The sequence below is a fragment of the Phyllostomus discolor genome, chromosome 3, assembly GCF_004126475.2.
Source record: "Phyllostomus discolor isolate MPI-MPIP mPhyDis1 chromosome 3, mPhyDis1.pri.v3, whole genome shotgun sequence".
NCBI lineage: Eukaryota > Metazoa > Chordata > Mammalia > Chiroptera > Phyllostomidae > Phyllostomus > Phyllostomus discolor.
In genome coordinates, this window is record NC_040905.2 from 213701589 (window position 1) to 213946775 (window position 245187).

General features: G+C 69.3%; 8 protein-coding genes across 20 annotated transcripts; 4 read left to right on the forward strand and 4 right to left on the reverse strand.

Annotated features, from left to right (window-relative positions):
- Window positions 1-5107: 5107 nt before the first annotated feature.
- On the reverse strand, window positions 5108-7705 carry BRD3OS (BRD3 opposite strand). 3 transcript variants are annotated; one of them, XM_036022451.1, is made up of 3 exons: window positions 6671-7705; window positions 6369-6412; window positions 5108-6033 (listed from the first exon to the last, which is right to left on the reverse strand). In XM_036022451.1, exons 1-3 carry the CDS (start codon window positions 6812-6814, stop codon window positions 5949-5951), a joined length of 273 nt encoding a protein of 90 aa, XP_035878344.1. In that variant the 5' UTR covers window positions 6815-7705; the 3' UTR covers window positions 5108-5948. The 3 variants fall into 3 exon arrangements, with proteins under 3 accessions (XP_035878344.1, XP_035878346.1, XP_035878345.1); XM_036022453.1 differs by lacking the exon at window positions 6369-6412 and having other exon boundaries at window positions 6671-6918; XM_036022452.1 differs by having other exon boundaries at window positions 5108-6412; window positions 6671-6918.
- A 6254-nt stretch (window positions 7706-13959) lies between these two features.
- Window positions 13960-16442, reverse strand: LOC118499836 (wiskott-Aldrich syndrome protein homolog 1-like). Its single transcript, XM_036022463.1, has 2 exons — window positions 15304-16442; window positions 13960-14315 (listed from the first exon to the last, which is right to left on the reverse strand). Exon 1 carries the CDS (start codon window positions 16440-16442, stop codon window positions 15654-15656), a length of 789 nt encoding a protein of 262 aa, XP_035878356.1. The 3' UTR covers window positions 13960-14315; window positions 15304-15653.
- VAV2 (vav guanine nucleotide exchange factor 2) lies at window positions 16374-106304 on the forward strand. Of its 11 annotated transcripts, none has more exons than XR_004902386.1 (30): window positions 16374-16611; window positions 42684-42800; window positions 64923-64981; window positions 70997-71065; window positions 77253-77355; window positions 78968-78982; window positions 79825-79923; window positions 80905-80973; window positions 81730-81830; window positions 82854-82953; window positions 83669-83764; window positions 84378-84446; window positions 85541-85627; window positions 87547-87632; window positions 88217-88349; window positions 89397-89411; window positions 90442-90551; window positions 91614-91715; window positions 92065-92153; window positions 94890-94906; window positions 95683-95704; window positions 96480-96607; window positions 97262-97336; window positions 98014-98066; window positions 99580-99696; window positions 100125-100212; window positions 101139-101262; window positions 102087-102139; window positions 102764-102921; window positions 104328-104446. XR_004902386.1 is itself a non-coding variant. In XM_036022454.1 (30 exons), exons 1-30 carry the CDS (start codon window positions 16408-16410, stop codon window positions 104373-104375), a joined length of 2640 nt encoding a protein of 879 aa, XP_035878347.1. In that variant the 5' UTR covers window positions 16374-16407; the 3' UTR covers window positions 104376-104504. The 11 variants fall into 11 exon arrangements, 9 of the variants coding, with proteins under 9 accessions (XP_035878347.1, XP_035878354.1, XP_035878349.1 ...); XR_004902387.1 differs by having other exon boundaries at window positions 102767-102921; XM_036022454.1 differs by having other exon boundaries at window positions 102053-102139; window positions 104328-104504.
- An 8016-nt stretch (window positions 106305-114320) lies between these two features.
- SARDH (sarcosine dehydrogenase) lies at window positions 114321-146913 on the forward strand. Its single transcript, XM_028519647.2, is given in 25 exon segments — window positions 114321-114336; window positions 114925-114981; window positions 117791-118151; window positions 119241-119419; window positions 119887-120030; window positions 120033-120071; window positions 120592-120715; window positions 120870-120970; window positions 124828-124932; window positions 125920-126049; window positions 129169-129252; window positions 129523-129613; window positions 130308-130446; window positions 131319-131402; window positions 132544-132657; window positions 135199-135337; window positions 135709-135822; window positions 136761-136778; window positions 136781-136907; window positions 138214-138240; window positions 138242-138305; window positions 145176-145338; window positions 145654-145822; window positions 146222-146357; window positions 146518-146913. Coding segments are annotated over 23 exon segments (2766 nt in total). The 5' UTR covers window positions 114321-114336; window positions 114925-114981; window positions 117791-117802; the 3' UTR covers window positions 146644-146913.
- A 5593-nt stretch (window positions 146914-152506) lies between these two features.
- DBH (dopamine beta-hydroxylase) lies at window positions 152507-166183 on the reverse strand. Its single transcript, XM_028526658.2, has 12 exons — window positions 164837-166183; window positions 162492-162638; window positions 161499-161756; window positions 160453-160626; window positions 159812-159914; window positions 156942-157108; window positions 155671-155814; window positions 155241-155279; window positions 154608-154667; window positions 154187-154314; window positions 153585-153762; window positions 152507-152702 (listed from the first exon to the last, which is right to left on the reverse strand). Exons 1-12 carry the CDS (start codon window positions 165242-165244, stop codon window positions 152571-152573), a joined length of 1938 nt encoding a protein of 645 aa, XP_028382459.2. The 5' UTR covers window positions 165245-166183; the 3' UTR covers window positions 152507-152570.
- A 9861-nt stretch (window positions 166184-176044) lies between these two features.
- FAM163B (family with sequence similarity 163 member B) lies at window positions 176045-200302 on the forward strand. The gene is made up of 3 exons (XM_028505906.2): window positions 176045-176304; window positions 198900-199015; window positions 199551-200302. The coding sequence occupies exons 2-3, from the start codon at window positions 198923-198925 to the stop codon at window positions 199947-199949; spliced, it is 492 nt and encodes a 163-aa protein (XP_028361707.1). The 5' UTR covers window positions 176045-176304; window positions 198900-198922; the 3' UTR covers window positions 199950-200302.
- A 2911-nt stretch (window positions 200303-203213) lies between these two features.
- On the reverse strand, window positions 203214-224081 carry ADAMTSL2 (ADAMTS like 2). Its single transcript, XM_028522025.2, has 19 exons — window positions 223872-224081; window positions 222237-222327; window positions 221680-221822; window positions 220859-220934; window positions 220271-220373; window positions 219683-219828; window positions 219453-219576; window positions 218644-218724; window positions 216287-216462; window positions 214885-215224; window positions 213395-213767; window positions 210057-210154; window positions 209322-209448; window positions 208053-208266; window positions 207792-207947; window positions 207172-207342; window positions 206301-206477; window positions 204228-204372; window positions 203214-203568 (listed from the first exon to the last, which is right to left on the reverse strand). Exons 2-19 carry the CDS (start codon window positions 222324-222326, stop codon window positions 203450-203452), a joined length of 2859 nt encoding a protein of 952 aa, XP_028377826.1. The 5' UTR covers window position 222327; window positions 223872-224081; the 3' UTR covers window positions 203214-203449.
- A 7194-nt stretch (window positions 224082-231275) lies between these two features.
- Window positions 231276-239295, forward strand: MYMK (myomaker, myoblast fusion factor). Its single transcript, XM_028532143.2, has 5 exons — window positions 231276-231694; window positions 235172-235286; window positions 236045-236193; window positions 238598-238714; window positions 239123-239295. The coding sequence occupies exons 1-5, from the start codon at window positions 231560-231562 to the stop codon at window positions 239270-239272; spliced, it is 666 nt and encodes a 221-aa protein (XP_028387944.1). The 5' UTR covers window positions 231276-231559; the 3' UTR covers window positions 239273-239295.
- Window positions 239296-245187: the final 5892 nt, after the last annotated feature.

Sequence of the window (245187 nt, forward strand, 5' to 3'; positions counted from 1 at the left end):
GCCGCCGCCGCACGCGCCGGAACCATTTTCCAAGTCCGTGTATATATAAACACTTTATTTATTAACACCATTGGTCGTTTTTAAAAAAAAGAGAAAAAAGAAAAACAGAACAAAAGAAATGCATTACAGACGGCGGAGATGCAGGCCTTCCTTGCGGTTGGCGGGAGCGCCCCGGCCCCCCCAGGTGCTACCCGACCCGGCCGGTGCTCAGTCCCGTCCGCGCTGCCGGCGTCGGGGCCTCCTCGTCGCTCGTCTCTGTGTGCGGGGGGTGCGGGGACTCGCGGGGGCGGCGCGCCCCGTGTGTCTGTGGGTCTGCCTAGTTGTTTTGTACTTTTCCGGTCTCCGTAGGGCTGCTCAGAGAAGCTGACGTAGTAGGGAGCCCCAGCTATATAATGTAAGCTTTGTAACCTGAGAGGAAACAAATGTATAGTAAATCTAAGTCTTGATTTTTAACTTTCTATTGTAAGAGAAAATATTAATAATATACAGAGTTTAACAGAAGGTTATGTTTTGGTTTTGTTTTTCCCAGAGGCCACCACGTGGCCTTGGAGTGCAGGGATGCCCCCACGGCCTGTCCAGGGTCTGAGCATCGGCCCAGAGCGCGCGGTGGCCTTCCGGGCCCCAGGCCCCCGGGCGGGGCGCCCGTCACCTCCCAGCCCCCCGACAGGCGCCGCGGCCCTGTGCAGTCTTCCTCCCGCCGGCAGGGGCCGGGCCGGGCGCGCTCTGGCTTGTCTGCGTCCGGGGCAAGCGCCTCCGGCTCCAGGAAGGCCCCTCCCCGAGGAGCGCACAGGGCTCCCTGCCCCGGCATTTTCCGTGCAGCAGAAACGGCCGAAACAGCGCATTCTCCCAGACACGCCCGGCCTCTCGCCGCACTCCTGGTCGCATGGGGTGGGGGGCCAGTCAGCAGCATCCCCGTGGGTGGCGAGTCTCTAAGTCCCGACGTCGGTTCGGGTTGCCTCGGCCCGCGGGGACCCTGATGGAGAGAGGACTCCGGTGAGGGCGTGGATGGTGGGGGGCCATCGTTCTTACCACCGGTGGTCCTACACCGGGCGAGTTTTGAGCCAGTTTGTTAACCTTTTAAGTTTCATTTATAATAAAAATGTAAGTGGATTTTAAACTTGCCATTTTTTAAACTTACCCTTGGTTTTCAAAGGTTTTCTAAACAGGTCTTGAATGGCATATTTTAAACCAGGACTGAGGAATCGGTGCACGACAGGTCTCACCGGGGACCGCGTGGGCGTGTGCAGCCGGTGCACAGCCGGCAACGGGGGACCCCGGCGTGGTGCCTGGGGTGGGGGTCTCGTGGAGTGCCTGTCCAGCGTGGGGCGTGCACCCATGGGAGCCAGCAGCGGGAGAAGCATCTGGCCCTGGAGGCGAGCGCAGTGGGGACCTGGGGGAGCGTGTCTGTCCGCTGGTTTCACCAGCCGTGGTGGATTCTCGGACCTCCAATCACCTGGCAGAGGCCGCTGGCTTCGCTGGCTCCCTGGGGGCTGCTGTCCACGCTGAGGGGCCGCAGGTTGTGGGCTTCCTGTCCAGGCGTCCCCGCTGACCTCACTCCAGGCTGGGGCCCCTCCCCCACCTCGAGCTCACCTGCGGCAGCGGGGCGTTTCGGTGTGTCCTGGAAGACCATGGACGGACAGCGGACGGGCTCCGGCGCCGGACCTGCAAGGCGGCGCGCCCGGCCGCTCCGCGGGGAAAGGCTCAGTGGGTTGGCCGCGTGGACCGAGGGGACAGGCTGCGCCGTGCTCATCCTGGGCAGCGGGCGCCATCCTGCTCACACGCCCGGAGTCACGTTTTCTTCTTTGTTTTCGTTCTCATTCTTTTGCGAAGCCACACCCTTCACGGTCGTCTGGGGAGGAGCAGCCCCCGCCGTTTGGCTCCGGCGCATCCGGAGTGGGGCTGCTCCTTAGTACATGTAACACTTCCAGGAAGTTCTCCTTTTTTTATATTTAAAATGTTACTTTTCTGTATGGTGTGCATGCCGGTTTACCGTAACTTTTCTTAACCTTTTTAGTGCCGTTTCTAGTATATTCCTGTAAATGTCAGTTACTGCAAATGAGTCCGATGTAAGTAGTGTTAGCTTGTTTATTGCAATGCTGGCCGCAACACAACCGAATAAAAATGGTAGAAAGTACGCTTGATGTTTCTGGTAATCATGGACCCTTCTCCTGGGGCATTTGTTTTGTTTTCATAATAAAAGCAAAAAAAAAAAGTGCCCGTCTGTGCCTTTTCCTGTTTTCTGGGTGCTCCTGCCGCCCCCCCCCCCATGGGTGCAGACTGCACCCAGGGAACACCCACAGCCTCTGGAAGCGGTGTCACAAGGCCGCACCCACAGCCCTGCCCCTGAGCCCAGGCAGGGAGGCACCAGGAACTGGGGATATTGTTTTTTTGGCTGAAGAGAGTTCAGGTCCCGGTCTTCCCAGTCCTGTGGTTCTCTGGAGGGCCCCAGAGAACCCCGCCCCCATCTGCAGGTGTGCGGGTTGTCCCCCTGCTCCCGACCGACCCATCCGTCCCTCCCGCGCCTCAGTCTGCACTTGGGTGGCTCGCGTGCTCTCGAGACTCCGGGCACCGGACAGCTGTCCGGCGGCCCAGCAAATGTCACCTCGTCCCCATATCCCACAGGTCTCGGTGCTGAGGTCCCCGCTGCGCAGCTTCAATGGGGAGGGAACGCAGGCAGCCTCGAGACAAACGAGGGTTCTGACGGCGTTTTCAAACCACTGGCGTCCCGGGGAAGGGTTCTCGTTGCCTAAGCTGCAGCCCGGTGAAGTCACGCTCCCAGGCGTGCTGGGCACCCTGGTTGGGAGCCGCCCTGCCTGGTATCAGAAGCTGTAGCCCCCACCAAGGCTGAGGCTGAGGGAGCGACCTTGGACCCTAAGCCAGCAAGGAGATAGGAGCTTACCTCCCTGGCAGGAGCGCGGCTTCTGCTCCTTTTACTTCACCCTGCCTGGCCCCCAATGCTTGGTCGGTTAGCCGATGACAGGTAAGCTTCCCTTAGGACGGGGGAACGACCTAAGACAGGCACAATTGTGTGGGAGGCCCCCAAGGGAGGACTTTGGGGGGCTACAGCAAAATGGGGTGATGGACTCTCGCTCCTTGGCTTTGATATAGCCTGAGTCCTCATTGTCTGGGAGAAAATCTCCTTATCTCTTGGCTGCCTTACTTGCCTTGCTCCACCTAAGCCTGAAACAATGACAGGGTGGTGCAGCCCCTTGCTGGAAAGGGCGGGTTCCCCGGGTGATCAGGCCCAAAAAAGAACATGTAAATTCCTGTGAAACCTGCTTTGTTTAGAATGCTCTCAGTGGAATGAGAAGGGTCCGGGGAAGAAGTAAGTTTGTTCCTTAAAGTTTTTTACAGCTCTTTAGTTATCTGACGCTGACTCAAAATAGGCCTTCAAGACTTCCTTGTTACCTATTGTTTGATCCTTACTTCCTAGCAATGAATAATGAGCTCTACCTGAATTCTTATGCAAACGAAATCAATAAACAGCCTCTGGTTGGTGAGTGGGGCGCTCTCCCCACCAGAGAGAGTGGCCATTCCGTGTTTACTTCCCACGGAAACTGCTTGTCTCTGTGTATGTTTTTCTCGCGTTTCGACGAGCCGTCCGCAGCGTTCTGTGCTCACTGCCGGCCAGTGAGCACGCGTCACACCCTGCTTGTGTCTCCTCGGCCCCCCCCCCCCCCCCCCCCCCCGTCACTGTTGTGATATCCAGGCTCAGCCCCTCCCTCATCCGGCCACCTCCCCAGGGCGGGGCTGGCTGGGTGGCGGACTGACCTCAGGCAGGTGTCCGCCCACCTCCCAAGCAGTGTAGTAGCAGCCGTCCTCTGAGGGTCCCAGGGCCTGGTCGCCTGCATACTCTGACATGTGGACACTGGCTGTGGCCAGGGCCCAGCCCGAGGCCCCGCTTGGGGCAGAAGGGCAGGGCTGCCCTGCGACTCCAGCAAGGCACCAGAGCAGTTGGACTCCAGGCCCCGGGCCTGCCGCAGACATGGGGGACGTCCTGTGGCCCCACGGGGCCACTCCCAGGGTGCTGATTGCTAACAAGCTCGCCCAGCCCAGCACGGGGCCTGCTGCGTGTACAGTGGCAGCGAGGACGCGGAGCGCGGCAGAAACGCCGTCTGAGCACGGGGGCGAGAGAAAAACTCCAAAATGCACAGCGTGGGCCACTGCCTGGGGACGCAGCTTTGTGGCTGTGGCCGCCCGTCTCTGGGGAGGGCGCTGCTCCTCTGCCCTTCACGTGTCTGTATGGGGGGGGCCAGCGTCACCAGAGGCCACTGAGAGCGGCCAAGCCCACACGGGAGCCAGTGTGGAGCGAGCGGGAGGAGAGTCCTGCCGCGTTTACTGTGCGGTGGTGGTGGTGGAGGAAAGTCAGCTCTGACACGGGACTTGCCCGTGTCCAAGCCACGCCGACTCCAGCCACAGCAGACGCGTGTCCTCTCTCGGGGACCCGAGGGCTGCTCGTGGGGCCTCGGCCGCCTGCACTCGCGGTGACCGGCACCCAGGCCCTGCCGGCGGCGGGGGCTGCGGCTGCCCCCCGCCCCGCTGGGGCTGAGACACTGTCGGGGGCACTGACGTGGAAATGACAAGTAGTGTTTGGTCCCTGACGTGCTCTGGACGTACCTGCCCGCAAGCCCTCGGGCATGTGGGAGCTGCCTGGCGGTCACTTCGGGGACCGGGCCGAAATGCAGAGGTTTCCTGCTGCGACGCTCCGCCGACCGTTCGGGTCGAGCTCCTTCTGGTCCCGGGGGTTGGTTCGCACCTGTTTTCTAGGCCTGACCCTTTCTTCGGGCGGAAGTGAACACGGAAAACAACTCAAAGCCTGACGCTAACAAAATACCAAATGTCAGCTGCCACTGATGGAAACAATGAATTAAATTAAAAAGCCCACCAAACTCGAAAAGCTGTTTGTACACGGGGTCCCTGTCGGTGGATGTTTCGGAACCCTGACAGGAAAGCACTGTGGCCGGGCGGGCCCGCAGCTCCCGGGCAGTGGGGAGACCAGGCCGCCAGCCGCACCGGCCCTGTGCCCAGGGGCCTGGAGCCACGCCTGGGGTCGCGGGTTCTCACATCCCACCTCGTCTCCGAGGGAGGCCTGGAAACCCAGGATGCCGCTAACGGGAGCGGGGCCGGGCTCACCGTGTGGGCCCTGGGCTCGGTGTTCCCTCTGTGGTCACATGACTGTGCAGAACTTGGACTGGCCCGTGTCCCTGGAGACCTCCAGCTTGTCCCGGTCCCGGACCAGGATGGCCTCGTTTCCGTACCGGGAGTACCACATGCTGCGGCTCCTGCCCAGGTAGGTCCTGGGCGGCGCGGACTCCAGCTGCTGCTGCTGCTGCTGCCAGATGAGCAGGGAGGTGTCCCTGTAGCGCCGCCGGGCGTAGCCTTCCGACAGGGCTTTCTCTGCCAGCGGGGCGCGGCCGCTCATCCCGGGCCCGGGACCCCTGCTGGGCTGCGGAGCCTGCGGCCGCCCTGGGCCAACCCTCTCAACCGCTTTGCACCAGACGCTCTGATGAACACGCTTTGCAGCCGCTGGGTCCAGGGGTTGTTTAGTTAAGTTAGTGGTCCAGGCTGTGGGTGGGCAGCACCCTTAGGTGGGTGGTGGTGGAGGGAGACGTGAGAGGAGCCTCTGAGCATTCTGAAGACATCTAAGGACTACCCCTGACACGGCCAGCAGGTCCGGGTGGCTCCCTGGCTACAGCCTTCAATGGTGACAGCTGTGGGCACTTCATTAGCTGTGGAGGTGGCTGGGACGAAGCACCTACCTCGAGGGGAGGCACTGGCAGGTGTCTGCTGTGATTCTGACAACACGGTGTGGACCACTCAGCTTGAAAAGATGGATGCACCACCCTGGCTGGAAGGTCATGGTCCATACAGCTAGACAGATGACCGCTGCGCCCAGGCCGGTCTCCCCTGAGCAGAGCTTGGAGCAGCTCACTGTGCAGCAGGGCGACCTAGGACTTGTCCGGGGTGCAGAGGCGGCGCTGGCTCCCAGCCTTATATTGTGGGGCTAGTGGACAGCTCTTCCCCAGGGCGATACTGCAAGAAACGGACACGCTGTCAAGGGCGGCGGTGGCAGGTTTCATGGCTCAGAACCTGAACTCCAGAGCAGAGAGTTAAACGGGCTACTGACGACACAAAGTGTCCGTCGCCATCAGATGAGCCAGACGGAGCCTAATCCTACTTCATTACTAACGAAGGGGCGGGGGCACCCTGGCCCACGGCTTAGCGGAGGGTTTGCGTCTGTACCAGCGGAACAAGTCCTGAGAACCTAAAATGGCCCAGGTCACCAGGGGCTGCTTCCAGACCAGCCTCTGACCTGCCAGGGCGTTCGCCTAGCTAGGCTGCCGGGCTGGGGCCGGCCTGGTACTCACCCGGCCACCAGCGCCGCCTTTGTGCTCCAGGCATCTGGAGGCCCCTGGACCAGAAAAAAACAGGATGCCCGGTGAAAACCACTCGAGGCGGCATCCGCAGCCGCCCCTTCCCCATCGTCCAGGCGCGCCTCACCTCGGCGGCTGCCGAGTGCCCTTAGCCCTGCCTGCGATCTGGACCCCCCCCACGGCACGTCCCCATCGCCTCCCCAGTATCCTGGGTCCCCCCTCGCCCGACCCGCGCCCCGGGACCCCCAGGGCACGTCCCCATTGTCTCCCCAGCATTCTGGGTCTCCTCCCCCCACCTTACGCCCTCCCGCCCGCGCCGCAGTCGCCCTCGCGGCGCGGTTCTCGGCGACGCCCGGGCCGCGGGGCGGGGCGCGGCGCTTCAGACCCAGGCAGAGCCTGTTGGCCGCCCCGCCGCGTCTCCATGGCAGCGCCGCAGGCATCCGTAGCCGAGCGCCCAGGACGCGCAAGCCTGCGCGACGAGCCGGAGCGATCGATCGCCCCGAGGGGCGGGGCCGGAGCGCGACCTCGTGGGCGGGGCCTGCCGCCCGAGGAAGCGGTTGGGAGCGGGGCGCGGGGGGCCGGGCCCGCCCACCGCGCTGTGGGTCCCAGTGTTTGCCCCAGGGGGCATCTGTGCCGCCGCTCGTGTCCTTTCGCTGTTGCCGCTGCCGTGCCCGTTAGCGTTCCTACTCCCAGCGACCGATGCAATGGCTTTTAAATAATTTAAGGCCGTCTGGGCGCGCAGTGAGAGACAGGTCTCGAGTTCGCCCGCGTGTGCACGTCACCGCGCGAGCTCCGCCAGCCCTCTCTGTAGTTCCGCCCTTTTTCTGACTGCAGTTGTATTCAAACGGGCTCCCCGGGGCCGCTTAGCAAAGTGACGCCCCGGGCGCCCCGGAGCACCGAGCCCACGAGTGTGGGATCCCTTCTTCACCGGGACGCGGGACGTCTCCAGGCTTGGGCCCCCGGCCCGACCGCGCACCAGGTCCGGCGCGTCTCCCAGCGCGTACAGGATGCCTGGGCGGGAAACGAGGTCCCCGGGCCGGCGGTAACCCGGTACCTGGAAGGAATCCCGCGCACTCGGTCATTAAGCAATACACTTCTGACAGTCTCGTGGGCCAGAGACGAACCCACGACGCAAATTTTAAAATATTTTAAATGCATGACGATAGAATTACAACATATCAAAAGCGTAGGCTGCAGCTAAAATGATGCCTGCGGGCGGGTGCGGAATTGATAGCTTTACATGCTTTACAAAAGTAGGAAGGTTACGAATTAAAGAGCTAAATATTCATCTCAAGATGTCAGGGGTAAAAAAAAAAAACCAGCAAAAATTAACCTAAGTACATGCACTAAAGACGAGGGAAAGAAATACCCCCCAAAATGATCAAGAGACTAATAAAAATAGTAAGCCCCTGGTGGGGAAAAAACAAAACAAAAACAGAAAGACACGGAACTAACACTAAGGATCACAAAGGCTTCGTTTCGGCCAGAGCCGCCAGCTGCCAGCAGACCGACACAAAGGGAAAGGGGGAGGCCGCCGCCCCACGTCCTCCAGGCCTTTTAGCAACAGGGAGGCGTGCCTTTGGCCACCTCCTTGTGCATCTGCAGGGAAGGTGACCTTGTAGACAGCCCGGGAACCGGGCACCACTCGAAAAGGATGTTCCCCCGGCAAGCCTAGAAGAGCCTGCAGTGTCACCCCCCGCCTGTGGGGGGCACTGTTGTGCACGAACAAGTGAGGGACAAGGTTCTCGCCGAGAGCATCCGTGTGCGAACTGAGCACAGTCGGCGCTCGAAGAGCCGAGACGGCTTCCTGAGACGCGCGAAGGAACGTGGTCGGAGAAGGAAGGGAGCCAAAGAGAGGAAGGACCTGGTGCACCCGAAGCGCCCGCCTCTGCTGCGGCCAGAGACGCGCGACAGAAAGGATGCTGGGCCCCGCTCGCTGTGAATTCACGGCGTGATGAGTCTGAACAAATAGAGTGTTCTGATATTTAAAAAACAAGAATTAAAAAGGACTTACAACAGAAGCTGTACATGTTAAAGAGATAATAAAATAATACCGTGAACAGCCTGATGTCAATACGCTTGTAAATTTGGCTAAGTGGACCAGGGCCTAGAAAAATGCAGTTCATCCATACGGGCACGAGAAGAGACAGCTTGAGTCGTGCTGTTAAAGAAGTGGACCTGCCCTGGCTGGCATAGCTCAGTGGATTGAGCGCGGACTGGGAACCAAAGTGTCCCAGGTTTGATTCCCAGCCAGGGTACACGCCTGGGTTGCAGGCCATAACCCCCAGCAACCGCACATTGATTTTTCTCTCTCCCTCCCCCCCCCCCCCCTCTCCCTCTCCCTCCCTCCCTTCCCTCTCTAAAAATAAATAAAATCTTAAAAAAAAAAAAAAAAAAAAGAAGTGGACCTGCCACGTAAAACCTTCCCCAAGGCCCACACTGGGCCCGGATGGCGCGCGCGCGAAGCCCGTGAGCACGGAAGGAAGGGAGGCGCGCATGCGCTGTTCCACGGAGATCTCTGGAAACAGGGGCGGAGCCATCTCCCGCTCGCCGTCAGCACTGGCCTGACCTCGACCCCAAGCTGCAAGGACGCGCCAGGGCAGGGCCGTTGGTGGCTGCCAAAGGAGACGGCGGGGCTGCGCGGTGGCCGCGGGACGCACGCACGAAGGCCCGGCCAGGCTGGGTCATTCCGGATTGCGCGGTGCGCTCCTCCGCAGCAGCCAGATACAGAAGGAAAAGAACGCAGGGACGTTCCAGTCTCTGCGTTGGATTCCACGTGACTCTCGCGGTGGAAAAACAATTCCTAGAAAGCTAGGAATGACACTTGGGTTAGTTTGCCCTGGCTAGGCAGCCTCAGTCGGTTAGAGAGTCATCTGGACACACCACGTTGTGGGTTCAATGCCCGTCAGGTCACATACAAGAACCAACCAATGAATACCGTATTTCCCGGTGGATAATAAGCACTGTTTTGCCCAAATTTTTCTTTTTTTAAAATATTTTTTGATTTTTATTTATTTTTAGAGAGGGAAGGGAGGGAGATAGAGAGAAAAATCAATGTGTGGTTGCTGGGGGTCATGGCCTGCAACCCAGGCATGTACCCTGATTGGGAATCGAACCTGCGACACTTTGGTTCGCAGCCCGTGCTCAATCCACTGAGCTACGCCAGCCAGGGGATCTATATAACTTTTTAATTCTTTTATTTATGCTTATGTGTGAAAAGTGTAACTCTAGAAAGCAATAACAATATCCACATGGATAATAATACCCTGGGATACAATGGTCAGTTTTGTTTCTAAATACAAATAAATAAAAAACTGAATTAATCCCTAGCTGGTGTGGCTCAGTGGGTTGAGCACTGGCCTGTGAACCACAGGGTCACGAGTTCGATTCCCAGTCAGGGCACATGCCTGGGTCGTGGGCCAGGTCCCCAGCAGGGGTCACGCAAGAGGCAACCACACATGTATATTTCTCTTCCTCTCTTTTCTCCTCCTTTCCCCTCTCTAAAAAAAAATAAATAAATAAAATCTTTTTTAAAACTTAAAACAAGTATTAAAAAGTGAAGGAGGGAACATGGCCCAGGTCTCCTGGAGGAGAAAGTTGGCGTGCGGGTCCGCTCCTCTGGCCATACTTGTTGCAGTCACAGTAACTCCTACACATGTACCAGTGCCGGCACCGACACAGGGTCCAGGGACACAGACGGCCCCCCGCTGGACCCCCCCCCCCCGCCACCGGGGCTGCAGCGGTTTCCCAAAACCCGCTCCAATGGCACGCCGCTCGTGGGGGGGCGCCCCACGCAACCCAGCCGGGCAGCTACCGTGAGTCACGTGTGGCTTCCGGGCTCTTCCGTGTGGCTTCCCCGGCTGGGGAGCCGAATCTTTAATTGTATTTAATTCTAATTAACTCAAAGTTTGACACTCGATTCCGAGTTTGGCAAACTTTCAAGCACACGAGAAACCACTTGGGTGGGCCGATGGGCTTGTTCGGCCACACGTTCTGTGACATCCACACGCAGATCGGGGGTTGCTGGCGAGCGCCGGTGCCCTGGCCGGCGTGCACGGTGAGCGGCACGCGCACAGGGGGTTTGGGGAGCCCCCCCGGAGAGCGGGATGTGAGACATCTCATCGGTAAGGTTCCCAGCGGGAGGCACGGTGAGGCGATGGCATGTCCGGTGCACGGGGTCACATAAAACGTGCTGTCAGAGCGGACTGGCTCACAGTGGGGTTTATTCAGCCACAGACGGGGATGAAGGACTCACCGGCTCTCTGCCACAGGGGTGCGCCTGTGCTGGGGGAAAGGGGCGGGCACAAGGCCACCTGGTGTAAAAGCCCGTTTGTGGGTATGTCCAGACCCGGCAGACCCACGAGACAGGAGGAAGCCCGGGGTGGGCAGGGTGCTGAGCGGGCAGCGGCTGGGTGTTGGTGGCTCTGGGGGTGACAGGCATGTTCCTGGGTTTGGGTCACTCGTGCTGGGGCCTGGGGGCCCAGCCACAGGGCCAGCAGCCGCCTCCCCTCAGCTGAGCTGACCCTCTGCCCCCTGAGGGCAGGGGTGGGCCACTCCCTGCGAGGTCAGAGGGCAGAGTGAACAGCAGTGGGCGTGGGGCCGGCGGTGTGCCCACTCCCCCTGGCTCTGTGATCAGACTGCGTGGTGAGCTGCCCTCTCAGAGGAAGCCCACGCTGCCGCTGCCCGCATCCCAGTGGACGGAGCCTGCCAGGGACGAGTTCAGTGGCAGCTGGTGCCCCTGGTCACCCCTCGGGCCCCTTGACTCACAGCCAGCCATGGGGGTGGGGCCTTCCCCTCAGCCGGCTGGACTCCCACCTCTGTCCTTCGTTGTCATGGCTGTTGGCCCCTTGATGAGAGAGCTTCCTGCAGACCCCCGGGGGCGCCCCAAGCCCTGCCTGCCTGCAGACCAGTGGGCGGAGTTCCTGGAGCCCCCCCCCCTTCCGCCCCCCACCCCCACCCCCCGGCCTCAGAGCCTGGACTGGGTGCCCTGACCTCAGGGGCGCCCCTCAGGACAGACGGGACTGTCCCCGCACAGCCCTGAGGAGGGGCCCCCTCCAGGCGCGTGTGGCAGTCCAGCCCGAGGCCCCAGTCTGGGGCCGAAACCAAGGCCTGCAGCCCGTGCGTCGTGTGAACGTGGAAGCGTCTCTCTGGGAAAAGGGCGTATTTTTGCCTTTTCAAAAATAATGTGAAAAGCCTGCACCCCACCCCCCAGCGGGGGCCGAGGGTCATTCTCCCCAGGAAATAGTGGCAGCTAACATGCCGTCGCAGGTGGGGGGCGGGCACCTGGGGAGCTCGGGTTCCCCGCCCGGCCTGGAGAATGGGTCCTTGGCCCAGGCTTGTCCAGGGGAGTCAAGATATTTGCCTCCCCTTGCCCCAGAGCGGAGCTGTGCTCGGTCAGTACGTTCTGGAGGGAGGATGAGGGGACAGGGGTGGAGGGGGAGAGGGGAGGGTGGGGTGGGGGGAGGGGTGGAGGCTGGGTGGCCTCTACCTTCCCCTTCCGAGGAGGCCCGTGCGGGGAGCCTGGCTGCCGAATGAGGCCCTGGGCCCTGCCCCATGGATGAGAGGCCCTGAGCCCGCTGCAGCCCTTGGGCCGGCTGGGGAAGCCCTGGCCCCGCGGCCTGGGAGGCCTGTGTGGGCAGAATGGGTCTCTGTGTTTGGAGAGGCCTAGAGGCCCCAGCGCGCCAACCGCGCTGAGCGTGGGAGGGCGCACGCTCTCTAGTCCAGAGCACCTTCAGTGCTCCGGGGTCCGGCTCCCGCCGCTGAGCGTGAGCCCCGGGGAGCCCAGGAGGCCTGGGCCGTGGGCTCCGATCGCCCGGGGCTGCCTCTGCCCGACCTGGGGCCATCGCTGCAGCTCTGCGCACCTCCACCTGCCAGACCATGCTCGCCTCCCTCCGGGGGGCGGTGCGCTAGTGCCGAGTCTGGAGCGGAGAAGGCGCGCGGAGTGGGAGTTACTGCGCGGGCAGGCGGGGAAGCGGGGCAGGGGGACCTCCCTCCGAAGGCCGGGACCCCCACGGACCCCGCAGCCTCCAGGCTTCCCGGAGCTCCAGGCCGCGCGGCAGCACTTCCACCCCCTTCCCGCCTTCAGCTCGAACCCTGGCCGGGGCCTCGGCAGCCGGTTTCCGCCGCTCCTGCCGGGGGGCGGGGGGGGGGGGGGGGGGGGGAGGCGCATGGGTGTGCGGTGTCTTCGCGTTCTTTTGCCGAGTCAGCATGTAAACGCTGAGTCAGCTGTCGAGGCGCTTTCCCTCCTCTCTGGTCACCTCTCCCCTCGAGTCAGTGTCAAGGGACCCCGAAAGTTCCAGGCGTGGAAACCCCTGGCGGCGGAAGCATTCGGGGGCCCGTGCGAGGGCCGGGGACTGGCCCCTTCGGGACGAACAGGGCTGTGCAACCCCGGGCCGGGCTCGGGACAGGCGCAGAGAGGCGGCGCCTCCCGCTCCAGGAGCCGCAGCGGCCGCGCCGTCTCCATCCGCTCCGCTGCTGTTGGAATAAACCGCCCCGAAGTGACGACAGGCCGCCCTGACCGCGGATCTCCCGCACGGCGGCGTGACACGTGCGCACCTGCTGTTCAGGTCCGTGCCAGGAACCTTGTTAGATGGCAGGGCAAACCGACCCACAGGCCGCACAGCCGGCCTCTGACGCCTCAGAGCCGGGGTGCCGCGCTCCTGTGGCGTCTGTGGAGGAGGCCCTCGGGTGCCCGGCTGTGCCAGGATGCCGGCTCCACACCTGGCGTCTCATTCAACAGCTGCTTTCCGACCACCCACCGCCGTCCCAGCCCAGTGCGCCCGGGGGGAGGACAGAGATGGTCCCTGGTGCCACCCAGCTGATGGTCGGTCTGGGGGGAGGAGACAGAGCAAGCCCACCAACTGCATGGGGCGGCAGGTGAGGAGGGCCGGCCCAGGGGGTGAGGGGTGAGGGCATGCGGCCTGGGGCGGGGGTAGGGGGGGCGTGCACTGCAGGGAACCTGGGCGTCCGGGGAGGACTCGCTGGGCGGGCTTAGGTTCTACCTCCGGCGGGGGCTCCCCTGGGGCAGGAGAGGCAGCGCCTCACCCCGGGTGGACTAGGCCCCGGCTGGCTGCGGAGGACCCGCGAGGGGCCGAGGGTGGGGCTGGGGAGGCTGTGGTGGGGTGGGGTGGGGGAGGGGACTGCAGCCCTCCTGCCACCCTTGGGCTGTGCGGCTGGTATTGGCTCTTCCTGCCCCCTGGGTTTAAAAACATTTTTTTTTAAATCCTTACCTGAGGGTACGACTTTTTAAAAATTGACTCTAGAAACAGAAAGGAGGGAGAGAGAAAAGAAAAACATGGACGTGAGAGAGAAACATCAATTGCCTCTCATATACACCCTGACCAGGGATTGAACCTGCAGCATTTGGGTGTCTGGGACGATGCTCCAACCAACTGAGCCACCTGGCCATGGCCTGTCTCCTGCGTTTCATCTGTCACAGCTTCTCCTGTGGACTGTCCGGCACTTAGCATGGGACTTCCTCCATTGAAAGGTTGCCAGTTCGATTCCCAGTCAGGGCACATGCCTGGGTTGTGGGCCAGGTGCCCAGCAGGGGGCGCACGAGAGGCAGCCACACATTGATGTTTCTCTCCCTTTTTCTCCCTCCCTTCCCCCTCTCTAAAAATAAATATAATCATGAAAAACAAAATGAAACACTGGGACTGCGGCGAGTGTTGTGACTCGCTCAGGACCACGCAGGCAGCGGGGGGCCCGGGCCTCTGGCTCCACTGTTCCCGGAGAAGCTGGGCAGCGGCCCCCGGAAAGGGGCAGCCAGGTGGCGACAGTGTCCTCCATGCCCACCAGGGGGCAGCAGACGACCGTCTGCGCCGTGGCTGCCTCGCCGGCGTCCCAGCCTCGGGGCTCATCATCTCGGTTTGTTCTCCACCCAGGCAGGAAGGCCCAGACCGGTGCGGACAGAGGCCCCTTTCTTGCTGGCGGAGCCACCTGTGGGATAGAGACCCAGGCATTTACGGGGCCCGCGAATAGAGCACCCCAAGCGCGGGGCTGGGTTCGCGCCTCACCAGGGGTTCTGACGGGGTGGCCGCGCGCCGTTCCTCGGGGGGGGGGGGGGGGGGGCGCCGCCAGGGAAGGTACCTTTGCCTGCTGTCGGAGCGGAGGCCCGAGGTGCTGGGGGTTCGGGCCCTGTCCCCTCTTTGCGACCTCCCGGGGCGGCAAGGCAGGCAGGCTCCCAGCACCCCCGCGCCCCCCCCCCGCGGGGGGTTCCTTCCCCAGCACCGTCCCGCGGCGCCACACCCGTTCCCTCCTCGGAAGGCGCTGGACGGGAGCGGGGAGCTCGCCCCTGCTGCCCGCAGGCCCGGTGCGCCCTCCCCGCCTCTCTCCACGGCCCCAGGCTTCCTGCTCCGTTCGGGAAGGGCCGAGCCTGGCTCCCTGCAGAGGCGGGGTCCCAGAACACAGGGCCCAGGGGACCCCTGAGGTGAGGTGGGGTGGGGGTGTGCCCCTGCTCCCGCTGCTGCGCCAGGAATGCCAGAGGAGGAGGGGACGGGGCCGTCCTGGCTGCTGCCCAGGGCTGCCCCAGCTAGCACAGGTACAGGGGCCCACCACGCGTGCCCAGGGTGGGTGGCCCCTCTGAGGCGGGTGACCCCACACCTGCACCCGGCGGCTGGGCGCGGCTCAGAGAGGGGCCCAGACTCGTCGGGCGCGGCCCAGTCCATCAGCGGGGAGGACCTGGAGCTCCTGGCAGCTGAGCCAGAATCCACATCATTTCTTTGCCAGATGGGCTCTTTATGTCCTTGAAGTCCCCCCCGCTGTCACAGGCCGGCTGCCGGGAACACTGCCCGCCCCCCGGGGCGTGGCCCAGTAAAGAGTTCAGGGCAGGGTCAGGGGACCCTGCAGCCAGCGTGGGGGCGGGGGGACACAGGGCCCAGTCTGGCCTCGGTTCCTTCCCTCTCCCCCGATTACTTATCTCACACACCCCAGCCCGGACGCCAGGATTTGCCCTCTGGGCAGCTGCGAGTGGCCAGAGTGGCCTCTGGGTCGTAACGCAGGGGAATCCCTGCCCCCGTGCAGGGTCGGGAGGGGGGCTTCCTGCCGGTCCCAGGCCAGGAAGGAGGATGGGAACTGGCTCTGGGCGCGTCCCCGGTCCGTGCACATCCGACGTCGATTAATCCCGCGGGGGTGGCCTCATGAGCCGAAGGGGCGGGAGAGGCCTCGGTCCAGTCGGTGGCCCCTTCTGGCCGTGTGGAAGCGTCTGGCGTGACAGGGGCCAACTATTGATCTTCAGGAACTGTACGCAGGAAGAGACGCACAGACGGCGACTGGCCGTCACTCCGTAGGCGAGGTCTCTTGCCCCGGGCGCAGAGCTCCCCAAAGTCCGGGTTCCGCTAGCAGCGCGCCTGCGGGCCCCGAGCCCCAGCCCTCCGCAACTTTTGCGGGTGGCAGAGGGGCAGGAAGTGGAGCGGGGGCGGGGGCGGTGCCTGGGTCTCGGGGAGGTGCCCAGCCAGCGCCCCGCCTCCGCCCCGCCCCGCCCGTGGCCGCGCCCCCCGCGCCCCCGCGCCCCCAGTGCCCGGGAGCCGCGGAGCCTCTGAGTCGGAGCTTGGAGCGCGGAGCCCGCAGGCGGGGCGAACAAAGCGGCGGCGGCGGCGGCGGCGGCGAGGACGGCCCAGGCCCGGGACGCGCGGAGCAAGCGACCCGCCGGGCCTTTGTCTCGGGCGGGGCAGGAACCGCGGCGGCCACGGGGCGCCCCGCGCGCAGAATGCGGCGCCCGGCGGCGCTGATCGCGGAGCGCTGCGGCGGTGGACGGCGCGGAGCCCGGCCCGGGGCCCAGGCGGACTCGTGTGTGTGAGCCGAGGACGCGGCGCGCTGCCCGGCGCCTACAGCGCGGCCGCACGTGGGCGGGAGCGGCGGCCCGCGAGGAGCCCGAGGAGGAAGAGGAGGGACGCTCGGCGGCGCGGGGGCGCCCGGCCGCCCGCGGGAAGCCCCGCCCCGGCCGCGGAGCCCGGCGCGGCCGGGCGGGATGACCCGCGGCCGCCGCACTTTGGCCCGAGCGCGGCGCTGAGCGGGCGGCCCGGCGGGCGCCATGGAGCAGTGGCGGCAGTGCGGCCGCTGGCTCATCGACTGCAAGGTCCTGCCGCCCAACCACCGCGTCGTGTGGCCCTCGGCCGTGGTCTTCGACCTGGCGCAGGCGCTGCGGGACGGCGTGCTGCTGTGCCAGCTGCTGCACAACCTCTCCCCCGGCTCCATCGACCTGAAGGACATCAACTTCCGGCCGCAGATGTCCCAGGTGACGGTCGGGGCGCGGGCGCGCGCGCGGGCGCGGGGGTCGCCGCCGCGGCGGCCCCAGGGCAGTGGCAGGAGCGGCGGGGCTCCGGGGCGGACAGAGGGGCGCGCCCCGGGCCTCGGAGCCGGCTCCTCCGAGGGGCGGCCCCGGGAGGCGCGAAGTTGACCGAAGTCCCTCAAGCCGAGGGAGCGCCTCCGCCGCCCGCGGGCTCTGCCCGGGTGAGGGGAGACTCCAGCCCGGGCGGGGCACCCACCGCCGCGGACCGCGCTCCCGGGCCACGGGGCCTGCGAGAGTCCCGTCCGATCCCGGGGAGCCCGCCGCGCCCGGGGCCTCGGCAGGCGTGGCGAGGTCCGGCTTCGTGCCGGTGCCGGACGCTGGGGGAGGCCGAGCAGGCGCGGCGGGGGGCGGGGCGGGGCCCGAGGGGCAGGCCGGGTGGGGAGCGAGCGGCCGCCGGGCGCAGGGGGTGGGTGGGCCTGGGGCGCCGCCCCCTCGCCGGCCTCGCCTCCTCCCGGGACCAGGGAGGGCCGAGCCGCATCGGCCCCCAGGGACGCGCAACTTGGTGTGAAGGGAGCCCCCCCATCGCTCCCCCAGCTGCCGCCGACAGGGCCCCCTCCGGTGTGGTCTTTGTCGAGGCCGAGGGAGCGCGTGCGGCCGCCGGCAGCAGGAAAATGTCTGCGCCTCAGGCGCTGCCTTTCCCGGCCCTTCGGAGGGAACTTGGCCCAGACTTGAGCAGGATCCAGGCTGCCGTCCTGCCTTCTCTGGGGCCGTGATCCCCCGCCCCAGCCAGCCCGGCGGGGCCCCAGGGGGCCGGGCTGCCGGCCCGGGTCTGGCCAGCACTGCCCCAGAGCCACTTCCCTGTGGGTCCTGCAGCCCCGTCCCCCTCGGCCGAGGACAAATCCGTGGGGACCAGGGCCAGTCACAGTGGGACATCGGGAAGGGGGCCGGAGTGAGTCACTGCTCTTCCAGGCTGGGCTTCATGGCCTCTGCCCTTTGGCTGTGACCCTGTTTCCAAGGAGATGGGGTGCCCGCCCCGGAGGAGGGGAGCGTGGCCTCTGACAAAGAAGGGCTTGGGGGGCCGGGGCCGCCCTGTCACTCAGGGGTCATACCCCCAGACCAAAGAGGTGGGCTGCCCAGGGAGGGGGCCCCTGGCACCCTGCCTGGGGTCGGTGCCCAGGGCGCCCCCGAGGCCAGCACCCTCCTCTGGCCTTCTCAGGGCCGAGTGGCCCCGGGGCCGGGAGCCGGGGCCTTGCCGCAGGGTGCTATCACCGACCCAGCCCCCTCCGCCGCCCTCTGCCGTCCCCGGGCCCTGGAGGGACAGGAGGAGGGCTGCCGAGGGCAGAGCTGGGGCTGCCCAGGCTTGCTGGCTCCTGGCAGGGCTTTCCCCCAGTTGGCAGGGCTCCCGGGGCGTGGGGTGCAGGGTGCAGCCTGGCCTGGGTGGGTGACGTAGCCGGGGCTGGGGCTGGCGGGACCTCGGGTCCTGGAGCAGCCCCTGCCCAGCTGTGGGTCCGGCGGGATGGGGCAGGAGGCGGCGCTGGCTGTGGCAGGTGGCCGGCTTGGCCCCCTGTGCCGGAAGTGCAGAGGCGTCCCAGGGTCTCCGGAGCCGCTGGCGGGCAGCGTCAGTCTCAGCGGCAGCCCCTTGGGGCCCCCACCCCAGCAACCCTCGCCCCCCCCTCCCCGTGAGGGTTGTGAAGGGGCCTGGGCGGTAGGATACTCAGGTGGGAGGGTGTCTGCGTGTCTTTGTGGCCACACGTGTGGTTGAAACTTGGCACGACGCTTCCTGGGTCGGTGACCCCCTTTGGGGCCTCAGTTTCCCCGTCTGTGCAATGGGCGGTAGTGGAAGCCGCCTCACAGCCAGTGAGGGAGGCGGGGGAGTCCCTGGCCCGGCGCTGAGTCAGCCGTAGCAGTTTCACGGGACGGTCTCGTGGGCACGGGTTGGTGAGGTCCCCAGAGAGGACGGGGCCCGTCTCCCAGACCCGGCGTCTCACGGAGGGCGGGGCCGGTTGCCCGGTCGGGCTGAGGGTGCTCCGGGGGCCCCCCGTCGTGGGGCTGGGAGTTCTGTGTGGCCCTACTGGGGTGTTCTCCATGACAGACACCATTGTCTTTCCCATGAAGGGCCTTGTGGCTCGGGGGCCGGGGCTGTGCGGCCGCCCTGTGCCCCCCAGGGGTGGTGACGACGTTCTCTGGGCCCATGGTGGTGGGGTCACCCGAGAAGCCTCTTCTGCCCTTTGTTACCCCCCTGCCCGGGGCTGGGCGGGACCCTGGGGAGGGTGCCACCCCGTGTCCCGCATGAGGACCCTGCAGCTCGGAGAGGCCCGGTGACTCGCTCCAGGCCCCGCGCAGAGACGAGGGGCAGGACCGGGACATGCACGTAGGTCTCCCCCCTCCCGGGCCGCCTCGCCGCCCTGCAGTTTCTCGACTCCCCTCCGCTGTCCGGCTGCCTTTCCGATGGGCGGGCCTGGCCCCTGGCTCAGGTGGTCACGGTGTGTGTCTGCCTCCGCCGGACGGACGGGCGGGCGGGCAGTGCGGCCTGCTTCCGTGGGGACCCGGGTGCTGTGCCGGTGGCAGGGCCGTCTCAGGGCCCTCCCGTCTCCCCGCTGCCCCCCACCCCGGGGTGGGTCCTGCTCCAGGGCCTCCACGGTGCCCCCTCTTTTCTGGGTGGCTGGCTGGCTTCTCGCTGTGACGCCGCCTTTTCCAGAAGGTAGCATTGGGGGTGTCCTTCCTCTTCGGGTTGATCTCGGCTGGGGTCTTGGCCCTAAGGAGCTGAACAGCCACGTGCGCTTATGGAGCGCCTGCTGTGTACAGAGCCGGGGCTGGGAGGTGTGACAGACGGGTGCCAGTTGCCTCTTCGCCACGCACGCCTGGAGCGGGCAGGGCGAGCTTTGTTGTCTTGGCTCAGAATGCCCGGAGGCCACCTCCGGTTTTAATTACACTCACGGGGGCAGCCACGGTCTGCTGGTCGTGGGGGCAGCAGACCACGTGCGGCTGGAGCAGCCTCGGTGGTGGGGTCCTGTGGCCGCCGACTCAGCAGACAGCCCCGGCGCCCCGCTGCAGTCCGGGCCTTCCGGGCGCCTCTGCCCGCCTTGTGCCCGCGCTGCCTGGACAGGTGTCCTCCGGGGGTTGGGCTCGGGACCTGGGCACCCCCACCCCCTGGCCCCCACCAAGGGGGAGCCGTGCTCTGGCTGGAGAGCCTGCGGCGAGTGAGGGGTACCAGTGGCGTCCATGGGGGCCGTTGGGTGCCTCCAGACGGACTCTGTGCCCCTGGGTCCCGCAGGGCCTGCCACCCCTGGGTCCCTGCGCTCCTCTGTTGCTATGCTCCTTCGAGCCCTGCCCGGCCCGGCGAGGGGGCTGGGGCCGGCCGGGCGCTCGGGCTCCCAGGTGAGCGGCGGCCACGTCAGGCGCTGAGAGACACTGCCGACCGGAAGAGGAGGTGTCGGGAGCGCTCCCGAGGGTGGGCCGGTGCTCTGTGACCCCCAGGCCAGGGTTCGTGACCCCTGGGCAGCCGGAAGCAGGGTCAGGGAGCGGGTTCTGGTGGGGACCAGGAAGCCTCGTCTTCCCTTTCAGGCAGATTTTGTCTCTTTAAACGTTGGAAACGTCTCAGACTCAGGCTGTACGTGCAGCGCACGGGACGTTTTCTGGGCCCGCGTGGGGGTGAGCTGGGCGCTTGGCTGGTGCCCTAGGCCCTCGTGGCTCCTGGGACGGGCATCCGATCCCCCAGCGCGGCCGAGCCCCGACATGGCACAGCAGCCGTGGTCGCGCCCCGTGGGCCCCTCGGGTCCCAGGCCGTGCCCTCCGCAGCAGAGGGTCCCCCCGAGGCCCGCGCGCCCCCTGCCGTCCCTCCCCGTCCGGGGGGGTTCCTCAGCCATTCCCGGGTGCTCGTGGCCGTGAGCGTGGCCCATGGCAGGGTGTCCCTGCGCTTGGGCCTTTGCGCCCGTGGGGGTTGCAGCCGCCCGGTGCTGTGTTCCCCCGGTGCCCGCGCTGTCTCCCAGGTGACACGAGGGTCGGGTCCGTCCCACCTCCGGGGAGGCCGACATCACGCACTCGGTGGGGGTGGCCTTTGCCGGACGCGGCCCCTGCCACGCCACCCTGGCCCCCGGCAGACCACTCTCGTCCTCGAGACGGTTCTTTGTGCAGGCGGAACCTCCTAGCTCCGCCCCCACCCGGCGTGGGTCTCATGGCCTGTTCTGTCCCACGATGGGCAGCGGTGACCGTCCCTGTGCGTCGTCAGGGTGCGAGGCCGTCTCAGGGCCGACCGGTGGCCCCCGAGTCAGGCCAGCCCCTCGTTTCTGGGCCCCGCCTTCCCTCCTGGCCCAGAACGCTCCGTTGCGTGTCTCTGCCCCGCCTGGCCGCTGGGATGCCGGCCTTTCTCCCGGCGTCTCCGGCTCCACCGGGACGGGGGTCCTCGGATGCCGAGACCTGGGCACCGCGTGAGTGCCGCCGACCGCCCCTGCTGCCCAGCACACGTGTGTGCATGTCTGGGAGCACACGCAGGTGTCTGCGTGCTGTGCGTGTGTGCCGGCGCGGGCGTGCCTGCCTGCGCACCGGGACGTTGGTGCCGGCTCCTCCCGAGACCCCGAGAGCGGGGCTGCCGGGGGAGCGTGCGAGCCGCGTCCGTGGGGGGAGATCGCTGGTTGTCGTGTTAAAAAGCGGGAACAGATACGCAATATTAGTTCTAATCGTGCTCTCTATCTTCCCCAGGCGCCTTCCACGGGGGGCAGGAGTCAGATCGCGGGGGGCGGGGTGGAGACACGGTTCTTTCAAGGTGGACAGCTCGGAGACCCACACACGGGGCCCGTCTGGGTGTCCCGTTCCACGGCGGGGGCGGGGGGCTGCTGAGGAGGGGGCTGCCTGGAGGAGCTCCTGGGGGGCGGTCACGAGGAGAGGCAGGCGCTGGTTTCCCGGGCACAAGTGCTCCCCCGTTTCCGCGTGGTGGCAAGGGTGCGCCGGCAGCCGGGTCCCGCGGAGCGCGGCCGGGGTGGGGGCGGGGCAGGAGAGCAGAGGCTGATGGGCCAGGGGTCTCGGCCTCAGTGCGGACCCGACCGGCTTCGTGGGGCAGGGTCCCCAGGCCTAGGACTGGGCTGAGTGTCCCGGGTCTCGGGGGGCAGCTCCTGGCACCTGTGTGGAGTGAGTGGGTGGGGCGGTGAGTACGTGGTGACCGTCAGAACCTGGCTGAGGCCCGGGCCAGCCCGGTGAACCCGAGAAGGACACCGTGGACATGGCAGGGAGACCATGGTGAGCACACTGTGGTGAGGACAGTGGCCTGGGCCCGGGAGAGGGACCCTCAGTGCTGGGGCTCGAGGTAGGGGGACGGGGCTCAGCTGGGCTAGGGCCTGGGGTGGGGCAGAGCCCAGCTGGGCATCTGACAAGGGCAGTGGCCCTGGGGAGCCTCCACCCTGGGTCCTCGTTTGAGCCCTTTCTTGCCCTGCAGCCCAGGCGGCCGGGGCTGTGCCCACCCTGGAGGGCACTTCCTGCTCCTTCCAAACAGGCCCGGGTGGGGTCCTGGGGTCCAGCTGCGGCTGCCTGAGTCCAAGGGGTGAGACGCCCAGCACGAGGTGGTGCAGGTGGGGCAGCAGGTGTCTGGCCCTGCGCCCTGTAGCTGAGGCCCCACCAGTGGACCCCCCCTCCGCCGCCCCTTGACCCCAGCCCTGCCTCCTTCCCTGAGGTGACCCAGGACGCCTGCGGGAGGGGGACTCTCTCCGCTGCTTCCTCCCCGGGAGCCCCTGGGCCCCACGGCCAGGAGACAGACGAGAGCAGTCTCGGGGTTCACTGTCCCCGCCCGTGGGGCTGTGCTAGTCCTCGGACACCCTTGTTCAGATCCCTGGGGGTAGGGTGACTGCCGAGGGCTTCAAGGAGGAGGTGACACTTGAGCTGGCCTTGAAAACTGGGTGCCCCTATCAGGGCTCTGGGGGAGGGGCTCTCACACTGCCCCCCGCCCCCGTTCTAGCTCCCTGCTGCCTGCACACGCCTCGTCCCGGGAGGGCTGACCCCGCACGGCCCCGAGCTGGCACCGCCCCGGGGCCTCCCTCCCCGTGAGGCATCCATCGTGCTGGGGTGCAGCCCAGGGCCCTCACAGACCTGGGCTCCAGACCTGCCTTGCCTGGCTGCGTGGCCCCTCTGCTGGGCCTGATTCCGCTCCCGTGAAGAGGGGCTCTGACCCAGCATGGGGGGAGGTGCAAAGGGACCCAGAACTCTCAGCCCCGCATCGGGGTGTGATGGGTCCCCAGCGGACAACGGACCGCCCGTCCCCCTCCCCCACCGTGGGGTGTCCCCCTCTCCCAGACACCCCGGATCTGGGCACTTGGGCTCTTGGGCCCCTGGGGCTGTGGGCCCCCCCACCCCGTGGATGCCCTGCCCCTCACCCGTGCCCGGAACCCCGACAGGAGCGAAGCTGGTGCTCAGAGTGTGTTCGGGCGCCAGCACCCCGCATGCAGTCGGGGGGAGCCCTGAGGCCGGAGAGGCTTCGAGCCCACCAGGGCGGCCCCTGCGGGGGCCTCTGGAGCTCCATGCCCTCGGCCTCTTCATTGCCCTGTATCTGCAGCGGCCGGCTTCTGACAAGAGCAGGAGCAGCGGCCACAGAGGGAGGGAGGCAGGCGGTGCCTCGGGTGCCTGGCCCGCCCGCTGGGGGCTGGGGGTCTGCTGCTGGAGGCACGGTGCCTGTGCTTGGGGGGGGGGCGGGTGCTGGTCTTTGTCGCCCACGTAAGGACTCAAGCGATCGTCCCGACACGCCTGCCCCCGCCCCGGCCCCGAGGAGGAGGAGGAGGAGGAGGAGGAGGAGGAGGAAGAGGAGGAGGAGGAGGAGTGCTAAACACAACTGTTACCCTCAGACCACAGAGGCTCCTGTGGGTTCGTGCTGTGTGTTCAGTTTTTTTTTTTTAAAGATTTTATTTATTTATTTTTAGAGAGGGAAGGGAGGGAGAGAGAAAGAGAGAAACATCCATGTGCGGTTGCTGGGGGTTCTGGCCTGCAACCCAGGCATGTGCCCTGACTGGGAATCGAACCTGCGACACTTTGGTTCGCAGCCAGCGCTCCATCCACTGAGCTGCGCCAGCCAGGTGTGTGTTCAGTTTTGAAGGCGGCTGCACCCGTGGGGTCCGGTGAGAGTGGCCAGGCTGTTGGGCGCACAGCGGCCGCCTGTCCTCCGCGTCCTCCCTGGGGCTCGGGGGCCTCTGGGCCTGTCCAGGGTCGGGCCCACCCCCAAGTCCCCCGAGGCGCGTCCCTGCTGTCGTCTGTGCGGGGAGAGGGGACACGTGTCCGTCTCGTGCTGCCAGGGGACTTGAAGTGCCGCTGCCCCCCCCCCCCCCCCCCCCCGGCGCCTCCGACCAGTCCACTGCGCTGCTCACGGCTTCGAGGTCCGGACAGGCGTCTCCTGGGCTTCTGGTGCTGCTTAAGGAGGGGTGCCTCCCCACGCCACTGCCGGGGAGCTGCCGCTGTCCCCGGCACCTGCGGGCTTTCGGCCCCGTCTTCGGGGGAATCTGATTCCCAACGTTGGCTGGGGACAGGTTGCCGCCGCTGAGCCTCCCCACCCCAAAGCTGCCCGCGGGCCGGGTGCCTCACTGAAGGGCTGTGTGCTGGGGATGGGGGGGCGGGGCTTCCCGGGGGCAGGGCCTAAGGGGATAGCGCCTTGTCTGGGGTGCGTGAACTTGGACCACGCACAGCAGCGTGCTCGCACGCGCACGTGTCCGAGGTCTGGCGTGTCGCCGCCCCGGGCTCTGAGGCCTGCTTCTCCACCGCGCAGGGTGGGGTCCCCGTTCTGGGACGAGGCGTGCGCGTGTGGCAAACCCGGACGGGCCCCGGGGTCAGCAGGCCAGGCCTGGCCTGCCGTCCGCACCGGCTGGTGGTGGCCGCCTCCTTCGGGGTGGGAACCGGGTGGGAGGCCAGGGGGTCTCCCCTGGCCCAGTGGAGTGGCCCCGGCCCTCAGCCTTGCTTCTGCCTGGCCGCCTGCTGGCCCCGGTGACCTGCAGGCGGTGTGCCTGGGCTGCCTGTCGGGGCAGCGGGCAGTGGACTCGGCCAGGACAGCGGCTCGCTGGCGAGCGCTGGGGCCCCTCTGCCGTGCCCGGGACACACGCAGTGGCCCACCTCGCTGACCCTGCTCCGTCCGGGCTGCTTCCAGGCGGCCGGGAGCTGCCGAGACGGGCACAGTTAGTCCACACGCGCCGGAGGGTCTGGGCCGCGGGCCTGGTCCCTGCAGGGCAAAGCCCGGGGGGAGGAGTCCTTGCCGCCCACTTAACAGCTTTGGAAACTGAGGCTGGGGAGCACAGGGCCTGTGGGAGCCCCGGGCGGGGATGCGGGCCAGGGGGCGGGGGCGTGTCCCTGGGCCACACTTCCGTCGCCGGGTTCTGGGCCGGCAGCCACTCTTTTTTCTCAATTTGTGTGCGACACAGTTTTTTCCCTCAGAAAAGGGAAGACAGAATTTGTGCACACCACTCCCTTCTCATGCAAATAAACCCGGGGAGAAGCGGGCCTGTGTGCTCCCTGGGCGTGTTTGGTGGTGATTTCGCCGCTCGGGAGAAACATCTGTCAGCCAGCCCGGCTCCGGGGGGTGGGGGGGGGCGGGGGGCTGCAGGTGCAGCGAGAGAGACGCCCGGGCGGCAGCCAGGGTCATCGCCGGAGCCATCGCCGGAGCCCTGATTCGCCGGGCAGACCCAGCCCTCGGGGAGGGCCCTGGGCACCCAGGGGCCACCCTGCCACCCCTAGGGGCGGGGGGCAGGGCGCTGGAGTGTTTGCTCCTGGTCCCCTCAGGCCCTTGAGGACAGCAAGAACTTCCTTGGTTGAGGCTGGGCCAGATGCCAGCCGTGGGCCCCCCAAATGGGGGGGGCACCGGCCTCTTCCTGCCTGCCGGGGGTCCCCCACCCCGAGGGCTGGGTCTGCAGGTTGGGGCTCAGCCAGGGCCAGGGGAGAAGCCCCCTCTGTCCCCACAGCCCCACGCACCCAGGGTCCCTGAAACCAGGACTGCCCTGCCGTGGTGGTCAGAACCCAGATGGGGCCCCGTGGACCCCTGAACAGGCCTCCCCCTGCACTTCCCGAATCTCAGCTGGCCCCTCTGCTCCGTGGGGGCCACTCGGCAGGCACCGTGTGTCCCAGCCCCTGGCGGCCACGGGCGCTGGCGCGGGGTGGCTGGCGTCCCAGCCTTCAATTTGGAGGTCGCTGCTTTGTGTGGAGCGGACACTTCTGGGGACCTGGCGGGCACCAGCTCCTTTCTTTCTTTTTTAGACTTTGTTCACTTCTTTATAGACAGAGGGGAAGGCAGGGAGAGAGGGAGAGAAACACTGATGTGCGGTCGCCTCTCCCGCGCCCCCAACTGGGGACCTGGCCCGCAACCCAGGCACGCCCCCTGACTGGGAATGAACCGGCGACCCTTTAGTCTGCAGGCCGGCGCTCAGTCCACTGAGCCACACCGGCCAGGGCTGAGCGCTGGTGTCTGGGCCGCTGCCTGGCCGGTGTGAAGGTGTAAAGGGATCACACCTGGGCCCAGGTGGGCTCCTGGGGTGGGGGATGCCTGGCCTCAGGGCCACTGCAGCCGGAGTCAGATCTGGGGTGAGGGGGCTGCCCCGTTTCTCAAGGGCCTGCCCCCGCCCCCGCTGCCGCCCCCTTCAAGGTTTTTCAAGGTCACTGGCCTCTCTCACCGGCCCCCCCTGCAGCGCCCACAGCTCCCCCCGGGTCCAGGGGCTCTTGGGGAGCACTCCTCCAGCAGCTGCTCAGGCGAGGGAAAGGTGGGTGAGGCCTGGTCACTCCTCTGGGGGGGCCGAAGAGGGGGCCGTCACTTCCAGTGGAGGTGACAGGAGCTCTGACTGAACGTGGCTACAGGGGAGCAGGGTGGTGGGCGGCAGGGGGTGGCTTCACCCTGGGGCGCCGAGGAGCCTGGGAGAGGGGTGGAGAGAAAAAGAAGGTGAAGTGGCTGATGTGGCCACAGGAAACTCCGAGAGGCCTCCCTGCTGGGGTGGGTGGGGGGCCGGCCTGGAGCCCCGGAGTCCCAGGGGGCTGGGGAGGATGCGGGAGGCGGGGCGGACGCCGTCACCTGGCAGGAAGACGGATCAGGCCGGCGCTGGCGGGGGAGGGGACCGTGGGGACATGAGAGCAATGCCAGGCTCCAGGGGCGTGGAGGGGCCCGGCCCGGCCGGCATCCCGTCGGACCCGGGGTGACAAGGAGCACACCCCTGGGGTCGGCCTGGGCAGTGGGGTGGGTGGGGGCGGCCCGTCCAGATCCAGCTCCCTGGACGCCCGTCCGCCGTTGGCCCAGGGCCCAGGGCAGGCCTGCGGCCCCAGCCGTCCTTCCGAAACCCGCCCCGGCCGCGCTGGGGGACGAGTGGCCGGCCCCACGGTGTCCTCTCCCGGGCTCTGGGCTCCCCGCTTCCTTTCTGGTCTGTGCGGCTGACCACATCGCTGTCCGGGCTGGACGGGGGCTGGGGCAGGCTGGTCCCCAGCGGGGAACCCGTGCGTTAGCACAGACGTCACCCCGACCTCCTCCTCCCTCGGTGATTGTTTCTCTCCGGAGCCTTCCGAGGCTCACACGTGGTCGAAGGGCGGTCACCGGGGTGCACCTTTCCCCCTCGGCCCCCCACCCCACCGAGCGGTGCCCCTCCGCCTCTGCGGGGGCCCAGCGACCTGCCGAGAGCCCGGGAGGACCCGCGTGTCGTCGCCAGCGGTGCTGCCTGCGGGAAGAGCACTGTTTCTCGCCAAGGGCACTGCGTTCGATGGCTCGCTCGGGTCCGCCCTATCGCCATCGATCCCGGGAGGCTTTAACCTGGAACAGCTGTGCCGGGGCAGTGGGGGCGGCTGGCTGCCGCCTGGGCTGCCTGGTGATTTCTCGACGGGGAGCACCGTGTGACACTGGGTGGGTGGCCACCTGGGGGCCTCTCCCCGCCACCTGCTCCCTGTCTCCGAGGGTCCCCGGGCTCTGCCCTGTATCCCCCCCGGTCCGAGGTGGGCCATTTTTCACGTCCTGACTTCCTGACGTCAGGTGTTGCAATCAGGGCATGTCCGGTTTCTCGGGCCTGTGTTCTCCCCGGCGACGCGGCCCGAAGCTTCTGACTGTGTCTGCAGTGTCGTGCAATGTCACGTTTCACAATCTTCTCCGTGACGGCCGCCTGAGCCCAGAGGCGCCCCGCTTGTGCCGGTCTGTGACGCGACACCCCCAGCCTGCCCTTCGATAGAGCCCGCCCCGGTTCCCTCCACGGGCCGGGCCACTCTGCAGGCCCCCGTGGAAAGGCCCTCGGTGAGGCCGGGCTCGAGAGGCCGGGGCTGTGCCATCCGGGTCTGCCAGGTGCCCCTCGACCCTCTGAGCACACGGGTCCTTGCCCCTGCCCTCCGACCCTTGGCCACCGACCCTGCCGAGGGCCGGGTCCTGGATTGCCCGGTGGCTTGGGGGTGCCGGCGGCGGAGTGCTGTCCGCACCGAGCTGCCGATGCCGGTTCGGGAGGGAGTGTGTCTCCGGGGAAGCCCCCCCACTGTGTCCCCTGGGTTAGTGCTGTGTGTGCCTGCGTGTGCCTGCCGTGACCTTGGGGACGGACCAGCGCTCTGTGCATGGTCCGGCCCGCGCCACACACGCCACCGCTGGAAGGGCCTTTACGCCAAGAAGTAAATCTCTCGCCGTTAAATAATTCACCGGATTCTTCTCGGTGGGCAGGGGCGGTACAGACATGGAAGTGGCCGTCGGCGAAGCTGTGCTCCACACGCCTCGTGGCTGAGGCGACGAGTCTCCCGGCGACACCTAAAGGTGCTCTGGAGAGGGGGACCTGGCGGCACAGACAGGTGGGTGGGCATGGGGGGACCTCGGGGAGACCGCCCGTCAGGCCTCCGCCGTGAGACACCCACAGGAGAAGGTCCCCTCCGGAAGGGAAGACGGGTGGGATGCCGGATGGGAAGATCAGCCTCGCACTCCGGTCTCTGCCAGGCTGTTCCAGGTGGCGACGCGCCGGGCTGGGCCGCCCCGGTGGCATTTCCGGGTTTCCCTGTGTGGATAAGGTGGTCCCTGAAATGGGGTGCCCAGAGGCCCAGGTCCCCACAGCCTTGCAGGGTGGCACAGGAGTGGGGTGGGGGGCGCTTCGGCCTCTCAGGGGAGAGGTGGAGCTGGAGGGGGGGCCTGGACACCCCGACCATGGGCCCCCCTGGCCGCCCAGGTGCCCGGGGGTGGCGAATAGCTAGAGGGACCTCCGAGGGGCCAAGGCCCCTGTGCCCCCGGGAGGGGGGGCGGTGGGTTCTCCTCACCCCTCCCTGGCACGGCTGTGTGCCACGGAGGCCAGGACGCCGGCGAGGGGCTGGTGGGCCAAGTGGGGCTGGGGCTGCCTGGGGTCTCCTGCCGGCCGCTTCCCCCGCCTCTGGCTCTGGGCCGGCTGGTGGTGCCACATCCCCGTCCAGCCCCCGCTTCCCCGTGGCCGCCCCTCCAGGTGGGGACGACGATCACCTGAGGCCGGTGGCAGGGGGCCATTCAGGGCGGAGGATCCCAGGACCGAGTGGTCAGGAGAGGGGGACAATGTTGGGGCTCTGTGTGGACCCCTGGGGGCGAGGGGGCTGGGTGGGGGGGCTCCTGGGGGCACCCCTTCCCCACTCCAGGCCTGGGGGGTGCAGGGCAGGGGCGGTTGAGCTCCGAGCGCAGGCAGCCCCTGAGCCCGAAGGCTGCCCGCCCACCCACCCACCCTGCTTCAGACGTGGGGGGGGTCCGCGCCACGTGGGTTCCTGAGGGAGTCCAGCGGCTCCTTCCCCGGCAGCTCAGCTGCGACTGGTCCTTGTTTCCTGAAAAGCGAAGTGCCGAGGGCCTTGAACTTCCCCAAATGTGCGGGCATGGGGACTGGAAACAGGAAATGAGGTCCTGTGGTCTGCGGGGACCCGCGGTCAGCTGCAGGCCCTGCCGTGCCCTCCTCCCGGGCCGCTATGCTCCTGGGCCGGCATGGGATCTGGGAATCTCCACCCCAGGCCTCCTGAGGCCTCGCCAGAGTGGACGGGGGATTCCAGACTTTTTGTGGGGTCCGCAGCCCCCGACACCAGCGCTCTGGGGCCCTGCTTGCGTCAGAGGGTCGTGGGCCACCTCTGGACGCAAAGCCATTTAATGGAGAGCCTTCCTCTCTGGTCAAGCACCGTGTTTCCCTTCGAGGCCCTGGGCGCCTCCCCATGTGACCCTCAGCCCTTGGGGTCTCAGCCACAGTCCTGGCCCAGCCCACCTGGGAGGTCCCCTTAGGAAGGGAGGGGAGGGGCAAGCGGGGTGGCTGCTGGGGTGGCCAGATGTGTTGGGGCTGTGTGCCAGGCGTGGGCGACAGAGGGGGCACCCTGCTTGCCTGACCCCCTTGTGGGCACCTGTGTTCAGCCTTGGAGGCCGCTGGGGTGCCCCCTCTCGTTGTCTGAGCACCTGCCTCCCACTTCCCCTCCTCTGCCCTCCAAGGCGGTCGCTCAGCTGACCTCTGCTGCCCTGTGTCCACTCTGGGTCCCCAGCTCTGCCCTGTCCCCCACTGGTGCCAGCCCTGGGCTGGCTGTGGGGGCTCCGCTCAGGGTCACCAAAGAGGTGCCCGTCTTCACCAGGGATCTGCAGCTACCCTCCAGCCTCCTTGGGTCCGGGACCCCCTTCTTCAGGGTCTGGGACCCCCCTTCCTGAATCCAGGACCCCCTCTCCCTGGATCCAGGACCCCCACTCCCTGGGTCAGGGACCCCCTCTCCCTGGATCCAGGACCCCCACTCCCTGGATCCAGGACCCCCACTCCCTGGGTCAGGGACCCCCCTCCCTGGGTCTGGGACCCCTTGCTGAGCAGAGGTTGCTGTGCGGTCCGTGGGCCCAGCGTGGCGGGCCTGGCTGGCGGGTCTCCCTGTGCTGGGAGGAAGCCTGGGCCTCGCCCGTGGGCAGGGAATAGCCGACGCCTCTGAAGAGGAAACGTGCCCCCCACTTCCCCTCCCCTCCGTCGGACTGGGGCTCGGGGCCCTGGCTCGAGGAAATGATTGGCGTGGCTGTGACGGGGAGGCAGGATGTGGGGCGCAGCCGCTCTCCAGGCCGGGGTCGGGGGGCTCCCGCACACCCCGGGGTGCCCCGGCCTTCGTCCAGTGGGGGAGGCCGCTCCGGGGCCAGGGAGGGGCGGGGAGGGAAGACTTGAGTCTCTTGGGAGTTAGAACCTGAACTACGAGATGATGAAACTCCCCAGAGGCCAGAACACTCTCAGCCCCGAGCTCCCCACGCACCGGTGACGTGGGCTCCGCGCTCCCAGGATCTGCCCGAGAGGCCTCGGAGCCTGCGGCCTCTCCCCCCCGCCGCCGCACCCCTGTCCGTGGGATCCGTGCAGTGGGGCACCTGCCCGCGAGGGCCCCGAGGCTGGGGCGTCAGGTCCCCGACTCCCGTGCCCTGGAGGGCCCCTGACCGAGCACCACAGCACAGATGGGCTCTCCGGCCCCTCCGGAGGCCAGGGGTCCGAGATCCGGCCGCTGGTCCTCCAGAGGCTCTGGGGGGGGGGGTGAGGGGCCTCCTTGCGCCCTCAGCTCCCGATGGCCCCGGAGCTCCTTGGCTCGTGGCCCCATCCCTCCAGCCTCTGCTCTGTCTGCGGGTGGCCTCTCCTTCCTTGGGGTGTCTCCCTCCTCGTCGTGTCTTCCCGCATGACACTGCCCTTGCGTCCCCAGGATGATTCCGCCTGGGACCTTTATCTCAGTTACACCCGCCACCCAGATGAGGTCAGACCGGGAGGCTGCGGGCGTGACGTGTGGATGCAGCTCTGGGTTTCCGCTGCGGGGGGCACACGCTCACCCTCCACACGGTGCTTCCTCTGTCCTCTGTCCCAGCATTCTCGGGGTGCTGGGTGCCTACTTGGCCTGGGCTTCTGGTGGCCAGGGGCTTGGGGCTTCAGGCCCTGCTGAATGGCTGAGCCCGACAGGGAGGTGGAGAAGTGGGGGGCTGAGGGTGGGCACCGGGTGGTGGAGAGGTCTCGGGGAGTGGGCTGCGTCACGTTTAGGCAGAGGAGGGTGGGCAGGAGGTGGAGAAGGGGGACGTGGGGAAGCGTGGAGAAAAGCTCGGGGCTGCCCAGGCTGCCGGGGCCCAGACCCGGGGCGAGCCTCTTGGGTTCCCCACGTTGCAGCTGCCTGGGGCCTGGGCGGTCTGCTGGGGGCTGGGGTGAGGCCCACGGGCAGCGGGGTGTCTGTGGCACCTTTGGGCCCGCCACTTCGATCTCCCCTTGGTGCTGAGGAGGCTCCGCCCTGGGTTTCTGGTTTCTGTCCCCTGGGCCCTGCCGCCCCCCCCCCCCGCCGCCGCCCCGTGGTTTGCAGCTGCCCAGCCCTGCTGGGCTTCTCAGCACCCCGGAGCCGCTCCGCTGGGCTCTCACTTCCCTCGGCTAGCCCGTCCCCCCACCCGAAAATGACACGCGGGCGGCGGGCGGCTTGCAGGCCCAGCCTGGGAGCTCTGAGTAACGGCCTCTTCCATGGGGGGTGGGCTGTGGCCTGTGTCTTCCTTCCTGGTGCCCCGGGGCCGGCCCAGAGCGGGGCCCGACGGCCCTTTGGGTGAGAGGTGGCTGAGGAGTAGATGGTGGGTGGACGGTGAGGGGGGGTGGGGGCTGGGGCTGTCTGGGGCCCTCGTGGGCTGTCCCAGTGACTTGGTGGAGCCTGTCTGGGCCGCAGGCTGTCCGGCTGGGGCAGCTGCGTCTGACAGCCCCCTCCCCCACCACAGGCCTCCAGCGGAGCAAAGCTGTTCCCTGCAGTGCAGCGTGATAGCGAAACCGTGGAAACAACCCGAATGCCCGTCGGGAGGGGCCTGGGGGAGGGCCGTGTGACCCAGGCCAGGGTGGGGGGCGGGGGGGGGGATTCCCAAACACCCAGCCCCCGCACGGCTGGCAGAGAGGGGGACAACGTTCCTGCCGCCAGTGACAAAAGGCCAGGACCTGGGATGGAGTGTTCTTCCCAGCAGTCAGTTCTGTGAAAAAATAAAATAATAAAGGAGCAAGCAGCGTCTAGGAGCGGACAGAAAACAGCCCCCCGCACAGGGAGCGGTGCCTCAGGGCGAGCCGTCCTGCGGGCCGCGCCACTCCGCCCGCCGTGGCTGAGGCCGAGACGGGAGGAGAGACAAAGCAAAGTGTCACTCCCTGCAGCGACGGCTGGGCACGCCGCTGTTAAAATCCGACCGGCCGCCCTGGCAGCTGGCACGGGGTGGGGGGAGGCCTCTCCCTGCGGGTGGGGCCTCAGTTTCCCCACCTGGTCAGTCGGAGCTGGTTTTTGCAGCCCGGGGAGCACCGAGGGGCAAGGCCTCTGGAAAGGGGAGGGCCGAGGGACCGCTGTAGCAGGGGGAGCCCTGGCCGACTGACTGCAGGGCCCTGGGTGCTGCAGGTGCCTCTGGGTGCCCTGGGCAGCTGGCCCCTTGTCCCCGTGGGGCCTGTGCTCCCTGTACTCCCTGAGCAGGCGGGGCCCCGGCTGCAGCAGCGAGCTCCTGGCTCTGAAACACCAGCCCCGGCTCCCCTTCCCTGTGCAAAAACAACTGGGGGCGTTTCCTGCCCCCTCCTGCCCCTGGACGGGCTTTGTCCCCAGGCCCCGGCAGGCCTCCCTCCCCCGCTTGGCCCCCCCCCCCCCATGGGTGGGGGTGGAGGGTGCGTCTGCAGCTGTGAACATTCCTGACCTGTAGTTCAGGGGAGAGAACCCAGCTGCTTGCTGGGCAAACAATGGAGCCCCGCTCCCCACCCCCACCCCCACCCCCTCCTGCTCTGCCCTGGGGCCTGGCGCTGGTTCTGCTGGAATTTCCAGAAAGCGCAGCTTCTCCATTTGATCTTTACGCTTCTGATGGTCGTCGCTGAGACGATTTCCTGCGCGTTGGAAAAAATGAAAACATGCAGCAGCCCGAGGGAGGCGAAGGGCCCAAGGGCCCTGGGTCCTGCACCCCGCAGGCAGGTGCCACCCTCGTGTCGGGGTCCCCCACGCCCGCTGTGTCCATCGCTGAGGTTGTACCTGCTCCTCCTCCACAGAGGCCAGGGACCTTCTCGAGGCCCCTCCCCCCGGGGGGGCGTAGTGCGGGTGTACCGGGTGGGAGGCCCGTCCCCCGGGGGCGTGGTGCGGGCGGACTCGGGGAGGGGGTGGGGGCGGGAGCGTCGCGTCCGAGATGAATCAGAGAACACACAGTTTGTCCCGCGGACCGTTTTTCAGTGCCCCGCGCGCGGCGGTTATTAAGTGCAGTCACTTGGCTGCCTTCGCCAGTGCCGTCTCCAGAAATTCCTCCTCTTCCCGAACCGAAACTCTGCACCCATTAACTCCCCCTCCCCCCCCCCCCCCCCCCCCCAGCCGCTGGCAGCCACCCTTCTACTTCCTGCCTCTGCGACCGTGACCCGGGACCTCGTGTGAGTGAGACGATGCAGGGTTTGTCCTTCGGTGACCGTGGCCGGCGGCTTGTACTCAGCATCCTGTCCTGGGGGCTCGTCCCTGGAGTCGCGGTTGTCCGCGTGGCCGTCCCTTATCACTGTTGCTACTATTACCGGGAGTCCTTCCTCTTTAAGCCTGAGTAGTGTTCCAGTGTATGGGCGTGCCACATTCCGTCTACCCGTCCCCGCGGACGGAGGGGTTGCTTCGGCTCTAGGGGCTGTGAATGAGCTCGGGGGAACGTGGGGGTGCACAGCCCTCCCCCTGAGACCCCGCCTGCACGTCTGGTGACCCCGAGGCGTGTGTCTGCCAACCAGCGCTCCCGGCGGGGCCGCATTCAAAACCAGAGCCCGGCCGCCCCGGCTCGCAGAGGCCGCTTCCTTCTGCGGTTCAGGGAGCGGCTGCCGCCGGAACCGCCGGCCACGGGCGCCGGGCTCCTGCGCTCCGACTAAGCCCTTAGAACGGAACGCCCAGCGTGGAGTTTCCACCAATGGGCTGAGACCCGCCCTCCAATGGGAGCTCTGCGGCCGTAGCCTCATTTGCCTGTTTACGGGCCAATCAGAGCGGCTCCGTATCAAACCATGCAAATTTGGATTCCTCATTTGCATGAAAGCGGACCAATCAGGGGCTAGGGTGGGCACCCCTTTGTCTGGAGGGGGTGTGTCCTCGGTTTGCAGACTGTTTATTGGAAGAAAGTTTCTTCTTTCACCGCAGCCCAGATCGGGGGCTCCCGTGGGCGTTGGGCTGGGGGCAGTGACCGTTGGTGGACGGTCCTCAGACGTGGGGTGCTGGGCCATAAGGCAGTTTTATTTCTGATGTTGGGAGGGACCTGCACCCTGCAGCAGCGACACCGTTTTCCGTCCCGGCCCACGGGGCACAAGGGGGCTGGGGTGCCACCCTCCAAGGCCCGGCCACTCCCGTCTTTTCCATGGTCACTGACTCGGGGAAACCGAGGCACTGAGAGCCACAGAGAGCTGTCCAGGGTGGCTGAGCTGTGCTGTGAGCGAGGGCGTGTTTCCAGTGTCCCTCTGTCCTCAATGGCCAGTGGTGGTGACCAAGAGGAGCCCCCACTCCCGAGTGGTCCAGTGGTGGGCTTCAACCAGACGGGCATGGGGGGCCACAATGGCCGCCGGAGGCCCCGCTGGCCTCTCTGAGCCTGCGCCCGGGCAGCGGTCAGATCCACGTGGGGACAAGTCCGTCCCGGCGTGTGCGGGAGGGTCGTGACTTCAGAAGCCAAGCCCGGGATTTGACATTTAAAGAGCGACCCTGGTGCAGGGGAGGCCCGGGGAGTGGATGTTTGGGGCTCGAACGGGTGGGTGTTTGACTGAAGGAAGGACTGTGGCCCCGAAGGGTGGCAGACCCCGCGGACGGGTGCTCGGAGGAGGCCTCGGGGTCGCCGCTCCAGACCTTGCGCCCCCGCTGCAGACGGAGTGGGGCGGCCTGGCCTTGGCCCCCAGCTCAGCCGGGCGTCCTGGTGCGTGGCGGGTGTCGCCGGGGCAGCAGCAGGAGGAAGTGCCTCCCCGCCCCCCCCCCGCCCCGGCCCCATGGACTTCAGCCCGCGTTCACCGGGCACGCACGGTGCAGTGAAAACGGAGGACAGTTAAAACCAGGAAAATAAATGTGTTTGCGTCCTACCCGCCTCCTGCTTGGACTCCACAGCCCTTCTCTCGGTCCCTGTCCACCTGCAGATGCCGGATTCTGCTCTTCAGCCCTGCGCATCCTAATAAGCACGCTCGCCCACGTCGCCCACCCCTGCGCACCCCCTGCCCCGCCTGAATGGTGGACAGCTGGTTCACCTGTTCACTCCCCAAGCCTTTGCCGAGGGTTGGGAGGGCGGGACTGTGTGTGCTGAGGGCCTGGGGCCCAGGGTGCAGGGGCCCAGGACGCAGGGGCCGGGCTCGCCGTTGCTTCCCAGCACTGGGAGGAGTGCTTGCGGTTGTCCCCCCGTTTGGGGGCTCACCGGGGCCACGGTGCCGTCTCTCCTCCGACATTCTCGGGCCAGTGGGTGGACAATGAGAGTCGCTCGCTGAGGCCGACGGCCAGGGGTCCGGTGGGTGCTGGCCAGGAGGGAGGCACTGGGCCTCAGTCTCTGCAGGCCACAGCGAGATGAAGTTCGAGGGGCGTGTCCCGGTGGGTCTCTGGGAGGCGTCCTGTGCAAACTGCCCGGAGAAGAGGAGCCGGGGGGAGCGAGGGGACGCTCTGATCTTGACCTTGCGGCCATTTTCCAGAAGGGAGAGGGATGGAAAGTGACGTGGCCGGGCAAGGGGCGACTTCCCAGACGGCCTGTGGCCGGTGTGGTGGCCCGGCTCCGGGCCGCAGAAGGGAGACAAGGGCCGTCGAGTCCCTGGGGGTAGGTGGCGGGGGTGCTGCACCAGGCAAGTTCGCTGAGCCGATGGCGTGGGGCCACGCTTGCCGGAGCCGCCGCGGAGCTGCGGGGTGGGAGCGGAACCCTCCGGCGTTCCCGGCCGGCTTAGCGAAGATGGCTGCCCAGAGAGACGCTTGAGAAGCAATTTCCTGCTGGCTCTGTAGAAGCTGTTTGGTTTGACCCTGACCTTGGAGTCTTGATAACAGAAGCTGCTCTTCATCCCCCGGGCTCCAACAGCCATTAGCCAGGGCGGCGAGTTGGGGGGGCCGCTGGGCCCAGCTCCCACCGGGCGGTGGCCGCCTCACCCTGTCTGTGTTCCCAGAGCCGGGAGCCCTGGCTGGGAGCCCGGGCCGGTCCTGGCGTGCCCTGGGCACCCCTTCAGTGTCTGCTGACCGTGGACGGAACGGGGGCGCAGGGGGAGGTCGGAGCTCGCCCACCCCCACGCACTCAGGCGCCCGCACCACACCTTTCCAGAATTGTTTTCCTGGTGTGGGGACCTCACCAGGGGTCCACGAGGAAGTCCTCTGAGGTCAGGACAGGGGTGGTCCTTCTCCAGGGGCCCCAGCCTGGGGACGTGCCACCCCGAGGCCAGGCAGCTCGACCTCCGAACCTTTTGGAGCCTGCTTTCGGGCTCCGGGGAGCCCCTCCCCGTTGCTCCTGGGAAGCCCCTTCCCGGTTCCACCAGGGCCAGTGTGTGGAGTGTGTGGGCAGAGGGTCCTCCGAAGCTGTGACCCGTGGGGAGGGCTGTGGTGAGGGCCGGGAGGGAGCCCCCTGGGTGGGCACAGGGGCGCGGTGGAGCCTCGGGGGCAGTGGGGTCAGAGGCTGGGGGCCCGGAGGGCGCCTGGCGTCCCCGCAGTGCCTGCAGCATCCGGGAACCCTGGCCACCTCCTTGGGAGCCAAAGACGGAGGGAGGAGAGGGGTGGGGGGGGAGAGGGAGGCTCGCGCTGAGATTTCCTGGAACTGGCCGGAGGGCACGAGGCTCGGGTCAGGGCCTCCTGTGGGAGGAGCACCCGGGGCAGGGCTGAGGGGCCAGGAAGCGGGCTGAGGCCGGGTGAATCTGCCTCGGGGGGACCCCGTCTTCAGCCCGGGGGAGGCCGAGCGCCTCCTGAGTCATGCGGGGCCATCGCGGGCTGGTCCTCTCGGTCGGCCAGAGGAGAGCACCTTGGGGATCCCGGAGCGCTGGGGTCACAGGGACGGAGCCTCCAGCCGGGGAGCCCCCTCGCCCTCTGCCTCCTCCCTGCGTCTCGGCCCAGAGGGCCTCCGCGGTCCCTGGCCTCGGGCGGGGGGTCTCTTAGCAGCCAGGACCACGAGGACCGGGCCAGGCCTGGGTCAGGGCAGGCCCTTCCCCTCCCTGTGCATCCGTGCGGTGGGCCCCCCGCCCTCCATCCTCCCGGGAGACGGCCGCGTGGCTGGGTCAGGGGTGAACCCGACGGGGACCCTGAGGCGTTCAGCCCGTCCGGGCGGCAGCGGCCTCCCCCGCACACCTCACCGGCAGGCGAGACGAGGCCGGCTGGCCTTTCTGGGGGGCAGCATCCAGCAGCCTTGGGTGAGGCCGTCCAGAATCCAGCAGTGGGCCCCCTGCCGCCGTGAGGGTCCCCAGAAGACGGGGCCGCACGGAGAAACCCTGCCCTCCCCTCCCCTGCCGGCAGTCGGCCCGGGGAGACCAGAGGGCCCTGCACGGAGGAGGAGGAGGAGGAGGCTCCTCCGCCAGCCGCCGGCGCCCAGCGCCCCTCGTGCCCCGAGGGCAAGTGCTCCAGTCCAATTGTCCAGACATAATCCGATCCCCTGTGCCGCCCGGTGGATAAGTCCCCGGCTGGGCTGCGCTTCCCCTGCCTGGGGCGGCGGTGGGTGAGCTGCAGCCTGGGCGGGGTCCTTCCCCGGGGCCCGCGGCAGCCGCGGCGGCTCTGGCCCTGGTGTGGCCGGGAGTCCCACTTCCAGACCCCCCTCCCGAGCGGTGTGCCCCCTCTGCGGGGTGGAGGAGAGGGGCTCAGACCTGCGGGGCTGCCGGGCGGGGAGCGGGGCCTGCGGGCAGGAAGAGTGTTGGTGGTGGGCGGACTCCAAACTCCACCTGCCTGCGTGCTCCTGGGGGAGAAGCTTCTGGAAGCGAGGGTGGCCACTCAAGCAGGCACGGCTGTTCGTGGGGACCCCGGCACCCCTGAGGCCATCCCCACTGCGGGGCGGGGGGACAGGGTCACTGCAGACGTGACCCCTAGGACGCCTGGAAGACGGTCCCTCCTCCTGGGTTTGTTCCCTCAGTCACTGGATGTCCAGCCCCTGCGGTGGGCGGGGGGTCACTGTCCACGGTGTTGGGGCCCCGGGGGGAGGAGACGGTCTCGGCTGCTGTCCCCGTGGGTCAGCGTGTCACCTCCGGGCCAGCTGTTCATCGACCCAAGTTTGAAAGACGTGTTCTGGCAGGCGGCACCTGTTAAACCGCAGTGAAGGTGTTTTCAGTGTTTTTCGGAACCAGCGTGGCATCAATAAAATGAGAAATTAATTCACTGTTCCATTTTGTTATTGATCACGGACGTGGTCAGCTGCCAGTCAGAGGCTGTGAGTGGCGGGCTCAGCAGCATGGCACGGGGGTGGGGGGCAGCTCACAGCACCCCGACGACACGTGATTCGTCGCAGTGAAGCGGGTCCGGGGGCCCCCCGCCTGTCTCAGAAAGACACGGAGGTTCTTGGAATTCCTGTTCTGTCAAAGGCCGGACGCTGCCGTGCCCCGTCTGTCTCCGGGTCTGTGGGGTCAGCGGGCGGACAGTCACCTGCCCGTTGTCTCCCGGTTTGGCTGTGAGTGGGGAGCCTCAGGCAGACCCTCTCCGGGGGTCTGCGGGTGGCCTGCGTCTCCTGCCCCACCCAGCCCTTGGGTGGCGCAAGTGAGGTGTCAGGAGGGCAATGAGGGGCCCGGGGGAGTGTGGATGGAGGGCCGGGGTCTGGGAAGGGTGGCCCGGAGTGTAGGTCACAGGGCAGCTCCGGGCACGGGGACTTCAGAACCTCCTGAGGGAGACAGCCCCGGGGTCAGCTGTCACCTCTTAAAGCAGCGCCTCCCCGCCCCTTCTCCCCATTTCACAGATGGGCAAACCGAGGCACACAGGGCCCAGGTGGCTGTTGCGCCAGGTCGGACACAGCCCGGGGGGCCACCAGCCCAGGGCTCTCACCAGCGGGGTGAGCCCACAGCGGGGTCCTCACCTTCCTGCCCCACCCCACAGGACCTCGTGCAAGCGGCTTCGCCTCTCTGTGCCTCAGTTTCCCGTTCTGCACCTGTCTCGGGGCGGAGGTGCCTGAGGTCTCGTGAGGACGGAGCGTGGCCCTGGCGCCCAGTGTATGTTGGATGGGGGGTGTGAGCTGGGGGGGCGGTGGTCGGCCGTCCCGGGTCCCTTTTCAGCACTGTCTGCAGAGGGGCGGAGCCAAGTGTGGAAGACGGGGGTAGGGGGTGGGAGGGATACCCCCCCAGGGCCTGCAGGCTGCCCGCTCAGTGGGGCGGGACCTCCGTGTCTCCTCCTCGGGGTGGGGTGGGCCCTGGCCATGTCCCCAGTCAGTAGGTTGCCCACGAAGTGGCCATAGTGGGCCCTGGAGCTGGGCCGGGGACCCCCACCCCCCGGGGGCCTCTGGGACCCGACGGCTGAGGCTCAGGTGCTGGTTCTCAGGGCCCCGTCCTGTCCTGCCTTTGACGACCAGGGTGCTGGCCCGGGGCCCGAGCAAGCGGAGTGACCGTGACAGTGAGCAGCAGGCCTGCAGCGCCCGGGGGTGGGCGGCTGGGCCGGGAGCCTGGGCCCTCATGCCGGTCGGATTGCGGCCCCTCGTCGGGGCTGAGGGGGCAGACGCCGCACCTGGTGCCGGGCCCCTGGTGGGAGCCCTCCCCATGGGCCCCCGTGTCCCTGTCCCCAACGGCCGACGGGGCCTGTGTGCCTCAGTTTCCTGGAGGATGGCCTGGGCCGACCTGCCGCTGAGGGCAGCGGTTCTGGGAGGTCAGGGGCCCAAGTGGCCGCGGGGTGGGGCCGGGCCGGGCCGACGCTGTGCCCCGCTCCCCCTCGCCCGCTCTGAGCCCCAAAAGGAAGCCTCGCCTCGCTGGCTACTGCCGTTGTGGTCGGGAGCTGTGTAATTAACTCTAAAAATGGGAGGCTGAGGAGGAATTAAAATAAATGCTGAGTGGGAATGAGGGACGGGTGTTGAGCGAAAAATAGCGGAGCCAACTGGCGGCTGCCGCGTCCTGGGGGTAGCCGGGGGCCCCAGCGGGCAGGGATGAGGGTTCTGCCGGGGGTGCGCCCACCTCCGCGGGGTCCAGGCTCGTATTCGTCTCCCGGTGCCTGGGGGCCTGAGGTTCGAGGTCACCGTGTCCATAGGACTGGCCCTTTCTTGGGGGCTCTGCGGCCAAGGGCGTCCCGGCCTCTCCCAGCTTCTGGGGGTCCCCTGGCCCCCTGCTGCCTTGTGGGCTCCGGGGACGGCTCCCCGAACTCTGCCCCATTGCCACGGTGCCTCCTCCCTGTGGGTCTGTGTCTCCCTGCCCCACATGTTTGGGATTGTTTTTTTACTGTGATAAAATATATACAGTGTAGCCACGACCGCTTCAACCACTGCGGGTGCGCGTCCGGGACCCCGAGCGTATCCACGACGTCACGGGGCAACCACACTGCTGTTTCCGGGGCCTCTGCACCTTCCCACCACGGGACACTAGCCGTCCCCTCCCCCGCCCCAGCACTCGGCCGTCCTCTGTCCCTGTGAGGTCCCCTGTCCTCGCTGCTGCTCATGGGTGGGGTCGGCGGCCTCCGTCGTCCCTGGTGGACACCACGCTCGTCAGTGGTGCCCGGTCCTGGGCGACGGGGACTGGGCGTGTGTGGGACCCACGGGTGGGTGTTCAGTTTACACGAACTCGAAGGAGGCTAAGGGGATGATGCAGCTTCTCGCTTGGAGCGGCCGAGTTCCGGGCGCTTGGGGGGCGTGCAGGGAGCATTCCGTCGTCCTTCCAGGGAGCCCCCTCGTCACGGCTGCCCTGGGTTCCCGGGGCGACGGGACAGCTAACTCGGTGTGTGCCCCGGGTCGGCCGGGGCCGGGACCCGCTCTGTGCTCTTGGGGCCCGGGGCGTGCGCTGGGCAGGCGGGGCCCCGTGCGGGGTCCGCGCTGGCGCTGAGATTGGGGACGGGGTGGCTCCGCCCTTCGGACATTCAGGCGTTGCGGGTGAAGGGGGTCGTGTCTGCAGTTGACTCTCAAGTGGTGCTCGCAGCACCCTCCCCCCCCGGACAGAGACAGAGACAGAGGGACAGAGGGAGAGACAGGGAGAGGGAGAGAACGGTGGGTGTAGGACAGAGGACGTGAGTCAGGGCGTGTGTCCTCGCTGACCGGTGACCCGCCGGGGACAGGGCAGGAGGAGTGGCCTGAGGCAGCGGGAGCTCCAGGGCTGGGGCCCTGCACGAGGGGGTGGGGGGCAGCGATTCGAGCTCGGCTGGGGTGCAGCTGGCTTCCCGCCAGAGCTCCTGGCTCTGTCCGTCCGTCCATCCGTCTGAGCTCCCGGCGGGCGGGCACGGGCTGTCCGTGGCTCTCAGGATCCAGCCGTCCGGCACCGAGGGAATGGCTGTTGACCAGGGTGGCTGGGCTCCAGTTGCTCTTCAGCTGCCCCCGCCTGGTGGACACCCAGGCCGAGCCGGGCTGCAGGGCTGAAGGCTCCCACCCACCAAACGCCCACCCTGGGCCCTTGGGGGCAAAATTAACCCGGGAGGTGCTTCTGCGAGGAAGCCAGGCCTCAGGAGCCGGGCCGCTCCCCCAGGGTCCCGCCAGGGGACGGGTCCAAACCCGGGGCCGAGTGACCCAGGGGTCTGTGCTCTCTCGGGGGCCAGAGCTGGTGACCCTGTTCACCCCCTGCCCCCCCGCCTCCTTCCCCGTTGCATCACCAAGCCCAGCATGGGGGGGGACCCTGGTATTGGGTGCCGGGTGGAGCAGGTGCCTGGGTGCCCACCTGGGAGCCCTGGCCTCTGTGTAGCTCCCCACTCTGGCGGCCAGGGGCTGCGCCTGGCCCCCCACGACTTTTGTGGGCTGCCCCCGGCTGCTGGCTTCGTCACTTGTAAAGCACCCGGGGTCGGTCTGCGCCCAGGAAGGCGGTGTGCGTGTGTGCCTGTGTGCACGTGTGTCTGCGTGCACGTGTGTGCCCGTGTGTGCCGGCGTGCACGTGTCCGCACACACGCGTGCACCCACTCCTTGCTTACTCAAGGCCAGCGCCGTTTTTTCCGGCCAGGACCGTCCAGGTTGGAATGTGCCGGGTCCCCTGGGACAGGGCGGGGTCACGGGGCCGTGAGTGGCCGCCCAGGACCAGACATCGGGCCGGCGGGGCGGGGAGGGCGCGCCCTGCTGGGGTGGGGGCGTCCGGTCGGCGCTGCTGCCGCCGCAGGCCCCACGGCGTTCGCTGTAACGGCTCCCCCTCTCCCCGCAGTTCCTGTGCCTGAAGAACATCCGCACCTTCCTCAAGGTCTGCCACGACAAGTTCGGGCTGCGCAACAGCGAGCTCTTCGACCCCTTCGACCTCTTCGACGTCCGCGACTTCGGGAAGGTGAGCGAGCGGCCTGGTCCTGCAGCCTCGGTCAGGCTGTGTCCCCCGGGCGGGGGTGCTGACCGCTGTGGGCTCGGGGAGGGGCCTTCGGGGCACAGAATGTGCGTGCACACACACACACACACACACACTGTGTACACACCCAGAGGCACCCTTACACACATGCTCACACACGTAGGCTTACACGCTGTCCCTCTAACAAACGCACACGGTCACACGGAGACACACCGTTGCAGACACACGCACTCACACGTGCCGCCCCACACTGTAGCACACAGAGACACCCGTTGCACGCCGTGGCACACGCCCTCGGGCCGTGTCTGGGCCCCGCTCTGCTGTCACGCTGGTGACCAGTGTCTCTGAGTCGCTCCTGTGAAGTGCGGGGAAGGAGGCCCCTCCAAAGCCCGCGGAGCAGGAAGGCAGGCCAGGCGCGCCGTGGCCAGCTGAGCGCCTGGTGCGCACCCCGCCAGGCCCACCCCGGTCCTCCCGGCCGTCTCCTGGGCCCTCAGCCTCCCCTGCGGGCCTGGGAGAGGCCTGGGTGGGGTGTGTGTGCCGGACGCCCGCCTGGGGGCTGGACCGCCGGGGGCCGTGCCAGTGCCGTGGGTGTGCAGTCTGCACCACCCTGCCCTCCTGCCCGTCCCCCTCCACCTGGCTGCCCACCTGCATCCTGACCCCCCCCCCCCGGGGGCATCCGCCTGGCCATGGCACCTGTGGCTAGAGCCGCTCCGCTGAGTGTGACCTGGGCGGGGGGAGGTTCGGGGCCCTGGGACCCGCGCTCCCTACAGGGAGCCGCTTTCTGGAGCCTGGGCTGCTCAGCGAGTCCCCCCTGGTGTCCAGGGACGGGACACCCTGGACAACCGGTCTCGAACCAGGCCCCGCTGTCTTGGGCGCTTCGGCCGGCGCTTGGGGAGTGGGGCTGGGGGCACGGGCCAGCTGCCACAGGGCTGGGCTCCGGCCTCTGGGCCCTCCCAGCTCGCTGACCAGGAGGTGGGGGTCCGGCGTCCAGTTCCCTCTGGGCTCAGCGAGCGGAGGTCCTGCCGGTCTCTTCAGGGACACAGGCCAAGGTTGCCCACGGGCCCAGCTCCGTCTTCACCCCCTGGGAGCCCAGCCCTGGGGTGGCCGTGAGGATGGGACGGCTCGCCCTGCCCACCCCCGCGCCACCACTGGCCCTTACAGGTGGCCTGAGTCCCTGCTGAAGGGCAGGCAGCGTCCGTGGGGTCGATCCCTCGTCTCCTGGGCGGGTGAGGCCAGAGGGGGAGACGCCCGGCTTTTTCTAGGGGCTGAGCTGGAACCTGCGAGGGGCCGGGGCGAGAGCCATGCCCCTCGCTGCCCTGGGGGCCTGTTTCCTGTGGGGTCCTCTGCTCGGCCCCCGTTCACCCCGTTTCCCGCAGAAGGGACAGCCCGGGGGGGAGGCCCACGGGGCTCTGTCTGCTGTTTGAGCTGAGGGCGGAGCGCTCCCTCTGACCGTCGGGCTTAACGCTCCTGCTCATTGTTCACTAAAGCGTTTTTCGAGGCTCTGATCTTCCGAGGAGGCGAAGCCGGGTCGCCCGCCAGGCGGGGGGCGGCAGCTGGGCAGCCAGTTCACCGGAGGGCGGGGACCCAGTCCGTCCTCCTGCCCGCTGCCTCTGCCCCACAGCAGCGCTCACGTGGGCAGGCTCCACGCCGTGCGCCGGGCTCTTGCCGTCCACAAGCCTCACTGTCCTGCCGGGGCCTCAGGAAGGAAAGAAGGAAGGAAGGAAGGAAGGAAGGAAGGAAGGAAGGAAGGAAACCCCGGCCCTCAGAGGAGGCGCGTCCCCTCGTGTCCCTGGTGACGGTGGGAGTGGGGCGTCCAGTCGGGTCCGGCCGGCGGCCGAAGTCGACTCGTGCCCAGCCTCCGCCCAGTGGGGCCGCCATCCGCAGGCGCAGGGCAGGTCACCATGTGAAGGGCCAGGAGGCGGGCCTGCGGCCTGGCCTGCCTCCCAGGAGCCGTGTGCATGGCCTGGGCCGGGGTCAGGTGCACCTAGGGTGCCCGCCCGCCCACCCCAGCCACCCTGTCCCCCCGAGACGTGTGTGGCACTGTCACCCGCCACGCCCCTGACTGCCCGAGCCCCCGCAGGGACGGACGTGCCCCCCGGGCTCAGTCGGGTCGGGGAGGATGGGAGCCGGAAGTCCTGGGGTGTGGATCCAGCACCCCGTGTCTCTGTGCCCGGCCTGCACCGCCACGCGCTTGCTGCCCCTCGGGCTGCATACAGACGGCCTCGGCGCACCAGAGGCTGCTCTGCTCTCGGGTCGGGGGCTCTCCAAGGCCCCGGTGGCGGCACGTGCATTTGCTCTCCCCCCTGCCCCCCGTGTCACTGTCCTCGGGGAGACGCTCTGCACTGATCGCCGGTCACGGCGCCGTCGCTGCCGCGCAGGAGCCTCCGGGGCTCCGTCTGGTGGCTCAGTCCCCCAGGCGTGGCCCCCGGGAGGTGGCAGGTCCCGGAGCCGGGGCAGGTCTCTGCGAGAGGCCGCTGGCCGAGCAGGCGGGGCCTTGTCCCCAGAAGCGATCACCCCTGTCCTCTCCTCTCTCCCCGAGAGCTCGTTTCTGGGCAGGGGGCTCGGGGTGCCGGTGGTGGCAGCCGCCACATCCGGTGGGGAGGCCCGGGGTGCGGGGGTGGCAGAACCGGAGCCTGTGCCCAGCCTGGCTCCGGCCACTGAGCCTCGTGGCTCTCCTCGGAGGGCCTCGGTTTCCCTGTCCGTGAGCTAGAGGGGGGACCGGCTGAACGGCCCCTCGAGGGCGGCCGTCAGGGCTGGGTCTCCGGCATCTTTCTCTCCCGTCTTCTTTACTCCGCGAGGGGCTGGTGAGGAGCTCACGGCTCCCCAACTACCTCTCTGCCTGCATCAGCAGTTAAGTAAGTCTTAATTGGCAAATTGTTTCTTCCCAAGACCGGAGGCACTAATTGTTTCCATCGAAGCCTGACAATTTTCTGTCTGTGCTTGCAAAAAAGAGCTGAATGAGACTAGGGAGGTGAGAAGACGCAGTATCAAAGGGTAAGGAGTTCATTGTAACAAAGTGTCCTTCCCTGGCGGCCTGGAGGTGAATCGTAACAAAGTGTCCCTTCCTGGAGACCTGGAGCCCCTCCTCAAGAACTCTGGGTCTTCCAGAGCCCCCCCCCCCCACCCCGGGCTCTGCGGCCAGCCAGCCCTTGGTGGGGGGGCAGCCCCTCTGAAGCACAGGCTGGTGGCCGTGACCTTGCCTGGAAGGGCCCTGCCGTGGCTCCGAAAGCCTTTCCCAGGCCCTCAGCCACGAGCAAGCGGGGTACCTAGGCTGGGCCCCGCCCTCCCTGAGACTCAGGTTAGGGGGTGTTTATCCCGGGCGACCCTTTTTGACTCTCATTAAACAAAAACTTATGATACAATGGACATCACCCAATATTTACCATCTTTTAAACCCTCACCTGAGGGCTTGCTCGTTGACTTCAGAGAGGGAGGGGAGGGGAAGCAGAGGGAGGGAGGGGAGGGAAGCGGAGGGAAGGAGGGAAGCAAGCGAGGGCCTGAGAGAGAAGCATCGCTCCGTCGCCTCCTGCAGGTGCCCCGACCCGGGACTGAGCCTGTGACCCTCCGGCTCCCCGGACGACGCGCTGACCCCTGAGCCACCCGGCCAGGGCTGACACTCACCCCTCCAACCCTTGGTCCCCGTGTGTAGAGTTCATCGTCATTCACCAAGTTCATCCCTGTGCAGCCCGACTGCCTGCCCCCCCCCCCCCCCCCGCCCCGGCGAGGGCGGCCAGCGGTCTGTTTTCCGCGTCTGTGCCCCCGCCTGCCCCGGGCGGTCAGTCCGTGTGAGTGGGGTCACGGGACAGACGGGCGGCCTTCGGTGCCTGGCGTCTGGCCCCGAGCGTGACCTGCTCCAGGTCCCTGCTGGTGTGTGTGCCCCTCCCTCTCCGAGGCTGGGGGACGCCCCGGTGAGGACGGGTGTGGACGGGCCGCTCCGTCTCCCCGTGGCGGTGGACGCGCCCGGGCAGCCTCTGCCTTTGGGCCGCTGCGCAGAGTGTGGCTGCGGGCGTGGGCGTGTGCAAACACGTGCTTGTGGACGTTTGTGCCGGCGCCGCTGAGCCCGCAGCTCCCCCCGCGCCCCACCGCCTCCCCAGGCCCCGGAAGCCCGGGGACCCCCACCACAGAGAGGAGTTCTGGGGGGAGCACGGCCCGGGTCACGGCTGCAGGGGCCGGTTCTGTGGCGTTCGCTGACTCGGGGCCGTCGGGCCTGCGTGCGACACCTGGCAGGGCCGGGCCGTGCGGAGGTGACTGCCGCCATGGGTGTCATCGGAACCCCCCCCCCCCGGCCCCGTGCAGCCCTCGCGGCTGCCCTTCCCTGGAGGCTGGAGGTCTGGGCAGGCCGGCTGGGCGGACCTTACACCGCGTGGTGGTGGCCGCCTGTCCTGTCTCAGACCCCGGCTCCCTGGCGGCACCACCTCGGAGCTGGTGACGTGGGCAGAGCCCGTGGGAGCTCGGGCGGGTGCAGCTGGACGTGGGGCCGCCGTTCCCCGGGCTGGCCTCCGGGTGAGAAGACCCGGCTTAGTGGGGGGGCCCAGCGAGGGCTGGAGCCGCTCCTGCCGCCCTGGAGGGCCGGGCGCTGGGCCTGGGTTGCTCTCCTGTCGGGTTCAGAGCGTCCCTGTAACCGTGGCAGCCGGCAAGAGGCCTCCCGAGAAGGAGGTGGCCCTGGCCATGCCCCAGGCCCCCACCATCACGGCCCCTCACACCGGGGTGCACAGGGCGGGTGGGGCGCCAACACCTTGGCCTCCTGGGGTCCCAGTCCCACTCGGTCGGTGCCGTGCGGGGGGGGGGGGGGGCCAGGGAAGGTGAGCGCTCTGGGACCGCGTTAGACCTGGAGGAGGGGGCTCGGGACACTTCCGTGCTGGCTTCGTGCCAGGTGGGGTGAGGGGCGCTCAGAGCGGAGCCCCCGCTGCAGCCCGAGGGTGGTCCGTGTGGGTCCTCACAGGGCCCGGCTCCTTGGGGGGGGACACAGCGTGCCTCCTGCAGGTGCAGGCGTCTGAAGATGCAGCCACCCACCCACCCACCTATTCACTCACTCACTCATTCATTCAACAAACGCAGTGGTGTTTTCTCTCTGCGGGCGGGGGACCGAGTGGTGAGCAGACAGACCCCCCCCCAGCGCCTGCTGTGGAGTGGGTGAGGGGCGGGCGCTCTCTCCCACGTGGCTGGGCCTGGGGGCCCAGGGCCCCGGCCGCGGCCTCCGCGGTCCCCCCTGAGTCCCTTCCCTCCCTCCGTGGTGAGGGTTGCCCTTCTCAAAGATGGTGCATGTGACACCGACGATATTTATTAGGTAATTAGTTTTCCCATTCTTAATTAATCAAAGACTAATTAGGAGTTATACCGCTGATTAGCCTTTCTAGTCCACACCTGGTGACGGCTTGCCCACCCAAAGCGGCCGGGGGGGGTGAGTTCTGCGTGGGGTGTGTTCTGTGTGGGTGTGCCCAGGGCGCTGGGGTTCCTCTGGGCCGGCGACCTTCAAGGGCCCCCGTTCGCTGTCCCAGGGCACGGCTGAGCGTCTCCAGGCAGCGTGGGGGGCAGGCTGCTGGTGGGGGGGCAGCAGAGGGGGCTCTGGGGGGGGCAAGGCTTCTCCTAGGTCGGTCGTCAGCTGGGGCGCTCACAGGGTGGCATCTGGGGGGGGTGGCCCTCCCCCCCATTCGTGGTGTGGGTATGGTTTCGGTGGAGCCTGGGATCTCGGCGCCCAGGCCTCCCGGCTGGGTGAGCGGACAGCGGGGCTCCGGGCACCTCTGCCCAGCTGCCCGGGCTCCCCCCTCACGGACTGGCCCCGCCGCAGGGTTTGGGCAGCCCAGTGCCGCCTCCTCAGTGAAGCTGCCCTGGGTTGCCCTGGCCTACAGCGGGGGGCCCAGGTCCGGGGATGGCGGCCTTGGCCACCTTCTCACCAGAGCCCTAGTTGTGCCCGGGACGGGGCACTGAGGCCGACGAGGACGGGCCTGCTTGGTGGCGTCTGCCCCCGGGCCCCCTAAGCCTGGTCAGCAGGCGGTGGGAGGGCTGGGGACCCCTTTCTGGGCTGACCGGGTGGGGCTGTGGCCTCAGTCCCTGACCGCAGGTCCCTTCACCTGCTGGAGCTGCTGCTTTTGCCACCGGGGCTCGCAGGTGGGGAGGGGGTGAGGCCCGGCTCCCGGCAGATCGTGGGGTGCACGAGGTGGGTCCGCGGTAATACCTGCCCCTGGAGACGGAGCGCGGGTGGTGTGTCTTGGTCCCCGGGGGGCAGGGGCTGCGCTGGAGCACAGAGGACAGAGGGCAGAGGGCAGACCCTCGGGGCCCCGGGACACCAGCAGCTGGCTGTCCATTTGCTTTCCCGAGACCAATGGCATCCATCTGGCTACGCTTCCCCACTGTTTCTGGCTCGTGTCCTTTTTGATCTGGGGCTGAAATACTTTAGCTGGTGGCGAAAATGGCTCGGTGCCCTTTCCCCCTCCCCGCGCCGGAAGAGTGTTCAGGAGGGACGTGGTGCCGGCCGGGGGCCGCCTTGGACCCGGAGGCTGTCCGGCTGTGCGGGCTGCTGGGGACAGAGCCACAAACTCGGGGACGTGGCATCGAGGGAGGCCGGCGAGGGGGAGCTGGGCTGTCCAGCCGCACACCCCAGGGGGCATGAGGCCCGGCCAGGGCGACAGGCCAGACTGGGACACCAGGGGCTGGAGAGGACTGTGGCTCCCCGGGGCCGAGACTGGACGGGCCGGGAGGCAGGGTTGGTTCTGCGTCTCTGTTTACCGAGGGGGGGGGGGGCGGCCTTGCAGAGGCCCCACCCCCTCCCCAGGACCTCAGTGGGCTCCCCTACGGAGGGGCGTCGAAATGGCACCGGCCCCTCGGAGCCACATTGTCCGGTCGGCAGGTGCCGGGGAGGGGTGCCCCCCGGAGGCCTGGGAGGTCTGTGGCCTGGGTTCCGGATGCTTCCTGGTGAAGGAGGTCGGGGTGGCCGGGGGGCGTGGCTTAGACCGGCCCCTAGGAGCACCTGGAACGCAGGCAGACGTAAGGCACCAAAACGGGAGACCCTGCGGCTCTGTTGCTCTGCCCCAGCCGCCCCCAACCCCTCTGTTCCAAGGGGTTTCCGGCCCGTGCCGCGTCTGGCGGGCTGACTCCCTGTTCACCTCGCCGGGGGACGCCGCCCGCGGTGGCTTTCCAGTGGAAAAGCAGAAACGTCCTCGTGCGGCGGGCATGTCATTAGGAAAAGCAAATTAAATCATCTTTAATGGCGTTCGCGTCTCAGTCGCGCGGAGAATGGAGTCGGTGAAGCAGGGAAATGAGGAACCGCTGACGCCCCTGGGCGGGCGGCGGAGTCGGGGAGCAGCGGCTGTGGGCCCGGGAGGGGGTCTCGGTGGCCAGTGCGGGGTGCGGGGGGGCAGTGGGGTGGCTCGCGGCGTCCTGCCAGCTCTCTCGCGCGGCCCCGGTGTCTGCTGGCCAGCGGGCCGCCGCAGACCGGCCGTGTGCTCCCAGACGCGCACGCCGGCTGCTCACCCCGGTGTGGTGGTGGTCTTCCAGGTGAGGCTCGGGTCCCATTCGGTCACGAGGCTGGAGCTTCACGGCGGGGGTCCGAGACTTCATGAGGACACCGCAGGGAGTCCCCCGCCCCTTCAACAGGGCGGACGCGGGCGGAGACGCCGTTCCGGGAGGCAGGGCGCTCGCTGGACACGGGTCTGCCGGCGCCCCTGGTCTCGGGCGGCCGGCGTCCCGAGCGTGAGGAGGAACAACCGTCTGCCGACGCGTGGCCCCGTCTACGGTGCTTCGTCGCTGCGGCGCGGAGGGACCAAGACAGGGTGCCCCAGCTTGTGGGCTCCGTTCTGGGGTGAGGGGAGGCAGAAGGAACTCAGCCCTGCAACAAAGGCCTGACCTGGGCAGATGTGTCTCCTCGCTGCGCCTCGGTTTCCTCACCCGTCTCAGGGCGGGGGGCGGGGGTGCCTCCTGCTCCGGGCGGCTCAGGGAGGTGGGGACACCGTGGAGGCGCAGCCCGGGCCTGAGCTGGTCCCATGGGAGGAGGCATGTCCCTCTGTGTGGAGCCTGTGATGGGTTCCGTGGGACCGGCACTGGCTCTGCGTTGCTGAAGGCGCTTTGGAGACTGTGTGTCGTCGGTTTCCCGAAAAGGGTGGCTCTGTCTTCCGGGAACATAAAAAGGCCCGGCTAGCAGGAAAGGACAAATGAGTTTTCCGTTTCTCTCCCCGTAGGTTCCCAGCTTTCGGGTGGGCCATAAAAAACAGGCAGCGTGACGTTCCACCGTTAGAGAGTCCTTCCTTTGACTGAAGTGTTTTCCTGTTGACGTAGGTCGCCCGTGAGGCCTCCTCACTCGCTTCTCAGGGCCGAGGGCGCTGTGTGACCCCTCCCAAGAGTGGGCTCTGATCAGGAGTGGAGAGGGGACTTGGGCCCCTCGCAGGGGAGACGGGCCAAGTCCAGATCTCCGGCCGGCCCGTTGCTGGCCCCTGGCGGGAGGGACGGTCTGGGGCCGGCTGGACTTTGGGGAGCGCAGGCGGGCAGGGGGCCAGGCGGGGGCCGTGAGCACAGGCCGAGGGGGAGCAGCGGCCGCCACCTCCTCCTCCTCCTCCTCATGAATTCTGCATGAGCCCCAGTTTCACGGCGGCCCCGAGTGCAGGGCTGCTTTGTGAGGGTCTCAGGGAAGCCTCGAGGGTGACGGATGGCGGCCGAGCCCCCGGAGGTGGAGTGACCGGCTCCGGGCACCATATGCTGTGGGGGACCCCGGCGTCAGCACCCAGGCCTCGCCCCCACCCCACCCGACCTGCCCGGGGGCTGCACGCAGCTGGCACGTCCTGGCCACTGGGAGCACGCCCGAGTGCGTGGGGTGGCCGTGGACGCGGCTGTGGCCCCCCCACCCCCGGCAGCCCAGCTGTGGTCTCGAGAGGGGCCCTCGCTGCCCCCGGGGGGGGGGTTTCGTCTGGCTCGGACCCCGCCCCTGCTCCCTCCCTGTCCCTCTCCCTCGGGGCCCCGGGTCTCCCCTCACCCACTGCGCCTTCTCAGGCTGCCCGGCTCCCTGTGAAACGCCGCCCTGTTCCAGCAGGGCCGCCCCGGGGCGGCGAGCGGGCGCGTGTCCCGGCGGGTCCCGCCTGGCCTGGGTCGGCGCCGCCACCCTGCCCCGCCGCGAGCCAGGCCCCCCCCACTCCCCCCACCCCCCCCAGGGAGCTTCCCCGCGAGTCACTGTCGGTTAGCATTCAGCTCGGGTCCCGGCTGCGTGGCGGGGCGTCTCGCTCCTTTCTTTTGCCTTATCTGCGCCGACCACGCTCGGCCGCGCCGCCTCTCAGCCTCCTCCAGGAGCGGGCGCCGGCCCGGGGGGGAGCAGAGGGGCGTCTGGGGAGGACCCCGCTCTCCTCCCGTCCCCCCGGGGCTGGCCGCGGCCTGTGCCCGCCTCCTGCCGGGCCTGGGGGCGGGGGGAGGGGGAGATGAGGGAGTGCACTCAGCCGTGCACGCGGGTGGGCTGCACGCCTGTGCTGTGTGTTCACACACGTGTGCACACATGCCCCTGCGCACACACATACACACATATGCATGTATGCACACACTTGTGTGCACACACGGGTTTGTGTGTGGTTGTGTGCACACATGTTTGTGCTTGCTCGTATGTGTGCACACGTGTACACACGTTTATGTGCTGTGTGCATGTGTTTATATACATGTGTTTGTGTTGTGCATGCATGTACTTGTGCACACATGTATTTCTGTGTTGTGTTGCATGTGCACATGTTCGTGTGCACGGGTGTTTGTATGCACACACCCGTGTCCGTCCAGATGTCCAGAATCTGGGCATCTCGGTGGGGTCAGCTGTCTGCTGCGTCCTGTGGACCCGTGGAGCCCTGCACAGCTGCCACCCTCCCTGGGGTCTCCCCCGAGACCTTCTTCTGGACCCCTCTCTGCCCTCCCTCTCGGGACCCTCCTGGGCATCACCTGCGGAGGGAGAGGGGCCTTGGGTCCCGGTCCTCCTCCAGTTGTGGAGGACAGAACTCTGCCTCACATCCTGGGGGCCCCAGAGCCCCAGCCCAGCTGGGATGTGCTCGCTGGGTGGCCCTGTCCCCAGCCTGTGTCCTCTGTCCCCAAGACGGCCCCCAAGTATCCCCACTCTGTGCACGGAGACCTGGGCGGGGAGTCGATGCAGGAGGCCTGCTCAGCTGCCCTGTGGCCGGGCTGATTTCAGCCCCGGGGGGCCCTCCACGCCTGGCTTTCGTGACACCAGGGCCCCCTCACTGAGTGACCTGGAACCCGTGACTCAGTTGCATCCTGATGAGTGTGTTCACAGCCTGCGGTGTGAGCCTTCTCCAGAGGGCGTCCGCCTCCGCTCCCCGCCCCCCACCCCGGCCTCCTGGGAGCCCAGGTCTGCAGAACGAACAGAGGCCTGTTTGTGTGCGAGCGCGGCTCAGCCTGTGCCTCTGCCCGTGGGCCGGGATGGCCTCGCCTGTGCACCGGGCGGCCCCGAGGCCTCCCCTGAGGCTACCCCAGCCCGGCCCTCACTCGCCCGCCGGCCCAACCGCCCACCCTGGGTCTCATAGCCCCCCCCACACCCCGTTTTACTGTGCCCCTCCCCCTCCTCCCCACTCTCCTGCATCCCTTACCTGCTCCCCTGCTCCCCCACCGTCTCCTGAGCACCCCTCCACCCCCTGCTGCACCCCCATGGTCAGCTCTCTCTGTTGTTGCCCATTGTGCTCCCATCACGGACAAAGACACTGAGGATTGGACAGCAGGGGTCACGTGTCCAGCTCCGGGTCTCAGGCCACAGTGTCCCCTCCTGCACCTTTCCTTTGCTCCTGCTGTGGCTCCTGGCCCGAGAGGACCCATTCTGGTGGGAGACATCTGCCCTGAGTCCAGAACATTCTCCCCGGGCGGCGGGAGGACGAGCAGGCCTCCTTTGGCCTCAGGGCCACCTGGACGGAGCCTGGGGGGGGGGTGCTGACCCCCTAGGGGGCCAGGCCGCCAAGTCACCGTTCTAGGCTCTCGGAGGGTGGCCGGCGGGCTCAGGCTGCCCCCGGAAGGACCACCTCCTGTCCTGCCGAGGCCCCTGCATCCCTCCGTTGAACTCCCCTGTTCTGAAAACGCCTGCGTGGACATGAGGGGCTCTGAGCGTTTCTGCATGTTGCATATGGAGATGCCCAGTCCTTGCTGGCTGGGGAAGCCGATGGCCGGCGCTGGGTGGCAGTGGTGGCTGCTGGGACGGGAGACCCTGGGAAAGCCATTAAACAGGCCAAAGGCTTCGCCCTCCAGGGTGGAAGTGCAGGCAGCGCCGCAGTCCCCGCAGCTCGGCCTCCAAACACATCCTCACCCTGCAGTCCCAAGTGTAGTCTCCTCACAGCACAGGATGGCTGCTCAGCTTCTGCCATTGCACCCACACTCCATATATCAGGGAAGAAAAAGGAGGGGCAGCAGTATCCCATCCAGATCAGGGCCTCCCTCCCAGCCCTGTCCTCCTTACCTGCTTTTGGGCCAGACATGGGCCTGAGGCCCTGCCCTGCTGCAGGTGAGGATGGGGGTGGGGCCTTCAGCTGGGCAGCCCCTGCCCATCTGAGACTCATCTCCCATGGGAGACGGAGAGGGACCTGGGGATGTGGGGGGGCTAGATGTGTTTGCCACACGTGGGGACAGTTAACCTATTCCTCCCCCACTCGGGTTTTTTCTCTGCTTTTCTCTCCTTTTTCTTTTTTTTAAAGATTTTATTTATTTATTTTTAGAGAAAGGAGAAAGGAGAGAAACACCCATGTGTGGTTGCCTCTCATGCGCCCCCCTACTGGGGACCTAGCCCACAACCCAGGCGTGTGCCCTGACTGGGAATCGAACCTGTGACCCTTTAGTTCTCAGGCCGGGGCTCCGTCCACTGAACCATGCCAGCCAGGGTTCTCTCTGCATTTTTTGTTTTTGAACAGAAGAAACCTGGGCAGGAGCTGGGAAACCTTGGTGTGTCCACCCTGCTGGGCTTGTTGTCCAGTCCCAGTCCCAGCGGCCAGGCCGAGTGGGCGCCGTGTCTGTTATGGGCGGGGACACTGGGAGCCCGGTGCTGCCGCGTGAAGTGCACTCGGCTGTGCGGCCGCCGCCGCCGCCGCCTGTCACGGGGAAGCCAGATTTCGCTCCGGGCTGCGGCAATGGGTGGGGGGTGGCCTCCTGGGAGCGAGGGAGAGGAGACAGCGGGTGGGGGTCCTGGTGAAACGGCCAGAATGGGATATTCTCGAGGAAGTCGGGTCCGCTGTGGGGGTGTCAGGCATCCCCTGGGGGTGCCAGGGGGTGAGGAAGCCGTGAACGTTCAGGGTGTCCCCCCAGAGCCCCATGACGGGGCCCCACAGCACACTCCTCCTGTTTCAGTTGAGACCCCGAGGCACCCAGGGGTGAGCAGCCTGGGGGGCGGAGCTTGCAGCCCCTTCCTCGTTCAGGCCGGCGGAGGGGTGGCCCCCCCGAGGGGGGTGGCGGGGAGGAGAAGCTGCTCTCTCTCCACGTGCTTGTCCATCCCTCCGCTTCCAGGGTCCCTGCCCCAGGGGCCGGCGGGTGGAGGCTGACCAGCCGCCCACCTCCCCTCCCGCCTGCATCCCAGGCCTGTCCTAGAGCGGGGGCTGGGGACCCCCTTTGCTCAGAGGCCTGGAGAGGCAGAGGCAGTGGGGATGCCCTGTCACCTCGACACCCAGAGCACTCTCCACCGCCCAGCCTCATGCCCCCACCTTTCAGGGCGCCTCCCCCAGCTCACGGGGGCACAGCCGGAGGGTGGAGCCGGGCTGGCAGGAGGTTGTAGGCCTGTCCCGGTGCCCTGGTCGCTCTGCCCACTGCCCGAGTCCCGTTGCTCTGCTCCTGCCATCAGGGTCCTCTCGGGGTCTTCAGAAAGGGCAGGTGGACTCTCGGGGTCCCTTCTCGGGAGGGGGGGTACGAGGCTGGGGGGGTCCGGTGGGGCAGGAGGCTGCTGGCTGGAAGTCGTCGTCTGTAGAGAGGTGGGTCCTGGGACCCAGCTGGCTCCCCGAGCCCAGCTGCCCACCTCTCTGGAAACCTGGCTTCCTGGGGGCGCCCCTCCCTGGGACAGGTGGGTGGGCGGGCTGCACGCGGCTGAGCCGCCGGCTTTTTTCCCGTCAGAGCCGTCCCTCGCCCTGCCCCGTCCGTCCCCGGGGCGTGTCATTTGTGCTTCCAGGCAATTAGTTTCTGCGGGGCGTCCCCGAGGGCTCATCTGGGCCAAGGGTCACTTCCCACAGAACGGGCCTGGCAGATGGCCCTGCCCTGCCCCCACCCCAAGGAGGGCATCGCGTGTGCGGGGTCGGGGCAGGGGGACCTCGCAGTCCTGGGGCCATGCAGGCAGCTGGCTCTGTCTTCTGAGTGGGCCTGAGCCCCTGAGGACCCCCGAGGATACCCTCCCACCCGGAGGAACCAGCACCTGCCGTGGCCCCCAGCGCCCTTGAGTCCCTGGGGCTGCAGCCGACCCCTGCGTCACCTGGGAGGGGACGTCCTGCCCTCTGGGTCTGAAGGGCAGGGTCGGCCTCTGCGTTTCGGAGAACCTGACCTCAGGTTTGGGGGAGGACATGACTTTTGGGGGACCCCAGAACGCAGTACCCATGTCAGTCAGCTGTGACGGCAGCAGACCCTGGCGGGGCCCCCTTGGGGGACTGTGAAGACAGGCTCGTGGCCCTCGGGGAGCCTGCTCTCGGGGGCTGAGTGGGGGGCGCATGCAGGGTGGGCCGGCCGTCCTCGTGGGGGGGCACCCCGCCCGGGCCTCGCCCTGCGCTCCACTCCCAGCCTGAGCCCCGCCCCTCCCTCCCCGTCTCCCTCGGTTTCCGCGGCCTCGGAGGTGGGAGGTGGGCGGGGTTCGCAGGGCCTGAGGGGGGCGGACTGTTTTCTCCGGCGGCTCCGTCTGCGGCGTCTCCACCCGCTTCCACCGGCGCAGGCGCAGTGGGGAACGCCACCCGACGTCCCGCCGGGGGCCAGCACCGCGCAGCGGGCGTGGGGCGCTGGGGTCTCCCCTGCGCGGAGGCTGCTGGGGGAGCCGAGGCCGCACCCCCGCCCAGCGCCCCCCACAGGTCCTGCGAGCAGGCGCTCACTTGGGGGTCCCGCGCTCCTGTGCGCAACGCCTGTTCCTCCCCAGGCCTCGGGTGCCCTGGTGCCCCCTCCAGGGGGCCTTCCCGGAGGCCCCGCCCCCCAGGGGGAGGCCCCTGTGCCACCACCAGCTGGCCTGTCCCTTGCCCACAGCACTGAGCCCGAGATGGGTCCCGTGAGCCCCCGAGGCCCCAGTGGCCTCCCCTCCCCCGCTCAGTGCTTGCTGCGCCGTGGCCGCCCGCCGATCGCTGCTGAGCACGCGGATGGACGAACGGCGAGAACCCCCCTGTAGGGCGCTGCCATCCCCCAGTCACGGGCCAGGGCCTGGGGACCCCTAGGGGTTGGGGGTCGGGGGGCAGGGGGCAGCTGGCGGGACCCAGCACTGCCACATCAAGCCCGGTGTCCAGCCCCTCCCGGGGGCTGTGGCTCAGGCACCCTCAGTGGGGACGCGCGTGTGTCTGGCCAGGGTGGTGGCGGGACCTTGGACGGGGGCCCCCCACCCCTGGGCCCTCTGTCGCTGCTGCCACCACAGAGACACGCATGTGTGTTGAGGACCTGGTGCCGTGAGCTGGGAGGTGTGGTCGTGGTTCCCCTGGCCGCTCAGGTGGCCGCTCATGGTGGCAGGGGGGTGGGCAGCAAAGTGGCTCGGAAAGCCACCCTCCTCGGCAGGTCGTGGCTGCGGCCACCTCCTTGGCCCGTGAGCCAGCGGGGCTGTGACGGGCGGCGAGGGGGTGCGGGCTGGAGCTGAGGTGCCAGAAGCGCTGGGGCGGGGGGTGGGCGGCTCTGGGGAGAGGCTTAGACAGGGAGGGGGCTGAGGCCGGAGTCCTGGCCCCCCTCCTTGAAGGGTGTGGGTGCCCCTCACACCACGCAGGCTCCCCCAGCCTTCCCTGCTGCCCTGGGCCGGCGACCACTCCGGCCTGCGTGTCTCTGCCCCACGGGTGACCCCGACGATCTTGGCTGGTTGAAGGTTCAGGGAGGCGGGGCGGGGGACAGCTTCTGTGTCCAGGGCCAGGCTCTGGGTCAGGGCTCAGGCGTAGGGTCAGGGCCCAGGTGTGGGGTCAAGGCTCAGGTGGGGGGTCAGGGCTCAAGCCTGGGATCAGGGCTCAGGCGTGGGGTCAGGGCCCAGGCTTGGGGATCAGGGCTGAGGCTGGGGGTCAGAGCTCAGGCCCTGGGTCAGGGCTCAGACTTGGGGTCAGGGCTCAGGCGGGGGGTCAGGGCTCAGGCTCCCTTCAGTGTAGTTAACGCCAGAGCTTTGCGTGGGCTGTGACCCGACCCCACGGCCGGTCGGCGGCTGGGAGTACCCAGGGTGGCGCGTCTCCAGCCCTCGGGGGCCTCGGCGTGGTCGTTCTCTGGCGGCCCCTGCCGTCCCAGCACCGACCCGGCGTCCTGAGGACGGGGCGGGCACAGGGCACCGCCCCCCCCCCCCCCCCCCCGGCAGCTCTGGCAGCTGTTCCCATCTCAGGGAGGACACAGAGATGCGGGGGGAAGGGCTGGGCTCAAAGAATTGTGTCCCCCGCAACGGGGGGGGGTCACCCGTCAGGCCTCACGTTCCCCACCTGGAAAGTGGGGGTGAGGGTCCCGACCCCACAGGGGTGGGGTGGCGCCACACCACGCGTGTGGGGTCGGCAGCCAGGGTGCCAGGCCGAGGCGGGCCCCCCCACTCCGGCAGCCGCCTGCACTCTGGCCCCCCGGGGCAGGTTTCTCGTGCCAGGAAGAGGGAAGGGACGGGTGTCCTCCCACCTCCCAGAGCGGGCTCTGCCCCACTGGGTCACGTCGAGTCAGCACCCCGGCCCTGGTGCCCAGGGCTGCCCTGGGGACCCTCGTCCCTGCCGGGGGGTGACTCACGCCGCCGGGCGGCGGACGTGTCTGAGCTGAGGCTCCGACCCCGTCGGGGGAGACGAGTCGCTGCGTGTCTGCAGCGTCTGCAGCCCGGGGTTGACAGGTCTCCCGTATTTAGTGCACCTGGGGCTCACCTTTGTCCCTGCCCTGGGGGCGGGGCAGCCCCAGCCGGCTGCTCCGCCTGTGGCAGCTGTGGCTGGGTGGCTTCCGGGGAGGAGGCCGGAGCGGCAGGCCGGGGGTGGGGGGAGGTGGGGGGGCCTGCATTCACAGACACTGAGTGGCCCAGGGCCTCTCGGCCTCGGAGGGGATGGGGGGGCCCGCTCAGCCGCCTCTCCTGCCGCCCGGGACGAGGTCTGCGGTCCTGTCTGCTGCCGTCTGCGTCAGCTCCCTGGCGGGCGAGCTGGCTCTCCTGGGCCCGGGCCAGGGCCGCAGGCCAGGCCCACGGCCAGATGGGCGTGCTGGGTCTGCCCGGGCTCATCCCCAGTCAGATGCAGCTGTGGGCCCCGGGGACCCCTCCCCAAACTGCGAGGGGCAGCCGAAGGGCTCCGGGGGGCTTGAGGGGACGTGCCCAGGCGGGCGGGAAGCCGCGTGAGGTGTGGGCTGCAGGAGAAGCTGCGTGTGGGCCTGACAGCCCCCAGTGCAGCGTGGCCCCCCGGACAGGGCCCTGGCTGGGGGCCACAGGGGGGGCCTTGGCTCATCCCTCCCCACCCCCCAGCTGGTTTTCGGGTTTCCCACCGGCCCCTCGAAGGCCCCGGGCCAGGCGGTCCGCAGGCTCCTTCCGACACGGACTTGGAGTCTCCCGGGCTGGTTCCTGCAGACCCGCCCGGTCGGGGGCGGCGGGGGGTCAGGTGCTCGGCTGGTCCAGGCCCCGTCCTGCAACCCCGGAGCTCCTGTCCCCCTGCCGTTCCCGGGCAGGGACGGGGGCCGGTCCTCTGAGCTGGGAGGGCCCCAGACGGTCCAGTTTGAGCTTCTCCGGCCAGACGCAGGCTTCTTGTTCCTGTTCCGTGCGGGTCTTTTCGGGAGGAGAGGCTGCCCGGGGCCCTGGGTGGAGGCGGCCGGGGACCGGCGCTGGGGAGCGCGCCCACTGGGAGGCAGCGGGGGCGGGGTGGGGGGACGAGAGCCTGCCGAGTGCGTGCGGGGCCTTCGTCACCTTGGATGGGATGTTGTGTGTTTGCTCCGTGGGCCGGGGGTGGCGGAGACTGAGGCCCACAGAGGCGGCGAGGCCTGGAGGGTCAGCGGCGGGTCTGGGCCTTGAACCCGGGCCTCTGGCCTCACGTCCCGGTTTGTGCCCTTCTGCTGCTGCCCCATGGTCACAAGTTCATGAAAGCGGCTCCCGTGACTCGTGACCCCAGGTCACCCCTCCGAGCTTCAGTTTTCTTGGTGGCAAAAGGGGCCCATTTGTCCCCCAGGAGAGAGTCTGGGGCGGGGTGGGCCCGGGCTCTGTCCCAGGAGACGCACTTTGTCTGGGTGGGGGGGGACCAGGGCCCCAGGCTCCCTCTGCACGGGGTTCACGTGCTGGTGGGCTCACTCTCTCCCGCGCTGGCTGTGCGAGGAGGAGGCTCGAAGCCTTGGGCTGCCGGTCCTGGGGCTCCGTGTGGTCTCTCCCCCCGGCGTTTGCGGGTCTTGGTCCGGGCCTGCGGGGACTGAGGCCGTGCAGCCTGACTCGGGGGGGTCTGTTCAGACCGCACTGCGCGTGCAGGCCAGGCGCCGGGAGGGGTGGGCCAAGGCAGAGGGGGCTGCGGGCCTCTCCGTGGGGCCTCCTTCTTTGGTCCTCGGTGGCTCCTGAGCTCCGACCCTGTTGTAAAGGGAGGGCGGCCGGGTCCTTCTTCCCTGCACTCGGCCCCAAAGCTGCTGCCGGTCCCTGTCTTCAGGCAGTGGCGCTGGGGCCCGGGGTCCAGCTCTCTCCTGTCTCCCCGCATCTGGCCCACGTGGCCGTGGTGGCTGAGACTTGACTGAGGTCCCTATGGCCGCTTGTCACCCGGAAGGCAGCGGCACCGAGTTCGCCCTGACTTCGCTCTCGGCGTGAGAAGCAGCCGCGGGCGGGCGCTGCAGGTGGAGCCGGGAGGTCGGTTGGCAACGGTTCCTTCTAGGTAGGCGGCGGTGCTGCCTGCAGGCTCAGCAGGCGGGGAGCTGTGTCTCCAGGGCCACGTGTTCAAGGGAGTTTGCTGCCCTGGCTGTGGGCTGCGTGGCGCTGTGTGGCAGTGGCTGGCAGGGGAGGCCCGTGGGCTCCGGCCCCGCCGTGCGGTTCCTCTCGATTCCTAACGGCAGCGGCAGACGGGGACTGGGAGGGTGTCCCGGTCGGGCCCTGTGGTCACTCACCACGTCGCCAGCACACAGGAGCCCGGGCCCCTGTCAGTGGCTGGCTCGTGTCCCCCTGGTTCAAGAACTGGGGTCCAGGCTGCGCCATGGGGAGGGGGGCGGATGCCGGCGGAACAGCCCCCGGCACACAAGCGTGGGCACGGGGAACGGGGCGCCCACACTCGAGTTTTGTGTGCCGCCCGCCGGTGTGTGTGAGGGTCAGACCCTTCTCCTTCCCCTGCACGGTTGGCAGCCTGTGCCTCTCACTGGGGCGTCTGGAACCCCTGGCCTCAGTAAGTCCCCGCCCACGCCGGCAGCTTCCTCGGGGCTCAGAATTCCACCGTGTGGGTGTGTCCACCTGTCTTTTATTTTCCTGTTTTCTCTCAGGCAGGCCGCTCCAGGTTGTCTCTCGCGTGTGTGTCTGGAGCCGAATCGCTCCACATGCCCGGCGTGGAGACTGGGGTCTTCTGTAGTGACACCCCCCTGCGGGCCCTGGTCCCCCTGTGGGCGAGGGCCCCCTGTGAGCATGGTCCCCCTGCGGGTGAGGTCCCCCTGTGGGCCGGGGCTGGGAGCACCTCACCGAGCACCCTCCCACGGGGAGAGCCCTGGCAAACTGCTCTGTGGCTGTCCGAGAGGCATTGGGCCCTGGGAGAGGGGGCTGGGCGTGAGGTCTCCAGGCTGCGGTCTGGGCACCCCCACACATAGGTCTGCGGCCGGTGCTCAGCCCCGCCCAGCCCCCCGGCCCCGGAGCCTGGTCCCCCAGCCTTGATGGCAGACACTCGGGGACCGTAAGGCCGGGACTTCTGGGCTGGACCCTGGAGCGTGGGCAGCCTGCTCCCTCGGGTCCCGGGCCCTGCTGTCGCTGGCCAAGCCCAGCCCGGTGTGTGAGTGTGAGTGTGAGTGTGAGCACACCTGAGGGGTGTGAGAATGGGCACATTGGGGCCTCCAGAGGGGCTGGCTCCCCAAACCCTGCGCAGGAGGGTTTGCTGGCGGTCACTGCGGGTCACCCTGGCCTCTCCAGGGCGCGTTCCTCAGGCCGCCTGCCTGCCTGCCTCCTCACACCTGGGCAGCATTGGGAGCTGGAGCGTGGAGCCCAGCACGAGGGCGCTGTCCTGTCTTGGGGACCCACGGGGGCCAGCGGCACCAGCGGCACAGCCCGGTGCTGGCGAGAGGAGGCAGTGGGGCCCCAGGGCAGGGGTCCCGGGAGCCCCGTTCTGGAACGCCAGGCGTGGGGTGGGCTGCCCCGGGCCCCACCCCTTACCTTCCCGCAGAAGTCCTTCCTGCCCTCTCTGCTCGAGTCCCGTCCTGCCCCCTGCAGGCCAGCCGGAGAGGGACAGCGCAGGGACCGAGCATGTGCTGTCGCCCGTCTGACCCCAGGCCGTGCCCAGCTGAGCCACGCGGGGCCTTAAACATAAATGCTGATTCCCGGGCCCCACTCAGAGCCTGCTGAGCTGCCCGGGGAGGTCTGCCCTGTAAAGCACCGTCTGTGGACGCGAGGGAGCTGATTGGCTGCTGGCGTCGGGCACTGGTGGGTGGGGAGCCAGGGTCAGAGCGGCCGCAGCCCGGGGTGGAGGGACCTGGAGCCACGGCTGTGATCCAGGGTCCGGGCCTCGGACCTCGATGCCCCACCCTGGAGGCTGTCCCTCCTGCTCCCTGTCCCTGCACGGAGCAGCTGTGTTAAAGGTCACGGTGGGTGTGGCCCCCCAGAGTAGCACCATGGCACCATGGGAGCCGGCTCTCGGAGCGCTCTTTGTCCCTGCCCCCCCTCCTCCCCGGAGGGAGGCTCTGTGGGCTCAGGTGGCCCCAGCTGGGGTGGGGGCGGGAAGGAAGGGCAGGTGTGTGTGTGTGTGTGTGTGTGTGTGTCTTCATTCCGTGTATTAACTGGGACGTCGCCGGGAGGCGGAGGGAGGAGCTGGGGAAAGGTCACCCTTTGACATTTACGCTTTCCGGAGAGGCAGGCGGTGGGGCAGGGTCTCCTGTGGTCTCTGGAGCGATGCCCCCGGGAAGCCAGCCCCCTGCGGGTGGTGCCCCTGCTCCTGCCCTTTCTCAGGGGGCCACTCCCCACCCTGTCCTCACCACTGTCTCAGGGGTCCCACGTCTGCCCCCAGCAGCTCGGCCGACCGGGTCCCCGGGTCCCCGGAGCGGGTTGTCCTGTGGTCTCGCACAGACTCTCCGGCCGGGAAGCACGTGGCCCAGGCAGGGCCCGGGCGGGCGCCTGCGGCAGACCCGGCACGTCCAGCCCTGCAGAGGGCGCCACACCGTCTGGACGGGACCCGGGAGCCCGGCCCTTCGCAGCCGCCAGTGACAGGCTCCAGCTCGGAGCCGAGTGGCCATGATATCCGGGCCGAGGCCGCCGTGGCCGCACCGGCTGGAGGAGCCGCGCTGGGCCCGGGGCCGCGGGCCTGTGGACGTGTCCGGGGCCATCTCCTGCGGCCGGCTCGCTCTCTGCGGCTGCACCCCCCTGCACGTGGCTCGGCCTTCGCACTCACGCCAGGTGGGCGAACGGGCTCTGTCCCCTGTGTCTGCCGGCCGCCGCTCGGAGGGGCTCGTGGGGAGGAGGGGGGGTGGCAGCGGTTCGTGGCGTCGGCATGGCTAGGCACGAGGGTGACGGCTGGTGCACCCACGAGGCACCGCCCCGCCCCCCCCCCGCTAACACCTCCAGCTTCTGTCGGAGGACTGACCGCAAGGGCGGACAGCGCGGCGGCTCTGACTCGTGTCCTCTGTAAATATTCAGAGCTCTCAACGCCAGGAATAACGCCCAAAGCCCAGCTGCTCATGAGAGAGCCGCCCCCCCCCCAACCGGGGCTGCTGAGCCTGGGGGCCCGGCTGGGCCGGCTGCACCCTGAGCCAGCCCCTCAGGGTCTCGGCCCCCGTGGGTCCCGGCCCCCGAATGGCAGCGCCCTCCCGGCGGGCAGCACACAGCGTGCAGCCTGCTGGCCAAGCCGGCACCGTCTTGCAGGCTGGGAAGCAGCCCTTCCGGACGGCTTGGGGTTTGCCCTGGAACCTTGGAGGAATTGCTGCTAGGGGGAGAACGACCTAGAAGGAATGCGTCCCAGCCAGGGGGCCGTGGGCAGGTGACCCAGCCTGCTCCGTCTCCAGACGTGCGTGTCAGGACGGGCCGTGGCGGGGTGCGAGGGCTCCCCGGGGCGAGGCCCGAGGAGGGGCCCTGGGGCTCAGCTCCCAGGGGGGCCCCGATCCCAGCAGGGAGTGTGTGGCATCAGCAAGTGGCCACCCCGGGGCACGCTCAAGGTCTCTGTCCCCATTACACGCGCTGGTGAACGCTCCCAGGCACACATGTAGGGCACACACAAGCTTGCACACTCACAGAAGCACGCACACGCCCGTGGACACGCACAGACCAGCCCACTCACACGTGCTCACACCACAAAGGCTCCCGGTGGAGCCTCCGCTTCCTGGGGGCCCCGTTGTGGGTCCTGGCTCTGACCGGGAGCGGCCTCCCGCTGTGCTCCAGTACCACACTCGGCACCCTCTCCCCGCCTCCGTCTCCCCGGGGTCACCGGCCCAGCCTGGTGCTGCCGGTCGTTTGGAGGGTCTGTTTGATATCGTCTCTCTCCCCCGCCCCCCTGGGGGGCTTTTGGAGCTGGGAGTGGGGTGGGTGCCACTGTCCCCCGGGCAGGGCCAGGGTGGGGCCTCAGCCCAGGGAGGAGGGAAGAGTGGCTGGTCCCCGAGCAGGTCACCCCTCACCTTGTGATGAGTTCTCCCGTCCGGGGACGTCCCGCCGGGGCCCCTCCGCCCCCAGCCCCCCCCTGGCCCCCAGGTGTCAGTGCCCCAGAGGGACAGACCCGGTGCCGTCGGCACGAGGCGGGGGTCCGGCCGCCTCGCTGCTTCCCCCCCAAGACGACGTGGGCTCGGCGATCGGTGCTCCCCTCCCACAAACCCTCCCCCGTGACGGCCCTGCCGTGACTCCCTGTCTCCTCGTGACGTGACCAGTGTCTCCGTCCCCCGCAGGTCATCTCGGCGGTGTCCCGGCTGTCCCTGCACAATGTGGCCCAGAACAAAGGCATCAGGTGAGCCCCCCAGAGCGCGCACCCCTCTTCCCGCACCTCCCCAACCTGGGGGTGCCTGGCATCCCCTCCGCCCGCGTCCTCGCTGTGACCTGCCCACGTGCTGTCGGGGTGCCGGTCGGCGGCTGCCCGCAGGGCCGGGAGCTGGGCCGAGGCTGCCGCTCACACACACGCACACACACACACGCGCCGGGCACTCGCGAGCAGGGTGCTGGTGGCTGCGGAGGAGGCCCTTTCGGTGTGGGCGGTGAGATCGGCAGGCTGACGCCGCCACAGACCGTGGCCGGGGGTGGGGACGAAGTAGCTGGCGCTGGTTTGCAAAGACGGGAGAGAAGGGGGCCTGCCCACTTGGGGTCCCTCGGTGGGAAGGTCTCCCTGTGGTTTTCGTCCTGCTTGGAGCCCCGAGACCCCTGTGGCCTGGTCTCTTGTCTCGGGCAGGTGGACGGGTCGCACTGCCCTGGGGGGTGGGGAAGGGCAGCCCCACGCACCCACGGGCCCTGGCCGGTCCCGGCCTGCCGGGCAGGGTCAGAGAGACGGCTGCATGGGGACCAGGTTCCCGGCTGGCCAGGGGTGAGCACAGGAACTGCCCTTCCTGGACCTTCTGGGGGCACGTGGGCTGGCAGGGGCTCGAGAGGGGCTTGGGAGGGCAGAAACGACCCCCCCCCCCGGGTGGGAGACGGGTTGAACTCTGGGCGGGGGGGGCTTCATTGCACTGTTGCCTGTGGGCTGGGGGTCCCTGGCCCGTGGCTCCTGGCGGGGCTGGGCCGGCTCGGCCACCCCTCGGGGGGGCTGTGGCTTCAGGCCTCGCGCCCCAGGGACAGACGCCGCTGCTGGGGACCCACTTCGCCGTTGGGTCGTCGGAGGACTCAGAAGTCCCGTCGAATTCAGGGTTTGAAGACAAGGTCACACGACGGTCTGTGTAAAGCATTTCAAAACCACCCAATAACCACGTACGAAGGAGCATTTACAGTGTGGGGTGTAAGGAACGGACCACCAAACGGACCCCCTGTCCCCGAGAGGCGTGCATTCCAGGACGCCACCGAGCCCCCCGTGGGGCGGGCGGGAATCGGGCCGGTCGGACCCCCGCCCCCCCAGAGCGAGAGGGTCATTTCCTGATGCAAAGCCAGAGCCCTCTGGTCTTCCTGCTCTGTGCCCCCAGAAACGCCGGTGTGTCCCGTGTCCCCAGCCCTCGGAGTCGTGTGGCGCTGTGGTTTCTCTGCCCGGCCGGCCAACCAGCTTCCGGCACCTTCTGGTTCTGCGGGCGCAGCGCACACCCGGGGAGGCGGGGACGGAGTCTGTGCCCCAGATTGGCTGTTTTCTCTGCTCTCCCTGATCCCTCCTCCCTGCCCCGCAGCCCCGGGGCCCCAGGGCCGGGAGCCCAGTCAGGTTCCCCAGGGCGCACGGGCGGCCTGGCTCTGTGCAGATGGGGTCCTGCCGCGGCCTCTGGCTGTGGCCCCCTTGCCCCCGCCCCCCCGCTCCGCTGCAGGCTCAGAGGGCCTCCGTCTCCCTGGGGCTTCCCAGCGGGAGACCACCCCCAGCGGGGCTCCGGGTGGGGTGGAGCTCTGGGGAGCTGGCCTGTGTCTGTCCAGGGCGTGCGTCTGCCCTCTGATGGGCGTAAAGCCCCTGGAGTCGGGGTTGCCGCTGCTCCTGGCCTTCTTGCTGCAGCTCACCCGTCTCCCGTGGGCCCTGCACCCCGACGCCCCCCCCCCCCCCCCCCGCTGCAGCATGAGCTTCACTCCGACGGTGGCTTCACAGGAGGGGGGGGGGGCGGGGGCAGAAGCCCAGAGCGGCCTTTGGTTCAAAGGTCGGTGTTCAGTCAATCCACGGAGCCACGCCAGCCAGGGCAGCATGGTTTGTTTTAATAACAGAAATGGGGGGGCCCAAGACCCCCGCTTGGCTCTGTGCCTGCAGGAAGGACGCACGGCCAGGGGGCTGCTGTTCTCACGGTCAGGGTCACAGTTCATGTCAGGAGAGGGCGGAGGGAGGCCCGCAGAGGGGGTGGGCACGTTTCGGTGTCCAGTTCTCACCGGGAGTCTGTCCCAGAGACACCGCTGGACCCCCCACACCGTTGGCCTTGGGCTCCGGCCCCTCCAGGGCGGGGGCTGCTCCGTGTGGCCCGGGGCCCCCACATGCTTCACTAGCAGAGACCCTCCGGCTTGGCCCAAGGCCCCGGGGGACACAGGGACTCTGCCAGGCAGGACGTCCCCAGGACCCCGAGGCTCCCTCCCGGCGGAGCTGGGCCAGGCCCCGACCTTTCTGGACGCGCCTGTGGGGTGTGGACGTCCCCATCTCGAGAGGAGACCGTCCTGATCGCCTGATGGGCCTTCCGTTCATCGGCGGACGAGTGTCCTTCTGAGAGACACACGCTGGACCCCGGGGAGACCCCGGGGGCGGAGGCCTCGCCTGCCCGCCCTGCCCCCACACCTGCTGGACCCGCCTCTGCCCACCTCAGGGCCCGGCCAGGGCTGTGGCTGTGGCTTCACCTCGGGGTCGCTGCCCCGGGGAGGCAGGGAGATCCACCTCCCTGAGGACTGACCGTGGTTTAAGGTCCCGGTGGTGGCCCCTGGGCCGGCCTGTTGCCGCCCTGTCCCCTGGCTCCCAGGGGGCTCCTGCCCCACCTGGCCCTGAGCGAGCGTCCCCCCCCCCCCCCCCGGCTCCGCTCCCACCTCGCTGAGCCTGCACGTCCCCGAGGGTGAGTGCTCACTTGGGGGAGGGTGGGGACTGCCTCTTCTCACTGAAACCCATGACCGTGAGCAGAGCCCACCCGCCCGTCCCCCCACGTGCCTGGCGAGGTGGGAAGTGCCTCCATGCTGCGTCTCAGACGCCTCACAGCACACCTGTGGGGCAGGTGGCCTCTGTCACTGCACAGGCGAGGTCACAGGTGGGAAGCTCACGGCCGAGGAAGCCGTGCGGCCGGCTCGTAGTGCCCCCCCGTCTGGCACGAGGCTGGAATTCTGAGCACGAAATTGGACTTTGCTCTTCAAACCAGTGCCCCGCCCCCCGCCCCCTCCTGGGAGAAGCCCCCAATTTCCCCAGGCCAGGACCATGTCCCCCCAAAGCCTTCCCGCTCCCCCTCTGTGCCCGTGTGGCCTCCCTGTGCCCTTCAGCCCTGTGTGGCCTTCTCAGCGGGTGTGGGTCCCCCTCATCTGGGACACGGGCGCAGCCTGGGCTGGGTGTGGGGGGCAGGGGCATGGCCTGGCGCTGCCCCCCACCCTGCCCCGTTTCGAGGGCCTGTCTGCACGGGACGGGGCCGAGGACGCCTGTGGTGACAGCCGGGCGGAGGAGCAGGAGAGCCGGTCTGCACAGCGCCGCAGCCCTGGGCTCCGGGGCCTCCCCGCCAATTAGCGGCGGCACCCCGGTGGCTCTCCAGTAATTAACGGGCCTGCCCACCCGGCCCTGCAGGCCACGCGTTCCAAGTGCCGCTTCGGTTGGCCTGGCACGCCGTCCCGGCCCGGAGGGGCTGTTGGCCCGGCTGCCAGTCCCCGCCCACCCACGCTGGCCTCTTCCCTCTCGGCTCGGCTCCCGCCCCGTGGCCCCGGTCACGCCTGGTGCCAGGCCCTCCCACCACCCCCCACACAGGGAATTCTGAGGCCGGTGTTGGAACAGGAAACTGAGGCCCAGCCAGGGGCAGGGACCCACCTGGGGACCCTCAGGTGGTGGCAGGGTGTAAACGGAACCCCCGTTGCCTGTGATGGGCAGGACCCGGTGGCCAGCTCATCCGGGTCAGCGCTGGGCGCAGACGGGATGGGTGGTCGCCCTGCAGGGCTGGGGGGCCTCTGGGTCCGCGTCCACTCTTGGGGGCTGGTCTTGCCCTCCAGGGTGGGAAGGGTGGGCACGGTGGCCCCCGTGACCCTCCGCGGAGTCTCCGAGGAGCCCTGAGGACAAGGAGCAGTGCCTGCTGCGGGGGCCCGGAGCTGGGGACCACCTCGGCCTGGCCCCTGAGCCCGAGACACGGGGCAGCCTGAGGTCCGGCTCGGAGCCGGGTCGGGAACCGGCGGTGAAGCGGGAGGAGGCGCCGGAGGGGTACAGAGGCCGGGACCCCGCCTCCGCTGGCGCTGGCCTCCGGCGGCCCCGGTGCTGTTTGCCGGTCCTCTCCCTCTGGCCGGCACCCCTTCTTGCTGTGTGGGGTCTGCGGCTGCCCACCCAGACTCAGGGGCTCTGACCGGAGCCTCTGGGCTTGCAGTGGGCTGCCTGCCTCCTGCAGGGGCACCCCTCGGTCCCCTCGGTCCCCTCGGCGGGGGGGGCGGGCAGGAGCGCAGCTGCCCAGGACCTGGGCACAAGGAAGTACGTCCTCAGGACCCGCCTGCCCGGCTGAGGAGAACCCGGGGCTGGGGCCTGGGTGGCCGTGCGGGGGGGCGGGGGGTCCCCAGGACCATTCACGGGGCAGACGGCTCCATGGGTCTCGCTTCTCCCCTCTCCCCTTACAGAGCTTGTCAGCCGCCATTGGTGTCAGGGAGCTGGGGGTGGGGGCGGCCCAGTGGGGTCTGGCGGGTCGGCCGGTGTGGAGGTGGAAGGGGGGACCTAGGTCGAGTTGCAGAGTGGTCACCGGGTCCCACCTGCCCCGGCCCCTCCTGGGCTGTGCGTCACGGGGGAACGCGGCCTTGGAACCCGCCCCGGCGTGGACGTCGGGGTCAGCGTGGTGAAGGCACGGGCCAGCGGTGACCGGCCGCCTCCGTGTGACTTCTCACAAGCTCTTCCTGCAGATGCTGGTGTCTGGGGAAGGGGGAGTTTGAGAGTGTTTGACTTCCGCCCGTCTGCTCCCCTGTCCCCTCCAGGCTAGTCCCCGCCCCCCCCCCCCCCCCCCCCCGTCTTCCCGGCCATACCTTCATCCTTACACTCTCCGCACCCACCCAATCAGCTCACTCAGCTGCCCGTGGACCCCAGACCCAACCACTCTCCCACCCACCTGTCCTCTCAGACACCCTCCGTCCATCCACCTGTCCATCCATCCGCCGTCTGTCCACCCACCCACCCGTCCATCCCAGTGCTGGCCACCGTGTGAAGGGGAAGTGGACCCAGCGGGGACTGAACGCAGCCCGGGGCGGGGGGGGGGGGGGGGGCTGGCCCTGGAGGCCGTGCTCGCACCAAGGCTGGAGGTGGAGCGGGCCCCCCACCTGGGGCTTCCTGGCCTCTCGGGGCAGCCCCAGCAGCCGGGGTGCGGGGCCCCCTGTCCTGCCCCCCCGGTGGGTGGTCCCCCTCTCCTGCTCCGCCCCGCCCTGGCTGCAGCCTCCCCCTCAGCTGTGTCAGCAAGGAGCTGGCCTTGCAGCTGTGTCCCCCGGGGGGGTTGGGGGCCCCGGGTCAGGGGCGCACTGTGTGGGTTCTGCCTTCCGAGTTCTCCGTGGGCGAGGACTGGTGGCCCATGGGGACCCCGCAGAGACACGGGGAGGGGAGCAGGATGGCGTGCAATCACACAGAAGATTGACTTTTTAAAAAAAGAGACAGAGTTTTAAAACTCCTCCCGTGTCCTCGTTGAGGGAGCAGCCGCCGGCGGCCTGGCTGGCCGGAAGTGAGGCCCTGAAGTGCCCGGATAAGGGGGCTCTTGGGGGCGAGTTGTTGGTTTTGGTTTTTGATTCCTCCCCCGGGGATGTGAGCACTGATTTGAGGGGGTGGTGGTGGGGGACAGTGACGGGAGAAACACCGATCGGTGGCCTCCTGTCCTGGGGGTCGGACTGGCGACCTTCTGGGGTGCAGGACACAGCTCCAGTCAGCAGGGCTGGCCAGGCAGGCAGGCGTTCGAGCTCTCACTGGTAGAAAACAGCCCGGGGGAGGGGGGGGAGGGTGACCGCGGAAGGGAGAATCCGCAGCGAAGGACCGGGGTGGGGCGGGGCGCGGGTCTCCCACGCAGGGCGCGTCTGCCCGGCTGCGTCACGACACACGAGGCCCCGTTTCTTCCAACAGACGCCCGTGGCTCCCCTGCTGGAGCTGAGCGAGCCGTGATGGAGGACAGGTGGGGGTGGGGGCCCCAGCCGGCCGCGGGACCCGCTCACCTCGCTCTCCCCGCTCTCCCCTCCTCCGCAGGCCCTTCCCCTCCGAGGAGACGGCGGAGAACGATGAGGACGTCTACCGCAGCCTGGAGGAGCTGGCCGAGTGAGCCGCCGGGCGGGGCGGGGCGGGGCGTGTGGGCGGGGTGGGGCGTGTGGGCGGGGCGGGGCCAGTGGGGCGGGCGCGTGTGGGCGGGGCCCGCGGGCGGGGAGGGAGGGCGGGGACGCCGGCCCCCCCAGCAGAGCGGGGACCTGGCTTCTGCCCGCTCTCAGACAGGCGTGCGTTTCTGTCCCCCGCGCCTCCCTCCATGTCCGGAAGGGTCCCCGGCGTGTCTGGAGGTGACACGGGCGTGGTCCTCCTCCCCGGTCACCGCCAGGAGTCCAGGGAGCCTCCTTTGCAAGGCTGCAGGCAGAGCGCGTGGGCGGGGCTGGCCTGGGACTGGGGGGGGGGGGCTGTTGGGGGGGGGCTGTGGGTGTTTCCGGAGCGGGGCCCTGGGAACACAGGTAGCGAGTGGGCTCTGGCGGCCTGACGGGGCGGGCGTGGGGCCGAGACCAGGCCCCTGCAGCCACTGGGGCGTCTGTGGTCTTCCAGTCCCTTTGTGTCTGCTTCCCCTGCTCTGTGAGGACTGCCTGGATGCACCCGCCCGGGGCCAGGCCCGGCCGGCCATCCTGGGCTACCCACCTCGCTCTGGGAGCCGGAGCTTCGCTCACAGAGGAGCAGGGTCCAGTGCCGTGTCTGTGCCACTTGGGGCCGTGAGGCTCCCGGCACAGTGTCCGGCCTGGTGGCCTCCGTGTCCCCGGGCCAAAGTGACCAGCAGCACGGAGCTGACGGGAGAGGCAGCGGTGCCTTGAACCCATCAGACCTGATGGAGTCTTCATCGCAATCGCTGAGTTCCGTGAATGTCTAATCACTTTCATACTTTTAATTTTTAAAAATTCCCTTCTGGGCTGCTTAAACATTCCTTCTCCTTGCACAACGCGGACAGAGCTCAGGAAGGGAAATTCCGGCTGCCCTTCCGGCATTCCAGACGGTGCGCACGGCCCTGCTGACCGTGGCTGCGCAGCCGAGGGGGAGCCTTGCGCCGGGGGAGAGTGCCGGGAGTGCAGGAAGCAGGACTTTAAAAAAAGATTTACTTACTGATGTTTGGGGTGGGGGGAGGGAGAAAGAGACGGAGAGAAACATCCATCCGTTGGCCCTGACCAGGCACCGGGCCCGTGACCCAGGCATGTGCCCAGACCAGGAATCGAACCTGTGACATTCCGTTTTGCGGGACGATGCCCCCAGTGACCGAGCCACACCGGTCAGGGCGGGAAGCAGGGCTCTGGGTGCCCCTGTGGCTGGGCTGGGCGGCGAGGCCCCCATGGCGGGCAGCTCGGGCCGGGACCCATCAGAGGCTGCGGTTTTCTTCCCGGTCTCCCGAGGCTTTGGACCGCAGGTGTTGTTCCGCAGATCGGGGAGGGGGAGGGGGTGGTGCCCGAGTTTTTGAGGGGTTTCCCTCCGGAGTTGAGATGCCGGAGCACAGCGCTGCGTCTGGCGCAGCCCGGGCGCCGCGGGAGGCAGGAGGCGCGAGAGCCGTGTGTGTGAAGGGAGCCGCGTGCGCCCCTGAGCCTCGTCTTTCTCTGGGGGACGGAGAGCGCGCTGAGGACCTGCCAGTGGACGTGGGCTGGGGCGGCCACCCCCTGACTGTGTTCCCCCGTTTCGTCTTGCGGCCTCGTCCCTTCTCCGAGTCCACGGGGAAGGGGCCGTGTGGCTTGCTGGGAGGGTCTTCAGCTTCTCCTGGAGGTGCTCCCTGTGGGTGGGCGGGAGGGTTTGCGGCCTCTTCCCAGCGGGCGCGCCCCACACCCGCAGACAGTGGGCTCTCACCAGCTGGGGGGTCAGAGGAAAGAAGTGAGGCGGACAGGGCAGCCGGAGAGCTAGGGGGGAGATGCTGAGAGTGAGGGTCTCCCCCTCACCCCCTGGCTGACCCTGAAACCTCACGGTCGCGGGACGGTCCGAGCTGGACTAGGCCACCTGTGCTCTAGGGCGCGTGTGACACGAGGGACCAGCCCGCACGGTGCCCCGTCCGCCGTGCTCAGCGTCCACTAGAAATCCTCGGGCTCGCCAAGCACAGGGACGAGTGTGGCCGGTTCGGGGTGCACGCGGAGGCGGTTGGGACCGAGGTTGACGACCTCGATGCTGCCCCCTCGCAGCTTCTGTCAGCACGTCAGGAACGGGGAGGGAAACCGTGGCCGGGGAGTGGACAGAGGGGGCGGCGGAGGAAGGGGCAGCTGTGACCAGGGGTCACACGGGGAAAGCCGGGACAAGACACGCACCGTCCCGGGCCAGCCTCCGACCAGCAGGAACACACCACACGTGGTCTAACCCGGCTGGAACGGGGATCCTGGGGACAGCAGGGGGTGCGGCGGAGGAAGAAACGGAAAACCGAGGGGCCCCAAACTTCCTAGATTCCAAGCCCCCCCAGGAGGAGACTGCCGGACGTTGCCGGGGGGAAACGAGAGGGGGACCTGCCCATGGAGGCCTGTGCTGCGCCCCTGTGCCTGAAGGGGGTGGTGCCGGGGTTGGCGCGCCCCAGGCTACCCCGGGGACTCGGTTCCGTTTCCGTGAGGGCCCCAGCAAGACCCTGGAGGTCCTGTGGCAACAAAAGGGCTTGGATTACTTCGCACAATCCTACAAAAACAAAGCCCAAGGAGGTGAACTGCCCGACTTCAGGACTTCCTATGGAAGGAATAAAAAAAAAAAAAACAGAGGCACCTGCTGGGCCAGGAGGGCCGACGAGGTGGCCGGACCAGACAAGAGAATTCCAGAACAGAGCCACACCGCCGAGTCCATGGTGTTTGTGGAAGGGACCTCGGCGGTCCAGCGGGGAGAGGGAGGTTCGGATGGATCCCGCGCGGGAACCCCGCCCCGCCCCTCCCTCGCACCCACTGCGGCACGTCCGTCCGTCGGAGACCAGCGTGAACACACCACCGGCGCGGCCCCCGCAGACGCTGCCGGAGAAAACCCCGTGCCAACTGGGAGAAAGCAGAGATTTCTTCCCCAAGACACGGGGGTTTCTTAGGACGCAGGGCGGAGTCAGGGCCACGGGAGACACAGCTGAGAAATCGGACGTCGTTAACGTGACGAGTGGATTCTCATCCGGCGGTACCGTGGAGAAAACCAGTAGCCGGAGCCGGAGCCTGGGGAAAAGTTCGCAGAACCTGCCTGACCAAGAACGTGCGCCCAGAACCTGCAAAAAACCCCCAGAACCCTGTACGTGCGGCGGCGGCAGCGCACTTGTGGGCGGGGCCGTTTGCAGAGACGCGGAGTCCGCCGGAGAACCCTCCGCCCCGCCGGTCTTCGGGGAGACGCGGAGGGGAGCCGCCGTGGCGCCGCGCCGGACGGCCGGTGCAGGGGGCGGAAACAGGGACGACGCGCCCCGGCCGGAGCCGGGAGCCGCTGGGCTGCCGGGGCTGCAGCTGCGCTGGAGGAGCCCTCGGCCGCGGCCGGAGTTACCCTCCCCGCGCCTCCCCACGTCCACTCCTGGGTGGGTTTCATTTCCAAAGGCCGCGTGTCCTCAGGCAGCTTTCATTTACAACAACCCACGCGTGGAGGCCACCCAGTGCGCGCCCAGAGGAGGCTGACGACAAGGGGCGGCCCGCCCATGCGGTGGTGACGAAGCCGAGCAGACCACGGACAGCAGCGCCCCAGCCGGACCCCCCGAGTCTCGGGGTGGGGGGGATGAGGTCGGGCACAGAGGGACCGCCCCACACACGGTGCCGTTGGCGGGGCGCTCTAGAACAGACCAACCCGGCCTCTGGTGGAGAACGGCCGGGCGGGGTGGGGAGGGGGTGCGGATTGCTCCGGAGCGTTTAGGGGGTGAGAATGTTCGCTGAGCGGTGGCTGTGAGTGGCGAGGGGGTGTCCGTCGGTCACGTCAGTGCAGCTAAGCCTGTGTGCCAGCCTGCGGAAACCTTAGCGGAAAAAGAGGCGGTGGAAGGCCTGGCTCGGGCATTCCGCCCGCGCTCCAAAGGCAGCAGGTGCCCGGTTGACGTGGGTGGGCCCCGGGAAGAGAGAGGAGGACGGGGCTCGGCCCCTCGGACACCGCGTCTGCGTCCCAGGGGCCCGCGTCTTTCAAGTCCCGCCCGAGCGGGCGGCCTCCCGACGCCTCCAGCCGCCTCTGTCTGCCCCGCCTCCATGTACCGCGGCTCCTCTCTGGGGTCGTAGCGGGGGAGCCGGTGCCTGCCCCGTCCCGCGGTCAGCTGGTGGCCTCCGGTCTCTCTGACCCCTCGGTGCCCCCTTCAGACTCAGCCCCCTCAGGTGCTCGGGAGTGAACTCGGGGTGGCCGGTGCCCCCGAGGGAGACGCAGGGGGTGGGAACACGCTCCCCGGAAGATCCCTGAGATCTGGGCGAGCCCCCGCATCGGGCGCCGGCCCCCCAACTGTGCGGCATTGGCGAGAGCGCGGGCTTGGGGAGGAGGCGAGGCTGCGTCTCCCACTCGGATGCCGGCGGAGGGGGAGGTGCGCTGTGCAGAGGCCTGTGCTGACCGGGTTCTGAGCGGGGTGGGGGGCAGAGCAGCGGGATCAGCCAGAATGCCCCCCAAACCCCAGGGTGGGGGGGGAGGGAGCCCTCGTGTGGGCAGTCTGGTGTCCCCAGTGACCCCGAGGTCCTGTTCTGGGCCGACTTCCCGTCCTTTTCATTAATGCCATCGTTTCTTAAATGTTTAACCGTCAGGCTGTGGCTGGTGTGGCTCGGTGGGCCGGAGCGTCGCCCCGTGCCTGAAAGACTGGGGGTTTGATTCCCGGTCGGGGCTCATTCCTGGGTTGCGGGTGTGACCTCTGGTCCAGGCCCGTACGACTCCCGGTCCAGTACAGGAGGCAGCCAGTCCGAGTTTCCCTCTCTCCCTGCCTCTCTCTCTCTCTCTCTCTAGAAGCAATGGAAAAGTGTCCTCCAGTGAGGATTAAACAAATATACTTAACTATGGGGGGCCCCGCCCCCACATCCTTCCACGGCCCCCCAGCAAGAAGCCGCCGTCCCTAGACGGGGTGTTGGCGCACCTGTGTCTGAGGGAGCAGCGGGCTGGCCTGCCTCCACTCTGCTCCACTGGGTCACGGCGTTCGACGCCGGCTGTGCCGCCGGGCTCGCTCGCTGCACCCCAGAACCTGGGCATCCGGCCCCGCAGGGCAGCTCCTAGGCATCCGGACTCCCAGGACCCGGGGGCGGAGCTCCAGGAGTGGTTCCCTGTGGCCCGCGCCCTCACCCCTGGGTGGCGTGAGGTGTCCTATGGCAGCTTCCTGCCCGCCCTCTGGCCCCCCCACCACAGCCCCTCCCCCGCCACAGAGGGAGGTCGGGGTGCAGCGGCCTGCAGTCTCCCCGAGGCTGCGCCCCAGCCTTTGAAATGACAGCTGATGTTCAAAAGCTGGGTTTCAGGGGGGGGGGCAGGAGCCCATTCCTAAGAGCTGCTGGGTGTCATTTCCACGCTTCCCCACCTCCATGCCCGGTGGCTGCCCCACGGGGTGTGGCGGGGGGGGGGCCGGGGGCTCCCATGTTTCCGCTCCTTCTGGATGCGGACTGGCGGCCCTGCTCGGAGCCCAGGCTGTGCTCCCACCCCGGGCCGGCCCGGCCTCCAGGGTGCGCCCGCCTGAGCACAGCTGCGCTGGGCCTGGGCGGGTCCTGCCCCGGGAGCCCCAGGGTGACCCCGGGGGGGTTTGTCCTGGCCACGGAGGCTGCGGGGTGGTCGGATTGGCTCATTTGCGGGGTTGGTGCACGTTTGCGGAGCACCTGCTTTGTGTCAGGCATGGCGAACTGAAGGGGCGGGGACTTGGGTTTGCCGGGGAAGAGAGAGCTGCTTGCGCAGTCACGCACGGAGAGTCGGGGGTGCGGCGAGGGGTGCGCTTCGTGGGGAGCGGCAGGGAGAGTCTGGAGCGCAGAGTGGGCGGGGATCCCGGAAGGCCCCTCGGAGGAGAGTCAGGGCCCGGCCGCCAGCCGCAACCACCGTCTGCAAATTACAGGTTGAGCCGCGATTTCCTTGGTCCTCCTCTCTTGGGGAGGTGCGTCCCGGCCTCTGGGCGCCGGGTCGCAGGTGCGGGCGGGGCCGAGGGCGTTCAGCGGAGGGTCACTGCGGGCTGGGGGAGCGCAGGGCGCCCCGCACCCGCCGGATCTAAACGCGCCGTCACGGGGACGCAGGCGCCGGCCGCCGTTTTACGGACCCGGGGAGACGGAGGCCGGGAGGGGGCGCTCGCGGCCCCCCTGCCGCCTCGCCGCCCCCCCCCCCCCCGGCGCCGCCCCCTCCCTCTGACGGCTCCCCTCCCGCGCAGCGAGCATGACCTGGGCGAGGACATCTACGACTGCGTCCCCTGCGAGGACGAGGGCGACGACATCTACGAGGACATCATCAAGGTGGAGGTGCAGCAGCCCATGGTAAGCCGCCGCGGCCACGCCCCCTGCGCCGCCGCCCCCGCCACCGCCGCCACCGCGCTTGCGCTCACCCGCACGGGCAGAGCCCGCCCAGCGCGGGGGCGCCACAGGGGCCGGGGAGTCTCCTAAGGAGCCCGAGGGGCAACGTGATGGCCACTGTAACCTTCCACGCTGCGTCGCCGTGGATTCTCCCTGCAGGACGCGCGGGGCTGCGAGCCTTTCCCGCCAGACGCAGTAGCGGGGCGCCGTCTGGCACCGCGCGCGGGGTCCCCCTTTCGTGCAGGGCCCGAGAGCCAGCTGCGCGCTTCTCTGGGGCGCGGCGTTCACTCCGGAGCCGGTGGCCCTCGGGCTCTCGCCACCAGCGTGGGCGGGTTGCCCACAGCTGCTGTGCGGGAGGTGGGGGTCCTGCGGGCCCCGGTGACCCACAGCCCCTCGGGGCCCCAAACTCGGGGGTGGTCAAGGTGCCGCTTGCCAGCTCCGGAGGCTTTCGATGCCCTTGGTTTTACGGGAGAAACGGGCCCCTGTCTCCAAAAGCGCATCGCGGCGTCGCCTTCCCGTGGCCCCAGCGGCGGTGGCGCAGGCGGGTGGGGAGAAGCGGGAAGCTGGGAGCGCCCTGGCTCCAGCCAGGCCTTTGCGGCGCTCGCCGCAGGGGGGCGTGGCCTCCGCAGCGGCAGCGCTCACGGCCCCCAAGCTCAGCCCCTAAGAACGTCTCTCATCTGCCGGGAGTCTTGGGGGGGGGGGTTCCTGCCCCACCAGCACCGGGGGTCTCGCTGTGGAGAGTCAGGTGGGGGTGTTCCCCGGGCGGGTCTGCCCTTCCCGGGCAGCCCGGCAGTGGGCAGGGCGGCTCTGTCCCCGACCCTTCTGGGGGCGTCTGGGAGAGGCTGAGAGGCCGGCTCCTCACCCCGCGGTGGGTGGCCCCTGCTCCGCTGCCCCAGGCACCTGGCTCGGCCCCCTGCCCTGGGCACCTCGTTCCCCAAGCCCCTCCCAGGCGGGTGTGTGCCCCGTGGCCCGGGGTGGTCTGGGCGGTCCCTGGGCCCCGGGTCGTCCAGGCTCCTGAGGGACCCCCGAATGTGTCTGGCCTGCAGGGACCCTGCAGTGGGCACCCCCAGAGCTCTCTGCTGTCCCTGGTCCTGAAGCGCACAGGGCAGGACCTGGGGCACGGGGGGCCGGTGCCCGCCCGCATCCTGGGGACACAGTGGCGCCCCACCGGCCCCGCTCTGCTCACGAGCTGTCGCATCCACTCAGGCAGGGCGGGCCTCCTGCCTCGTCCTCCGAGATACAGAGCCGCCGGCCCCATTTCGTCACCTGTCACGTCTGGGGCTGTCGCTCTCGGCGGCACCCTGAGCCGGAGGTGATGGGGAGGGTGGCTCTGACAAAGGCAGAGGGAGCCCCAGAGGGTGGCAGGTGTCCCTCTCGGAGGCCGGACGTGGGCAGCCCAGCGTCCGCTCAGTCCCGGGGCTGCCCCCTCACCCAGCGGGGCCCGAGGCCATCCCTGAGGCCGCAGGCTAAACGCCCGTGAGTGGGCCTCCCTGAGCCCCCCCACCCTGCCCACCTTGGGGGTGATGCGCCAGCGCTGCTAACCGGGTCTCTCTGCCGTTTGCCTCCATGCTCTCAGATTAGGTACATGCAGGTAAGCCCAGCCTGTGGCGTCTGCCTCCTCCTCCGCCGGCGGCCTCGGGCCCGCGCCCCGTCCTGCCCACAGTGTGAGGGAGACCGTGGGCCCCCAGCCTCCCCACGAAGCCTTGAGGGGGGCAGCAGCCCCCGGGATGAGCAGGGCTGCCGCCTGGGAGGGAGCCTCGGGCGCTCCGGCCGACCCCGGCCGCTGGGGCGAGTGCCTGGGCGGCTTTGCAGAGAGAGCTGCAGCCCCGAGACCCTGGGCCTGTCTCAGAGGAGCATGGGGTCGGGGTGCGTGTGAGCCTCCGTGTCCCGTCACGGGGCCCAGCTGCGTGTCCCCGGAGGCGACCACCTCCATCCGAACAGTCCCACCACCCTCCCCCCACGGCCTCTTCCCCGGCACCTGTAGCCATGGTCTCCGGGTCAGTCCTGCCCCCAGCCACCTGGCTCCCTCAGAGGTGGGGGAGAGGCTCTGCCTCGTGCCCGCGTGACCCCCGGTTGGAGGCCAGTGGGCACTCGGAAGCCCAGCCCTGGAGAAATTGGTGTCTTTCTCTGAGGTGCCAACGGGCTGACTCTGGGACGGCCACTCAGTTGGCCGGCCTGGGTCCTCAGGGGGCTCCGGAGCTCCCCCTGCACACACACAGTGGGTGCTTTAAGCAAGTCACCCTTGCTGTGCGCCCTCCCTTCTCTGGCACTGCCGCCCGCCCCCGGGTTCACCCCGCACACCGCCCTCTCGCACTCTGGCTGCCTCACCTGGACAGGGAGGGGAAGGCCTCGGGCCCCACCGCCCCCCTCCGGCCCCGCCCTGTCGCCTGCGGGCCCCCCCCCCGGCTCACAGGGTGCGCCCCCCCCCCCCAGAAAATGGGCATGACGGAGGATGACAAGCGGAACTGCTGCCTGCTGGAGATCCAGGAGACCGAGGCCAAGTACTGCCGGACGCTGGAGGACATCGAGAAGGTGGGCGGGGCCTCGGCCTGCTCTGGGGCCGCTGGGTGCCCTGGGGGTGGGGGCAGGTGCAGGCCCTCGGCGGGCCTCTCGGCTGGCCCTGCCATCAGGCAGTCCCTCGACCCACCGGGCCGACGCTGAGGGGGCTGAGGAAACCAACATCGCTTCCGAGATGGAACCTTCCTGGCTGTTCTTTGGTTGCGGGTCGGCCCAGTGGGGCCCTGAGGGGGACACCTCGGTGGGTCCCTCACCGTTGAGGGCGCCGTGCGGCCTCCGGCCAGCAGTCCTGGGACGTCCTGCAGACCCAGGTCTGGCTCGGGCCTCCACCCTCTCCCCCGGCAGCCCCCCCCCTTCCGTGAGGCCCAAGGTCACGGAGGAAACAGGTGGGCTGTGTGCTCCGTCCCTTCACGGCCCCCCCCAGTCCAGAACACGGCCTTCGCCGGCTGGTGCCGCCGTGTGTGGCATGGCCGAGGGACAGTGCTGGGGGCCTGAGCACGCTGGGGGCCTCTGCCGGGGCATGCGGTGTGCACGGGGGCCAGGGCCCCTCGGGACAGAGCCGGCAGGGAGAGGGGCGGGGGCCTGGTGCAGGAGGTGGCATCTGAGGCCGGACACAGCACTGCCTGCCTGCTGGTGCTCCTGGGCGGGGACAGCGCCCCCTGAGGGCCGGTCTAGGGGCACAGCCAGGAGCATTGGGTGGGGGCCTGTCACCCCCACAGGTGCAGTGGTGTGGTGGCCCTCACCTCCCTCTGGGCCTTTGTTTCTGCCACTGTCTCAAAGGACACAGACATGCTCCCCTCGGTCATTGTGGGTTCAAGGCAGTGCCACGTGGAGGGACCCCCGGGGGCCCTGCCCCTGTAGCCAGAGCCGGTGCTCTGTCGGCGCTCAGGCCCGCCCAGGGCGGAGCCCCGGTCCCTGGAAGGCTCTCCGGGGAGCGGAGCCCTGGCGGGGGGCAGCCCCCCTGGGCTGGGCTGAGACGTGGGCTCTCTCTCGCAGAACTACATGGTGCCCCTGAGGCTGGTGCTGACCCCGGCGGACATGGTAGCCATCTTCATCAACCTGGAGGTGAGCGTCCGCGCCCGGGCGCGGGGGTCCCGGCTGCGCCGTGTGCCGATGGCTGGCGGTGGCAGGAGCACAGCCGCCCCTCCCTCCGGGACTTGGGTTCGAGGGGCTGGGAGCTCGCCTCGGCCGCGGTCCGTGCCGGCCCGGGGGGCTCAGACAGACGCGCCCCGGGAGAGGAGTGAGGTCTGACCAGCAGCTGCAGAGAAGCCTGTCCCCGGCCCTCGGAGCGCAGCCGGACTCGGTCCCCGGGGGCCGTCCCTGTGGGAGGCGGGGTCAGCACGCAGGGCCGGGCGGGCTCGAGGCTGCACCTGGGGGCTCCCTCCACGCTGCTGGCAGCCACCGGGCGGCCCTGCCCACCCCCTGGGCCGCCCCCCCCCCCCCGTCAGTCCGAGGGGTGGGCTGTGGTCCCCTGCTGCTCTCGGCCGACCCAGACCCTGGGGCTCCCCTGAAGTGGAGTGAGATCACCTCCACGGGCCGTGGCTGTGAGAGTGTCAGGGACAGAACAGGAGCCCGGGGGCCCCTGGGGAGCCCGCCCTGGGCCGGCCACGCGCACCTGGACAGGCGGATGTGCCCGTGGATGCCCCCTGCAGACCGCGGAGGGGACTGCAGTGTGCCCGCCGCCCAGCGCCTCCCAGCCACACTGCCCCCCTGCGTTTGCCCGGGAACGCACCGGCCGGCGGCGAGGGCCACGAGGGCCACTCAGGCCCTGCCAGCCTGGCCGGCCCGTCCACGTGCTGACGCACCACCGTCCCCCCCCAGGACCTCATCAAGGTGCACCGCAGCTTCCTGCGGGCCATCGACCTGTCCATGATGGCGGGGGGCGGCACTCTGGCCAAGGTCTTCCTGGAGTACAAGGAGAGGTGAGTGGCAGGCCCCGCCCCTCCGGGGGGCTCTCCGTTCCACCCGGGACCGTGCAGGGCCCCCCCGGGGACGGTGCCCAGGGGGCGTCCCTTGCTGTGTGTCGCCTGAGGCAGGTGGCTGTGCTCCCCCCGGACCGTCCTCCCCTGTGAAACTGAGGAAGCTGCCTGCCCTCCGCTGTCACAGAGGAGCAGGCTCCTCCGTGCACGGCCTGGGTGGGCCCAGGCCTCCCAGGGGGCCCCAGCAGCCACCTCTGCCTCTGGACCGGGGGTCTGAAGGACGTCAGAGCCACGACAGCGTCCCCTGCTGTGCACCAGGCCTCGGGGAGTCGGGAACCGGGCCCCTGGGAGAATCCGTGCCTTGCCTGGGGTGGGGGGAGGTGGCAGCTGTGGCCAGTGCACAGCCGAGGCCGCCTGGGTGGGTCCCGGTGAAGGGCCCGGGGACCCCTGGGCAGGGGACCTGGCTGAGCGCCCAGCCTCCGGCATCCTCAGAGCCGAGCGCCTTCCCCGCTGCTGCCAGGGTGAGCTGAGGCCGGGCCTGGCCTCTGGCGCCCACACCCAGGGGAGCACCGCTGCGGCCAGGTGGGCGGGGAGGCCTGGACTTCTGGGGGTGCAGGGTGGGCATGACCAGCGCCAGCCTTGCTGGGGTCCCCTGTGGGGGCTTCTCCCCTCTGGCCGCCGCCCTTCTCGGCCCCGACCTGGAACAGAGCCATAGAGGGGGGCCTTCTCGGGTTTGGGGAGGGCAGGGTCCCCTCCTTCCCAACGCTTTGGCCACCCCCTCCGAGCCGGGCGGTATTTCGGGAGGGGGAGGAAGCGGCCACCAGGAAGAACGAACCCTTTCAACACGCAGCGATGAAACGCCACACGCGTGTGGTGTTTGCGTGTGAGGCGGTGTCGCAGGGAGAGGCCTGTTTGCTGTGCACTCAGAGCCGCTGTGGCTCGAGGCTTCCTCAGCAGCACACGTGTACATGTGTGTACATGTGTGTGTACACGTGTGTGCATGTGTGTGCCCGTCTGCACGCCCAGGCTCCTGATCTACGGCGAGTACTGCAGCCGCATGGAGTGCGCCCAGAACGCGCTGAACCAGCTCCTCGCCAGCCGGGAGGACTTCAGGCTGAAAGTCGAGGTGACCGTTGCCCCCCGGTCCGCCCCCCAGCCCGTGCCTCCCGGGGGCAGCCCCTCGCCGGCCTCTGGCCCGTTCTGCGGGAAGCGGGGAGGAGGGGAGCAGTGACGGGAGTCTCCTGTAGGTGGCGGTAGCAGGTGGTTCTCTGCCCTCCGTCGGGGTGGGGAGTGGCGGCTGGAGGTCGCCGTCCTGGGCCAGGACGCAGCCTGCGCCCTCGGGTGCCGTGAGCAGGGCCCCAAGGACCGGATGTGGCCCAGCGAGGCTGCGCTCCAGGCTGGGGGGCGCCCGCGGCAAACCCCATTTCCAGGGTGGGTGCTGGAGCGGGTCCATCTGCTCCGGTGTCAGTGCTGGGGGTGCTTCTTGGAGGCACAGGATGCCCCTGGGTGTCCGGGCCGCTGGTGGGAGCCTGTGGCTCGGCGGGTGGGCCCCCTTTCCCCAGGGTGTGAGCCGGCTTTCCCCAGGGTCCTGCAGCAGGCCCAGGAGGGTGCCAGCCCCAGAATCCCAGAGCCCTCGTGTGGCCACGGCGGCCCCCTCGGCCGTGAGAGGCGGGGACCCCACACCTGGTTGGGGGGGCTGTCTGGGAGCCAGGCCAGAGAAGGACCGGTCACCCGGGCCCCAGTTGCGGCCTTGGGTCTGTTTGGGCTGCGAGCGCCCTAGGGCCCAGGGTCCCCAGCCAAGGGTGCTGACCCCGACGCGCTGCCCCTGCCCCTGCCCCCAGGAGTGCACGCTGAAGGTGCAGGACGGCAAGTTCAAGCTGCAGGACCTGCTGGTGGTGCCCATGCAGAGGGTGCTCAAGTACCACCTCCTCCTGAAGGTGAGCGCCTCGCTCAGCCCGCGGTCGGGGGCGGGGCCGGCAGGCTAAGTCAGGGGCTGCTCAGCGTGTAAAGACTGGGCGGTCTGTATTAGGAACGGCTTGTGTGTACAGGGGATGTTTGTCGCAGAACACACACAGGAGAAAATTATGGTTAAACTTGGTAAGAGAAGAGAAAATAAAAGACACAGAAAGGAGCCCTCTGACCAGGAATGAGCGAGTTCCTTCCTCCTCAGCCATGTCTGAGCTCCCTGGTAGCCATGGTAAAAATGGAAACAGGAAGTCTTTCTGGACAGACAGACCTGGGGCGAGGCAGGGGTTTCTGGGAGTTGCTGAGGGAGGCTCTTGAGTGACTCCACCAGGCCCCTGTTAGCTCCACACCTTGCTCTGTGCTGTCCCACGTCCCATTGTCCCTGAGACCTGGGGACACCCCTCCCTGGAGCAGCGTGTGGTCTAGGTGAGGGCCCACGGTCCGTCTGCTGGAGTTAGGCCGCCATCCCGGAGCCTGGGCCGGCGGGAGGGTCCCTGGGGGCCTCCTCACACCTGCACGGGTGGGTGTGAAGAGAGGCCAGGACCCCTGAGTGGTGACCAGGACCCCCTCTCACCCCACCCCCAGGAACTTCTGAGCCATTCCGCCGACCGGCCGGAGAGGCAGCAGCTGAAGGAAGCACTGGAAGCCATGCAGGTGGGCGGGTAAACCGAGGCAGGGAGAGGCCGGGCCGGGCTGGGCTTGGAGTACCGAGCCTGTGTTTTCGGACTGGAATTGGGCTCGATGACGAGCCTTGCTCTGTGACCACAAGTGTAGATTTTCCTGGGAACAGAGCCGGGGACGGGGTGGCGGGGAGACCCACCCAGGGGCAGCGGGGCAGGTGGGCGGGGCCGGAGGCCTCCTGTCTTCCTGCTGCCTGCGCGTCTGCCAGGGCCGGCCCTGGTTCCCAGGCACTGGACATGGTTCCGGGCTGCCCCCTGCCCAGCCCGTGACCTCTGCTTGCTTCTGAGATCCCTGCCCCGCCCAGCCAGCCCACCGGTGTCCCTCTCCCTCTGCCCAGGGAAGCCCACCGTCTGGACATGCCTCCTCGGGGGGCGAGGCTCCACACCCCTCTGGGGCTCCCCTCTGCCCCCCTCCCCGAGTCAGGCCGGGCTTGCGTGGCTCTGCGGCTGTGGCCCCTGAGGCTGAGCGGCTGCACAGGGTGCCCGGCCGTCTCCTAATGTCACTGCCCTGCCAGGGGGCTCCTTGTGGGAACCGGCAGGGGGGCGCTGGAGGGGGGGCTGGAGCTGGCCCCCACCTCGGCCTGGCCCGAGGGTTCCACCCGAGGCAGCCCGCCCTCCCGCTGGGCAGGGTCCGTGCCCTGTGCGTGGGGTCTGGGGTGGGGCCGGGTCCCCTGGCTCGCTCTATAGCGCTGGGTGCTGGGCCCAAGGACACTCGGTCCTCTGAATCTCGGTGCACACTGCCCCCTGGTGGCCGGCAGGGGCTGCAGCACGTGGACACAGCTGGCTGTGGGGTTCACCCCTGGCAGGCTGGGGCCTGCGGGGTGTCCGCTCCCCGGAGCTAAGAAGCCGGCCGATCCCAGTCTCCTCTGCTCCCTGTTTCTCCATCTAACCTAGACTCCGGCCGGGGGCAGAGGTTTGGGGCTCCTGGTCCAGCCACCGGGGTGTGCCCTGGGGTTGCTGTGACCTTTCCTGCCTCAGCGTCTTCACCTGCCTCAGTGGCCGAGCCCCGCTGGCCCCACCCGCTCAGGCTTGCTGACTGCCCCCCCCCCCCGGCCCTGTCGCCCCCAGGACTTGGCCATGTACATAAACGAGGTGAAGCGGGACAAGGAGACCCTCAAGAAAATCAGCGAGTTTCAGAGCTCCATAGAGAACCTGGTAGGTGCGGCGGGGGCTCCCGGGCCGGGGGGTGGCGAGGGGCTTTGAAGACGACCTCACGGTCCCGTCACGGGACACGCCGCAGCGAGACGCACTGGCCCGGCCGGGTCCTGGGAGCCGGGATGCCCTGCATGTGCCGGGAGCCCAGTGCCCGGCGCTCAGGGGGCCGGCTGCCGCAGGCGGGGCAGCCCTCCGGAGGGTGGTGCCGGCCCCCATACCCGCCCTCCCCTCCCCGGCCTGCACCGAGGACTCTCTTAGGTCTGAGAGGCCTCGGCCCCCAGGGGGACGGCAGAGCATGTTGGCCCACGCTGCCCCAGAGCTGCCCCCGGGGCCTCCAACGGGCAGGGCTGTCGTGGGACCCTCAGAGGCTCACCCCTGGGCACTGGGTGAGCTCCCTGTCCCGCCGGGGAGAGGAGCTGGGCCACCCAGGAGGCAGACATGTCCGAGGGCGCCCACCACCGACTCGGACACCTGCCGGGTGTCCACCCAGCCTTCCCCACTGCTGCTCGGCCGCCGTACGGGGCCAGATGCTGCTTCCCTGTGGGGTCCGTCCTGTGTGCTGTGGGGCCGCAAGCGGTGCCCTGGGCCCACCAGACGCCAGTGGCACCTCCCCTTGTGGGCCCAGTGATGACGACCAGATGTATCTCTGGAGGTGGCCGGGTGCCCCCGGGGACAGAGGTGCCCCTGGCGGAGAGCCGCTCCGCTGTCTCGTACCAGACGTTCGCTCCCTCTGGTCCCCGGACTTGGCAGGGTCCCGGTGAGTCCCCGTCAGGGTCACACCAACACGGAGGCTTTTGCCAAGGAGGTTCTGGGAGCCCAGGCTGACGCCAGCCGCCCGTGCGCCCACCCCTCGCCCTCTGGGACCGGGGAGCCCAGAGAGGGTGGGCCCCGCACGCTGTCACCTGAAGAGCGCCCCTCAGGGGTCCCCAGGGAAGGAAGAACATTCCCAGAGAGAGGAGCTTGGGGCCCGACACCCTGAGGCCTGGTTCGAGGTGCCGGCGGTGCCCGGCGGGCCACGGCAGTCTGATTCCCCTGCGCCGACGATTCCTAGATGCTCCATCGTGGGCGGACACCACTGTGGTCACGTGAAGAGAGAGAAGGGTTCTGTTTGTCGTTTAGAAAGTTTTTATATACGTGTGCATGAAAACGTAACAAGACCACGGCCACAGTGGCGAACCGGCGTGGAGTGCTCCCGTGGGTCCGGCGTGCCCCAGCCTGTGCGAGCGTTCTCCGGAGCCGGCCCCCCGGGGTGGGGGTGGGGGGGTGCGGCGCCCTGCACCCACCCCTCAGAGGGCAGACGTGGGGGAGGCCCAGGGGGAGTCGCTGCGAAGCAGGGCGCTCACCCCAAAGCTGCTGGGCTCAGAGTCGCGTTCTGGCAGCTTCTGGAATGTTCAGAGAACGGAGAAGAGGATGCCGAGAACCGCCCGGTGCAGTGCCACGTGGGCCACGAAAATGGAATCTGAGCACCCGGGCGAGGGTTTGCCAGGAAGCCGCTTCCTGCGGCAGGGCAGCGGCTGGCAGGACCCCGCGCCCGCCCGCCCGCCCGCCCCCTCTCTCTGATAAGGCCCTTTGTTCCCCTGAACTTGGCCGGGCGTCTGGCTTTTCCTGCCAGGCCCCCACTCGGCGCACCGCACCTCCGTCACCTGTTGAGGGCGCCCTCCCTGCGTCTCTGTGCGTTCCTGCAGGGCTGAAGGGGGTCCTTGCCGGGGCTGCGGGGTCTGGGGGGCAGACAGGAGCCCCCAGGCCAGCTCCCTCCGTCGTCTGCTGTCCTCCCTTGTTCTGAGCACCAGCCAGGACCCCCCCGCCCAAGTTCATTCCTCTGGACCCCGTGGGAGCCGCCCCCCTTGGGCTGGTGCTCACCCGCCCCTCCCCCCTTGGGGGGGCCCTGGGGCTGCTGACGCCTCCCCTGTCTTCCCCAGCAAGTGAAGCTGGAGGAGTTCGGGAGGCCCAAGATCGACGGGGAGCTGAAGGTCCGCTCCATAGTCAACCACACCAAGCAGGACAGGTGAGCGAGCCGCCGCCCCGCGAGGGCCGCCCCCGGCACAGCCGGGCACCCGCCGCGGGACCCGGCTTCCCCGGGGCCGAGGGCTGCCTGCCCACCCGGCTTCCTGCTGCCCCGTTTTAATTGCTTCCTTCCTTCCCGGCGGCCGTGCCGGGGAGCCGTGTGCGCCAGCGGCTGCCGCGCCCAGGGCACTGCCCTGCCTGTGGCCGGCGCTGGGCTGGGCTGTGGGCTGGGCTGTGGGCTGGCGAGCGCTCAGGCTCCCGGGAGCCGGTCAGACGGCCGCCGCGTGAGCCCTTTGCTGAGTGACCGAGGGAGTGACCGAGGGAACCGTGTGCAAGGCCTGGGGCCGTGGCAGGGGGCACCGCCCACACAGTTTGGCCTGTGGGGCTCCGGGTCTGGTTAGCTGGACATGGAGCCAGAGGGTGGGGGCGCGGCCCCATGGACGCCTTGGGCCCGGGGGCTGGGGCAGGCGGGGCATCCTGGAGAGGCCGTGGCTGAGCAGCCGAGACCCGGGTGGGGGTCGGCGCCCGCGGGAGAGCCGTGCGGGGGGCCCCGCTCACGGCCCCCTGGCCGTGCCGTCGGGCCAGGTACCTGTTCCTGTTCGACAAGGTGGTCATCGTCTGCAAGAGGAGGGGCTACAGCTACGAGCTGAAGGAGGTCATCGAGCTGCTGCTCCACAAGGTGACCGACGACCCCATGAACAACAAGGACCTCAAGAAGGTGGGTCCCCCGTCCCCTGGGCCGCGCCCGGCGGGGGCAGGCCGTGGGAGCCCCCCACCGAGGGAGGTGTGGGGGGTGGCCTTGGGAAGGGAGTGAGGCCCAGTGGGGTTGGGGGTCACCCTGACCCTGGGGGCTGCGGTGTGGGCGGGGCCTCCCCATCTTCCATTCTCTTGTCACTGTGACTTCCGCCGGAGGCAGGCCCGCTCTGTGCCCGCCCGCCCGGCCAGCCCCTGCCTCTCTTTGACTCTCTCCCGGGAGCAGGAGTGGCCAGGGGCCCAGCTCCCCAGGGAGGAGGCAGAGCGGAGGGTCCTGGCCCAAGTTCTGGGTGAGAGCCCACCCCGGCCTCGGCCGCCCGGCTCCAGCCCATGTGGCCCTGAAGCAAGCAGGCCTTCCGGCCCCTCCCCAGCCCCTTGGGGGAGGGCTCTGGGTGGTCCCTGCCGCCGTGGCTGTCAGACCGTGTCCAGGCAGTGGGCCATGGCGGCTAGGGGTGGGGCTGTGGTCACTGAGGGTGGGATCTTGCTGTCCAGGGGTGGAGCCGAGGCTCTTGGGGGCGGGGCTATGGCTCTTGGGGTGGGGCTGTGGGTGGGGCCGTGGCTATGGGGGAGGGGTTGTGCTGCTGGGGTGGGGCTGCCGGGCCCTCCTGTTCAGTGTGGGTTCTGCAGACGCTTCTGGCCCCGGAGCTTGAGCCTGGCCTGTGGGCAGCCCTGAGCCCCGTGTGGGGGCCAGGAGCCCACATGCTACAAACCCCAGGCCCCGGACTTCGAAGTTTACAGTGCAGGCGCTGCCTGGAGGAGCTCTTAGGGGTGACCCACCCAACCCGGCGTCTGCACAAGCTTCGGGGGCCCAGAGGGGTGACCTGAGGCTGCTCCCCAGTCTCAGGGCCGAAGACGCAGCCCCCAGGTCCCAGCCCCTGGCACCTCGCCCCCTGGGAGGGGTCCTCGCTGGTTGCCCCAGCCTAGGGTCCCGGGCTGCAGCGCCCACCGCAGGGCTGGGCCGGGCCTCGTAACAACCTGCGTCCCCTTTCCTTCCTCTCCTCATGCTTCCTAGTCCCACGGGAAAATGGTAAGGACCCCGCTGGGCCCGCAGAGGGTAGGGGGTGCAGGGCCTTCTTCCCCCCTAGTTTCTGAGTCGTGACGATGACACGTGTGCAGGAGAAAAGGTCGGCCTTCACCGACCGAGGGTGCTGAGTGGGGGCCCCGCGCCTGCCTGAGCGCACCCACGCCACGCCCTGGAGGGCGGGGACCACGGCGCCCGGGCCTTCCCAGGCCCCCTCTGCCGCCCTCAGCCCTTTCTCGGGCCCCTCCCCTTTTTCCGCTGATTTGCCTCATAGGGTTTCTTTAGCATCACGTTTGGGAAGTGAAAGTGGGCGGGCAGGTGTCGTGGGCGGGCTCCCGGGGGCCAGTTCCTGAACGCGGGCTCCCCGGGGACCGGGCTCCAGCACTAGGGCGGCCGGCTGCACCCAGGGTGCTCAGCGAGGGCGCACTTGTCCGGGAGGGAGGTGGGTGCCAGGGAACCCTGCAAGAGGGGCGTGCGAGTGCATCCCCACGCACATGTGCAGGCGTGGGCATGAGCACACACATGCACATGTATGCATGCGGGTACACACACGAGTGCACTGTGCACACATGTGCACATGCAGGCAGGCGCACACACGAGTGCACATGCACATGTATATCCACACACACAGATGCACACACAGACGACACATAAGCGAACTGTACCCGCGTGGACATGCAGGCAGGCACGTGGCCACATGCCAGAGTTGCACGCACACATGCATGCACATGCACACATGAGTGCACCGTAGACACGTGCTCGCAAAGGCATAGCTGTGTGCACAGAAATGCACAGCACGTGCACACGTGCTGGTGCACACAAAGGCACACACATGTGCATGGTGCACTTGCACGCATGCAGCCACAGTACACACACAGACTGTGTGTGTGCATATGCAGGCACATGAGTGCAAATGCACATACACATCCAGACACATGCATACACACGCACACACACACACACACTCACTCACACGTGCTCAGTGAGCCGGAAGCCCCGCCCACAGCAACGTGGCCCCCCCCCCCGCCCCCCGCAGTGGTCCTACGGCTTCTACCTGATCCACCTGCAAGGCAAGCAGGGCTTCCAGTTCTTCTGCAAGACGGAGGACATGAAGCGGAAGTGGATGGAGCAGTTCGAGATGGCCATGTGAGTCCGCGTGGCCGCGCCGCGGGGCGGGAGCCCCGGGAGGGGTTTTTCTGCCGCCCTCTCGGCGAGGGCTCCGGGAGACGCGGAGACAGAGCCGACCTCGGTGCCCCGGTCCCGCTCTGGTGGCGTCCTGGCTACTTGACGACCCCCCGGCAAGGGGGCCCCCCTCTGGCACAGCCTGTCCCGGGTGGGCTCGGTGACCGCTGCCTCGAGGCTGGGCCTTGCCCGCCTGGCCGGCCGAGCAGTGGGTGGCAGGGATGGCCGAGATGCCAGGGGGACCCCCAGTGGCCCGGGCCCTGGGGTCCGGCGGGCTGGTGGACGGCCGCCTCCGTGTGGAGGCCACAGCGCTGCGCGTCCTCGGAGTCTGGGAGGAGCCCCAGCACGCCTGACGGAGAAAGGCGGTCAGTGGGGCACGGGGGGGGTCACCACGTGTGTCAGACCTGGCACCAGAGGGGCAGGGGCCTGGCGCCCTCGGACTCCGCCGGCAGGAGGGCGGGTGCACTCGCCCCCAGGCTGCGTCCTCCTGGTGGGGTGGACACAGGCAGGGCCCAGGCTCCGGGAGTCCTGGGAGCGTCATAGGGCCCCGTCCGGGACACGGCCAACCAGGGGCAGTCGGCCACGGGCGGTCCCCGCGTCTGCCCCCGGCTCCCGGGGCGGGCCTGGCCCCCGTGCCCTGTCAGGAGCACCTCCGGGGGCTCGTCCCCGTTGAAAGGCCGTGTGGCGAACACCGTCCTGCTCCACTGCTGGCCTTGTCCCCACCCCCAGCCCCCCAGCTGTCCCGCCGTCCGGCAGGACACGCGTCTCCAGGGGGGTGACGGGCGCAGTGCCCGGCCCCCAGGTGCTCCAGGGCGCCTGCCCCGAGCCCGAGCCACTGCCCGTTCAGAGTCGTCATCTGACTCTCTGCAGCAGAGCCCCGCAGGCTCCTCTGCTGCGTCGGCCCACGGCCGGACCCCCGTCAACGTGTGGCCGTGACCTCCACCCACCCAGAAGGTCTCTCGTGCCCAGGCTGCCCAGCCGGTGTGGGCTCAGGGCACCCAGGGGCGCCTCTTCCCCTCCCGCCAGGTCCAACATCAAGCCAGACAAAGCCAACGCCAACCACCACAGCTTCCAGATGTACACGTTCGACAAGACCACCAACTGCAGGGCCTGCAGGATGTTTCTCAGGTGAGGGCCTCCCGCCCGCCCTGCCTCCGGCCCCACCCCTGGGGGCGGCCCCGCCTACCGCCCACCACCCACCGCCTCCCTCCTCCGGCCCTGGGCCGGCCGGTCAGCATCACATCCAGCCGGGGTGGGAGGCGCTGTCTGGGTGGGTGTTCGGGGCCGGCAGAGCCGGGGGGTGGGGACCATCCTTGTGAGGGGGAGCACCGGGCTGCACATGAGGATGGGGGGTCCCGGAGGCCCCGGGCTGTGAGGGGTGGGCGCTCTGTACGGACAGCGAGGCCTGGAGCTCGATGGGCCCCGCCTGTGGCCGCAGGGCCCGCCTCACCCCCGCCTTCTCCCGCTTCCGGCCCAGGGGCACCTTCTACCAGGGGTACCTGTGCACCAAGTGCGGCGCCGGGGCACACAAGGAGTGTCTGGAAGTGACGCCTCCCTGCAAGATCAGTGAGTCCCGCCCCCCGCCCCCCACAGCCGCTCCCCCACCCTCGGGGCACGAGCCTGCGGGGCTGGTCCTCCGGGCCACCCGTGGCGTCCCCGGCAGTGGGTCCCATTGCTCACAGCAGCCCTCTGCCCCCTCCTGGCTCTGGCCAAGGGAGACGTGCCCCTCTCCTGCTGGGGTGACCCCCTGGGACGGAGACGAGGGGACTGAGGTTCAGAGAAGGGAGGACACCCGCCCTGGGCCACACAGTGTCGGGTGGGGCGCTCCCGTGCCCCCCCACCCCCGACCGCTAACTGTGGGATGGAGGGCTTCTCCCTGGAGCCCACCCCCGGGGATGCAGGAGAGTCTCGGCCGTGCATGGAGGTTTCCGACCACAGAGAACCTCCACCCTGGGCCCTCTTGCCCCGGCGTGCTGGGCTCTCTGTAGCTGCAGCGTGTTGTCGAGGGCTCACACACACACACACACATGCATGTGGGCCGTGTTCCCCTCCCCCCCACTGCCGGTGTGTCAGGAGCCTGAGGGGCAGGGAGGGGAAGGGGGCACCCCTTCCGGTTCGTATTGGTTTATGAGGGGTGGCGGGGGTGCCTGACCCGGAGCCACTGGACGGGCCGCTGGAACCCCGAGGTGGCTGGGGAAGGCCGGAGCGCCCCCCCTGGGGGGGGCTGTCCTAGCCCCGGGTCCCGTGTGCGTCCCCGTGAGAGGGGGCTGCTGTGCCCAGGGGGTCCTGCTGCGTCTGCCTGTCACCCAGGACACCTCCGCGAGAAGAGAAGGTGTCTCAGTTTCCCACGTCTTGTCCGGCGCTGGCCCGGGGCCCTGAGAGGCCGGCCCAGGCCCCTTGTCCTCGCCTCGGGCCCCGCAGCCCACCTCGGCCCCGCAGGCCCCCCTGGCTCTGCTCGGCCTTGCAGCTCTGGCCGGCAACACTGCCCCCTTGTGGCCGCGCGGCCCTCACTCTGTGACTCGGACGCTGGGTGGTTGCCATTGTCCTGACCCTACAAGGGACAAACTTGTTGGAAATTTGGAGGAAAGAGAAACGGAAGAAATGAAACGAAAGTGGCAAGTGACTGTCACCCACGAACTCACCCAGAAACAGCCAGAGGCGGTGTCCCGGGTTGGACTCTCGGCCGGCCAGCCGGCAGGGCCCCGGGCCAGCGCACACAGGACGTGGGGAGCCAACGACGGAGGGTTCCCGTCCCGGCCGGGGTGTCTCGGGTGACAGGCGGGCCTGGCGTGTCCCTCCGCCTGCCTGGAGCTCGGGGTGGGGGGTGCCCCTCGCAGCCGCCCGCACGGCGCACGGGAGGCAGGCTGGCCCTCGGTGGCGTCCCCCACAATTCTCTGGATGGCCCCGTGGCCGGGCGTCGTCCTGCAAAGCGAAAGGTCGCCGGTTCAGTCCCTGGTCAGGGCACAGGCCTGGGGTGCGGGTTCGACCCCCGTCTCGGCCTTCAGCCACCCAGCCGGCAGCCGCTCCAGGTCGGGCGCCCTCCCTGCCCCCCACAAACCGATACGTTTCAGGGGGGCGGTCTTCCTGTGCTTCCCGGTCTGAGTGTCAAACACCACTTCCTGTCGAGTGTTCGGGAAACACAGAGACAGCCAAGGAGACGGAAACACCCCCACTGGCCAGCCCCCACCCGCCCCCTCTGCCCGCGTGTCTGTGGGTCTCGTCGTGTCTGTCACTGGGGTCCCCCCCCCCCGGGGGCGTGTCCAGTCTGTCCGGAGGGTGGTCTTCTGCACCGTTACAGCTCGCGGAAGCCCTGGGTTTCACTGAGTAGCCCGGGTCCCGTTCTCGTCCCCCTGCTGGGGGCGCCGTCCCACCCGGGTCTCCTCCAGCCGTGTGCTCCGGGGAGTCCCCAGCTGCTCCCTGCCCCACCGGATGCACTTGCTCTGTGTGTGTGCTGGGCACAGGCCCCAGGCCGCGGCTTCAGCCTCTGTCCCCGGCACCCGGGGCCCTGCCAGGGACCCAGGCACAGGCAGGCTCGCTGTTGGCTGCCCCCCCGCCCCGCCCCGGCCAGGCTGCCCCTGAGAGCCTCCCCCAGGGGGAGCCTGGGCACCACCCCATCCGACGCCCACCGAGCCCATCCCCCCCCCCCCCGTTCTGTGGCGTCTGCCCAGAGCCGTCTGCACCGAGAGGGTCCGACGGTGTTGAGGCCGAGTCGGCCACCCACCTCAGGCAGCCCCCGAGGTCCTCGCCTTGTTGGTTGCTGAGGTGGCAGGCCCCTGAGGCAGGTGGCCAGGGCCCGGCCTGGCGCCGTGCCCTCTCCTCAGGGCCCCGGGCAGGGGCAGGGGTCTCGGGTGTGTGGGCCTTCGTCTGGTACGCCAAGGTGCCAGGCCCGGCAGTGGGCAGGCTCCTGCATGTGTGAGACAAGGCCGTCCAGTAGGCGGCCTGAGCACTGTGGCCGCCTTGCCAGGTGTCACCAATCGGTTGGGGGAACCTCCCCTGGGAGGGGGGGCCCGGGCTCCCCCAGTGCCTAGGCAGCTGCTGCCCCGGAGCAGAGGGGGCTGGGCAGGAAGACCCGCCTGCCCCCGGGTCTGAGGCCCGGTCTGCGTTCCCCCGCAGGCGGCCAAGAGCAGACAGGGCTCGGGCTCTGCCGTCCGAAGTGAGTGAGTGAGAGAGAGAGAGAGAGAGAGAGACTTCCGCGGCGGCCCGCGGGGCGTGTCTGTGCCGGGGTGACCCGAAGCCCCTTGCTCTCGTGGGGAGGGGCCCCGGCCCCCGTGCCCCCTGAGTCCCGCCCTGCTTCCCTTTCAGGTTCGCCTGCAGACCTGGTGAGTCCCCGCGCTCGTCTCCTCCTGCTGCCCTGCACCCCGAGCGCCCTGCGTGCCCAGCAAGGCCCACGGGCCCGCTCTCGGTGCTCCTGGGGCCTCACGATGAGCCAGCCACCGCGGTCACAGGGCCCAGACGACCGTGCCCTGCCTGGCTGCCCCCCCCCCCCGCCCCCATGCTGCTGCCCGGTGGCTGGCTTACCGCTGTGGGTGCCCAGCGTGGTGACATGCGTCTGCCCACCTGCCCCCCGCCTCTGTGTAGCAGACCTGCGGGTCAAGTCCCCGGAGCCACGCCGTGTGGGGTGTGGACACGGTGTCCCGCCCCAGCTGTGGGGACAGTCCAGTTACCCGGCACGTAAAGGCTGCTCTCCAGGCCCTGCTTGGGGTGCAGCGACGCCCCAGTCGTACGGAACGGGACGTGCCCCAGACAGCGGACAGAGCCCAGGCTCAGGGCAGGGAGGCCCCAGGGCTGGGGCGGTCCGGGCAGGCTTCCTGGAGGAGGGGCACTGCCGGCGCGGCATGGGAAAGGGGAGAGGGGGGAGGGGAGGGGGGAGAGGGGAGGCGGGAGGCGGGAGCACCAGGGCTGGGCGGGGCACCGGGGGGGGGGGCAGAGTGAGGAAAGGGGGCTGCCACAGAGCAGTCCTGTCACCAACGCCCACGGGAGTCTAGGGCGCGTCCCCGCCCCCTTCCTGCCTTGACCCTTCTCTCCGGGGGCGGGGGGCAGTGTCTGAGGTTGGGCAGCCTTCTCGCGTCACTGGTGTCTGTCCTTGCCCTCACAGGACGCCCCTGGAGCCGGACCAGGTGAGTGTGTGGCCGTGGGCCCCCTCGGCGCGGCCACCCTGGGCGCAGGGCTCGGGCCGGCCCTGGCAGCTGCCCAGCTTTCCCCAGCCTTCTGGCTCCGCCCCCACCCCGTGTGTGTCCACCAGCCCCTGTCCCTCCTGCTGCTCGTCAGGGCCACCACCTTTCCCGGGATGAGGAAGCGCTGGGTGCGGGGCAGGGCCCCACCAGCGGAGGAGCGGCGTCCTCAGACACAGAAACGCCGTGGCTGTGTCTGTGCCGTTTTTGGTCCCCTCCTGCCCCTCCCCCACTCTGCGTGGTGTGGCGGGAGCCTGGCTTCTTGGGCTCAGGGCTGACGGCGTCCCGTGCCAGGACGTCTCAGCGCCAGCACACCCGGGCAGGCTTCTGCCGCGGTGGCGCCTCCAGGCCCACGCCGGCAGCCGAGTCAGAACGGGGCCCGGCTTAGGAGCGGCCCACCCGGTCTGGGGGACTCAGCCGGGACCCCTGTTCCAGCCCCAGAGCTGCCCGGACCAGCTGTGTGGCCGTGGCAAGCCCCTGGCCCTGTGGAGCCCAGCCCACCTGCGACGCAGGGGCCGGGGCCCGGCTGCATGTGCCGGCTCTGCGCCACCACCGTGGACGGCATTGGGAAGGGCGTGGAAACCGAAAGTGCCGTCTGAAACCGAGCTGCCACCCCGCCCCCGCCCCTGAGTCTTCGTGGAGTGACACAGAGGACAGGGACTCCGGGGTCTTCCGGGCAGGACCGAGCCCGAGCCGCCCCCCGCCGCTCTGTCCCCCACAGGGCCCAAGATGGTGGCCTTGCAGAACTACCACGGCAACCCCGCGCCCCCCGGCAAGCCGGTGCTGACCTTCCAGACGGGCGAAGTGATCGAGCTGCTTAGAGGGGACCCCGAGTCTCAGTGGTGGGAGGTGGGTCCCGGGCCCGGGTGGTGGGGCTCTGGCTCCCCCAGCCCCGCCCCAGGGCAGAGGGCAGAGGGCAGAGGGCGGTGCTCCCAGCAGGGCTGTTGGTGGAGCGCAGTGGTTGCAGCCTGGGGTCCTCTGGGCGTCCGCTCTTACCTGGGGGTGGGGGGCAGCGTCCCCCCACTTCTGGCCTCAGTCATGTCCTGCACACCCTCCCCACGTGGGACCAGGGCCCCCCTGGTGTCGGGTGGCCTTGCAGGGACGTGCTGCTGATGGGGAAGTGGGGGGCCGAGGGGGCGCTGCCTGGAGGACCTGGGGAGGCTCCTCCTCCAGGCGGAGGGAGGGGGGAGCGAAGGCTGAGCCCCCCACCCCGGGCCCTCCAGCTGTGTCTGCGGGGATGAGAGGCAGCGGCAGCCGGGAGAGGGGCTCCGGTTGCAGCTCCAAGCGAGCTGTAACGCCCATGGGCCCCGGCGTGCTCCTCCGAGAAGCAGGGACGCCCGCCCCCTCCTGCCCGCAGCGGGTGTGAGGTCTGCAGAGGTCGCAGCTGGGGTGGCGCCGTCACGCAGGCCTCAGGAGCTGCCCTCACCTGGTCCTGGCCCTCGGGGAGCAGGGAGCCCCCGCTGGGGGCCGGGCCCAGCGTGCTGACCTCCCGCCTTCCTCCAGGGGCGGCTGGTGCAGACCAGGAAGTCCGGCTACTTCCCCAGCAGCTGCGTGAAGCCCTGCCCCGTGGATGGAAGGGTGAGCACACCCACAGAACCCTCCGGAGCGCGGCGGCCGGGCGCCGGGGCTGCCAGCAGCTGCACCCTCGCTGGGGACGTCTTTGCTGAGTGGCCGCTGGGAGCTGGCCCCGGGGTGCAGTCTGAGAAGATGGGTGGGGGCCGAGGGGCAGGGCGCCCCCCACCGTTTGAGGGTCTCGGCCAGTGGGGCGGTCTGCATTTCGTCGTGGTGCTGCAAACACTGACAGCCCCCCACCGCCAGCCTGGTCCCAGGGAGCCCTGGACCCCCGTCCGAGCACTCAGGGTTCGGGCCGGGCTGGCCCCCCCGAGACCTCGCTGCCCTGGCCAGCCGCCTGCCCTGGGCCCCTGTCCACCCCGAGAAGCTCTGCCGCCTTTGGGGGTCGCACCCCTGCGGGGGCACGGGCACACTGGTCATTTGCTCATTCACTCACTCGTTCATTCATTCATTCACTCATTCACTCATTCATTCATTCCATCACCCATCATTCACCCACCCACTCAGCGAGAACTCCAGGGTGTCCACTCAGGGCCGTGAGTCCCAGACACTGCCCTCAGGGACCTCGCAGTCCAGTGGCTCCGACCCGACGGTGGTCCGGTCGTTGCTGACCAGCCCCCTCTGGCCCCCACACTCTGGGTGGCCCCTGAGGGGACATTAACCTGAACTTGCTCTTTTGCCAGCCACCCATCGGCCGGCTGCTGTCCCGGGAGATGGACTACAGTGCTTACCCCTGGTGAGTGGATGGGCGGGGCCCCGACTGGGGGAGGGGCCTCTGGGTTGGGGCGGGGCCCCGGCTGGGGGCGGGGCCCCAGAAGCCCATCAGCGGCCGCGGTCCAGGCTCTGGGCCGTCTGCAGGCCGGCGGAGCCCAGCAGCCCCAGCCCCTCTCCTTCCTCGGCCCCTGAGCCACCTGGAGTTGGGGGGTCGTCTCCGTCCCTTGGCAGCTGGTTTCCCTTGTCAGGGCACATCATTGGGTGGAATGTTCGGGAGAAGGGAGTTCTTTTTTTGCGCAACCTCCCCTGAGGTTCGCCGTGTAAGATACAGGAACGCGGCTCGCTCAAGGCCAGACTCAGTCGTGCACGCACTCAGCGGTGGCTGCACGGGGACAGTGAGGACAGTGGGGTTGATAACCGCCTGAGCGGTGGGGGGTGGACGTTGTAGGGACGAGTCACAGGTGCAGGCGGGCCGCGGGGTCCGGCTTTGGGCACTCCGCCTGCGGCGTCACCGGGCCACCCCCGAGAGCGGTCGCCCCGCAGGGGCCACAGTGCGGGCGGCTTGAGTGTGGACGCCGTCCGCCCCGGAGTGTCCGCCCTCACGGTTTCCGTCTGGGGCTCGTCCCGCCCCCACGCCGGGGTCTCCTGAGCACAGGGTGGGGCCCAAAGCGCGGCTTTCACCTGGCGGCTCAGCCCGCAGCCTCTGTGAGTCCTCACGGCGGGCCTGGTGTCTGCACACCGGGGCGCAAGTCCCGCCTCCGCCTGTCGGGGGCGCAAAGGGGGGCGGGTTTTGATTAGGAAGCGGGGCTGGGGGCTCGCCCTGGGTCTCGGTGGGCGTGGCCCCGGCAGAGGCGGCAGCGGAAGCTTCCCGTGTGAGTCTGTCCGAACTCCTGCCCGGGCGAGTCGGTAGTCTCCGGGGTGTTGCAACAAAACCCCCGCGGGAGCAGCTTTTATTTATAGACGCGCTTTCTTCAAAGACTTTATTTACTTTTAGACAGAAGGGAAGGGAGGGAGGGAAACATCGATGTGTGGCTGCCTCTTGTGCGCCCCCTACTGGGGACCTGGCCTGCAACCCAGGCCTGTGCGCTGACTGGGAATCGAACCAACGACCCTTTGGTTTGCAGGCCGGCACTCAGTCCACTGAGCCACACCAGCCAGGGCTCACCACCAATTTCTAAACTCTGAAAACTGAACCTGGTGCCTGTGTCACCCTGGACCCCTCTCGCAGGCCCTGGGCTCGGTAGAGCAGAACCCTCCGGGGAACTGGCCGAGTCTGAGGTCCTCACTCCCTGGACCCCGATCTCTCCTGTGCCCGCCCACTCTGTGCCTGCAGGCTGATGCCCCGCCCACAGGCTGATGCCCCGCCCCCAGCTCCGTCTCTGGGCCCCGCCCACGGTCGGCCCTTCCCACGGGGGCGTGGCCTCACTTCCTAACAGCTCACTAGGCAGATTAGAGATGCGGTGGCTCGGCTGGAGGCTGCCAGAGGCTCTGCCAGTGTGACCTCCCTCCCTCCTTCCCCCCCTCCTGCGCCCCAGGTTTGCGGGCAACCTGGAGAGGCAGCACACGGACAACCTGCTCAAGCCCCACGCCAGCGGGACCTACCTGGTCCGGGAGCGGCCGGCTGAGGCGGAGCGCTTCGCCATCAGCATCAAGTATGTGGCGGCTGCTCGGGCCATGGGGGCCGACCCCGGGGCCATCCCAGACCTCAGACCCCCGTCCCCTCCAGGCCTGGGGCTCGCTGGGGAAGGGGACTCAGGGGCCGGAGGCACTCTGGGGCAGAGAAGAGGCCCACCCGAGTCCCGGCTCAGGGAGTGGGCGGGGGGGGCGGGGGGCTTCGGGGCCCGAGGCCTCGCAGGCTGATCGGCAGTTTGGACTGGAAACGGGCAAGGGGGCCGGACAGACGGACAGACAAGCAGCAGGACACAGGCCCAGACCCGGGGGCGGGGGGGGGGGGGAGAGGCTGGGAGGAAGCCGCGGTGGAGCCGGAGGCGTGAGCGAGGGCGGAGGGGACGCCGTGTTTGCCTCTGTGGCGCGTGCCGAGTCTGCCCCGAGGGGCTGACCGTCTGCACCCGTTGCCCAGGTTCAACGACGAGGTGAAGCACATCAAGGTGGTGGAGAAGGACAGCTGGATCCACATCACGGAAGCGAAGAAATTCGAAAGCCTCCTGGTGGGTGACTCTGCGGCTCCTGCCGGCCTGGCCTGGGGTGGGGGTGGGAGGGGCCCGGCCGCCCACGGCAGCCACGTCTCACAGGCCTGGCCCCTGCACCCCATGCCCCACGGCCTCCTTGCAGCCCCTGAGTCAGGGCTGATCCCCAAGCTCCCAGAGGGCCAGGTGGGCTGACCGTGGTACATAGTGAGGGCAGGGCCCAGCCCATTCCCACCGGTCCGGCGGCCAGAGCCGGAAACTGTGGTTCACCAAGGCTCTGTCAGGGCCTGGCGTGTTGCCACCGCACACACGGGGGGCTTCCTGCGGCACCCCCTGCCTGCCCCTCCCCACCCCCACATGCTCACAGCCCACCCGGAATGCAGGTCACAGCACGGGTCTTCTCCCAGTGGCATTTTAAAGTTAGACCCGTTGATCCTCTTACAGCCAGAGGTCCGTGCTCTCTGACCCGCCCACCAGAGAATCTGGGCTCTTAGGCCCTCCCACCCCGTGCCGTCATCATTGCAGCTCCTCGGGGCGGTGGGGGTCCCACTTTGGACACCCCCTTTCCTGGTCTGGTGCCCGGTGGCATTCGGCCCTTTGGAGTAGCTGTTATTTCTAGAAGCCTTTCCCTCTGTCGGGCCTGTGGGGGCTTCCCGCCTTTCCCCATCGTGAACGGTGTGGGGGGCCAGCCCTGTCCCTCGACCTCAGCATTCCAGGGGTGTTCCCCTTGGAGACGTTTGGGAGAGAAACGGCCCTATCAGAAGTCTGTGACTCACCGACCAGCCACCCCCGGCCGAGTGCTGGGGGAGGAGGAGGAGGGGAGGTCTCGGGGGTCCAGGGGAGGAGCTCCCTGCAGGAACCTGAGGAGGTGGGAGAGGGAGGCACAGGCACCCAGGAGGCCTGCCTGGAGGCGGCGGCCGCAGTCAGTGAGCACGTGTGTCCTGCAGGAGTTGGTGGAGTACTACCAGTGCCACTCTCTCAAGGAGAGCTTCAAGCAGCTGGACACCACGCTCAAGTACCCCTACAAGTCACGGGAACGTGCCGCTTCCAGGGCCTCCAGCCGGTCCCCAGGTACTGCCCCCGCCCACCCGGCCCGCCAGGGCTCCCCTGTCCCAGTTCCCACGGCCCAGGCCCTCACTGCCCGCCGCCTGCCCCAGAGGAGGGCTTTCCACGGGCCACGCTGCGCCGGGAGCGGTGGCCCTGGCACCTCCCAGCCCATCACATGCACCCTCCCAAGCCAGGTGGGGTGCCTTGGTGGTCTCAGGGGGCAGGTGGGGATGCCAGCTCTGACTCTGGGTGCCTGTGCCCAGCGGTCAGCGTGGGAGGGAACCCGGCAGGCCCACCCACCCTCAGATCCCTGCCTGTGCCCCGCCCCCCAGGGCCTCCACTGTGGGGGAGCCGGCCTAGCACCTGTAGGGGGGGCGCGGCCCTGCAGCCCGGGCCAGGGGCCAGCTGGCGTCCAGGGCAGGGTGGGCCTGGAGAGTTCAGCACCCAGCCCAGGGTCACTCCTGCGCCATCCTGCTTCCTCTGGCCTGCAGGGACCTGCAGAGCCCTGGGTCCTGCCCTGGCAGCGCAGACCAGGGGAGGTGTCACGGGCCTTTTGTGAGCACCTGCTGTATGCAGGGCCCAGGGGTGGGGCCCCAAGCGCGGAGCCCCCGGGAGGAGCTGCCCCCGGTTTGCTGGCCGGGATGCAGGTGCTGGGAGGTGGAGTGAGGGCAGCCGGGAGGTGCCAGCTGTGCCCCTGGGGTGGCCCCGAGGCCGTCCCCTGTCCCTCGGGCCCCGTCCCTGCTGCTGCGGCTGTGCACTGTGGGTCAGGCGGGCGCTCCTCTCCCCTGTCACCTGCTCTCTCGCCTCTTTGCAGCCTCCTGCGCCTCCTACAACTTCTCTTTCCTCAGCCCTCAGGGCCTCAGCTTCGCTGCCCAGGGCCCCTCCGCCCCCTTCTGGTCAGGTACCCTGCCCTCCCCGCAGCGGCGGCCGCCTCCCCGCCATGCACACCCCCACGGTCCCTCGCAGCTGCCCGCCCTTGTCCCTCGCTGCCCCCCTGAGTGCTCTGACTCTGGCCGCGGTCAGCACCCAGGCGGCCACCCTCGGGGGGAGGGGGCGGGAGGACGGGGTCTCCGTGGCCCGACCCCACGGCTGTCCGCTGCCAGAGTCAGGGCCCTCCCGCAGCTCCGCATGCTCTCCCTCTGTCACGGCCGCTGCCAGCTGTCCCTCGGGACTCGGGGGCCGGGCTGGGCCAGTTGGGTGTCCAGCTGGGTGGGGGGTCTGGAACTGGGCCGCATGGGGGGCTGGGTCCCGTGCAGGGGCTCTGTCAGAGTGGGGCTGTGCCCTGGCCACGGGCAGGCGGCTCAGGGACTGTCGTGGTCAGAGGGCGGGTGCCTGCTCCGGTCTGCCTGAGCAGGGCCGCTGCCTGTGATGGCCCCCGGTGCGGGTGGTGACCCCCCGGGTTTCCTCCGGGGGCGGGGGACCTCAGACCTCATGCGGCTGTGTGGGCTCCACTGAAAAGCCAGGGGCCCCGGGGAGAGACGCGGCTGGCCCGGCCGCTGTGTGACGCCGCCATCCGCGTCCCCGACAGTGTGCACGCCCCGAGTCATCGGCACGGCCGTGGCCAGGTACAACTTCGCCGCCCGGGACATGCGGGAGCTCTCGCTGCGGGAAGGCGACCTGGTGAAGATCTACAGCCGGGTCGGCGGGGACCAGGGCTGGTGGCGCGGCGAGGCCGGCGGCCGGGTGAGTGGCCCCGCGGGCCTGGGCACCGTGGCTGTCCCCGGGCTCGGCCGAGCGGGCGTCCCTCCCAGGGTTCACGGAGGAGCCGCCGTCCGCCCCGAGTCTCCCCGGGTCCAGCCCCGTGAGGCGTGGTTTTGTGTCCGGTGGCCGGTGCCACTCGGGTCCCCCTTCCCTCCCACACAGGGTGGGGGTCTCCTCTGCCCACCGGCGCGCTCCTGCTGCCTGGACCCCCCAGCCTGCACCGGTGAACCCCGGCATCTGCTGGGTCTGAGCGCCCCTCTGTTTCACGCTCTTTTTTCTTTTTTCTTTTTTAAATAAATCTCTGGGGGGGGGGGTTGAAGATTTTATTTATTTATTTTTAGAGAGGGAAGGGAGGGAGAAAGAGAGAGAGAAACATCAATGTGCAGTTGCTGGGGGTCATGGCCTGCAACCCAGGCATGTGCCCTGACTGGGAATCGAACCTGCGACACTCTGGTTCACGGCCCGCGTTCAATCTGCTGAGCTACACCAGCCAGGGCTCACGTTCTTAACGTGCTCGCTGGAGGGTTTTCGTCATTTATTTTGACACACCGTCAAACCTAAAGAAAGGTGCGGCCGGCAGAGGGCCCCCGTGCGCCCAGCTGTACCACGGGGGGCCGATGTGCCTGCCGGCTCTGTCCGTTGCCCCCAGCTCCGATGTGTGTGTGTTCATGTACACACACTTATTTCTTTCTAAACCACTTTTTGAAAGACTTTATTTGTTTTCTTAGAGAGAGGGGAAGGGAGGGAGAAAGAGAGGGAGAGAAACATCAATGTGTGGTTGCCTCTTCAGCGCCCCCTACTGGGGACCTGGCCCACAACCCAGGCAGGTGCCCTGACTGGGAATCGAACCCGCGACCCACCAGTTTGCAGGCCGGCACTCAGTCCACTGAGCCGCACCAGCTGGGGTGTGTTCTGGGACTTCTACGTGCTGGCTGAGTTCTGTTCTCGGCTAAAATGCTCTGCTTTTCCATCCCTTTTCCGGAACATTCACGTGACAGTCACTTACCTTCCTGGCGGTCCCGTCCCATATCTGGGCGAGTTGGAGACAGGCCCTGGCACCTTGCCTTCCCCTCCCCGCCTGTCCCGGGACCCCGACCCAGCACCCAGCGTGCGGGACCGTCGGGCGCTGGGTGCTGCTGCCGCTGTCCCCGGACGGGATCTGTTGCTCCTGGCTGGCAGCCGGAAAGAGCAGTTTCACCTGGAACCTCTCGGGGCTGGCACATTCCCGGGTCCTGTGTCCACCTGGGCCATGGCCCCAGCAGGCACGCCCCCTCCCCCAGGGCCGGCGCTGCCCTGCCAAGGACCCCTCCTGTCGCGGAACCCCAGCTCGCCCGCACCCCCAGTGTGCAGACCCCGCCCCCCTTACTCGACCCTGCCGTCTCTTTCAGGTCGGCTGGTTCCCCTCGACCTACGTGGAGGAGGAGGGTGTCCAGTGACGGCTGGGACGCTGGCAGGACTCAGGAGCCGCCCGGAAGGGCGGCGCCAGCGCGAGGCGTGTCTCCAGCTCGGGACCCGGAGGGGAAACTCCTGCCGGGCCCCCCCACGCCGTCCGCGGCAGCCCGCGGGGCTGGGGAGGGCGTCCGAAGCCCTCCATGCGAACCGTCCTGCCGGCCACCTGCCCTCGGGGGCCCGTCCCGGGCGGGCCACTTGTACATAGAGGAGACCTGGCCGCCCGCCGGAGCGCGGAGGCGCGGGCGCCGGGCGGCAGCTGAGACCGGGGCCGGCCTGGCCCCTGCCCGGTCGGGATGGCACGCGGAAGCCTGGCTTTGGACACGGACGCAGCCCTGGGGAGGGCTGCGCACGGCGGAGGGTCCTTGCCCTCACTCCCCCTGCTTGGCCCGGACTCCTGGCCCTCTGGCTTCCTGCTGCTCCCGGGGGCCACCTCGGGCCTTGAGGGGCAGTGGGGCCCCTGCGCAGCCCCAGAGGGGGCGTGGGGGACGGCGCTGCAGGGCGCCTCTCTCGGGAGGGGCCCCTGGGAATGAGCAAGTCTCCGGCCCGCTCCCCGGCCCACGGTACTGCCTGTGCCCCGGACCAGGGGTGCACCTGTCCACCCTGCTGCCTGCAGACATGCATCTCCTGTGAACCCCGGTGCTGGCGGGGAGGACCCGGGGCCCTCGCTCTGTCCCTGCTGCTCACATTCCAGGCAGGGCGCCCTCTGGGCGTCCTGTGTCCTGCAGAGGGTCCCCGAGGGTCCCCACGGCCGGGACCCTTTGCACAGGACGGCGGCTCTCGCCCTCGGTCGGCGTTCCTTCCGTGAGCTGTGTGGCTCGTGAACCGGGCCGGTGACCAGCCCGTTCTAAGTGCTCTTGGGGGTGTCTGTACCCCTGTAATGCCTGCTCCCAGCTTCTGCTGGCCTTGACCTCTGGCTGGCTTGGCCAGACCCTGTTTTCTCTGCCTGGACGCTGCATGAGACCCAGGGAGAGCCTCCCTCCCGGCCCCGTGCCCAAGCTCCTGGTGCAGCTTGGCTTTGCGGGCCCCCCCTCCCTTTGGTCCGCCGCACAGCCCTGTGCAGAAGTGGGGGCTGGGCCGGCCTGCTGGCCGCGCTGCACCCTGGGGTCCCTCTGAGGCCAGCCAAGTGCCCCCACAGTGCTCGGCCTGGGGACGAGGCAGGGAGGGCCCGAGGTGGCGGGTGGTGCGGGGAAGAGGAGCAGGCAGCCGGCGGGGGCTTGAGAAGTAAGGGTGGGCGGGGCGGCGAGCCGGGGGGCCGCAGACCCACTTCCCTGCCTTCAGGGCGCACCCAGCACTTTGCTTGTGACCCTGGGCTCAGCCGCCCCAGCCCCCGGACGGGAGGGGACCCGCCCACCGGCCGCGTTTTGTTTACCGTTTGTCGGGGAGGTTACACTTCGTGTTTTTGTTGTTTTGTGTTTGGTTCGGCTCGTTCGCCTTCTGCGGGAAGCAGAGGTGTGTCATTGTTTCACCCAAAGCTGCCAGGGTCGGGCTGTCTGTGGATAACGAGGAAGAGGGTTTGTAAGACTCTGGGAAACGGTGTAAATGCCAGCCCGTCCTGAGGCAGGTCGCCAGGGTGCCGCCCGCGGGACGCCGAGGCCACCGCGTCCGGATCCCTGGGTTTTGTGAATGTTTGGTTTCTCTGGTCCTGACACGAGGGGTGGCTTTGGGTGGGGTTTGCACTGTTCCAGGCGGCAGGGGAGGGGCCCGGGGCTGGGGCTGGGGCCGGGCGGAGGGCCTTCGGGCCTGGGGCCCACAGTCGGTCGGCGGTGGGCGCCCAGGCCCCGTGCATGTGGGTCAGGGACCTGGGGCCCCGCGGCCGAGGCCGCCCCAGATGGAACGCAGACTGTACATTTGCCAATAGGTTTTTTCAGACCACGGTTTTTACTGCAAATAAAACTAAGTTCTTTTCTCCGGGAGTGGCTGACCTTTTGTGCCGGTGGGGCGGGGGAGGGTGTGGCGGATTCCTGTGTCTCCCTCAGGGTCTGCCCTGCCCGGGTGGGGCGGGGTCAGCCCCGGGGACGTGGGGGCTGTGGGTCTGGAGGAGCTAGACACCAGCCGGCACCCCCTCCCGGCTGGACTTCCCAGGGAGGGACCCCCCAGCAGCCCTGGAGGCGGCCGCTGTCTTCCTGTCTGGAGGGAGTGGAGCCCGGCCCGTCCCCTGTTGCTCTGTGTGTTGGGAGATACACTTAGTGCTCCGTCCTGAGGGCGGGACCTCGGCCTGTGACAGCGGCGTGGCGGCCAAGGGGAGGGTCCCTTCTTCCCCTGAGAGGCAGTCAGAGGTGCATCCTGGGGTGGATCAGAGCACCACCCCCTCCACCTCCTCCCATTCTCAACGGGCTCTTCCCTCCGAGGAGGCTGCTGGCACTGTTGCCACGGCAGTGGAGGCGGGAGTGGGGCTGGGCACAGCCGGGGACGCCAGGCCCTGTTTCTGAGGAGGCAGGAGCTTGGCCTTTGACCCGCCCCACGGGGGTCACGCGACCTGCCCCACGGGGTCCTGGGGGTCCGTGGAGCCTCGGTAGCAGGTGCCCAGCTGGCATGCAGAAGTGTTACACAGGAGGGAGGCGGGCTCAGGTGTTGGGGGTGACCCAGGTGCCCCCGAGGGCTGGTTGGGGGCCTGTTCTGGGCCAGCCCCTCTGAGAGAAGCTCTCAGGCCTGAGTGCACGGGAGGCCGGTGGTTCCAACACCAGCTCCCGGAGACTAGCCCCCACTTCGGAGTCTCGAGTCCACACTCCGGGGGCAGGCTGGCACACCTCGGCCGCCCTGGGCGGGGCTGAGCGAGACCCGGCCACCTGGGGGAAGCCCGGACCTGGGGCAGAGAGCATGGTGGCCCTGGGGGAGGCTGCTGCGTCCACAGGCAGCTGCAGGGGGACTGGGGGTGCCAGGGACGGGGGTCACCGGAGCATCTGCTGTGGGTCCAGACCCCCAAGTGTGGGCGTCCCACCTGCCCGAGGGCCCACATGTGGACGGGTGGAAGCTGAGCCTGGACAGCATGGGGACGGGAGGGAGGGAGGCGGCCGAGGGCCGAGGGCCGAGCTGACGGGTGTGGAGCAGAGCGAAGAGGCTGGCCTTCCGAGTCCCTCAGGGCGGGGCTCAGTTTTCTGTGGCTGCCACGACGGATCGTCACCAACGCCCCGGTGCAGAGCGGCCCCCGCCTGTGGGCCTGCGGGTCTCGGTGTCACAGAGGCCCGGGCGCCGGGTCTCCCTGGGCCACAGTCCAGGTGCCGGCACAGCTGTGCACCCTTCCGGGGCTCCAGGCAGAATCCATGTCCCTGCCGTCGCCGGCTTCTAGAAGCTTCCTGGAAGGAACACGGTCCCTCTCCTCCACTTTCAAAGCCCCTTCAAACCCGGGACCCCAGTGGACCTCGCCCCACAGGTCAGGCCGTGTGGGGACAGTCCCCTCCGCCCGGCCGGCTCTCACCGGCCCCGTGGGGCGGCCAGGAAGACGCTTGTCTGTGCCTCCAGGATGGGTGCAAGGGGACAAGCCTTCCCCAAAAACGCGCGTTGTGGACGGAACCGTGTCCTGCCCAGGAAGCCAGGTGGCCGCTGCAGCCGCTGCACCCGGTCACGTGACCGTGCTGGGGAGTCAGGCCCTGCAGGTGAGGTCGGGGCAGGGAGAGCGAGGCCCCTGGGTGTCCCTGGACGAAGGCGGGATTTGAACCTGGACCTGCACACGGGGACAAGTCTGTGGGGACGGAGGCGGAGATGGGGTGGCCCATCTGCCAGCCGAGGGACCCCGAAGGTGCCAGCAAACTGCCGGGAGCCTGAGAGGGTGGGACAGCGGCTCCCCCAGAGCCCTCAGAAGGAACCTTGACCTTGGACTTGTGGCCCCCGGAGCCGGAGGGAACAATATGGTTCTGCTGTCGAGGCCCCTCCACTGTGGCGCTCTGCTGTGCCGGCCCGGGGACACTCACGCCCTGGGCGGCCGTCACCTGCCCGGGGTCCGCACGCCCGGAGCCGAGAGCGCGGGGCAGGGTCCCGGCTGTGGACGCGCCTGCGGCCTCGGGCCCCGGCGCCGACAGCGGGGGTCGCCCGTCCCGGGGGAAGCTGAATGCCGGGGCGCCCGCTGTCCTGCAGAAGCCAGCAGCCCCTGGTGGCCCGCCGTCCGGGCAGCCTGCAGGGGCCGGTGACGTTTGTCTTAGGCTGCAGCCGTGGCAGCGGGGTCGGTTGGGCCCCGTCGGAGAAGGCAGTGAGCCGGACGCAGCTCCGGGGGTGTGAGAAGGCCCAGCACCCGTCCTCTCCCGGCAGACCCCGGAGGGAGAGGGGGTGGAGGGTGGGAGACCGGCAGCATCTGAAGGAGTGCTGGCCGGCCATCTTTCCGAGCAGACCCAGGGCCAGGGCGGGGGGGTCAGGGACCCGCAGACTCCCTGGGGGGGCGGGGGGGTGCATCAGAGCGGACCAGCCCGGTGCCGTCCTAGTGAGGCTGCGGAACAGGGAAGAGATCTTAGCGTCAGCTGGGGGCCCTGGGGGTGGCGAGGCTCAGCCGCTTGGAGCCACAGCCTGTATCCAGAAGGCTGCGGGTTCGATCCCCAGTCCAGGTGCACACGATCCCCCGTCCGGGCCGTGTGCACGGGAAGCAACCAGTTGATTCTCCTCTCTCGCATCGATGTTTCTCTCTGTTCCTCTCTCTAAAAGCGATGGAAAAGTGTCCTTGGGCCCTGGCTGGCGTGGCTCAGTGGATTGAGTGCGGGCTGCGAACCAAAGTGTCGCAGGTTTGATTCCCAGCCAGGGCACATGCCTGGGTTGCAGGCCACGGCCCCCAGTAGGGGGCGTGTGAGAGGCAGCCACACACTGATGTTTCTCCCCCTCTCCTTCTCCCTCCCTTACTCCATCTAAAAAAATAAATCAATAAAATCTTTTTTTAAAAGATGAATTTTGGTGTAGAAAAAAAAAAAATGTCCTTGGGTGAGGATTAAAATGTCGGAAAAAACCGAGAGGTCACTTCCAGCGAAACGACTGTGCCGTCGCCCGTCAGCTGGGTCTCCTGGGTGTCGGGGTGGAACGCTGCAGCCCCCGAAATGTTTCAAAAACAAACAAAAAACAGTACAAAGGCGTTCTCAGGCAAAAGGGGGAGGAGCGGGAGCAGCTGAACGTGCCCTCCCTGGAGGACTTCCTGCAGAAAGCTCTAGAAGGGCTTCAGCCTGGAGGGCAGTGGTCAACAGGCCGACGTGCCGAACCCCGAGAGGAACAGGTCGTGGGGTGAGATGTGGCCGGGGCCCCAGTGGGGTTCACCTGGGCGAGCACAAACCCTGAAGGTGGGGAGTGGGGTGACCGGTGTGTGGGACCCCCTGCAGTTGGACGGAGGGGAAGGCAGCGGCTTTGGTGACTGTCTTCCTTCCGTCGCTGAGTGACAGGCTCCCGTGGGCCCGGCCGGGCACAGCTCCCCGACCACCCCCCTGCACCCCGGGTCTCCCAGGCCACGTCCAGGTGACGGTCAGGCTGCGTTCTCCTCTGGAAGGTGGCCGGGCGAGGTCCCGTCCACACCCGCCGAGGCTGCTGGCAGAAGTCACCCCCCTGCGGGCGTCGGCTGCCTCAGGCTCCTGCCCGCCCGTGGGTGTGCCATCTTCTGGAGCGAGCCAGGGGCGAGGGGGGCCACCCGCCTACCCTGGGGGGTGGGGACCCTGCGGGCCGGGCTGCTCCACACGAGCAGCTGAGTTAGAAACCAGTGACGGGACACGCACCGGAAACTTCCAGAAGCTCGCAAACTGAGGCACCTACTTCTAAGAAACAGCCCAGGCTAGGACGGCCTCAAATTTCAAACTCGTTTTCAATGAGGAGTGAGGACAGGGCTTCGTCCCAGGCTCGCCGCATGCTGCAGACGCTGACCCCGGACCTCGGTGGGTGGCTGGGTGGGCCTGCTGGCCAGGTCGCAGAAGCAGGGGGCTGGGCGGGCTGTCCCGGCGGAGGCCCCGCACCGGTTCCTCGAACAAAAGTTCAAGTCGCCTGTAAGACGCGGTGGTTCCAAGTGGAAAATCACACGTGGAGCAGATGTGCACACAGCATTGGAGCGGCAGCCCCCGGCCGAGGCTCCGGCTGGAGGGGGGTGGGGGGGCAGCCTGACCGGTTCCCTCCCAGGGCCGGTGTCCCGGCGGCTGCGGGGGGGACTGGGACCGCCGTCCTTTGGCCACGGCTCCACGGGTTCGTTCTGCTGAAGGGCAGAGCCTTCGTCCCTCCCTCCTCCCCACGTGTTCACTTGGCCTTCCCTCCCCCGGCTTCTCTGTGGGATGGGTCCGCGTCTTCTCCTGTAAGGTGCTCCTCACCCTCATCTGAGGGGGGGAGGGGAGACAGAGGGAAACACCCACCCGTCGCCTCTCCCACACACCCCAGCAGGGGATCGAACCCACAGCCCAGGCACGAGCCCTGGCCGGGAATCGAACCGGCGACCTCTCGGTGAAGGGACGGGGCTCCGGCCGGGTCCTGCCAGTCGGGGCTGATCCCGCATCTGGACTCTCCCGGGCTGTTGGGGCCGTGAGGCAGGAGGACGCTCCGGACCCCTGGCCTTTGCCCTGGGCAGCCCCGTGAGGACGCAGGCCCGGCCGGGCTGGACTGCGGTCTGGCGCAGCGATGGACAGTTGTCGACCGGAGGCGGCTATTTCTCGCTCATCTAGCAGGCCGGGTGGGGACCCAGGGCCAGGACGGGGCGCTCAGTGCCAGGGACCCTGGTCCTCCTCCTGAGGCTGTTGGGTCCCTGAGGTGGGGCCTCCCGAGCTCACCCCCCGCCCCACCCCGGTCCCTGATGGGACTTCAGCTCCAGCCCCCGCTCCCACACCCCCGCCCTGGAGGGAGGAGGCACAAGGAGGGGTGTGCCCCCCCCCCCCAGCCAACCACCCGCCATAGGCTGGAAGCTGGCTGCGGAGGGGGGCGGGGAATGTGGTCCTGATCCTGGCCGGCGACTGTGGGGAGGGAAGGGAGGACGGCGGGGCGGGGAGGTGGCCACCCTCTGCCACGGTCTCAAGGCCTGGAAACCAGGGGCAGGCAGAGCTGCGGGGATGGGGCGGGGTGCACCCCGGTGGCAGAGGCGGCCCACACTCCCGAAAGGCCCAGAGACGAGACGGAGCCCCTGCTGGCTGGTGTGGAGACCCCCGCCAGGGCGCTTGGCCTGTGCAGGACAGTGCGAAGGCCAGGCTGAGCCCGAGCTGCCTGCCCGGTGGCGACCCACCTCCCTTTTGGCCTCAGGGTCCCCTCCTGGGGACAGTCTGCGGGGTCCAGCTCTCTCAGGGTGTCATACTTACATTGGCCACCAGGGGGAGGTGCTTCCTGCAAAGGCTCAGGCTCCTGGACTTGGGGGCTGATTGTGTGCTGACCACCCCCCATGCCCCTGCCTGTGTCACTGCCAGGCCCACCCTTTCACTGGCCGCCCAGCCACCACGGGGGCCTCCTCTGGGGGTGCTCCTGCCCCTGGTGCTGGAGGGAGGCGGCTGTGCCCACTACCAGCCCCCACCACCCAGTGCCTGGGTGGGGGTCCCCTTAAGTGTGTTTGGTGAGGGCACGGGCCCAGGGCCAGTGTTGCAGCTTTACAAGAGACGGTCGGAAGCCCAGCGTGTGGCCGCCCCAGCCGGCGCTGGCTGGGGCCGGTGGGGGCCTGCGCCCCGGCCGCTGGGGCTCCTGCACATCCCCTCAAGCGCCCTCAGGGAGGGGGTCCTCCGAGGCAGGAAGGCTCCCCGAGCTCCGTCCCTCTCCCCGCGGTGAAGACCTTGGGGTGGACGTCGTCATGTTTCCTTTTTAAAGATTCTCGTTGGAGAGATAGAACTTGGGCAATGTCAATCCAGCCCTCAAACGTGGTTCCGGAAACTTCCGTGGGCCGTGAATCGCCCGGGGCTGGCGCGCCCGGCTGAGTCCTGGCCCGGTTTCCTGGTCTCTTCCACGGACGACCGTGCGCTGCCTTGCTGCTGGCTCAGAGGCCGCTGGGCCCAGCACCCGGTGTGTCCGGGCGCCGCCTCCCCCGGGTCCAAAGGCAGCTGCTCTCGCTGTCTCGTGGTGGAGTGTCCCGCTTGCTCAGGGCCACACGCTGAACCTTCCCCCGCCCCTCCCTTGCCCCGCCCCTCCCCCGGCTCCACCCCACGTCCCTGCCCAGTCAGAGAGCGGCAACCTGGAGGCCTGGCCAGCAGGCCAGGTGGGGCGGGGGCCGGCGGGGGCCTGCAGGCAGGGCCAGCCTGGGCACGAAGGGGGCGTCTCAGGGCGGGCCACGCAGGCGGGACTGTGCCACGCCCCCGCCCGTGGGGGAGGGCCAGGGCTGCGGGCCGGCCTACGCTGTGGCCCTGACGGATCTGCACGCGCTTTTCTCCCCAGTGTGCTGACAGGGCAAGGTGGTCATCCACAGGTAGACCCACAGAGCTTCCCTGCATGGGGTCCCGTGGGCGGGGGCAGTCTCTGCTTGCCAGGTGGGGAAACTGAGGCCGGGCGAGAGGACCAGCCCCAGGTGGTGCAGCCGGCTGGCCGCAGGACTCGGTCTCCGAGTCCCTCGCTGGAGCCGGGCCACCTCCTGAGCTGCGCCCTCCAGCGCCCGGGGACACCGCCTGGCCCCTCCGCCTCTCCCAGACTTGAGCAGAGCTCGGTCGATGACCCAGCTGACCACGCCGGGCCTGGCCCTGCAGCCGCCACCCCTTGTTCAAAGTCCAGGGCCGCTGCTGCCTGCTGGGCTGGTGGGAATTTTGCAACAGCTGCTCGTTCGAGCGCAAGGCCAGGAGCGGCCAGGGCCGTCCCAGCTGCCGCCCTGGGGCTGCCGTGCCCGGCCTGTCACTCGTCCGTGGGTCCTGTGCCCGGAGTTCTCAGGGGACGTGGCCACGCCCCTCCCTCGCCCGTTCTGACCCCATCGAGTGCAGCCCTGCCGCAGGCCGTGGGGCCAGGCCCAGCCCTCCCAGAGAGACCAGGCTGGCACCCTTCCCAAGTGGACCCCCGAGACCCCCCGAGGCACCTGGAGGAAGCCTCATAGTGGGGAGGCCACCCTTCCTCTGGGGGAGCCAGGGGAGTGTGTGACGGGCTCTGTCCCCGTGGTGAGGGCGGAGAATGGCGGCAGCACACGGTCAGGCCGGAGCCCAGGCCACCTCCTCCAAGATGCCCCCCCTGGGTTTCCTGTGGGGAGGAAGGACCATGTATTCAGCAGCAGCCCGGCACATCAGCCGCATCTCCCTCGGAGACCTGCAGCCCCACGGCAGCGGGGGCCGGTCTCCGCTGCCTCTGGGCCACCGGGCGGCGCTCAGTCTGCGGTCCGGGCTCCGCAAGCGTAGAGCACAGACGAGCAAGGGGACTGTCTTGGCTGCAGCCGCCGGCGTCACCCTGCCCGGGTGGGAGCACCGTTTCCTCTGGCCCCGCGGGGGGAGGGCCCCTATCTGACACCAGCGCCTGCTCCGGCTCTGCCCCCAGAGGTTGTGTGCTGGTGTCCTGGAGCCCTGCCCGGGTCCCCTCCACTCCCCAGGGACGGAGTGCCCCAGGCCCACAGGCAGGCTGCAGTCCCCCCACCCACCCGCCCTCTCCAGCCCCGGGGCCCCAGCCATCGGGTGAAGGCAGGCGTCTCTGAACACCCCGGCTGGACGGGCGGGTCCGAGAGGAGGCCCTGGGGGCTCGCCGGCACTTCCCGCCCACCTGCGGGCCGAGTACTTGGTTCACACCGCCCTTCCCCCCTCCCCCCCAGGGCAGCAGGCCTGTGACCCCGCCTTGGGGGTGAGGAGGGGAGGCCACCAGCCTCGTCCCTGAGGGCAGTGGATGGAGCCTCGGGGTTCGAAGCCCGCTCCGCTGCCCGCCCGGGAGCCGCCCGCTTGGCTGCTGCCCCAGGGGGCGGTCAGGGCGGCATGTCCCGGCGTGTCCCGGGCGGTGGGCGGGGCGGGGGCGGCCCAGTTCCGGCCGGAGCCCCGCAGGAAGGAAGGAGGGAGGGGACAGCACCACAGAAGCCGCCAGGCCGGGCCCGGGCAGGCAGGCAGGCTTTCGGGGCCGAGGGGTGCTGCAGCCGCCCAGGTAAAGCACTCAGGGTGGGGGCAGGGCCGGGCCCTCCCCTAGGGGGCGGGGTGGGGACAGGCCCCGAGCTCCAGGCACCGCTCTGGCTGCTGGGACCTCTGGCTTGGGTGGGCAGGGCCCCAGGTCACTGTGGGGGCGGCCCTGGACAGGGGCCATGCCCGGTCCTCTCCCTGATCACCCACCCCCTCGTGCTGCAGCCTGCAACGGGCTCCCCCGGGCCCCGCTTCACAGCTAAGTCCAGTGGCGGCTCCAGCCCCCAACCACCCATGTGACCCCCAGCCCTGGGCTGTTCTGCACACCCCTCTCTGCAAACAGGACACGTGGCCGACCTGGGGGTGGGTGAGGGTCGGAGGGGGCGGGAGAGCAGGTTAATGCTGAAGCAGCTGCTTCCGGAAGGCGGGGGAACTTGGGCTTCCCAGCCTGCCCAGCCTGCCCAGCCCAGTGGAGATGCCCAGCTGGCCGGTGGACAGGCGGGGCACGTGGTGGCACTGGGGGCTGGGGGCGGGGCAGGAGGCGGGCAGGGCTGCCGGGCGGTGCCGTGGGCGGGGACAGCATTCTCCGCACCCACGGGAGGCCAACTCTGCACAGGTAGGACACGTCTCCCCGGGGTCCTGGGAGGAGGCTGAGGGACGTCAAGGACGGAAGGTAAGTTCGGGCACTAGCTGGGGGGTGGGGGGGGTCGCCTCCCTGTGCCCGGTCCGCCTGCAGGAGCGGGGTCGGAGGTGGTCGGACGGAGGGGCAAAGGGCGGCTGAGGGGACAGAGGGACCCTGCCCCGACCTCCAACCCCGCTGCTCCCCAAAGCCTCGCGAACCCTGACTCCCTGCACCCCCTCCGCCCCCCACCCGGAGAGGGTCGCAGTGCCGAGGGCAGGCAGACCTGCCCTCCCGGGAGCTGGGCCCCTTACCCGACCCCCCACTGGGGAGGGTGGGACAGGGCATGGCAGCGGCTCAGGCGTCTCCCCCAAACCAGGCCCAGAGGTCAGGACAGGGCGGAGAGCCCACCGCCCACAGGCCTGGCCCTGTACCCCGGCTCGGCTGCAGAGTGGCCCTGTGACCTCGGTCACCTCCCCGTGACCAGAGGGCGGCAGTCCCCGTGAGCTTGCTGCTGGCCGGGGACTTGGCTGGGCCCGAGCAGGGCTGCCCAGGGCCGGCCTGCCGTGTGTGGGCTCCGGACTTCCTGCAGGAAAGACCCCTGGACACGAGTGCAGAGGACTGTGACAACAGATCTGCTGGGTGGGGGACGGTGGGACAGGAAGGGCGTGGCACAGGAGAGCCTGGGCCGGGTGGCCATCGCTGACAGCGGAGTCAGGGAAGGGGGGCCCCTGGGTGCTGACCCCCAGGGGTCAGCCTGGGCGGGGTGGCCTCACCCGTGGCTTCCCTGGGGTGTAAGTCTCCTGGGGTGCGTTAGGGTTGAGTCGAGACGTGCCTGTGGGAGGGGGAGAAGGGGGGACGCAGGCTGCTCCCCAGCGGGAGAGCAGGAGCTGGGGTCCTCGGTCTCGGGGCCGCCTTATCTCTGTCCTGCAGGCGGGGTCTTAGGGGGGGCCTGGGGCGGGGTTCAGCGGAACATGCGTCAGTCCTCCAGGTGTGCCCTTTCTTGCTGTTTCAAAATATCTTTTTCCGTTTGGGTTTTCTTTAAGATCTTATTTATTTAGTTTTAGACAGAGGGAAGGGAGGGAGAAAGAGGGAGAAAAATATCGATTGGTTGCCTCTCCCACGCCCCTAGCTGGGGGGTTGGCTGGAAAACCAGGCACGTGCCCTGACTGGGAATCGAACCAGTGGTCTTTCAGTTTGTGGGATGACGCCCAACCCACGGAGCCACCCCAGCCAGGGCTGGGTGTGACCTTTCAGGGTCACAGTCTCTGCCATGGGTCAGCATCAGGGCAGGGGGTGGTTGGCCACCGTGGCTGGTCCTGGCGTCGCCCACCTGGCTTTGCTGCTGCTTTTGGGGGCCCGGAGCTGAGACACCACTGAGGCTGGGTGTCCCCTCCAGGGAGGAAAGGTGGGGGGCAGGGTGGGGAGCGTACCCCCGGAGCCCAGATCCTTGTTTTCCGAGGTTCGCCCCCCGCCAGGCGCTCGGGCCTCCGAGCTGGTGATGCTCTGTGCCCAGCTGTGACTTGCTCAGCCGCAGGGTTAGCTCTCTGCCTCAGTTTCCCCATTCCACCCGCCAGGGAACTGGCCTAGCTTCCCACCATCCTGCCTCTACTTCAGAGCCCTGTGCTGGACCAGGCGCACACCTGAGCAGGCATCAGTTCACTGATGTCGGTCCTGACCGTGCACCCAGGTGGCTCGGCCACCTCTGCACCCCAGCTCACAGCCAAACCCTCGGGTTTTCCCTACTCATCCCTGGGGGGCCCAGGAAACCCCTCAGAGGCATCCTTTGTCCCCATGGTGGGCAGGACCCACCCCCAGGGCAAATCTCTCCAGCACCCGCTGTCTGGAGAAGATGGGTCCCGGTCACCTTCTTCTAATTGTGAGATTTTTCTGGCTGGGGAAGTCTGGGAGGGCTTCCTGCAGGAGGAGGGACTCAGGTGAGCCCTGAAGTCCACAGGGAGGACAGTGAGGAGGGGGCAGGGATCGGGGCCCCAGCTTCTGAGCCCCTGCTCAATGCACAGACCGCTGGACCTCATGGCCCGCCTCACCTTCCGCCTCGGGGCCCACTGGGCGGGAATGACTTCTGTCTGGGTTCAGGGGGAGTCCCCAAGGGGTCGTGTGGGGTCCGGGCTGGAGGGCTGAGTGTGTCCCTGTGTCAGAGCGGCCGCCACATGCCACATGATCCCCACTCCCACGTGTACCACCCCCCTCCTCCCGCCCTCCTGTCTGTGTGTCCAGGTGACAGCGTCAGCCCCTCACCACAGCCCCAACCCCTGACTTCAGCACCCCCCCAGGTTATTGCCAAAGTCTCCTCTGGGGGCCCCCACCCGTCTCCATGTCCCCTGTTCCACCACCACCCACAGCACCAGACCTGGGGGTCACTGGGTCCCTACCCTCAGGACGCATCTCCTGGCCATGGGGACAGGCCCCTCCACTCTCTGGTCCCCCCGTCTGGGTCCTCTCCTCTCTGCGACCCTCGGACTCAGGTCCCCTCCAGCCCTCCCTGCCTTCTCCCAGGGAGCACCCCACTTTCCTGGGTCTTATTTTGGCCCCTCCTCCCCACTGCCCCCCCCGGGTCCCGACACCCCACAGAGCTCCCCAGCTCCGTCACAGCCCTGCCCTCTGTCCACTCCCTGGGCTGGCCGGGACCTTCTGTCCCCGACCACGCTGCCCCTGGCCCACTGTACAAGTGCGTGTACGAGGCCCTCAGGGGGCACGCACTGACCCAGGGCATTAGCCCACACAGGCCTTGGGCCGGCAGGAGGAAGGCTGGTGGGCACAGTCCCCTGGGCTCTCACTCGGCCCCGCCCCCACAGCATCCTGTGCCCTGTCCCTCCCCCCGTCAGCCTGACTCTCTCCCCAGCTCCCCGTCCGGATGCCACCTGGGGTCCCCATGGCCTCGCTGAGCCGAGCTCTGCGTGCGGCCGCCTCCCGCCCCCGGCGGAGCCCCGCGCAGGGCCTGGGGCCGCGGGCCCTGACCAGTGGGGCCGGCCCCACCTCTGAGAAGAGCGTGCCCTACCAGCGGACCCTGAAGGACGCCCCGGGGCCCTCGGCGGAGGCCCGAGGCCCAAGCCGGCCCCTGCCCAGCACGGCCAGCGTGGTGGTCATCGGCGGAGGCAGCTTGGGCTGCCAGACCCTGTACCACCTGGCCAAGCTGGGCGTGAGCGGGGCCGTGCTGCTGGAGCGGGAGCGCCTGACCTCCGGGACCACCTGGCACACGGCAGGTAGGGCGGGGCCGCGGCCGCGGGCGGGGGCGGGGCCGACTCCGCGGGGCGGGGCCGCGGGCGGGGGCGGGGCCGGCTCCGCGAGGGGGGCGGGGCTGCGGGCGGGGGCGGGGCCAGGGCCTGCTCTGGGCCGGCAGCCACAGCCGCTCAGGGGCAGCTGAGCGGAGAAAACCGGGGGCTAGTCTGCCGGTGGGCAGACCGGGATGCCTGTCCTTAGGTCTCCGCAGCTGTGGTGGGAGGGGCCCCCCGGAGGTCGAAGCTGAGACAGAGCTGGGAGCCAGCTGTCTATTCAAAGAGTGAAGGGCCCCCCCCTCCACAGGATCCCTGGGGTGAGGGGGTGCACAGGCGTGAGGATGGACAGGGAGGCGTGGTCTCGGGTGCGGGCAGGTGCACACCGGGCTCCTCCGGGACCACCGGGTGTGTCTACAAGTCTCTTCCCCCTGGCTCACTGGTGGGCGTGAATTAAGCACCTACCTCACGCCCAGCTTGGCCAGCACCTACTGTGTAAGCACATCCCTAGGGCACCCAACCTTCTGCCCTAACCCTGGGTCAAGTCCATCGGTGTCTGTGGGATAAACAGGCCCCAGGCACGAGGTCACTGGACGTGCGGTTGGGAAGCGCTCAGGCGGCCCAGGTCCCGGGAGGTGACCCGTGGGTGGCCCAAACGCACCGCCTCTGCCTCCCGCTGCCCCCCATCGGTCAGCTGGCGCACAGCCCCTCCCAGCCACCTGCTCCCCAGACTCTGGTCTGAAGGCAGCGGCTCTGTGGGAGAAGGCCGGTTCTGGGTGAAGCCACCCTCCCGCCTTGCTGGGGGGCAGCGGTGTCCCCGTGGCCATGTCCCTGTGGCAGTGCGGCCCGGGAGAGGCCTGCAGCCAGTGCTGGGGGGACCGAGCCTCTGACACTGCTGTCCTCCAAGCTGCCCAGCCTGGACCCCTCGCTTCCTGCTCACTGATGTCTCGGGGCTGTGGAGGCTGTAGGGACAGGCCTGGGCGCCGGGCACTGCCTGGTCCCCGGGGGCCCTGGCCTGGGCGGGGGAGGGGGCGCAGCACCCCGAGGCTGGGGCAGACGGTGCCCGCCCCTCCCCACCAGGCCTGCTGTGGCAGCTGCGGCCCAGCGACGTGGAGGTGGAGCTGCTGGCCCACACGCGGCGCGTGGTGAGCCAGGACCTGCCGGCGGAGACCGGGCTGCACACCGGCTGGATCCAGAACGGGGGCCTGTTCATCGCGTCCAACCGGCAGCGTCTGGATGAGTACAAGAGGCTCATGTCGGTGGGTGCGCCCCACCCCCCTGCAGGGAGGGTGGGGGCTGGGGTCGGTGGGTGCGCCCCCCGCAGGGAGGGTGGGGGCTGGGGTCAGCGGGTACACCCCCTGCAGGGAGGGTGGGGCGGTGTGGGGCGGGACGGAGCCCCGACGGGTGTGGGTTCTCACCGCGGCACTGCCCTCGCCGGCGCGGCCGCCTGGGAGGGGGCTCTGCTCTCCGAGCCTCGGTCTTCTCCCCGCGAGAAGGGGCCATGTTGCAGAGCGCAGGCCCTGAGCCCGGGAGCCCGGGGAGGCCGGACACGCGGGTTTGCTGTCCTCACGCCTGGTGCTCACGGGGGCCGCTGGGGCGTGGGCGCCAGCGGGGGCCTCCCGGAGGGGGGAGGGTCTGGGCTGGACCTGGTGGCCCGGGCGGGGAAGACGGGGGCCGGCAGAGGCCTGCTCCCCGAGGCTCCGTCCCCGTCCCCGGCGTCCCCCAGCTGGGCAGGGCCTACGGTGTGGAGTCCCACGTGCTGGGCCCGGCGGAGACCAGGGCGCTGTACCCGCTGATGAACGTGGTACGACCCTGTTCGGGAACCTGTATGTGCCGCACGGACGGCACCATGGACCCCGCCGGCACCTGCCAGCGCCCTGGGCCCGGGCCGCCAGCGCCCGCGGGGCACAGGTACCCACGGCCCGGCCCTGGGCCCCCCACTGCGGAGCCACCTCGCCTGCCCGAGGACCCGGGAGCGGACGGCAGGGGAGCCGGTGCCCTCCTCACTGCCGCGTGGCCTCGGGGCCGCTCTGAGCTCGGCTGCCCCGCCCCTGCGAGGGCAGGGGGGTCGGGGTCTGTCCCCCCCGTCCTTCCCGAGGCCCCAGCCCGCAGAGAACAAACGTTAGGAGAGGGACATGAGCGGGAAAGGACAGACAGAACCCCCCCCCCCCCCCGAGAGGGGACGATGTGTCTGCCCGCCCCCAGGACACTTCCTGGGCAGGGGACACACTGTGTGCCCACGGACGCTCCCCTGCGGTCTCACCAGGCGGCCAGTGGCCTGCGGGCAGCGCTTAGTCAGACCAGACCAGCCTCTTTGCTCACGTCACGTGACCCGAGCCGCCCGACGAGTCGGAAGCAGGGGTCCGGGGCCCGTGGGGACGGGGGTGGGCAGAGCCCCGGGCGGCTCTGGAAGCAGCCGGTCCCGCCCCAGGTCATCGAGAACTGCCCGGTGACGGGCATCCGCGTGCGGACGGACGACTTCGGGGTGCGGCGGGTGGCGGCCGTGGAGACCGAGCACGGCTCCGTGCAGACGCCCTGCGTGGTCAACTGCGCAGGTGGGGCGTGCTGCTGGCCGCTCCCGGCCCTGCCCCTCTCTGCGGTGGCCCCGGCTCGGGCCTCCTGCGGGGGCCGCATGCCCCCCCCACCCCCGCCCCGGCCGGCTGCCCCGGCAGGTGCCCGCAGGGCTGAGCTGTGCCGCTGTGCCCGCAGGAGTGTGGGCGGACGCCGTGGGCCGGATGGCCGGGGTCAAGGTCCCGCTGGTGGCCATGCACCACGCCTACGTCGTCACGGAGCGCATCGAGGGCATCCAGGCAAGCAGCGGCCCCGGGCTGTGGGTCGGCGGTGGGGGGCGCGGGGGCCTCGGCACTTACACGTGGTGTGACCCACGTGGGCTCCCTCAGCACCCGGGGCCTCAGTCTCCTGGGCCGTGAAATGGGCACAGGGCACTGGGCGTCTGGGTGGTGTGGGGCCCCAGCGAGGAGGCACAGCTGTGGCCGGTGGTGCTGACCGCTGGGCCCTTGGGCACAGCTTCTCCAGGGTGCCCGGGGGACCCTGCCCCTGCAGGCGGTCCAGGGCAACCGAGTGCCCGAGTGTCCCCCAGTACACCCCGATTCTGGCCCCAGAGCCCCCCAGCCTCCCAGCCCTCTCCTCTCCCTCCCCTGCAGTGGCAGCTGATGGCTTCCTGCCCCCCTGTCACGGGCCACTCCTCTTTCCCTCCCTCCCTCGCCCCCTCCCATCCTTCCATTCATTTCCCTCTGGCCGTCTGCCCATCCTTCCCACTGTACCTGCCTCTGTCCACCCCCCTCCGTGGAAGGCTCCCTGTCTCTCCGCCCAGTTATTCGTCTGCTCATCTGTCCAGTTATCTGTCCGTCCCTTCATCCACGCACCCAGGTGCTCCTCCTGCACCCTGTCACCCACCCATCTGTCACTCCCATTCTGTCTCACAGCCCCCCTTGTCCCCCTTGTCCCCCCGACATTGGCGGGAGGAGCCCAGCGTCCCAGGCTCAAGTGGAGAAGCCTCGGCCATGGACGAAGGGCCTGGCGGGGGCGGGAGGCCCGGACTGGTGAGCAGGCAGGTCCGACACAGGCTGACCGGGGCTCCGTGGGTGCTCAGGGCCGCTGGGCCCCCGTCTGTGGGCAGGGGACGCCCCTGTGGAGGCCACGGCCGGAGGTGGCCGAGAGGGACAGGGTGGGAGGGGAGAGCCTGGAGTGTGGCAGCCAGCTCCTGCAGGCCGTTCGGAGGGGCCAGAGGGTCTGGGGCTGGGGACGGTGTGGCCCTGGGTTAGGGTCAGCCCTGGCAGCGCGGGGCCTGGGGGCCTCGACCCCGCCCTGGAGGAGCCGGGCCTCCTTTGGTCACCAGGAGACAGGGACACAGGGACTAGGCTCCTGCTGGGAGAAAAGTCGGGGGCTGCCCTGGCCACCAGGTGGCGCCACTGCCCTGCTCGCCGGAGCCCGGCTGGCTGTGCGCCGCGTCTGCCAGGCCGCAGAGAGCCCCTGCGGGGGCCGTGCTGAGCCGCCCCCGCCCCCGCCCCGTTCCCGGGTCCCGGGCGCCCCTGTGCCCCCCCACAGCCCCCCGCCCCCACCGCCTGTGCACTGGTTCTCCTTCCAGTGCTGTGGGGGAGGGGTGCACCCCGTCCACGTGCCCCCCCCCACCCCCGCTCGCTCTCTGTGACGATCTTGCCTCCATGTGCTCACCGGGTGAACCGGCGGTCGGTGCGGCGGCCCGGCGGCCCCCGGGGGGCGGTGTCCGACTCCCCGGCCCCCGGGTGTGCGAGCGGTGTTTCGCTCCAGCGGCTCAGGTCTCCGTGTCACGGTCACGGGTCATATCCGCCTCCCCACCCCGTCATCTGTCCGTGCATCCGCCGTCCCTCTTGTCCCCACCACCGATGACCCCCGTAGCGACTGTCCGTCTGCCCGCCACGGCCTGCCCGTGCTCTGCCGTCTGTCGCCCACACCTGTCTGTCTGTCCTCTCTCTCTGTCTGTCCACCCGCCTGCCCGTCCCCCACCCTCTCGGCCCCCACACCGGCACCCACTGCCGGTCCCTCCCCGTGGCCACCCCCCTCCGCCCCCCGGCCCTCACTGGTCGGAACTCTGTGTCCATGGGCTCCGGTTCCCGGGCGTCTGCGGACACGGACTCCCCCCGTCTGGGACCTCTCGTGGCTGCTCCTCCCACTCACGTGGCGTCTCCAGGGGTCCTCCCCCGCCCCCCGTGGTGTGCGCACTGGGGCTCCCTTCCTTCCCGGGTCTGCACACGACCTGTCCTGGGCAGCTCTGTGTGTGTGTCCCTCCGCCGGCTGGCGGCGTCGAGTGCTGCCCAGCCCGTGGCCGCCGCCAGCAGAGCCGCCGTGAGCGTCCCCGGCCGAGGGTCCGTGTGGGTGTGCTGGGTGTGCGCGCTTTCCTTGCCCCCGGGGGACTCCTCGGGGTGCAGCCGATGGGTCACGGGGTCTGACGTCCCGAGGGACCGTCAGGCGGGCCTTGGAACCGCTGTGCCGTCTCGCACGCTCACTGGCCGTGGATGGGGCGCCGGTCTCCCCGGGTCTCCCCAGCCCCGCCGCGGTCTGGTTGTGGCCACCCTGGCGGGCAGGGCCGCGCCCGTGCTGGACAGTCTCCGATGGCCCAGAGGTGCTGTCTCGCGTCTTCTCATGAGCGTGTCGGCCATTCGTGCTTCTTCTTTGGAGAAATGTCTGTTCGGGTCCTTGTCAATCTTTAAATTGAGTTTTTTGTCTTTTTTAAAGGTACGAGTTTTTAAATAAAGATTTATTTATTATTTTTCAGAGAGGGGGAAGGGAGGAGGAAAGAGAGGGAGAGAAACAGCAATGGGTGGTTGCCTCTCACACGCCCCCTACTGGGGACCTGGCCTGCAACCCAGGCCTGTGCCCTGACTGGGAATCGAACCTGCCACACTTTGGTTCGCAGCCCGTGCTCAATCCACTGAGCTACGCCAGCCGGGGCTTAGGATTCTGCATTTAATCCCGTCTCTCCGAGTTCTGAGCGGTGCCGGGTCGCTGGCCCTCGGAATCACTGTGTCTTTGTTGAGGACGCGCCTGCTCACCCGGCGCTCACCGGGGTTCAGCCCGGTGCGGCCTCCGCACAGGCCCGGCCCGGTCGCAGGGCGGGTCGGGCCCTCGTGGGCCCTCGGATGCTTGGACCCGCGCGTCTCAGCCCGAGAAGCCGTCTCGGACGGGTGTGCTGACGTCTCCTTCGGCCCCACGCTCTCCTTCCGGGGCCCCTGGAGGGCGGTGTTGCCCCTTCAGGACCGACTTCCTGATTCCCAGGTTGTTGTTTCTTTTGGCCAAATATCTGGAAGAGGGTCTCGGCCGCCCCTGCCCCTTCTGTTGGATTTTCGGTTTGACGATCCTGCGTCATGGGGGGACGCCTTTCTCGGTGTGGGAGTGCGCCTCCGTTTCTCGGGCCCGCCTTCTCCCGCCTCTGAAGGGTCCCTCCCCGCGGGCTGACTGGGCGCTGGACGGGGGAACGGGGGGCCCCTCGCAGGGGTGGCGGGGAAAGCCCTCTTCTCGGCCGAGGGTCCCCAGTCTCCGCCGCTGGAGCCTTCTCCTGGCCACCCGGGGTCTCCGAGAATTAGTCCCCACTCTGCTGTGTGGCGTGGGGTGGGGGGGCTCACCCCTCACCGTGCCCAGCCTGCAGCCTCTGGGGACCCCGTGTCCACAGCCAGACCTTGGGGGGGCCTCCCGCAGGGCCGGGCTGGGCCCTGGCCTGCCCCGGGGGAGATGCAGGGGGCCCGGGCCCAGCTGCTTGGAAAGGACCCTCACCCCCTTCCTGCTCACATCCGTGCACACGCACACACAGTCTCTCTCACACGCACACACTCTGCCGCCCCCTGTTTTGCTGGGCTCTCCTGTCTGTGCTGGGCTCCCTGCTCTCCCCTCTCGGTGGGTTATACGCCCCTCCCTCCCTCCCCCCTCCCCCACATTCCTCCTCCTCCTGTTGGGGTCTGTGCTGCTGTTTTTATCAGGTTTGGGGGAGAGAGAGACTTGCCTGGTGCTGCTCCGTCCACTGTGCACCCCGAGACCCCGGGTCCCCTGTGTCCTCAGGGTCCTACGACAAGGAGGATGCCGGTGGGCCCTCTGTGGGCTGGGACCCCCGGGGCAGGCGCCGGGCCCCTCCCCAGCCCGGCTCACCCCAAGGCCTCCCCGCTCCGCCCTCCAGAACATGCCCAACGTCCGGGACCATGACGCCTCCGTCTACCTGCGCCTCCAGGGCGACGCCCTGTCCGTGGGCGGCTACGAGGCGAACCCCATCTTCTGGGAGGAGGTGAGGCGCGCGGGGAGTGGGGGAGGGTCGGGGCTGCGGCTCACTGTGGGGAGCCCCCTCCTGAAGCTCCTCGCCGCCCCCGAGAAACGGCAGGTCGCCCGGCCCCCACAAGGGTCAAACCGGTTCCGCTGTGACCCCTGGAGGACCTGTGGTACAGGCCGCCCCCAGATCGGGGGGCTCGCCCTCCAGCGCCCACGCTGGAGGCTGTGAGACTGTGCGAGGGCAGCCTCTGGAGAACGGGAAGACATTGCAGCCCCGGTCCATCAGCCCCCAGCTCCGGGCCCTGCCCAGCTCAGCCCGCGGGCAGTGGGGTCTCCCTGGGCCTGGGCTGCGCCCCTGGTGGCCTCGGGACTTGGTGCAGACCCGGCCGCCCCGCAGCTACCTCAAGCGTGTGGGGGCCGCCCTGGCTCTTCCATTCATGCGTTTAGTCCACACACTGACCAACGTTGGGCCAGGGCCCTGTTTTACTTCTGGGGAAAACGGGACACTAAGATAAAAGTCCCTGTCCCGGGAGGCCTATATTTTGGGTGGGGAGATACACAATAAGTAAAGAAGTAACGAGGGCTCCTCGAGGAGGTCACACTGCGCAGGGCCCTGCAGAGCACAAGGCGGGCAGGGCGCTGCCCAGGTGGAGGAGAAGGCCGGGGCCGTGCTTGCCCGTCTCCGAGACTGAAGGCAGGCCAGCGTGGCTGAGTTGGTGTGAGACATGGGCCGGCTCCTGTAGGGCTTTGCAGACCACAGAGGAGCTCGGGGATCCACAGGAAGCTCAAGGGCAAGAGGGGGCGTGACCTGACTGAGGAGAATGGGTTGAGGGAGGGCGGGGGGAAGCAGGGCCCCGGATAGAGCTGGGCCGGGGGAGCAGACGGGCCCCGCTGTGGGGTCGGCGAGGGGGGGACGGACCTCGGATACCTGTAGGGGACCAGGGCGTCCCCGCCACTCCCACGGGTGGCGTCACAGGGCACGTCCCCTCCCCCTGCTCCCGCCAAGGTGTCGGACCAGTTCGCCTTCGGCCTCTTCGACCTGGACTGGGACGTGTTCACCCAGCACATCGAGGGCGCCATCCACCGGGTGCCGGTGCTGGAGAAGACGGGGGTCAAGTCCACGGTCTGTGGCCCCGGTGAGTGGGGCGGCCTGGGGGCGGGGTGTCACCCGGAGGCTGGCGGGTGCCCCTGTGCTTTCTCGCCACCTCCTTCCCGCGGCCCCGGGGGTGGGCGTTGCTTCCCTCCCCCCTGCGGGCGGAGGCCTCAGCGTGGCCGGGGCAGAGATTGGCCCCCGATGGGCACACGCCCAGGCTTCCGCCCACCCCGGCACGAGCACCTCCCGGCGCCCCAGGCTGGGCTCCTAACCTCCGCTCGGCTGGTGCCCGGGCCTCAGTGTGTCCATCTGTGAAACGGGGCTGAGTGAGGGCCCCGCTCACAGGACCGGAGACCGCAGTCCAGTCCCGTCCCGTTCTGCCTGCTTTCCAGAACGTTCTGCCTGGCTGGCTGGGCCCCGGGGCGGTCGGCCCCACCCCTCTGAGTGTGGGCAGGCCCCGGCCCGGCCCTGCTGTCTGCCTCGGGGAGAGCGGAGCCCAGGGGGCTGGAGCAGACACGGAACTGGGGACAGAGTGCCAGGTCCCCGCCCGGGGCCCCAGAGGGCACATCCGGGGCTGCAGGTCAGGGCCCCGGCCCCCGGGGCTGGAGAGCCGGGCCAAGGCCACCGGCCCGGCCCCCACAGGACGCCTGCCAGGCCAGACTCCGGGAATGCGAGATAGAGCTCGGGCAGCCCGCAGGGGGAGTGACCGCTCCCTGGCTCCCTGGCTCCGTGGCCGGGACAGGGCCGTCTGGGGTGCCCCGGGGAGCGAGGGGACCCCTGGCCGGGGCAGCCAGGGCAGCCGGGAGGGTTGTCCGGGGGGCCCGAGGGCCGTGGTGGAGGGGCCGTGCGGAGGGGCTCGGACACAGACGGCGCTGCCGAAACGGGACGGCGTGAGAGAGGCTGCAAGTGAGCCCCCGGCGCCGCCACCTGTGAAGTGGGTGGCAGAGAGCCACCCCGAAGGGACGGGGCGAGGAGGAGGAGCCACCCGCTGGAGCAGGGCCTGGCCCGGGCCCGCAGTCGGCCGTGGGTCCCGTGAGCGCACGTGGACAGCAGGACGCCTGGGGGCAAGGCGGAGTCCGCAGGCCACGCAGGGGGCGAGGGGAGACAGGACAGGGGAGGGGAAGGGATGCCATGGACTGTGGCCGCCGGGCACCCAGCCCTCTCCGTCCGGCAAGGGGTGTCTGCCTGGCACTGGCCGGAGCTGCTTCAATCTGTTCAGGGGCCTCGGGTGAGAGGCGCCGTGTCCCCGGGAGGGAGAGGCAGAGGGGCGCCCAGGCCCGCCTGCAGGGGGCAGCGTGGCTGCGTACTGAGCGCTGGGCTTGCTGTGGGAGCAGGCGGTGACTCACCCCCCCCCCCCCCCCCGCAGTCTCCCCCGGAGCTGGCAGTGAGAGACAGGGCTCCCCCCGCCCCCCAGCCCCGGGCACTGATAACCCGGGGAGCCGGCTCAGTGTGATTAGCCTGGGGGCCCAGGCTCCCACGGGCCCTCGCCTGGGGAGGGTGAGCGAGGAGGAGATGGCCCGGCTGGTTTCCCGGCGTGGGGAGCATCCGGGGGTCAGCGGTGCTCCTCGCCAGGAGCCCCAGAGCAGCCGGGGCCTCCGGCCGGGGCAGAGCAGGGAAGCCCCAGGCCCCACTTCAGGGAAGTGGAGGGGGCGGGGGGGGGGCAGAGCTCCAGGGCCTGGAGGCTGGAGCCGGGGGGGGGTCCTGGTCCCGGGCACCCTGCACCTCCCTCTGTGTGGCTCAGTCCCGAGTCCTGTGCTGAGCGCTGGGGAGACCCTCGTCCCCGGCAACGGGATGCTGCTCGCCGGCCCCTCACAGTGCCCCCAGGTGCTTCCTGCCTGCCCCCCCCCCGCCCCCCGGGGCCTGGGGTTGTCGCGGATCCCAGAGAGCTCCCTGGTCCCCTGGGCCGGGGGTGCGGCCTTACCTTGCTTTCCGAAGCTCGGCCCTCCTCCTCGGAGCTGCCCCCCCCTCCCCCCCACCCGGAAGCTCACCCTCCCCCGCAGCCACCCTGCGCCTTTCTGCCCCCAAGGGGCCTCCTCTCCTGCTCTCTGGGAGCTCCCCGAGACCCCTCCCCCAGGCTGGGCCTCCTTCAGCTCGAATGCTGGCCTCCCCTCCCCGGGTCCGACCCTGGCCACCGGGCAGCAGAGGCTGGAGCCGGGAGGCCCTGACCTGGGAATGGTCCCAGGTCCATTGTCCTCTCACGGGGGACCCGGGCTGAGCCTGCATCCACCCCCCAGGGGCGGGGCTGCCTGCTGCCCCCTCCCCCAGGACCGCCAGCCCCGCAGTCCTTCAAGGCCCCTCGCCCCACGGGGTCTCTTCACCCCAGGCTCCCCCTTTCGCTTGCCTGCACACCTGCTCCGTCTCCCTCGCCCTGTCAGCTCCCCGGGGGGGGCTGCCACCGGCCAGCACGGACTCCTGGGCTGAGCCCTGGGCACCCCCGGGTGGGCTGCGCCTCCCTGCAGACGGAGGGCCTCCCAGCCCCGGGAGGCACCTACCCCGATGCCGGTTTTCCAGACGGGGGAGCTAAGTAAGGTTCCGAGGCGTGGTGACTTGTCCGAGGCCCCACGGCCGGGAAGCGGGGGAGCGGGGCTGGGGCCCAGGACTGTGGCTGCCCGGTCCGGCCCCTCGTACTTCTCTGCCCCCGTTCCCTGGCCCCTGCCCGAGGAGCCCCGCCGAGGGGGGCTTCGTCCCCTCTCCCAAAGAACTGGGTCACCCATTTACTGAGCGCACGTTTGCCAGGACCCTACTGCATGCTGGGCCCTGGGCCGGGCCTCGAACAGCGTGCCGAGCAAAGCCCGGTCCCTGCCCACTTGGTGCTCAGGGTCCGGCGGGCGAGAGTGGCCGGCAGCGACCCAGCAGGGCTATGGTGCAGTGAGGGGGGCCGAGTGCTGCTCGGGGTGGGGGCTCAGGGAAAGGCGCCTTGTCGGCAGAGCCCTGACAGCCATGAGGCTCACCAGGGCCCGGGCAGGCAGGACCGGCTCGGGGAGGGTGGTTCCGGCGGTAAATGTGGAGGCACCCAGGGGACCGTGGCAGGAACTCCCCGGGAGGCTCCCTGGAAGAGGGGGCATGGAGCTGGGTCTAGAGTCGGAGGGGTCTGGTGGACGGAGGCGCCTGCCTCCCGGGAGACCCCACCTGGGTGCACGCGGCCCCTCCCCTCCCTTTTAGAGTCCTTCACCCCCGACCACAAGCCACTGATGGGGGAGGCCCGAGCTCCGAGGGTTCTTCCTGGCTGCGGCTTCAACAGTGCGGGTGAGTGTGGGCGGCAGCGCGCCCCTCCCCCGCCCCGCCCCTTGGTGCCCTGTGGCCCCTCCTCCATTCATTCTCCAAGTCCCCCCAGGTGGCAGGAGGGGCCGGCCCGGGAGGCCTGCAGGGATGGGTGGGGTCTGGTTAGAAGGCAGGCAGCCCCCATGGGGTGAGGTCGGGGCTCGGGGAGCAGTGCTGCCCTGGGGATGGGGGCACGGGACCCCCTGGGTGGGGGCCCTGGGGGTGGACCGCAGGCTGTGGCCGTGCTCCCGGCAGGGATGATGCTGGGCGGCGGCTGCGGGCAGGAGCTGGCCCACTGGATCGTGCACGGGCGCCCGGAGAAGGACATGTACGGCTACGACATCAGGCAGGTGCACATGGACGTTGGCAGGTTGCGGGGGGTGTGGGGTGGCTCCTCACCAGCTTCCCTGGGACGCAGTGCGGTGGGGGCAAGAGTCAGGCTATTTAGAAAGGAGCTTCCTCTGAAATCTGGAGGGCTTCTTGGAAGAGGCGGCAGCGAGGGAAGAAAGGGAGGGAGGCTGTTGTGAGTTTGCATGGTCTCCAGTCCCCTTGTCTCGCCCGGTGGGTCTGGCGGCTCCAGGACCTCCAGCCGGACCCAGCCCTCCCGCTGTGCAGATGGAGCGGGCCCGAGGGGTTGGGGAGGGAGGGGAGCGGCCAAGGGGGGTGGGGAGGGAGGCAGGCACAGGCGCTGGCCTGGGTGCTGAGCTGGGAGGAGGGTTATTTGCAAGTGTGCGGGCCGGAGCCAGGCTCCTTGAGCCACAGTGCACATGGACAGCCAGACGCTGCTGCCACCGCAGCTGTGCCCCCCGGAGGCTGTGTGGGGGGAGGGTCGAAGTGAGGAGGCGGAGCTCACCAAGGTCCGGGTGCCCGAGGCCCTGCAGCGGCGAGTGGAGAGCTGGGGGTGCCTCCTGGTACCCGAGCCCCGGCAGGGTCCCCCTGGCGGAGGGCCCGAGGATCCGGTTTTGCCCCGGGTTCCCGGTGCCCCCCCATCCTTCCTTGTCAGGCCCCACGGCGGTGACCGACCGCTGCCTCCGCGACAGGCGCTTCCACCACTCGCTCACGGACCACCGCCGCTGGGTCCGCGAGCGCAGCCACGAGTCCTACGCCAAGAACTACTCCGTGGTCTTCCCGCACGACGACCTGGCCGGGCGCAACATGCGGAGGGACCCCCTGCACGAGGTGCCTGCTCCGCGCCCGCCACTCGCGGGGGCGGGGGGTACTGGGGTGACTGAGTGCACGTGGGACCCCACGTTGGGGCAGCTGGAGACGCCGTGGTTCGTGCGTGCCGGGTGCTTCTAACGGAAGGTGCTCAGAGCGCGCTCCTGGGGGTCTGTCCTGGGCGTTGACGGCGGGGCGGGGCGGGGAAGGGGCGTGGTGTGGCAGGGGCAGGGGGCGGGGCATGGAGGGCGGTGGGCGGGGCGTAGGCGCCCGGCCTCAGGTGTGCCCAGCTGTGCTCCAGCTCCGTGCCTGCCGCCTCTTACAGTGGCTGGGGTCATTCCTGCCGGGTGACACCTGGGAGTGGGGTTGCTGGGCCACCAACTAACCGCCACAGAGGGGCCTCAGCGGCAGACACCCGCTGCCCGCGGTCCTGCAGGCGGGAGGCCCAGAACAGGGCACCGGCCTCTGGCCCTCCTCCTCCTCCTGGCCTTTGGGTGGCCACCTCCTCACTGGCCTGCGCGGGGTGGACGGATGGAGAGCTGTGTGTGTCCCCGCAAGGGCCAGGCTCTCACCCTTACGACCTCGTTTCACCCCAGTTCCCCCCTCAGAGGCCCCGTCTCCAAACACACCCACCCTGGGCTCGAGGCTTCCACGGGGGTTTGTGGGTCAGCCGTTCAGTCGGTAGCGGAGGTGGTTCCACAGGCTGGGGTTTGGGGGGCGGGGTGGGATAGCTGGGGGGGCCTGCAGCGGCAGCCTGGGCCTGCGTCCTGGCTCTGGGAGCGAGGACCTCCTGCTGTCTGCTCGGCCGGGTATGAAGTGGGGGACTCGGTCGCTGCCCCCCGCCCTCACGGGGGCGCCTGCCCCGGTGCGAAGGTGTCTGTCCTCCCCCGCAGGAGCTCCTGGCGCGGGGCTGCGTGTTCCAGGAGCGGCACGGCTGGGAGCGGCCGGGGTGGTTCCACCCGGGAGGCGCGGCTCCGGTGAGCGCCCCCAGCCCCGCCCCCTGCCCGCGCCACGCCCACCCCTCGCCCGCCCGCCCCGCCCCCGCCCCCTGCCCGAGGGGCTGCTGGTCTGCTGTTCCCGCCACCAGTGCAGCCTGACCCGCCGCCCACCTGCAGAGCTCCCCGTGGGTGTCAGCGCCCACGGGGGCCGGGCCTTCCGGGCCCACGTGGGCGCCGGGCAGCTCTGCCCCTCCCAGGCCGCGGGAGAAATTAGGGCAGCTTCGGGTACTTCCGCGCCTGTGTGTTGGCAGCTGCCGGTGTATGTGAGTGGGAGGACCGTGCAGACGGGGGGCCCGCTGTGCGCTCCTGTGAAGGCTGGGACTCCACAGCGTCCGGGCCTTTGGGGGGTCCCAGGCCCCGGGAGAGGAGCCAGAGTCCCCTGCTCTGAGCCCCTGGGGCGGCCCTCGGGGGCAGGCGATGGGACGTTTTCAGCCCGAGCAGGGGACCATTTTTGATCCTCATTTTTCATTCTGATCTGAACGAATCAAAATCCTTCCCTGTGGCCGTGTTCTGCCAGACCTCTGCAGCCCAGCCCGTTCCGACCCCCAGCAGCCCACGTCCCCAGGCCTGTGCCGGGCCCCCGCCAGGGGGCCGGGAGCCAGAGCTCCCAGGTGGCCTCGGCCCGGTCCCGGAGCCTCACCGGGCACCGTCCACCTCCTGCTAGCCTGTGGAGACCCGGGGCCCCCCTAGGTGCGAACCACTGGGCGAGGGTGCCCTGGGAGAGTGGAGGGGACAGGGCGTTCCGAGACCAGCAGGTGCAGCAGCTGCCCCTCGGGGCGGAGGCCGGGCCGCTGGGACAGGCCGGGTGGGAGGATGCAGGGCAGGCCCTGCAGGGCCGCCTGCCTCCCAGCCGGTCTGTCCCAGGACTAGATGACCCCCAACCTCTAACCCGCGGCCAGGCTGCAGTGGCTGGGGTGCCCCTCTGAGACCCTACCACCCAGCAGCACGGTGACCAAGGCGCCCGAACCCACCGCCACCACACCTGTGTCCACACCACACTCATGGGCTGGCAGCCTCTGCCCTCCTGTGGGCCGCCTGCGGTGCCTCCCGGGCCTTGTCGTGCCGGGCGGGAAGGAGGGTGAGGGGCGGGGCCCTCACTGACCATGATCCCCCCCCCCAGGTCCTGCCGTACGACTACTACGGGGCCTACGGGCACCAGGCGCATGCGGAGTACACCTACAGCCGGCTGCTGCAGGACGACTACACCTTCGACTTCCCGCCCCACCACGACGTGGTAGGTAGTGGAGACCCCCTACCAGGCTGGCCCCGCTGGCCGGCCCATCTGGCCAGGCTCCCTGCTCCGTCCTGGCCCCGTTTCCAGGACAGATGGGGTGACAGTTTCCTGTCCATGTGGCTCCCTCCGTCGGCACCGAGACTCAGCTGGCCCCTGGGCTCGGGGGCCCCTCGCTGCTTGGGCTGGGGTCTGGCTGTGCGGCTCCGGCCGGGGCCTTCACCTCCCTGAGCCTCCGTCGTCGTCCGTCCGTCCGTCCGTCCGTGCTGGGAGCTGTCCTGGGGGCTGGGCGAGCTTTCGTGAGGGTGGCCCCCCTCAGTCCACGGCCTCACGCGGGTGGGCTGCCCCACAACCCCTGCAGTGCAGGCCTAACGTCGCGGGTCTGGGGTCGGGTCCGGTCCACTGCCCCTGAGCTCCACCAGTGGGCAGGTGAGGCTGGTCCGACTGGGCGCCTGGCTCCCCGCTCCTGTTGGGGCAGAGGTGATGAGGGACTGGGGGCTGGGCCCTCCCCCCAGGTCTGCACCACACGGCCGTGCCCACGGGCAGCGTTGTAGAAAGTGCAATGCCGGCGTCCTTCCCACTTCAGCATCAGTTAGGAAGCAGAGCTGTCCCTGTGTGGCAGACTGACTGGAGAGGTGGCTGACGCCCCATCGTGCCTCCGTGCGCGCGTGGGGCCCGGGCCCCAGCCCAGGGTCCCCAGAGCCCGGGGGGAGGGGGAAGCACACTCACCGGGTCCAGCTTAGTGCCTGAGGGCCGGGCGGCGAGGCCAGCGTCCGGGCCCTGACCTGTGTGGACACGCGGGGCCCCGGCCCGGGAGCACCCTGGGCTGGCTTTAGCCCCGTGGTCGCCCCTGGAGACAGACCCTCAGGCTTCTGAACAAGGACCACGCTGTGTTTTGCGGTGAGCCTCACAGCTCTGCAGCTGCCCCTCGGGGAGGCACCCAAAGCCGGCGTCGGTGGGGAAGTCCTGTCAAAGGCCTGGGGTGGGGGGGCACCGTCTGAGGCGGAGAGGGAGGCCTGTGGCCCCCGCTGCACCTCCTGGGGACAGAATGAGACACCGTCTAGGGCCTCTACACCCACGGCCTCCGAGGCTTGCGGCTGTCTGCCCGGAGGGTTCCGGAGCTCGGAGGGGGTGCCGGCCCGGCTCCCCGGCTGCCTGCGGCCCAGACACCACTGCACCGGCCCACCCTCGCTCAGTGCCGAGACTTCCTGGGGTGCAGGCGTGTGCAGACCCTGTGGGGGCTGTTGGACCACCAGCTCTCCAAATAAACATATGAGATCTTTAAAAAAATGTTTCCTAGTTTTTAGATGAACTTTTGCATTTCTTTTGTTAAATTTACTCATAAGCATTTTAAATTCTTGATATAAATGAAATTAGTTGCTTAAGTTCATTTTTGTAAGATTTCATTTATTTTTACAGAGTGAGGAGGGAGGGAGGAAGAGCAAGAGAGAAACAGCAACGTGTGGTTGCCTGTCCTGCGCCCCCTACTGGGGACCTGGCCCACAGCCCAGACATGTGCCCTACTGGGAATCGAACCGACGACCCTTTGGTTCGCAGGCCAGCGCTCAGACCACTGAGCCACAGCAGCCGGGGCTAAGTTCCTTGTTGCCTGTCCATTGCTAGTGTGTGAAACTACAGTCGTTTTTGAGTGTCGTTCCATGTCGGCCTCGTACCCTGTGGGCTTAGCGGAGCGTTCTGTGATTCCGCTCGCTTTTCAGTGAGTTTTTGGGGTTCCCTAGAGGCGAGACCATGCCGTCTGCACACAGGGGCCGTCTCACTTCCTCTGCAGTCCGGGTGCCTCTGGTTCCTCCCTCCCGCCTGAACGGCCTGCCCAGGACCCCCACCCCCACCCCAAGGGCGGTGGCAGAGGTGGGCCCCGTCTCGCTGCTCGGCTCTCATGGGGGCCCCGTCAGGCAGGGGCGGCTGTGGGTTCTTGCACACGCACGTCACACGCTGAGCGACTCCCTCCCCGGGTCGTGGTCACGGCCGGGGGCTGGGCATTGTTGCACACGCCACGTCTCTTACTTCCCTCATGCTGCTCGCTCGGGGTTTACCTGCCCCTCCTCCTCCCCGGCCTCTCGGAGTGGGGGGGCCGGGTCCTGATCCCCGTGGGCTCCTTCCCCAGGACCTGGCATCGGCAGGCACGAGGCCGCCACACACGCCGCCACACGCCCGGGCTCACTGTCACTCACCTCACACCCCCGGTGACGGCCCTTGATCTCCTGGTGCCGGAGGGACGTGTCACCCCGTGTCACCCGTTGGAGAATTCTCCAGGGCCCGGCTGCTGGGCTTCTGTGGGATCCCCTGTCTTCACCGGAGAGACTCGGTCTGACTTTAGTCCCTTTGAAAGTACTGCGTCCGGTCGACGGCCGAAGAACGACCCTGGGCGTGTCTCTGTGCTTGAAGGGAATGTCGTGGGTCTGGGGGGGGGGTGGGGGACGCGGGGGGGCTCAGGGCAGGTGGCAGCGAAGAGCCCAGCGCCCGCACTTCGGGGGGCTGGGGTGGCCCCCCCCGAGCTCCCAGCACCGGCCCGCGCCCCTGCAGATCAAGCGGGAGTGCCTGGCCTGCAGAGGCGCCGCGGCCGCGTTCGACATGTCCTACTTCGGGAAGTTCTACCTGCTGGGCCCGGACGCCGGGAAGGCCGCCGACTGGCTGTTCTCCGCCGACGTCAGCCGCCCCCCAGGTACCAGGGCTGGGCCGGGTCACGCTCCCGTCCGCCAGTGCCGCACAAGCTGTGGGCCCGGCCCTGGGCACTGGAGCCAGGTGGCAGCTGACCCTGTCACCTTTGGGCCCCCCCCCAGCCCGTGGCCCGCCCCCGGGCTTGGCCCCGGGCCCCACCACCAATGCCCAGGCCGGGACTACCCTCCCTTCATGCTGACCCTCCCAGGGGTGACAGCGCTGGGGGCCTGCCCACCCCCTTGTAGGCCCCTCGGGCGTGGTGGCATCACCGAGCCGCGGGGTCTTCCAGGGCTCTGTGCCACGCGGTTCTCCAGACACGTGTGGGGCCCGCGTGAGCACGGCACAGACCGGGCCCTCCTCCTCCCGCCCGCCCAGGCTCCACCGTGTACACCTGCATGCTGAACGCCAGGGGCGGCACGGAGAGCGACCTGACCGTCAGCCGCCTGGCCCCTGGCCGGGAGGCCACGCCCCTCGACCCCGCCTTTGAAGGTGAGTGGTGTCCCCGAGGGCAGCTTCGTGCGGGGAGGTCAGCGGGGAGGTTTGGAGAAGGGGGTGGGAGCTTTGTGTGGCCTGCACCACCCTGGAGCGTGGAGGCCCGGGTGCCGTCTCAGGGATCACGTGCAGCCGTGGGGACAGCTCAGAGGGTCCCCGGGGAGAACTCGGGGCACAGACACTCTGGGCCCGGCTCTGCTGCCTCCACGGCCGGCCTCTGTCGCCGCACTCAGGAGCCCAGTGGGAACCCGGTGGTGCCAGGAGGGCTGCAAGCGGCCTCCCGGGCCTGGGCCCCCCTGGCGTGGGCAAGGCGGGGTGCCGGGAGGTCGGGTGTGTGGTCACGGGCAGTGACATGGAAGCCGGCGAGGATCTGAGGCTCTGAGAGGGGGGGGACACGCAGGGGCTGCCCGGCACCGGAGAGGGGCCTCTCAGACGCTCCTGGGGTGATGTGGAGTCCGGGGGGCTCTCACACTGTCCTGCATCGGGGACCCTTGTGCAAAGCAACCAAAGCCCTGGCTGGTGTGGCTCAGTGGATCGAGCACTGGCCTGAGAACCAAGGGTGCAGGTTCGATTCCCAGTCAGGGCACGTGCCTGGGTTGCCGGCCAGGCGCTTGGAGGCAACCACACATCATCGATGATTCTCTCCCTTTCTCCCTCCTTTCCTTTCTCTCTAAAGTAAATAAATAAAATCTGAACAGAAGAAGGAAAGAAAAGTGGCCAAAGCCTAAGACTCCCAGAAAAGCCCCGGGGGGGCCGCCCCCAGCCCCCCACCCCCCCCTACCCCAGTGAGGGCCCCGTGCCGTGTCCCGTGTGCAGTGGAAATCTCGGTCTGGTCCCTGTGCCCAGGTGGGCGTTCGAGGTCAAGGGAACGGCAGGCCGCCCTTGCTGCCCGCCCCCGCCCCCTGTCCAGCTCCAAGCCTGGCGCCTCTTTCCAGGGGACGGCTTCTACCTGGCCGTGGGGGGGCCGTGGCACAGCACAGCTGGTCCCACATCACCACGGTGCTGCAGGACCGCAGGCTCCGGTGCCAGCTCGTCGACCGCTCGGAGGACCTGGGCATGATCAGCATCCAGGGCCCAGCCAGGTGAGGGGGGGAGGGCGGGGAGCCGCACACCTGGGCGCACGCACCTGGGGCCCTCTGTGAGCAGAGCCCCCCCACGCCAGCCCGGAGTGGGGTGTGTGGTTTGCTAAGTGACATAGCGAACCAGGGACTCCATTCCGGACAAATCCTTCCCCAAACTCCCGACCGACTCGTGTGAGAGTCCGACGGAACCTCACGGTGAGTCAGCGTCCGAGGACTCGGGGTCCCGCAAGGGCCGTGAGGGTCTTTGGGTCACTGACACAGTCTGGGAAAGAGGTTCCCTCCGGCAGTGGGCGGAGCTCCTGCCCCCAGGGCTGAGGGCGGTGTCTGCTGAGAAGGGAGGGCAGCCGCCTGCTCCCCAGGCGGAGCGCCGTGGACCTGGGTGCCTGCTGCCCCTCCTCGCCCCCTTGGCCCAGAGCTGGGGCGCCCCTTGTGTGGCTGAGCCCCCCAAACCCTGGGCCTGGTGGGGAAGACATGGGGGTGGGCCTGGCCCCAGCTGCCCTGGGGACTGCAGACGGGACGGGCTCTGGGCTGGCTGGTGGGCGGAAGGGGGAGGGGTTGTTCGGGAGGCCCTTGGCCAAATGCGGTGAGCTGTTGCCGGGGCTGGCGCGGGCCGGCAGCTCCCAGTGTCCTGGGGGTGGAAATGAGGGTGGCAGTGGCCACCCTGCAGCCCCAGCACCCTGGGGGTCCCCTGGCAGGACAGCAGGGGGGCACCTCCTGCCGGTGGGGAGCTCACTTGCCATCCAGTGTGAGGCCAGGCTGTTCTCAGTGGGTCTGTTTGCCCAGCACCCGTCTGTGCTGGGCACAGAGCCCCTGGTTTCCTGGGGGTACAGCCATTGTGGACCCAGACTCAGGGAGTCAGGGAGGACTTCCCGGAGGAGGTGACAGCCAAACAGAGACCTGAAAAATGACAAAGGGCAAGGTCAGGGCAGTGGGTGGGAGTGGGAAGGGTGCAGAGGAGGGACGGAGGGAGGCCAGGAGGGAGGAGAGGGGCCCCCGTGGGATGGGGGTGGACGAGGCGGTTAGATCACGGTCCAGGGCCTGGGCTCGTCCTCGGGGACGGCACCTTGAGGGCGCGTCTGCGGTCTGGCCTCCAGCGGGCTCTGCCGCTCCCCCGCCGTTCTCGCCGTCTTGCCACGCTTCGTGACTGCCGCGCCCGCTGCCCGTCCGCCCCACGAGGACAGGACTCGTCCGGCCCGCCGCTCTGTCCCCCTCGCCCCGCCCCCCGCCCCGCAGCAGGGCGCACGCCCAGGAGCGCCCGGCCAGCGTCCGTGGGCTGACCGCCTGCCCGCCTGTGCGTTGCTCGCAGCCGGGCCATCCTGCAGGAGGTGCTGGACGGACCTGAGTGACGAGGCCTTCCCGTTCTCCACCCACCAGCTGGTGGCAGCCGCCGGGCACCCGGTAGGTTCCAGCCGCCCTCCGGGGTGCGGGTGGCAGCCGTGCGCTAGGAGGGAGCGAGGCTGGGGCTGGACTTGGGGGCCCAGTGCCGGGGAGTCCCTTTGCCTCCCAGGACCTCGGCGCCCATGGTGAGGGAGAGACCTCAGTCCCACCCAGCGGCCCTCCGGACCTCCGAGGGGGCGGGTGCACACCGGCACCAGCGCAGCACCCCATGCCCAGGCCCCTGCGGCTCAGCCCCAGGCCTCTGCCAGGAAGCAGCCTCCATCTTGCCCCCTGCCCCGCACAGCCGCCTCAGAGGCCCTGGGGTCCAGCTCTGGGTCAACACGTCCCTTTTCTGGGGTCCTTGCTGGACACGAGGGACCGTGCGCTGTGTTCTGACCTCCCGAGGCCCCGGGGACGGGCAGGCAGGAAGAGGTCCGCCGGCCACCATTGCACAGGCCACTCAGCCTGTGGCCTTTCTGGAACATTCTGTGCGGGGGGGGGCTGCTGGGCGCTGCGGGGGGTCAGCAGCACCCTGGTCCTCGGGTGCCCAGCACCAACAGCTCCCCATGTGGCAGCCGCAGAGGGGTGCAGGGTGAGGGGTGTCCCCAGGGGACAAAATCGCCAGTGGACGGCCGCTGCTGTCCAATCACCTATGAGCTGGGGTCACCCGCACGCTGCCGGGGGTCACGGCTGGTGCACGATGCCCCCGAGGGTGGGTCTTCTCGGGGTGAGCTCGGGGAGGGCGGGTGGGAGGTCCGAGGAGGCCCCGCCACGAAACCACGGAGGGCACACAGATGCGGGTGCACGAGGCAGACGTGGCCGTAAGGACGGGCGGGGCAGAGGGATGGACGGACGGATGGCCCTCTCCCATCTCATCTGGGAAGGGAGAGTCAGGATGCCGGGGGGTGGGGGGGAGCCCTGCCGGCCTGCAGGGGTCATCTGGGGTTCGGGGCGAGTCTGGGTCCTGCTGGCAGAGACGAGGCGTCGGGTGACGTGGCGGGGAGGCGGCCAGAGAGGGACCCAGACGCAGGCAGGGCTGCCGGCCGGGCCGGGCGGGGGGGGTGGTGGGGGCTGGCCGGCTCCGGTCTCCGCTCTCCTGAGGCCGCGCTGGGGGAGCAGGAAGCGGGGGAGGGGGTTCTGTCTAGTTCGCTTCCTGCCTCCTTGGTGTGACGCCGCCTGCGGGGACCAGAGAGGGTGGACGCTCGGGGGAGCCGCACAGCCGGCTGCCCCGGCCCTCGTGCCCCGAGGGGTGGCCGCAGCAGCGCCGGCCGCGTCTGCGAGGGGCCCTGAGTGCGCGGCGGGGTGGGGAGGTGGTGTGGCGAGGCTTGGGGTCTGCTCAGCCTGTGTGTGGCGCTGGGGGGGGGGGGGCGGGGGGTGGTGGGGGGGGGCGGCGGGGGAGCGAGCGGACCAGGGATGGGTCGCTTCTCTCTCCGCAGCCGCCCTGGCTGCCTCCCCGGGCCAGGCCGCCGCTGTCTGGCCGCGCTCGGCCCGCTGGGGCCCGGGACCCGGCTGGCGGACACGGAAAGCCAGACAGACATCAGGATGACTCCCCTCCCCCGGGTGACGGGCGGGGGCGCCGTGTCGAAGGCAGACGAGGCGGGGAGCCCTGACTCTGCGGCGGAGAAGAGACAGACGGACACAGACGGACAGATGGACGCGGCTCCGGCCGGGCCCTCCTCCCACCTCCTGTCCCCGACCACGGACGTGCCCCGTGGCCTCAGAGGCAGGGCCGCCCCGTGTGCTCGCCCCGCACCCCCTCAGGACACCGCGGCTGCTTTCCCCGCCCTGTCAACTGTCCCCGAGAGCCACGCCCGCGTGCCTCGTCATCCTCGCCCCGCCCACAGCCCGCCTGTGGGTGCACGCTGACGCGGGGGGCCGTCCCCCTCCTCGGAAGGGCCCCGGACGGGTCTTCCCCGAGGACGCTCCTTGCACAGCCCGATTGCTGACCTAGGACAGAGCCCTCCGCACCGGGACCCCAGACCGGTCCTTCTGGGCCATCAGCCGGGGGCGGGGGGGGGGGGGTGGCGTTCTCTCTCTCCCCTCCCTCGGGCTGTCCGGGCCTTGGGGACGGAGGGGACCAGGCAGAGGGCGTCGTGGCATTCTCTGCTGCGCTGGCCACCCACGCTGGGCCGGTCCTGGGTCCTCCCTGAGTTTCTGGGCTTTTATTCCCGAACGGAAGGGTCCTGTGGCCGATGCCCAGCTTCCTCCTCCCCCCACCACGCACCGCCTCCCACCAGCCTGGCTCCGGGATCAGCGCGCCGGGCACGTGGGCCGGACGCTGGCCAGGTGCCGGGCTCTGGGCGGGATCGGGGCCCCAGAGGGCACTGCCAGCTGGGCCGTGGGAGCTGGGTCGGCGTGGAGTCTGGGGGGCCGCTCGGGGGCAAAGGCACCCCAGTGGGAGACAGAGCAGGGAGCCGGCCGGCCTGGCTTCACCCCTGCCCCCCGCCGTCCCGGGGGGCCAAGTGCCTCCTCCGGCCTCGGTTTCCCCGCCCACCGCTCGAACCCTTCCCGTGCCGCCCCCACAGCCTAGTGCAAAAACGTTCCCGCCAGCCCCCGTGGCCCGCCCGGGGGGGGGGGGTGTCGTGTTTCCCCTCCATGAGGGGTCCGTCTTGGCTTCCGCCGGCGATGGTCTGGGCGCCCCTCAGGGCCCTCCACTCGGAGCGCGGCTGGGGCCGGGGAGCGGGCGGCCAAGAAGTGTTATGGGAGATGGGCTGGGCCCAGGCCGCAGACGCGGGAAGATGGTGTGCGCCACACCGGGCCCCTCTGGCCCACCCCGCCCCCCCCCCCCCCGTGTACTCCGGCTAGGCCCCCCCTCGTCCCGGCGACGGCCCGCACCAGGAGCCTCGGCGGCCCGCGGCCCGAGGCGGGTGGGCAGGGCAGGCGCCCGCCGGGACCCAGCTCCCAGCCGTCAGGCGGGCGGGCGGGCGACCCGGCCGAGCCGTGTCCCCAGCGGAGCGGTGTCACCGTCCTGCAATGCTTCTCCGAGCTGCTGGGGGCCGGGCCCGGGCTTCCGACGGTCCGCATTCCTCGAGGAAGGACCGAGGGCGGGGGGGACGCCGTCCCCTCGGCAGCCAACTGACCAGATGTCCTTGCTCCCCCCACCCCGTGTGGGCCTCGAGGCCACGGGGGTTCCCGGGGGTGGGGCGGGGAGTGTAGGCCGGTGAGGCCGCTGAGGCTGAGGCACTGTTCCCGGCTCCTCGGCCAGGACGGGGTCCCCGCGGCACAGCCTCAGGTGCCGGGCGGGAAGCTCAGGCTCAGACGTGGTGGCAATCAGCTGATTTTCTCCTGAAAACTAACTTCAGGTCACAAAGGAATTGAGTCTCTCTTCCTGACGTTGGAAGCCCTCTCCGAGGGTTTGGTCGGTCACTCCGTCGGAGGGTGCTCGCACTCACGTGCACCCTGCAGACGGGCTGGGGCTGCGGGCTGGGGCCCACCCCACGGAGACTGCCTCTGCCAGCCCGTGGGGTTTTAGCCACTGCCCCCCCCCGGGGAACATCCCTGTGCCCATCCTGAGCACGTTCTCCGGGGCCCTGGGCCGCGGGGCGCAGGGGCCACCATCCAGGGAGTCACGTGGTGGGCGGTGGCGGCGTCTTCTTGCTGCGAGCACAGGGACAGAGCAGTTGGGGGGAGGTCAATGGCACTGAGGGACCCTGGGCATGTGTCCCCGAGATCCCAGGGCCCCCCAGGCGGAGCCCCACCCTCTCTCTGAGGGGGGGCTCAGTGTCTGACTCCGAGGGTGTGGTCAGCGTCTGTCTGGGGCCGGCCCGGAGCTTCCTGAGCAGCGTGAGGCCCCGGACCCGCAGGGAAGGTGGGCTCTCCTCGGGGGAGCACCTGGGGCAGGGCCTGTGACCCCCCCAGCAACCCCCCCAGCCCGGGGGAGGCACCCTGGGGCTGGGCCGTCCCCACGGAGCTCTGCAGCTCCTCAGAGTGGGCGCGTCTGCGACGTGAGTCTGGGGCATCATGTCTTCTGTTCTCGTTCCTGGGAAACTCCCGGCATCCCGCTCCAGCCGCCGTGGGGACGCGCCCCCTGTGGCCGGCTGAGGAGCGTTCCCCTGAGTGTCTGCGTCTCTCCGTCACCCGTCGGGGGACTCTTGGGTGGCTCCGGTGGCTGTCGGGCCTCACTCCGCAGTGACACGGGTGGGCCAGAGCCAACCTGAGGTCTTGCCGTCAGCCCTCCCGGGCGCGCGCCCAGGAAAGGGGGGCCGGGCAGCTGGGGGCGTCCCTTTACTTTCCCGGCACGCCGCCCCCCACTTCCCCTGGGCGCCGCACCTGTGCGCCCCCCGATGGCCGTGCCCGGGGCCCCAATGTCCCCGCGTCCTCGCCACCCACCGGCCGTGTCCTGGGTGGGTGCTTTCTTTAAACAGTAGCCATCCCAGCGGGGACACGGTCGTATCTCCTCGTGGTTTCTATGTGCATTTCCTCTGGTCACCAGTGGTGCGGGCCCTCTTCTCGTGAGCTTCAGAGTGCTCCTTGAAGAGACGTCTGTTCGAGCCCCCGACCTGTTCCTCCGTCAGGTTATCAGGGCCGCCGTGGAACCGTGGACGTCCTGGTGTCCAGCACTGGACTTGGGGGGCTAGCTCAGGGCTCTCTCTCCAGTTCTGTCGGCGTGTCTGTCTGGCCCAACACCGGTCCCACCATAGTCGCGATGGCAGTGGCCTCGCAGTGGGCTTGAAACCAGGGTGTGGGGTCCCCCAGCGTTGCCCGGCTGTTCCCAGATGGCGTCGGCTGCCTGAGGCCCCTGGGGGTTTTGTGTGAACCCCAAGACGGATTTTTCCTGAAAACCCACCGGGATGTGGACGGTGGGGGGGGGCATGGGTCTGCAGACGGCCCTGAGTTTGGCCTCCCAGGGTCTGTGCTGTGAGGACAGGGAGCTCCCCAGCCCACGAACGTGGGGTGTCGTTCCCGTGTTCCCCTACTTCCACCGAAGTTCCGGGTGCTCAGTGCCCCAGTCCCCCGCCCCCGTGGCCGACCTGGTGCCTCCCCGTTCCGTCCTCTGTAACCCACCCTCTGTAAGCGGGTGTGCTCACCCCTTTCCTCGTCGGGGTGCTCGTGGGTGGCGTCCGGAGGCACCCCCGATTCTCCTGCGTGGGTGTCGTGCCCACAGCCTGGCCGGGTCTGCCTGTCGGTTCCAGCGTGTCTGGGGGGCTCTTCAGGGCAAGCCAAGGATGTTAGCCAAACCTGGTCTCAGTCCGTCCCCATGGCCTTGCATGGCTCCCCGGCCCCGTCTGCTGCCCGCGGCCCCCATCCCCCCACCCCCGTCCAACGCTCCGCTCCACAGGGGTCCCCTCAGGACTTGCTGACGAAGGCCCCCCCAGCCCCGGGTGTGGCTGACACTGGGGAGCAGCCCCTGGCCTCGCCCGGCGACCAGACGCGGCCCTGAGGCTGGGAGAGGCCGCCCCACACGGCCCACGCCCCAAGTGCCCACACGCGCTTGGCGCTTGGCGCTCGGCTGCTTCCCTTTCAGGGTGGGGGGGGGGTTCTCTCAGAGGAGAACACGGGTGCCCTGAGCGGCAGCGACTCTGGGATCTCAGAGAGGCACCCGGGGCGCCCCGACTTGCCCCCTGGTTGTGCAGGGAAGCAGGGGTCCCCCGCTCCTGCCTCTTTCCTTCGCTCGGGGTGGGGGGCAGCGTCCCTCAGCCTGTCGGTGTGACAGGCCTGCGTGCGGGGTACCTCGAGGGGTCAGACGCAGCAGCCCCACCCCTGCCGGGCTTCTGGGAGCTGGGGGGGGGTTCGTCCCACCCCTGAATTTCCCCGAATTCCCCCGCATTCCGAGGGAGCCCCCTTCGCTGGGGCGTGTGGGTCCGACCGAGCCCTCGATCCTGGGCCGTTAGCCGCGGGGGGGGGGGGGGGGGGGGCGCTGCTGAGGGGGCCTCTCCTGCCACAGAGCCGGGTTGGCCCGGAGCCCTTGGCTGCCTGGCCGGCCCGTCGCTGCCGGGCCATCTGTGTCCCTTGTCGGGTGAGGCCGGCGGCACGGAAACCGTGGGAGGTCAGCGGTGCGTCTCCTGAGCCAGTTTTGAGTCTCCTGAGAGGCGGGGCCGGCGGCACTCGGAGCAGATCTGTGCCGTTTCCAGAGCTTCCGGAACTCGGCCGTGGGACGGGGGTCCGAGCCGGGGGTGCTGGCCCCACGCTGGGGAGCGTGGACCCTGATCTCCAGGGCCTCGCAGTCCTTGCAGGGGCCGCTCTGGGCGGGCCTTTCCGTCCGGAGCAGCGGCCGAGCTGGGGGTCCCCGGGCTGAGTGCTCGGGCCTCCCCCCCCCACCCCGGGGCCTGCGTGGGTTCGGGCTTTGCCGGGAGGTCTGGAAGCAGACACCCAATTGAACCCAGTGGGTGGGCTAAGCCCCAGGCCGCTGGGCCAGAGCCCCCCAGCCGGTGGCAGCCGGGACACAGGGGGGAGGGGCGCACACCCAGGGACCGGCTGCCCCGCCCTGCCCAGCTGCCCGGGCGGGACCGGGGTCTGAAGCCCAGTGAAGGGACCCGGATGAGAGACAAAGACGAGGCAGACACAGAGGAGAGGCCACGAGACCCGGGAGGCCGCGGCTGGGGCGCTCGGGAGCCCGGAGAGGCAGGGGGTTCCTTCCCGGAGCCCCCGGGGGGGCGCGCCTGGCCGACACCTGGATTTCGGACATGAGGCCCCCGGAACTGGAGGGGCACACATTTCTGCTGTTTTAAGCCACAGAGTCTGGATCGTTTGTGACGGGGGCCCCGGGGCCCTCACACAGTTGCTTACAAGAGCAGAGGCCTGGGCGCGGCCTGTCCACCTTCTCCCACTCGCCTCCCAGACCCCCCCTCCCCGCAGAGGTCCCTGGGGTGCTCCTGGGAACTCCCCTCGGGGAGTGGCAGGGCCCCACCCCGGGGTCCGGGTGTGACCGTGCGAGCGGTGGCGTCCCCACAGGTCCGGGCCATGAGACTGTCCTTCGTCGGGGAGCTGGGCTGGGAGCTGCACGTCCCGGCGCCGTCCTGCCTGCCCGTGTACCGCGCCGTGATGGCGGCGGGCGCCCGGCACGGCCTGGTCGACGCGGGCTACCGGGCCATCGACTCCCTGAGTATCGAGAAGGGTGAGCGCCGGTCTGGGTGGTGCCCGTGGGCGGCCCGGCCCCTTGGGGGGGCAGAGAAGTCCCCGGGGCACCCCCCCACCACGGTCCATGTCCTCGAGTCCCCCCCCTCGCTGGCCGGGGACGGTGCTGGGACACCTGACACCCGCCCTCGGATGGGGACTGGAGACAGGCCAGGCTGGGTTTGGGGTCGGTGCCCCGAGCCCCCCGGGCCCCTCGGCAGCCCTCTGCTGGCATCCCGGCCGCGGGGGAGCACTGGGTGGCCGGGGCGGGGAAGGGGTCCGGCTGGGGCCCTGAGCCGGGCGTCCCTCCGCACAGGCTACCGGCACTGGCACGCAGACCTGCGGCCGGACGACAGCCCCCTGGAGGCGGGGCTGGCCTTCACCTGCAAGCTCAGGTCCCCCGTGCCCTTCCTGGGCCGCCAGGCCCTGGAGCGGCAGCGGGCCGCCGGGCTCCGCCGCCGCCTGGTCTGCTTCACCGTGGACGAGTGAGTGCCCTGTGGCCCCGGGTCCGCGCAGGAGGGGGGTCCGCGGGGCCGTGGGGACGCTTTCCCGGGGTGCGGGTTTTAGAAGAGAAAGATTCTGTGGAGCCACCGCTTGTTGGGCGGACCCAGGCAGCGGGCCCCGGGGGGACGCCGACCCTGTCACTGAGCGACCTCCGTGTCCTCCTGGACTGGGGGAGGTGCGGGAACATCCAGGCGTGGGGCCGCCATCCCCCTTGTATGGAGACCGCCGGGGTCCCGGGGGCAGACAGGGCGGTTCCGGCCGGCCTCGTGGCAGCGGTGTGGCGAGCCCCATCGCGGGGCACGGACCCCTGGCCGGGCGCCCCCAGCCTGCCCCCCCGGGGCCGGGCGGCGGGGCCCCAGCTGTCCCTGTGGCACCCCCAGGAAGGTGCCCATGTTCGGCCTGGAGGCCATCTGGAGGGACGGCCAGGTGGTGGGCCACGTGCGCAGGGCCGACTTCGGCTTCGCCCTGGACAAGACGGTTGCCTACGGCTACATCCGGGACCCCAGCGGCGGGCCGGTGAGTCCCGCCTTGGGCCCTGCGAGGGGCGGGGTGCACACGAGCGAGGACCCCGTGCCCAGGCCGGGCTGTCCACTGCCGGCCCCCAGGGGAGGAGGCAGGCGGGGGCCCCGCACCCGTCAAAGGGAACGTGTGCCAGCCCCCCTCCCCGCGCCCCCAGGTCTCCCCGGACTTCGTGAAGCAAGGGGACTACAGCCTGGAGCGGATGGGGGTGGCCTACCCTGCCCGGGCTCACCTGAAGTCCCCCTTCGACCCCGACAACCGGAGGGTGAAGGGGCTGTACTGAGGGGCCCGAGACCCGCCCACCCCTGCCCCCACCCCCGACTCCCTCGGGGCCTGCGGCACCCTGGGCCCTGGCCAGAACGTTGGTGCTCCCGCTCACCCCCCACCTATGAGGACAGAAAGGTGGAGGGACCCCAAAGGCCCATCCTGTGGTCACTGACGAAAGGGGGTCTCTAGTCCACCCAAACCCCCAAACAGACCTGCAGTGTCCTGGCCTCAAGGGCCATACAGGCTTCTCGGAAGGTGCTGGGTGACATCGGTGATAAGCCCAGTGTGAACTTGGGGTGGGGGGTGGGGAGTGGGCAGAGAGGCTCTGCCTGCGGTTCGGAGCCTCGGAATCAGGGCAGGGCTGGGTCGGGGCGTGGTGTCCGCCTGGGCCCACCCCCCACCAGGGCCGCCTGGCGGGACGGTCGGTCTCCCAGACCCCAGAGCGGGGTAGGGGCGGGGGGCGTGGAAGTCTGGAGAGAAGGCCCCTCCTGCCCCCTGAGAGTTTCTAGCCGGGAGACCGGGAGTGGGGAGAGGGGTGCCCCCCCACACTGCAGGCAGAAATGCCGTCTCCTGCCCCCGTTTCCCTGGGAGCCCCTGGAGGACTCGGTCTGAGGAAGAGCCTGACCAAGTCCTCCTGCCCGGGTGGCCTTTGTCCACGCTGTGTGGCAGGCCCCGGCCCCTGTCCTTGTCGCCCCAGGGGGAGGACTCCCTGCTTCCCCTTGGCTGGGCATCCGCCCTGTGACCCTGGGCCCCTGCCAGGGATGGGTGTCCAGCCGCCCCCTGGCCCCACTCCCACCCCCACCCCAGGGGGGTTTCCTCCACCACTGTTGGGGACCGCCCCCCCGTGACTTAGGCTGAGTGGGAGACCTCCGGACCAGGAGCCACTAAGGAGACAAAACTTATTCCCCTTGGCTTGAACGCTGCCTGTTCTGTGCCTGAACCTCCTAGGCTTGATCAGTTAGCCAATGATGGGTAAGGTTTCCCACGGGGGGAATCGCCCAAGACAGGCATGATCACCACGTTGGAGGCCTCTGGGAAGAGACTCGGGGCTGTGGAAATGAAGGGGGGTGATCGACATCGACCCCTGCCCCCTCGGTTTTGTCAAAGCCTGAGTCCTTGTTCTTAGATGTGAGAAATCCAAGTCTCCTGGCTGCCTGTGTCTCCTCTGCCCGACTCAGGCCCGCGGAAGTAGCAGGGGCGGTCCAGTCCAGACCAGAGTCGGTGGACCCCCGGGGTGACCAGGCCTGGGACACAGAATGTGCAAGACCCTGTGAGGTCTGCTTGCTGGAGGATGCTCTAGAATTAGGATTTGAAGGCACGGGCGGGAAATGGGACTAGCCCTTTAGGTCCTGTGGTGATCAAACCCCAAACTCTGCCCAGAATCCCAGCGGGGGTTCTGCCAGCACCTTTGGAAGTCACCTACTCCGTTTGATCTCCGCTGCCAGACCGTGAATCCACAAACTGAGTCCGTATTCTCAATAAAAGTCTGCTTGGGAATGGAGATGGGGCGCTCCCCACTAGTGAGAGTGGCCGTCCCGTCCCTGTCTCCCCACAGGACCCGGTTGTCCCTGTGCATGTTTTTCTCGAGTTTGGACAAGCACCCGCAGCAGGGATGGACACTGCTGGCCGGTGTCCACCACACAGCACTGGGCAGCCCAGGGGCCGGGCAGCCTCGGCAAAGCTGCAGCCTCCGTCACGCCCGGGGGTCCCTGGGCCTCTGGGAGGCAGGGTGACAGGTGCTCGGGGGACAGAGAGGACACGGTTCCCTCAAACTCAAGGGGTGGGTCAGTGGCGGGGACAGGCCCTGGCCGCCCTCCGCTGGTCCCACCCTTGCAGCCCTGCCCTGGGCCGTGCCGAGCTCGACTGGGCTAATAATATTAGTTGCAACCTGGGAACACGTGTGTGTGGCGGAGGGTCGTCGGAGAGCCAGTGCGGGCCCCCCCGGACCGCAGCTGGCCCCTGGTGGACCTCTCGAAGGAGCACCTGCAGCCCCAACCCCGCTGGACAGGGCCTGGCTCCCGTGAGGGAGGCCATCCAGGGCTGCCCCCCACACTCCCCTGCAGCAGGAAGGCCCCCGCCACGCCCTGCCCCTGCCCGCCTGCACGACACGCCCCCCCAGAGGTCCCCCACCAGTGACCCTGGGCCGTGCTTCCTCACCGGTCCCCGAGTCCAGGTCTGCAGGTGTCCTGCACAAAACAGGCACCATGCCAGGAACCCCCGGCAAAGTGGGCGGAGCTCGTCTGGAAGCCGAGAGGGGGGAAAGGGGGCTGGAGCGCCCCCAGCAGTGCCTGGAGCTCAGGGAGGGGCGGTGCCCGCCGAGGGCTGGGGGCCGGGCCCCGCCTCCCCATCACTCCCGTTAGCTCCTGTCCACTGGCCCAAGCCGGCATCCCCCACCAGCCACATGGGGCAGGTGGAGGCCGCAGGGCCCATGTCCGGGTGCCCAGCACAGGCACCTGCGTGAGAGTGAGGCCAGCGCTTGGCCTCTGGAGCCCTGTGGTGAGTGGGAGGGGCCCCCACTTCCCCGGGGCCTCACAGGCCGTGGGCGGGGGTGGGGGGTGGGGCACCTCCCTCCAGCACAGTGGACGAAGTGGCAGTGAGCGCCTGGGCACTAGGGGCCGGCCCAGCACTGAGGTCCAGGCAGGCCCGGCTGGCCCTGTGACCCGGGGGTGTGGGCTCGGCTCTCATCTGAGGCCTCAGCCAGGGGGTCTCTGCCTGGTGAGGACCCCCTGCCCCGAGCGGGGGAGCCAGGGGTGGCACCCGCGGGGGCCGGTCCTCTCACCCTTCCTCGTCCTCGTGGGCTGACGCGCAGAGACGCCAGGGGCCTCGCCGCTCAGGACGGCCAGGCCTCCCGCCCCTGCCGCTCAGGAGGGAGCCCTTGTGGAGGGAGCCCTTCTGTCTCGGCCACCTGCCACCCGGTGTGACGAGGTCTCCCCCCACCCCCACCCCCCAGGGTGAGCCCCACGGCGGCCACACGTTCTCGTCGTAGCTCGCTCCCCGGTGCCCACCGCTCAGGGGTCTCAGACTGGACGGGGGCGAGGGGCAGGCTGGCGTGTGTGTGAGACCCGGGACCGGTGGGGCCGGGGGACGTGGGGCCGGCGAGGGGCAGTCCCAGGTCCAGACCCGTGTCTACGAGCAACCGTGCCTGAGGGCGGCTGCTGGGCCCGCCTTGTTGGCTTCTCCAGGGGCCAGGGCGCAGCCCCGCTGACGGTTAGAAGCACGCAGCACGGCCTCCTGGGTTCTAGTCTAGAACCTTCCACGGAAGGCCCCCAGTGCCCTGCTAGGACTCCTGGTCTGGGGGTTAGGGGGCACGGCGGGCTGCCTTCCACCCAAAGAGCTCCTGAACATGCCGGGGGTCGTGCAGTCGGTGGAGGCCCGGGGAGAGGGGCCAAGCGAGACCCAGGCCACCGTCCACGGTCTCCGGCACCTTTTGGAGGGCCCCGCCCCTCCCCCAGGCTCCGGGTGCGTGCGTGGGGGGCCCTGCAGGGCACTTGGCCGCAGTGGCTGCCCCCAGGACCCCCGGCTCAGTCTCCCCGTCTGCAGGACAGGAGGGTGGGGGCCGAGCTGGGGGAGCCGGGGAGTGTCTGTCGCCACCAGGGCATTTGGGGGCGTTGCTGGTGGTTGCACAGGGTGCTGCTGACCTTCTGCACCAGGGGGCCAAGAGGGCCAACCTTCCTCTGAGGGAGGGGCCATCCTTGGCCACAGGGGCTGGTCCCGCCCAAAATGCCCCGGGGTGGGTGTTCTGGGCTCTGCCCAGAGCCCGCCAGGTCAGTCAGTGCTGGTGCTCGTTGGGACAGCGGGCGGCCTGGGCCCCGCCCCCGCCCCCGCCCCCGGGCGGGCTGGAACCTCAGGGCCCGCGCTGCCCAGGGCCGCGCAGGACGATGGAAGCACTGTGCATCCTCGCGGTCCGGAACGGCAGCCACGTGCCACACGCAGCTACGGAGCACGGGAGGGAGGCGGAGGCCAGGGTCCCGCGGCGGAGGGAGGAAGGGGACCCCAGACCCTCACCCTGCTCTTCCCACCACCCAGCCCTGCAGGAGGTGGGTGGGCCAGGAGCACGGCGAGAGTGGCTAGGCCCAGGTGGCCCCCGGCCCTGACAGCCGGTCTCCGGGCAGCCGAGTGCCCCCCCGCAGGTGTGGGTGCTCCACCCTCACCGGGCTGGGAAGGCGCCTGCTGTCTAATTTGAACCTGGGGCCACTCCTGGGACCCGTGGCTCCCTCCACTGGCCTCAGCACTGGGCGTTGGCTCTCCAAGCCTCAGTTTCCCCATCGTGTGGGGGAGCAGAGACAGTGTGTGGGGGGGTGTAATGGGTGTTACCCCAGAGCCAGCATGTGGGGGGGCGGCTTTATCACAGACGCCGGGTGAGACAGTCCGGGCGGGTGGGGCTGTCTGAGCCGCGGGCTGGGTGGCCCGGGGCGCACTCGGTGGCCTCACGGGAGGGGCCCCGCAGGCCTCCCTCAGGAGGGAGCCAATGACCAACTGGAGAGAGCATAGGGCAGGGGCCACTGGGGGCGGCGGAAGGTTCTGGGCCTGGGTGAGATTTCCAGTCACTGCTCATCCTCGGGGGGGCCTGGGGGAGCCGTTTCCGCTCCGAGACCCTCGATTCCCTTTGGTGGGACCACAGGTGCCTCTCGGGTGTTTGGGGACAGAGTGACAGTGGCCAGCGAGGGCCCGGTGGTATGAGGCCTGCAGAGCTCCAGGCTGACCGGGGTGATCCTGGGAGGGGTCTTCTCCTGGGCTGCAGACCGAGGCCCAGCCCCCCTCCCAGGCCTGCCCCTCGCAGGGAGGGGCCTCCCCTCCCCTCCCTTGCCGTCCGAGGCTGTCAAGGTGACCGAGGGCCGGCGCTGCAGCCTCCAGGCCCAGCGCCCCACAGCCACCCCGCCCTGCGGCTTGCCGCGTGGGAAGCCGTGATTTACTCCTCGCAGTGCGGGGCCCGCTCGTCCCCGTGGTAATGCGGCGGCCCAGGGGGCGGGCGGCCAATCCATCCCCGTGGGCACCCGCCGGGGTGTCGGCGGGCCCTCACCGGCCCATCCATCACCCCCTCTCTCCCCAGGGCTGAGCCGCGTTTTGCTGAGCTGGCTGGACGGAGCCTATCCGTCACTCCCCGGGGACGCTGAGAGCCCAGCTGCGCCTCACGGGGGGGGGGGGGGGGGACACACGTCTCCGAGGGGCGGGAGGAGGGACCGGCAGGGGCCCGGGGCCCACGGGGACAGACTCAGCCGAGGCCTTCTCTGGAGAGAGCAAGGCCACCCCGGGTGTGAGCTTTATTGTCTCGTGAACTGGCACAGCCTCCGCCCATTTTACAGATGAGAACACCGAGGGGTGGGGGGCGCCAGGGGCCGTCGGAGTCACGCCCGCACCAAGAGGCCCCCACGCTTCAGAGGCAGGTGTGCTGGGGCCAGGGAGGGCAGAGAGGAGCTTGGGGAGACCCCCCCATCTCCCCGGGGAGCTGGCGCCCAGGCCCGAGCCCGGATCTCCGCTGTCGCGAGCGGCTGGGACGGTTCCGCTCCGAGTGGGCGAAAGTATCTATTTACCCTGCAACGGAGCCATTTGCGAGGCGAGTCGCTAACTAGCTAAGTGGCGGTCCTGCCTCCGTGGGCGGGGGGCCGCCCACCGGGACGAGAAAGCCGCTCTGTGGGGGCCAGTTTCCGCAGCGCTGGCACCCGGCGCTCGGCCCGAGCGCTGTCGGCACGGCGGGAACCTGGGGTGCAGCAGGGTGGGCGGAGTGCGCCCCGAGGTCCACCCCGAGGCTCGCACCCCGGAGGGAGCACTGGTGCCTGCAGAGACACGGGCAGGGACTGGGGAGCGGGGGCTCTCGGGGAACGCTAGGGCCGGGCAGGGGAGGATGCTGGGGTCTGCACTGCGGTCTCGGGCAGGGGGGGTGCACAGAGCCGGTGCGAGCCCACGGGGGTGGCGTGGAGGGGCGGCGAGGGGGCAGCCTGCCGCTCAGCCTTTGCCCCCATCCATGACGACCACGGTGGGGCGGGCGGGGCACGTGCTGGGGCGGGCCGGGCACCGAGGGGCGGGCTTCTCCAGCCGGGAGGTGATTTTCGGCAGGGGCTGCAGCTCCCACTCCCCCTGCAAGGAAGGCACCGCAAGGTAAACTGAGGCCAGGGGAGCAAAACAGGGCACCACCTCCCCTGCCACCGTTCCCGACGACCTCCTGGGGCCCTGTCCTCAAACTCACCTGGTCCCCAACCAAACTTACCCTCCCCCACCCCCAGTGGCTGCTTAGGGGTCCTCCCTGGGAGGCCATCCCGGCCCCTCCTACTCCCTGCCCGCCTCCCACCCAGAAGAAGCTGGCAGAGCCCCCCAGGGGCCGGCTGGTATTAGCCATCCATCCCCACCCCAGGTGGCACCACACGCCGTGGTGGCCGCCACGGCCGCCCCTTGCCACCCTCCCGGGCCTGCATCCGCCTCTCCCTGCGGCCGGAACCCTTCGGTGAGCCATCAACCCGGCTCCCAGAGGCCCCCAGGGACCCTGCAGAGCCGTCCTCCCCCTCCCCCCCGCCCCCCTCAGCTCTGGGCGTCCCTGGTCCGAGACGGGGAGGGAAGCGGCTCCGGGTGTCAGACGGTTGGGTGTCTCACGGGCCCCTCCCGCCCGAGTTATTTTTAGGCTCCGGGGGAGGGCGCTGGCACCCCGCTCACAGCACCCTGGTGCGCCCCGAGACGCGATATCGCCAGAGACGGGAGCCTGCCTGCCCGCCTGCCCGCCCGCCCATGTGGGCGCTATCTGCCTCTCCCTCTTCCGGGCTGTCTGTCTGTCTGGGCCAGGCTCTCTCCACCGGCTTCTCTCCCAGTTTCATGTGAGTGCTCTTGCCGGCTCCCTGGAGGGGAGCCCTGTCACCCCGCCCAGGGGTCCTCCGGGGCCCGGGGCCAGTGTGCACGCCCAGGGCCGGGGCCAGGGCCGCAGCTGTGGGGGCCCGAGGGTGCCCCCCGCGCCCCTGCAGGGCGGCGCACCTGGAAGCGGACGGCGGAGGACTTGTTGCAGTGCATGGAGATGGGCGCGCCGCCGTACAGGGCCCGGAGCGTGTCCCGGCTGAAGGAGTCCCAGGGCACCGCGCCGAACCGCTCGGGGGCCCAGAGCTGCTCGGGGCCCGAGGCCTGGGGGCAGGCGCAGGCGTCCTCGCTGTTGAAGCTGGCGGGGAGGGGGGAAGCAACAGCCGTCTGGGCTGTGCCCCGGGGAGGGGGAGCCCTGCAGGGCACGGGGGCACCCGCCGCAGACGGGCCGGGGTCCCCAGAGTGCCCCCCCGCCGGGGCACCGGCTCCGCAGGCGGACTCAGCCCTGTCTCCGCGCCCCGACGGCTACCAGCCTCCCTCTGCCACCTCAGGGGGGCCGGGACGGCCGCCCGGGGCTGGGTAGAGGGTGCTTCTCCGGCCAAACCCACGGGTGACGCCGGCCACGGGCGCCTCGGGGGGGCAGCAGAGGGGTGCTCGCCCTGCTCCGGGAGCCCGGCCTGGATGCCTCGCCTCCCGCCCTGGGGGCCTGGGGTCCCGAGGCCGGCCCCGCCCCCCCCCCCCCCCCTGGAGCCCAGGCCCGGAGGGCTCCCCAGGGCCACCACCTGTCCACCATGCAGAAGTACTTCCGCAGGAAGCCGGGGTCCACCGCGCTCTTGCACAGCTCCAGCTCCGTCCGCGGGTAGTAGTGCACGTAGTTGACACACATCTCCTCCTGGATGCCCAGGCCGCCCTGCGGGGCGGGGAGGGTGTCAGCGCCGGCCTGGGCGCTCCGTTCCGTCCATGCGCTCAATCAATCAATCATTCATTCATTCATTCATTCGCCGACCGGAGCCCGGTGGGCCCTGCACTCTCTCTGTGGCCACACTGCGTGTCGAACGCCCGAGGGAGGCACCCAGCCCTCCACAGCCCACACTCTGGGCGAGGACGCCGCGTCCTCCTGGACGTGGGGACAGCCCCCAGGTGGAAGCCCCAGGCCGCAGGAGCCCCAGGGTCGGGCGGCGGGGAGAGGTCAGGGCCACGTACCACGGTGGCCAGCGTCCTGTCCTCCGTGTTGTAGGTGCAGGAAGTGATGAGCACGTCCCCCTGCGGAGCCAGCAGACGCCCATCAGCGCCCGCCCACCTGGGGCAGCGGGTGCCCTGGGCCTGTCCCCGTGGGCCACCGTGCGGGCGTCCATCCATCGCTGTGTGCGGAGCCCAGCCGCGGCCCCTGAGCCCTATACCTGAGAGGCGCACGCTGAGTGTCCCCAGGGAGGGGGGACTCCTCAGCTTCTGGGGTCCCTCAGGGCACGGCCGGGCCCGGGCAGGCCGGCCGGTGACCCTGCAGACTAGTTGACCCATCACAGCCCTCAGGGCCCTTGGGCGAGTCCTGGGTGGCCGGGGGCTCCCCTTCTGCCTGATCTGAAGTGGCACCGGCAACCGCCACACCCTCATCTCTCGCTACAGCTCTCGGGCTCTGTGGCCGGCTGGCCGGGCGGACAGACGCACCTCACCCCGGGCGATGTCTGGTCCCGACCCCCCCCCAGTGACCCTCACTACGCGACAGCCTGGCCCTGCCCCGCACGGACGTGGGGAGACCCTTGCACAGCACCCCCCACACCCCAGAGCTGTCTGCCTCCCCCGACCCGGGACCGCCCCTCCGCTCAAGCGGGCACTCACCGGGTACACAGACACCCTCTTCTTCAGCATGCGGATCTCCTGGGAGGGCAGGGCGAGGGTGAGGGTGAGGGGAGGGTGAGGGGAGGGGGGCTCCAGGTGGCCGCAGACCCGGCTCCGGAATCTCCCCAGCCCTCTGGGCCGGAAGTCTGTCCCAGCCCCCTGGGGGAGCCAGGTCTGGCCCCAGCTGACTTTTGCCAGGAGGGGTTGGAATGAGAAGGTGGGTCCCCAGACAGATGCGACCACCGGGCTGCCTGGGTCCCCCAGGTCCCACCGTCGGCCAGACCACGGGTCACGCCCTGGGAGTAGACGCCGAGGGGAAGGGCTGGCCACCGCGCACCCCACCAGGTGTGTGGGCCTCGCCCAGGACAGGGCCCCGGGACGGGGGCGTTCCCGTGGCCGTGGGGAGAGAGCAGGGCAGGCGGGCCCCCACCTGGAAGTGAGGGCTGTAGTGGTTGTCCCTGTTCACGATGGCCCTCTCCCGGCCGTCCCGGGCCAGCACCGTGACCACCTTTCTCCCCGTCAGGTGCGTGTGGAGCTGCGAGGCGAAGATGTGTATCCCGGAGGGGGGCAGGGCCTGCGGGGCGGGGCGGGGTCAGCGCTGCCCTCCCCAGGCTGGCAGTACTGACCGTGGGCCCCCCAGACTGACGCCTGCACCCCTGGGCCTCGCCTGTCTCCTGCCAGCTGAATCCTGGTCAGAAAGACTGGAGCGGCAAGCAGGCGAGCTGCCCGGAGAGACACGCCGGTGTTGAAAGAGCCTGCCCTCCCCGGCAGCGGCCCGCCCTGGAGCCCAGAGGCCGGCTCGGGGGCAGACGGCGTCCCCTGGGCCCCCTCTTGAGCCCCAAGGGCCAGCAGCCCACTCTGCATTTCAGTGACCGGACCAGCTGTGTGTAGCAGCTGCGTGGCCGGCCACCTCCCCGCTGAGACGTCCCCCCAAGTGCACAAGGACCGCCCCGCAGCCCTCTCCCCGGCAGGGACCATGGGCAGCAACCGGACACCGATCCCCAGGGACAGCTCGGCCAGGCCGGGACTGGGGGAGGCACGCAGGCACCCAGGGCACGGGACTTGGGGGTCACGCCCACTCCTCCCGGAACTGGGTCGCCCACTCTGCTCTGGGTGCGGCCGCGCCTTTGCACGGGCCCTTGCACGGCTCTGAGAACCCGGCTCCCCAGCGTTCTGTGCCCCGGGGAGAGTGCTGGCCTCGGCCGGTCCGCCCCAGGGGACGTCCATGGTGAGAACCAGGCTGGGCCACGCTAGGCAGCGGTTGAAAGGCAAGTCCCAGGTCACACGTCCACCTCTCGGTTGGATTGTTTTTAAACACGCCGCGTGTGGGGGCGTGGCGTACGTGCCACGGCGTGGCGTCTGGGAGCACCGTGAAGTGCCGCTAACCGGCCCCCTGGGGAGGAGGGGGAGAGCGCTGGGCGGGGCCGTGGTGGCCAGCCGCACCGCCCGAGTTTGCCGTGGGCACTGCGGGTCCCGCCTGCTCCTAGGCTGGACGCCTGTTTCCGATCGCAACGCCGGGGGTCAGGGCCACGGGAGCAGAACGCAGAGCGAGCAGGCGCCTGCCGTCGCTGGAGCGCAGTGCGCATGTGTGCATCCGCCGGTAGGCGGTGCCTGGAGGCACGTGGTGCCGGGGTGGAGGGGGAGCCGCAGCCCCCTGCAGGGCCGCAGGGGGGAACCAACCCGGGCCCGGGCCGCACTCACCGTCTGGGTGCAGTTGTCGGTGCAGTAGCCGGTGAGGACGAACGCCGTCTCCTTGGGGGGGATGGCCATCACGGGCGTGTACACCAGGCCCAGCTCCATGATGCCCGCGTGGAAGCGCCGCAGAGTGGCCGTGTAGTGCAGGCGGATGCCCGAGGAGTCCCTCCGGCCTGAGAGGAGGGGGCGGAGGTGGGCCACGGCCTCTCCTGCCCCCGGGCGCACTGGCCCCAGCTGCCCTCGGGCTGGAGGCGGCGCGTCACCCCTGCTCCTGCCCGCCTACCTGCGTGCGTGCCTCTGGGTCCCCACACCTGTCTACACCGGGCAGTGGCCCTCTAGCGGGTACCCACACCCCGCCACACCCACTGGGGTGTTTGTGCGGATACTGAGTGGGAGGCAGGGGGCAAAGAGCGCTGTGGGGTCAGGGCAGGGCGATGCCTGCAGTGTCGGGGGCTCCAAAGCCACCCGCTGGCTTCAGTGCTGCCCCCCTCGGTCCAGGGGTCTGAGCTGGAACCGGCCTGGGGGCCTGTGAGGGGTGGTTTGGGCCAGGAGGAGGCCTGGAACTCCGCCCGCCCACAGACCCCCTCTGGGGGGCCTCGACCCCTCGCAGCCTGGGGAGGGACGGAGGGGGCGTCTGTCTGTGGAAGTAGACAAGGAACTTCAGGTGCCGGCTTTGGAGGTCACCCACCGGATTCCCGTGGCCGCTGTCCTGCAGGACGGGGGCACACCCAGGGCGCCCACGGAGCGCCCCTCTCAGGACAGACCGGAGCAGGCATGGGGACCCCGGAGGAGGGCAGCCCTGAGGGGCTCCCACTAGGCCCGGGGCCCCCGCGGTCAACAGCATGCTGGGGGCCTCGGCTCCGCGCCAAGGACCCTTCCTAAGGAGACCTCGGGGCTTCTCGCACCGCGGCCCAGTCTCGCCGGCTGGCTTCTGCCAAAGGTGCTGATTGGAGAGGCCACGGAGCTCCCTGGGCCGCCTGGGGACGCTGCCACCCGCAGGCACGGCTACAGGGCCAGGTGGCTTCCGGCGGCCTTCCCCCCGCCCCACCCCTGCGTGGGATGGGTCAGTGGCGGGGTCCTGAGGACCCCGGGGCAGAGCAGTGGGAGAGTCCCGGGGAGAAGAAAGGGAACAGGGGATGGGTGGAGAGTCCGGGTAACCAAGGAATCATCGTCCCCCATTTACAGATGGGGAAACTGAGGCTCAGAGCCTGATCAGACGAGCCCGCACGTCCCAAGGTCGCAGGCCCGGAAATTGACGAGCCGGGATCGCAGCCCAGGGTGTGGCTGGGGGGCGTGGCTCCCGGCTCCCTTGCTTGGGGGTGGAGCCAAGAATGTCTCCTCCCACCCCCCTGCCCCCACCCCCTGCCAGGTCCCAAGGCGGCCTCCGTATCTCCGGGCTGATTGCATCAGAGGATAATAATAAAGAGGAGATGCAACTGGCTCCTGTGGGGACGGGGATTAAATAACAAAACAACCGAGGAATTCTGATATTTATGGAGACGCCGCCCACCTCCCATCTGCGGGCCGGCAGGCGCGCCCTCGCGTCTGGTCCGCCCGCCCAGCCACGCGGTCGGGGAGAGACGGGCTGGCCCGGCGCTCAGGGGACCTGTGGCTCCCGGGTTTTAAGGGGGCGATAAGTCCCGTCTCCAGCTAAGGCCGGGGCTGACTTCCGTCCCCCTCTGTGGGTACCCCAGGCAATTCCCGCGTTGGGAGAGAGGGGTGCACGGCCAGCGGGAGCCGCCTGGGTCACGCGGGGCGAGCGCCGACCTCCACGTGTGAGCCCTAGGAGCGTGAGCTTTCGCAGCCTCCAAAGCGCTGAGGGGGGCGGTGAGCAAGCACAGCAGGGCGGTCACCCATGCAGGGTCACGCAGCGAGGGACCCAGCCTGCCGCTGGTAATCTCCCTGGCACCATCTCTGCCCCTCGCTTGCACGAGCTGAGTGCCCCCGAGGGGAGAGAGCAGGTGGGGGCCGCAGGCTGTGGGGCTCCCTGGCGGGGAGATGCCGGCGAAACAGGACGATGGCCCCCATCTCTGATGTGGTGTCCACTGACTGTGCACCCTCAGGCGCCGGGGACCCAGCTCGCTTCCCGCCCCACGCTGCACCCAGGACGCGCACCCCAGAGCCAACGCGTGGCCTGGCGCTCTCAGTTCCTGGCTGGCGGCCGCAGCGGGGCTTGTCACCTTGCTGGACCTAAGGTCCGGCACCCTACACGGGAGGATGCCGCCGCCGCCATGCCGCCTCACGCCCAGGGGCCCGAGGCCTGTGTCTGGGCAGCAGACTCAACAGCACGGACACCACCCCACCCACACCCACGCAGGACCCACCACCGAGCAATCCTGCACGGCCGCCTCGGACGCCCTTCCCCCAGCAGGAGCATGGGGGGGGGGGGGAGGGCGGGCGGGCAGCGGTTCCTCAGACCGACCCAGCCCCTCATGGCTCCTCACAGCCCTGGGGTCAGACCAGCCCCGCTAGGCTCACGGGCGGGCTCGGTCAAGGCCAGACTCCCCGGCTCCAGGAGTCCCTGCTCGCTCTGTGGGGTTCCTTCCCTCTGGGCCTTCCCTTCCCCACCTGCACAATGGGCACGCAGAAACCTCCACGGCCTTTCCTAGGGGCTGGCAGCTGGCACAGCGCCGCGGCCACGGTGCTGAGCCGGCCTGGCAGGGCCCTGCCCGGGAAGCCTGCTGCAGTCGGGGGACGGACAGAGGGCAAGAGACAGGAGAGGGACCGGGATGCGACGGGCCACACGGGACTTGGGGCTTCGGGAGGACCCCGGAGCGGACCGGAAGCCCCAACTGTCTTCCTGACCCAGCCTGGCAAGTGGGAGGGGCGGCGGGGGGACGGGGCGGGCCTGCGGGGAGGCCCTGGGGGAGCCTTACCTCGGATCTTCAGCGGGTTGTGGTAGTGGACCTCCAGGCGGAGGAACCGGGAGGACCCGGGGCCCCCAAAGGCAAGGCCGGCTTCCTCCGGGTAGTAAAAGGGCTGCAGGAGGGGGGCTGGGCATCAGGCGACACGCAGGCCCAACTGGCAGGTGGGGGGGTGTCTGAGGGCGTCCCGGGTGGCACCCCCCAGGACAGTGGGGGCAGAGCCACGGGGCCGGTGTCGGTGAGGCAGCTCCCCCGCTGGCGGACAGCGCGTCGCTGGCCCACCACCCGAGCCCCTGCCGGCGCCCCCCCAGAGGGAGGTGCGCCTGGGGGAAACCGAGGGAAGCCCCAGGGACGCAGCCCAGGGAACTGACCCGCCACCTGCCAGCCCGGGGACCCCTGTGTGCACCCCCCCCCCACCAAGTCCAGCCGGGGCCTGAGGGCCGTCCTGGGAAGAAGGACGCAGGCCCGGGGCTTTTGCATTTTTATAGGAAAGTAGCAAAGGCTAGAAAGTATCTCCACGGCCTCCAGGGCTCAAAAAGTGGGGGTCTGTGGGCAGCTGGGGGGAACTGGGCCCCTCGAGCAGAGCAGTGGGGGACACAGACGGGTGTGGGACCGAGGCCCCCCAAGAGTCCGGGGGAGGCGGGGACACACACCTCGGCGCCCAGGGCCCAGGCGGCCAGCACGTGGCGGCAGTGGTTGAGCCGCTCGGGCTTCATCTTGGAGTCGCAGGGCCCGCTGTAGTGGGACTCCTCCACCCCCACGGAGCACTGGAAGACCTCCATGTGGTGCACCAGGGCCTCGTTGCCCGCGGTGATGACCGGCTCGTACTGTGGGGGGCGGGGGGGGGGGGCGAGTGCTGACTCCGGGGCTCCCTGCCCCGTGGAGGGCCTGGCCCCACACCCCCCACCCCCGCCCCGAGGGCCTCGGCCTGCCCATCTGCACAATGGGGGCGTCAGGGCGGGTGAGTTCCAGGCGTGCTTCTGGGGCTCCGGAGTTTGAGGGTGGAGCCTCCCGCCTGGAACCAGGTAGAATCTTCCAGAAGCCCAGGGAGAGCCACCGAGGGAAGGGAACGAGGGCCATTTCCTGAAGGGGGTGGGGTGCAGGACAGGACTGTCCCCGAGTGAACGTGGCAGGCAGGGTCTGTCTGCACGAGGGCACAGAGGCCGCCCCGGGGCTGGGCCTGAGCCCGGGGACCAGACGCAGCCGTGAGCCCGGCCGGCCGGTCCCTGCTGGAGGACGCCGGGCGCTCGCCCGCACGGCCCGCTGAGCTTCGAGCCCTCTGCTGGGCTCCGGGGTGCTGACGCCCAGGGCCGTGCGGGTGAGGCAGCAGTGCCGGAGCGGGGACCCGGACCACCGCCCCCGGCTGGAGCGGGGGCAGGGGACGTGGATGGGACAGTCCCACCGCCAGGGCGGGGTTTAGGGTGAGCGAGTTCTGAGGTGAGCTGCCTGTTAATGAAGGGGGAGGCGGCCAGACAGACAGACAGACAGACAGCCGTTCCAGCCCCAGGGGCAGGTGCGGAGCTCAGACAGCAGCTGCCTGCCTGGGGTGCAGAGGCCGGGGGAGGGGACAGTGAGCGGGGCCAAGAGGTCAGCTCGCCCTGGCGGCTGCAGGTCGGCCAGGGCGCCTGGGGGCAGGGTGCCGGGCTGAACCGGGACCACGGACGGCGCCCCGGGGCGGCAGGGCCCCCCCCCCACGTACCATGACGATGTGGTGCTGGGAGAAGCCCTCGGGAAGCAGGGCCATGTGGCACCAGTAGGTGGTGGTCTCGGGGGGCACGGTCACGTCGGGCACGCGGATCTCCCTGGCCTTGGTGTCGGCGGGCAGGGCCGGCCTGGGGATGTCGGTCTTCAGCAGCTGCACCCTCTGCAGCCCGGTGCGCAGGCCCGAGGTGTTGAGGGCCTCCAGCGACGGCAGCGGCCGCTCCAGGAACCCGTACACCAGGTGGACCGTGTCGTCCTGCACCGAGACAGGGCGCTGAGCCACGTGCACGGGGGCCCCGGGGGACCCTTGGGAGGGTCCCCTGCCGGCCCCGCACACTTCCCGTGGGGCCTCCCTGTCCTCCTCGGGCGTACCACCGGCCCGTGCCACTGCCACACCACAGCGGTGACGGCAGGTTACGACGGCAAACTGCACTAGAGAGTTAGAAGGGTCCTGTCTTCCTGGGGGTCGTTTCTCCCTGACGGGGGTCCTGGAACACCGTGAGAAGTCTGCGGGACCCCCTGCAGCTGGGAACTCCTAGACAGAGCTTCGCAGGCCTTCTGGGCCGTCCCACCCGCTCTGCACCTCACAGGTGGGTAAACTGAGGCCAGGGGAGGACGGGATCCGCCTCTGGCCTCGGAGCAGGCGGGCAGCAGGGCCAAGGTGGGGAGTCAGGGCTCCAGGGATCTTTCCAGAATTCCACCCGGAGGCGAGGGCCCATGAGGAGAAAGCATTGGGGACGAGATCCCTCGGGTCCCACCCAGTGTGCAAGGCCGGGGAAGGGGAGGCCTCGTCCGGGAGCAGGTCCCCTGTGTGTCCTGGGGGAGGACAGGCTGGCAGCAGGGGAGGCCTCCCCCTGCCTGGTCCTCGCCCCACGCCTCTGGGTGCCCCCTTGGCTTCCCGTCCGTGCTCCTGGGCCCGGGGATGCCGCCCCGGGTGCGAGAGTGCTCCCCGCATGCAGCCCAGGCCACCCCAGGCTTGGGGGCCACCCACCTCGATGAGGTAGTCCTTCGGGTCGCAGGTGCTGAAGGGCCTCCGGAAGAGCAGGGACAGGCCCTTGGGGGTCCTCTGGGCCTGCAGCAGCTGGTAGTCCTGCTGGGTGTCCAGGTGGACCTTCCCCTGCTGGTCACTCCAGGCGTCCTGCGGAGCCGAGGAAGGCCTTGGAGCCCCGCGAGCCGAGGGAGGCCCGAGCGCGGGGTCACAGCCCCAGGGCACGTGGCTCCACAGGACGCGCCGGCCGGAGGGTCCGGGGTCCCGGGCGGGTGGGGGCTCTCGCCCCCTGTCCGGGTCTGCCTGGGGACGGCACCGCCGGCCTCATGCCCTCAGCGACCCCGAGGCAGGGCTGGTGCAGGCCAGCGGGGGTCCCGGCTGCTCCGCCTCGCCCAGTCCCCGACCTCCAACCTCTGTCTGGCTAAGCCGGCGCCACGGCTCGGGGGGGGGGGGCCTTGGACGGATACGGCTCCTACTGGTCTGCGGACGGGGGTTCCTCAGGGTGCCTGGGGCCATGGAGGGGGGTCTCGGGGAGGGGGGCTGTACTGGGGGGAGCGAGAGAGAGAGAGACCGCCAGGGGCTTGAGGGCGCGCTCAGCTCAGGCCCCCGCCCTGCACTCACACGCCCCTGCAGCGAGCCCTGCCTTAAACGCTGCACCTGAAGCCTCTGGCTCCCCTCGCCCGGTCCCAGCCGCGCTGGAGAGGGTGAACCCAGGAGGCCCGGGGCAGCACCGAACCTCACGCATTCTCCCGGGAGGTCAGGCAGATGGGGCTGGCCCTGCCCTCCACTACCCCCGCCGCTGCTTCCCGCCCGAGGGGGGAAGGGGGGCACCCGAGGTCCCCTGGAGGGGCAGCTGGAAGGAGCCACCCCTCCCCAGCCAGCAGGCCTCGCTGGGTCCCCACTCAGGAACGCCCCGGGCCTTGGCTTGCTTCCAGGGCTGACGTGAGTTTTCTTCGTCTTCTGAGAAGGAAGAGCCCGCCCGCCCGGGGCTTTGCAGACACGCCCCCCGGAGGGACGTGCTGATGGGGGGGTGGGGAGGGGGGCCGTGCCGGTTCTCGGAGGGACCGACTTTACACGGAGGCAGAAAGTGTGCCCGCGACACTCGCCTGTAAAGTTTGCTGGAGATGGAGAATGTATTTGCTGAGCATACGGCTTAAGGGAGAGGAGGGAGGCTGACATCTGTTTGCATAGGAATCTGTTGTGCAAATGAACCGCGGTGGGCCGGCGGGCGGGGCCGGCGGGGGGGGGGGGGTGCCGGCTCTTTTCTCAGCTGCCAGAGGGACAGCTGCCTCCAAGGAGGCTGCCCAGGGCTGCCCCCTCCAGGCGGCTCCGGCCTGTCCTACCTGGGCGGCCCCAAGCAGAGGGCCCGGTGTTCCCGCAGCCCCGCCCTCAGCCAGGACCCGCATGGTGCAGCCCGGTCATGTCGTCACCGGGATCAGAGGGGACACTGTCGGGGGCCGTTGTCGGCTCGGGTCAGCTCAAGAAAACCCCGAGAACTGTGGGGGTACACTCTGCCCACCCCCCCCGAGGTGGGCATGGAGGCCAGAGTCGGCTGGTCGCCTGGGTCAGCTCCGCTCCCGCGGGCCGGCCCCCCGACCCCCGCCTCCACGGAACCGGGTTGGAGCCGCTCAGTTCCCAGATGGAGGGAGAACCTTCCAGGTTCAGGACGGTTAACCTCCCGGTGTCTGTCTGCGTGGAGAGCTGGGGTTTGTGCTCAGAGAGGTCCCGGTGGCCAGGCCCACCTGGGGGGGTGGCGTGTGCCTGGGGCAGGTGCAGGGCCCCCACCCCGGGACCTCCTTTCTCTCCGTCAAGCCCCCAGAGATGTGCTGGTGGGACATGAAGTGCCCCCCCCCCCCCCCCGTCCACCCTCTACAGCTTGGACTTGACGGCCAGGGGCCCAGAGCTCCGCTCCTCGGGTTCTCGGCACACCGGGGTGTGTGCGCCTGCGTGTGCAGCACTCGGGCTGCTGGGGCCACGTCCCGGGCCCGGAGTGTGTGCTGTGCTGGGTGCCGTGCTGGGTCATACGTGCGCACAAGGCCCTTGGAGAGTGTGGGGCCCACAGCCACCGGGGGGGGGGGGGGGGGGAGGGGGAGGCGGCAGCGGAGCCGTGGGCACCCACGTGGCATGTGCGTCCTTCCCATGGCCCTGGGGCACGGGGGGCCCTGCTGTGTGGGGTGTGCCGTCCGGGACCACGGAGGGCGTCTCCGTCTCATTTTCTCCTCGAATCGGCGTCCCCACGGCGCCCAGGCTCGGGACACAGGGTCAAGGAGAGCCGGGGAGAAGAGGAGGAAGGCCAGCAGAGGGGGCGGGGTGGGGGCAGGCTCGGGGAGGGGGGCAGGGAGACTCACCCCGAAATAGGTGGTGGCCCCGTCCGTCCAGACCACGACCAGGTCGGCGTTCTGCAGCTGGCCGCGGTCCGACATCCCGAACAGCACGCCGGCCCCGAGCTGCCGCACCAGGAGCTGGAAGTGGACCATCTCCTGTGGGTAGCTGACGTTCCAGGCCAGCTCCAGGGCGCCCTCGGGGTCCAGGGGGACGCGGTAGGGCCAGGGGCTCTCGGAGGGGGCCGAGCCCTGCAGCGCGGCCACCAGGATGACCAGGAAGACGGCCACCATGGTGCCGTACAGGGAGGCGGCCTCGCGCGCACTGGGGCTGGGCACCTGCATGGCGGGCGGGGTGAGCGCGGCCGTCCCACCGGGACATTTATGCCCTGGCCCTGGGCGGGGGGCGGGCCCAGGCTGCCGCGGTAATCGCATTTGTCTGGCGGAGAATCGAATTGTCCCACTGACCCTCCCACCAGCTCACGCCTCGGGCCAAACGCCCTGCCGGCCTGGCTCTCTTCATCGGCGCTAATGGCTCATGGGCCTCGTCAGTGGGGGTCGAAGCAGACTGGCCGTGTCCCCTCAGAGCTGCCCCAGAAGAGCTGTCGGAAAGCGGCCCCCGGCCCTGCAGCCAGAAAGCCGGTCAGGCGCCCCCCCACCCCGGGGCAGGCGTTGGGCTGACCACCGGGGGACTGGCCCATCCTGTGCCCCCACAGCTGATGGGGTGGGCCCCGTGCTGCCCCGTTCGTGGGGGTGGGCTGAGGGAGACCCCAGGCTGCTCTCCCAGGTGACCGGTGAGCCAGGAGACCCTGCTGCGGGGGGCCTGGCCCAGGGGGCCGCCTCTGCAGTGCCAGAGGGTGGACCACTTTCAGGCTAAAAATAAAAGACGGTCCCCAAATAGGCCCTGTGTGTAGACACTCGCTCCCTGGCTGCTGCTCCGCTCCCCCGCAGGCTCCAGCTGGCGCCACGGCTGCTGCAGAGGGAGTGGGCACGGTGTCGGGGTGGGGGGGGCGCGGGGCGCGTTTCTGGGCGGCAGAGTCGGCGATGCTTTGCCCAGGGGCACAGCGTAGGGGGTCTTGCTGCTGGGGGACAGACGGGGAGCAGGGGTGTGAGTGGCAGGCCTGCTCCCCTGTCTCCACGGCTCCCAAACCCTTGACATCATCTAGCCGAGAGCGGGCCTGGTCTGAATTCGGATCCTCCCCGGGCAGCCGGCCGGTTGCCCTGGTTCTCCTCACACCGCGGGGCCTTCCCGTAGCTGGGTGCTATGGCCCTGAGAGCCTTGGGTGTCAGTCCCACCACCTCAGTCCTTCTCTGTGAAAAGTGGACTTGACACGCGCTGCCACTTCCAAGAAGTCCTCCGTGATTGCCTCCTGCTCTGACCTCAGTCCCCTCCCCTCAGGCACCTGACTCACTCGCTTCCACCCTCCCTCCCTCCCTCCCTCCCCCTCCATTCTCCCTCCTCCTGTTCCTCTCTCTGGAGAGACTAAGAACCCAGCCACAGGGACACAGTGATGTCACCAGCCAGCACCCAACTTTCCGTCCTTGAACATCTGCAGTGACGCACTGTGAGTAGGCACTCGGTGCCTCAGGGAGGAGAGACTGTGTCTTTGTGTGACCGTGAACTCTGAAGAATGTGCCAGCCCTCCCCCGGCCCGGTGGGTGGTGCCCGCTGCCGCCCGAGGCCTGGCAGGCCCGCAGAGACGCAGCGGGCGGAAGACGGACAGACGGAAGAAACGGAAGGCCACCGGCCCCGCCCCCTGGACCGCACACAGAGGGGGGGCTCACCCCCAGCCAAGGGCCCTGGCCGGCGAGCGCCGGTGTGTGAATCACGGGTGTCGTGGGACTGCCCCCCCGCCCCCCACCCCCCGTGGCTGTTCGGCACGGGGTGGGGCTGCCGGCCCCGCCCATCACCGCGGCCCTGCGGCCAGCACAGGGGCGTGGAGTGAGAGAGCCGGTGGTGGAGAGAGGGGGCGAGGGGGCGGCTGTGCCCCAGGCACTGCCAGGGGCCTGGGGACAGATGTGGAAAGGTCCGAGCAGAAGCGGCCCCGGCCCCGGGGGCTGGAGGGGGACCGACAGGGGCAGCAGTGAGACCCCCCCGCCCGGGGCCACGGGGTTGCGTCCTGGAGGACGTGAGGGGCTGCAGGAGAGCCCCCCACATGGCTGGCGGCCGGCGGCAGGGGGCACCGGGCTGTCAGGCCTCCCGGTGGTGGATCCCACAGGCTTTTGGGCCGGGCGGCCTGGGTTGGGCAGGTCCAGGTCCCGTTCTCCAGAGTCTCCCAGAACCTCGTCCTCTGGGCCACCCAAGGGCATCGGGCACTGGAGGGCGCGGCGCACCCCTGGACATGCACGTGGGACCCGACGCCCTGCTCTGTGTCGCCCGGGGTGTCGGCACTCCAGGTTTGGCCCCCGGGGGCCCCCCCGGTGGACGACGGGGGGGGGGGCGCTTTCCCACCCAGGCCCCGCCCCACGCGGAACCCAAGCAGGTGGACGGCCACAGGTGCTTGTCCCCTGGGCCCTGGGCCCGGGTTCTGGGGCCTGAGAGGTGGGGGGCCCAGGGGCGGGAGACCCCTGCGGCTGCCGCATCCCGCGGCCACAGGCGTGGCTCTGCCGGGGGCAGGGGCCGCCCCTTCTCCAGCTGGAAGGAGGCCGGTGCGCCGGGCTTCCTCCGCAGGGGACCGGACGGGTCCGGCTCGGGTGCGTCACATCCACGCGGGCAAATCCAATCAGGCTGGGCGCGGCGCCATCTGCTCTGCACCGAGGAGGCTGTGCCGGCGAGCAGGTCTCCGTGCCCCGGGGGCCTCAGACCTTCGCGCGGCCGAGGGGAGCAGCGGTCTGCGCACCCTGATGCAATTGTCCCCCCGCTGATCAGATTACAGAGACACTCGCCCGAGAACGCGCCCGGGGACAGGCACCTCAGAGGCCGGGGACGAGGCCATCTGCCGCACGTAGAGGGTGTGGGGGGGGCACGCGGGGGCAGAGCGGGGGCGGCCCCTCTCTCTGGGCGGCGCCCCGCCAGTATCTGGACAGGGCGTCTCGGGGCCACCGGCCTTGAGCGGAGTCACGGCCGAATGCCTGTCTCTCGCCTGGACCCCAGGTCTGCATTTGAGGTCCCCCCGGCGTGACAGGGCCTCAGAGACCACCGTGTGGTCATGCTCCAGGTCCCTCGGGGGGCACACCTCGTGGCGTCCCCGGTGTCCCTCCCCTTGTCTGGTCTGGGTGACACCGTCCCCAGCCCACGGTGGCTGAGACCCTATATCAGCATGACGCAGTGTCTTTCTGACCTCCAGCCGACCCCCTTCCCCACGTTTGGGCAAACGGAAGCTTCAGGACACCGCCTGGAGGGGCAAAGGGCAGCTCCAGGTGAGCCGGCGTCACCGTCCTCACTCAGAGGAAGCCCCCAGAGTCATCGGTCACTTCCGTGGTGGCGTCATTTGGGTCGCTTCCTGCTGTGTGGTCTCAGGCTGCTGGGCAGATCCCCGTTCTGGCCCCGGGTCAAAGTGCCATCCCAAGTGCAGGGCGGAGGCCGCCCAGGCCCCCCTGCTGTTTATCGTGCATTTAGTAAGACCCTGAGGCTTCGGTCAAACAGGAAACTGAGCTTACTTCCCCCCCAAACTCCAACAAGTGTCAGAAAAATTTTTTTAGCCTCACCTGAGGATATTTTTTATTGCTTTTAGCGAGAGAGGAAGTGGGGGAGAGAGAGAGAGACACACACACACACACACACACACACAATGAAATGACACCCGCCCTGGCCGGGGACCAAACCCACAGCTTAAACGTGGGTCCTGAACAGGAGTCGAACCCACAGCCCTCTGGTGCGTGGGGTGATGACGGTCCAGCCCATGGAGCCTCTCTGGCAGGGACAGAAAGAAAAAGTTTTTAAATTCACAACAGAATTGGTTTAAAACAACGAACACGTCTTTTCAGAGGATGGGAATTCTGTTAAGAATCGTAGAAAGATCGGAAGAGACCACATGAGGAGAACACCTTCTAGAAGGTTCCTGGAGAAGACCGTGCAGGAACAGCCTGAGGCCCCCAGGCCCAGCGCCACGGAGATCAGGTGGGCGGGGCAGCAGTGGGTGGGCGGGGCGTCCGTGGGCTGCGGCCTGGGAACCGACAACCGGGCCCCTCCCCCACTGAGCTGGGCAGCCGAGGGCCCCCGAGTCCCCAGCCACCGGCCACACAGGACACTGACCAGGGCAGTGCTGCCGGCCTCAGGGGGAGGTAGGGCCCGCCCCCAGCCAGGGGAGCAGGTCCTCGGCTGGACGCTCGGACCTTCCCTCCTTCCGCGGCGGCTCCGGAACCGCCGCCAGCGGCGGACGGACAGAGGGGCGGGGACCGTGCCGGGACGACCGGCGCCCGGGCCAAGTGCCCAGGCCGGGCGCAAAGGCCGCCGGAGCAGAGAGCCCTGGTCCCCGGCACGGAGGCCCCGGACGCCCAGGGACGGCTGGCTCCAGGCGGCAGAGGGAGACTCGGAAAGAGGCATAATTGCTATCTTTGGAGGCTGGAGAGGGGTTATCGCGCTTGTGAGTCAGGAACCGGCTTTCACAGGGAAGAGCTAATTAGAGAGCCCGGGCGACCGAAATAGCCGGGCTGCCGAGCAGGAGGCAGCCGTGCGTGCGAGGAGCGGAGCGCCTCCGCGGGCCGGGGGGCCTGGCGCGCCCCCGGGGTCCGTCCCAGGGCGCGGTGCGACGGGCGCCGCCGGGGGGCGGCGGGGGCTGGGGGCGGCTCCGGTGTCACCGCCGCCCGACGGGCGTCCCCAGCGTGGAGGAGCCGGGGTGGAGGGCGGGAAGGGGCCAAACATCCCCCCCCACATCGCGGAGGGACCCCCGTCTTCAGGCTCAGAGGGCCCCCGCGCCAGGGGCCGAGCACAGCAGGAGCCCTCGGCCCCCTGCAGACGCCGGCGAGGGGTGGGGGGGGCGGGGCCTCCAGACCCCGGGAAAGAGCGGAGACTCTCCCCCCACCCCAGGGGGGTCTGGGGAGCAGGGCCCCAAGGGCGGAAGTCAGAACCAGGGTGGGGCCGAGAGGGACAGACGCCCTGCCCTGCGGACGGGTGTGGTGGGCTGGGCCCCCGGCAGGGCTCCTGGGGGTGACTCTGAAATGAGGGGGACACGGATCGCCCCTCCCGGGATCCGAGAGACGGTGCGATGTGCCGGCTGCCCCAGACCTGGCACGGGGGGGGGCGGGGCAGAGCAGCGCTCCGACCTGCGGGCACTCGGGCCCTTCTCCGCCCCCCCCCCCGCCAGCCCTGTGCTGGAAGGATCACTAATCACTCCAGGGTGCGTCCCCCCAAGACCTGAGTCCTAGCCCGGCCAGGCGGGCTGCGGGCAGTGGAACCGAGGGGAGCACGAGAACCCGGAGCGGGGGACACAGGGGGGAGCCTCGGGAATTTCGGGGTTACCCTGGGTGGGGCCGAACGTCTGGACGGCGGGGCGTTTCGAGCGTGGGAGCGAGGCGGAGAGGGACTTTGCGAGCGTCCCCTGTGCTCGCTGCCCACACCTTCCCGGCGCTCCTGACCCACGTTCTCGGCGTGTCCGCGGACTGAGCCGCTGCCGGGAGCTCAGCGGAGCCCCCACCCCCACCCCTGGTCTGTGCTCCCTGGGTGCTGCTCCCCAGGCCCAGTCGATGCGTCGTGATGACCCCTCCGATGGGGCTGTGGTAACAGGCGCGAGAAGGTCGATTCCAAAAAACGTTCCTTCTGGCTTGTCGTTGCCCTGCTGCCGCTCCCCTGGGTGGGCGCACGTCCACCGGGCGCCAGCGTACGGGTGTCAGCGGGCAGCCGCCCCGTCCGGCTCGGTACTTGTGTCCTCTGTCTCCGTTTCCGTCGGCCGCCCTGGCCAAGGGGACGCGGCCCGTGGTCGCCCAGCTCGGCTCGTCCCCGCGGGCGACCCCTGAGTGCCCCTCGAGTTGTGGGACTGGCTGCGGACGGTCCCCAAACACGCTGGAACGGCCGGCCATTCCCTCTCCGTCTTTCCCAGCCGGCCCGCGGGCCCACGCTGGCCGTGTGCTGTCTCAGCATCTGCGCAGGGGCGCCGGGGCCCCCCACTGCCCGCCCTCCCCGCCGAGGGTGCCGGGCTGTGGCCCCCTCCACCCTCCTGATGACGGGGGGGGGCCCCCCACAGCTCTCGGGCAGCCGGCCACGAAGTGTCGCTGACGGATGAAGGACGGAGCCTCGCTCCTGGGGGGCAGGTGTCGTCTGGTGGTGAAGGCAACCCCCCCACCCCTACGCTGGGGTTCTGACGCACGGGGTTCCCGCCAGTGCACAGAGACCCCCCTCCCAGTCAGGGCTCCACACAGCTCCACGGTGCACAGCTCCCCCCCAGGGAGTGAGGCGACAAGGACTCACCTCTTTTTTAAAAAATTATTTTATTTCTTTCTTTTCAGAGAGGGAAGGGAGGGAGGTAGAGAGAGAGAGAAACATCCATGTGTGGTTGCTGGGGGCCGTGGCCTGCAACCCAGGCACGTGCCCTGACTGGGAATCGAACCTGCGACACTTTGGTTCGCAGCCCGCGCTCAATCCGCTGAGCTACACCAGCCAGGGCCAAGGACTCACCTTAAAGAGGTGCCGTGTGGTTCAGCCTCACCTGCCTTAGCTGGTCTGTGTGTTCACAGCAGCCCTGCGAACGGTGCCGGGGCTGCTGCTGCCGCACTTTATGAGTGAGGACTCGGGGGCACAGAGGAGGCCGGCAGCCCGCCCCAGGTCACACAGCCAGGGAGGGGCGGAGGCGGGGCTGGACCCCTGGACCCCGGAAGTCATGTCCCAGGGCCTCGCTCTGTGCCCTGTCTCCAGGCACCGCGTTCCCCTAGCAACCGTGGGGTTCGGCCTGGTCTGAGATGGGACCCCCGAGGATGGGCACCTCACACCCTGAGTTGCTCGCTCTGCTCTGGGCTGGCCGGCCCAGTCAGGGGGCAGAACACGGGTCAGGGACGAGACCCCAGCTCCCCGGCTGGCAGTCCCCTATCTTTATTTCCTTTTTGTTTGTTTGTTTTCAGCAGGACCGACGGAGGGCAGCACGGGACAAGCCGAGTGAGCTCTGCAGCCAGCTGGGGCCAGGCCTCGGGCAAGCGCCCACCCTCCATGGTCTCAGCCTCCGTGCTGCGCAGGGGGCGCCACGGAAGGACGGGTCTCGTCCGTGCCAGCGGCCCCGAGAGCGTGGTGGTGGCCAGCACACGAGAGATGCCAGCCGCCGAGAGCGGGGTCCTGGGGCCGGCGCCCCTCACTCGGAGGGGGGGCCCTGGGGAACCTCCCCACCTCCGAGCCCCCACACCTCGGGGGCTCCTGCCTTTGTCTCTGTGCCCACAGTGCGGGGCGCAGGGGTGAGTGGATGGATGGATGGATGGATGGACGAACCCACTGCCGGGTTTGCTCCGGCTGCGGGAGGTGGGCTGCCTGCAAGAGCAACAACCAGGCCCCGCCCTGGCTCACACCCCTGCTTCCGAGACACGGACCCCAAATGGAGTTGCGGCCATGAGCCTGCCATGGCCCCGCCTCCCCCGCCCCCTGCCCCCACCCTGGCGGGACGGGCCCTGATGGACCCCCAGCCCCTCACCCAGTGCCGTCTCCTCCTCCCCCCACCCCCACGAAGAGCCCTAAGAAGGGACCCGTCACCCTCGAATCGCAGCCCTTTGAAATGCCGCCGTAATTAAACACCGGCAGTCATTTCCGTGCCAGCTGACGGGCTGGCTTTCCCAACCAGGGCAAAGGAGGCGGCGTGTGGGTGTCCCCACCCGCCTGCCCGCCCCGCGCACGCTGGGCTGCCTAATCCCCTCGCTCGCGTGCACGCGCTTCCCTCGCACACTCGGATGCCTCGTTGTTCCCCCGGTCACGTCCAGGAGACACGCAATCCAGGCCCCTCGGTCTGGGATGTGCGTGCACGGAGCCGGGCCGGCGTCACGGCGTGACCGCCACGTCACCACATTGTTCGCCTCGCAGGGTGTTTTTTTTTCAGAGTTCACCCGCTCTCTGCGTGGGCTTGACCTGGAGGGACCCCTCGGGGCCGGGCAGAGGCACCCCGGGGCCCAGTCGCCTCACTCAGGGGAGGAACAGTCCAGACGACCACGGCTAATTCATTAAGTGCCTGGAGGCACGGGCCGTTTCCATAGCAGGTGCTGGCGGAAGCCGCCCCGGTCACGTGGCCCGTGCCTCTGGGGAGAGGGGGGCGTGGAAGACTCGAGTCTTCCGGGGCCTGTGCTCCAGGGGGCGGCAGCTGCAGCAGAGGCCGGGGAAGTGGGCACCCGCTCCCACCGGCCACCGGCTGCCCCTTCTGAAATCTCCCGGGTGCCCGAGACCGGGGCGGGCCCCCGGGGCCAGCTCGGCTCTGCCGTAAGCGACGCGTCTGCAGACGGGGAGCTCACCCCTCGGGGAGCCCCCCAGGACGGGGGGGACTCTGGCCCTTGCCCTCGCACCCTGGCACCCGGGTCTCCTCTGCCTCCATGGGGCGAGACTCGGGTCGGAAATGGTGGCTGGGTGCAGAGCCTCCCTCCCAGGACGCCGGTCACTCCCCCGCGGGACCGGGTGACTGCGTGTGGGGGTGGGGCCGTGACGAGAAGCTCGGGGTCCCCCGAGCCCCTGGATTCTCCTCGAGTCGCTGCGTGGGTGTGGGGCACGTGCAGAGCTCCGGAGAGAGACGCGGTCCGTCCCCGCGGGCTGCCCGCCCTTGCCCCCGAGAGACGCGAGGACACGGAGGCCCCACCTCGACGCGCCGGGCGGCTCCGACCGACACCGCCCTCGCCCTCGCCCTCGGGAGCTGCCGCACGTGCTCCCGGGTGTCGGGGTTTTTCCGCCGACTTGGCCATCTGTCGTGTGTGTGTGTGAGTCACAGCCACGGCGCCGTGCGTGTGGAGGGCTGCTGGTGGCGGGGACGTGGCAGCCGCCATGGCCCCGGCTTGGGAGGCGCTGGGGGGCGTGTTGCAGTGGAAGGCCCCTCCCCGGCCCCCCCAGCCCCCCGGGACCTGGTGCTGGCCGTCACCAAGACCTCGCGCAGCCCCCGCCCTTCCCTGCGAGCGCAGGAGAACGTGCTGTTCAGGGGCACTCAGGGGCGAGGGGCTGCTGTGGAGTGAGACCAGGGCACCCCCTGTTTTTGTTTGCAGTTAAAATCAGGCCACGCTTTGGTCGCTCAGAGAAGGAGTTCGGTGGTGACCACCAGGCCACCGGGACATCACTGTTCTAACGAGCTCCGTTCCGGGCAGCCCCCTCCTTGCTGGCTGCGTGGCCCAGGGTCCGTCCCCCCCTCTCCCCCCCCGTGACCCTCTACACGGGGAGGCTAAGAGAGGCGGCCACCCTCCGTGGGTCGGGGAGACACTCCGTGCTGGCTTCAAAGGAGCGGGCTCCGGTCGCAGCCCCCCAGGCGCTGGGACCCCAGGTCCCCGCAAAGGAGCCAGCACCTCCTGGGGCCGCCACACCTGCCCACGCCCACGCCTGCGAAACCCCGCCCGGCACATGAGCACAGACCCGGGGACAAGTGCGGAGGCTCGGAGCTGCAACTCTCCGGCAGCGCGTCCGCCAGGACCGAAGCAACCCCCAAGTTTAAGAAGAAGAAGCCGCATCACTCGGCCACGGCGGGGACGCTGCCCGGAGCTGGTGATTTAAAGGCCGCGACGTGGACGGCTGGGCTGCGGGCCGGCCGCTGGCGCCTCTCACCTGGCTTTCACTCCCTGCCCCGTCCCTACCCCCGCTCCACCCCGTCTCCTTATATGGGGTTTCTATTAACGTGCTGTCTTTCCTCCGGTTTGGGGAGAGGGTGGCAAGTCTGGGAGGAGGGTGTCAGGAGCCCGAGCCGGGAGTCGGTCCAGCCCCAGTCGGGGCTGACGTGTCCCCCCGCCTCCCCGCAGGCTGGGGCCCCGCAGCACCCGCCCCCTCCAGTCGCCGAGAGAGACGGTGGGGCCTGGTGCTGAGCGTGTGGCCGGGACGCACAGCGCCGGCGGCAAGCGATGTTTATCGGGAGAGAAGCACCTGGTGGGAGCAGGTGCCACACCCGGTTGATTAGCAAATCATGCGCAGCCCTGGCCCCCGAGGACACGGGGCGGGTGGCGTTCGATTGTCCTGCTCAGAGGGGGCAGAGAGGCTCCCGGGGGTGGGCCCCCGCTTGGCGTGTCCGGTCAGAGGAGAGAGGTGCTGCCCAGCCTGTCCGGAGGACACTCTCCGGGGTCAGAAGGGCTTGAGTGACCCGGGGACCGAGCAGGGGCAGGCCGGGCCGCAGGCTGCACCCGGGCATCTGTGTTGGGCTGGTGAGCACCCAGCCCCTGCCCTCGGCCCACCTGTCGGCAGGGAAGGGGCACCCGGTCGGCCAGCCCTGAGGACTCTCAGCTTCAGGACGGGGCGACCTAACAGTTTCCTGGACCCGGGTCTGTCTGTTTTCCCGAGAGAACTCCAGGGTTCCTCAGGTGGACGGAGGGGCACGTGCAGGGTACCAGGCTGGGTTCTTTACGGGTTCTGACTCAAAGCCCTTCTCGTTCCAGATCTTTCCCAGTCTAGGGTCCCTGTGGCTGCAGCCTCCTCCTAAGTGTCTGCGGGGCAGGGGTCCCCTCTCTGTGCCCAGGGTCACCCTTTCAGGTGTAAGGGCTACCCCTGGCACTCAGCCCAAATCTGCTTCCCTGGAGCTTCTGGGAACGGGTCCCAGCCCTGGGCTTTGTGTCCCGCAGAAAGGTCTGCTGCCTCCCCCGTGGGTGTCCCGAGTGGTCCCACGCCAGCCCCTCCTCTGCGCACTCAGTGGCGGCTTGCCAAGAGATGGGGGAGGGGGGAGCAGGGCCAGCTCGCGGCAGTGAGCCCCCTGGGTGCCGGGCGCTGGACGTCGCTGGCCGTCCTCAGGCCGGGCTGTGCTGTGGTCCGTCTGGAAGATGAGAACCAGAAACTTGCCCGGCGAGGGACTTGCCCCAAGGTCGCGCTGTGGGTAAGCAGCCTCAGCCTCGGCGTGACGCCAAACCCCAGCGCGGCGCAACGGGAGAAAGGGGAGCAGGCAAGAGCAGCGGGAGCCCCGCGGGGCAGGGGCCGGCAGCCGCACCCGCAGGCCCGCGGGGCGCCGCGCAGCCTGGTCCCGAGCGGGCGACTCGTCAGCACCAGGGACAGCTCCTGGGCGCTCCCCTCAGCCCCCGACGGCGGCGCGCTGGAGGCCGGCGGCGCGCGCTCCCTGGCTGGCTCGGGCGCGCGCCTCCCCGCCAGCGCGCGCCCCGCGCCCGCCCGGGACTGAGCCAGAGCCGCGCGCTTGCCGCTCGCAGGGAGCCAGCCCGGGCGTCCGGAGCCGCGGCCACCGCCGGGGCTTGGCAGGAGTCTCCCGCCTGGGCACGAAGTCGTCGCCCGCGGGCCTCCGGGCCCTCGCCGGAGCCCGCCGCACCAGCCCGGCCCCCCCAGCAGGCGCCGCCACAGTGGCCTGGGCGTGAGCGGCCGTTACTAGCTGCGCGCTGCCCGCTACCCGCTGCCCGGGACGGACGCCGAGCCGCCCGGTCACGTGCACCCAAGTCCTCGGCTGGCCGGGGCAGCACCGTGCCCATGGTTCAAGGTAAGGGCCCCGCGGGCGCGCGGGGCATGGGGGCAGAGGCTGCAGGCGCCGGTCGCCCCAAACCGGTGCCTGCCTCGTCTGGAGAGCCCACGGCGACCTGCTCCAGCCGCCTTGCTCGGGAGCCGCCTGGACCCCGGTCTCCTGTCCCACCTCTGGCCCCTGCCCAAGTGCGTCCCTGTCCAGGAAGCTGTGGACAGCAATTGAGATGGGCAGTGAGGGTCTGAGGGAGAGGCTGGGGCACCCATGGGTGTCAAGGGACCCTTCATCTTTCTCGAGGCCTGGGTGTGAGGGAAATCGGGAGGGAAAGCCTCCCCGGGGAGCCGGCCCGCCTGCTCTCTGCTGCCAGGCCAGGAGACCTTGCCTCCTCGGAGACCTGCCTTCCGCCAGGCACCATGGGGGGTGGCGGGGGTGGGGGGGGCTGGATCTGCGTAGTGGCCCATTCAGCCCTCCCAGTGTCCGTGAGGACGCGGGCATCGGCCTTACTGGACAGGTGAGGAAACTGAGGTCCAGGCAAGTTTGGCCACCCGTCCAAGGTCACACGGCTCGAGAGTGGCAGAGCTGGCCTCACACACAGCGCCCTCTGCACCGCCTCCCCCCTGCGTGTGGCTGGTTGGAACCTCAGCGTGCATGGCGGGGGGCCGGGCCACCCTCTGCACCCCCCTGTATGTAACTGTTTGAAACCTCAGCGTGCATGGCGGGGGCCCGGGGCACCGGACCGTCACTTGGCTCTTCCCGCCGGGCACGGAAGGACTCTCCAGACACCAGAGAGTCCGGGACACGTCGCCCCTCTGCCCCTGGCCCTGCCGTCCCAGCCCACGCCACGTCCTGCAGCCCCTCGGCCCGGCACTGCGTGGGCCGGGGGCCCTGCTGCTGGGCGCCTGGTGGCTGCAGGGTGAGACTCCCCGGGGGCAAGGTCACTGACCGTCCGGGAGGGTGACGACGGGGTGTCCCGGAGGCCGTGGCCCCACATGGCCCCCCCGGTGCTCCCCAGGAAGTCGGAGCGCAGGGGCGCCAGAGGGGCCGCCCTGCCAGCAGCCCCCTACCCCCAGCATTCCCCTCCGCCCAGGCCAGGCGCCTGGGGGCTTCCAGGCACCATGAGAACCCCCAGCCCCCAGGAAGTTCGGACTCTCTGGGGGAGCCCACGAGCCCGTCTGCCCGTGCGCCCCCCTCCCCGTGGCATCGAGGGTGCAGCCCGGGAGCCTGGGGCCCTCCTCACCCAGGCAGATACGCAGGCACCTTCTGGGCCCCCGCAGGGGTGCCCCCCACCCCCCACGCGCACGGCTGCAGGCTCCCTCAAGAGCCCAGGCGCTGGGACTTGTGGGCAACCCTGCTGCCTCCTGAGGCTGGGCTCGGGCAGAGTGGGGTCCCCTTCGTCCTTGCACTTGGCAGTGGTTTGCTGAGCCCCCGCGACCGGGATGAAGAACTCAGACAGGGTGGCCCTGTGCCCTGGGCGCTGCTGAGCTCCCGTCCCCCTGTCCTCGGAGTTTCCAGTGGGGCCCACTGGCCGGGGTTCACCGGGAACACTTGGAGACAGCCTCCGGAAGGGCCTGGGGGTCTGGGAAGGACCCACAGGGTCCCCCAGCCTCGGTGGCCCTGAGGCCAGCGGGGACGGGTAGGTGGGGGGCTCTAGGAGCAGCCGCTGGCCTCCCCGGAGCGTGTGGACAGGTTGCTCAGAGCACTGCCCCCCCCCCCCAGTGTCGCAGCCTCTCCGCTTTGTCTCTTCAGTGTTGGAGGGGGGACGGCCTCGAGTCCCCAGACACACGTGGCTGACGCCAGCACAGCCCTGGGGTGCGAGCAAGGGCTCACGGGGAAGACGTGGCCGTGGCCACAGCCGCCGAGACCCGGCCCGGTTCTCTCCACCTCTCCGGGCAACCGTGGACCGGTCCCCGTCCCGGCGACGGCCCCTGGTGGACCGTCAGTCACAGCTCCGTGCACCCGAGCCCTGACTGGAGTGGGCGGAGCTGCAGCAGGCGGGGGCGGCAGGGGGGGGGGCGTGCAGAGGGCTGTGAGGTCCAGGGCAGCCCGCGTCCAAGCCCCCAGCCTTTCCCTCCCCCGATGCCCGCTCAAGGGACCGCCCGGTCTTGCACTTTGGGAGCCACCTCTAAGTCACTGGTGCTGGTTCTGGGGGAGCCACCGGGCCGGGCCCATCCCGCTGAGAGGCCTGTGGGGTCGCGCCCCCGGGGGCCTGCTCCGCAGAGACCCGGCGAGACCGTGCAGCGGGGGGGAGGGGCTGGGGAGCGGGTGCAGCCGCAGGGGCACCTGCGCAGGGAGACGCGATTGATCGCGTCTCAGGAGATACAGCTGAGTTGGCTTTCCGGCCGGAGGCAGGCGGGGGCGGGGGGGGGGGGGGCGCAGCGGCCCTGGCTCTGGCCTCGAGGTGGCCCCGGCCCTGGCACCCTCCCCGGCGTGGCCAGCATCCGGTCAGCCAGAAGGCAGTTTGTGGGGGCAGGAGAGGGGGAGAGTGGGTGCCGGGCTCCCTGGGGCAACGGCTCAGCCTCGGCAAGCGCAAACATGGGGTGCCTCTGCCCCCAGCCCCGCCGGCACGGGGTGGGGGGGGGCAGCATGAGCTCCCTGTCGCCCCCTCTGGGGCCTCACCTCGGGGGGGGGGGGCTCCCCGGCCTGGCTGGGCTGTGCCTCCTGGCGAGGGGCTTCCTCGCAGGGACTCTGCCCTCCGGATCCGCCCCGCAGGGCGCTCGGCACTGCCCGGCATCATCGCCAGCTCCTCTCCCGCCGCGCGGCAGGGAGGCCCCTGGTGGGAGTGGGCTCGTCTCCCTGTGTGGAGCCCTTTGTTCCCGCTGGGATCGGGCCCTCCCCGCACGGGCGGGCGCCGACGCTGCAGGGGCTCCGGGGGGCTGGCCAGCCTGTCCTGGGGGAGGGGGGGCTACTCAGGAGCCCTGAGCTCAGGCCAAGCTTGGGGTCCGAGCCGGCACTGCTGCTTCCCAGCCCTGGGACCCCGGGCCTTCCCCAGGGACCGCCCCAGGGACCTCCCCAGGGACTCAGGAGTGTGGGGAGGTCACACCAGGCACCCCCTCGGAGGGCCAGGCGGGAACGCAGGCAGAGCGAGCCGGGAGGGGGCGAGCCAGACCTGGCCCCCAGAGCACGGCCCCCGGCTGCAGCGAGGAGGGCCACTCGGAGAGGTTGGGGTGGGGCCGAGAGGTCAGGGAGAGGCCGGGGCCACCCGGTCAGAAGGGACTCGCACCTCGGCGGCCTGGGCCTGGGAGTGGGGAGTGGGCTGGGGCGACCGGACACCAGCTGCTTCTCGGACATGCCTCCACAGGGAGCCCAGGCGGACGCCCACCCGGGCTGGACACTGGGGCCCCGCTGGCGTGTCAGCGGTGGGGACGCGGCCCCGGAGGGCGGGGGCCTTGGGGGGCGCTCTCTGCCCTAGCAGCTGCCTCGCGTCAGAAGTCTGATCGCACTGTGGCTGGTGTGACTGCCGGTCCCCGGGGCCTGCTTCCTGCCCCTCGGGGTTTGCAGGAGAGGGGCCCTGGCCTGAGCTCCCGGCACCCCGGGGCTTGGCTTTCCCAGGCGGCAGAGGCAGGAGGCGTCGGGGCTGTTAGGAGGTCCTGGGGGAGGCTGGCCGTGGCCTGGGGCACAAGTCCCAGAGGAGGCCAGGCCCCCAGCGCTGTGGCTGTGGCTGCCACCTCCCCCGCACTGTGGGGACAGCTCGCTGCGTGGCTGTGTCGGTGAGAGCCCCACCTTCGGGTCTGTCCGGAGCCCCATCTGGGGTCCAGCTCTGTGTCCCTGCGGAGGTCACTGAGCCTCTCGGGCCCTCGGGGCCTTTACTCCTACAGTGACAGTCACAGCGTCCACCGGGGGATGTGCCAGCTTCCGCCTCAGCCGCTGACCGGGGCCCTGGACACGGCCTCTCTCGCCGGTGCCCGTGGGGCGGGTGACCACGGTGGCTGAGCCGCATGGCGGCCTGGGGGCGGCCGCTGACCAGCAGGTGGTCCCACTCAGAGGGACCACCCCGCCTCTCGGTGCTCCCCCACCAGGGCCCCGGCTTCTGTCTGTGCGGCGGTGGCACAGGGGGCCCCTCCCGGGGGCCGCTCCGGGGCTGGCCTGCCTGGTGGCGGCCTGGGTCGGGCCCCGGGTCCCCGGAGGGCGGTCCTCTCTGTTTTCGGTGTCACCGCTGTCTGCTGCATGCAGTTTACACCGTGCACGGGTGAGTCTGGGGCCGGGCTGCCCAGGTGTGAGCTGCTGCGTGTAGGCCAGCCGCGCCGGCGCCCCGGGGGAGGGGGGGCCTGCTGCACACACACGCAGGTTCCCAGGCCCCGGCCAGACCTCTGCCCTCGACGAGCTCCCGGCTGACCCCCGAGCCCAGCGGCCGGAGTCACACGGCCCAGAAAGCAGGCCGGACGCCGAAACAGTCGGCCCGCCGGCTGCAGGCTCGCGCCCCTTTGTCCCTTCCGTGCTGCTCACACTCCTAATCCCCAAACGTGCGTGACGTTTTAACGTCTCACAGGGTTCTTTAAACACAGTGAGTGCGTGCTGGCTGTGGAGGGAAAGCCGAGCAGCCCGGCTCTGCGTGTTTTCATGAAGCAGAGCCCAGGTTTCCTGCCAGACCCGCCGCCTCCGCCCAACCCCCCCCATGCTGAGCACGAGCACCCGGGCTCCTCCTCCTCGGGCAGTCCGGCCCTCGCCTGTCCCTGCCCAGCACGGCTGGACGGTTTCTCCGTCCGCGGCGGCCCCGCTCGTGCACTGAGTCACCTGCACCCACGCGAGTGAACAGGCATGCGGGCCAGCCCCGCGTCACCTGCACCACGTCGCTGGCAGAGGTCCGGTCAGCGGCCTGCTCCCCTCGGGGAAGGTGGGGGGGTGGGGGAGGCGAGGGCCGTCTCTGGGGGCTAGTGATGCGCAGGGCAGGCGTTCTGCCCAGAGTGAGGGCGCGCAGTGGGGACACAGCGCTGCAGGAGCCGACCGCCGAGAGCCCCGCCTGTTTATCCGGGATGCCCGTCCATCCGGGTGTCGTCCCCTTGCGGTGTTGGGGGTGTTGGGGGTGTTGGGGGTGCCGCCCTGGCATCCTTTCCCCCACCTCCTCCCCGTCTCCTTGGCTTCCGCCTGACGCGTCCGGGAACTTCCCTAAGACAAAACCAAGGTGCTCGTTCTCCCGGTCCAAAGGTGAGCGCCTGGTCCGGACACCTGTTCTGGGGACGGTGGGGGGGCTCCCGCCCCACGGGCCACGACCCCAGGAGCCCAGCAGACCCGCCCACGGAGGGAAGGACCGGCACCCACAGCCAGAACCCGCACACGCCCTCCCTGTCCGGACCCCCGCCCCCGACCCCTTGCAAACGGGCTGGGGAGGAGGGCGGTGAGAGCGGTCTGAGGTCTCAGCCGAAAAGCGCAGCCTCCGGTCCGCGGCGTCGGCCGGCGCGCGTCTGGGGTTTGCCCGCGTGGTTGCGCGCGGTTGGCGGGAGCTCTCCCGGTGCGGAGGCCCCGTGTGCACCCGCTCACGGGGTTAAAAATAAAGCCGACTTTAATTTTGCCTCCGTGGGACTTCCCACGTGAGAGTTCCCTCCCGTCGCTAAACACGCTCCCGTTTCGGAAAACCCGGAGCAGCGGCTCAGCGAGGCCGCCCTGAGCAACGCGCTGTGGCCGATGTCATCCCTGCGGGGCTGCGTCTTGGTTTTCTCCCAGCGCCTTCTCCTTTCCGGGAGCAGCTGCGTTCGTGAACTTGAGACCTGAGGGCAGGGGAGGGCGAGCGGGCAGGAGGCACGGCGGGGGCAGGGGGGTGGGGGGGCACCGGCTGCAGCGTTTTGGGGGCGTGAGGACCCCACAGCTCGGCCCCACCCCAACAGGGTCGCCTCCCGGGGGTGAGTGGAGGCATGTGGTTCAACCGCCATGCCCACGTCTCCTGGCCCCCACGCACAGGGTGGCCGTCCCCTCCTGCAGGTCCTGCAGGGTGGCAGGGAGGACACGCCGTCCCCCACAGAGGACCCGGGCACCTGGCGGGAGCCTGACTCGGGGATCCTGGGCAGCTGGAGGGCGGTGTCCGGTGGAGGCACTGGAACCAGGCCCCCGGTGCCGCCCGGGCAGCCCTGCACCGGGCCCCCACCCCCACCCCATCACTGGCGTCTCTCCCTCGACTCACACAGGCGTTCTGGAACACTCTGAGGCCCTCCTCCCCGAGGACATCCCGCTCCCCTCTCCCTCTGCATGGAAGACGCCCCTGGCGAGTGCCCCTCAGGGAGGAGTCCCCGACCCGCGTCACCTCCCTGGGGGTCAGCCCCACGCCGCGCTCTGGGCCTGTCCGCGTCTGGCTGCGTGGCCAGTCCCACTGGCCTCCCTCCGCCGCCCGGCACAGCGCCCGCCGCACATAGGCAGGGCCACCTGGCGGGTGTGTGCGAGGTGTGTTCTTCGTGCCCTCCTGAGGGCCAGCCCCTCCCGCCAGGGGCTGCCGTGGCCGCTCCCTGCACGGGGACCCCCGCAGCCAGAGCCACAAACGGCGTCCCCCGTGCGGGGAGGAAGGGGCTCGGAGTGTTCCAGAAACGGGAAGTCGCCGGCGTGGCCATTGGCCAGGCGGAGGGCAGGAGCCGCAGGGTCTGCCCCGGGGAGGCCAGCGGCGTCCAGCTGCAGGGGTGTCTCCGTCATTCCTGGGGGGTGGCTCTGGGGCTGGCGGGGCTCAGGGGGCGGGGGCCCCAGCTCACAGCCGGGCCTCAGGGGTTCGCCCTGCCGTGTCCCCGTCGATGGGAGGGCCGGTTCTGGGGAGCGCGTTTGCCCCCCAGGAGAGTCCTTTTCAACAGCGTGCACTCGAAAACGTCTGAGCCCAGTTTTTTAAAGAACATTTTCTTGATTGTGCTGTTACAGTTGTCCCGCTTCCCCCTTTGCCCCCCCTCCCGCGCCCCCTCCCCACTGCTAACCCTCCATGGGATCTCCTTTACTGTGACTCTGTCCCTGTTCTAGTTGTTTGCTTAGTTTGTTTTGGGTTTTGTTTTTTTATGTTCGGTTGTTGGTAGTTGTGAGTTTGTTGCCATTTTACTGTTCATATTTTTTATCTTCTTTTTCTTAGATAAGTCCCTTTAACATTTCATAGAATAAGGGCTTGGTGATGATGAACTCCTTTAACTTGACCTTCTCTGAGAAGCACTTTATCTGCTCTTCCGTTCTAACTGACAGCTTTGCTGGATAGAGCAATCTGGGATGTAGGTCCTTGCCTTTCATGACTTCAAATACTTCTTGCCAGCCCCTTCTTGCCTGCAAGGTCTCTTTTGAGAAGTCAGCCGGTAGGCACACCTGTTATGTAGTAAGGGGCGGAGCCTTAAGTACTCGCCAGGGCGGGGCAACCCACGTGGCCGCGCTGTGGTGGGGGAGGGTCCGAGAGGGAACAATGCTGTTTGCTCAGCTCTCCAGCCGGCTTTCAATCCCTTTTCCCCATTACGCATAGTGGATCGGGCCCTTCTGGCACTGATTCCCGGGTGGGTGGGCTTGTGTACGTTCTGGGACCCCGTGGGTCTCTCCAACAGACTCTCCTGTGAGGCTGGGAGTGTCTCCCGCTGCCGCAACCCCCACAGGTGTTTTCACTCAGAGGTTTGAGGCTTTACTTCCCCGCCGGATCCCTGGGCTGTGGTCTGTCTCGCTCCCCAGGTGTTCCTCCTGGTTTATCTGCACGTGAATGTGGGACCGAGAGTCCTCTCCGTCCGGCTGCTGGTCTCCGCCCCTCCTGCCGTCTGGATGGATGTGTCTTCTTTAACTCCTTGGTTGTGGGACTTCCCTACAGCTCGATTTTCTGGCAGTTCTGGTTGTTTTTTTGTTTTTAAATTGGTTGTTGTCCTTCTGTTGGTCATGTAAGGGGGCACTGTGTGTCTACCTAGGCCTCCATCTTGGCAGAAGTCTAATTTTTTAACAAATGAAAGTTGGGCCCTGGCTGGTGTAGCTCAGTGAATTGAGCGCAGGCTGAGAACCAAAGCATCGCAGGTTCGATTCCCAGTCAGGGCACATGCCTGGGTTGCAGGCCACGGCCCCCAGCAACCACATATTGATGTTTCTCTCTCTCTCTCTCTCTCTCTCTCTCTCTCTCCCTCTCTCTCTTTCTCCCTCCCTTTCCTCTCTAAAAATAAATAAATAAAATCTTAAAAAGGAAAGTTGGTGTAAAACAAACGGCTTCAGGCGGCAGCATTGCTGAAGCCGGGGCCCCCGGAGACTGAAGGGCAGCCGAGTGTCCCCCGGAAGTTGGGGGTGTGGGCACCAGCCGGCCACAGGGGGCTCCTCGCAGGAAGCAGAGGCGTAGGAAGAGGGCCGGGGGTGAGTGGGCAGCCCGGGGGGGGGGGGGGTGGGCTCCATCAACTGTGTCAGACACGTCGGTGGACGAGGGGCGAGCCCAGCCCAGGGTGGACAGCTGCCATTTGAGCCCCTGGGCCCAGGATGGCGTATGCATGGGCCGTTGGGGTCCTCCTCCTCAGGGTCCTCATGACGTGTCCTTGGGAGGGGGCTGGGGCGACCCCCAGGACTAGAAAGCCCGACACTGGGCCAGGAGCCGGCTGTGGTGCCACCTTCCTCCTGCCCTGCGGGGACCTGGGGACCCAGCCACTCCGGCGGCTCGTCCTGAATGAACTGCGGTTTCAGGAGGAAGCGGCTCTGTGACTGTGCGCTGAGCAGGGGGCCAGGCCGTTGCCATCCGAGGCCCCTCACAGGTCTCGGAGAGAGTCCTCGGGGGACTCCTAGATTCTCGGCGTCCACTGTTCAGTCTTCTCGAAGACCCCCAAGTGCCGGGTGCTGAGATCCAGGGAGTCCACGGTCCCACCACCTTCGGTGGCCTGTGCTCCGCAGGGTCTGGGGGTCCTCTCCCCCCTGCCCCCTCCCGCACCCCCACTGCAGACCCACCCGGAGCCCAGAGCAGAAGCCGGGCCTCTTTCAAACGAGCTGCCCCAATCTCAAAGGTGGGGCCTGGGGGTGGGGGTTCCCTGGTGGGTGCCAGTCCCCGGGGGGGGGGCATCTGAGCTTGAAGGGGCGGGCAGAGGCTGCCTGGCGGCCGGCCAGTCTCCTTGGAGCAACCAGGCTGCGTGGCCCTGCCCCTGCGCCTGCTCCTCTGCTCCTCACTCGCCGTACACAACACACACGTGCACAGACACACGCACACACAGGCGTGCATACACCCACACATGCATGCACACACGCAGCTCGGGATGAGGGGAGGTGCCTGCCACCTGCACTCAGCAGGGCAGGCCCCCCCCTCCATCCGCTCTGGGCCGTCCGCAGCCGGGGCGTCCAGTCTGTGCTGGGCCGGCAGGGGGCCTGGGAACTGGACAGCTGACCAGCAGCCCGGGTTTCCCCTGCCTTGCCGACCTGCTGCTCCCTGGGTGGCCCCCAGTGCCCACCTGTGAGTGAGGGCGAGGACCCTGCCGGCCTGACTCCCGGGCCGCCCCTCGGGGAGACGCTGTTCCGGAAAACTCCGAGCACGCCGGAGCGCTGCTGCCTAGAAGCACACCGGCCTTGTTCCGAACAGCCGTGGAAACCAGTCCTGGGGGCAATGGGGGGAGGCAGTCGGCAGCTCCTGCCCCTCCCTGCGCCCCCCCACCCTGCTCTGTCCGGCAGCCAGGTCCCCAGTTCCTGGCGTGAATCGTCCGAGCGCCCCAGTCAGTTGGGCGAGGGAGAGCACACCTCCTTCCCTCAGCACAGGCAGCGTTCAGCTGTAGCCATGGAAACCGCTGTTACCTTGTGAACAGCTAAATTGTATGTATATTTCCCCCAAAGATTTTAGTAGTTATTTATTTATTTTAGAAAGAGGGGAAGGAAGGAGAAAGAGAGGGAGAGAAACATCCGTGTGTGGTTGCCTCACATCTACCCGCCCCCCCCCCACTGGAGACCTGGCCCGCAACCAGGCCTGTGCCCTGACTGGGAATCGAACCGGTTACCCTTCGGTTCTCAGGCCGGTGCTCAATCCATTGAGCCACACCAGCGGGGACTCTCTGTTTCATTTTAAATCATTTCCACTGCTGTCTTTAAACTCATTTATCTTTCCGCCTGCCACATCTAATTTGGTGCTAATTCTATCCAGTGCATTTCATCTTAGACATTGTAGCTTTTTTCTCTCTCTAGAAATTAGGTTTGGTTCTTTTCAACATCCTCTGCGTTTGTTCCCGGTTCTTCCTCCAGGGCTGTGAACATGTGGGCCACAGTTGTAACTATTTTAATGTCCTTGTCTCCTAAGTCTGTCGTGTGCGCCACTTCTGGGTTTGCTTAGATCGGTTAAGCGTTCTCCCCGTTCAGGAGCTCGTTCCGGCTCCCCTGCGTGCCAGGGAGCCTTCCGCTGGGCGCCAGACGGTGTGTACGGCACCTGCTGGGCGCTGGACCCCTGCCCGTGCGTGGGAGCTGCGAGTGCGGCTGCCTGGCAGACTCTGCTGCAGCGGCCGTCCCTCGGACCTCGGGTGGACGCGATGCCTATTGAGCTAGGAAGCATTTCAGGGAGGAAGGGGCGCCAAGCTGCAGCAGGTGGGGAGCCGGGGAGCCGGGCTCCATGAGGGCTGTCCAGGCGCAGACAGACCCGCTGCGCAGCCCTCCGCTCCCGCCCCCGGAGCCCACCTTGCTCTGCCTGCCTCTGGGCCTTTGCACGTGCTTTGGTGGGGCTGCTCTTTCCCACCGTCCCCTCTCGTCACTCGGGTTTCAACGCCCAGATCGCTGTGTCAGGGCTGCCTCTGCTGGCTGCCGCCCCCCACCCCACCCCAAGCACCCTGTCGGCTCCCCCACAAGGCTGGAAACCGCCAGGGTGGAAACTGGGACGCGGTAGAGGCTCCGTGAATATCCGCTGTCGAACTGCTGATCCACGATGGACGCCCGGTGCGCATGCCCAGTGCGCAGCGCGGGCAGTGAATGCCGCTGGCTCCCAGGAGAGGGCGCTGTGTCCGGCGGCCGGGGCCAGGAGAGGCTTGCGCAGGGAGCACGCGGGCAGGTGGCAGGGGATTCCAGTAAGCAGAGTGGGAAGGGGGGCCGAGGTCCGTGACATGTCACCGGCAGAGGCCCGGAGGCGGAACGAGGCCCAGTTTGCTCGGAAGGCCCGGGAGCAGCCCCCTTGGGCAGACCCACGGGAGGAGCGCTGCAGGGCAGTGACCACGAGGCTGGCGTCAGGGAGGCGCGCGGAGGGCCCTGAGCCCCAGACGTCTGGGGCCCGGACGGGGGCATGCTGGGGGCTGTGCCCCGGGGCGGTGCTCACGAGGGGTGCTGGGGAGGACCAGCCGTGCACGGCAGCTGGGCCTTGAGTCACCCGGGACGGCTGTGCTCCTGTCTCCCGAGGTTCCGTGCGCTCCTCTCGGCCGGGCCGGAGCCCATGCCGGCTTTGCCGCATGCCGTTGGCGGTTCAGCGAGCCTGGGCTGGGATCCGCGTTGGTGGTGGTGGCGGTGGTGGCAGCGCTTGCATTGGTGCTGGCCGGCCACAGCCTGGACGCCCCCCTCCCGCTGCCTCCGTTTCTGGCGCTGGTGCCCAGAGTCCCGCGAGGGCCGACGAAGCTCTGGCGGCAGCGCCCTCTGCTTTGCGTGGGGGTGTCGCGTGCCTCTCGAGACCGAAGCCGCGGCGGCCCCCCGGGGGTCCTGGCCCGGCGAGCCTCCCGAGCGCCTCCCGAGTCCCGAACCCGGGCCGGGGGCCGCGCCCCGTGGCGGAGGAGGGTGGTGCAAAGAGCAGCTTCAGGTCAGGCAGTGGAAAGATCTTGGAAGACCCAGCTCCCTGCACGCCCTTCTTTTCAGGGGGGGGAGAAAGCCGGCGCTCTGTGAAGTGGAGCCGAGGGCACGGGTGCAGGAGGTGGGGGCCCCGGGGGCAGACCCCCCCCTCCCGCCTGCCCACGGCCAGGGCCTGTTCAGGGCGAGCGAGCCAAGTGAGTCCCAGCTCGGCTCCGTCGGCCCCTATTCGGGCCCCTTCGGGCGCCCGGCGCTGCACTGACCCCTGGTGGCGGGAGGCCCGCAGAACACGGCACCCCGAGTCCTGCCTTCATTGGGCTTGCAGTCCCGCAGGATCCTGGAGGCAAGTGGGGGGCGGGGAAGCAGAAGACAAGATGGCGGCTTTGGGAGGGGCACACCCGCGTCCGGCCCTGCTCCCCACGCCGGCCCCGCTCCCTTGTCCGTGGTTGAGGAAGTCGGCGAGGGGGTGCGGCGCCCCGCCCGGCACAGACCGGGCACCCGGCACAGGGCCGTGTGCCTACTGCTACCGCGAGGCCCCGGGGCGCCCTCGGGGCGTCTCAGGGAGGTGGTGACCTGTCCAGACTTCGGCTCAGGGTCCCAGAGGTGGGGGGCAGAGGGGGGGCAGGCAGACAGTGACGCGGCTCCTGCCCGCGGGGTCCCTGTGTTGTGGCTGCAACGGACACGTTCACACGACTGCGGAGTCCTGTGGGGAAGGAGGGACGGCGCGGCCGCCCTCTGAGTGGGAGAGAGGCCCCCACCCCATCTGAGTGGGAGGGACCCCCCCTGCCCCGACCCCCGTCTGAGTGGGAGAGAGGCCCCCACCCCATCTGAATGGGAGAAAGGCCCCCACCCCATCTGAGTGGGAGAAAGGCCCTGACCCCTGCCTGGACGGGCCTTTACTGCTTCTCTGGGCACATTACACGGAGGATGGTCCTCACTTATGACGCACAGGTTCGCTGTAGGTGGTTGCCTTTCACAGATAAGAAAGGGAAGAATGTTGCAAATTACGTCAAAGAAGGATGTTTGCAGACGCAAGTGGTCGGACTGGTTACACTCCATGCTTCGGAGGTTTAGCCGGGACTTCAGGAAGTTACTTTGCAGTAAACATGTGCTGCCTCCATCCAGGGTGAGGGGGCTTCAGCGAAAGCAAGTCTCACAGCGGCCTAGTGCAGTGCAGGCCCGACTCCCCACGGGGGAACCGGCCCTCGGGTGTGGGTCCCGTGTGCCCACCGGTTTCCTGAATCGGGGGCTGGGCTGCACTCGCCACTGCCAGAGGACAGGTTTCCTGTAGGGCAGCTCTGAGGGGCTGGCGTCTCACCCATGGAGAGACGCCAGAGCCAGGGACAAGAGCCTGTGCCAGACACACCCGCTTGTTTCGGACCGCTGGGCAGTCGGGGGGGGGGGGGGCCGGGGCTGCCCAGGTCCCCAGGCCTGACACTGGGAGCTCAGCATCCATAAGCCGGGTGCCTTGCCCTTCTTCCTACCCCCCCACCCCTTCTCCCACCCCCTTAGGGTCAATGGAGGCAGGTCAGGGGTGCCCCCTGTTGTTCAGGCTTCACCCTGTGGCAGATGCCTGGGGTCCCCCTGGACAACGCTCCTTCTCTGGGGGGTGGAGGGTGAGCGCCACTACCCAGGGGCACAGCGAGGGGACAGTAACCTGCTCCCAGCCTTCCAGACCACCGAGCCCACCCCAACCGCACTGGGAACCCAGCTTGTGTGACCACAGGCCTTGGTGCACCCCGAGGGTGTCCCCCCATGGGTGTCCCCATGGGTGTCCCCTTGCCTGGGCTAGCAGAGGTGGGGCTCCAGGACCGAGGGCGGCAGGAGCAACAGGCTTCCACTGTGACGCAGGCTCCGAGGGCCGGCAGCTGCCTCGGCGAAGGGCCCGAGGCCCAGGCCCCGCCGGTGTGGTGTGACTGGGGCCCTCCCCGGTGCCGGCTGCTGCCCCGGAGGGCCAGGACACCCCAGGTGGCTCGGAACAACTCCTTGACAGAAGCCAGGAGGGGTTCCCTCCTGCCACTCTCTGCCTCCCCAGGTGTTCCCGAGGCTGGGAACAGCCACTGCCTGGCACCTTGCCCGAGGGTGCAGGAAGGCCACCCAGCTGGTGGTGCCTTCTCTCCAGGCAGTGGGGGACCTAAACGCCCACTCCGCCCAGCTCCTGGGCCGTGGTCTAGGCGCCCCAGGCCCTGGGGTCCGCCCTGCAACCCCTCCTCTGGGCCCACACAGCCTCGGGCTCCCCAGCCCCAGCCCCAGCCCCGTCACAAGGGCCTGGCCGGGCGGGGCTCAGAGATGGGGCGCCCGTCTGATTATGCTTTGCTTGCTGGGCGGGCTGCGTCCCTCTTCCAGCCTCAGTTTACCCCGGAGCACAGCGGGGGGTGATCGTACAGAGAAGTCGGTGAGCCCCGCTTCCCACGTGGCCTGGGGAGTGTGTGCGTGGCCCAGTCGGCCGCTGCCTGTACCCCCCGCCCCCGGGGGACTGGAGAGCAGCCGGGTCCCTGCGAGGCCCTGCCCTCGGCGGGGGTGTGGGCAGAGCTTCCGGAAGCCCAGGAAATGAACGGCAGAACAAAGGCATGGCCCCTGCGTGCGTGCTCTCTGGACCCCCAGATCTGAGGGGCAGGTCCTCTCGGCGTCCAGGCCCCAGAGCCGGCCAGCCCAGGGCCCCGGCGCTCTTCCCGTGGGCCAGCCCCAGCCCCGCAGCCCCCAGGCACCCGCTGGCTCCCAGGCACCCGCCGGCCCACGCTCTCAGGGCTGAGCCAGTTGGGCTGCGGAGAAGCCCGGGGGCAGACACCCCAGGTGCTGGCAGGACCTGCCTCTGCCCCCCCGCCCCGCTCCCCTCAGGCCCACCCCCACCCCACCCCCCTCCCGGCTCTGGATAATGTCGAGCCCGGCGCAGCCGAGCACGTCCCGTCTGTTTACTGCCGAGCGCGGGAACCCGGGAGCCCGCGGAGCGTGAAATGAGGAACAAATGTGGGGCAGGTCTAGACAGGAACTGCGCGCGGCCGGGCAGCAGGGGCGCGAGGACCCGGCAGGTGTGTCCGTGCAGGAAGGGCGCTGGCCCTCTGCACACGCTCGGTGGGGCCCCGGCACCGAGGCGGTGGGGCAGGCCTGCCGGGGAGGCAGCGACCCTGGCTCACCAGTGTCGGCGATGGCCAGCCTTCTGCCCACCCTGCCCCGGCCTCGGTTTCCCCACCCAGAAACGAACAAACGTCCCCGCCACCACTTCCTCGGAAGGGCTGCCCATTAAGGAAGCAGACCTCAGGGACCCACCGAGGCTCGGGCATCTGTGTGTCACTGGGCACCCAGTGTGTGTGCCGGGGCGGGCACGGGTGGAGGTTGCTGGGCCAGCCGAGCCAGAGGCCCCGCCAGGCGCGGTGAGCAGGGCTCGGCTTCTCCCTGGTGTCCCCAGCGGGCTCAGGGGACGGGGCCTTCGCTGAGCATTGCCGTGCCCCTGCACGGGAGGCGGGGGGAGCTGGGGGTATTGGGCTGCAGAGACCCCTCCTGGAGGCCTTCAGGGCAGGGAGGGGTGCACAGAACACGGGGTGGGGGGCAGGAGAGCCTGGACGTACAGGCAGGACACAGGTCCAGACGGCGGCCCTTCGGGGTCCTCTGCCGGGGCGGGGGCGGGGGCGGGGGGGGGGGGGCTCCTCGGGGAGGCAGGTGGAGGGCCGGCGTCTGGCCCTGCTGCCGGGGGCTTCCCGCCGGTGCCCCTCTGGCCCTCAGCCGCAGCACACAGCTGGCTCCGCCCGCTGCAGAGGCCCCGGGCTATCGGGAGGGGCCCGCTACCGGCCAGGCCCCTTCGCAGACTCGGCCTTGGGGGTGGGGTGCACAGAGGGGCCGTCTCACACCACATCCCTGTGAAATTCCGGGTGGGGCCAGGGAAGCAGAGCAATTTATAACGTGTTAAAGCTGCCTGTGGTCCCAGGGGGGTCCACAAAGGTGCCTGCCAAAGCCGGGCGGGCAGGCGGCCTCTGGTGGACTGTCACCAGGCTGCCCGCACCTCCCTGCCCCCCCAGCCTTGGCCTCCCCCCGCAGCCCCGCCTGCCGATCCCAGCCCGACCACACGGGCAGCCATCCTTCAGGACAGCTCAGGCGCCACCTCCTCCAGGAAGCCCCCTGCAGTCCTTCCAGTGTAAGACCGCCCTCTCCAGCTCTGAGTCTCCAAGCCCTCCGCTGGGCCTTGGCACCCGGCGTCACTGGGCAGGGGGGGGGCTGGCTTCCCCCTAAGCTCCCGGGCCAGCGTGCACCCGGTGTGTGCGGCCCCTCCCTCCTCGGCCCACCCCGGGGTGCCGTCTCGACTCGTGGCTCAGGGCAGCGGCGGTTCGCAGAGGGGGCTGGCTGAAGACACAAACCCGGGTCCCTCGAGTCCCGAGCTGGCAGGGATGGGCTGTCCCAACCCGGCCACACCCCTGTTCCAGGTGAGGAAACCGAGCCCAGGAAGAGGCCTCCGACCCAGAGGCACCAGCGAGCATGGGGAGGGCAGGATGTGCCCCCGCCCCCCTGTCGGTCGGTGCTCTCTGGCCGGACGCGGGCCCTTCGGGGCTGTCACCGCAGCGTCCAGCGGCACAGGGTCTCCAGGTCCTGTGACCGACGTGTGGGGAAGTAGTGCAGAAGTCTTCCTGCAGGAGGGGGTGTGTTCTGGGCCCCGAGGGCAGGCAGGGTGGGCCGTGGTGAGGCAGAGGGCAGAGCATCTGGAAGTGGGGTGCGGCAAGGGCAGAGGGGCGGGGGTGGGGCCCAGGGAGGCCGTACTGCTCTCAGGGGCTGTTTGGAGTTACCTCGGGACCGCCGTCGGGCTGGGTGCAGGCCTGGTGCCCGCAGCGAGTCACTGCCCCACCCCCCCGCCCCGAGTGTGTGTCTGCAGAGTGAGGCTGAGACGCTCCAGCCGGACGCCCTGGGTGTCTGAGCCGGGAGCCTGCCGTGGCCGCTGACAGCGCTGGGCACCCTCCCCGTCACGCCGCCAGGCTGCCTGCCGCTGCAGACTCCCTCCTCAGGCCCAGGGGGTAGGCGGGGGGGAGGCCATGCGACCAGCGAGGCAGCTGCCCGGCGCCCTCGGGGACCTGACCCGGGGTTGGTGTCCCTCTGTCGGGAGCACTCGCACCTGCCCCTGCAGGGCCCCACGACCTGCTCTCCCCGACACGGCCGAGGGGGGCGCTGGGGCGCAGAGAAGCCCCGTTCCTACAGCCCCCGGGGTTCGGCTGGGGTGTGGGCAGGCGTGGGCCCCGGCGGGCACAGACCTGAATCCCTGTGTGACCTCTGACCCCCCCCACCGAGCTCAGGGAGGCCCGCGTCCGTGAGGGGGGCTGCCGTTCTCGTGGGGCACACAGAGTAGCAGAAACGCGCTTCAGGAGCCACGGCCGCAGAGCCACGCTGCAGACGTGGGGAGGGGAGCGGGACCCCATGGGTCAGGGCCGCAGACAGCCGGCTCCCCCAGGGCGCCTGTGTCACGCCTCCCCCCGTCCTGGCCCGGCTCCTGTGGCCTGAGCGCCCGAGTCTGCACCCACAGTCCAGTGGCCAGCAGGGCCTGGCCGGTGTGCAGGTCCCACGGCCATGTCCCGGCCCGGGGTGCACGTCCACTCTGACCTCAGGAAGCCGTGGCCGGTGGGCGGCCACCAGACGCATGGCATGGGGACAGGACACACGGGGCGGGCTGGCCTGTCACCCTGGAACCCGTCGGCTGCAGAAGCGTGGAAGATGGCAGAGGCTGCAGAGCGTGGGACATCGGCAGGGGCCTGGGGCTCCATGGTCAGGGGGCCCTCTCTGCCCCACAGCGTGATGGCCGCAGCGGACCCGGCCTGCAACCCCGTGACTTCCTGGAAGTGGGGTCAGAGTGCAGACCCTTCCTCTCTCGTCTGATTTTGCTCATTGTCAGAAGAGGGGCCCCCACCCCGTGGGGTCGGTGTGGGGTCTCAGCGGACCTGGCTGACAAGTGTTAGGAGGGTGGGGACGCAGAGCCCCTCGGGGCCTGGGAGGCTCTGGACTCCCTGTGGCCGGCAGCTGGCCACCTCCCGGCGGGGACAGGGACCACCTGTGGGAAGGAGGCACAGGGACCGGCCGCCCCTGGTCCGACGAGGTGCCGGGTTCGGTGGGGCCCCTGGGTGTGGCCCTGCCTTTCTCTGAGCCTTGGTGTCTGCTCACCTGCTTGTCCCCGCGCCCGCCCTGCCCGGCTCTGTCTCCCTCAGCCGCCCTGACAGCTGGGGAGGGGCGCCTGGGGGTCATCCTGCCGCCTGCCCCCCGGCCACTCCAGACGGAGTAAGGCCGAGGTGCCCCCGAGCCCCGCAGGACGGGCGGGTGTGGGGTCCAGGCCCAGCCTGCTGCTAGCGGCCGCCGGCCCAGCCTTGCCTCACCTCAGCGCGGAGCGTGAAATGCATCTGGACAGCAGGCCTGGCCCCCGCCCAGCGTCCCCCCCGCCCCCGCTGGCCGCCTTCTCCGCACCCCCACTCCCTGGAGCGGCCAAGCCGGCCTGCACCCCCCGGCGGGCCGGCGGGCCAGCTGGCCTCAGCCGCCCCGGGGGCCGAGGCGGGTCAGAGCGGCCCGGCCGGGCGCCCAGGAACACGGGGGTCCCGGGCCCCCGCCCCGACGGTCTGTGGGGCCTGGACTGTGTCTGCCTGACGCCGGCCCTGCCGGGCGGGCTGTCTGCATCGGCCTGTCCGCACCTCCGTCTGTCTGAGCTCGGAGCTGTCTGTGCGTCTGCGCCTCCCTGTCCGGTCGCCTTGGGTCTGTCTGGGTCTGTCTGGGTGTCTGGGTGTCTGTCTGTCAGAGGTCTGGGCCCCCCACCCAGCGTCGCCTCCGATGCACAGCGTTGCCTGGGCGACAGCTTCCCCGTCCATCCGCATCTGTGTGTCCCTACGTCTGTCTGCACAGCGGGGACCCGTCATGCTGCTGGCGAGTCCCCCCCAGGCCTGAAGGCTCGGCCGGGACACCACCACCCCGAGGCCCCGCAGGCCTCCCCAGCAGCCCCGCCGCAGCCCCCCCCCCACCCCTGACCGGCCAGACGGGGAGCCTCAGCGAAAACCCGGACCGTCAGTCACTCTCGAGCACATTCCTGGACGAGGAGACGTCAGCCCGGATTCCAGCGCGCCTTTGGCAGGGCTCGTCGAACCGTCAGACAGGGACGTGCTCGCCGCGGAGCTCTCGCCGCGCCTCGCCGGGAGGAGTGGGGGGCACGGGGCTGCCCACCGCCGCCGGGGTGGGGGGAAGGAGCCAGCGGGCTCTGTCGTGGCCCTGCAGGGGCCCCGGGGACCTCCGAGCGTCAGGGAGATGGGGTCACTCTGGGGACAGACCCCCCGGGGAGGCAAGGGGCAAGGAAATCTGCATCTGCCTAGACTTTTAGAAAGAGGCAGCGGGAGGACCGACCCACAACCAAGTGCAATCCTCCTCCTCCGCGCCACGCAGGGAGGGGCCGAGGGGGCGTGGGACCTCTCCAAGCGCACCTGGTTTTACGCTCCTGACTCTGGAGCGAATGTTTTCTGCACCTAAAAATCACACCCAAGCCCGTTTTTAACAAGAGAACACTAACCAGCCCTGGCTGGGGTGGCTCAGTGGTCTGAGCGCTGGCCTGCAAACTGGTGGGTTGCTGGTTCGATTCCCAGTCAGGGCACAGGCCTGGGCTGTGGGGCAGGTCCCCAGTAGGGGGCGCACGAGAGGCAACCACACATGGATGTTTCTCTCCCTCTCTCCCTCCCTTCCCCTCTGCCTAAAAATAAATAAATAAAATCTTTAAAAAGATAACATTAATTGGAATAAAAGAACGGAAGTCTCAGGTTCGCGGGGGCACATACCAAGAATTATTTCAAGTGACTCCGAAGCAGCTGTTTATGCTCCGTCCCCGCGGGGACGAGAACAGCCGCCTCCAAAGACGCACTCGGATGGTATCGCAGCGCGTTCAGCAGACTCGTGGGTCCGAGCGCTGGCAGTGCTGCTTCTGACTATCAGATGCAACAGCAAACACCAGGGACGAGGGGGCGTTACCGGAGAGACTGTCGCGGCACCAGCCGGCGACCCAGGCGTCAAAGCCTCCCCAGGAGGACCCTACATACACCCTGTCGTCTGAGGCGGAAATACCAGCGCGACACGTTTGGGTCTTGTCTTCCTAAAAAGTAAAAAGTAAAAATTCCTTCTCTCTGGTCCCTGGAAACGCCCAGAGGGAACAGACACCCGGGGGCAGGGGGCGCCTCCGGGCAGAGCACTGGGTGCTCTGCAGACCCCGGGGTCACGGAGAGGCGACAGGGGACGGCGCCCAGGTCCGGGGCAGAAGGAGCCGGGGGTCCTGGGCCTGACAGCAGAGCGCCCTCAAGGGTTAGCGGGGGGCGCCAGAGTGACACAGCGGCCAACACGGAGGGGCCTCCAACCGCACAGTGCCCGCGGGGCCAGCCGGATGGCCCGAAGGCCAGCGAGGACCGGGAACCCACACGTCCCCCCTGGAGGTCGGAAGGTCACACGATGCTGCCAAACACCCCTAGACCTCAGGGGGCTCCCACGTGCTCTGACCGTGGGGTGGGGAGAAGCGGGCACCCGCGTCTGCCCCCCACCCCCGCGCGCGGACTGCACTGTAGGGCGACCGCCTAGGCGAGAGGGGGCGTCCTCGGGAGGAGGCCGGAGCGGAGCGGAGCGAGTGAACGCTTGGGAAACAGCAGCGTTTGAGAAGCCAGCGCTCGCCGCCCCCCAGGACGCAGTGGCTCCGGCGAGGGTCCCCGGGGACCGCTGGAAGCTTTAGGTGGGAGGGCAGCGTCGCCACGGAAGAACGGTGCTGGCAGCAGCCGCACCCACGCGGCCCAGTCTCAATAGCACCCCTGGGGGCGGCAGTCCGCGGCCCCGGGGGTGACGGGGGCGGGAGCCAGCGCAGCGGACGGAACAGCAGCACAGCCGCGTGTTCAGGGCCACCCGAGGGAACCCGGCCTGCTCTGGTCCCCGGAGAATTCTCCCGGAGCGACGACCCACTTTCTTTCCCCCGAGCGAGCGGCGCCGCGCGGGGCGGAGCGGGCGGGGGCGGAGCGCGGAGGGGAGGGGAGGGGGGCTGGGCGGGAGTCGGAGGAGCGACCGCGGCTGATCCCGGGGCGGAGCGGGCCCGCCAGCTGTGAACAGTCATTTTGGAGAGGACGGCGGAAAGCTGAGCACAGACGGGGTTGGGGGTTTCTTTGTGTGTGTGCGTTTGGGGGCGTCCCCATCTGCCACGTTGCGCGCTCACGTGTTTATGAGTCAGCCCCGCCCCCACCCCCACCCCCGCAGAGAAGATCCAGGGCCCGGGGCTGAGGCCGGCCGCGTGGAAGGCCGCAGCGGCTGGTTTGTGAGAGGGGCTCGCTCGCCGCCCGGGACCCTCACGAGCCGGGCGTCAGCCTTGGTGCCTTCGAGCGACGGTGAGAACGTCGGCGCCGCGCACGCACCTGCCCAGCCAGGAGGCTTTTATCCCCCGAGCTGGTTTATGGGCCCCTGGCTGGGCGGACCGACCTCCGTCCAACCAGAGCACAGCCGGCGGCAGCTCGTTCCTTCTCTCCACGTGTTTGCCCGGCATTGTCCGCGATAAAGAGTGCACGGAAGCCCTGGCTGGTGTGGCTCAGCGGATGGAGCGCTGGCCTGCGAACCAAACGGTCACAGGTCGATTCCCAGTCAGGGCACGTGCCTGGGCTGCAGGCCAGGTCCCCAGTAGGGGGCGCGCAAGAGGCAACCACGCACGGATGTTTCTCTCCCTCTCTTTCTCCCTCCCTTCCCCTCTCTCTCTTTAAAAAAAAAAAAAGAAAAGAAAGAAAGTCTACAAAGAGCATGTCCCTGGGCCTAGGATTCCCACTTCTAAGAACTTATCCTAGAAAAGTATTTGAAGTAGGTTCTGTAATTCAAGTGCCTCCGATTACTTGGCTACAGAAAAGCCACTTTTTAAAACACGGGTGCGTACAATGCTTTGTCTTTAATGCAGAGAGTGTAAACATCAGAAAGGAATCGGTCTAGTGTGGAAAGGTGAGAAAGCTCTGAGGTTGGCCACACATCCACACGAGTCCGCCCCACACCACCGTGCCACGCACCGAAAACCGGCAACGCCCTGGCCGGCGAGGCTCAGCGGGCTGGTTGGGCATCATCCCAAAAGGCGAAGGGTCGCTGGTTCCAGTCCCAGTCAGGGCACGGGCCTGGGCTGCAGGTTTGGTTCCCAGCCAGAAGGCGTGCGAGAGGCAACCGATCGGTTTCTCTCCCTCTCTTTCTCCCTCCCGTTCTCCCTCCCTTCCCTCTCTCTGAAAATGAATCAATAAAATCGTAAAAACAAAATAAAACGAAACACCTGGTTCAGCCCTGGCAGGTGTGGCTCAGTGGATTGAGCACGGGCCCAAGAACCAAAGGGTCACGAGTTTAACGCCCAGTCAGGGCACGTGCCTGGGCTGTGGGCCAGGTCCCCAGGAGGGGCCGCACGAGGGGCAACCACGCATGGATGTTTCTCTCCCTCTCTTTCTCCCTCTCTCCCCCACTCTAAATAAGTAAATAAAAGCTTTAAAAATAAAATAAAAATAAGTAAGATGTTTTAAACACCAGTTAAGACGGCAGGTTTTCTGTTTCGCGTGTTTTTCCGCACGGGAGGCTGCACAGAAGAGGGGTGTGTTCCGGTACCCAGGGGAATGGGGTTGGAGGTTCTGCTGCCGAGGGAAACTCCGCGCCGTGGCAACGTGAGGACGATCTCGCCGGGTGAAGGGGCGGGTTGCAGAGCCCTGCTCTCGGCTGGGCGGCCTTCGGGTGGCTCTGAGAAGGCGTGAGCTCGCCCAGCCAGGCGCCATCCTCACCACGGCGCCACGCCACGCACCCAAGCACCTGCTCACGGAGTCCTCCCCCCCCACCCGAGCCAGGGTGGCGCATGCTCAGCGAGCCCGTCCTCGGGTGTGGGCTGGGACCTCCCCTGCCCCACCGCGTGCAGTCCCCCGGGTGTCTGGCTCCCAGGTGGGCCGTGAACCCCGCCGTGGGGCCGGGCTGCTCTGCCCGGGGGAAGCGACCCTGTGGGTGTGTGGGTGTGTGTGTTGCAGGCTGTTGATGGAGAAGGGGGCGGATGACAGCCGGGACGGTGGTCATCACCGGGGGCATCTTGGCGACTGTGATTCTGCTCTGCATCATCGCTGTCCTGTGCTACTGCCGGCTGCAGGTACCGGGGGCTGGGGGTGGGGGGCCCCCCCAGAGGCCGGGGCCCAGGAGGGTGCACCACAGGCCTGGACGCAGGTGTAACGCAGACAGACAGCCTTGGCCCGACTCCCCCCGCGGGGCTTGGCGGCCACACTGCCCGGGGCTTCCCCAGGGCTGGGGCTCAGAGAGGGTCAGGGCCTTAGCCAAGGGCAGACAGACTCTGGGCCCTGCTCCCCCTTCCCCACCCGCACTCCGGGGCAGCCCGAGGGAGAGGAGGCCACGAGCAGGTTGAGGCAGCACAGCCGGTGCCCAGGAACCACGCTGGGGCCAGGCTGCCCGGCTCCCTTGTGCCTCAGTTTCCCCGTCTGCACAGTGCCCGAGTCTGGTTGCCATGCAGACACAATGAGGGAACCCCTCGTCGCAGGGTGTGTGGCAGGGCGCCCACCTGAGCGAGCTCCGCCTGGGGTGGGGGGTGGCTGGCTGCGGGGACAGGGCACCGTGGGGAGGGGTGGAGTGAGTGGGTCTGCAGCCCTGCCCCCTCCCCCCCCCCCCTGCAGTACTACTGCTGCAAGAAGGAGGAGCCCGAGGACGACGAGGAGGAGCCTGACTTCGACCCGCACGCCGGCCTGCCCCCGCTGCACTGCAACCGCAACCTGGTGCTGACCAACGGGCCGGCGCTGCGCCCGGCCGCCGCCGCCTTCGGCCAGCGGTCCCCGCAGGCCCGCGCCCTCTGCCGCAGCTGCTCCCACTGCGAGCCGCCCACCTTCTTCCTGCAGGAGCCCGAGGACGAGGGCGTGCCCAACGGCGGGGAGCGCGTGGCCTACCGGACCCTCAGCCAGGAGGACGTGGCGCTGCCGCCCGCGACCTTCGGGGGCCTGCAGGCGCTCAACCCCAACCGCCTCTCCGCCATGCGGGAGGCCTTCTCGCGGAGCCGCAGCATCAGCACCGACGTCTGAGCCCCCCGTCCCCTGCCCCCCGCCCCCGCCTCGCCCACCCCCGGCAGGCCCCCCCACACCATGGAGGGGTCCCTGCGGCCCGCCAGCCCGGCCCCAGCCCCAGACCCCGGCTTGGTCCCGCCTTCCCGGCCGCCCTGTCCTCACAGGGCCCGGCCCTCGGGGGGCTCGGGGGCCCGCGGCAGGGATGAGGCCCGAGCAGGCAGGCAGGGCCAGGGTTAGGGGTGGCCGGGCTGGAGGAGAGGCGGGCGTGATGTGGCACAGGTGAGCTCGGCCCCCAGGTGAGGACCGAGGGGTGGGGCAGGGTCCGGCGCCCCGCCGCCCTCATGCGGGTGTAGTGCACGGTGGCCTCCCTCTCAGCCCAGCTGCCTGGCTGTCTCCGGCTGCACGGCCAGCCCTGTCCCCCCGCCCCGTCCCTCAGCCTCAGGCAACCCACCTCTTCAAGGGAGGGGTGGCCACAGTGAGGCTCAGGCCCTGAGCCCGCCTTCCCTGGCGATTTCAGAACCACTCCTCTGCCCCTCCCACCTGAACGGTGGGGCTGCGTCCCTCCTCCCCCACGCACGCCCCTGGCTTCCGGGCCAGCGGCTGAGACCCAGGTTGAGCCGGCCTCTCTGCAGAGCCCCCTGGACAGGGGAGTTTCAGGGGTGGCCAGGCCTCGGGGACACCGAGGCCCGACTGGCTTTGGGGGGGAAGAAGGAAAAAAGGCCAATTCTCAAGCACCAGCTTCGGGTGGGCCCACGCCAAAAGGCACGGCCCTCCCCTCAGGCCTGGGGTGGTGGGAGGACGGCGCCATGGGCCAGCAGCTGCCAGACCCTCGATCTGCCCGGGACCTGGGACAGGCCCTTCCGTCGCTGGGCCTCCGAGAGCCCGGCGCGCTCCGGTCCCAGCGGAGAGGGGCCCGGTGCCTCTCCCTGCACCTGTTTCTCGGGGGGGAGCTGGAAGCAAGGAAGGACCCGGCCCCGCCCCCACCCCCCTGCTCCATGTGAAGACCTTGGCTGAGCCCACTCTGCCCTGAGCCCCCAGCAGAGCCAGGGTCGCCCCGAGAGCCCCTTCTCAGCGCCCTCTCTCTGACAGGGAAACAATGCCTCATGGCCGCCCCGGAGAAGCGGCCCAAAGCCGGGCACCCACTGTGGGGAGCGCAGCTCCTCAGACCTGTGGAGACGGTGGCCCCTCTCTCCAAAGCATGCCCCCCGCTCCCCCTGTCCAGGACGCTCCCTGCCCCTGGAGCCCCCGGCAGGGTAGCCCCCGTCTGCCCAGGAGGAGGCACTGAGCCCCCAGCCACCTGCCCCTCCACCAGACAAACCCATGAGGGCCAGGGGCCGTCCCCAGCCGTGGGCAGCCGAGTGGTCCCGCTGGAGAGCCAGGGTGGCTGGACGGGACACTGGGAGTTAGCGAAGACCCAGTCTTTTTGGCCGCCTGGACGTCCTCCCTCCTCTTCCTCTGCCCCTGCCTCCATACGGACACGCTTCCCGGAGCCCCCACACCCCTCCCTCGTGGAACCCACACGTCTGTTTCTCGTGTATTGGCTTGGGGGTGGGGGTGGGGGGCCGGGAGGCGGCACGTCCCGGGGCTGTTCTGTTCTGTCCTTCCCTCCGCTGGTGTCTGTCCTCTGTCCACTCACAGGTCGGTCTGGAATGAGCACAGCGCCCCCCGGGCACGTGCAGGGCTGCGGGGAGCCCCCCCCCCAGAGAACGAGAAAGCCAATAAACTCGTCTTTGACACCCTGTGCCACCGTCTGCAGCCTGCCTGGGGTTGCCGGCCAGCAGCCTGAGCCCTCCCTGGAACTTTCTAGAAAGGGCTCTGGGCAGCCTGGGGCCAGGTGGAGCCCATCTTCTCCTGTCCAGGCCACGGAGTCGAGGCTCTGCCCAGAGGGGCTGCCATGGCGAGCCCCCTTAGAGTTCAAGTCTCTCCGGGGGTGGGTGTCCCTCCTCAGAGACCAGGGGCCACTGGCCTGAACTCTGAGCTCCGGGACAGGGGTTGTGGGGGACAGGCAGGGTCACCGGGGGCAAGTGACCGCCGTCTCTGGTGCGGAGTTGGCAGGAAGGAGGGCAGAGGAGAGGAGGAGCTGGGGGTGGGAAGGAGGGGGGGAGCGGGGTCAGGGTCAGAACATGAGGGGGTGGGGGCAGTGGACGACGGTGATCTTGAGCACGCCCGCCCCACAGGTCTCCGGTGTCACCGGAGGGAGCACGCCTTCCCGCACACCGTGTGGGGGCCCCGGAGCTGGCCCCCCGCCGCGGCTCCCTCAGCCCCGCGTGGCCTGGCTGTTCTGCGGCAGGCGGACCCCCGAGTCCTCCCTTTGCTGCGGTGCCCACCTTTGCGGCGCCCTGCGCACCCCTCGGCGCTCCATCCAGGCTTCGTGTGGCCTGTAGCGCTTCTCCGCACTCGTCCCCACCCGCTCGTCTGGGAGCCACTCCTGCTGCTGGGCCAGCCGAAACACCACCTCCTCCAGGAAGCCCTCCCGTGTCCCTGCACCCCAAGTCCAGATTAAGTGGTCCCCCTACAGGGCCCAGAAACAGTGATGTGGACGGTTCCCAGGCACCCGGGGCAGCCCCGGGCCGCCCCCCTTGCCGCCTCTGCGCTGCCCAGCTCACCTGGGGGCAGGGGTTTCAGATTAGTCCCAGAGTGCCCGCCAGCACCCCCCACCCCGTGTCCTGCCAGGACCCACCAGCGCCCCCCGCTGGTGCTCCCACCCTCAGGTCCCCACCATCGATGGGCTCAAGGATCCGACTGAATTCCGACCACAGCGCCGGGGTCCTGAGCCCCCCAACGCCCCCGCCTGCGGGCTCCCCACTCTGCCACCTTCCGTCGAGGCTCAGGGAGCCCCTGCAGCCCGGCCCCCAGCCCCGCCCCCAGGCCCGTCTTCCTGAGCTGGACAGCCACGCCCCCTCCAGCCAGAGCCGCCAGGAACGCACGCACGCACGACGCTGCCATAAATACGGCCACTTTATTGACATACAGGGGCGGTGACAGAGCCCGCGGAGCAGGCCCACGGCGAGAGGGCGCCTCCTCCTGGCACACAGTGCGGGGGTCCCTCCGTGCTCCAGCGTCGCGTGAGGGGCTCCGCGCGCCGAGTCGGGGGTGCGGTCTCCTCGGAAGGGGCACGCCTCCGTGGGACCCGGTGGGGGGCGCACCAGCACCTTCCTGCCAGCCCCACCCCCGTCCGCCTCTGCTCCGGAGGCAGGCAGGACCTTCCCAGGGCTGAGCCCAGAGAAGTGAGGGGGGCCGGGGGCAGGAGGCCCGGGCCCCCGGGAAGCTGGGTGCGGGGGCGTGTGCTCTGCTGACGCGCGGTCCTCGGGCTCAGGGCAGTCACGTGCACACGGCCGGGGCGGCTCTGTCCGGCGAGGCCGCCCCGCGCTCAGGACACTCCTTCCCTGGGGGCAGAGCAGGGGCTCAGCACCTCGCCTCCGCAGCCCGGGCGCCCTGCAGCCGGGGAGTCCGTGGAGGGCTGCGGAGCTGGAGCTGCGGCAGCCGACGGCGGGGCGCTCGGCCCGCGGCCGCCGGGCCTAGGAGCGGCCGGGCCTGCAGGAGCGGCAGCAGGCCTTGCTGTAGTACCAGTGGCTGCACAGGTTCACCTTGGTGGCCAGGGCGCAGTTGGTGCCCGGCTGGTCCTGGCAGTTGTCGTCTGGGCAGGGGACACGGCGGAGGTGGGGACAGGGTATCAGAATAGGGCTGCCACCCCTCCCTGCCTCACCCCGCCCCTCCCCAGCTCTCTCTTCCCAGGGGAGGGGATGCTCCGGGGGCCCTGGGCCACCGAGCCCCTTTCCAGGTTCATGGGTGATGGGCCTCTCTCTGCCACCCCTCTCCGGCACCCGCCCATCCCCGGGGATGTCAGGGCGCTGGTGCGTGACTGGACCAGCGCCCCCAGAGGGAGGAGTGTGCGTATGTCCAGGGACCAGGGAGGGGCCGCTGATCTCGGCCCCCAAAGTACCCCTGGGCGCCTGGCAGGACCAAGGCCGAGCTCACCCTGCGCACAGCGCCCCCTGGAGGCCCAGAGACACGCTGTGTGCCCAGACCTGGGCTACCAGGGGTGGCCCCGGATTCCTGCTTTCCCGCAGCTGCCCCCCATCTTCCATGGCTATGCTCTGTCCACAATGCAGGTCTCAGCACAGTTCCCGGGGCCCTGAGCACCCGCCAGGCCTCACATGCACCCCCTGCCCTCACCGCCCAGCCAGGCCGGCCCTTCGGGCAGCAGCCTTGCTCCACCTTGATGATTTTCCGCGCGTCCCTGGGCCCGGCCCCGCCCCTGGCCCCGCCCTTTGCCCTGGCCCCGCCCCCGCTCACCGGGTGGGTCTGTGGGGCAGGGCTGCACTTCACACGTCTGCTTGTCCAGCGGCTTCACCAGAAGGTCGCAGCCGCGCACGATGTCGGTGCCCTGGTAGCACTTCACGTCCCGCATCCGCATGCCCACCCCGCAGGTCTTGGTGCACTGATGGGGGAGAGCGCGCGGGGACCCCAGTCTCGCCAGGCTGCCGAGCCCCCGCCCACACGGGGCGCACGAGAGCTGGGGGGTGGGGGTGGGGGTGGGGACAGGAAAGGGCAGCCGGGCAGCCGGTGGTGGGCTGACGCTCGGCCCCAGCCAGTGCGACCTCGGTTTCCCCGCCCGCACAGGAGGGGGGTGCATCCCTCCTCTCTCCACTGCCCCCCCTCCGGGCCTTTCCTGGGTCCTTTGGTGCGCGGAACACATGGGGCCGGGGCCGGCAGGGAGCGCTGGTCTTCCGCCCCAGCACAAAGCTGTGTGTCATGGGCCAATTAGACGGATCCCCCAAAGCCACCCCCACCCCCACCGCGGCTCACTGTCCAGATGTTGCCCTCGGAAAACCCCGCCGCCGAGCTACAGCTGCTGACCCGGGTTAGCCCCCGCCCCCCCCCCCCCCTGGGCCTCCCGCCAGCAGCCCACAGCCGGCGGCTCCCTCTCACCCCCTCTGTGCGGCTGACCCTGCGTCACCCAGGCCTGTCTGGGACCTGGGCCCTCGGTCCCTGAGCCCACCCTCCAGCCCCTGCTGCACAGGATGGGACGGAGCCGGGGCGGCCACCACCATGCTTGCTCCAGCTTAGGGACTGGCCCAGGCTGGGGCGACAAGAGGCCAGCTCCACACTGAGCAGAGGACGGTCAGCCTTGGGCAGACGCCCTGAGGAACCCCGTGGTGTGCCCTGGCACCCACGCCTCTGTCCCGAGGTGACGTGTTCCCTGCCCCGCCCCCACACTCAGGGGCCGCTCTGGGCCTCCCCTCTTGCCCTCGTGAGAGCTCCCGTGCCCCTGGGGGTGGGCGGCCCGGGGCCCAAGCAGCGGTGCGAAGGGCACACGGAGAAGACAGCGCCCACCACTCGGAAGGGCGGTGTGGCCGGGACTGTCTCCGTGCCATGAGGGGCTCGGCCAGCTCCAGGCCCCGGGGACCCTGGAATCTCACCAGGAGGCCACCTGAGACCGGGAGGGGTGCCTGCCACTCCCCACCCTGCCCCGCCCGTGAACTGAGGCTGCTCTGTCTCCGCCAGCAGCCACAGGCACCCGGGGCCCCTGCCCCTCCCATTGGGCGACACAGAGCCAGGCCTCCCCTCGCTTCCCAGGTCCCTCACTCGCCCAGGACAGGATGGACACAAGCTCAAATGTCCACCACACAACCCCCCACCCCCACCGGCAACTGCAGGGCCCGCGTGGGCTGGACATCCCTGTTAAATTCAGTTTGTTCCTCGGTGAGACGGGGCGGGGAGCCCCTCCTCACGGAGCTGTTGGCGGTGGGAAGGGGAGCCCCGAGGCCCGGGAGCCAAGGGCTGTGCCTCGGCTGCTCAGGGAGCCGACCGCAGGGCTCCCAGCTGCCCGCCAGCCTGAGGCCAAGGGGCCCTCCGCCAGGGGGTGGGGCCAGGCTGCTCCGGAGAGCTTTGGCCGGTCCTCCTGGCTTCCCCCGCCTCCCGGCCCCCGTCCCTGGCGGCCTCTGCACTCAGGACCCTGCAGCCCACCTGGACTCTGACCGCCTCCCCAGCCAGGGCCCGGTCTGACACAGCCCACAGGCCCCAAGGGCCCGCCTGGGCTCTGGCTGCCCCACAACAGGTATCAGGTGCACATGTCAAATGCACAGCAAAAAGGCGACAAGGCAAGGCCAGGAGTGCCCCGAGCTAAGAGAGCCCAGGACCTGCGTGGCAGGGATCGCAAAGGTGAGATCCAGGAAGGCTTCCTGCAAGAGGCAGCTCTGGCGCCACCCGGCCTGGCAGAGTTGAGCAGCTTCCCGGGGGGCAGAAGGCCGTGATGGAGGCCAGCGAGCGGGACCTGAGGGCATGTGCGGCCAGGGAGGGGGGGCCAGGACAGGAGCAGACCCACGGCCAGACCCCCGGCCACCCCGGGGGCCGGTGGGCGCTCACCTCAGACCATGGGCTGGTGTACCACTTGAAGCAGGGCCGCTCAAAGCAGGTGCTCTCCTCCGGCGGCTTCCTGGCCAGCCCGCACTCGGGGCCGCTGCGCGTCTGAGGCTTCCCGTTGGCCAGCTCCATGCACAGCACCACCCTCTTCTTCATGCCGCGGCCGCACGTGGTGTTGCACTGGGACGAGGGCACAGACAGGGTTCAGAGGCCAGGCAGGGGCCAGGAGGACCAGAGCCCGGCCTGCGGAGACCCCGGGGTGGGGGGGGAGTGGCGGCTCCGCCAGCAGCCACAGGGTGGGATGCTGAGACAGCGGGCAGATTCTGGCCGCGAGCCCTGGGGGATGACCGTTGGGCCCCAGATGGATTTGACCAAAAGCAACGTAGCAGAAAACCATCTGTTCTGAATCAAAGTGGTTAAAGACGACCGGTCTGAGACTAGAGGGGGCGGGGGCCCGGGGCGAGGGAGGGGCTGGTTGCCCGAGACAGCCAAAGGGAAGTGGTGACAGTGGGACAACTCCTGGGACCTGCAGGTTGGGACCGCGAAGCCGGCCACAAGGACAAGGACCCGGGACCAAAGCAGGCACAGCCGGCCCCTCGGGTCTCCAGACACGGGCCACACGGGGGGCCGGCGGTGGGGACGTCCGGGGGACCCTGCTAAACCCACAGCACCGCCAACACTGCCTACTCAGACCGGAAAGTTCGATGGGGTTTCCGGCCTTTCGGGCTTTTCCGACTCCAAACTCGTTTCTGGTGCGCCGCGCCGGCACCACGTACAGCTGGGCCCTCCTTCGGACCCATCGGCCGTTGGGCCACGTGGCCATCTGCCCAAAGCTGCCCCTGCAGGGGTGCCCGCACCAGCTCAGACCACTCACCCGCTCCCAGTCCTGGGCCAGCCAGTGGGCCGGGCAGTTCTTGTCCCCGCAGGGGTGGATGGCCAGGGGCTTGGTCTCCATCGGGCACTGAGACTCGGGCACCACCCGGCCGTCGCTGGTCTTGCAGTACACTTGTCTGATCATGCGGCCCTGGCCACAGCTGCCGCTGCACTGCAGGGGGACACCCGGTTCGAGCCCCGCCCGCTCCCCAATCCCCCGCTGACGTCACTCCCAGGAGACAGGACCGCCCCCCGGGCAGCCCGCGGAAGCCGCTGCCATAGTAACCTCATTGGAAATAGCACGTTCTGTTCTAATTACAGAGACACTGCGTGCTCGGTGAAACACACCGAGGGAGAAAACACACCTACACCCCCTACAAGGTCATCTGCGCCCCCAGCGCCCAGAGGGCGCCCCAGGACTCGGAGACAGACACACAGGGAGACGGGCAGAGGGGCTGGGAAGCGGGATCGCGGTGTGGGCCGCCTGTTCTGCGTAATAACGAGGAGGACCGCCAGTCCTTCCTCCACGTCCTCACTCCGGGAAAACGGGGAGACCGAGTCTCCGCCAGGGGGAGCGCCCTGGCCCCCTCTGAAGCCCCCCTCCCCGGGCCCCGCCCTCACCGGCCCCCAGTCAGAGACGGTCCACTGGCGGTCACAGGGGGGCCCCATGCAGTCCTTCTCCCCCACGGGCCTGGTGTTGGGGTCGCAGAGCTTCTCGTCCTCCGAGCAGCGGATGTCCCTGGTCACCACGCCGCGCTCCCCGCACTTGGCCGGGCACTGTGAGGGGCGGGGCAAGGGCGGCGTCAGGACCTGCGTGCGTGCGTGCATGCTCCCACCGCGCCCGCCCCCGCCCGCGCTCCCGCTCGTGGGAAGCACACTTACCTCCGACCACTCGGACATCTCCCACTGCGGCCCGCAGGCCGGGTTCCGACACGTCTTGCGCTCCTCGGGCCGCACGGCATCCGTGGCCTCGCACAGGTCGCTGTACACCGAGCTGTCGAAGCCGGGCGACAGCATCTTCCAGCAGCGCACGGTGCGGAACTGGTAGCCCTCGCCGCACGTGCGCGAGCACTCGCTCCAGCTGCTGGTCTCCCACCTGTCTCGGGAGGGGCGGCCTTCAGTGATCCCCCGCCTTCCCGCGCCGTGCAACCCCGTACCCTGGGACAATGTGTCCCCCTCCTCCCTCCCCGTGCACTACAAAGTCACAAGGGCCGAGACACACGGGACGCTGGTGAGGCCACACCATGGAGGCTGCTGCCCTGGGCACCCAGCTCTCTAGGGAACTCCTAAGTGGGGCCTGCGTGGGCGCTTGGAGTGGCCCGGCAGCTGGAGCCGCCTCCACCTGCTCTCACCCACGCCCTGGCCTTCCAGGCCCTTTGGGAACCCGGTTCTGGCCCTGTTCCTTCGCTCAGGCTGGGATCATGCCCCAGACTTCCAGAGAACGCCCCCCCCCCCAACCGTGGGGGCTCTGATGGGCTGGCAGGACCCAAAGCCACAGACCACACACTGGGCTTCTAAGAAAGCAGCAGATGGGCAGGTAGCAGAGACCCTGGGCCCGGGGGGAGTGGGGGGGGAGGGTCGGGGGGCGGGCAGGAGCAAAGAGCAGAGTCAGGGAGCAAGACAAGTTTGCTCCTCCGCCAGCAGGCTGGTGCCCGCAGGCTCATCTGGGGCCCCCACAGCAGCCCCCACCGTGCCTGGGGAGAAGACACGGTCAGGGCTTCCCGTCCGACCATCCGTGAGGCAGAACGGGAGGCCAGGAAGGCGGGGCCTCCCCCATGACAGAGACAGGCAGTCCACCTGGAGTTTGGGGTACCAGCCCTCGGGGCGCGTACAGATCCTAGCTGCACCGAGTGAGCCCGGGGCAAAGGTGCGGCCCACGGCAGAGAGCCGTGCGCAGAGCGGAGTCGCAGCTCGCAGTGGACCGCGCTGACGGAGTGCCCGCTGCGTGCCAGGCACGGCGGCGGACCACGTGCTCAGCGCGGGAAGACGCAGAGGACGCGGACAGGCTGGTTGGAGTGCCCGCCCCCCGCCAGCCCCGCCCACAGAGCCCCTGGAAGGAGCAGGAGGACCCCCCTGCTCCTCTGGAGAGACGGGAGCCAGCTCCCCGCCGCGCTCCCGACACGCCCCCTGCCGGGGGCCTGCGGGCGGCACCTGGGCTGGCACTCCCTCCCGGCGCAGAAGTCCTGGACCGGCTCCGGGCGCGTCAGGGCGTCGCAGTAGCTGTCATCCACCTCGATGCCATCGTAGCGGACACACGTGGCATAGGTCGACATGACCCCTGGGTTCAGGACGAGAGAAAGGCCTGTGAGCCGCACGCGAGCACCCTGGAGACCCGCAGACAGGTCATGGGACCACCGGCACGTCCCCCACTTGCTCAGAACCCAGCTTCCTGGTTTGAATCAGGGACAATGACCATAACTATGTTACAGAACTATGGCAAGGGCCCCAGCTGGTGTGGCTCAGTGGACTGAGGGCCAGCCTGAGAACCAAAGGGTCACTGGTTCGATTCCCAGTCAGGGCACACGCCTGGTTTGCAGGCCAGGTCCCCAGTAGGGCAACCACACACTGATGTTTCTCTCCCTTTCTCCCTTCCTTCCCCGCTCTCTAAAAATGAATTTTTTTTTTTTTAAAGAAGAGCTGTGACAGAACTCAGGGTCCGACCTCTTCTCTTTCCAGCCCCGGCCCCATCCCAGCCGCTTTGAAGAACTCACATTGGCTCCTAGAGAGGCCCACGCAGCCAGGTCACTGACGATGGGGGAGGGCAGCCTCCCCGGGGCCCACCACCGGCGGGGCACCCCGACCTGAGTCAAGTCCCGCCCCCTCCCAGGCCTGCCGTGGGCAGGCGGGCACCCCCAGGGCCACGTGGGGGGCGGCGGTGGCTGCTACCTGTGGTGCAGGTGGCGCTGCAGGGCTCGTGCAAGGACAGCTTCCACCGGTACATGTCTGCCGGGCTCACGCCCTGCTTGCGCGCCTTGGGCCTGGTCCTGAAACGGGGTCAGGCAGAGGAGGGGGTGAGAAGCCACGGCGGGTGCGTCCTCGTCACCGGGGAGGCGGTGCCTTGGTGGGATGGCACCCCTGTCCTGAGCCCCAGGCGGCCCCGCCCCGCTGGGGTGAGAGGGCCGCTGTCCAGCGCAGGGCGGCGTGGATTAGGATGCAGGGGTCGTGGCCCGTCTCCGTGGCTGACAGTCCCCGTGTCCTGCACCACAGCTTGTCACAGCTCCTGGGGGAGTTTGGGGACAGGCCAGCATGCAGCCGCCCCTCTCCACATGCCAGCGTCTCCCCTTCCAGCATCCGAGATGGGTAGATGGGTCCTCCTCCCCTCCCCCTCCCCAGGGAGGGACATCGGGAGGCACTTTATTGCCGAGAAGGTGCCAGAACTCTCGCCCGCTGCCTCCCCCACAGGGTCCTGATTGAACGAGACATGAGCCACTCGGCTGCAGTGACCAACACAGGAAAGCTCAGACGGGGGCGGGGCCTCGTCCCCCCCCCCCCCCAGACGCCCCTGCCCAGGCCAGGAGAAGGGCGTGCGGTCTCCCCACCGGCAGCCGGCCAGGGCTCTTGCCGGGGAATCAGGGGCCCGGGGCCAACTCTTATTAGGGCTGTTTGCTTCTCTGAGCGGTGGGTGTGCTGGGCCCGACCTCCGACCCCCGTACCTGCTGTGCAGGCATGTGGGGGGCGCAGCATGGGGGAGGGGAGGGGCAGCAGCTCCCAGGGCGTCGGGCCTGAGATGACAGGGCTTCCCCGCCGTCACAGGTCCACGGGGCCGAGCCCGGGGAGAGGCAGGGTGCGCGGGCCTGGCCGCGCACGTGGTCCAGGCCTCGACCTCCCCGGTGCCTTCCCCTAGCCCGGGGGCTGGCTGGAGAGGGGAGGAGCTGGGTGTCCCCGTGTGTGAGCCTGGGCACGGCCACGGGTCCTTTCCTGGGGACGGCGGTCAGCTCTGGGGACAGTGGCAGGGCATGTTTCTGACAGGCCTTCCGGTCGGGCTGCGGCCGCGGTCTTGGCTGGGATTCCAGTTTTCGGAATTTCCCAGGTGGGCGGCAGAGGGTGCAGGAGCCAGGACAATGGGGGTGGGGAGGGGACAGGCGGGAGGGCCAAGCACGCCGGGCGGTGGCCCTGCCCTTTCCCACACCCCCCCACGCCCCACGGGCAGGAATGCCCACACCGTCCTCCTGAAAAATGAGTGGAATCTCGGGGACGTGACGTCCAGCACAGGACCCGCAGCCAACTGTCCTGCACTCGCCCTGCACGGGGCCGGCGGGGGTGCTGGAAACATGGGGGGGGGTCGCTTTATAAAGTACGTGACTGCCCAACCACCACGCCCTGAAACCAGCACCAGACCAACAGCACGTCGACTGTGTTTGAAAAGTCACGGAAAAAGGACGAGAGAAAACTTTAACATGTACCCCCACCCCCCTGACCCTGTCACCTGAGCACAAAGGACCCACGGAAACCTGGGTGACCACCCAGCGCCTGTGAGCCAGGCCCCGGGGCCCGGAAGGCCCCAGAAGATGGCTCCCGACCCCGGGCTCCCCCAGAACAAGGGGTGAGCCCAAGCCCCCCCCCCCCCCCCCAGGGAGCGGCGGGCCAACGCTATCTAATTACACAGCCGCAGCCAGCAGCAGCCCAGTGACTCATCCCCGACTCCCAGGAGGGGAGGGCGGCCGGTGCAAAATAACCCTCCGGGGTTTCAAGCACAAAGGGCATTTTCTGGGGAGGGCGGCCGGCCTCACTCCTGGCTTGCAAGGCTCTGGACGAGCCGTGCCCGTGTGTGTGTGTGTGTGTGGGTGTGTGTGTGTACGGTGAGGCAGGCCTGGTGCCTAGCAGTGGCACTGGGAGAAAAACACCCAGGAGGGGACCGAACCTCCAGCCCGTCACTGTCTGGAAGAGAGGGGGAGCCCCCGAAGCCTTGGGGGTCCCGGCAGCCAGTCTGGGGGGTGGGGGAGACAGACGGCGCTCGGTTATGAACGACCCAGGACGCACGAGCACTGGCCACTGCCCCGCCCCTCCTGCCGGGGGTCTTGGAGGCTTGTCCGTGGTCGGCGGAGGCCATCCCGGGAGGATGGAAATAACCTTTCCTTTGATCCCGCCCTCCCAGGGGCAGACGCGACTTCCTGTGTTTGGACAGCCCGCCCTGAAGGCCTATTTTGGCCGCCGGGCTCCCCGCCGGCCCCTGCCCTCAGCCCTTTGTGTTAAACGGCCACCTTCGGCCTCAGCGCCCTTCGACGGTGGCCAGTGGGGAGCCACCCCATCTCCCCACGTCTGGGCCTTCCCGGGAGTTGGTGGTCGACTGTATTGATTCCTGTGACCCCCGCAGGCACTGGCAGCCCCAGATGCCGCCGTGGGGCTGAGGGGGAGGGGGAAGACTCCACCGGGGCAGGACAGACCCCGAAGTGTGGCTTAAGGACCCACACGCCCTGGGTAATCTGACTGGGCACCGTAGAGCCGCCGGGCCCTGAAGCATCTTCTGACAAGTCCCTTGCTTAAGGAGGGGACACTGAGGCCCAGAGAGGGTCCGAGCCATGTTTGTCGTTTCAGTCGAGGGCTTCGGTGGCCCTCGAAGAGCTGGGCAGCCCAGCCTGCGCCCACTCCTGCCCCCGCACCCCCCACACCTGTGCACCCTGGCTGTAGCCCCTCAGGGCAACCCTCAGCTCAGGGGGCTTGTCACCAGGGACTGTCCTCCAGCGGGGACGGTGGCAGGCCCAGGGACACTCTGCTCGCATCTGCCCGCTGCTCAGGGAGGCTTCTGGCCTCAGGCCCCTCCAAGGCCAGTCCTGACTGTTCAAGCATCATCCCCAGCTGAGAGTGCCCAGGTGTCCCCAGGTGTGACAGTCCAGGTGTCCCCAGGTGTGACTCCCCAGCTGTGACGGTCTAGAGTCCTCAGCTGCCTCCTTGCATCAGGGGGCCTGACCCCAGGCAGACTCGCACGCCCCCCCCCCCCCCAAGAGGCCAATAACCGTCTAACTCTCCGCGCAGGCAGCACACCCAGCCCCAGACTCAGCCCCGAGCCTGGCTCCCGGGGAGCACCCTGGACGGGCGGCCCCCTCCCCGCCCTCCTGCCCCTCCTTCCAGCCCATCAGCTCCGCACACGGGTGCACAGCTCTGGGCTTTCACCTGGTGTGGGGTGGGGTGGGGACTAACTTGCTCAGGCCTGGGGGGCGGCCAGACCCCCTCACCCCCCAGTGAGGCCTCGCTGACAGGGCCTCGCCCCGGGGCCGCGTGCCCACCTGGCCTTGTGCGTCCTGTTCCCGGCCGCGGCGGGCAGGCTGGCGCTGACGTTGGGGAAGGGGGCCTCTGAGGACGCGTTGGCCACCCTGCCGCTGCTCAGCCCCAGGTGCGACCCGTTGAGCAGGTGGGCGCCGGCCCCCTCGCTCTCGTCATCGTCCACGTAAAGCCCCTCGGCCGGGGAGCCCCGGGGGGCACCCTGCACGAAGATGCCGCTGCCCGTCCCGTTGAGGGGGAGCTCCTGGGAGTCCGAGCCGGCGCCCAGGTGCTGGCCGGAGAGGACGCCGGGCGAGAGGAGGCCCTGGGAGGGGCGGTGGGCGCCGGCCCCTCGGTCCCCCGTGTCCCCGGAGAGAGCTGTCCCTGTGGCGTTGCCATCTGCGAAGGAGACAAGTGGCTTAGCTTCACACGGCCCCTCACGTGGGGGGGGCTTGGGGGCAAGGGCTGCCCTGGGGTGGGGGCCACCGGGGCTGGAGGCCCAGAGCTGAGCCTGGGGGCCCCCAGGGGGGGGTCTCTGCCCTGCGAGCGGACCCGGGGCATCGAGGGGAGGCCCACGGGCCGGCCTGGACCGGCTCTGGTGGGGAGTCGCCTTGACCTCTGCAGCAGGATGAAGGGGTCCCCCAGAACTCGTGTCCGCCCAGAGCCCCAGAATGTGGGCTTGTTTAGAAAGAGGACCTTTGTCAACATAGGGAGGGACCTCAGGATGAGACCGCCCTGGGTTTGGAGCGGCCCCCCCACCCGAGACCGCTGTCCTTGGGGGAAGGGGAGGGGACATGGGGAGAGTCACAGAGGAGCAGGTGTGTGGGGACGCGGGCAGAGGCTGCAGTGGCTTGGCCAAAGCCAAGGACACCCGGGGCCCCTCGATGCTGGGGGAGGCGGGCAGGAGCCCCTGGGGCCCCCCGCAGGGAGGCAGCTGCCGACCGCTCGGCTGTGGACCCCGGCCTCCAGGGCCGGGGAGAGCGCGCCCCCGTGTCCCGGGCCGCCAGCGGTGGTCATTTATCACCGCAGCCCCGGGGCGCCAACACGGCCGCTCGGGTGTCTTCTACTTAAAGACGCCGAGGGCCTTGCAAGCCCACTCCCCAAGTCCATGAGGGGGCCCCTCCCGAATCCGGCCGCCTCCCTGCCCTCCGAGCAACGCCCTCGTGGCCTTCCTTCCGGGGCTCTCACCAACCCCCCACATGCCGCCTGCCTCTACCCAGTCACCAAGGGCAGGGCCGGTGGGGTCGGAGCGGCCTGCGTCTGACTCCCAGCGCCCCACGGCGGGCTGTGTGGTGTGGGCAAGCCCCCCCCCCTCCCCCCCGCCGCCTCCATGTCCCCATCTGTCACGGGGGACAACCTCCTCCACCTCAAAGGACACGACCCAGGGTGCAGGTGGAGGCCTGGCTCGGGGCCCACCCAGGACGCCTGCAAGGACCTGGCTCCCCCCCACCCCGTCCGGCCCTCCTGCCGTCTGCCCGAGGCCCCTCCCCGGGCAGCGCCCCCTGCTGTCAGTCACCTCTGAAGCCCGTGCCCCTGGGCGCTCCGGTGAAGGCCCTGCCGCCGGCCGGCTCGCACACCTCGTTGTTCCCCTTGCTCAGGCCCAGCTCGGCCCCCGGGCCGGGGGCGCCCAGCAGCCGGTCGTCCAGGCCCAGCCGCTCGGGGGAGGCCTGGCCAAAGAGCGAGCCGTTGTGCGGGAGGAAGCCCAGCGGCCCCGGCCCGTCCAGCTCCGGGTCCTCGGCGCTCTCGGAGGTGGGCTCGGAGAAGCGGTAGTAGGGCTGCCCGGGCCGGGCCGCGGACGGCTGCTGCAGCGTGTACTGGAAGGTGATGGAGGGGCTCTTGCCGTTCTGGTTCCACACCTGGGGGGGACGGGGGGGCGGGAAGGGGGGATGGGAGCCTGTCCTACCTCCCCCGGCCCCTCCCTCCCAGCCCGCGGCGGTGGCTGCGGTGCCTGGCACCCGCCAGCCCCGGCCACCCGGGAGCGTGGAGGATGCGGCCACCCCAGGGAGGGGCGTGGGGTCTGCCCAGCCCGGCCTGCGGCAGCGAGGGGTGTACTCTGTGTGCAGAACTTGCTGAAGGTAAGTCCCGGCTGGCGTAGCTCAGTGGGTTGAGCATGGGCTGCGAACCAAAGTGTCGCAGGTTCGATTCCCAGTCAGGGCACATGCCTGGGTTGCAGGCCAGGGCCCCCAGCAAGCGCACATTGATGTTTCTCTCTCTCTCTTTCTCCCTCCCTTCCCTCTCTGAAAATAAGTAAATAATAATTTTTTAAAAAAGAGGATGCTAAAGGTGACGAAGCCTCCGACACCAGACCCAACCCAGGTTACCACCGTGTGCCAGCGACCCCCAGAAACTGACCACGGACTGTCTCCTGCCCCGCCCCGGGAGCGCCCCGGGGGCAGTCGGGGGCAGGCCTGTGGCCACCAGCCCGCACAGTCCCTCAGCATGAAGGACCCAGCAGGAACGCCAGTGTCCGAGGAGCCGGGGGAGGACACGGCGTGGAGGGCACAGCCCCCTGAATGTGAAGAGGGCCCTGTGTCCCCAGGCCCCTGAGCAGCCCCTCGTCCTGAGCCCCCGTGTTGTCCCCAGTGACCTGCACAGGACCTCGGGCCAGGCCCACGGGCTGGGGTCCTGACAGCGGGGATGAATGAACGAGTGAATGAATGAGTGAATGAGTGAATGAATGAATGGAAAGGTAAGTGAGAAGGTGAGAGAGGGAGAGGGGGTGAGCAAGAGCACAGGGAAACGGGTCAGTGGGCAGTGAGTGGGGGCCGACAGAGAGGAGGCACCACAACCTGAGTGAGTGAGTCCGGGGATGGACGAGAGGGAGGGCGGGGCTGGGGCCGGGGCCCGCCCCCGCCGGGGCGGGGCGCCGTCTCGGGCACGCCCACCGCCGGCCGCCGCCGCCGCCGCCGCGCACGCACCATGACGTTCAGGCTCTGGTTGGTGGGCCCCTGCGCCACGATGTACTCGATGCCGGTCTCGTAGATGTCCATGGGCCGCCGGTACTTGACCACGGTGCCGGCGATGTTGAAGTTCTTGGGGCTGTCCACCTTGAAGTTGCCGTTGAAGAAGAAGGAGCCGGTTTCATCTGCGAGGGCTGACAGGTGGAGGCCGCCGGTCACCGGGGCTGACCGGCTGCGGGGAGGGGGCGGGGGGCGTGGCCCCCGGCCCGGGACCCTCCCCTGACGCCCTGAAGACGGGAGACCGTGTGCCGAGCGGAAGGGCTGCGGAGGGCACAGCGGCCGGCCGCCCCGGCCACAGAGTGCCGGGGACACAGAAGCGCTTCCCCGTCAGCCTGAACCGGACGAGGACGTGCGGAGGTGGCCAGAGGTGGCCGGCCCTGGGCCCGTTGGGTCCTGCCATCCTGGCCGCCTCTGAAAGGCCGGGCCTCGAGGGGCGGGTGGCATCAGGACTGAGCCCCCGGGTCTGGAGCCGCAGGGCCAGCGCCTGGGGAGGCGGCCGCTGGGCCACTGGGCAGCGGGTGTTAACCAGAGGGGGCGGGGCCGGGCCACCCAGCCGGGCTCTGCTGCAGACTCCCGCGTGGCCCTGGGCCAGTCACTGCCCCAGCGTCCCACCTGGACACGGGGACGACGCAACCTCAGTGCGCCTCTGGGCTCCACACAGAGGGATGCTGGCCCAGCAGGCCCTCCCCGGCCACCCCCAGCTGGCCAGCTCTGTGCTCCCACTGGGCATCATGGCATCACGCTGCACATGCTGGCGAGGCCAGGCTGACCATTTGCCCGGGCCCCCCATGCTGCCAGACGTGACAAGGGAGGCCGGGGCACTTCCTGGGCCACTGTCTTTGTGAGGAGGGCACAGGTGGACAGACACACGGAAAGGGGGCCTCAGTGGGATGGCCCCACCCAGGGACACCCAGTCCCAGCGATGCCCAGGCAGCGGGAGGGCGCCTGCAGCCTTGTGCCCCATGGCCCGGGGGGGCAGCGACCGCCCAGAGCTGGGCTGGGGGTCTGGGGCAGCCGGCCGTCCCTGGGGCTGTGGGAGTGCCCACAGCACAGCCTGGGGGGGGGGGCAGGGGGCAGTGAGGGGGTGGGCCCCACACTCGGGGACCGTGCGTCTTCCAGGACCCGTCTGGGGAGGGAGGAGCTCAGCTCCCAAAGCCCCTGACGCCGCAGGGCAGCTGGGCAGCTAGCTGCTGACCAGGCTGACACACCAGCAGGACGGACACGTCTGCTGGACACCCCCCCCCCAGCACAGCGGCATCTCCACACGCTGTGACCACCGTCGGGCGGGGGGCTGGCTGCCTCGGCCCACCTTCCAGGCCTGCGCACCTGGTTAGGTCCCCGGCCTGCGTGTGAGCCCTGTTTCCTGACAGCGATGACCCTCTTCTCCACGGCTTTCCCGGGGCTCTGACGGAGGCCAGCCTTGACATCTGTGGGCACCGGAGCAGCCGCCTGGCAGAGGCCCGGCTCCCAGTAGCAGATGCCAGGGCTGGGGGTGTGTGGCCCCGCCCGGGTATGGGGTTGGAGCCTGCGGGGCCCAGCCACTGCGTCCCCTGAGCTGCGAGGGTGTCGCCAGCGCAGGCTCTCACGGGGCCGCCCTGAGAGGCAGGGAGGTGGACCAGGTGCTGGGAACAGCCTCCCCACCTGGGTCCCCAGCCTGTCCCTCCCAGGGCAGGGCCAAGTGCAGAGCTGCTTACAGGGGTTGGCAGCTGCCCACAGTGGCCACCAGGGCCGCGGGGGGGCCTCCTGGGGTGCAGACTGGGCACACGGCCAGGCCAGGCCCCGACGCCTCTCCGGGATTGCCACCAGCACAGGCCCTCGCTGCCTCGGCCGTCACACCAATAACTCTAGGGCCCCTACCGAGGTTCAGATCCCACCGGGGACCACCCAGGGGCAAGAACATTCACTCGGGAGCCCCTGACCCGGGTCTGCACCCCACCTCTGTCGAGGCTGCCCACGGCCTCGGCCTGGCCACCTACTGCCCCTCTCTGCGCCTCGACCTTCGCCCCTCCTGGGCCCCACTCCCCTGCCCTGGAGGCAGGGACCCACCTCCAGCTTTCTCCAGGCTCTCCAGGGACGGGCAGCTCACTACCTGACGTCACACCTCCCTCCACGGTCCAGCGGCTCCGAGTACAACAAGGCCCTTCTGCACCCGAGGGAGTCAGCTCCCCTAAGACCCCCCCCACCACACCGGGTCAGGCTCCGGCTTCAGCAGTGCGCCCCTCCCCTGCAGGAAAGAACCCTTCTCTGCCCAGACGCGGGCCCCGTGCTCAACCACAAGCTCACGCGAGGCAGCTGCCCGGGCCGCACACACGTACCCAGCACGTCGGCGGACTTCCTCCGCTCCACGATCTGGATGTCTCGGGCGCCGGCCGGGATGTGGGTCACCAGAGAGTAACCTGGTGGGGGGGGGGGGGGCAGGCGATGGTGAGCAGCAGGTCTGGCTGGGGCCGCCGCCCCTCAGCTGGAAAGGGAACAGCTGGCGGCCCCCTCCTGTGATCCTGGTGGGGGCTGTCTAGCCGCACAGAGGCAGGTCCCAGGTCCCGCTGGAGCCCCCCTGGTGCCGCCTAGGGGCTGACCCCCGCCCAGGCTGGGGTCCAGGCTCACTCAGGCACCCCTGCCTGGGGTTGGGCGGAAGGGCCCGCCAGCAGGGGTGTGAGAGCAGGCAGGGGCCCCAGGGGCCTGTCCTGGAAACCCCTCCCTAGCGGGGCTCCAGAGAATGCGGCCTCAGCCCCCCGAACTCACGATGTGTAACGGATAGCCCCCCACCCCATCCGAAACACGGACTCCGTGGAACAGGGTGCCCCCAAATGGGCGAGCCCTCGCTCAGATCTGCCAGCGGCGAGGAGGCGACACGTGACTCAGTTTCCCCTCTCTGTGTGGCGTCCACAGCCCCCTGCAGTGCTGCCAGAGCCCGCCCCAAACCCGCTGTCCAGTAGACGCTGGACAAAGAGCCGCGGGTCACTCCCAGCCCAGGCGGGCCCAAGGAGCGCCTGGCCAGCCCCCAGGCCTGGGCGGAGGGGCAGGTGGCCCACGAGGGGCAGGCGCCGGCGCAGGGACGCCCGGCAGGCTGGGAACGGCCCCCGCGGACCCTGGCGGGGAGGGGCGGGGAGCAGCGGCGTCTCACCGAGCTGGGCGTTCCCCTTGCGGTACGTGCCCGTGACGTAGGTGCAGCTGCTCCCGTTGCCCTGGCAGACGCCGCACTTGTCCAGCGTGCGGGTGGAGAACAGGACGCCGTCACAGCCGATGGGCTGCAGGGAGGGAGGCGGAGAGCGCGGCTGGGACCGGGCGGGGGCCGGGCAGCCCGGCGGCCGGCGCGGTGGGACCCGCGGTACCCATGCTACAACGTTTAACAACCTCACATTTTCCAGACACGCAAACCCCTCGCTGGTCGGCGAGCTTGCAGGACGTGCCGTCGCGGGCGGGCACCATGAGCTGCCGCTGGCCGTCCGCGGTGGTGCAGTGCAGGTCGCAGGGCTTGCTCGAGATGTGCACGTAGTCGTCTGCGGGGGCGGGGACGGGGGCGCGTGGGGCGCGTGCGGGGCCGTGGCTCCCCCTTCCACGGAGACCGCACGCCCTCCACCCCGGCACACGCAGGCCTGGAGAGGCGAGGGGACTCGCCCGGGGTCCCGGTGGGTGACGTGAACCAAGGGGCAGGCGGCCCGGCCCAGCCCCCAGTCTGTGAGTTCCGGCCTCGGCCTCCCTGTGGGTGGGGACAGTGCCCCCTGCAGGAGGTCGGAGCCAGTGCATGGCCCCGCGCGGCCGGACCTGGCCACCCTCAGCGGACCCCACGCGCGGGAGAGGCCAGCCGCCTGAACGACTCACGACCCTCCACAAGGACCCTCCGTCCGGCCCGCTTTGCCCACCTGCCCACCCACTGGACGCATGTGTCCCCCGCCACGGTCCCCAGGAGCTGGCCCGCCGGGTGGGGGCGAGGAGACATACCGGGGTACAGGGGCTTCCACCGGTGCCACCGCCCGTCATACATCTGGGCGTTGAAGGAGACGCACTGCTCCTCTCGGAAGCTTCTCGCGTCCGGCGGGCACTCCTGGGGGCCGAGCGCGTGGGGTGGGAGCAGCGGCCACGGCCCCGGGCGGCCTCCCCCACCCCTCCCCCTCTCTGGCTCCCCGGACGCAGCCAGGATGAGCGGAGGGGCAGCTGCTGAGATCCCTCCGCGCCCTCGTGTGCTGGCCCGCCCGTGCTCTGGGCGGGACCCTGTGAGCCCCCGGCTGCCCCAGCTCCGCCCGGGGCCTCGGGGTGGGGCAGGGGGCTGTAGTGTTTCACAGGTGGGGACGAGACACCTGGTGATGGTCAGTCCCCCGGCATACTCCCGGCGCAGGGCCTGTGGGGGCCGCAGACCCCAACTCTGGAGCCCCCTGCGCCTGCCGGAGGGCACGGCGGGCGGCCCCGTCTCACTGGGTGCGGGGAGGGCGCCCTCACCCAGGACCCCTCTGCACAGGGTGTGAGGGGCAGCCCGGGACTGAGTGTCCACGAGGGCACCTGGCACCTGCGGAGGGGGGGGCGGGGCCTCACCTGCACCTGGCACAGCTGGTACTGCTTGGACGTGCCCGTGCAGGTCCTGTTCCCGGCGCCCGTGGCCGACGTCCTCCTGGCAGGAAGATGCGGGCGCTGAGCTGCGCCCGGGAGCAGCCGGCTGCAGGCCCCGCCCCCACCGCCTCCCCGCCCGCTCCGGCCGAGGGGCCGTGCTCCCCCACTCAGGCATTCAAGCAGCATGAGCGGGTCCCCCAGCCCCTTCCCGGGGGAGGGACGATACGGGGGTCACCTCTACACCCCCGTCCCCTCGCCCAGGGTCCTCGTACCCAGAATCAATGGTGATAACGACAATTTTGCCCATGTGCGGGCCCTGCACGGAAGCTCACGCACACGTGTGTTCTCAGAGCCGTTGGCTGGCATGAGCATGGTCTCCGCCCCTCGGTGCGGGGGGCAGTGTGGGGGGGGGGGCTGATGCTCAGAGAGGCGGTGGGACTTGCCCACGGTCGCCCCGCTAGGAAGGGGCAGAGGCCAGACTCGAACCCAGGTCTGTCCGGCAGCCGCTGGGGCACCATGTGCTTTTCCGTGTTTGCTCAGCTCGGGCCTTCGAAAGAGAGGGCCAGGGGCTCCCCCCCACCCCGCCCCCCACAGAGCCTCAGAGAGGGCTCCCCCCCCCTTGTGAAGGCCAGCGCTCCGGGCCCTGGAGCAGGGTGCGCCCAGGACGCCGCCAGCCAGCCAGTCCTCCTTGGGAGCTGTGACCTCAACGGCCAGTGAGGAGGCCGCGTCCCGGCCTGTCCCACGCCGCCGCCCCACACGGAAGCCCCCCCCCCCCGCTCCCCGCAGAGCCCCCCCGAGCCCCGCACCTCTGTTGCAGGCAGTGCCGCTCCTGGGACGTCACGCCCACGCCGCAGCTGCGGGAGCACGCCGTCCACTTGGTCCACTCCCCCCACCAGTAGGCCATGGCGTCCGGGCCCCCCTCCAGGCTGTTGTCCGTCGGGCTGCTGTCCTGGGCGGCGAGAGGCCCGGCGGGGGTCAGACGGCAGAGCCGGTGGGACGGGCCGGCCCCCCCAGGGCGGTCTCAGATGGGCGTTGTGGGCCCAGGTCCCTCCTGTCTTGAGATCTGGGCCGTCCCAGGCGCTCCACGGGGTCCTGAGGACACACCTAATCCCAAGCGGCCCAGGGCCCTGCCCTGGTTCCGGGGGACACAGCCTTCCCCACCCCCACTGCACCCCTCCAAGGGGTGGCGCCTGCCCTGAGCCCTCCTGCCAGACGGCGAGGGCTCCAGGGGTGCCAGAGGCCCCGCTCAGGCCGGACCCCCTGCCGCCGTGTTCCTGGCCGTGGGGGGCACCCGGGGAAGGCGCTGAGGGCAGGACCCCTGGACGTGGGCCCCTCCAGGCGAGGGGCCACACTCCCCACTCACCATGGCCCCGCTGGGTGCTACAGTCCCGGCCACGAGCGCCACCGCCAGCAGGGACCAGGCCCAGCGAGAAGGCCGCAGCCTGCTGTCCATCCTAGGGAGCAAGGCCACCGTCACCGCCAGGCCAGACGCGCTTCCTCTGTCAGCTGACCGGGGTCCGCTCTGGGGAGACGCCCGCGGGGCCCGCCCACCGCCAGGGCCACGGGGCAATCTGGGATGGGCTGGCAGCGGCTGGTGCCTGCCACGGGCTGGGGACGCAGGGCAGTGGGGCGGGTGCTGGGCCTGCCCCGCCCTCCCTGCCCACCCCCCGCCCCCGTGTGAGGGCACTCGGGGTCACACACCCTGCTCTGCCACTGGACACCTGAGCTCCCGGAGGACACCTGTGGGCCCAGGCTGTGTCCTCAGGGGTGGAGCTGAGGCCCCGACTGGGTCTGCCGCCTGGGCCCACAGACTCCTCCCAGCTGGGGCACCGCGGGGTCTTTACCAGCCCAATGCTTGCTGGCGCCCGGGGAGAAGGGAGCAGGGCCGGCTGACGGGTGGGTCCATGGACGCCCCAGCCCCTCGGGGACCTCAGGCTGGCAGAGCCTGGGCACCCATGCCCCTTCTCAGGAGGCCAGCGCCCCAGCCCAAATGCCACTTGACCCCCCACTTGGGGAACCTCCCACCTGGGGGGCCCTCTGCCCCCCAAAGGGGGGGATGGTGGCTGTGGGGAGCCGGGGGGCTGTAGTGGCCTCTGTCTAGAGCCTGTCTTCCATCCTGAGTGCCACTTGCCAGCAGGCTGGAGAAGGGGTTTCAGAAGCCACCCAGCCCACCGCCCTGGAGCCCGGAGCCCAGAGAGGGGAGCCGGCATTCCTGGAGCCACCCAGCACAGCAGCAGGCCAGCCCGGGAGCCTGGAGACCCCACCAGCTCACTCCGGGGCAGACGGTGTGGAAGCGCCCGGGCCCTGCCTGTCCCGGAGGCAGCTCTCCCACAGGCCCGCCCCCCTGTCCTCGGACACCCCCACTCCCGTGCGGCCTGAGCACCTGCGGACCCTCGGGCACGGCGCCAACACCACCCTGGCACCCTGAGACGGTCTCTGCCCTGGGCAAGATGGTAACGCACCCTGCAGATCGTAGCGGGGGCCCCCAAGACCCCCACCTCCCCGGCCGCCGCCTCCCCGCCCTGCCCGTCTGCTCCCCTCCCCCACAGGCCTCCGCGGCACCCCCCTCCCCCGCCCCGGGCCCGCGGAGCCCCCTCCGAGGTCCCATTGGCTCGCGGGCGCTCCGGCTCCTGCCCGCGGGCTGAAGACAGGTGCTGAGCCGGCCTCACACTTGGTTTTCATTAAGGCCCAGACACCGCTGGCCGCGGGCCAGCCCCGGCGCATGCGGGATCCAGCCCTCCCCGGGGTCCAAAAACAGCCACCGGCGGCGGCGGCGGCGGCAGAGGCTCGCGGCCGCGCTGAGGAGAGCTTCAGTCCCCCGAGGCTGGCGGCCCGGGGCCACCCTCCACGCGCCCCGCGGGCCCGGACCCCTCCCCACCGGCCCTCCTCCTGTTACATAACGCACAGCCGAGGGGGCTGGGGATGCTCCCCGCCTCTGGGCCGCCTGTCACGCCCGGGTCGGCCGCGGTGGGACGCGGGGCGGCGGGAGGCGACCTACCTGCCCGGGGGCGGCAGGTTGTCCTCCCGGAGAGAGGGGCCGGGCGGCGGGGGGCGGGCGGCGCCAGGTGCGCGGCGGGGGCGGCCGGGCTGCCTCTGCCCTCGCTCCCGCTGCCCGCCGCCTCCACTGCAAAGAGCGCCCACGAGAGGGGTTCCCGGGGAGGTGCACAGCCCAGTGGCGGCTCCGCGGCGGGGCCGCCTTTATAGCTGTCAGGCAGACTGGGAGGATCTCACACTTCCCACCAGGCTGCTCCCCCGCCCGCCGCCGCCGGCCTGGCGCACACTTTAACCCGCTCCGCGCCTCTGGAGCCCGGCCAGGCCGGCCCAGCTGCCTGCTGACGGCGGCGCGGCCCGGGAGCCGAGAGCCGGGAGGCCGCCTGCCCGGGGCCAGGGCTCAGGGTGGCGTGCCTGGGTGTCCAGACGGGGGGACCTCTCGCCTGGGGTCTTGGCGGAGGCCGGTTTCTGCCCCCGGAGGGGCCTGGTCCCGGGCGCCCCTGGGCAGCCCAGGGCGCCCGATACACACAGCCTGACAGCTCGGCTGCACAGGTGGGAAGGCCGAGGTCCAGAGGGGACGCCACGCTCCGAGGTCACCCAGGCAGGCTCCACGGGGGTCTCCCGGGAAGCAGAGACCTGCGCAGGGGGAGGGGCTGAGGAAGACCCCGGGGAGGGCTCCAGGGAAGGGACCGAAGTGGCCACAGCCCACTGACCAGATGGCCGAGATGCCCAGGGCGCGCGGGGGCAGGCGCGGGGAGCCGCGCGGATGTTGGACAGCAGCTTGGCGGGGCCGGTGGCTGGGCTGGGCCCGCGCCAGCTGGGCAGCCCCGGGCAGGCCGGGCACGGAGCTCCAGGCCCGAGTTCCTGCTGAGTCAGAGCTGGAGCCCGGGCGGAGGGATCGCCGCTCTCCAGCCCCCCAGCACCCGGCAGACCCCAGCCCCTGCGGGCCCACCCCCCTGTACACAGGCCACCCAGGCCCGCCTCCTGGACCACAGAGGCACCTCCAAACGGTGCAGGGCCTGGGGGGCGGGGGAGGGGAGCGGGCACTGGTGGAAGCGAGGCAGCCGGTGGTCAGGCCGCCGGCACCCTGCTCGGCGCCGCAGTGGCCCCCGGAACGCCCCCGCCGCCCCTCTGCGCCCCTGCCCGGAAGCAGCGTGGCGGTCCCCCTCAGCGGCCTCCCTGCCGCTGGGAAGGATCCCACCCCGGGGACGCTCTGCCTGCATCGCGGCCGCCGGCAGGGCCGACGGGGCAGAGGGCGGCCGGCGGGAGGGAACCCGCCGCCCACGCGGCGCCTGCCTGTGCCCCCAGCAGCGAGGCGGCCATCTTGTCACCCCACTTCACAGATGGAGCGACTGAGGCTCCGGGACTGAGCGATGCTCCAGGCCCCTCTCGCCTCTCCCCCCAACCCCCCACACCCCGGGGTTTCAGGTCTTTCTTAGTCGTCTCGCTCTCCCAGGGCCCCCCGGGCTGCCCGTGGAGCCCAGACTCGAACCCGGGCCCACACTGCCCCCTGCGGTCGGCGTGCCGCAGTGCAGACTCGAAGGAGCATGCGCTGTCCACCCCTCACCGACGCCGGCGGGTCAGGGTAGGCTGCTCTAGCCTCGCCCAGGGCCCTGCACCCCGGCACCCGAGCTCTCTCCGTCCAGCCGACAGCAGGGTGCCTGATGGGGGAGGGACCCACAGCCGCCCGCCGGCCCACCCGCCCGCCAGATGGAGTCTGGAAGACAGCCCTGCCCTCCAGCACGCCCCCTGCTTGGGGAGCTCCTGCAGGCAGTGGCCCTGGGCCTGCTGCCCTCCTCCCCCCCCCGAGTGCCACCAGGGAGCCCCCAAACTCCAGACCCTCAGGGAGCCTGGTGAGCTGCTTGAACCTCCGGCGGCCTGGGCATTTCTGGGGAGACACCAGGAGCCAGGGAAGGCTTCCGGGAAGCCTGAAACCCCAAGAATGTCGGGGACAAAGCAGAGAGAAGGTCAGCACGGCCCTGCTGCGGACAGGCCTGGGATGCCCTGGGGACCCGCCTCGGGGGCCCGGCCAGCCTTCTAAGGCGAGACCCCGAAGTGCCCGGGGCCCCCTGGCCAGCTGCCCCGCAGGTGACCAGACAGACGCCAGCACAGCCATGCTCAGAGGGGCCGCGTGCGGGGCTCGGGCTGGGCAGCCGCCACACTGCAAGTCTCGATAGCGTCATCCCTGAGTTCATGTTCTGGACGCCACACCTGGTGGGGCGGTGGGGCCGAGGAGCCTGCAGCCGGACCGGGAGCCTCGGCCCCCGCAGAGCAGGTCCTTGAAGAGCTGCTCTCTGCCCCCCAGGGACCCGGGACCCCCTGAGTGGGCTCCCAGCCACTCACCCTGGGTGTGTCCTTGTGCCCAAAGGAGAAAGCACTAACATGAAATACACCCCGGCTGGCGTGGCTCAGTGGGTTGAACTCTCTCCTGTGAACCAAAGGGTCGCCAGTTTGATTCCCAGTCAGGGCTCATGCCTGGGTTGCAGGCCAGGTCTCCAGTAGGGGCCATGTGAGGGGCAACCACACAGATATTCCTCTCTCCCTCTCTTTCTCCCTCCTTCCCCCTCTCTCTAAAAATAAATAAATAAAATCTTTAAAAAAACAGGGGGGTCTGGAGGCCGGCTCAGGGAGAGGGGGTGGGGCGGGGACGGGGCACAGTGGGCCACGGGATGGCCGGCCCAGTCCCGCACAGCTTGGAGCAGAGATGAGAAGGCCCCGGACGTGGTAGAGCCCGTGGGAGGTGGGTCCCACCCTGGCCTGGGGAAGCCACCCGGCCAGGTCTGGAGGGTGGCCCAGCCCCACCCCCACCCCCGATGGCCTGCCTGTCCTCCTCTCGGCGGAGGCCCGGGGCCTGGGACAACTGAGCCCTTGCACCCGCCGGGGACTGGGCCCCCAAGGGACTGTATGGCCAGGCCCGGAAGAGGGCCAGGCCCCAGACGGCAGCCCCAGCGGCCCACCAACCCCTCCCCACACGCGCCCAGCCTGGGCCCAGGGCCAGACCCTCAGGAGGAAACCCTGGCAGACCCCAGCGTGGGAGGTGGGAGCCTCACGGGGACTCCCGGTCCCCTCCTGTCCCGCCGTCTCGGCCAGGGGCTCCGAGGGGCCCAGTGCTGGAGTCCAGGTGTGGGGGCTTGGGGGGCGCGGGGGGGGGGTGCGGGTCACTCCTACCCTCAGAAGCTTCAAGAAAGAGGCTCTTTTGCCCCCAGATCCAGAGCAGGGAGCAGCCAGGGGAAGCCCGGGCCTGGCTGAGACGCCAGCTTGCTGCCGGAGAGGGGGCCGCAGGCTGGCCGGGCCATGTCTGTGCGGCGCTGGGGGCCTGCCTGGGTGGTCGCGCCAGCCCGGCTGCCGGCGCCGCTCCAGCGGGGACAGCTGAGAGCTCGGTGTGGCTCTGGCGAACCTGCAGGAGCCGGCAGGCCAGTCTCCTGCCCACAGGGGCTCCCTGACCACATGCCTGTCGCCAAAGACAGGCTGGGCCCCCAGGAGCCCTGTCCCCTCTCTGCCTCGCCCTCCTCCACACCGAGGTAACGGACTGCGTGAGAGGCGGTGCCCGGCAGCCGGGGTGTGCAGTGCGGACAAGCCTTCCTGCCCCCCCGGTCCTGCCCCCGGGCTCCCAGGCTCCCGAGCAGCCCCTCCTCCCCTCATCATGGGGAGGGCCACACCCCAGATGCTGAGAACCCCCATGGCACTGTGAGGGTGCCCTCCAGGGGTTTTCTGACCGACCCTTAGAGTGGACTCCCCGGAGGCCCACCCCACTGAGCTCCCAGCTGCGCATGCACCGCCCATTGTGGCAGGGACCGCACCAGCCCCATCTGCAGGCCAGGGCTCAAGGCTCAGGTGGCGGGGGCCCACCAGGCCCCCGGCTGGGAGGGGCGGGGCACCCCACCCGGCTCACCTGGCAGGGGTGCAGGAGCTGGGGTGGCCTGAGCTGCTCTCGTCCAGCCAGCGGCTGAAGACACCGCCTGGCGGCCATCACGAGGCCGGGTGCAGACACAGAGACACACCCGTCTCGTGCACAGACCGATGGCCACAGGCCGCAGCCCAGGCCGGGGACCCCGTGGGAGGAACTGCGGAGCACCAAAGCCCAGACCGCTACCCACCAGGTGCAGGGGTCTTCAGGGGCCCCGGCACGGAGATCCCCCGGGGCCGCTGCGCTCTGGGGTGACCAGAGCCGCGGGCTGGGTGTCCAGACGTGCAGGACGAGAACACAGCAGCTGGCCCAGCAGGCCTGGGCCGGGCAGGGCAGACAGGCAGCTGTCCCGGGGGCGGTGGCATTCCAGGCATTGCAGCACCTCCACAAACCGGGCTTTGCCGGCCAGCAAGGGTGGACAGGGGCACAGGCAGGCAGCTGCCCCACCCGGGGCACCCCCGGCTGGGACTGGCCCCTGCTGGGTCCTCATGGGACCGAGGCCACCTGCTGGGCAGAGAGGGGACGCCGCAGCGCCCGGGGGCCGGGAGGGGAGGCCAGGCCGCTGTGTCTGAGACGCCGGTCCCCGCGGGTGCTGCACTGGGAGTGGGTGCCCGGGGCCCGTCTTCGTGCCCCTCTGGGCCTCAGTCTCCCCCTCGGTGACATGGGGAGAGCGGAGGACCTGCCCCGCCCCTGGCTGCTGACAGGGCCCAGCGGGACGGAGGAGGAAGAGGCCTTGGCCCAGGGCCCGGCGCACGGCCAGCGCTGAATAAATGTCTGTGTATGTAAGTGGTTTTCAAGACGCACACAGGCCGTGGGGGTTAGGGGAAGGGGGAGCCACGCCCCTCGGGGGTCGGGGAGGCGGAGGGCCACATCTGAGCGGGGGAGGCCCGCTGGGCAGGGGCGGCCTGGCCGGAGGCAGGCGTGCCGCCTGTGGGGTCTGCCGGGGCCGGAGCAGGAGCAGGAGCAAGAGCAGGTGAGGTGGGGTGGGGGCGGGGACCGTCGCCGGCAGCTGGCAGGCGGAGGCCGCAGATGCGCGGGGAGGCCGGGGGCTGCCAGCTCACGTCCCCACTGGCTCGGCGCCTGCCCAGGTTGGGTCGGCTCCCGGCCCGGCCCCCCACCCTGTGCCTCCGGAGGCGGCAGCACCACCCCCAGAGCAGCTGGCCTGTCTCTTCCACTGGGTCTCCCCCAGTCCCGGCTCCCCACCCTCCCGCCAATCGCTTCCCCTGCTCCAGGGAGAGCCGGGGGTCATCTCAGTCCTGGCCGGAGCTGGAGGCCTCTCCCCCCGCCAGCTGGTCTGTCTGCTCGCGGCCAGGTCTCAGACGGGAGTCACTCGCAGGTCGCCCCCACCCCCATTCTGCACTCCGGCTGCCCCCCCCCCACCATGTTAAACAGCAGCCCGTGGCCCAGCCCTCCTGCAGGGGCTCCTGGGGGCACCCCAGGGCCCAGCCACCTGTCTCCCCGCTCCGGGGCAGTCCCTCCTCAGCCCCCTCCCCCTCAATCACCCAAACACATGGGCAACCAGCCACTCCGGCCCTGCTCCACCCCGCCCCCCCGGCGCCCCTCCCCGCAGTTTACAGCTGAAACGCGCACACACACACTCTTGCACAAAACCAACTGTGGAATGTTTCCCTCTTCTGAGCGGTTTACGGCTCCGGAGAGCTCTCTGCTAACACCTGGCACCTAATCCCACTTCCTCCCCACACGTTGTCTGCTTCTACTGGAAGCTGGGGCCAGGCTGGGGCTGGGGGCTGGGGGCAAGGGTAAGCAGGGGCTGAGGGGCAGGGCACAGGGCGCAGGGCCGATCGGGGTTCCCTGACGGGCGAAGGGGGTCGCCTGCCTCTCGCCCCCAGCCCCCAGCCGCCGCGAGCAGGCGGGATCTGGTTTCCCCATCGGAGAGGGAACTGGGCTCCCAAGCGCCAGCCCCAACTGCCAGCGCCCCCCCCCCGCCCCCCCGCCCGGGAGTCTCATTCATTCTCTTCGCAGAGTCACTCATTCAGCTGTGCTTGTTGAACACCGGCCAGGGGCCGGCTCGGGCGCCGAGGGCCATGGCGGTGAGCTGGCCGGCGAGCCCGGCGCGGTCACCGCCGAGCAAGCCCTGGGCCACAGCTCTGCCAGCGGTGGGCACTGGGACAGGAGCCAGTGGGCACCTCGGCCTGCCCCCCAGACGGAGGGATGTTCTCGAAGGGGAGGCGGGAGGAGGCTGGTGGAGACGGGTGGGCCGTGGGCCAGGGGTGGGGCGGCAGGGAGCAGAGCAGGGTGCGGAGGGCCCGGCGGTCTCCGGGAAGCTCGGAGCTCGCCCCCGGAGCTGCGGGGGCTTGGCAGGCACTCCAGCCGCAAGATGGCCCGGGCGTATGTGCAGCGCAGGCCCACTCGTGGTGAGCAGCAGGGACGGCTCCAGACACAAATGAGATTTCTGGGAAGGTGTGAGGCGCTCCCAGGGGGAGGAGGGGAGCCGCCGGGCCCCGGACGGAGCCCCAGGACCGGCCGCAGCCTCTGTATGCCGCGCTTAGAGGGGCCGGCAGCTCTCAGCCTTGCTCCGGCCATCCCCACACGCCAGGCTCCACGCCCAGGGGGACGGACTCTCCGCACGGCAGACCCCTGCCAGCCCGGCGACCACAGGAACGGGCCACCTGACACAGTGTGGGGGGACCTCGGGGATTTCCAGCGAAAGAATGCAGACCCCAGAATGCTCACTGTCCCTCTGCAGGGCATCCAGAACAGGCAAGGCCAGCAGCCACGGCCGAGGTGCGTCTGCTGCCGGGAGTCCCTCACACGAGGCACACCCCGGGGTGCTGGGCACACTTTGGTGGACATGTGGTGCACCTGTGTGCACATGTCCAAAGTCACCGAGCTGCATGCTTCAGAGCTGTGCCTGTGGTCACGTGCGACGTCATCTCAGCATTCCGTCGTGATTTAAAAAAAAAAAAAAAAAAAAACCCAGGAAGGAAAGCTGTTCTGCGGCTGAAACAAACCAGCCAGTGAACCAGGCGCCCAGTCCTTCCAGGGAGCGAGTCCGCCTGGGGGGCCCACACACGCCCCTCATCCGTTGGCCAGAGAGCGAGGGGGCACCTGCCCGGCAGCTCCCGCAAGACCTCTTGCAAGGAGGGGAGGTAATCTCCGGAAGGCTAGGAACGCTGAGAAGGAAGCAGCGCTTCACAGGCGCCCTGGTCTGCGGACTCCCGGGTGCAACAAAGTAACCAGGCACAATGGCATGTCAGTTTCCAGAGTCGGGTCACGAGGGAAACCCAAGGGGGAGACAGCCCGAGAGTGAGCAGCGCACAGGGCGGCTAACTAACTCGGGTAGTTTGCCCACAAGGTCCCTGCAGATGAGGCTCAGCCCCGGCTCTCTCACCTCTGCTGCGGCGGACAGGTGGCTCTAGCCCGGGACCCCCGGCCCCCTCCCTCCCGGCTCCGCAGCACCCTGGGGAGAGGGCCAAGGTGGGAAGTGGCGGGAAGCTGGACATCACGCTCAGTCAGTGGAACTTCCTCCTCCAAGGCTGCTGCCTGTGAAACAGAAGCGCGGTCTCCTCGAATTAACTCTGGCCTCTCAGAAAATAAAAATAAGAAACTGGAACCTCAGAGACAAGTGCTGGTCACGTGGTGCGTCAGCTGTCGGACCCTCTGCTCGTGCCGCGGGGCGTGCGCCCTCAGATCCCGGCCTCCCTCTCGGCGCGCACAGCACAGCTGCCCTCGGAGCCGCTCCCGCCCTGGGTTCTCCCGGCCCTGGGGACGCACCCGCGAGGCCAGCAGCCACCCTCCTCCCCGGCCAGTGCCCTCCGCCCCGGCCCATGGGGACGCTCGTGGCCAAACTGCTCCTGCCCACCCTCAGCAGCCTGGCCTTTCTCCCCACCATCAGCATTGCCGCCAAGAGGCGCTTCCACATGGAGGCCATGGTCTACCTCTTCACCATGTTCTTCGTGGCGGTGAGTCTGGGCGGGGGTGGGGGCGGCTGTGGGGGGGGGGGCCGCTGTCCCACCGGTGGGGGGTGTCCTCCACCTCCTTCCTGTATCTTGTGCTGAGGAAAAGTGGTTTCCAGGTGAAAGGGAAAGCCTAGAGCCCGGGAGAGGGGGTGGGGGTGCCACGGCACCCCCCTGGGCCTCAGTTTCCCCGTTGGCACGAGGCGGTCACTCTGGGGTCGGTGTGAATGAGGCCAGGTTCGGTCTATGGAGCACAAGCCCTTCGGGGTGCCCTTTCCTGGCCGGTGGCCGGCCGCGTCAGGCCACCCCGGCTCCAGCGTCCCCTCCCCGACTCCTCTCTGGGCGGCAAGAACTGGGCGGCTGAGCTGGGAGGGCCCAGTGAGCCAGGCCCAGGAGGGGCGAGCAGGCCCGGGGGGCTTGCAGGGCCTGCGAGTTCTACCGCCTGCGGAGCCCGGAGCCGGCCTCCCTTCCGCAGGGCCCCGCCCGCGGGCACGTGCCTCTCCGTCTTTGGGGCCTTCCTTGTCGTTCTGCCGACGCGTGGCGGGGGAGGGGGGCCCTCTGGGAGCTCCCGCTCCCTCTCCTCAGCCCCCGCACCCCGGCCCGGCTCCCCGGGGGTCTCTCCCTCTGCGTTCTCTCTCTGTGCCTGCCCTGTCTTCCTTTCTGTCTTTCTCTGCGTCTGCGTCTGGTTGTCCCTCGGTGCCTGGAATCCCACCCCGTCCCCTCTCCGGCTGTCTTCCTCGGACCCTCGGTGTATCCCTCCGCCTCCATCCATCCCGCCAGCTTCCGTCCGCCTGTCTGTCCGATCGATCGCCTGTCTGCCCCTGTAGCGGACCCTCGGGTGGAACCGCATTCCTGGGAGGCTCGGGACTCCCACCTCTGGGTGGGAGAGACCTCTCAGCAACAAGGGCGCTGACCACGAGGCGGCGTCCTGGGTGGGGGTCCGCTGGGAGCCGCATGCACCGGAGCCTGCGTAGGCTTCTCCGCACCACCTGCGCCTGGACCACCAGGGGCTCCTTCGTCAGGCCAACACGCCGAGCCCCAGCGCGGCCGAGACACGTGCGCCCGGGGAAGCCCCAGGCACGCTCCCGAGCTCCTGGCTCATTCGTGGCGTTTTGCGGAGAACGCCGTTCCACGCCCCTCTCCGGGCCCCGGCTCGGGAGAGGAGGTCAGCTCGTGACGGGCGGGAAGTGGAGGCATCGAGTGGACACGGGACCAGGGTGTCAGGGCCGTGGACTGGAGCCGGGGGTCTTGTCCCCCAGGCCCACGTGAGGCCCAGCCCAGGAAACCGCAGGCACCGCCTGTCCCCGCCGGGGCAGGGCTGGGCTGGTCCTGCAGCTGCCTCCCCACCACCCTCAGAGGCCGGCCCTGCCCCACCCGGAGTGGCAGGGCCAGCTGCCCCCTGTGACAAATGTCCTCAGGCCTCAAAGCCACACTCAGCCCCTCTGTTCGGGAGCCCCACCCGGCATCCCCGTGAGGGGTGCCCGTGTCCCGGCCAGGACCCTCCAGGACAAACGCCACGTCCACGCCGGACCTGTGCCTGTGCCGTCGCCCGGAGTCCCGTGGCCCACCCCACAGAGCGGCTTTTCTTGTCCCCGTTTGCCAGAGGGGCCCGAGCGCAGTCAGCCACTCGCCGATCCTGCGCGGCAAGGACCCGCTGGGCTGGCCCTGAAGGTGGCGTGCTCTCCCGCAGCCCCGCCCCGCCAGCGCCCTCCCGGGGCCGGGCCTGCCCCTGCCCCCAAAGATGGTGGGAAGCCTCAGCCACCCACCTGCCCAACGCAGGTGAGCCAGGCAGGGGCCTGGAGCGGGGCTCCGGGACCAGCTCCCCTTAAACTGCTCCGGTCCTGCCTCCCGGGCCCTGCCCCCCACGGCGGAAGCTCACTGACCACCCGCTGCAGGGAGCCCCTTACAGCCAGGAAGAGGCGGACACACCTCTGCTCTGGGTGGGGTGGGCTACAGGCCCTGCCCAGAGTGTCAGCACGACTCAGTCTGCAGGCGTGTGCGGGGGTCCGTGCCACAGAGGAGAGGCATGGGTGCAGGGCAGCGGGAGGGGCGGCTGGGTGGGGGCGTGGGAGATGCAGTTCTGGGAGGAGGGGGGGCGGCGGGGCAGGAGGAAGTCCCTGTCACTCATCGGGCCGGGCTGGGCCTGGAGCCATGGGGCGGGGCCAGCCTCCTCCTCTGGCCTCTGTGCCAGGGGGACTGACTGCGCCCTTGATCAGACCCCACCTAAAGCTGCTATTTCCCTAGCTACTCAGTCGCAGCCACTGCCTGCTTGCTCCCCTAGCCTCTTCTCTGCCAGCATCACCTCCAACGGTGTAGCATCCAGAACGCAGCACTGGGGGGCTGGCTGGAGCCGAGGGGCCGTCCTCGCCTCGTGGGGACACTTGCCCCCAGCATGGCCGCCCGGGTGCACCTGCACCTCGGGTCACCCATGGCCGCAGCCAGTAGAAGCTGTGAGCCCCTTCCCGCTGGTCCCACGCACCCCGTGACCCCGAGCCGTCCTGGGGCCCCCAGACGGGCTGCTGCCTGCCCGCCCCCCCCTCCAGCCGGGCCAGGCCCATCAAGGGTCCATTGTGCTGGTCCCCGGCTGGTCTGTGCCGTGGGACTTGTCAAAATAATTATGTCATGTAATTAAATATTACCTAGCATGATGAAATGTGTACACGAAAGGGGGTTGTTTTCTGTCAGAGAGAAGCTGACAGCTCTGGAAACACGCCCTGAGGGCATCTCGCGCTAGGGTCTGGTCCCAGGTCAGGGTGCCCACGGGGATCGCCCAACAGAGCGCCGTGGGGGGCACGCACATCGCCGCCTCTGTCTCCCTCCGCGTCTCTCCCTGAATGTCTCCGGGTCTAACTGGTGGCCCATGGGAAGGGGGCGGGGTCGCTGGTCGCTGTGCTCCGCAGCTTCCCGCGGATGCCGAGAGCTACAGCCTGCTGGTTGTCAGAGCGGGGTCCCCGCCGGCAGCCCCAGCTCCAGCCCCACACCCGGCCCAACACGCAGACCTCTGACGCCGCCCCCGACCCACCGAGTCTCGGGGTCTCTCGGGTGGCTGTCAGAAGCCGGAGGCTCCGAAAGCCCCGTCGGGTCTGAGAAATCCCACTCCGGGCGAGGGGCAGCCCAGTCCCCAAAGGGCTACACTGCGGAGGGACAGGCCCTCTGGGCTGCTGCTAAGGACCAGACTGGCACCGCCCCCCCCCCAAAAAAAGGCGTCGGCCTCGCATCCAAAGGTCGGGGAGAGGGACCTGGCTTCAGGACCCCGGTGGGGAGGGGACCTCTGCAGGCCTTGTCTGGGTGACCCCCAGCTCCCGGCCACAGGACCCTCCGGGGACAGCCGCCCGCAGGGCCCCCGCTCCGCAGGGGCAGCCGCTCGGTGACGTTGCCCGTGGTCTCCCAGCCCGTCAGGGGCGTGGCCTGCGGCGGGCAGGGCCCGGGGCCCCCGTGCCTGCCCCCGCCACTGACTGCCGCCCCGGGCCTCCCTCCCGGCAGCTCTTCCACGCCTGCGACGGGCCGGGCCTGGCGGTGCTGTGCTTCCTGCGCCACGACGTCCTGGAGTATTTCAGCATCTACGGCACTGCGCTGAGCATGTGGGTCTCCCTGATGGGTGAGTGGCGCCCCCCTGCCGCGGCCCCGCCCACAGCCCCGGCCCCGCCCATGGCCTCTGCTCCCCGCCCCCACCGGAGAGCCTCCTCCCCCTCCCGGGCTCCCGAGGCGAGCCCAGTCTCTGAAAAGGAAGGCGCAGTTCTCGAAGGCCACGATTCCCGTGTTTCACACCCTTTTAAATGCACACACCCAACAAGGGCTTGTGATGACGGCTGTACGCAGCGGAGGGAGGTGCCAGAGCACTCCGCCTCCACCCAACCCCGTCTTTCACCCGGAGAACCCCGGTTCGCCGTTGGGGTTCACTCCCAGGCCCTGGTTCTCACACACGACCGCACGGTTTCCGCCCGGGTCTGTGCGAAGGCCGGCTCGTTCCAGCGCACGTGGCCCTGCACCTCGGTCTCGTTTGCTGCTGTCCGAGGTGGAGCCGGGACACGGTCCCCGCGGAGCGAGCCTGCTGCCCATGGAGGCCCCATGGAGGCCCCGACCGTTCTCGTCTGCCTCTGGTCTGCGTCTCCCTCCTCGAGGCCCCCTGCAGTGGCTTCTTGTCCAGCCCCACCTCGTCCACGGGGAAGCAGCAGCCTGGCCCTGCCTGCGGGCAGGCGGCATCCAGGCCCCGGGGGCACCAGTCCAGGGGGGGGTCGGGGCTGCCAGCCACAGCTGGGGCCCTACCGGCCGCCTGAGGGAGAGCAGTGGCCGGGGGCGGGGTGGGGGGCAAGGAGGCCACTCGCCTCTCCTGGTCTCTGTTCCCCCCCCCTGCAGCGCTGGCCGACTTCGACGAGCCCAGGAGGTCCACGCTGGTGATGTTCGGCGTGCTGACCATCGCCGTCCGCACCTACCACGACCGCCAGGGCTACGGGGTGTACTCGGGCCCCGTGGGCACGGCCGTCCTCATCATCACGGCCAAGTGGGTGCGTACCGGGCAGCCCCCCGCAGGCGGGCCCTTCCCCTGTGTGTCCCTTCCCTCCCACCCCACGGGCCGGCAGGTGGCTGGACGCGGCTTTGGCCAAAACACACGGAGGGGGGCCCTCGGGGCCCAGCCACACGGGTCCTCTCTGGTCGTGTCTGGGCCCGACCTGAGTCGCTGGACCTCTCTGCCTGTTTCCGTGTTAGTAAAGTGGGCGTGATAGTCCAGTACCCACCTCACAGGGAACATTTTTAAAGATGGTGTTTATTTATTTTCAGAGAGAGGGGAAGGGAGGGAGAAAGAGAGGGAGAGAAACATCCATGTGTGGTGGCCTCTCCAGTGCCACCTACTGGGGGCCAGGCCCACAATCCAGGTACGTGCCCTGACCAGGAATCGAACTGGCGGCCCTTGGGTTTGCGGGCCAGTGTTCAATCTCCTGAGCCACACTAGCCAGGGCAATGATGAGTCTTGAGTCCTGACCCAGAGCTGGCTTCTAATGTGCTCAGCCAACAGGGCTACTTGTTATCATCAGGGAAAAGAATGGCTGCTCTGAGGATGTAACCTCAAGTAAAGATGGCCGGGGTTAATCTGAGAAGACTTTCCAGAGGAGGTGGGCCCTCAGCGTGGCTCCAATGAGGAGGGAGGATGTGGTGCACGTGGGACAGGAGCTGGAACTGCGCATGAGTGTCGAGGCAGGAGTCTCTGACGCCGTTGGCCACCCACGGGCCCGAGGCCCACGAGGCCCTTACACACAGTCCCCAGGCCCCTCCTGGGTTAGAGGGCCAGGACCCACCCCCCTGGCCCAAGCTAACAAGGGACACTGAGGCAGGATGGATGCAGGGACGCTCCCGGGGACCCCGGAGCCAGGAAGGGCATCGCCTCTAGGGGCACTGAGCCCGGGCCTGGCAGGAGGAAGGGCATCACCCAGGGGAGGGGTCGGCTGGGCCGGGGGTGTGGACGGTGCGTGCGGCCCACTCCACGGACTCGGGGGGTAGACAGGGTTGTGGTGGTGAGCCCTCCATCTCAGCCGCCCTCCCCGCACCCGGGAGTGCAGGGTTTGCTCTGCCCTGTGGTCGGTGAAGAGAAGGGGCAGAGAGACCGCACTGTAACAAGAAGTCTCAGGGGGGTGACCTGAGGCCAGGCCTTGGCCTTGGCCTTGGCAGCGAGAGAAGAGACACGGGGCATTCCCCACCCCCACTCGGAGAAGACACCCTGGCCCTGGGTGGGCCCAGGAGGCCCCTGAAGCTGCCTGTGAGTGTGTCCGTCGCACGTCTGGCCCCGAGGAAGGACCGAGTTCAGGAACATGCTGGAACGTGATGACAGAGAGGGCCCTGGGCTCTGGCCAGGCGCCCACCATAGGGGGGACACGGGGTGAAGGCTCCTGGTCTGGCCCGGAGGGCTGCTCGGCCCCGGGGTCTTCGTGGGTTGGACTCGGCTGCATGTTACTCGGCCAGAAGAGCGGCGGCCACTGGCCAACACCCCCACAGCGCTCCCTGGGGCTGCGGGCCCGGCCACGGACCTGCAAGGGCAGGCCGGCTCCCTGCGCCTGGGGCTCAGCCTGTGTTTTCTGGACCATTGAACGTGGAGTTTACTCTGGATTTCCAGGGGCAGCTGTTTCCAGGGAACAAGATGGCTTTTTCTCCTGGAGGCGCACCCCTTCCCCGGGGCGAGAGCCTGGCAGAGGTGTGCACGGGCTGCGGGCCAGGCCAGGGTGCAACCTCAGGCAGGCGACCTCGGGCAGGCGACCTTGGGCAGGTGCGGGGCCAGCCGGCCGGCCGGGGCCTCCGAGGGCCGCAGCAGCCGCACCTGCGAACCGCCTGCACTAGCACAGGTCTCGGCCCCTCACGGGCCACGGCCAAGTCCGGGCAGCTGGACACCAAAGCTGCGCTCCCTCACTCCCTCAGGGCAAAGGCCGCCCTGTGCTCTGCGGGCACCGCCACGCAGGGCCAGGGGGCCCGGGCCCCCTTGGTGGGTGCAGCCGCCTGTCTCACTTACGCCCAGAACGCCCGGGTTCTGGAACGGTTCGGCCTCGGGGGGCAGGCCTGTGGGACATTAACGCCCGCTGAGCGCTCTGCGCTCCGCACCCAGGGAGTCGCAGGTTTGACGTGCTTGTCACAGCTGTGTGATCGGTAGGGCTGCGTGTCCGTCAGCCATGGATGCACCAAAGGCCGCCACGGGCCACCACGGGCACCCCCGGGTCCACACCGGCGGCAGGCCCAGCACCCCGACACCCCTCGGCTGTGAACAGTGTCTCGTCCCCTCGGGGGCCCCTGTGGCTGGGACAGAGAAAGGTGCAGGGGGCCTGGTGACGTCCCAAACAGGCAGGCGGAGGGGTCTCGGGCTCAGGGCGGCCGTCCCCGGAGGGACACTGTGACCTGAGGGCCCTCCCGTCGCCCCCATCCCCGCAGCTGCGGCAGATGAAGGAGAAGAGGGGCCTGTACCCCGACAAGAGCGTGTACACCCAGCAGATCGGCCCCGGCCTCTGCTTCGGGGCGCTGGCTATGATGCTGCGCTTCTTCTTCGAGGTACCTGGGGGTGGGGCGGGACGGGGCGGGGGCCTGGGAGAGGCGGGGCCAGTGCCTGGGGGCGGGGTGGGGCGGGGCGGGGCAGGTCCATGGGGCCACGCCTTCCCGGGTGTGGGCTGGCACCTCCCTCCATCCCTGCACACTGACAGAGACAAGGGGGCTCTGGGGTGGCAGCCCTCACCTGGAGGGGGCGGGGTGACGGGCAGAGGGAGGGAGGAGCCTCAGGCATGATCATGGTCAGAGGCCAGCAGACAGCAGTCCTCCGGTGCTCTGGGGCTTGGTGGCGGGAGAGACCACTGAGGGCTGGACAGGAGGGTCGGGAGGAGCCCCCGTCCGTGGCGGTCGGAGCGGGCGGGGACGGGGGCCTGGACAGGAGAGGCCGCGAACCGACCCGCGCCCGCCCCGCAGGACTGGGACTACACCTACGTGCACAGCTTCTACCACTGCGCCCTGGCCATGTGCTTGGTCCTGCTGCTGCCCAAGGCCAACAAGAAGGCCGGCAGCGCGGGGCCGCCGGCCAAGCTGGACTGCCCCACGCTGTGCTGCGCCTGCGTCTGACCGCGCACGCAGCCCACCCCGGCCCCGCCCACCCGCCTCCAGCCCCGAACCCTCCTGCCCTTCCCCGGGGCGGGGTGTCCCGGGGAAACCCGCCCTCGCGCTCTGGGAGGGCACAGGGGTTCGGGGAGCACCTCTGCGGGGAGCACTTCCTGCGAACCCCCTTACGACGTTTCTACGTGCTTCGCCAGAGAGAAGGGAAGCTTCTCCCCCCTGCCGGCCTCCGCCAAGACGACGGATGGGTGTGTGGGCCCCAAGCCACACCTGTCTTCTCCCTCCGCCCCTCCTCCCCCCTCCTCCCCGGCAAGTCCCAGCCCGCTCCCGGCCACCAAGGGGCTCTCGTGTCCTCCCCTCGCCATCTGCTTGGAAACTGTCACCAACCCTCTGACCCGTGTCCCCAGGCTCTGAGCGTGCCCGTTTAGGGAGCTGGAGCCAGCAGGGCCAGCTCTGTCCCCAGCCGGGGCCTGCCCGCCCACGGCCGCCCCTCCGGCCGGGTCTCTGAATTAAGGTTTTCTGATGACAATAACCAATAAGAAGCACCTCGACTCACTGGCCTCACGGGGAGCCCTCGTGCGTGCCCACTTCCGTCCTCTGAGCCCTTCCCGGCAGGTGGGGCTGGGTGCAGGCGCCGGGGGCGGCGGCCGGCAGCGGCCCTCGGGCGGGGCTCTGGGGAGGTCGGCCGCCCCCACGGGGCAGCCGGTCGCGCCGGCCCCGGGGGGTGGCGGGAGCGTCTCCCAGACATCACCTCACAGACCCGGGCCCACCCCGATTCCCGAGTGGCCCCGGCACATCTGTCGGGCAGGAAGCTCCCCGCACCTGTCTGGGGCCTGTTTGTGTTTCCAGGCCATGCCCGCCCACGTCCACCCCACCGCGGGGCTCGGCCGGCCCTCGGTCCAGGAGTCACCTGGGGCCCGCCTCAGGGGCCAGGAGACGGCGGGCTTCACACTGGGGTCTGGGGACAGGGCGGACCCCTTGGCCAGGCCCCCCCACCTGCCCGCCCCTCTGACCACCCAGAGGTTCCCCGTCTCGGGCCGGGGACACCCACAGCCCGGCCCTGGCTCAGCACCTCCCTGTCCCCACAGCCCACGGCGGCCAGGGCAGCCCACTCGCCTCTTCACAACGCCCAGGGCCCTCCCCGTGGCAGGGCCCTGGGGAGCGGGGGATGCCCCACAGGCTGCAAGTCTGACTGTGGGGTGCACACACATGCACACTTGTGTACATGCACACGCCCCGTGAACGGTCTTCTCCTCCGGCCTGGGGACACTCGGCACTCGGGTCACAGCACCAGGCTGTGAGGGACGGGAGGCCCCGGGGCCCTGGCGGGGCGGGGGCGGGGGGGCGGGTAGCCTGGGGGCGTTTCTCCAGAAACAGACGAGGGCAAGGTGGCCGGCCCGGCCGTCACACCCCCCAGCTCCCCTCCGCCCTGCCCCGACCCTCTGCACCCAACCCGGCCTGGCCCCGCCCTCCCCGCCCCCACCTCCCTGCCGCCCCGCCCATCCCATGGGCGTGCCCAGCTCCCACCTCCGGGGCAGCGCATGGAAAATTGGAAGCGGCGGGATGCTCCCGCGCAGGGAGGGGGCGAGGGGCCTGCCAAGCGCGTCCGGGCCGCGCTAACAGGCTGCTCACTGTGGCCGCGGTGATTTACGAGGCCGTCTGGGAGCCCCGCCAAGCCTGTAAGTCATGGACAATTAGGAGGCGCGCTCCAGCCCTCCGCCCGGCCGCCCGGGCTCCGGGCCCGCCACACCCCTCCCAGGCAGGGCCGGCCCCGCAGAGACCCTCGGAGGGCCCCGGGGTGGGGGGCCCGCGCCCAGTTCGCAGAGGCGGCCACCGGGGGCCCGGGCGTCAGCGCCCAGCCCTAGTCCCTTGGACACCAGCCGCCGAGCTGGTGGCTGTGCCCAGCATCTTGTCAGGCATCCGAAAGGCACGGGCCTCTGGCCCAAAGGGCCACTTTGACATCGTGCAGGCTCTGCCCAAGGGCCTGGAGGGGGTGCTGGGGAGAGGGGCCAGAGAAGGAGGCGGTCACCCAGAATTGCCACCCCGATACCTCCAGACACACGGGGAAGGAGTGCCGTGGGCCTCGGCCACCGTCACCCAGCCTTGGGTCTCCGTGGCCCTGGCACCTCAGGCTCAGGGGCCGGGCACCCGGTGAGGCCTCCCCACCACCCACGGCAGGCTCCAGACAGGACTCACGGGGGGCCTGGGGAGCCCGACTCCCGGGGTCTCCGCCGGCGAGAGCCGGAGACGCAGCCCCCGGCGTTCCTGGAGTCCCCGAGCAGCGCCGTGCTGAGCGCTGGTGTGACCGCAGCGACGTGGAGGGCCGCGTGGCTCCGGCCCGTGGGAAACGTGGCCGGCGTGTCGGAGGAGAGGCGGCTCCCCTCGTGCGTCGGTCGTACTGTGGGTTTGAACAGCCGCAGGCGCAGGGTCAAGTGCAGCCCAGGCTGCCCGGCTGCTGGTGGACTCGGATGAACAGTGGACAGCGATGTCCCCAGAGCAGGTGCGGTGCTGGGGGCCCGCCGGCACGGGACGCACCAGCGGGTGCCTCGCCGAGCCCCTGAAAGGCAGTGGGCTCCAGCACCCTGTGCACGGTGTCCGGCAGCCCTGCCCCGGCGGCCAGCGGCCACCGCAGGGAGCAGATGGACGGGCCACCCCCTGGGCCCGTGGGCTGGGGACCCTGGGTCACACCCAATGACCCAGGTAGAGGTGCTGCAGGACCCAGTTCTGGCTGTGGCCTCGCTGCTAGGACGGGGGGGAGGACAAGGGAGGACGAGGGAGGCAGGATGGTGTGCCCCCCGCCCCCGCCCCGAATTGCGTCGGAACCGAGCTGGGGGCGGGGGCGTGCACAGGCCTGCAGGAGCACCCCCAGCCTGGGCCCGGGCCCCACACCCGGCGTAGCACAGGGCAGAGCCTCGGACGCTCTGGCCTGGCCACCACGGACCGGCCCCCGCCCGGTGCACACCCCCTCCTGCACACAGGCCGGGAGCCCGGCGGGGGTGGGGCGCCGCACACCTCCGGGCGGGGGGAACGGGGAAGGATATAAACATTCACAACAACTAGACAAAACAGTCTATTGTAGGGGCCCCCCCCCCGCGCCCCGCGGGGCGAGGCTGGCATGGTGGGAGGCGCCCTGGGCCCCCGCCAGGACGCCCCCCGTTTGCGCAGCACAGCGGCGTTTCCGTGTGAGGGCGTCTGCGTGCCGCGGCCTTTGTCTGTCTGCTACTGAAATTTCCTGTCTGTTATTCTCTTCTCCGGCAAGACCATCTGAAACCCAAAACTTTTATTGCCCCTTTTAAAGAGGCTTTACAGCTCCCCGGCCGCCCCAGACCCTGCGTGCGCTGGAGCTGCAAATGCTGTCAGGACGTGCGGGCGCGCCGGGCGCTCTCTGGCTGCAGGGCCTTGGCGGGAGGGGCCCTGGGAGAGCGGGGCCAGGCCTGTGGGCGAGGCAGCTCCGTGGAGCCCGGGAAGCCCCGCAGGCGAAGCTGGCTTGCTGCTTAGCTGGTTCGCTGGCCAAGAGAGCTGGCCGAGCAACAGGTCACCTGCCACTGGGGGGACCGGCTGCCGTCCTGGCCACCCCCTCGCTGCTTGCTGCCCTGGGGCCTGCATCTTCTTTGCCCCGTCCCCTCCCCTCCGACCGGCAGCAGCAGCCTCCCCTGCGGTCCACTCGGGCCCATTGGGGTGAGTCAAAGCAGAGGTTGGCCAGACCAGAACATTCTTGGGAGAGTGGACAAGGCAGAAAAAGGGGGCAGGAGGCAGTCCTGGGGGCCGGGCAGGGCCCCGGGCTCCTCCCAGTTCTCTCAGCCTCAGTTTCCCCCTTTGCAACACCTCCCAGGCGTGTCTGCCAAGGGTAAACGAGATGATGGAATCAAAGCACTTTGCACCGTGTTTTATAAATAGCGTTTTTCTTTTCAAAGATTTTATTTATTTATTTTTAGAGAGGGAAGGGAGGGAGAAAGAGAGAGAGAAACATCAATGTGCGGTTGCTGGGGGCCGTGGCCTGCAACCCAGGCATGTACCCGGACTGGGAATCGAACCTGCGACACTTTGGTTCACAGCCTGAGCGCAATCCACTGAGCTATGCCAGCCAGGATAAATGGCGTTTTTTTAAAAGTAGCGTCGTCATTATTCGCAGTGGTCGTGGGCAGGCCAGGGAGCCCCTGGGGTGTCCCAGAAGCCTCCTCACGCTGGGGATGCTCGCCCCAGTCATGAGACTGAAGCCTTCCATTTGCCAAGGAAGCGGCGTTCATAAGCACCCTGTTTGTTACGGACGAAGGAATTAAGCACAGAAGGCTGCCTGGAAGAGGCAGGGTTGAGCCCGAACCTAGGAAAGCAGAGCAGACTGAGCCGTGTGAGCCAGCAGACGCCTGGCTCCAGGACTCGCCTGCCCGGCCTCAGGGTTCCGCGGTTCCCAGTCTGAGTGTCCCCGGGGCCCCGCCCTGCCACCTCCCTCGGCCTTCCCGTCAGCGGGGAGGGAACCTCGCCACCCAAGGAGAGAAGGGTGCCAACAGCCAGGCCGCCCTTGTTTGTGCCTCTGGCTCGTGCCCCAGGACCAGACAGAGGCGGGTGTGGGCAGAGGCGCTCCTCCCGGCCCTCCCCGGGGGCCTTGCACGGTGGCTGGACGGTCCTTCCCTCCGCGGCTGCTGGAGCCTCCCTGTCCGGTCACCACTCTCTGCTGGGTCTTGTCCGGCCCCCGGGGCCTGGCCCGGCCCAGCGGGAAGCGAGGGGCGCAGCTCCTTCGGGGCCCAGCTTGTATGTCACCGCCCTCCTGGGTGGTCCCCGGGTGCCCAGTTCTGAACCCTGTGGGGGCGCCAGACCTCCCGAGCCCGCAAGGTGGGGTGGGGAGGGGGGGTGGCAAAGCAGGGACAGGACCGGGTGGGGGGTGCGCACCCTGTGTGGCCTGAGGAAGAGGGACGGTGGTCCAGGGGAGGGGGGATTCAGGGGGCCGGAGGGTTAGCCCGGTGGTCAGCTGGGCCTCCAGGTGTCAGAGGGCCGTCGTGTTGGGGAGGGCGTCAGGTAGGGCGGCCCCGAGGTCGGGTCCCACCGCTGCGCCGAGGGGCAGAACTCGGGGAAGAGGCCGGGGGCTGCTGCCGGCAGGAGGGACAGTGAGCCGGGAGGTGACCACAAGGATCCGTGGGACCCGGGCACCGTGGGTCCAGCAGAGGAGCGGGAGTCTGCAGGGGGCATGGGGCCAGCTCTCACTGGCCCCCGAGGTCACCCTTTGTCCCGGCGCCTTGGGTTCCGCCATCATGGGGCTCCCGGAACTGGCTGGCGGCCCCTGCCCTCCTCTCCCACCCCTGGAAGCCAGGCTGTCGGTCCGAAGCCGACAGCTTCCCCGCCGGCAGCAGGCGCTTATCAGCTGCCGCTCGGAGGCCGAGGCCGCGGTGCAGGGGGCGGGGCTCTGCTAAACATCTTCCAGATGTGGCCACGGCCACCCGATAGCCGGGCTCCGGCTGGGGCCCTCGGCCAGCAGCCTCCCGGTAGCCGAGCTGCCGGGAAAACCAGCCGGAGGAAGGCACGAAAGGCCGGAGCTCTCGGAAGCCCGCTCCTCTCCCCCTCCCCGGGGGCCCTCAGGCCAGAGAGCCAGGCCCACCCAGCCCGGCCCTGAACTCGGGGCGGTCACCCACCGGGGGGGGGGACCTCGGCTTCCGCAGCTAAGGGGGCCCCCTGAGGGCAGATGGGGCCGGCATCGTCTGCTTCTCCAGGGTGCACGTGGGTGGGTGGTGCAGAATTCACGCTGCTGCTCACCCCGCGCCGGACAGCGTCTGGACAACGCGGCACCGGTCTGCTCGTGGGCTGGGGCTCCCTGCACCCCTGCCAGCCCTCCTGGGCCAGGCCAGGCTCTCTGCGTGGGCGGGGGGGGGGGGGCGCAGGTGAGGTGCTGCCCCCACGGCCTCACCGGACGGCCCCAGTGGCACGAGCTGAGG

Coding starts and splice junctions, on each gene's coding strand:
- BRD3OS (XM_036022451.1), bottom strand. CDS start 6,814: ATGCCTGCGGCGCTGCCATGGAGACGCGGCGGGGCGGCCAACAGGCTC. Junction 6,413..6,670: donor CGCGGGCGGGAGGGCGTAAG/GTGGGGGGAGGA, acceptor TTTCTGGTCCAG/GGGCCTCCAGATGCCTGGAG. Junction 6,034..6,368: donor AAGGCGGCGCTGGTGGCCGG/GTGAGTACCAGG, acceptor CGTTTCTTGCAG/TATCGCCCTGGGGAAGAGCT.
- VAV2 (XM_036022454.1), top strand. CDS start 16,408: ATGGAGCAGTGGCGGCAGTGCGGCCGCTGGCTCATCGACTGCAAGGTC. Junction 16,612..42,683: donor TCCGGCCGCAGATGTCCCAG/GTGACGGTCGGG, acceptor CTCTCCCCGCAG/TTCCTGTGCCTGAAGAACAT. Junction 102,140..102,763: donor CTCCGCCCCCTTCTGGTCAG/GTACCCTGCCCT, acceptor CCGCGTCCCCGA/CAGTGTGCACGCCCCGAGTC.
- LOC118499836 (XM_036022463.1), bottom strand. CDS start 16,442: ATGAGCCAGCGGCCGCACTGCCGCCACTGCTCCATGGCGCCCGCCGGG.
- DBH (XM_028526658.2), bottom strand. CDS start 165,244: ATGCGATTACCGCGGCAGCCTGGGCCCGCCCCCCGCCCAGGGCCAGGG. Junction 161,757..162,491: donor CGAAGGACTACCTCATCGAG/GTGGGTGGCCCC, acceptor GTCTCGGTGCAG/GACGACACGGTCCACCTGGT. Junction 157,109..159,811: donor CAACCCGCTGAAGATCCGAG/GTAAGGCTCCCC, acceptor CCCTCCTCTCAG/GCCGGAGGGACTCCTCGGGC.
- FAM163B (XM_028505906.2), top strand. CDS start 198,923: ATGACAGCCGGGACGGTGGTCATCACCGGGGGCATCTTGGCGACTGTG. Junction 199,016..199,550: donor TGTGCTACTGCCGGCTGCAG/GTACCGGGGGCT, acceptor CCCCCCCTGCAG/TACTACTGCTGCAAGAAGGA.
- ADAMTSL2 (XM_028522025.2), bottom strand. CDS start 222,326: ATGGACAGCAGGCTGCGGCCTTCTCGCTGGGCCTGGTCCCTGCTGGCG. Junction 220,935..221,679: donor CGGCACTGCCTGCAACAGAG/GTGCGGGGCTCG, acceptor TCTTCCTGCCAG/GAGGACGTCGGCCACGGGCG. Junction 219,577..219,682: donor GCGTGTCTGGAAAATGTGAG/GTTGTTAAACGT, acceptor CCCTCCCTGCAG/CCCATCGGCTGTGACGGCGT.
- MYMK (XM_028532143.2), top strand. CDS start 231,560: ATGGGGACGCTCGTGGCCAAACTGCTCCTGCCCACCCTCAGCAGCCTG. Junction 231,695..235,171: donor TCACCATGTTCTTCGTGGCG/GTGAGTCTGGGC, acceptor CCCTCCCGGCAG/CTCTTCCACGCCTGCGACGG. Junction 235,287..236,044: donor CATGTGGGTCTCCCTGATGG/GTGAGTGGCGCC, acceptor CCCCCCCTGCAG/CGCTGGCCGACTTCGACGAG.